Genomic DNA, 245,411 nt, shown 5'->3' with positions numbered 1-245,411 from the left:
CTAAATGGGGGAGGGAGGATCCTGGGCCAAGATTGCATTGCTCTGATCACTTAAATTCCTTGTTCCAAAAATATTTAAGAGCACCCCATTGCCAATTCAATTCAATTAAAAATCTTTAGCTTGACATTAAAAAGCCCTCCATGATGTGGATTCTATCCACATTTCCAGTCTTCAATTCTGAGACTCCATTAAATATTCCATTGTGTATTCTCTACTCTAGCCAAGCATGAGTTCTGGCTAATCTCCAAACATGTACTATATTTTTCTACCTCTTCCTTTTTGCTTGAGCTGCTCACTTCATCTAGAATGATTTCTGTGCCCTCTACTTTTCCAAATCCTACTTTCTTTCCACTACCGCATCGACATGGACAAAAACTAAACATTGAAAAGGCATGAAGGGATTGTTTACCATACTGGAAAGAGAACTATCTATATCACTGAAATCATAGGTATTGAATGAGAGGTGGATACTGTATATTATGCCAATTTTAATAACAATTTTAGGAGTCAAAAGTCACAATTTCATCCCTTCCTGGAAACTGGAACATGTTTGACATCTATTATGAAACCACTAATTTGCTCATTCATGTAAGTCTCTTCCAGCTTTTCCTTTGGGTTTTTGGACTCATTACCTATGGTCTTCTAGTAAGGAATGAATACAAAATTCCAAGAGTTGTGTGTTGTGATTAAAATTTGGTTTGAAATATACAGATTATATTTCTTATATAAAAGACCTTACCAGCTTTGGATATTTCCCTGCTTTGGATTATTTCTGTAGATCTACTTTTGAACTTTAGTTTAAAATAAAGGCATTAACAAAATTATGCATACTCCCTGAGGGGTTGGACTTGGTTGGAAGAATCATGATCTGTCACTGCCATTTGCTGTCTCATGCAGGTTATGGGAAGTCACACCTATCCTCTATTAGCATAATTTCCTGAAGGCACCTAAAAATATGGGCCAGAAAGACTGTGTATGCATTTCTCTTTTGTTTAGGAAGAAATTTAATTAGTAATCCTAATTATACATTTTCCACTTGGGACATACATAGCTTAATTTAGTTTGTTTCTGTGATTCTTGCTTTCGTTTCTTTAAAGGATGTTGTTACGTGTACAATTGTTACTGGGTATCTTTGTCCCGGCTTGGGCTTTTTGGGATCTAAATCCTAGATATCAGTAAACTGAGAGGAAATGCCATCTTTTCTGTTTTGTTTATATGTTAAATGATAGTCACCACTTTGTGTGATACAATTCTTTCCTACTAGTCAAATAAGTGGTTGCTCACCTGCTATGACTTTAATAGCTTTAAGCAAAGCTAAAATACTGCATTCTTCTCTTTTCCCGATGCCTGAAATGCCATCATTATGATTTCTGTTTTTGTGTTGTGTTAGTAGGTTTGGGTTATAGGTTAGTTGTAGGTCTTTTTGTCCTTTTCCAGAGGTATTGTTTTAAACTACTAAGGTGTCTGGAAGGGGATTGGGTCCCAAGGTTTTTTAGATCACTTTCTTCTTTGAGTGAAGAGCATGAGGAAATAAGACAGTCCTGTTTCCCAGTGAAAGTACTTACTGAAAGTAAGAAAAACATCATGGAAACAGGAGGTCAAAGGACTTGGAGTAAATAAGTTTGAATTCTGACTTTGCTAATAATTAGTGTGAACAAATCATGTCTAGGGCAAGGTTCCCTGGGCCTTGGCCATGTCATTTATAATGTGAGAGAGGGGGCAGTTAACAACCTAAGGTTTTTCCAGTTCTTAAATCTCTGATCAAGTGAAATCAAATGATATATTTAAATTGCTTTGTAGTCAACTAGGTGTCTGACTAGGTAGCAGTGTTGGCCTTGGACTAAGGAAGCCCTGAGTTCAAATCTGGGCTCAGATACTTATTAACTGAATGACTTTGGGTGAATCACTTAACTTCTCAGTCTCAGTTTCCTCACCAGTAAAATGAAGGTAAGAATAGCACTGATTTCCCAGGGTTGTTGTGAAGATAAGAAGTTAAACTGTTTGTAAAGTGCTTTATAAACCTTAAAAGTACTATGTACATACTGCTTTGCCATTATTACTACTATTAATTTACATTCTAAGAATAATAAAAATTCCAAGTGGGATGAGATGAAAATGTGAAATTTGGTGTCAAAAGATCTGGCTCTTTCCTTTCTTTGCTGTGTGAATTTGGGCAAACCTCTTTACATTTTCATGTATATTCATCTATAAGGTACTTGGAATAAATGATCTTTAACCATAACATTTTGTATTCTAGGATTCAAATGACTGTATTATGGATATTTCTTTAATCTTTCTTTGTATATCTTTCACAAATCACATAGTTTTCTCTTAGGTAAAGTAATGGGAAAATGATGCCTTTTGTTTGTCTAGCAATCAGATTGTAAGAGAATTATTTTTGGTGGAACCTTTGAAGGAGTAGGGTTTCTTGGATGATTGTTTCTCTTTCTACTCCACCCATGCATAAGGTGCAATAAGAGGTGGAGTCTTCCACTCGGTTTTTAAAACCGCAAGATATGAGGTGTGGCTTTTTGATGGACATAACTGCAGTGCAGAATAAAAGAGAGATCTGCATGCTGAGATCTGGGCTAGATCTTGTCTTATTCTGGAAAAAATGGCAGGAAGTTGAGAAGTTTTGAGGCCTGTTATGATTCTTAACAAATATTTTGATTCCCAAATGCAAACTCTGGCAACAGAAAATCTCCAAAGATAAACAATCAATTAATCTTTATTTTTCATGCTTGCATCATTTTTGGCTTCTCTACAAAAAAGCAAACCTCAGGTTTTGCTGTTGTTTTACTGACTCTAAAGACACTCTAGTCTGAACTGGAAAGTCTAAATCTACAATCCATGGATCCATGACCCCAACTAGCTCTAAGGAGAGAAGGTTGGTTGGGAAACTTCTTTGCTATTTTGATGATTTAAAAAGATTTTAATTGGGAAAACCTGTTAAATTTGCTCACATACTCTACAAACCTTGTTGGTATTGGGGTTATCTCCTATAGTTTCACAATCCTTTCCAAATATTATTTAGAAAGAAAGAAGGAAGGAAATGCTTTCTGGCATAATTTTTTTTTTTCAGGGCAGAAGGGCATTATTTAATTCACCTCTGTTTATTTGGTATTCAAACAGGGTCCAGTGGAACACTCCTTTCGCATAAAAAAAAGAGAGAGAGAGAGAGAGAGAGAGAGAGAGAGAGAGAGAGAGAGAGAGAGAGAGAGAGAGAGAGAGAGAGAGAGAGAGAGAGAGAGAGAGAGAGAGAGAGAGAGAGAGACATGTTTTCTGCAGCTCTGGGCAAGTTTAATTGGTCTACTTCTGTATGAACACAATTTATTCCCTTCATTGACATACAGTAGCAAATTAGAAGCCATTTCAGATCTAAATTGTTACTAAATCCAAGTCTTCAATCAAAGTGTTATTTGGCCAATAAGGATGCTGGCTCCATTGCTTCTTGTCATTAGCTTCTTTCTTCCTCTGAGAATTAATATTATTTCATTTTTCTTTAAAGAGACTTGAGGATTCCTGTGGATTCTTGAGAAAGGTAGCCTTTCCCATCACGTCAGCCTCTGCACCCTGAATTTGCGGTCCTTGATTCAAGGCTATCTAGGCAGTGCCAACATGTTCAGGCTTTTCCTGGTAGGATCCACCCAAAAGGAAACAAAAGGGCATGGAAACCTAGAGCTTGTCTTCCTAGCACAACAGGTCTCCTGAGTCAACTGGACCCTTGCTCTGTTAGTCACAAAAACCAATTTAGCTTGTGAGTGTTAAATAGTTTCAGTGACACCATGTTTTAGCACTGACCCATACCCTAAGTTTTGGGTGTGATAGGACATGATGGATACTTGCTTAGACAATCTGTCATGCCTTTGGGTATGAAAGTGATTCATTTCACTTGAGTGTCATGATCTTGGGATCCAGTGATACTTTGGTATAGCCAAACTTTATTTTAAGTTTTTGAATCTAATGAGACCCCACGGCTCCAAATATTTTTATGTCTACTGTTGTGTTGCTTGGACTGGTAAAATGGAAAGAGACCTGGGGTCTTTTTCCAAATCAAAAAGTTGAGCTGAACAAGGGCAAGATTGCTTTACTACTTCATGGGAGATCCTCTAAGTTGACACTGAACCATTATGGTTACTCTTTGAGTATGTTATTTTACTATTTCTGAATCTACGAGTCTGAATATTGCTATCTTGTCCACAAGAATAGATTTAAAAACTTAAGAAAGAGAATTGAGTCTAGAGGAGGAGTTATTAACATGGGATCCAAAGATGGATTCTATATGAACTTGTCTAGTACTTAAAAAAAAGTTTTTTTTTGTTAATTGTATTTCAATATAATTGGTTTCCTTTGTAATCCTATCTATTTCATTTTAGAATTAAAAAAAAAATATTCTAACAACAGATCCAGAGACTCTACCAGATTGCCAAAGTGGGCCATAACATAAAAAAGATTGAAATTCAAGGTTTAGGGGCAGTTAGGTGACTCAGCAGATAAAGAACCAGGCTTGGACATGGAAAGGGTTCAAATCTAACCTTAGACACTTCCTAGCTCTGTGACTCTGGGCAAGTCACTTAACTCCAATTGCCTAATCCTGATTGCTCTTCTGCGTTGGAACCAATACTTAGTATGAATTCTAAGTCAGAATGTAAGGGTTTAAAAATAGTACATAAGATTATGTAAATCTGTTTATCTGTCACATCTCACTGTTGATTCCTATTGATATCCCAAGCAGTCACAAAGGCCTTTCTTATGTGAATGGCCTTCCAGCACTGTTTCCTCTCTTTTCTCTGTAGAGTTGAGTTTTGGAACTCAAGTTCAGGGCTTTACATTTATCTCAACAGATTTCATTTTCTCAAGTATCCAATTGTGAGCAGGAGTCTTGAAGGCTATGTCAGCAGAGTGCAATTCTAGCAGGTTTAGCCAAGCTAGAAAGGCTTTGAGTATATAGGTAGGGATAAGTTAGTAACTGATTTTCTGGGACTATATATATAGTTTCCTAGATACATACATTTACACACAGATACAGACACACACACACACACATATACATGGCACACTTTAAAATTTAATCTGCATTCTTGACATTTTCTTCATTACTTTCCAAAGTCCAAATAATTAAAACATAAACTGAGCCTTGATTTATAGCACTCGCCCATTTCTGATATATAAATACTTTCACATTGAAAATTTACCAATTTCCACTCCAGAGTCAGTACAGCTGGCTGCAGCACACCATTGAACACACCTGATGATGGAAGATGTGTCTATTGTTTGAGGACTAGTCTAGCCAAGCAACATTATTCCAAGCTTGTTTTCAATTTTTTTTTCTCAAAGAGGCCCCTGTCTCTTTTGAATTGATTTAGTCAGGATCTAACCCATCTTCAATTTCTTTATAATGTATTCTATAAAACTTAATGTACTCTTTTGGATACTGAATTAGTTTGGGGATTTGTAGGGGCTTTGGGGGCAAATTTGACACCATTTAGGGGCAAACACTTTCTAAATGAGCAATTTTGTGCTAATTCACTATGCTAGTGAAATGGGCAGCCATGCACAAAACTTACATATCCTAATGAAGTTTTAGTATATTTTGACAGTTGACTTGGACCTAGGGTCAGAAATGTTGTGTGGATTGTTTATTATTGGGAACTATGTCTTTGTATTTCAGTATACAGAACAGGCAAGTTTGTTGGAAGTATAAACACAAAAATAGTTTCTCTATTTTTCTCCTTTACTATGGGAGAGGTCTCATCTTTGACATGTATCAGTAACATCACCAATTTTTGTCACTTTGCAGGAATTTTAAGATAGTGATTCTAGGGGAGATAAAGCATTATTTATTTTCTTAAATGCTGGTTCTATGCTTTGGAATAATTGGCTGAGATGGTAGAGGGAAAAAGGGAAGAGGAACACTTCTAACTCTCTTCACAGCTGACTTTTTGAAATTTATTATTCACCACATAAAGGTAGAAAAGGAGCATGATATCATGGATAAAGACTTAGCCTTGAAACCAAAAGACCAGTGTCAAGTTCTGCTTCTGACACAAATTGACTCTGTTACCCTGGCCAAATCATTAATCTTCTTTGTGTTTTAAGATGATTACTCTTTTTTTAAAATTTATATATATTTTTTAATTTGATCAATTTCAAACATTATTCCCTGGTTACAAAAATCATTTCCCATTCCTCCCTCTCTTCTCCCCTCCCCTCTCCTTCTGTAGCTGACTCACAATTCCACTGGGTATTACATGTGTCCTTGACCAGAATCCATTTCCATATTGTTGGTATTTGCATTAGAATGTTCATTCAGAGTCTACATTCCCAATCATATCTTCTGTGTTTCTACTCCCACAGTTTTTCCTCTGAATGTGGATAGTGTTCTTTCTCATACATCCCTCTGAGTTGTTCAGGATCACTGCATTGCCACTAATGGAGAAGTCCATTACATTCAATTGTACCACAGTGTATCAGTCTCTGTGTACAATGTTCTCCTGGTTCTGCTCCTTTCACTTTGCATCACTTCCATCACCAACATATACCACAATTTGTTCAGCCATTCCCCAATTGAAGGGCATCCCCTCATTTTCCAATTTTTGGCCACCACAAAGAGCGCAGCTATGAATATTCTTGTACAATACTATTCTGTGTTCACCTAATTTACTTATAGTTTCCTTCTTTATGTTCAGGTCATTCACCCATTCTGAGTTTATATTGGTGTAGGGTGTGAGGTGCTGATCCAAACCTAATCTCTCCCACACTGTCTTCTAATTTTCCCAGCAGTTTTTAACAAATAGTGGATTTTTGTCCCCAAAGCTGGGGTCTTTAGACTTGTCATACATAAGCTGTCTTGCTGAGGTCACTTACACCTAGTCTATTCCACTGATCCTCCTTTCTGTCTCTTAGCCAGTACCAAATTGTTTTGATGATCGCTGCTTTATAATATAGTTTGAGATCTGGTACTGCAAGATGATTACTCTTTGAGTATGTCATTTTAGTATTTCTGAATTTGCTTAGCCTGTTTTAAGCGATTCTCTAAGACTATTAAATGCAAGAAAGCATAGACCTGCAATTGGCAGAGGGTTTTTCCTTCATAGCTTGGTGGTACAATGCATAGAGGACTGGTCCTGGAGCCTGGATGTCTTGAGTTCACATCTACTCTTAGACTCTAAATGTGTGATCCTGGGCAAGATACTTAACCTGTGTTTGCCTCAGATCCCTTAACCATAAGATGATGCTAATAAGCATCTACCTCCCACTGTCGTTGTGAAAATAAAAGAGATGATATTTGTAACATGCTTGGCACATAGTAGGTGCTTAATAAATGCTTCTCACCGTTTCTATTTGAATGAAATCTCTGGCCTCATGTGGAGATGGTGGCCATTTCTCATAGCCTTGGCTGAATTCAGCACAGTTTTTTTCCCCCAGGGTCCTAGGTACCAGCTCTTCTTTATACATGCCCAGTATCTACAATGAAAGCTCTTTGGAAGTTTGGATAGTGGACCTTGGACTCAGAGTATGCAGAGTTAGCAAATGGCAAAACATCACACCATCAAGTTTGTCCATAGACTGAATTTTTGACAACTTAATTCTGAGTCAGTTTTCAGACTTTAAAACATGCCATACAGGTAGAACAAACACATTAACACTCTGTTAGCGCCTTTGTGTAGTACTTCATTATATGGGGGTGTTTGCATCCATGAGTTAGTCAGCAGACAAATCATAAAGGTTAAGATATGCCACTAGAACAGGTTCTACCTCTTCTGAACCCTTGTGGAGATTGTTGTTGGGTTTTTTTTTTTTAGCTACTATTTTAATTATCTTCATTTGATACCAATTTGATAAGTGGCTTTATTTATGGGTAATTATATCTACTGATTAACTATTAAAGAGAGGCTCTTGAGCCATAACTTTAGAAATACTAGATCTAGGGGGCAGCTAGGCACAGTACTGATTCTAAGACAGAAGGTCAGGGTTTAAAAAAAAGAAATACCAGATCTACAGAGTACCTTGGACCTGGGGAAAGTGGTCTGTAGTGATTTAGCCTAAAAATATGAGTGGGATAGTCTAGAAGGGATGCTATGTATGTAACAGAGTCCCTCCCCACAAAACCATCATGTATAATATTGTTGAAGATTTTTATTTCCTTTACCCTAGAAAATGTGTAAGGCACAAATGACTCATGATAAGAAACAAACAAATAAAGGAAATGCAAAATATTCTAATAACCCAGGAGATTCATTAGATCACTCTAGAAGGGAAAGATCCTCTGTTTGACTTCTGAACAATTATTTTTGGTTCATCTAGGACATATATCATTCAAGCAACTTACAGCAATGTTAAATAGGCTTGAGATGATTCAGATAGTTTGCCTTGCCATGGCATGGCATGAAAGAAGAGTCTTCCTTCTCCAAATTGCATTCCATGAGAAAATCTCTCTCTGGATGGTCAGGTTCTGATATTTGAACTCTACCTTGGTGGCAACTGGAAAATGCCAAAAATAGGCGAAAGGTCCAGTTACACTTCTTGCTAAACTTTCAAGGGACAAGAAGGCAGTGCCAATTATTTCCTAGGAAGGGCTAATTTCTTTAATTGTTCCACCCAAATGGTTAGTGAGAGGAGGATTATCCCTGGAGTGACTTAAGTTATATTGAGTCCCCTTTCTGTGAATAAGGGAATTAGATTAGATGATCTTTGAGGTCTCTCTCAGTCCTAGATATATAGTACATATCTAGATTTATTACCTTCTATAAAGGATCAAAATTACTTGGTTCTACAATGTTCAAGATTTTTTTACTTTATTCATCTAATATTCAAGGGAATAGACATAGGCAGTTTTGATCTGTAGCAGAATATTTGTTAGTTAATTAAGAATTAATTAGAAAATAGGATATTGTTGATAGATGGATAAAGAGAGTTGAGTGGGTTGGATTTCTTTAAGCCAGAATGGAATCTCAAAGATGACTCATGGGAAGAGAATTTTCTCAAAGAGCTTTGGGAAAGACAGTTGGACCAAGAGACTCACTCTTTGAACCAACCTGAATAAGGAAGGTTGTTTGAGGAGGCCACTCTAGAACTTGGGAGAAATGTCTGGTGAAATCATCTCTTGAAACCATCCCAGCGGCCCAGAGATCAAGGATTGTATTGGGTGCAGTAACAATGCTGAGCCCAGTAGGTGATAGAAAAGAGAGAGCTGTGTGAGTGGAGAAAGTTTGTGAAGATTCTGAAAGCTGCTTTTTTTTTCATCTGAGCAGCAGGAAAAGAAATCTGACTGATTTCTCTCTGATTATAAGGAAGTATTTAAGTATAGGGTAGAAAGATAGATGTTTGGGGCTTTAGTTAGATAGAGTAGAATAAAAAGGATCACTGTTAGTGATCATGAAGAAATCCCTCACAGGATAGATTTTGGGGGTTGTGTTAAGATAATTTTAGAGTTAGGGAATTACAATTCTTAAACTTCCTGTTTCAATATCTCCAATTTCCTCTTCCTATAACTTTTCCTAAAGAAGTAAATGTAATAAATAAGTTTTTATAGAACATTTATCTCCAGTCAAGTCTTCTCAATTACTGGTCCACCAAACTATCAACCATGAACTTCCAACAACTAAATCTGTTTATAACCTAGTAATAGGCTATTATATCTTCAATCTACAACTGACCAAACCCCCAAAATAACAGATCACATTACATTTTACTGGGATAGATAATTAAATATCTGATAATATAAGAAGTACAATATAAAATCTAAAGGAGTAAACTTTATATAAGTATAATTCAGTTGTAAAGTAGATCACAAAGAAATATAATACATGGAATATAATTTAATGAAGAGACATATTTCACTCTTCTTTTCAAGAGTTCATTCTGAGTCTGGTCTAATTCCTATTATGAGTTCTATATTTATAGATCTGATGGAGTCCTATACCTTTGATTTCTTCATCAGATTAGCATACCTTGGATTGTTTTCTCAATTAGGTAACAATCTAGGTAACAATTAGAATATCATTAGCTGGATCCCATTCCCTTAGGGCCTTCACTATCAGGGAGTTACAATATATCCTGTAGACCATGACAAAGGATGTGTAGGAGTGTTTCCTTTGATGCCCTACACCAAAGACAATGTTTGCCTCTAGAATCAAATCTCCTGACTCCATTCAATAGAATATAGATCAGTCTGGTTCTGTAAATTAATCACCAGTCCACACATCAGTTAAAAAATTCTTTCTTAATTAAAAACATAATGCTGTGGGTAATGAAATATAGCTACCAATGATGGAATATGCTTTACCCTGATGAGGTTTTCTGAGTAGTTGCTGTTGAAAATATTTATTTCAAATTCTTTTCTCCTTCTAGGGTCAGTTGTCTTTTAGCCCTAGTGCTAAGATACCTTTTATTTTATTTTAGTTTTTATTCTTTATTCAATTGAAAATTTAACTGACAATTATTGGGAGATTACTCAGAGATGGTACCAGATATTAGAAATTACTGCATCCTTATATCAGAATTCTCCTTTCATAGAACCATTTAAAGAAATGTCCAGGACTTCTGGTTCCTCATGGTATCATTAAGAGAATTGTAGCCCAAATCAGTTGATGTCAGAAGCCTCACTCCATAAGCTGTGACAGAGGCTGGCACTAGAGAAAAAATGCCAGACTGAAGAGTATGTGAAATTAAACGCCTTTATGGGGGAGGGGCCCCAGGAGTGAATTTCCTGAGGAAAGAAGACTCTGGCTGGAGAGCAGTGAGGGGCATTCAGTCTTGAGATATGAAGAGAGAAGGTGGATAAAGACTTTCTCCTGAGGGTTACCCATTTTTCCTGCTGGTGACTGGTAATCCTTCCCCCCAATACTTCCCAATTGAAGGGACTTTCTGAAGAGAAATCCGAGCAGACTTTACCTCAGCTCCTGTTGCCAAGCATGAGTCAACCTGACTTTCTCTTAGGGGGCTCGGGCTGCCGAGGCTGGAGTTCCCCCCAAACTTGAGGAGGGAGGAAAAAGGGTTTAGATAGAGACAGGGACCCCCTTTTCCCACTTTCCTTTTCCCATTCTCCCCTGCCCATTATTCCTTTTGTATTACCTGATTGAGTTAACATTAAAAGTTATCTGTTCCACAAGCTGAGTGTGAGTGAACAGATTAAGGGGACTCCTTTTGGTCTCGAGTAGTGGAGGGGAGACAAGAGGAACAAGAGCTAACTGGGGAGAGCAGCTTTAGCTAAGAAAGGAAGGCAGAAGGGAGGAAATCTTCAAATCCCCTCTCCTCTCTCTGAGCCAATTTGTTACATCTGCTATCTCCCCTGAACCCCGCTTTGAGAATACCAATCTCAATACCAAAAGTCCAAGCTTCCTCTCTGGGTACAAAACTTCTTTTTTATTTTTTAAGACAAAGCCATCTGACTATTGTCTGCTGCCACAACTAGTGGTAGGAGGTTCATTTCCCTTTCCCTCCATTCACATTTAGTAAGAGAGAAACAGGGGTGTGATACTGATTCTTTTGGGGGAGGTATAGCCATGTCTTGCCATATTTTTAAGTTGTTCTATCCAAGAGTTTGAGAGCACTTTTGGAGACCATATCATTCTTAGAGTGGGATGAAAGTATTTACTATATACCGACTTCCTCACAAAGAACCAATTTTGATTTGTTCCCAAGTTTTAAGTCTATGTCAGTTATGATATCCTTTACAGAATTTATGGTGTGGAACCACATGGGGATTCTGAGGTAAGAATAGCTGTTTTCCCCAGACATTACTGAGATCCTCTGATTTTGTATTTGAAATTATATGGAGAGTATACTTTTCTTTTAGTCAACAATCAATAGGGTCACCCATTTGGTCCTGTTTGAATGCATCCTTGTCCATGTGGCAACCTTACTTATATTGTTTAGTATGAATGATCCTATCAATAGGATATTAATTTTCCTTTTGTACAATTATTCCATAATCCTTTCCTCATCAGGGCACATATCAGATGTACCAGTATTAAGTTAAAAATTACAGGGCTAACAAGGTAGCCCTGCCTCCTTAATTTTGTTGGTTAGTCTTTTTTTCAGTCACGTTTGACTTTTTCTGACCCCATTTGGGGCTTTCTCAGCAAAGATACTGGAGTAGTTTGCCATTTCCTTCTTCAGCTCATTTTGTAAATGAGGAAACTGAGGCAAATAGGTTAAAGTGAGTTGCCCAGGTTCACACTGCTAGTAAGTGTCTGAAGCTGGATTTGAACTCAGGAAGAGGAATCTTTCTGATTCCAATCCAGCATTCTATCCATTGTGCCATTTAGCTACCCAATTCCTCTCTCATGGCTGAATGTTAATGTCTGGTGTAAGGTGGTCTCTAGCGTAGTACTATTTTGGTAGAGTTTTTTGAAGCACCAATCACTTCATTGCATAAACTGACCTATTTTCATTCAGACCATATTGTCTTGTGCACTGCTGAGCCAAATGTCTTGGTTAGTTTGAGCTAAGGCTATCTCACACATTTTCTTTTTATGTTTGACTTCATCCAATATGGGCTATAATAAGAAGTTATCCCTATTGTAGCTGTCAGTCGACATGAAACCTTTTCTATTTCTGCTGATGTGTCCATTTTTAATATGCTGATTGATGAGGCTTTTAGACAGGAAGAAGGCATAGACGTAACCTACAATATTCTTCAGGAAAATTATCTCCAGTTGGAGGGAAGATTCCTATCACCTTTTTTATTTTTTTGTAATTTAAAGTAGCTGTGGGTGATTGCCACTCTGGGAAATAATTTTACTTATGTGATATGTTAAAAACCGTTGTTAAAATATCTCCCCCTGGATTATTCAATGCCCTCTAGTCCTGGGACCACTTTTATACAGCATTTTCATCAGTCTAATCCCTTGACTGGAGTAAATGGATCACAAAATACATTCCTTGAGTCAGCAGGAGTGTCATGGTTTGGTATTAAAGTGTGCACGACAGTACAAACGAAATGAATCCTCTTCCAAGCATGTATTTCAGCCCTCTGGCTTAGAGCCTAGTTATCTTTGGAAAAAAAGGTGACAATATTAAAGGGGGAAGATGGGTGACTGGTGTTTGGAGCAAAGCTGTTCTAATATGAATGAATAGAAGGCAAAGGGGTCTGACAACAGCAACAATAATAACAACTAACATTTATGTGGTGCTTACTATGTGCTAATCAACCAATGAGTCACTAAACATTTATTAAGCACCTATTATGTCCTAGGCAGTGTGCTAAGCATTTTATGATTATTTTCTCAGCTGGTCCTCATAACAATTCTGGGAGGTAGGTGCTACTATTATGCTCATTTTATAGATGAAGCAATTAAGGCAGATGACTGACTCAGGGCAATATAGCTAGTGTCAAAGGCTGGATTTGAACTTAGGTCTTTCTGATTCCAGGTTTAGCACGTGTATTACCCATTGGATCTAGCTACTCCATTCTAGAGATTCTATGAATATTTTTTTTTATTAAATGGGGTGATAAATAAAAGTTAAAAAAAATTAAGTTCCATCTTCACTTTAAAAAAAACCCCAAACCAAAAAGATAGTTTCCAAACTCAAAGTTCTTCATTATTTATTATTTCTTTTCTTAAATTTTCTTTTCCCCTCCCCACAGTTTCTTAGTTTTGGTGAAAATTTCCAGCTGACAAAGTTATTATCAACATGTACCCTTTTTATTGGTTTCTGTAATAGAGAATAGTAATCTGGGTAAACTATTTCTGGTTATGGTAAATGATGTACTCTGGCAGACTAGAGATCTACTAGGGGAACCTGAGGGTACCTAGTTATAATGGAGATAGATGAGAGATGCTGCTAGAGAGATAGATACTGCTAGAGGGGTGCTCTGGAGCTGCCTATTGATCACTAATGGCTAATAAGTCAAGATATTTCCTACCACCCTTCCTCCCTCTCTCCCTCCCTTTTCCATCCTCTCCCTCCTGCCCCCCCCCCCCACAACCCCTGTTGGTCAGTCACCTTTCTATTTAACTCAAAGGTGAACTGAGAGGTTTAGAGAAGACACTCTTGTTCTCTTTCTCAGGTAGGGAGGTTTATTAGGAAAGATAGGACAGGCTGGGAATTGAGGTGAGAGGGTTGAGGGTGTCCCTAATCTCTACGGAGAATTAAGAGGGTTTGGGAAATGTCAGTCCAGTCACAGCAGTGACTCAGGGACAATCAGAGAGTTTGGAGGACAAGTATCTTTCTTCTTTTCTTCTTTCTTTAGTCAGATAATCTCTGCTTGAGTAACTCAAGTCCAGACTCTGTCAAAAGCCACAAAGGTCAAAGGTCATTCTCTCTCTCTCTCTCTTGCTCTCTCTCTCTCTCTCTCTCTCTCTCTCTCTCTCTCTCTTGCTCTCTCTCTCTCTCTCTCTCTCTCTCTCTCTGCCTAAGTCAGGAAAAGCCAGTCTCTCCCCTTTGGTCAGAAAACCCAGAGCCCAAGTCTCAGTTCCTCTCCTCTGGCCAGGCTCCCAACTGACTCTCCTGGGAACATTCTGTTTGGAATCTTCACCTTGATTTGCAGATCAGGTCCCCAGCTTTGTTTCTTGCATTCTTGTCTTGTCTTGTAAGTCCTCTCTCTCTTCATGCCTCTTCCACATTTCTCTAATAATGAGGAAATCTGGGATTTTACTCTGGACTTAATTTCTCAACTCATTACTCCTGTGAAGTAGCATGTTTTTCTTTTACCTCTGGGTCTTGAAAGAACACTTCACAATAAGTAACATGCTGTTAGCTGACACACCCTTGTTTTCATAAAAAGAACAAGTTTCTGTCCCACAGAAAAATTTTATTATTTTAAAAACATCTGTAAAGCTTCCCCCTACCCCCTTGCCAATTTTAAGAATTCGAGGTTTTCTGTGATTTCAGTCTCCTCCTCTCCTTTGTTTGCCTTCAAGGGAGATAGAAGAAAGAGGATAAAGGCATCCTTGGGCAGGAGCTCAGAACTCTCAACTCTAATCTCTATTTTAGGGGCCAGTTACAATGCTGGAGAGACAGAGGATGAGAGACAACCTTCTCCTCAATGGAGGAAGATTGAGAAAGACCAGAATCAATGGGAGGTTGACAGTTTTCCTGTCCCCTGGCTTCTCAACAGGGCCTCTTCCTTTCTTAGATCTCAATTCCCTCTGGTCCCCTTACCTTCTTTTCTAAATTCTGATAATTTGTTATCTTTAATAAGTATTTTTTCATAAATCTTTCATAAATTAATTTTGGCAGTGTGGACTAGAGTGCTGAAACAGGTCAGTAAAACCTGGAATCAAGTCCCTCCTCTGACAAGAAAGACATTTTGTTGACCTGAGCCTTGGTTTCCACGTCTGTAAAATGGGCCTAATATTTTCTGTAGTAATTTCTTCACAGGGCTGTTATGCAGTCCAAATTTTTAAAAAAAGTATTTAAAGTGTTTTGTAAACTTTAAAGCATTACATGAAGTGACTGGCATCAAGATGTGAAAAGTTTTCACTTAACTTAGAACAGGACTTCCCAACTACTATTGAGTTCTTTTAGGTTTCTTTATATTAAATTACAATGAAATAGTACATCTTTCCCAGGAGATTTGGAGCAACTGCATGCAGCATAACATTTAAAATAGGCCAGGGAAGTGGGCTTGCCTGAACAGATAACAGCATTTCTCAGAATGCAAAAGCACATTAATTAGCTCATGAGGTCATTTGTTTGTGAGAATTTGCTTTCCAGTTTGTTATGGAAGGGCTAAGTTGAAAGGTATTACCCACGTTTAGGGATAGGAGCCCATTCAAGGTATGATATTTCTTCTTTTCCTGTGATACTTTAATTCCTGGACAAAATAATAGCTAACATTTAAGTAATGTCTATTCTTTAGTGGATATTGTATGAAGTGCTTTACAAATATTTTTTCACATCAACTTTTAGAGGTAGGTGCTATGATTATCTCCTTTTTCACAGTTGAGAAAATTGAAGCAAACAGAAGTTAAAAGATTTCCCCCATATCGCACAGCTAGTAAGTGTTTGAATTCTGATTTAAACTCAGGTCTTCCCGACTCTAGACCAAGCACTTTATCTACTGTGCCACACAGGTGGACTAATTTCTAGTTGGGGAGAGTAGAGGTTCAGAGTAGACTTCACATGGTTAAATAGATGAATCCTTCTTGGTTGAGCATTGGCATACTCCTCAGCTGACAGATGGGTCTTTCCTTTCCACTTCATTACATTCTTTTTTAAAATTAAGTTTTTAAATTTAATTAATTAATTTAGAGTATTTTTCCATGGTTACATAATTCATGTTTATTCCCTCCCCTCCTCCCACCCCCACCAATAGCCAAAAAGCAATTCCACTGGGCTTTACATGTGTCATTGATCAAGACCTATTTCCATATTATTAATATTTGCACTAGTGTGACTGTTTAGTATATATCCCCAGTCATATCCCCATCAATCCATGTGATCAAGCAAATGTTTTTTTTCTGTGTTTCTGCTCCCACAGTTCTTCCTCTGAATGTGGATAGTGTTCTTTCTCATAAGTCCCTCAGAATCGTCCTGGATCATTGCATTTCTGCTAGTAGAGAAGCCCTTTACATTTGATTGTGCCACAGTGTATCAGTCTCTGTGTACAATGTTTTCCTGGTTCTGCTCCTTTCACCCTGCATCAATTCCTGGAGGTTGTTCCAGTTCACATGGAATTCATATAGTTCATTATTCCTTTTAGCACAATAGTATTCCATCACCTACAGATACAGAAAAATGGAAAATAAAAGGATGCCCTTTGATTGGGGAGTAGCTGAACATCCAATGCAGCTGAGGAAGTCTTCAGACATAACGACTTCTCGTGCCACTGGACCCAGGCTTCCAACGCCGAGAGAGTGGGACTGTCTCTGTGCATCGACTCTTCCACTTAAATCTCCTTCACACACAAGTATCTTTGTGCACACTCATCAATCTTAACCCCATCCACCCTCTTCAAGACCTGCGGCGATGGGGGAGTGGCGACGCAACAGGTGGAGGTGACCACTGGCAGTTGTAGTCACGATCCTGCATGTAGCTGGCCCACGGACCAGTGGTCGCTCAGCCCTGTGGGCAGCAGGGACGTTCGGCAGCATCCTGGGCGACTGAGCAGCCCTCTCTAGGACAGCACTGCTCACCCTAATCAAGGGAGGGGACTAGAAAAAGTGTCCCAAACATTGTCTGCCGTACAAACACCCGGTCAGCACACCGCGGCTGGCGGGTCATCCTTTTAAGTGGTCAAAATCAAAAGAAACAAAATACAAAGAAACTCCTACTAGGAGCATGGAACATCAGAACATTACTTGATAGAGAGAATACCCCAAGACCTGAGAGAACATAACATTGACATCGCAGCCCTAAGTGAAACACACCTACCAGAAGAGGGATCACTCAGCGAACCCACCACTCGATGCACCTTCTTCTGGAAAGGTAGAGGCTCAAATGAAGACAGAATCCACGGTGTTGGCCTGGCCATCAAGACCAATTTGCTCAAACAGCTGCCAGACTTACCTGTGGGCATCAGTGAGAGGCTCATGAAGATCTGTTTGCCTCTCAGCAAAGACGGGTATGCCACAATCATCAGCGCATATGCCCCAACACTGACCAGCAAAGAGGAGACCATCGAGCAGTTCTACTCTGACCTGAGTGCCGTCCTGCACTCAGTGCCCACAAATGACAAACTGATACTCCTGGGAGACTTCAATGCCTGCGTTGGCCAGGACCATGAAAGATGGAAAGGAGTGCTCGGCAAACACGGCGTAGGCAAAATGAACGACAATGGCCTACTGCTACTCAGCAAATGCTCAGAGTTCGAACTCACCATCACAAACACTGTGTTCAGAATGGCGAACAAATATAAAACAACGTGGATGCACCCACTATCAAAACAGTGGCATCTCATTGACTACATCATTGTACGCTGGCGAGACATCCAGGATATACAGATCACCAGAGCCACGAGAGGAGCTGAATGCTGGACTAACCTCCAATTGGTTAGAGAGACTCTTCAAGTGCGCATTGTGCCTCGCCATCCAAAACGCGCCCAGACAGTTTGCGCATTTTACAACATGAGTCATCTAACAGATCCATTTTATTTGCAAACATTCCAGTCCTGCCTGGATGACAAGCTGTCTGCCAAGGGACCACTCACTGGAAGCTCAACCGAGAAATGGAACCAGTTCAGAGACGCAGTGAAGGAAACATCAAAGGCAGTCCTAGGCCCCAAACAACGCAATCACCAGGACTGGTTCGACGAGAACAACGCTGCTATTGAAGACCTATTGAACAAAAAGAACAAAGCCTTAATGGAGTGGCAAAATAACCAAACTCTGCTCCTAAAAAGGACAGATTCAAGTCTCTCCAAGCCATGGCGCAGCGTGAGATCAGGAAGATGCAAGACCAATGGTGGGAAAAAAAGGCAGAAGAAATCCAGTGTTTTGCTGATACGAAAAACTACAAACAATTTTTCAGTGCCCTCAAGACTGTCTATGGGCCATTAAAACCCACCACCACTCCCTTGCTATCCTCTGACAGTGACACTCTCATAAAAGATAAAAAAGGCATCAGTAACAGGTGGAAAGAACACTTCAGTCAGCTTCTCAACCGACCCTCTTCAGTTGACCAAAGTACCCTTGACCAGATCCCCCAAAACCACATCATTGAACAACTTGACGTCCCTCCTTCAATAGAGGAAGTCCAAAAAGCCATTAAACAAATGATTGCAGGCAAGGCACCCGGTAAAGATGGGATCCCAACCGAGGTGTACAAGGCCTTAAATGGAAAGGCACTCCAGGCATTCCACATAGTGCTGATCAGCATATGGGAAGAGGAAGACATGCCCCCAGAACTCAGAGCTGCCTCCATCGTAGCCCTATAAAAGAACAAAGGCTCATGAGCAGTCTGTGACAACTACAGAGGCATCTCACTACTCTCCACTGCCGGAAAGATCCTCGCCCGTGTTATACTCAACAGACTCCTATCATCTGTTTCAGAGCAGAACCTGCCTGAATCACAATGTGGATTCCAACCAGATCGCAGCACCATCGACATGGTCTTTATGGTGAGGCAAATGCAGGAAAAATGCCTTGAGCAGAACCCAAGTCTCTACATTGTCTTCATAGACCTGACAAAGGCATTCGACACAGTGAACAGGGACGCATTGTGGGTGATCCTCAGCAAGCTCGGTTGCCCAGCAAAATTCGTCAAACTGATCGAGCTCTTTCATGTCGACATGACAGGAGAAGTCCTATCTGGTGGAGAGACTTCTTATTGCTTCAACATCTCCAATGGCATGAAACAAGGCTGTGTCCTCGCTCCGGTACTATTCAACCTATACTTCACCCAAGTATTACGACATGCAGTGATGGATCTAGACCTGGGCTTCTACATCAAATATCGGCTGGATGGCTCACTATTTGACCTTCGCTGCCTGACAGCAAAAACAAAGACAACAGAGAGACTCATCCTGGAAGCTCTCTTTGCAGATGACTGTGCTCTCATGGCCCACCAAGAAAATCATCTCCAAACCATTGTGGACAGGTTCTCCACCGCAACAAAACTGTTTGGCCTGACTATCAGCCTCAGCAAAACAGAGGTGCTGTTCCAACCTGCACCAGGGAGGCCAATGAACCAGCTGTGCATTACAATCGACAGCACGCAGCTTTCTAACGTCAACACTTTCAAGTACCTGGGCAGCACCATCGCCAACGCCTGGTCCCTAGACCATGACATCAATGCCAGGATCCAAAAGGCCAGCCAGGCACTCGGGCGGCTGCGCTGCAAAGTCCTCCAACACAGCGGTGTAAGCACTGCGACGAAGTGTATAACGCGTTGGTCCTCAGCTCGCTCCTGTACTTTTGTGAGACATGGACACTGTACCGGAAGCACATGAAGCAGTTGGAGCAATTCCACCAACGCTCCCTCCGGTCAATCATGAGGATCCGATGGCAGGACTGAATCACCAATCAGGAAGTCCTTGACAGAGCCAACTCCACCAGCATTGAGGTAATGGTCCTCAAAACCCAGCTATGAAGGTCTGGACACGTCATCCGCATGGACCCACAGTGAATACCAAGACAGGTATTCTATGGTGAACTGTCAGCTGGACTCAGGAAACAAGGTCGACCAAAGAAAAGATTCAAGGATCAGCTAAAGTCCAACTTGAAGTGGGCTGGCATTACATCAAAGCAACTAGAACTTTCTGCCTCTGTCAGAAGCAGCTGGCGAACCCACATTAACCATGCCGCCACCTTTGAAGATGAGCGTCGTCGACGTCTTGCCGCTGCACGTGAATGCCGACACCAGGCCACAACCGCACCTCCTGTAACAACTGGCATCCCATGCCCCATGTGCCACAAACTTTGCGCCTCAGTCTTTGGACTTCAAAGCCACATGAGGGTACATCAATATATGATAATGCACAAAGACAATAGTCATTCTCAGTCACCAAGAGGCTACCACTATGGTATGGCTGGAGCAAAGGGCAGGCAGTCTTTTAGCGCCATTTTGGCATAGTTCCAAATTGCCTTCCAGAATGTTTGGATCAATTCACAACTCCACCACCATTATTGTCCCAATTTTGCCATATCCCCTCCAACATTTATTACTTTCCTTTGCTGTCATATTAGCCAATCTGCTCGGTGTGATGTGGTACCTTAGAGTTGTTTTGACTTGCATTTCTCTAATTAGAGAGATTTAGAACACTTTCCCACATGCCTATCGATAGTTTTGATTTCTTTTGCCCATTTATCAAGTGGGGAATGGCTTGATTTTTTTTTTGTACAATTGATTTAGCTCCTTATAAATTTGAGTAATTAGACCTTTGCCACAGGTTTTTGTTTTAAAGATTCCACCCCCCCAATTTGTTGCTTCCCTTCTAATTTTGGTTGCATTGGTTCTGTTTGTACAAATCCTTTTTAATTTAATGTAATCAAAATTATTCATTTTACATTTTGCAGTATTCTCTGTTTCTTGTATTAGAAATAGGATACTGTGTGGAGGATATTTCTGGTTGCAGTAAATGTATACTCTGGCTTAACTAGAGAGATGCTAGGGGAACTCTGTGGATGTCTAGTTATAATGGAGATAGAGGTACTTCTGAAATGACTAGAGAGGTACTGCTAGAGGGGGATACTATGGGGTTTGCCTATTGATCACTATTGATGGCTAATTGATTAATATTTTTCCTACCCTCTTCCTCCCTCACTCCCTCCCTTTTCCACCCTATTCCTCTTGCCTCCCTTCCCCTCCCCCCTGTTATTCAGTCATCTTTCTATATAACTCAAAGGTGAACTGAGAGGTTCTTGTTCTCTTTCTCAGATAAGGAGGTTTATTGGGAAAGATAGGACAGGATGGAAATTGAGGTGAGAGGGATAAGGTTGTCCCTAATCTACAAGGAAGATTAGGAGGTTTTAGGAAATGTCAGTCCTGTCACAGCTATGACACAAAGTCTGTCAGGGAATTATGAAGGACAATTAATTTTCTTCTGACTTCTACTCAGTTCAATATATAATGATCAATCATCAAATCAGCCACACCAAAACCACAGCCTAGGTCAGACCAAAGCCAGTCTCTCTCTTGGTCAGAAAACTCCCCAGAGAAGAAGTCCCTCTCTTGGTCAGAAACCCCCCCAGAGAAGAAGTCCCTCTCTTAGCCAGAAAACCCCCCAGAGAAGATGTCACTCAGTTCCTTCCCTCTGGCCAGGCCCCAACTGTATTTCCTGGGAACATTCTGTTTTGGAATCTTCACCTTGATTGGCAGATCAGGTCCCTTACTTTGTTTTGTAAGCACGAAGTTCTCTCTTTCTTCATGCCTCTTTCACATTCCCCTCTTTACTTCTTTAAAAAATTCACCTTGCATTTTTAATGATACTTAGCTTTATTATAATTCTATCTATCTATTCTCAATTCTGTATTATCTTAAATATTCTCTTACCCCCCAAAATAACAAAATCCTAACTTAGCTATTCTATCTACCTAGATGCTAACCTGAAAGTGGTATAGGAAAATGGTTTAGGTAAGGGATTTACATGAACATAGTTTTACATAACAAATCCTGCAACAATTTTTCAAATCATTCCAACAATTTCACTAACATGCAGAATATGCAATTGCCCTATTTCCTAATGTCTATAAATTAACCCAGAAATTTCCTACCACTAACAAATAGTAACGTACAATAACAATGCAATCTAACTTCTACATTTAAGAACTTCTAAGTCTCTCTCTTCTTCCTTAAGACCTGAACAAATTCACTAGGCTGTCATTATTGTTAGTTGTTAGAATATTAATAAATTACTCTAAAAATTAGTTCATTCGTAACCTTGTATTTGCATGTGTACATAAGTTGTACTTAGTACAGATTTACATACGTACATCATTCTAAATTTCTGTGCAAACTCATGCAGATAAGAAATATTTTAGACTGAATTTTTCACAGAAATTTTCATCAGTGTTTTTTTTTGTTATGCAACTATGCGTTTTGTATACTTACCCATGAGATATCTTCCTAAAATGTAATTCTATGTAGAGTGTGCATGCATATATGTGATGTTAACATGTATGACACACTCTTATATATACTCATGATCAAAAGCTCCAAAATTTCAAAGTCCCAAAGTCTTTCCATGTCCTTTTATGCTACTTGTAGAACTCTGTCTTCCTCTCTGGTCAGCATGCATTCTTCATCTTCCAGTCTTGATTGAAGATGTGTTCTTCAAATCACAATCCATGGGAATAATCAGGAACCCAGAACACACGAACATGTATGCAAGTCAGGTTTTTATGTGTGCATGCATGTGAGAATGAAATTTACACATGCATGGAAGTAAGATGGAATCTTCGTGAATGTTAGTCAGAATTTATCAATCTTCATGTGTGAAAGTAAGATTTACCTGTCTTGTCTTCATGCATGAGGGTAAGATTTGCATATGTACATCTTCATGCCTGCAAGTAAGCTGTACATGTGTTTTACATGGATGGGTGTGAGCATTATGCATAGGTTCTCAAGATTTTGTTAAGAATAGTGATTATAAGTTTGCTAATTCTTGTTTCTAATCTTTTGCTGTGTGACTGTCATTACAAGGAGATTTCTTATATGGTTAGTGTGATTGTTTCTTTGATAGTTATTGTACTTATTTCTTGGAGATAGAATTTACAAAATTATGTAATCATTTGAAATAACATTGTTTCTTTCTGTTCTGTTATTGTGAGACTTCAGGCTTCTATATGGATGGTAAACTTTCAAATGCATTTTTCCTTTTGTTTTACTGGCTGTATTTCTTCAGGGGTACTATCCTTTTATCATTTCAACATGTGCAGTGCTCTTTTGTCTGTATTCTGGTGGCAAGTACTTTCATGAGCTTTCCTGTATTTTCAGTAGGGACTGTTATTGCTTATCAATTATTTTCCTAGGGCTACTCAATATTATGGGTGTGATGCAATTTTGCATATGAAGCATGGAACCATGAATCTCTTTGATCAACCTTTAAACTGTTGGGGTTGTCATTACGACCATAATTGGTCCAATCCATCTTGGTTCTGTAGGAGACTCTCTATTAAACTTCTTGACATATATCTTATTACCTGGTTTTATCTTATGCAACAAAATATCTAGTGGTGTTCTTTGCACAAGCAAACCCAGTTTCCTTAATTCTTCAATCCTACATTGTATCTATTTTAAGTATTCATGAAGAACACATTTCCCTCTCAACATGGACAAGTATGGTGGCTTTACTGTCTTACAATGCCAAAAAGGCTGACCATATAGCATTTCAAATGGTGATATATGCAGGTCAGTCCTAGGCCTGGTTCTAATGTTGAACAAAGCAAGAGGCAAAACATCTGTTCATTTTAAGTGTGTTTCTGAACAGAGTTTACCTATTTGTGTTTTCAATTCTTTGTTCATACACTCGACCTGCCCGGAACTTTGGGGCTGATAAATTGAATGGTAATTGCACTTAATCTCAAAGTTCTTGTACATTTCTTGTAGAACCTGGGAAGTGAAGTGGGACCTCTTGGACAAATCTGGTATCGGGAATGCCATGTCTTGGTATAATTTCTTTTAATAGAAATCTCATACTGTTGCAGTATCACTTTTCTTGGACGGACGTGCTTCAACCCATCTAGTCAGTCTATCCACAATCACCAATGCATATTTGTATCCCTTGTCTTTAGGCATGTTGATATAATCAATTTGAATACACTGGAAAGGCATATAGCTGAGTGGTCTGCCTCCCAATGCAATACTCTTAAAATGTCCTTGATTATATCTTCTGCATGTTTCACATGCCTGACAAATTCTAATGGCATTTGTTGTTATTCCTGGTGTTGTCCAATATCTCTTTATGGTATCCAGAATCCCTTGCACTCTGTAATGTTCCTTTGCATGAATTATGCTGCATAGATGTTGATATAGCTTCTTAGGGAGAATAGGTTTACCCCCTTGAGCAATTCAGATGACTTTGATTAGTTTAGCACCTAGCTGCTCCTTCTATGACTGTATTTCTTCTCCATCATAGGCTTCAGTGAGATTATGCCTTTCAATGAGAGAGAAATTCAGCTCATGGTGGGGACTGAACCAAGCAGTGTATTTTGATGTTATGTCTACTCTGTCATTCCCTAGGTATATTCTGTCCTTTCCATGAATGTGTGCCTTGCAATGGATTATGGCCACCTCTTTAGGAAAGTCTACAGCACTTATAATATGATCTATCAGATTGCCATATGCAATTGGTTTCCCAGCTGAAGTTTTATACCCTCTGTTTTTCCACATGTATGATGACCAATGTACAGTGGAGAAAGAATATTGTGAATCTAGAAAAATATTAGCTCTCTTCCCTCTCGCTAATTCTAAGGCCATGAGCAGAGCCTTGAGCTCGGTTCCCTGGGTGCTGACATGACTTGGCAATGATGCATGCCAAAGCATTCTGTCATTGTCAACTACTACTGCTCCTGTGAATTTTCTCCCATTGCAAACATAGGAGGACCCATCTGTGTATAACTATTTCTGTATCAATAAGAGGTGTATCTTTAAGGTGTTCATTTGGCCTATGCATGAGTTCCACTATTTGATCACAATCATGCAATACTTCTCCCCTCATTGGCAAATCAGGAATCAGAGTTGCTGGGTTCAAAGGTGCATATCTATGAATTGTGATGTTGTTACCTAACAGAATGACTTCATACTGGGATATTCTTGCATTGGTGAATGAATGCATATTCTGTGACCGTAACAGTTTTTCAATTTGGTGTGCAGAATACACATGCAATTTACATCCCAGTACTATATCATATGACTTTTTGACCATTAGAGCTGTAGCTACTACGCTCCTGAGGCAATGCACCATTCCTTGTGCAACAGTCAAGGATAGAACTGTAAAACGCAATAGCACTTAGATTTAACCCAAAATACTGCGCTAACTTTCCAGAAGTGATGCCTTTTGCTTCATGGACATACAAGTGGAATTCTTTCAATAGCCCTTAGATTTAACCCAAAATACTGTGAGTGCCTTCTGCTTCATGGACATACAAGTGGAATTCTTTCCTATAATCAGGTATTCCCAAAGCTGGAGCTGATAGAATAGCTCCTTTCAACTGTGACAAAGCATGTAAATGTTCTTTATTCAATTGTAATGTTTCTTTAATGTCCTTCTTTGTCAAATCAGTTAAGCACTTGGAAATATGAGAATAATCCACTATGTGCTGCCTCAAGAAACCAGTAATCCCTAGAAAAGTTCTAAGTTCTTTCTTAGTTCTAGGGATGCCTAGCTTCTGTATGTCTGTTATCCTTTTATTAGAGATTTTCCTGGTGCCCCCCTCTAGGACAAATCCTAAATATTCCACTGTTGGAAGGACCCATTGAATCTTCTTTTTAGAAACTTTATGTCCCCTCTTATAAAGTTCTATCAACAATTTCTTTGAGTCTTCCAAACATGTCTTAGGGTCAGGAGATGCTAGCAGCAAATCATCCATGTAGTGTATCAATCAGCTATGTTTAAAAGTTATGATGGCTAGATCTCTTTGCAATAGTTGACAAAATATTGAAGCAGACTTGCAATAACCTTGCACTAATCTAGTATAGCACAGCTGAGTTTGTCCCCATTGGAAAGCAAAAATATTTTGAGAATCAGGGTGCAACAGTACAGTAAAGTAAGCATTGCTCAGGTCTAACACTGTGTACCACCTAGCTTCTGCAGGTATCTGAGTTATAATATTATTTGGAGATGGTGTTACAGTATGTCTCTTCCTAATGAAATTATTCACAGCCCTCAAATCCATCACAAATCTCCAGGCAGGAGTGCCATCTTCAATTTAGCTTATTCTTTTTAATAGCTAATATTGGGCTATTGTATACCATAGGTCTCAATATACCTTGCTCAAGCAAACTATTTATGATAGGCATTATCCCTTCTCTTGCTTCTCTACTCAACTTATATTGAGGTTTCTTAGGTGGTATTCCCTCCCTGACCTCAATCCTAACAGGAGTAATTGATTTAATCTGACCCACATCATTTTGATGTTTTGCAAACACCCCCGTGATATATCTGTGGGTATGTCATATATAGAAGTCACAACTTGAATCTTTTCAGGTTCTTCTTCAAGTTGTTCTAAGTATAACAACGGATAGTGCTTCAGTGAATTCTTGGGTAAATGCAAATAAACTTCCCCAGATTTTTTACATTATAATATCACCTGAATCTTACACACACACACACACAAATCACGTCTTAAAAGGGTGTCTGGGCATGATGGAATCAACAAGAAGGTATGATCTATGGTGAGAGGACCCATTTTAACCATAGTGATTTTGAGTTCAGGGACCTGTTGAATTTGTCCCATTGCTCCAGCTACAGAAACTACCCTCCCTATGTCGATATCCCCTGGACATGTCTATAGGACAGATTTTGAAGCACAGAGCCTTGTAATTTTTCTTTCCCATCTTAATCCATACATATGTTTCTGGCCTGTGTATAGCTAAAGAGTTCATTGCCACTGAATTACTACTCATGTCTTTGCTACTCTCTGCCAGTTGTATGTGTGTCTCAGCTAATTCTTCTAGATTTGATTCATTTCCCATGAAGTCTACATTAGAGGTTGTATTCTCTGCTACATTGTAACATGAACGTAAATCATAGCTGTTGCTTTGGCTAGATTCCCTTGTGCCACTTAGAACGTTGGCACTAACTGAATCCTCGGTTGTTACTAAGACAGCCATTCCATCCCCATATTTAAATTTAGCTGTCATGTCACCTCCACTACTTTGAATATGATTATTGTGTTCAAATGTAGTGTCAGCTTCATTTTCAGTTAATTTTTCCTCAACTATATCACTCATTACTGGATGGAAGGTATTAGTTTCTGGATTCAAATTAGATGTATTTTCTATGGGTACCTTTGCCATGTAGTTATTTACAGAATTAACTAAGTTTGGTGGGAGGTCATCTGTGAATGTTTTTAGAGCATTGTCATCTTTAACAATAGTAACCTTTAAGGAATTGAAATTATGTGTCTCTGTATCTGTCACAAACTTTTGCTTGAGTTCTTGTGGCTTATTCTTTCTTTTTCTTTTGCATAATCTAATCCCATTATCCACTCTACACTGGAAAAAGTTCTCTAGTAAGGATTTGAGGTCCTTTACATTCTTTTCCTGTTTGGTTACAGTGCAATTCTTATCAAAGTCTCTTATCTCATTTTCAATTTCTGAAATAACCTCTTTTATTCCTATTTCTGTCTCTTTAATCTGTTTCTACCTTTTTCTTACTTTATTGCATGTACTATCATTCACAGATTCACTTTCTTGCACTGAATTTTCACCAGTTCCCAAGTTTTTTCTATTATGTTTAACTACAGCCTCATTCTTACTATTTCTTCTATCTCCATTAGTCACACTATATATCTTATGGGCCTGGCTTCATAACTCTTTCCCAACCATACCAGAGTACTTAGGCTTAGCTCCAGAGTTAATTGCATTTTGCATTTCATGCAAGTTCAGAGCTTGCTGTGAGGACTTTAATTTGCAATGTGAACAACAAGTGGACTTCTTGAACCTATTTTGTGTGTTCTTGTTATTACTAATCTCTTCTTTAAAAAACAATTTCTAATCAAGTGACCTTTCCTATGGCAAAAGAAACATTCCCTAGTTTCTCTCTGCACTGGTTTTTCCTTGTAACTAGGTTTCTTGTACTAGATATTGTGTAAGTCCTAACTGTTTTCAGGTTCTTTATTTCATCAATCTCCTTTTGTTTAAGATTATTTTCAGTCCTTTCTAACTTTTCTTTTTAGATCCCCATTACTTTGTTCTGAATTATTATCAAATAAGTAAGTTGCAGCCTCACACAATTCAATCAGAGTGACTGAATAATACTTGGGGAAATTGTACTTGAAAAAAAGTTTTCAAATTAGGTGTGCAACCCCTTAGAAATTGTCTATGGACATGGCTAGCAGACTCTTCATTCTCAGCTTCTAGACCTAAGATTGAGTCTGCCATCTGTGACAGACAGTCTATGTATGTGGCAGGATGTTCCCCTTTATTCTGCAAGATCTTGTCAAACTTAGTCCATGCATTAGGTTTTGAACAGCATTGTTTTATGGCCTGAAGCAAATGCTCCCTGCATTTTCTTAGGTAGGACATGCAAGTAGGATTAGCAAAGTCCATATCTACCCTTTGTTCCACAGTTGGCCAGCTAGTCAAATTGCTATCAGATCTTGTCTTCTCCAGGAATTGCCTCTGTTCATGGGGGCTGAACAGTTCTGACAATAGGAACTCAACATCTTCAAACTCAGGATCAAAGATCCTGAAAGCTCCTTTCAACTCCTTTTGGTATTTGAATCGATTTTCTACAAATTTTGGTAAATGGCTCTTAATGGATTTCAAGTTCCTATGGGGTGAATTGCCTATGGGTTTTGGAATTTATCATACCAGCATTACTGGATAATTTAGAGACCTCTTTTAGTGGACATATTTTCTCAGTTTCACATTCAGGCTTGTTTTCATTTCTCCCTTCATTTTCCTTAGGTACACTCTCTGTTTGCCCATTGTCCTAGCCAAAAACCTGATCTAGCTCTTTTTTCTTAATCAATTGCTCAAATACAGTCTAAATCATGCTTTCCAGCTTTTTATCAACAGCCAATATCTTTTCTGCCTTAAGGGAAATCACAAATCTAAATACTTTCTTCACTTGGGTTAGAGTTTGAAGGTCAGTCATAAAAATCACATACACTTTAGCCAGGACTTGCCAGAGCATAGGGTCTATTTGGAAAGGCAACTGCAAAACAGACTTCATTATGTTGCCTATATAATCAATAGTTTCCACAATCATATGGGTCATCTTGCTGTACAATATGTGGTAGACCCAGAAACAAGCTATGGCTGCAACAATTATAGTTCCACAAATAACTTGTCTAAACATTTTTTCTTTCTTTCTTTACTACTCTGCCTGTATAAGGACTGTGGGGTTCAGTCAGACTTTGAGGTGCCAATTGTATTAGAAATAGGATACTGTGTGGAGGATATTTCTGGTTGTAGTAAATGTATACTCTGGCTTAACTAGAGAGATTCTAGGGGAACCCTGTAGATGTCTAGTTATAATGGAGATAGAGGTACTTCTGAAATGACTAGAGAGGTACTGCTAGAGGGGGATACTATGGGGTTTGCCTATTGATCACTATTGATGGCTAATTGATTAATATTTTTCCTACCCTCTTCCTCCCTCACTCCCTCCCTTTTCCACCCTATTCCTCTTGCCTCCCTTCCCCTCCCCCCCTGTTATTCAGTCATCTTTCTATATAACTCAAAGGTGAACTGAGAGGTTTAGAGAAGATACTCTTGTTCTCTTTCTCAGGTAAGGAGGTTTATTGGGAAAGATAGGACAGGATGGAAATTGAGGTGAGAGGGATGAGGTTGTCCCTAATCTACAAGGAAGATTAGGAGGTTTTAGGAAATGCCAGTCCTGTCACAGCTGTGACACAAAGTCTGTCAGGGAATTATGAAGGACAATTGATTTCCTTCTGTCTTCTAATCAGTTCAATATATAATGATCAATCATCAAAACCTTCACACCAAAACCACAGCCTAGGTCAGACCAAAGCCAGTCTCTCTCTCTTGGTCAGAAAACTCCCCAGAGAAGAAGTCCCTCTCTTGGTCAGAAACCCCCCCAGAGAAGAAGTCCCTCTCTTAGCCAGAAAACCCCCCAGAGAAGATGTCACTCAGTTCCTCCCCTCTGGCCAGGCCCCAACTGTCTTTCCTGGGAACATTCTATTTTGGAATCTTCACCTTGATTGGCAGATCAGGTCCCTTACTTTGTTTTGCAAGCATGAAGTTCTCTCTTTCTTCATGCCTCTTCCACACTCTTGTTTGGTCTTAAAGTCTTTCCTTTCCCATTGATCTGATAGGTATACTATTTTATGTTCACCTAATTTACTTAGAGTTTCCTTCTTTATATTTAAGTCATTCACCCATTCTGAATTTATCTTGGTATAGGGTGTGAGATGTTGATCAAAATTCAATCTCTCCCATACTGTTTTCCAATTTCCCTAGCAGTTTTTTGTCAAATAGTGGGTTTTTGTCCCCAAAGCTGGGATCTTTGGATTTATCGTACAATATCTTGTTGAAGTCATTACTTCATTCTATTCTTAACCCTTTGTTAAGTCTTTCATAGGAAAACAGTATGGTTTAGTGTAAAGAAGACTGAATTTGAAATGGAGACAATTTCAAATTATACTTCTGTTACTTATTCCCTGAGTTATCTTTGCAAATTCCTATATGATGTTGGGTCTCATTTTATTTATCTGTAATGAAATGGAGAGGGGAGGGAAGCAGATAAATAAACTGTGATTACTGCCTGGCCAGATTCCATTTGGGCACTAATTTTCAGACCTTCATTGAACCAACGTTGGTGGGGCTTCGTTTGGGTTCAGATTATCAGATGATAAGCTTATACGTGTTTGAAACTCATGAACCCCATCTTTGTTTTCATGTGTATATTAACCTGTCAATCAATGGACAGTGGCCTGTATTTTACCACAGATAGACCTCTGTTTCCTTTAAACTATTAACTGAATACATTTTGTCATCACCATCTGTCACCTATTAATTGGGCATCTGGCTGTGATTTCAGGGACTATGCCTATTTAAATAATTCTTTATGGTTTTTAGCAAAATTATCTGTTAAATTTTTATTTTTTCTAGATCTGTAATTTCAATATGTAGTAGTAACAAACTCAAATAGAAACAGATACTTGCCAGCTTAGAAAACCAGAAATTAGCATTCTAAATTGTATTGTATTTTTATTTCTTTTGTTAAACATTTACCAATATAATTTTAATCTGCTTCCCTGGTACTCTGGAGTCCTATGAGCTATGAGTTTGACCTCTCTGGTAGAATCTCTCTCTCAAGAGAACTCTGAAAAATTAGCATCTTTTCTATATTTTAAAAAATTAGTCTTAGAGAGTTGCCTAGGGACACTGAGAAATTGTGACTTGCCCTGAGACACACAGCTAATATATATCTGAGCAGGACTTAAATACAGGTCTTCTTGAATTTAAGGCCAGCCTACTATCCACTCTGCTTTTCATAGTAAGTGTTTCTTCTTCTTTTTGATAATGCATATTGTATTTTAAATATTTTTCCAGATTACACGTAGATACAATTTTAATAATCATTTTCTGATATTTTGAGATCCATGTTTTATCCTTTCCTAAAATCCCTCCCTCTTCCCTGAGATAGCAGATAATAGGATATAAGTTGTGAATGTACTATCATGCAATACATAATTCCATGTTCATCATGTTGTGAAAGAAATATTGATTTTACTAGAGAAAAATTCATGAAGAAAATAAAGTGAAGAATAGCATACTTCAATCAGCCTTCAAACTCCATCAAGTTCCTTCTATGGCAGTGATTAACGTTTTTCATCCTGAATCAAAAGGACTTTTGAATACTTGTGATGATATTAAATTCTGACCAAACCAAGAGTTAAAAACAGAGCTCCCTTTAAAAGGAATGGCAGCTAACTTGGTGGTGCAGTTGGTAGAGTTTGGGCTTGTAGTATGAATACTCATCTTTCTGAATTCATATCTGGCCTCAAACACCAACTAGCTGGGTGACCCTGGGTAAGTCATTTAGCTCCATTTGCCTCAGCTTCCTCATCTGTAAAATGAGTTGGAGAAGGAAATGGCAAACCACTTCAGTATTTTTGGCAGGAAAACTCCAGAGGCAGTCACAAAGAGTTGGACATGACCAAAATGAATGAACAATAACAATAAGAGAAATGCTTTTTTAAAAAATTACAATAATATTTTATTGTCCCTCAATTATATATAAAAAGAAATTTCAACACATTTAAGAATTTTTTATTTCTAAATTCTCTCCCTCCTTCTCACACTCATTCCTTCATTTCCTTTTACCCAGACCCTTCCCTGATATGCTAAGCAATCTGATATAGATTTTGCATGTGCAATCAAGTAAAGCATTTTTCCATATTAGACATTTTGTGGAAGAGATTTGAAACAAAAGAGAAGAAAGTAAAATATAGTACATTTTGGTCTTCATTCAGCCTCCATTAGTTCTTTCTCTGAAGGCAACTGGCATTTTTCATCATTAGTCTCTGGGATTGTCTTGGATCATTGTATTGCTGAGGATAATTAATTCATTCACAGTTGTTCATTAAAAAAAAATTGCTATTCCTCTATGCAATGCTCTCTGGTTTTGCTAACTTTACATAAGTTCATTTAAGTCTTTCCAGATTTTTCTGAAATTATTCTGCTCATTATTTCTTGTAGCACAATAGTATTTCATTACAATAAAATACCACAGTTTGTTCAGCCATCTTCTAATTGTTGGCCATCCTCCTCAGTTTCTAATTTTTTACTACCACAACAGAGGAATACTTTCAAGATGATATGATAATATCATTTACATAATTACATATTTTTGTTTAAAGCAAAGGTTCTTTTGTAACTGATGAAATAAAATTTAGTAGTTAGACCTTTTAATGGAACAATTTCAAAGATGGACTAGCAGTAGTTTGGTATATAAAAAAAAGACAACAATAACAAATACATGTTGAAGTTCTAGAAAACAGCACCTCCAATTTTCCGCAGCCCCCTATGCATTTGAGATGATGAAATCCTCATTTGATGATCAAACTACACTTTTGAGTTCTTCCACTTTTAATATCTGACTTTAGGAAAAATATCTACTACAGATGATTTTGCTAAAGAAGGTTAAGATTCTTCTTGCCACTATCATCCCCCTGATTCCATGATCTTAGAGAAAAAAAAAACCAAAACCCTTCAACCTTTCTGAAGCTTAGTTTCTTCATGTATTAAATGGGAATCTTAGGATCACAGATCTAGAACTTTCTAGAGTAAGTCAACCTATCTTGGCTACTGGTCTCCCCTATAAGTGGTATTTTCCCCTGTCAAAATACAAGGTCCTTGAAGGCAAGTATTTTCCCACTCATGTAGTTATTGTAAGGGGAAAAATGGGTTATTTTTAAAGGGTTGGACTGTATTATTTAAGAGTGTGGTCACCAGGAATTTATATTTATTCCAAAGAGATTTATTTACAATTTATTTATAAAATGTAGAAAGAGTGAAGTAATAAACAAGAGAGAGGATAGGGTAAGATATCTAGCTTGAGCACTAAGTAATTTACTCAGGCCCATGGCTCAACCTGGGCAGGGAGAATTAGTCCTTAGGCCTCTGCAAAGCTGAAGACCTGGGGAAGTCTCTCTCAAGAGGTAAGACTCTCCTGAGGTTAGTTTTTTCAGAAAATCCAGCAGTCAAGAGTCAGCTTTTCACTCACCACATGTCAGTTCGAAGGAAGAGATTTTAGAATAGCCTCACCAAGAATAGGGTCTTGGGTCCAGCCTCCACTCCAAAGAATGATGAATTGTTTCCAGTCTCCACTTCCAAAGAATGAAGTACTGTCTCTCACAGGAAGTGACAGCTCCTTCTAAAGATACTTCTTTTGCATCATTTCCTGTGTCTTCCCCTAATTTTACATCTACCAACCACAATTGAAGCTTTGCTTTAGGACTGCCCAGGGGCAGGTAGTTTAATTTTGATTCGTCACCCACTATTGCATATGTGGGTCACAGAACTCCCACTTAATGATTAAGTGGGATGTTTATACTTTTGGTGATTAGATCTAAAAATGGGCAGATCTCCATACTCAACTTTTAAGTAGGGTATTTATACTTTTGGTGACTAAATCTAAAAATAGGAAGGTGTTTCAATTTTAATCTTCACTGTCAGGGGAGAGTTAATTTGAATCTTCACATTATATTATTAGTGCTTAGGACAGTGCCTGGGACAAAATACTTTAAAAATTCATTCTAGAAAGGCTGTGTAGGCCAACTTCATTCTTTTTACAAATGGAATAGCAATACCAGTTTTGCTTCTTTCATAGTTCATTGAGATCAAGTGAAATAATGGGTATAAAAGTATTAATAATTCTAAATAAGTATGAGGCTTTGTTATTAATCATAAGACCTTAGTGAAGAATTCAAAGTGCCTATACACATGGTATTTAGTGTAATGAGAAAAGGATAGAGATAAGGATAAGATTTAAGAGAAGTAGAAGGTTGTCTTTAAGGCACATGCTAGGAACTCTAGAGAAAGGATTTTAGAAGGCAGGGGGCAGAGGAGGAACAGTTTGGAAGGGACAACTGTTAGAGTGAGTGACTCCCTGTGGCAGCAAGGAATTCTTCCTGTCCTGAAGGGAGGAGGAAAGGCTGGCTTTCCGGAGCTTGGCTACCTCAGCCTGTCTGTGGAGAAGGAAAAACCCTCAAATCATCTTGAGAGGTTCTGTGTTTGACTGGAGAACATCTAGCAAAGGATCTGACCATACCTACTGTGTTTTTTTTTTTATCAACTTTCCAGAAAATTTTGTCTAAAATCCTATCAGTTTTGCTTTGAGGTTTTACTTCAGGGGTCAGACCCACTGGGGTGGACTTAGCCATTTTGAAAGCAATCATAATGGGTTTTGGAGACAGCTTTTGAACTCAAATCAAACCAGCTGAGGATCATAGTTAGGCAGCTTAGCCAGCTCTTTTGGGAACACTTAGGTAGAAATAGGGAGCTTCTAGGTTAACTTGAAGAACAGAAGACTCCTTTTTGTGAGAGATGTAGATTGTGGTGGGTGGGATAGCTAGATCCTTTAGAGTCAGGGACACCTTGTGCTGATTCTCAGTTTGTACCCTCTCTTTGAATAAATGGAGATACTGATTTTATATAACATTGTCTTCAAGGCATTGTGTGCCATGGGCTCAGTGAGAGAGTGATTCTGCTTTACTCTCCCTAACAGGGGGCTAGAATACCCAAAGGTCACAACTGGGTATTTAGGGAGTTCTCTAAGTGGAAACTACATCTATCTACTTGAATTCTCCTTTTAGCCTTCTGGGTTTATTAGCTACCTTCTGGTTTTTTGTTGTTGTTGTTTTTTGCTTGTTTGTTTTTTAGTAAGCTGATTTTTTCTTATATAAATTGCCTTTCCTTATTTATTTTCCTCACCTAATGGTTCATAGCTCATTAATTCCAAAGGCATTCCTTACACATGTTTGGTGCTTCCCTATTAAAAGTACATTTGGTACCTTTTAAGAGCATTAAAAAAAAAAAAGAGTATAGCCACAGTAACTGCATATGTACTTACATGTACTTTTGGCTTCTCAACCTATACTAACCTCTTTTCCAAGATACATTTAGTTCCTCTTAGTTAAGTGAACATTTGACACTTCTGAAACTCTCAGAACACCCAGTGCTGGCAACTACATGTAGGCTTAACTACACTTAATTAAATTTCCATGAAATTAGGCTACTCCCAAAGTCTGGAGGAAAACTTTCATATCAATAACAAAGAGCACATCCTTTCCCTTACATAGGTAGGAAAGCATCTATGCCCTCTGCTGGGAGGTAAGATGATTTGTTCTTCATGGTCCTTTTATCTGGTACTATAAAAAATCATTATTTTTGAAAGGCCAAAGAGGTATTCTTCTTAAAGGATTGTTGAGTTATAGAAGCATGATATTCAACGAATAGTAGCATCTGATTCTAGTCTGTACAAATAATTTAATTTTTTTCTTTCTTTTAAAGGACTCATCATTTCCATGAAAATTCTAAAGACATTTAATAGTTTACTAGTCACATGTATTTATGTTGGGGATCTAAGTTGGAGTTCAACTTGAAAGGTTGTCCTCAGCAGATTTTCTCATTTGGAAAGCTTTGCAAATAAAATAATCTTTGCAATGTAAAAGCTGACATGATGATGAAATATTGAACCCTAATGATTTCCCTTCCCTTCCCTTCCCTTCCCTTCCCTTCCCTTCCCTTCCCTTCCCTTCCCTTCCCTTCCCTTCCCTTCCCTTCCCTTCCCTTCCCTTCCCTTCCCTTCCCTTTCTTTGGGATGAACTCAACCCACTGTAGCTACTGTCTAACTCTACAAAATGTAGACTCTTAGAAGGCAAATATTATCTCATGTAAGTACTTAAATCACCAATGCTTAGCTTGGTGCCTACCACAAAGTGATTTTTTCATTCATTTGAGAATTGTTTCCAGATATCTTGTGTCACTATTTTCATCTCAGAAATAAATTTGTCTTCATCTCTCCCATTTCTATTTGTCTCTATTATCTAAGTAACAATTCTGTCTTATTAATTTCTTTGCTTATTTTCAATGCTCTTATTCCTTCATCTATTCTAAAGATGAATAAAATTATTAACATTTTTCTTTATATTCCTAATGTTCTCTTTTAAATGATCATTGAATTAAAATAGAACAAGAAAGGGCCTTAGTCATCATCTAGTTCAGTCTCCTTATTAACATAATATCTTATTTTCCCTGTTCTTCAATTTTCTTTTTCAATATAGTTTTTTTTACTTTTAAATTGTTTTTATTTTTCCATGGTTACATAATTCATGATTTTTCCCACCTCTCTTCCCTCCCCAATCCTGGAGCTGACAAGCAATTCCACTGAGCTATACATGTATCACTGTTCAAAACCCATTTATGTTTTGTTCATATTTTCAATAGAGTGATCTTTTAATGCCAAAACCCAAATCATATTTCCATCAAACTCTGTGATCAATCATATGTTTTTCTTCTACATTTCTTCCCACAGTTCTTTCTCTGTTTGTGGATAGCATTTTTCACATAAGTTCCTCAGTGTTGTCCTGGATCATTGCATTGATCCTTCAATATAGTTTTGATTTTAATAAGGACCTTACATTTTTTTTTAAATGATCAGGTCTCATCTTTCACTCAGTTTATGTCTGCCTGGGATAGAGTACAGTTTAGGGACACTAGATCTAGAGCTGGAAGGGACCTCAGAGGCCATCTATTCCAACCCCCTCAATTTATAAATGAAGAAACTGAGATCCAAAGAGATGAAGTGACTTGCCAAAAGTCACAAAACTAATAAATATAAAAGGTGGGATTTAAATGATAGTCTTCTGACTCCAGAGCAGGGCTCTTTCTACAGTAAAACACAGAACTAGATGATTTCTAAGTCTCCTTCTAGTTGTTAGTGCTATCATCCAATGGCTCAAGTCACAAATTTAATTGTCCAAGAGGAATCGGGAGTTTTAAGGTTACCATTGATAAAAAGCTGGAATCAGGGAAGAAAACTAAGATTGGAAGCTTTAATGTAGCTTCAGAAATAAGTATTTTGTTTTCTCATTAAATTTGGAGAATTAATATCTCCTTAAATTAAATAATGTAAGTTAGGAAAGTAGATTAATAGAAGGTGAAGTATCAAATGCATATAGAGAAGGTAAGTTCTTTCTTCCTCTAAGTGAATTCTTCTTCTTTGTTTAACAGCAATTTTGTTGAAGTTTCAGACATTTCTCAGCTGTGTGACTCTGGGCAAGTCACCCCATCCAAACCCTTACTTCTTTTCTGTCTTGGAACCAACACTTAGTACCAATTTTAAGACAAGAAAGTGAGGTTTTTTTTTAAAGTAGAATTGCATATTTTATCTGGAGAAGGAAGAGAATTTGTAAGAAAAAACTCATTTAAGAATTTGTAACTTTATGATGCAGAGTGAAAGGAGCAGAACCAGGAGAACATTGTACACAGAGACTGATACAATGTGGAACAATTGAATGTAATTCATTAGTGGTAATGCAGTGAACCCTAAACAACTTGGAGGGATCTATGAGAAAGAACACTATCCACATTCAGAGGAAAAACTGTGGGAGTAAAAACACCGAAGAAAGACAACTGCTTGATGACAAAGGTCAAAGGGGATATGGCTGGGGATATAGACTCTAAATGATCATCCTAGTGCAAACATCAACAACATGGAAATAGGTTCTGATCAAGGACACATATGTAATACCCAGTGGAATTGAGCATTAGCAATGGGAAGGGCAGCGGCAGGGGAGGGAGGAATAGAATATGATTTTTGTAACCAAAGTATAATGTTTGAAATTGACCAAATAAAATGAAAAAAAAAAAGAATTTGTAACTTCAGCTTTCTAGGATGAAAAGATTTAGGCTGGGGATAGCTAAGTTTGAAGGCCTCTGTTATATAATTTTTGGGGAGGGAATTGGGTGGTGGGTGAGAAAGCTGAAAGGAAAAGAAGTAAATTGCTAGGAATCATCCTCATCATAATTGATATTTATATAACACAAGCTTATAAAGCATTTTAAATACTTTATATTATTTGTTTTACAACAGCACTGTGAAAAAAGTACTAGAGGCAGTATTACCCCCATTTTGTTGTTGTTCATTTGTTTCAGTCACATCTGACTCTTCTTGACGCCATTTGGGGTTTTCTTGACAAAGATGCAGGAATGGTCTGCTATTTCCTTCTGCAGATCATTTTACAGATGAGGAAATCAAGGCAAACAGGGTTAAGTGACTTGCACAATTATGACATCATGACCAATAGTAACTAAACATTCCACCTGTAATTCAGGAGTGTGCTTTCCTACAAGTGCACACAACATTATTGGGAAGAGTGGACATATATGTAGAATATAGTAGTAGGGATTTACACACTACAGTAGTAGGGGCAGCTAGATGGCTTGGGTATAGAGGATTGGAGTCCAGAAGACTCAAGTTCAAATCCAGCCTCCGATACTTATTGGCTGTGTAACCATGGGCAAGTCACTTAATCTCTCTTTATTTCAATTTGCTTATCCATAAAATGGGGATAATATAGCACCTGCCTCCAAGGTTGTTGTGAGGATAAAATGAAATAATATTTGTAAAGATCTTTGCAAACCTTAAATCACTATACAAATGCTAACTAGTAATAATAACAATAGCATGTCTAGCTAATACATGAGTCCAAGGCAAATCATAATTACCATATCGCAGGGCATAGATGTCTTTTCTCTTCTTGTGATGCCCTTTTTCCATTCCCTTGAAATGAAATGTTTCCTCGGATTGTCTTTTATTCAGCTTGTCTCCTGATAACTGGAACTTATTCTTTCCCAATTCACAAAATTACTTATACTGTTTGAATTATTTCTTAAAGACCATGTTTTGCCCCTAAAAGGCCAAAGGTGATACTGGCCCTTTGACCATCTAATGGTTACCATATAAAGATAACATCCATGTATAGATACATCTTTGCATTTTGTTTAACAACTTAACATCTTATTTTCTCTTTATATTTCTTTTAAAATAGTACGTTGGTTTTTCCCACATGCCTCTTATCTTCCACAATTTAATTAAATGGTCTAGGAGAGTTGAAAGGAGGAAACCAATTGAACAAAATCTTCTAATAGCTCTCCCCAGCTATATTAAGCAATGCTACTAAAACATAGAAACTGATCATTTAAGTCATTAAAAATGAGTTACATTCAGATCATTTTTTTGAAACCTCCACCAGTACTGTAATGAAAAAGAAAGGAAATGACAAAAATATTAGGAGACATTTTGAGAAAATTGACATTGTTCATTTTAATTATCTTAAGGAACTAAGGAAAATGAAAATAAAATCATGGGTCATAATGATCAACTATGTAATACTAGATAAAAAGCTGGATTAAATTAAATTGGAAACACACAACATATACCACATCTTCTGGGAGAGCCCACTCAAAGATGGGAAAGCCTATTAATAGATTATATTATATATATGTATATATAATAATAGATTATATATATAATAATAACTTGATTCAGGAGCTCTTCTGACTAAGCCCCTGAGGCTGAGAGGAGTACCTTGTCAAGGTCATATAATAAATAAATATAAATATATATATATATAAATATATATATAATATAAATATAAATTCTTTCAAATCTTAAATTCTGTGATTTTGTGGTTGTCTGAAAATCAACTATACAAGTATAGTGTTTGGAAAAGGTGAAGCTAGACAATAGCTCCAAAGGAAAGAATGTAGGGGTTTGAGTGGGCTGCAAGCTCATTTTATGTAAATTGTCAAGGACAATTTTTATGGTATTTTGTTCTAGATACCACATTTAAGAAGGATTTTGACAAATTGGAATATTCTCAGATGAGGGTAACTTAGGGACTGGACATGAAACAATGCTATATAATTGAAAGAATTAGATATTTAGCTTGGAGAAGAGAAGTTTCACGAGAAAGTGTACTCAGGGCATGTAATAGTTTTCTTATACTATTTTGATGTCTTTCAGATAGAAGATTAATCTTTTTTCTTTGTTCTAGAGGATAGAACAAGAGGAAGCTATATAGAGGGAAATTATATTGAGATATGAGAAAAGATTTTCTAACAATTAGACCTGTCCTAAAGAGGAACTGGGAGGCAGTGGGTTCCACCTGAAAGAAAGGAATGAAAGATACAGGAAAATGCAATGAATTCAAGGTGAAAATATAGGATCTTGGCTGGAGTGCAAATTGAAAGAATGTTCCTGAGTCTCTCTCGGGATTCTGAGAGAGGGAGACTGCTGGGAAGGGGAACTGCCGTCCTGATGGAGCAGTGAGAGAGTTCACAGCTTCTGGACTCTGATCTCCTTGGATCTGGCTTGTAATTTCCCTGTGGACTTCTGTGTTTGACTCCTGTGATCCCGAGATATTCCAGCCATTTCCTAATTGGAGTGAATTCTACCCGTAAAACTTTTTGAAGAAAGAAACCCAGTTTGACTGCCTGAACTGTTACTCAGCCTCCACAGACTTAGCCTGTAACGTTGGTAATCTGGCCATTTTGGTCACCAATCCTGATCTAGACAATGCTATCTGATGCTTTTGCCAAAAATTGTTTTGGAGAGGCTAAAAGACTAGGAAAGCTAGAATAGGATATTTTGGGGGAGTTTTAGAACAGTCAGGGAGGATTGTGAGATAGCACCAAGAAACAGAAGTGGGACTTGTGAAAGTCTCTTGGAGGTGGGTTAAGCATAGTTTTAATAGCCTAGGGATTTCCTTGGCCCTCTACCCTAACCCATTCCTTGATATTTACTGCAATAAACCTCTTTTCAACCTTTTACATCAGTCAGAATGTGTTTTTGAGATCCCCAGGCCAGAGGGTAGCCATCTTGCCTTCATAGCCGAGAGAGGAACAGCGACAGCAGACTTTTTGATTTTACCAACCTGTGAAGTAGCCAAACTTGCTTATTTAAGTTGGTTATTTCACACCTAGAGGAAGGCTTCAGGTGTAGAGGATTTCATTTAGATTTGAATTAAAGTAGATGGTTTCTAAACTGCTTCGTGTTCTTTGTGTGATTATTCTCACACCACTGATGTTGCACTGACTTCCAATTTGTACCTATTAACAAAATGACTAACATGGAAAAAATGTTTTACATGATTGCAAACATAAAGTCTATATAAGGGGAAGTTAGGTAGCACAATGTATGGAGCACCAGACCTGGAATCCAGAGGACTTGGGTTCAAATTTTAACTTAGATATTCCCTAGCTCTGTGGTCTTTTTTTTTTACCTTAGATGATATTATATTTTGCATTTCATATATTATCCAGTCACTTAACCCCCAATTGTATAGCCCTTTCCACTCTTCTGTCTTAGAACCAATATGCTGAGAAGAAGGTACGAGTTTTAAAAAAATTGATAACAGATTCCTTGCCGTCTCAAGGAGTTTGGGAAGTGGAGACAAGAGGGAAGGGAGAGAATTTGTAACTCAAAAAAAAAGTAAAAAAAAAGTGATTCCCCAAATGGTAAGGTTCACACAGCACCTTAGTAAGAATGTATTTTGTAATGTAGAAGGCAAATTCAGTAATCTTATCCTAACCACTGTGGTGTCTGAGGCTTGGAGATCCACACTGGGGTCAGCTGTTTGCTAAAAAGATTTTTGCCAGACTGAGCTTTCAATCTTTAATGGATCCTCCAATGTTATATCATCCAATTAATAATTTTTGGTAATGTTTTATTTTTCTCTTATTATATAAAAATAATATTCTTATAAAGAGTTTTGAGTTCCAAATTCTCTCCCTTCTTTTCATCCTCCCTCTCTTACTTCCTCTTTGTCCTCCTTACTCTGTATAATGGCAAGCAATCTGATACAGATTTTACATGTGTAATCATGTAAAACATTTTTCTGTATTAATTATTTCATCAAATTAATAATACATTCTACTTAGAATTTAAATTTGGTAGGAAGGAATTGTGCCTAATCCTGTCATACAGTGCTTAGAATATTTAGAGGTCATTAAATATATTTCTTAATATCTATGACTTTTTAATAGTGCATATAGCTAAATTTTGGTAGAGGGTTATGGTTGATCATGTAGTGTTCAGAGTGGAGCCAGGAAGACCCACATTCACATTAGTCACTAACACATACTGGCTCTGTGACCCTTCAAAGCTCTCTTTTAACTATTAAAATATTGCTCCAATATTTATATAGTATGTTAAAGTTTACAAAATACTTTACAAATATTACCTAATTTGATCTTCACAATAACCTTGGGAGGTAGGTGCTAGTATTATCCTTATTTTACATATGAGGAAATTTAGACAGAGATTAAGTGACTTACTTGCCTAGAGTCAAAGAGCTAGGAACTAAGATCTTGATTTCTGGTCCAGGCTCTATCCACTGCATCTCTTGGAAGGGAGACCTATCGATTGCAGGGGAGTCACAACCTAAATTCACCTAAGCAATTCTTATATTCGTGAAATCAGATGTCCCTAGGGTGTCTATCCTCTAAACTAAAAATGCCACCAGAAATGAACTAGATTTAATGGCTCTGAAATTCTGTTTTTAAAGTGATTAGCTTTTCTATGTGACAGTTTTGTTATTCTACACCTAGAAATAAGATAACACAGCTCCAATTTCTTGTTGTCACAATATCTGCTTTTTCGATAAAACCTTACATATATTATTCATGTTAATCTTACAACAATACTTTGAGTTAGGCTGTATGGTCATTGTTAGACTCATTTTATGGTTAAGGATGAGCTCAAAGAGGTTAAGTGATTCACTTATAAACTAGAATATGTTCAATGCAGCACTTGAACTCCTATCTACCTAATACCAATAGTGTATAAAGAGATGTGAATGATATGTTATTTGGCTTTGCTTAATTATTTCTGAGGTAAGTTTAGGAAAAGTTTCTATGAGGGAGGGAAGAGTTAAGGGAAAATATCTGTAATGTAAAAGCAAAAGGAAACAATAAAACATTTTAAAAAAGAAAAATAGCTTGGCTCTTTAACAGATTGTGAAAAGAGATTGATGTTAAATTGCAAAATAGAGGAATGTGCCATAAGGCATAGTGATGAAAAATATAAATAAAGAAGGTATAGAAAGCATCAGATGGCAGAGATGGTTTGGAAAAAGATAATCAAGTATAAAGAATTTTTAGGTGATGTATTGCTTAATTAATCTATACACAGACCTCATAAACCTACCTTTATGAAGAGATGCTAAATGGTTCTTCTTCAGATTATATGAGTTAATGCCAGACTGCAAGTAAAAGTTCAAATGTGATTCTTTTAACTCTTAAGAAAGATAGTCTAGTGGAAAGAGCAGTGGGTTTTCTATCAAAGAGAGAACTGGTTTTTCTATTAAGTAAATTTTGTAGATAAATAGATGTTTGACCAATTAACCTATGGGAGGCAATATGACAATAGAGGAAAAGCTCAAAAAATATTGAACATATATTTATATGGTCTGTTTTCCAGTCTACTTTGTCATTCACTAGCTTTGAGCCTTTGGCCAAATCACTTACTTTCTCCGTATCAGTTTCCTCATCCATAAAATGGAGCTAATGATATGAATCCTTGGATTATTGTTGTTATTACTACTAATAATTCAGTTTTATGTAATATTTTATGGATTAAAACTACTGTACTTCTATTGTGAAGTAGACAGTATAAGTACTGCTATCTATGTTCTACATTCAAGGAAACAGGCTATTTGACTTTCCTAAGGTGATAAAACTGCAAATTGGCAGTCAGGAATCAAACTTTGGTCTCCTGACTCCTACTATGCTAACCTACAAGAGAGGTAATGATGGCCAAAGAATTTCATGAACTAAAAAAGCAATAGACAACTATTATTAACTTTACTGTGCTTCTTTTTAAAAATGAAGATATCGAGTTAAATGATCTTTAAGGTCCTTTTGTCACTAAAGAAAGAGTAGTAATGTGAAAATCTCTTAGTTATTGCAATCAAAAAGGAAGCAAAGCCTGGAAATAATTTTATTATATTTACAACATGGTCTGGCTGCATGTGCTAGTTACAACTATATAGTTTACATATTTTACAGAATTAAAATAAAACTACCCTGTTAATCCCTTCCTTCCCTCCTCCCCCACCCCTTAGTTGTTTTCACACAGACAGAAATTGGCTGGCTGTGCAGTTCAGGCTCTCAAGTTTGTTCATTCAACATGAATGATGAGGTTAGGAATGGAAGCATTAATTAATAATAGTACAAAAGGGATTTTTTTCTGCATTATGAACATGGCCATATTGCTTCAGGACAAATGCCTGAAAGATTTCTAGGCATTTGATAAAATATTTTACTTAAACTAGTTTTCAAGGCCCATGGCATGGGCCTAACTTTATTAATTTAAATTGTTAAATATGGGGATAAAAAGTCCTTGTGGCTAAGGAGACAAATATTTCTCTAAGAACTTATTCTACATCATACTTATAAATGAGTTATTTTGGTTCTTTTTGTTGCTTATGCTGTTTTGGGTTAATTTATAGATAATGATAGGTACAATCAAATTAAAATTCATCCATGTTGAATAGTTTCTATATGTTATTCCATGCAATGAACCTTTTCTATTGATACATTCAGCAATAAAGTTCCATTTCCCAGATTATATTAAGCTTATCCTACCTACTTCAGCTCTCGAGAAAAATCCTTGAAGGGGAAATCTAGTCTCAAATGATCTCTTCAAGGAGGAAATTCACTCTCCTCTCCCCCTTTTTTGAAATGTACAGTTTTCATGAACCAAATATGACTATTCAATATTCAAAATCATTCTAAAGAAGAACTTCTCTATTGCAATTTCCTTTCTAGAGGTCCAGAGTAATGTGGCAGGTGAATATAGAATAGGGTAATTACTTGCTGCCAAATTCAAGCATCGAGACAGAGCATTTTCATAATCTTTTAGGGAGACTTGATGGCTTTAGTGACTCTGTGTTTTAGGACTAAGTACCTTTAATACACCTTTGTTGCTTCATTAAAATTCATGAAGAAGAAATCTTCTCTCAAAATGTGTAGCCCAACTCTGCATCAACAGAGGAAGCATGAACTTGGAATGTTCATTGCTAAGTAAAAGGTATAATAATTCAATATTGTGACAGTTAACTTTGATACTTATAAATGTGTCATTAATATTACCAAGATCATCATCTGTAAGGGCCTTATTGCTGGAAGTATTGGACAGTACTGTGCTGTGTTACTCTACGTCGAGATGTCATTGGGGACCCCATGGTTTGGCAGACATGAACGTCTGGACTTACCATTTGGGTCATTTGAATTTCAGGACCCACCATCCCACTGCCACTCATCCCAGGAGCCATGCAACCACCGGTCATACTGCTGTTACTCATGGCAGTCATACCTGGACTTGGGACTACTCTTTCAGCATAAATCACATTATGTGTGTTGGCTAACTCAGCAGGCACACATATGTTTCCTTGAACGGCATAGGCAGGCGCCATCACTGTTTCTGTAACCAAGACATTGGGAACCAGTTGAGGTTCAAAAATAATGGTAGTTGGTTGTACACATTGGTCAGAAGTACTATATGACTCTGTCACTATAATGTCACCATGAATCATGGGATCAGGCATTGCCATTTCTGCCTGGAATCCAGCCTCGGTGAGAGACATTGCGGAAGATTCATTAACAATGTAATTTGTTCCAAGTAGGGGAAGATCCGTAGTGATTGGTATCCAGGCCTGGTGAGGAGATGGAAATGGTTCAATTTCTGTGTCTAAGCAGATTTCGGCTAGAGTTCTAAACTTTGGCCCCAGCGTTTCCAAGTAGCTATCATCCAGGTCATCTACAATCCAACTGCAGCAGCCGATGGAACCCACAGGGGAACCCATTCCTTCATGATCATAAATGAGAAGGCAGTCATTTGCAGGTCGACATTCATCTTCATCTGCATAGGCATAAGCTTTCTAAAGGGAGAGCAAGGACAGGGAATTAGAACTATTTCTCCTTAAAATACCAAACAAGATAAACGTTGATGCTTCTGTTTTTTTTTGCCCAGTGGAATGATGGACTGAGAAACAACGAAGACCTTGGCCTTTCATTTTGATACATTATATTTGCATAAACATTTATGAATGTTTTGGAAATAATTTTAATGATTATTTCTCTATTCTACTTAGAGGCAAAATTCTGACTTTTGGGATTTGTTCCCTTCTATAGCTGAAACAAATTAACATAATCAATATGTTTTCTGGGAAGCTTAAAATATTTGACCTTTTTCCCAATGAAGAAATGAAACAGAGACAGTGTACTTTTGGCAAGAATATTTAACTACAAAATTCTGGGATCTAAATCACCATGTATAGGACCAAAATTACTAATAGGAAAGTTGATGGTCACCTCCATGGCATTATTTAGGTGAATCAGAAAGGCTCACAGACCCACAGATATATTTAGTTGTCTAAAATTTAAGATTAGAGAGTAATTCCTTAGATTTCTCTAGGCATTTCTGCCCTAGTTCAAGTGTGAATGGTGTGGCAATCTCATAGTCACAGGTAGCTGAAAGAACATGGTTCCTTGGCTTAGCATACCAAATAGATATCTAGAAGTTGTGGATTTTTAGGAAAATGAGGAGAAATACTGCTTGGGGATGTAGGAGGGTACTAAGACAATTCTTAAGCCTACCTCAAAATGTTCCTGGAGTTGATTGAGCATTTGGGGATGAAGTTTTTCAGAAAAGACAATGGGTAATCACAGGTTTTCTAAACCAGTACCATATTTGATAGGTTCAACAAAAAGGTATTAGGAAATAGGAAAAAATGAGGTCCTTTTTGATTTTTTTTCATTTTGAAAAACACTCACTGGAACACAGGATAAACCTCAGGGGGCAATCCTTGTAGTAGAACACTGAGGATTTTGTGCTAAATATAATTTCAATTATATTGCCAAACTACTGCTCAATGATGGCATTCCCTGATGAACTCTCACAGTGCTGGCAGCTAATTCCACTTCTAATTGCCCAGTTTAGTGGATATTATCAGCCAGATTCTGCAAGAGTATTCATGGTCATAAATTACATAGACTAGATTAATTCCTCCCTTCCTTTTATGCATTCCCATGAATAATAGAACACTGAGGTGAATTGGAATCTGAGCTGAAATGAGCTTCTAATTAAACAGGTCACACTAATTAAAAGAAACTCAGTATGAATTATTTTGCTGTTTAATGATATGACATTAGGCTAATATAATGATTGGATGGGGTGAGAGCAGGGTTCTTTTTTTTTACTAACATCACAGATATTTAATATTTTCTTTTGGAAGCAGTGCTATGACATAGAAAGAACATTAGATTAGGATTATGGGTACTGTATTCTAGTCTCTGTTCTTCTAACATTTGGGCATTTAAATTATTCTAAAACACTTTAAAGTCTCTTGGCTCTACTTTCCTTATTTTGTAAAGCAAGAAGATTGAATTCAGTGTTCTCTAAGGTTGCATCTAATTTTGTGTATCTCCTCTCAATTTACATTTCTTGACATTATTCAGACTATGAACTATCTAACGTTACTTCTGTTGACCTTGGCTTGCAGAGGGAAACTGAGCAAGGATATTAGTTCAAATGCCTTATTTAAAAAGAGAAGAATTTTTTCAGGAGATGATTTACTGGCAGTGATAGAAAAATCTAAATCAAGAGTTAGACATATTTTAATCTAGTTTGATTTCTTTTGTACATATGTCAGAAACTCCCAAGGTTAAAATGATCATTGACACCAGTAAGTATACTCACGTTTTCCCCAGTTTTAGCCAGAATAATCTTTATAAAAGATGTTAGCAATGAGCTATGTAACTGGACAATGGTCAAATTTCCCTGTTAACAAGGCATGGCCTTGTTTCAAAACAGATTTGTCCCTTAAAGAGGGAAGACACCCCACAACTGACTCTCAACTTTAGCATAGCTCTCAGAAAGAGTTATGACTTTGTTTCTGACTCTTGAAGGAATAGGGGCGCAGGCCACAGACATAAAAAAAGAGAGAATAAGTGACCTGATTAGACTTGAAGGAATGGAAGGGACATAGGAATGGGATGCCCACAGAACTTTGCCTTCAAGGCTCTCTTTCCTGGTGGGACCAGCAGAGGCTTTGTTACATGCAGTTTTTTTCTGTCTTTGTCTCTATAACTGTTGCTATCTCTTGTTGCCTTTGTATTTATGTCTCTAGATATATCTGTCCCTCTCTCTACCTCTCTTGTTATTTGTCTTTTTCTTTCTCCATCTCTCCCTCCTTATATGGCCTCATATTAGTTATCATAAATTAATTCAATGATCTTGTCAGAATTCCTTGTGTATTTATATTTTTGGGGTTATTGTTGAGAACTATAGTCTCAATTAAGTCATTTAAAAGTGAATTTACATGGTTGTATTGAACTAGAAATTCCACCTCGCCTCACTCCCACCAAAAATAAGTGTTACCAAATTCCCATTAAATCCTCATTGTGTTTTTTTTTATTCAGTGAGATTAAGCTCATCACAGTATTCTAGTGGACACTTATTAAAGGCCAAGGGGGGCTAGCTGAAAAAAGAATCACTTCATGAATTCCATACAACATATTAAGTATGTGTTTGTTGAATTGATACCATATAAGCAATTTCCTAGAAGTTAGACTTGGACAGTGTGCAACCATGGCTAGATCAATGACTTCCTGGTCCAATGAGTGAAAGGCTAAAAACAATATTGCAAAAAACACCTTCATAGTTTCTGTCCAGGCATAAGAAGCTGGTAAAACTACCTGCTTGGGAGAAATAATAATGATGATGATACCTTGAATTTATATGACATTTTTGTCTCAGGAGCTCCAAGCAGAGCACATGCTTATTATCTTGTTTAGACTCACAAAATGGAAGAGGTGGTCCTGGGACTGGTATTTATCCCTTTTTTATGAGATGAAGATCAGGCTTAATACCCCAGGGCAGACAGCTAGTCTTTTATGGAATCTCTTGAGTCTTATTTAATCATTCTCACTCTTTCTCCTTCACTCTCCTTCCTGGAGAATACTGCTTTATCATGTTGGATACTGCATTTTTGGAGACCCAAATTCACAATGAGATTCCCATGTGCCCTCATATGATTTTCTTCCTTGCCCTGATTTTTTCTTCTTTCCTCTCCTCTTACTTTGTCTTGTTTTTTTGCTCCCCCATCCCAGCACTGTTGTAATCAAATATTCAAGCCTGTTTTTGCTTATGACACTGATTTCTTGAGTTCTACTGCAAACTATCACGTTCTAAATTCTACAATTTTCTCCTCTTTTGGATTAGCATCTCAGCCTTTGTAAGGGTCCTTCAGGTCTCCCTGTACTAGAAGGCAGATAGGGGAAAAAAGTAGAAAACAGGGGGGGAGGAAGTAAAAAAAAAAACTCCAAGCTGGCATGAGTGGGAAGAAGGATCTTATAGCTATTGGAGTGAAAAAGAGGAAAAACTGGAGGATGAAGTGGAATGATTATTATGGTTTCTTGACTACTCTTGGCATCAGTTGAATAAAAAGTACTAAATAGAATCTTAGAATAATAGCTTGCATTTATAGAGGGACTCGGGTGGTAGTGAATAGAGGGCTGAGCCTGGCATCAGGAAGACCTGTCCATCAAATCCAGTCTCAGATACTGACTGGTTTGGGTGATCCTGGTTGAGTAACTTAACCTCTTTTTGCTTCAGTTTCCTCATCTGCAAAATGGGGAAAATTACAGCATCTACCTTCCAGGGTTGTTGTGAGGATAAAATGAGATAATATTTATAAACCTCTTTATAAGCTTTAAAGTGCTACATAAATGCTGGCTATTAAGTATATATTGGAACAAATACATTATATATGCATATATACATATATATATATATATACGTATTAGTGTGAACTCCTTGAATGACTGATTTCTGTCTTTATTCTTTGTATCCTCAGAATTAACGTAGTGTTGGCACATGGTAGATGCAAATGCTAGTTTGCTTATCTCATTTGATTACAGGAATGTTAGCATTCCCAGGGATGGTGAACATTTAAAACAGTTTTTCTTTATTCTAATGAGAGTTCCATTGAAGCCCCATGTAGAAGACATGATTTAGAACCTCAGTGTACCTCAAGGTGTGTTGTATCTAGTGAAGTGTTTTCTTAGAGAGTTTTTACCATATTGTGCATCATGGTTATCAGACAAACACACAAAAGACCCCAGATCAAGCAGGATAGACCACCACTTATGAACCCCTTCTTGTGTCCGTGAAGGGCTTACCTCAGAGAAGTAGCTGTCCAAAAAAGCCATATTCATGCCTGTTTCTGCATATTCTCTCAGAGTTCCTATGGTGGAACCCCGTCTTTTCACTGCTCCTGCAAGCCCTCCAGCCCCAAGACACAGCGCTGCTCCAACTCCAGTATTCAGCTCAACTCCAGACACCCCAGAAGCGCCTCCTTCAACGGTTCCTCCACCAGCATATGTATTAGTATAGATTTCTGGGAAGAGTATATTTCCATGTTATTTGACTAGAGATAGTTATATGGTTTCATCATCTAAGTACATGCCTGATCCTGATCCTTTTCCTGTTGACTGAGAAAGGTCTGTTGTATGGAAAAATTAAACAGGCAGTCAAGTCACTTAAACTCTGTTTGCCTCAGTTTCCATATCTATAAAAATGAGGATAATCATAGCACATACTTCCCAAGATGGTTGTGAGGATCAAATGAGACAGTTTTTGTAAGTACTTATTTAGCATAGTGCTTGACACAAAAATAATATATAAATGTTAGCTTTGATGATGATGATGATGATGACTTTGAGGTCCCACAGATATTCTATATCTGTGGTTCTATATCTGAGTTGAAATGACACTCCTGCTACTTAATTTGTGACAGGATGTCATTTAACCTATCTGAAATTTTGTTTCCTTATCTGTAAGATGGAACATTGGACTTAGTGATTTCTAATATCTTCTCTAGTCCCAAATTTATGATATTATGCTGCTTTTATCCCAAGTCTTCTTAGGGATCCCTGGTCATAGAGACCAAATGCGCCTCCAATTCATATTAGAACATTAAAGTAATTCAGCATCTATCTACTTCTGCTTGGCCTCTTAAATTCTCTCCTGGTCTAAAGGAGTGAGGAAGGTAGGTAGTGAGCAGTGGTTGGGATAGTGGTCCTGCTGCTTCTCTTTGGGAGTTTATCGAGCTGCCCTGTCTATTTGAGAGGGGTTGTTTATTTGTAAAAAAAAAAAATCTATGTGCGTGTTGACCAAAACAAAGAAAAATTGTGAGCCTTTGGATGCTTTCTAGAAACTTCCACACATTTCCTTTGTCCCAGTGGTGGAGTAAGTAGCTTGTTTTCCATGGGCATCCACCCTTAGAACAATATCCTTTCTCCTGAGAAGGCTGATTTTAGAATTCTAAGGTGGACAGTTTTGGACTAGTTTCCCAATTTGTAGGATCATATAGATAAATGGTTTTATTTTGGAGCTGTGGAATCATCCTCATCTTTCCTAATATTCCCCATTAACCTGAGTGGGTTTTCTAAGGAGTCTTTGGCATGCACATGGCTGGCATGATGGATCTATGTGTTAGTCTGAGAACTTGTAAATTCTTTATTAGAAGGAGCCCCCTTTTCATCTCCCTTTGATATTGTAAAAATGCTACCCTTATTTTTTACCAAGGAGTGCCTTTTTCTTAGAGATTCTCTTCTGTTTCCACTGTGATGTACCCAACTTATATGTACATTTTTTGGTTGTTGTTTGATTATTTCAGTCGTATTCAACTCTTTGTGACCCTATTTGGGGTTTTTCTTAGTAAAGATTCTGGGATGGTTTGCCATTTCTTTCTCTAGCTCATTCTACAGATGAGGAAACAGAGGCAAACAGAGTTGGGTGTTGTGTCTAGGCTCATTCAGCTAGTAAATGACTGAAGATGAATGTGAACTCCAATCTTATTGACATCAGGTCTGTTGCTCTATCTACTGCACTGCCTAACTGACCTTCTTTTGGAATGGAGTATTTATGAGAATTTGAGCTCTTTGAGGAAAAGGACTAGTTTTTTTAACCTTTCTTTGTAGCTCTAGTTCTTAGCAAAGTGCCTGGCACATACAAAGCTCCTAATAAATGTTTGTTGATTGAGAGAAAAAAAATGACCACCCCAAACTTTAGAATTGTTTTCTTGACTGTAGCCTATGATGCATAGACAATGATAAATAGAAGCTTCCTTATGAGTTTATACAGGATACTTCTGTAATAGGCATGATTGTAGGGATTTTCTGATTTGGTAGAACATATATCCCTCTGAATAAAACCAAAGCACAAGGGGAATGGGTGGCTCAGTGGTTTGAGAACCAGGTCCAGAAGCGGGAGATCCTGGGTTCAAATATGGCCTCAGATATTTCCTAGCTGTGTGACCCTGGGCAAGTCATTCAACCCCCATTGCCTATCCCTTACCACTCTTCTGCCTTAGAACCAATATACAGTATTGAGTCTAAGACAGAAGGTAAGAGTTTTTTTTTAAAACAACAACAAAAAACAAATCACACATGCCCCCAAGTTCTATCCCCTTTTTCCATTCACTCAATCACTAAAATTTTATTAAGTGCCTATTATGTGCAAGGCTCTCTGCTAAATGCTAGTGATACAAAAAGAGGCAAAAGATAGTCACTGCCCACAGGGAGCTCACAGTCTAGTGGTTCAAATTCTGATTCTTCTATTTAATATCTGTGTGACTTTCAGAAAATCACTTAAACTTTCTAGACCTCAGTTTCTTCATCTGTAGAATCATGAGTTGGGACCAAATGACCTCTGAGGTCCCTTTCCTATTCTAGACTTATGGTTGTATAATCTCCCCATTAAGCCTTTTACATTTCAAAAAGAACAACAAAGCTTATTATCTACTAACCAGAGGAGTCTATGCGATCCTGTGTGTTGGAGGCTGTTATTGGTACACAGATATTGGAGACATCCTGAAAGGAACAAAAACATCCCTAAAATATTAGTTTTAAAAAAATAAACACTTTGATACAACATCTCCCTTCACAACATTGTTTTATTATTTTTCCTCTTCATCTTTTTTTTTTTTGTGAACTGAAAAGTTGCCACGAAGCTCCAAATGTCCCACTTTCCCATTTCCAGGTATATGAAGGAAAGTAGATTGAAACTCACTCTGTCCTCAGGATGAGCTCCTTCTATCCCCCATGACTGCATCACTCCTTCGCCCCCCTCAGGCACAGGAGCAAAGCGAGTTCCCAAGCCTGCTGGTGCCTTTCGTTTGCAGCAGCACAGGAGCAGTAAGAGCGGCATCACTGGCAGAGAAAGGGATGAAGGATAGTTAACAAAAAAATCTGTAAATTCCAGGGTCTAGCATCATACTAAAAAAAATTAAGGATGAAAGTAAAGATGTAAAATGGCAACCCCCATTTATGTATTTATATATATATGTGTGTATATGTATATACATATATATGTATATATATATGTATATATATATATATATATATATATATATATGGAGAGAGCCAGAGACAGACAGACAGAGAGAGAGACAGAGACAGAGACAGAGACAGAGACAGAGACAGAGACAGAGAAAGAGAGATACAGAGACAGAGAGAGACAGAGAGAGACAGAGAGTCATGGATGGAACTTTAAAACTTCAAGGGCTTAATCAGTCAATCGATGGGCATCCCTTAAATATCTACTCTGTCTCAGACACCATGCTAAGTACAGGGTACCAAGCACAAATAAAACAATCTGCTCTCAGGGAGCTTATATTCTATTGGGATATTAGAGATTATTTCGCATATGAGGAAATGGAAACTCAGAAGATGGAGTGCCTTCTATAACATTGCAGAATGAATTATGGTACATTTGGACAGAATGGGAACAAAAATGTAGGTCTTCTGACTCTTGGTAAAATGCACTTTTCATAAAATATAGTCACCAATACATGTACCCATTACCCTGGGTATACCCATGCATGTTTATGGAGAATGATTCAAGCAAAAATAGAAATTTGGTTATTTGGGGTAACAAAAATGTATTCCCCCTTGATTTATCCTGCCAATCATTCCAATTTTTCATTTTACTCTCTAGACATAGCCTACACTCAGTTTCCTAATATGTTGGATATATAAAACTTAGTACTTTGAGTCCAATTCTTTTTTTTTAAACTTTGTCTTCATTATTTTATGTGTCAGTTCAAAAGGCAGAAGAGTGGTAAGGGCTAGGCAACTGGGATTAAGTGAATGCCTATAGTCACACAGTCACAAAGTATTTGAGATCAGATTTGAATCCAGTTCCTCCTGACTCCAGATCTAGCTTTCAATCCATTGAGCCACCTAGCTGCCCTGGACCCAATATTCTTGCCATTTTACAGTTTTTCAATCACTTGGCATGAAGCATACTATGGTGGAAAGAATCTTGGCTCTAGAGTCAGAGGACCTATATTTAAGTCCCATCTGGGATGCTTACTACTTGTATGACCTTGGGTCACATTTAACTTTCTAGGGATCAGTTTTCTCATCTGTAAAATGAGAGAGTTGTGCTAGACAGCCTCTGATGTCCCTCCTGAGATCTATGATTCTTGGGGGTCGCCATCTTAATATGTGGAAATGGATCAAAATGTATGGAAAAATAGAACCTAGAAAGGAAGTATAATTAATACTAAGGTAGTCACATAAGCTTAAATCCACATAGCACTTTAGAGCTAACACTCTTTTCACAATGGCTCTGTGAGGTAGGAAGTAAAGGAAGTCTTATTCCCATTTTATAAATAAGTAAGTTGAGGCTGAGAGATTTTAAGGTATTGTCCCAAGGATACAATAATAGTGAGTTGAAAAATCTAGACTTGAACCAAGGTTTTCTCATTTTAAGTTTATAGAGTTTCCCATGGTCCCAAGTTTTGTTATTTATCACCAAGAGAGTAAATCTGACAACTCTGCCTTCTCCATTGTGGTCCAAGGGGCAAAGCCAGACTGTCAGTTTCAATATATCTTTTTAACAACAGATAGCAGTGAAATATAGTACTCTTTGTTCTATCTGCTTTGCCATAATTCACTTCAAAAATCATGATGTTTCTCTAATTATAGCTACTGAAATCTGAACACTGGCTTAATGAATACATCTAGGTGGTACAGTGGATAGAGGGCTTGGCCTGAGGGCAGGAAGAAATAGCTTTCTGAGTTCAAATTTGGCCTCAGAGATGCAGTGGCTGTGTGACCCTAGATAATTACTTAGTACTGCTTGCCTCAGTTTCTCATCTGTAAAATGAGCTGGAAAAGGAAATGGTGAACTGATCTAATAAAGAAAATAGGGTCACAAAGAGTCAGACATGATTGAATAACAAAAATAATCAACACTTCATAAAATTTTGTTATATCCTTGAGCACCTTTTTTATTTCTTTTTTAGGGTCTGACCTAACAAGCTTCTGGGGACAATCCAAAAAAAAATTCTGAAGGCAGCTAGATATTTGCTTTGGGAAATTATTTTTCTATTCACAATTAACATAGTGTCATATTATAATAATATGGATATAACTCCTATGTATAAATTATATATAATATATAAAATATAGCTATGTAATACTATAATATACAATATATGATAATATATAGATAATTAGTAAGAATTATTTTCAGAAGAAACATCTGAAACCTCATGTTTAGAGTCTTTAACTAGTTACATGGAGCCTACTGCTTGCAATTCTTTTCACCAAGAAAGGAAGTTTGTAAAAATTGCAGTTAAAAAGTTTGTCATCCACAGTAATAGGATATCGATATTGTTTAAAGTAATCTTTTGCCTGAAATTCTTCTCCTTACACAGTGAAACATATGTGATCATGTCACCCTCTGGTGGCGGGTTCAGAGAAAAAATTAGTATCATCCAGTGTCAGAATTATTCAGTCCAGCATTCTTATATATATATATTTTTTTTTTCAGAATCCTTATTTTATAGGCAGATCACTGAGTGGAGAGATATTAAGTAAACTGACCTACATCCCATAACCCCCAAATTGAAAGTCCAGGATTAGATTCTCACTTCCAGTCCACTGCTAATTTTTCTTAAATGATTCTCTCACAGAATCTCAACTCTAAATCAGATGGTCTTTTGATTCCTGTAGTTAGATTCCCAACTACGTGTGGCAAAACTAATCTAGAATGAGTGATCGTCCTATTCTGGCTTTAGAAAATCCAGTGAAAGTAAGAGCTTAACTGAATACTTACATAGCAGTGTTAAGATACCAAGGACAATCAGACCAATTCCGGCTGGTCCAAGTCCTACATTGCCCTCACCAACTCTGTCACCAGTGACGGTTCCATAATTGTCATCCGTGATTATGGTGATGCTGGAGCCCCCAGGGTAAATGCCAGTTGAGCTGTAGTAAGAGCACATGCGGTTGTCATCACACTCACAGGCTTCTAATTGTATGATCTGTGCTGATTCACAAGTTCTGTCATAGCTGTCTCTCACTAAGATGGGAACTTGGTAAAGTCCAAGTGATAGAGGTTGCGTGGCTGTGAGTATTGCAGAGGTACCTTTTGCAAGGGAGAAGCAAAATAGAAAATTAGTTTTCCTTAATAGAATTACATGATTTTGAATTAGAAGGGATTTTAATAAGACATTTATCTGCACTAGTTTTTTTTTTTTGTTTTTGTTTCTTGTAATAAGTCTACAGCTACCTTGTCCAAGAGTAAGAGGTTTTTTTTTATTCCTTTATTCAAAATCACTACACTTTATTCTTGAATCATTCCAATGAATATTTCTTTTCTCAGGCTATGTAACTCTACGTATTCAGCAAAGTTTAAATGTGGTTGTCAGTTAAAATATTGGGTCACAGGATCTTAGATTTTTGAGCTGGAAGGAGCCTTTGAGGTCACCTTATCCAGCTGCCTCATTTTATAGATAATGAAACTGAGATCCAGAGAATTTAAGTAATTTTTGCTCAAGGTCACACAGGTAAATGGAAGAAAAAAGATTTGAACCCAGAACTTCTGGACTAGGATTAAATATAAACCCAAAGGGAATTTTAAGATAAGCAAGTGTAACACCAAACTAATGAAAACTTATTTATGAATCCAAAACACCAGATACACATATCATAAAAATATGTTATATTCACGGGCTTTGCTATGTAAGGGTTCAAACTATGGCTTTCTGAATATGCTTTGAAAAGAATAAGAGATTTTTAAGTGTTGGTGAAATCTTGTAGGAAGCAATGTGAAAGTAGAAAAAAAATCTGAGTTTAGAATTCAAGATTTATATTTCCTAGTTCTAGATTTTCCTCTTATTGTATGACCATGCCTAAGTAATTTCATCTTACAGTTTCCTTTTCTGGCAAATGACAGATTTAGACTAGATGATTGTGACCATGTTATGATATAACCTCTTCTCATATCAACAGCATTCTTTTAAAACAAGTTAGGTTCTAAGTTGAGAATTAATTTTATTTTTTATAGAGAGGATCAAATATATAATCATTAGTATTATGCATTTTATTTATCATCCCAATCTACTGGGAAAGAATTTTGTTTTTAACACTAATATTCTTCTGGTGATGTTATATAGTTGTAAAATTATGGAATATCATAATTAAAACTGTAGGTGACCCAAAAAGTAATGGGGAGACATATATGTGTGAGGGTATATATATATATATATATACATATACATATATATATACACTTATTGAGTACCTACTACATGCACTATTATATATGTTATATATAGTGTAAATAAGGTGTAACATATGACCAATTTACATACATAAAGTTGACAAAAATTGTCATTGTAAAGATGTATGTTTGGAAAAATAAGGAAGTCTGATCATGTACCAAGAAGAATAATATAAGGAAAATATGAGTGTTAGCTTGGTTTAATATTGAAAAGGCAACCAGGTGGCACAGTATATAGAATTCTGGCCTCGAAGTCAAGAGGATCTGAGTTCAAATTTGATTTCTGACACTATGTAACACTAGGCAAATCACTTAACCCTAACTGCCTTAGTTTCCTCATCTATAAAATGAGTTGGTGAAGGAAATGACAAACCACTCGAGCATTTTTGCCAAGAAAATACCAAATGGGGTTACATTTGGTTGTGACCTGACTATGTTGGACATGACTATGACTAAAAAAACAGCAATAACAATATTGCATGGTCTCAAGAAAGGCCATCATTTCATTGGATGGGTTCTCTGTGGAAGATTTATGGAAAGGCATAGACAAGTGTTGGACATGAAGGCATGGATGGTCTATAAGCCTGAAACACAGACATCATATCTAGTAGAGATATTAGGCATTATAATCTGTACCATTAATGGGAACATTCACGTGGATGAAATCACAGATCCATTGAAGTTTATGTTTACTTTAGCTACTTATAAATTATTGCTACATTGCAACATTAAATCTTTAGGGACCAACTCTCCTCTCACCTTTCTTTTCTCGTTTGTACTCAGAATTCGTATGAGAAATTTTCTGGTAGGAAATTTTATTTAAGATCAATATATTCAGGTTGGTAGGATTATGTGAAATTAAAGTCTCTGGATTTTAAGGAAATGTCCTTAACATATATTAGCATCTATACATTTTTGTATTTTGCAAATGTTCTCTTTCCCCCAAGGGGAATAAAGTTGCTATCACTAAAATTTTATCTTATATTTATTGTGTAGTGTTCACCTCAAACTCAATCTATTGAAAAAAAATCTGTCCTTAAACACCAATGTACTATTAGTGATGTTATACAGATAAAAATTATGGAATACCATAATTAAAACTATGGGTAAACCAAATTATAATAGACTATATATGTACATATGTGTATGAGTATACATATATACATACATATGGAGTTCACAGAGGCTCTTTCACTTTCACTTATCAAAAAAATATTTTAGAAGACAGGAGGCCACAGAGTCAAGTGGAGGGTATATATATATATATATATGTTAGAGGTATTCCCTTAGATCTGTGGTTTCAACTATCCATGGTAGGTTTTCAAATGTATCCCCTGAGGATATGGAGACCCAACTCTGTGTTAGTGCATGTGTGTGTGTGTGTGTGTGTGTGTGTGTGTGTGTGTGTGTAATCAGGTAGATAGCACAGTAGATAGAATACTGGAAGACTCATCTTCCTGAGGTTAAATTTGGCTTCAGGATCTTAGTAGCTGTGTGACCCTGGGCAAGCCACTTTAATACTTTTTTCCTTAGCTCCTCATTTACAAAATAAGCTGGAGAAGGAAATAGTAAACCACTCCAGTATCTTTTCCAAGAAATTCCCTAAATGGGATCCAAAGCTGGACATGACTGAAAAATTACACATACACATGTACACAGACACACAATTCCAATGAAGGCACGAAAAGTGAGATTAGAGTTAATATACTAATACTCTAAAAAGTTCTGCAGTAATAATTGCTTACTTCTCCTTGAGAAATCATTTGTATTTCTACTTCAAATCAAGGAATGTCCCCAAACTTCTCCTTAAATATTCTAATTATGTGCAATATTTATTACTTCATATAACTCTCTGAGATGAATCAAATACTTTGAGAAAGGAGTGCCTATTTTTTGCATTTAAAAAAGACATCAAGCTTGCATTATGCTTACCATTTGTTGATCTGATATCCCATACATCAGCTGTCCCTGGAGGCTGATCCGCAATACAGTATGTAAAGGGTGAGCCAAAGGAATTCTCTCTGGTTGAGATCATGATTGATGGGGAGGTTAAACAGATGTGTCGACTGTCAGAAAAAATGACGGGGCAGAAATCGTTGAAATCAGGAACTTCGACACATATTGTCCCTGTTGCAGTTTTGCCAATAGCATCTGGAAGAAGAGTGTCACAAATATTTCTGATAAGCAACACCCAATATCAACTCCCTTTTGCCTTAGCTTGATGTTATTACAAGATTCAGAAATGCAGTGAGCAACTTCTCAGAGGTGATGGAGAACCCACTAAATCTTTCAGTTAGGAATGATTGAGGCTAAAGTTTACAATCCTGCAATAGAGATATAAGCAACCACATGACTGCTGGGTAATTATTTTCAAAGGAAAGCATAAGGTCATTTTGAATTTGGATAAATGTTTTTTCCTCACTACTATTGTCTCAATATGCAATAAGACATCCTTTATGTTTTTACAACTATAAGGACATATATAGACCAAGCCTACTTTTGAAATAAAAATTTGTTCACTCTTTAGTTACTTGAAGAAATCACACTTTCTGTGATTAGTAGCTAAAGGTAGTCTGATGCTGAACTAACCAGAGGTTGAAGGACTGACAGGGTTACTGGAGAAAACATGATTTTAAATGAAATGAGTTATCAAGACAGTGTTTTATTGGGGTCTGAATACAAATCAGAGAATTTTAGAACTTAATATCTCTGGAAACAGCAGTTAAGGAGTAGCAATAAAAGTGTCAATTTGTATCTTAGATTTTTTAAAAGTTGCTTTGAAGGAGGCAGGGAGGTCCCATGTTCTAATCTGGCTTTAGACACTTCTTAGCTGTGGAACTGTGGGCAAATCATTTAACCCCCATTGCCTAGTCAATTCCTCTTCTGCCTTGTAACAGGTACATAATATAGATTCTAAGACAGAAGGCAACTGCTTAAAAAAGTTGCCTTAAAGTTCACATTTAACTATTGTTTGATGTATTCTTTATTGTTTTCAGTTCAGATCAATAAGCCTTTACTAAGTACCTTTTATGTGTGAGGTAAGTCTTAGTTCCTTTCCTCATGGAATTTACAAATGGAAAAGAGAAGAAGGGACTCAGACAAATAACTATAAACCGAAAGGAGTGCAATCATGTATTCAGAAATGAGGAAATTGCTGCTTCCAGTTTAAAGCAGTTTAATTATTCCAGCACTTATTAAATGCTTACTGTACTAGGTTCCGGGGTTATTTTTGTCTGGAGAGGGAAGGACTATTCTCCTTGGAAGAGGCAGAATCTCAACTGGGCCTTAAGTGATGAGTAGGATTTCAATTGTTAGTGGAGATCTGGATGTACCATATCACAAATGAAACTCATCCATAGGTTAATGATGACATATAGGAGAGCCCAGGCTTGTATTTTGAAGTACTTTAATAATAAATAGTTCACATCATCTTTGATACTTATACTTTAAATTCATCATGGACCTTAATACCACGTTGATTCTTAGCTATTTCTGCTTGACCTTTATGGTTTAGAGACACTGTCCACATGAGATTTACTTAGAGAAAATATACAATTTTAATTTCATTCAACTGTATAGTCAAAATGTGGTAGAGACTTGAAAAGAAAGAGGTTTTGCAGGACAAGCCAAGATGCAAGAACCAAGGCTGGGGACCTGGCTGCCAATCAAGAAGAAGGTTCCAAACAGAATGTTCCCAGGAGAGGCATTTGGGGGTCTGGCCACAGAGAAGAAGCAGGATCTTGAACTTTTGATTCTGTCTCTGGCTTTGGGGCTTGAAGCTGGCCAGGGGGAAGAAGCTGAACTGATATTATTTAGTTTCTGTCCCAGGCTGAAGGACCCTTGAGGGGGGTCTTCTGAAATTGGTGGCTTTGTGAAGAAGAAAGAAGATTTTAACTGTTGTCCATTTCTAACTATCCCTCTGTCACAGTTGTGACTTCCCAAGCCCTCATAATCTTCATTTTAGATTAGTGACACCCTCATACCTCTTACCTCAGTTTCCCATCCTGTTTCCCAATAAACCCCCTGACTTGAAAAGGAAAAGAAAAGAATATCTTTATAATTCACTCAGGGGGGGAGGGAAGAAGCCAAAGGCTTCAAGAAGGACTGGGAGGTGAGGGAGACAGGGAGGAGAAGGTGAAGGAGGGAGTGAGAGAGGGTAGGAGGAGATTAGGAGAAATAATGATCCACTAGTCATCAGTAGGGATCAGTAGGCAAACCCCAGAGCATTCCCCTGTACCAGCATCTCTCTCAGCATCTCTCTGTATCTCTCTATCACTGTATTACCTCTATCCCCATTGTAACTAGGTACTCTTGGGTGTGTCCCCATACTTAGTAGTAGCTCTCTCTAGTCACAAGTCAGAGTACATCACTCACTGCAGCAACAAGTAATAGTGTCACACAGATTAACATTTCTATTTCAAAAACTTACTAAGTAGGAAAGAAATGACCATTAGTTCAATGCCAGCATTTGTATTTAGTTACAAAAGGAAATATCTGTGTAAGCAAATTGAAAACAATGTTCTTACCTTCAACAGCCAGCACCTGAGCTGTGTATATTCCATCAATAATATACTTTGATTTTGGATCAAAGTCCCTGGAAAATTGTATTTCTCCTGTCCTTGAGTCAACCTTTAACCAACTGGCTGGATCATGTCCCATGATATATCTGTTTTAGATTTTTTAAAAAGGCTTAGTATTATGCTGTGGTAATAGTCATTTTTAATTTCAACAAAAAATAATGTGCTAAAATGTACTGAAGGATTGGTACTCTGAGAGTAGATGCAAAAACTGTGTTTCAATAAAATGCTTATAGTAGCACATAGTGCCTTAGGATTTGTAAAGTCCTTTGTGTATATTTTCTACTTTGATCCTTATAAGAACACTATGAAGGAAGTGTAATAGATACTAACTGTCATTATTTTATGAAGAAAAAAATTTATGCTCAGAGAATTTAAGTGACTTTTCCATGATCATCCAGCTAACAAATATTGGAAACAGAAATCAAAAATTTACCTCTGCCTTTTAGTTTCCCTGGCTTCCTTCAAGATTCAATTCAAATCCTACATTTTCAGGTGATTTTTCTAGATCTCCCTAAGTGTTAATATTCTGGATATATTTTGCATGTAACAGATTATTTACATGTTGTTTACCTTTAGAATGCGAGGCCTTTAGGCAAAAGATGTGTGTGTGTGTGTGTGTGTGTGTGTGTGTGTGTGTGTGTGTTTTAGCCTTTCTGTGTATCTACAATGTTCTGCAAAGAGTCTGGCACAGAGTAAATATTTAACAATACTAATTGATAGATTCATTGATAGATTGATAGGTAGTAAAAAAGGACATTCCTAAGTAGGAGGGAGAGTGAGGGAAGTGACAAAGGATAGAGGGAGCTATTAAAAGATAAAGGGAAGATAGATGGTTCAGTAAACCTCATACCTAGAGTCAGGGAAGACTCTTCTTCTTGAGTTCAAATCTGGCATAAACAAATGAGTGATCCAGTGATGATCTACCAAACTAAACAATGGGCAAAAAGTTGGTTGTACCTGACATTTGTGGATGCAGTACCAGTATCCAGATCAGTGGCTGTATATTTTCCAAGGACATAATTTAGTAAGGCACCTCCTCTTAAGCCTTCTTGTACTTTGAAAGTCATGGGGTTAGGATTAAATATTGAACCTTCTCTGACATTAATAACTTGTATCCTAACAGGAGTTGCCTTGATCCGGTAGTGAGAGGCCACAGAAGGATGAAATTCAGCTTTGTTTTTAACACCAATACTGAGTAGCATAATGGGCATCTGTTCATAATCCAGCATCTGAAATGATAAAATGTGAGAATATGATTACAAATGGTCTTAGATCTACCACTAATTGTGTAATGAGATCAGCAATCTAATTCCTTAACCTCTTTGTTTAAATATTTCTCATTTGGAAATGAGATTATTAGGTTTCTTTTGAACACATAAATGTTGTGATTCTTTGATTCTGATCTGGGGCAAAAATAGCATTGTTTGAGGATGACAAGAATACTTGATTTATAATAGATGCAGATATGTTTAATTATTTTAATAGAAATGAGAAATTTCTCAAAAACACATGAACAAAAGGACCACAGACTGCTAAACGAGAAGTGTAAGATTAGAAAGACTGAAGAGAACAATTTATTGGGTCATATTTAAACCTATTACTTGGGCAGAGTTAGGAGCAAACAATGAAAAGACATTCCTACTCCTTCTCTTCCAAACTGTAAAAGCTCTTTAATGAGGCCAATATTCACAGGACTCCCTTCTTAGGATCACTGGTGACCATGATATTAAATAAGCAAAAGTAGAAACAGATGAATGGTGTATGAATATATGTACATTTATAGGAAAGTGATACATGCAGAAAGAAGACAGAGAACTTTCTTAGCTACTCTTCCTTGTTTTGGTATTCAAGGACCTTTGTGGTATGATCTACATGTACATTTCAGTCTCCTTTCCTTTATTCAGTCTGCATCTTTTGCTCATTTTGGTCCCTTCTTTCTTTCTTGACATCTTTCTTATTTCTGACTGTCCAAATGCTATACATCCTATCATCTCCCATCATTAAGTCTTCCAAACCCACAATATCTTTATCCTCTTTGAATCTGATCATTTATTGGCCATACTATCCATCTGACTATTGATCATAACATCCATTTTAAATATTAAATATTAATATTTTGTAACATCTATTATATTCTATTTAACTTTCATTATTAACTAACTTTTCATGCCATTTGATTTTCTTCCTACTTAGACTTTAAGTTCTTTGACAATAAGGAAATGCATTAGGCTTCTTTATATATTCCCCAAAAGACACCAAAAAATAGGCCTTCTATATAGTAAGCTCCTAATAAACATTTGGGTGGATTGACTGAATAGTTAGTTTGCATGGGAATATTTAATTTGATATTGAAACAGGAGAATGTGACTCTTGCTAGGGGTTGGTGCCAAGGAACAATTCATGAAAATGGAATCTGGGGAGGGGAAGAAGAGTTTTTTTCTTTTTCTTTTGCTTAGTGATACTGAAAGCATAGTGTTAAAGGAACAAAAGAGGTAACTCAGCAGAATGTAATATTAATTAAAAAAAACAACCTTTGCAACAAAACATAGTGGTACTCATTCACTACCTTAACAACTTTCAAGACTCCTTCATTAGTTCTTGGGTCTGTATGTATTTCAAAACAATTTTCATCATTTCCAGAGACAAAGAAAAAGTCTGCCAACCAATTGTCTGTGTTTTCTTCATCACGATCAATTGCTTGAAATCTTATTAATTCTGAACTTAAACAATTTTCTTCAATACTTGCTGAATACTGAAATGACAGAAGTAACAGCATTACCATAATAAAAATATTTTTAAAACATAACATAATCATTTTATATAATATAATAATTATCATTTACATAAAAGGTTTACATATATAAACATGTTAATGCATATAAGATTCACTTTAATATTTGTGAAACACTTTCCTCAAATAAAGCCCAGATAGCAGACAACTTGAAGACTATTTTGTTTTATAAAGTTTATTTTTCAGAATAACTCTGATACAGATTGTGAAAATAATATTATTGACATTTTTATTGATGAATAATCTGAAGTTTATGAATGTTAAATGACTTTTCCTTAGGGCTTAAACTAGCAATTTAGGCAGCCACAGAAAACTGGCTGAAACCTACCCTTCAACAGGAATTCAGAACTTAAAAAAAATATAATGACTTTTTTGTCAGTCTAGTGAAGCATATGGAGTTCTCAGAATAGTGTTTTTAAGAGTATAAAATAAAGTACATAGAATTACAGAGGAAACCAATTATATAGAAGTAACAAGGCATTTTTATCCTGTCCAAGGTCATGAACCTCTTGAAAGCGATCAATAGAGTTTTTTTGTGGTGTCCAGATAAATGGTTAAGAACCCTCGCCTTAAAGCAAGTCTGTGGTTCATGGCATGAGGCAAATTCAGTTGAATAAAAGGGAGAAATGTATTAAGTTAGAGGTTCTCAGATAGGTCTTATTAAACATGACATCTGGTAGTTTCCTATTTCAATAGATTATTCTTATTTTACTAGTTGATTCCATTCTGTTGGAATGTAGATGATAGAAATATGGGAATGTATTGTTTCAAGTTGTTTAATCTAAAAATTATCATTGGAAATATTTGCATCTTCTATATTTCAGTGTCAAATATAGCAGAGCACAAATCAGCCTCTCCTAATCATAACTCTGCTTTGTTTTTCATCACACAATTCATAAATGCTGTAGCCGGGTCTTGAATTCAGGTCTCCTAAAATCATTCTACTGAGATGTAAAATAAAAGAGGGTAGTTAAGTTTTCATAAATGACTTTAATAAGAGTGATTTTTTGTTCAGTATATGACTGTAAAATATAGAAATGAATTTCTTGTGTGGTTTAAGGACATGCTATGAACCTGGGTACAGCCCAGCTCATGGCTCCAGGGATCCTCAGCAGGTAGAGCAGCAAGGCAGAAATGAAAGACAGAAGACAGCTGTGTATGTATAGCTGCCTGGGGCAAGGTTCTTCATGGAATGGCTACTTCACCATGTCCAGGGCTAGCTTTTATTTTTATACCCACTTTCTTGGCAGACAGCTACATTATTCAACATATGTGTTGGAATAAAGATAATTGGATAAGTGATACATTAACTTTTAACAAATAATTTGATTAACATTCTGAGATCATTTTATATACTTATATTGTAACTATTGATTGTGACAGGATACATAAAGCTTTTACACAAGATAAATGATCACAGGTGGCTTAATTTTCTCATTAACCTGTGAGGAGATTTGAGCTCATAGACAATCAAGGAAAATCACTTATTACTTTTAATAAAATTAGATAGTCAGAAATTCTAGAGACCATCAACAATCAAGTGGAGAGATCAAATAGGTACTAGAAACACAATTAGATTTAATATTAGACTAATCATTTTTCAGAATTTGTTGGGGAGTTTTCCAAGAAGGGTTCTGGCTAGTAAATCAAGTCACTGAGGTATGTTGTACTAAAGCATATTGTACAGGCCTCTTCTTATGAATGATTTACATACTGATATAGGAGAATAAGTTTCAGAGCATGGGAGTAAGGGATTTCTGGGCATGGCGGGGACAGCTTTTGCTAATAATTTTATACCTAAGCAAAATTTAACCCATGATGGTCTTTTGGGTTTGGTTTTTTGAGTATGATCTTTTGGTGGTATTTTGGGGAAATAGTGTGCAAGCATTTTGCTCTTATGTTATTCCTTCTGAGACTAGGGAGAGAATAATAATGTCAATTCCATTAATAAGGGAATATTGATGAGAGAAATCATACAGAGGGGACTGTTGGATCACTCCATCTTGCCAAGGAGCCACTTTGCCACCTTTTTTGGCTTCCACAAGTGACCTTGTCAAAACATCGTGGCCTGAAGGCTCCCAGCATGGGTGAATTAATGAAGACGACATATAAGCATGTTACAAAAAATTCCAAGGAAGATTCAGAAAAAATTCAAAGTTCACAAACTCCTATCATCAAAGCTATGCTCAGAGATGACTAGGAAGCACACTTAACTTCTAATTGTGGTTGATAGTATATATTTAAGAGCAAAACTTACTGAAGTTTCTTCTAGGGTTGGGAAATTATCATTGACATCTGTAATTTTGATTCTACACTCACACTCTGAAGACAGCCCATCTGCAGCTCCATCTCGATCAGAGCCCTTCACAAGGAGACTATAAGTGCTGTGCTCCTAAATGAAAACAGATACATAGGTTGGGTCATATTGTAAGTAAAGACCGATCGATTCTCAAGACTTTATCTTTCCTCTCGTTGATCTAGGATAGGTTGCATAAGGAAAAAGAATATGAACTTTTAAGATATTTATTCAAAAGTATTACTTAAGGTTTTTTCCTCATCTGCCCTAGATCATCATCGGACTTTTCAAAATCAAAGAGAGTATGTGTCTGGTTGTGTACATGCATGTACTTATGTCTGCATGTGTGAGAGATTTATGTAGTTATTTGTAGAAGGCTTTACCTCTCTGTCGATATAATTTGTCATTGTGCGGATTTCTCCAGTATATCTGTTCAGAATAAACAATGGTGAACCTGAAGGCTCTTGAGATATTATCTTGTAAGCAATTTTAGAATTCAAATGATTTTCTTCATCTGCATCAGTAGCACTTAATTTTACCACCAATGTGTCTAGGAATGAAAAGAAAATGGTTGAAAAATTTAAAGGATCTATTAGATTCATGCAAAGAATTCACAGAGACATCAATTATCTTCTATTTTATTTTATGATCATAAGAAAATTCTCTTAGAACTTCTATCTTTTCTTCAAGTACTCTTTCCACTTTCTCAAATTGAGTGGAACATGACTTAACTTCAAGTAAGGAGGTCAGGAGAAGGTACTAACTGTAAAATAATTATTTCAAAATGTTTTGATACCATCAATCAATAGCCTTTTGGTTATATTACCCTTGTCATCAGTGAAGGAACCAGTGATGGAATTGTTCTGAATCTAATTTTATATATTACTTGATAAGCTCTCTAGTTTATCGTTACAACTTTTAGATAATAGGCACTTTTTTTTCAAACACCTGCTTTTTTTCCTGTGTAATCATGACAATTATTACATAATACATGAGATTACATAATACATGAGATTATATATCTTATTCAAGAGGCTCTGCAATCATTTATTGCTAGGTACAATCAGTGCAAAGTCATTCATAAAGAGAAATACTTTGGAGAACTGCCATTAATTATAGGTAATCTCCCTTCAACTTGGACATGGCAAGCACAAAATAACATCACAAAAAAGTCAGAGCAAAGTAGTTCTTTAAAGGTTCTTCTCCACTCCACTAGTGTATCTGCCATGCATATATCAAAATTACACAAAATTTCTTGAGAACTATGTCAAACGAGATATGTTTGTTGATGATCATTCACCATGGTCTAGAAAGAAATTTAGTCTAAGTTGAAGTATTTCCTATAGATTCTCTATGAGGTTGTTTCTGGATAGTCTCCATTTCCATAGTTCCTGCCCATTTTTGCAAATATTTGTAAACATTTGACTGTCAAATGTTTTTCAAAATCTCCTCATAATGTACCTTTATGACTTTTGGGTTATATTCATCCTGATTATTGCCCCCTGAACTGATTTATAATAATAAACCCTAATATTCAGCTTTTCTGGTCATGGGTCTGGCAAAAATTATTGGATAAAAATCATAAAACCATACTGATTATATTCTATACAAATTCATCCTATTTATTTTCAACTGGGCCCTCACCGGTTTTTGGTAATATTTTATGCATATATCAGCACTTTTTAAAATTTATCTCTAAACATTACCCATTCTTTTCAAGTCAGCTTCCAGTTCTACCTGCTTTGCTCCACATTCTCAGAAATTATTCTTACCTTCTACTTTATGTGATTTGGCCATCTGATAATAACTTTTTCAGTCATATCTTAAAACTTCTCTTCTCTTTAACTACCCTCCATTTTAGGGGAAAAAATAACATCCAAATCTAAAGGTAGTCTTTAGTCTGAGTCTCTTCTATTTTCTCTGCAACTTTGCTCCAACAATCATACCTCAACTACATCTAGATCCTGATTAGTATTAATAATGAATACTGTAAAGTAGTTTCATTATTTGAATTTGTGTTGCAAATTTCCCTTGGGTTAGAACCAATTTCCATATTTTCTATAATTATAAACTTCAAATAAACCGCAAATCTGAATACATGTAGCCACTTCATGGGGTTCATAAAAAAATTAGGATCAGGCTGTTTTCTGTTTTCAGTCTTTTCCTGTTCATTGGCCTCTTCCTTTCTCTCTACAAAGTTAGGTTTATAACAGGCTAAGAATCCTTCCCTTGACCCTACCACATTCTCTAGCTGCCATACCAACTCTCTCTATTCTTTAACAAAATCTTTGAAAGAATGATCAATCCTGAGTGATATAGTCTCCTTATTGTTGACTTGCTTCTTCATCTTCAGCACTTTGGCTTCTATATCTACCACTATCAAAACTATTTCCTTAGAATTTTACCAAGGCAAATAGCTTTTTCTCAGTTCTGATCTGTTTTGACCTAGCTCCAATTGACATGGTCGATCAAATGCCAACAATGTCAATATCAAATCCCATCTCTTCTTCACACCTTTCCTTGACTCTATCAATTAGTGATGGCATTTTCCCTTTGCATCTCACCAAATATTTTGTTTTACATTTTACTATGTAGTTTTTTTATATGAAAGTAACTGTGTATGAGTCATATACTTTTGTTAGATAGTAAGTTCTTTGAGGGAACCTGCTATCTAAATTTTGTTTCTGTTCTAGCATTTAGCATAGTTACTATACTCTTTAGCTGAACTGAAAAGCATCTTTTCCTTCTTAATAGTCTCTTGGCAATCATTCCCTTGGGAATCTTAATATATAGTCCAGTGGTTTCAAATAACCCTTCTAAAATTAAATCTCTAGCCCTAACCTCTCTTGTCTCCTATTGCATACTGAACTTTCTCATCTCAATGTCCCAGGCATTTAAACTTGCCATCTTTTCCCACAAACTCACTTTGCTGCCTGCTTTCTATAATCTGATCCTTTACTATTGTTTTCCTAGTTAATGATGTTTAAAACATCAGTATCATCTTTCTCCTTCATTCTCATCTTTCACACCAAATCAATTACCAAATGCTATTCATTTTATTTCCATAAAAGCTCACACATTCATCCCTTCTTTTCCATTCCTATTGCTACTACTCCACCATGGGTTATCATTATCCTCTACCTGAATTGTTAGAGTAAACTGTCAAAACATATCCTTTCCTCCATTCTTTCTCCACTCAAAACTAGCTTAGACATCTCTGATTATGTAATTTGACTTTTATCATGCCTTTTTCTCTTCTGTTAAAAAATTTCCCTTGATCCTCTTTTCATACCAAACAAAACTAAAACCTCACCTACTACAGAAAACGTTTCTGGATCCTCATTAATGCTAATGCCTTCCCTCTGTTGATTATTTCTAATTTATCCTATATGTAGTTTTTTTGTATAGAGATGTTACTTGTAAAAATGAATAATATGGAAATATGTTTTGTGTGATAATACATGTATAACCCAGATTAAATAGCTTGTCACTTCTGGGAGAGGGTGAGGAAGAAGTCAGGGAGACAACATGAATCATATAACTTCAGAAATTTATGTGGAAATTTGTTATTAAAGTAAAATAAAGATAAACATTAACAAATTAAAAATTTTAAATCAAAGTATTTAAAACAAACATCTCCTCCATTAGACAATGAGTTCCTTGAGGCCAAAGACTATCTATTATCCCTCTTTTTTCTCCAGCATTTATCAAATTACTTGGCACAAAGTAGGGTCTTGATAAGTTTATTCATTAACTAATTCACAAAGTCCAAGCTCCTTATCTTGACATTCAGAGATCATCATAATCTTGCCATAAACTACTGTTTACACCTTACTTTCACTTTTCTCCCCTTTAGATAATTGGAATTCCAGTCAAACTTAATCATTCACCTTTTTAGGAACACAGATTGCTTAATCTCCACCTCCATGCTTTTGCTCACACCCCTACTCCATTTGTCAGGATTGCTCACTCTCACTATATCTGCTTATGGAAATCCTACCCTTCTTTCAAGGTACAACTCAAATGCTCCCTCCTCAAAAAAAGCCCTTCTCAGCCACAAGTGGTATCTTCTACTTCTTAAATGTCACATTGCCTTGTGCATACATCTCTTATGCACTTATGTTCTATTTTAGATTATTATAACTTGTGTTAATTCTCCCCAACAGAATGCAATAAAATAGCTTCACTTTATAAAGCACTTTTCATTTTGTGTAACACTTTTCCTCATTAAGTATGCTCTGAATTTGACATTTGAAGGAATAGTATCCCTACTTTCCATTAAAAAAAAAAAACTGAGCCTCATAGAGGTCATTGACTTGCTCAATCAAAGCTAGTAAGTGTTAGGACTAGGACTCAATCCCAGGTCTTCTGACTTCAAGTTGGTGCTTTTCACACTACCTCAAGGACATCAAGCTCAACTGATCTTTTTTATTTCCTCACAAACATGGTAGTCATTTACCAAAGGCCTAATGAATTGAATTGATTTTCAGAATAGGCCTGTAACATAGACAGAACAAATATCATTATTCCCATTTTGCAAATGAGGAGACAGAAATTCTGGGGTGAAATGCCTTCCTGGGATCATATACAACTTAGGACAAAACCAGATATAGGACCAGTCCTTTTGGCTTCGGATACAAGATGAGATAATGGAAAGGATTTCTGATTTGGAACTAGGAAATTATGGGTTCAAATCCTTCCTTTAATAATTACTCTATCCATTACAGCACACTGCTTTTCCTAACCTATGTGAACATGGAATTTGGTGGCACAATAGATAGAGCACTGGACTTGTAGTCAGATAGACCAGTTCAAAACCTGCTTCAGACATTTACTATGTGACCCTGGGCAAGTCACTGAACCCATGTTTGTTCCATTTCCTTAACTATAAAATAAAGATAATAATAGTCGTACCTCAAAGGGTCATTGTGATGATCAAATAAGACAATATTTGAAAAAAAGTACTTAGTACAGTGCCTGACATAATCATAGTAGGTACCATATAAATGCTTATCCCCTTCTCCCTTCCCATGGATATGGATAAGACATTTCATCTCAAAAAACCTCACTTTCATCTTCCACAGGGCGAGGATAGCACTTGTCTAGCAGCTAATTGTGAGGCTCAGATGAGATTTTATAGTGGTGTGTGCAAATGTGTAATAAATAGCATGCAAAAATCTTTCAAAGTTTAATCTGCATTATTCAAATTTTCTCTATCACTTCCTTAAATCTAAACAATCAATAAAACAATAAGTTAAGCTCTGATTTGTACCTTTGCCAATTTCTCAGTTGTAAATGCTCTAATTGAAAATTTAACAATGGCTCTGGGGAACTCACATGAATTGGCTCCCACACATCCCTGAATAAATGTATGTAAATTGCTCTATAAACTTGAAAGTCCTGTATAAATGTTAGTATCCATAATCATCATCATCATCATCATCATCATCATCCCCCATCAAAAAGTGCTTCCCCACAGATTATGAGGAAAATTGCCCAACTGCCCTCATGAACAATGGTCCTGAGGATGGAACAGAGAAGAGCCATCAATACCAAAAGTGAAATTTGACAAATGTAGCTAAGAAGATCCTCAAATGATGTGATTTTGAGTTTTGACTCCCTTTCCTTTACTGGCACAGAAGAAAGATATGTCCTGTCATTGTTTTGTTTCCTGTCAGGTCTTTCTTCCCTCTCTCCCTATTTTAACTGTATAATGAGAGTTAAGATGTACATGCATAAACTTGTTTATCATATAATTTAATGGAAGCATATGACTTAGTGATTTAGTCAATGCCCCTTACATATGTCCTCTCACTTTTGTCCTCTTGTGACTCTTCTTTCCTTCATTTCTTCAGTTTCATTCGTTTCTAAGTCTCTCATTTCTTTTTCCCTCTTCTTTCCTCCCTCTCTCTGACCCTCCCATCCCAGAAATCATTTTGCTTCGGAATCTCCTTCCTATTTGTCTTTTCTTTTCAATCTGCTTTGGGGGATCCTGAGTCATGTGAAGGATGTTAGAGGATAAAAGAAAGAGAAAGAGCCTGGAAGAAGGAAGAATAAAGGAAATATGCAAGGAGTGTCAATTTAAAACTTTCAGAGCATTTTACATATTTCATTTCCTCTTCTGAGTCACAATGAGAAAGATGTATGGAAGATTTTATAACTCCTATTTTAAATATGAAAAATCTAAAGTTCGGAGGGGGATAAGGGAATATCCCCAGGATATATAGCTAGTAGGAGGGATGAGATTCAGATGGAAATTGTCCTACTTTCGAGTCTAGTACTCTAACTACTCCTCATTGTTGTCTTCCCTGACCTATAAAGTTTGAAAATAAGCCAGTCAGGTATAGGAGGTATATAAAGAAAATATAAAAATATATCCTATTTTAAATGTCCTGAGCCACCATGAAAAGCCTATTATGATAACTTGTTTATGACATGAATGGATGTTAGGTTCTTGACGGCTGTGACAATCGAACACAAGTCCCATCACAAATAGTCTGGAAAGATGTTGAGAATTAACCCAGCTATTGCCAAGTTCAGAGAAGCTTCTCTCCAAAGAGTGGGCTAACAGGTCTACTTGACTGTAGGAATTTAAAAAACTTGTGCTTAATATAGGTAGGAGATTATAATCTACTTGGATAAAGAAAATAGCCACAGAATGAAATCATGGATCTTTGAAGAAAGGGGAAAAAATACAGAAAGAAGGAAGTAGAGGTCATGTAGATTATTTGCTTCAGTTTCAATGTCTGAGTTGATTTTCTCAAATTGACCAAAATTCTCTAGGTGTTCTTTATAGTTCTTTACAGCTTTATGAATTTGCTCTCTTAATGGCAAACTTTTAAAGAACTCCTTTTAAAATAAAAAAAAAAAACCTTTACCATCCATCTTGGAATCATTACTAAGTATTTATTCCAAGGCAGAAGAGCAGTAAGGGCTAAGTATTTGGGGTTAAGTGACTTGCCCTAGGTCACACAGGTAGGAGATGACTGAGGCCATATTTGAGCTGAGGTCCTTCTGTCTCTAGGCTTGGTTCTCTATTCACTGAGCTACTTAGCTGCCTCCATAGAGCTCTACTTAATGTTCACAACCATAATCTTGTTCACTGACTGGTTATCAAGAACAAATCTCTGTGGACATCTTTAAAAGTCAGGCTAAGCACACCTTACAAAACCTTATACAGAAACTCCATTTCAGCTTAGGGACACAGAAGACACTAGCAACATTTATTTATTATTTTTGCTCTCTGGATTTTTGTCTTGTTTGTGCATTTGAAATGGTATTTTCTTCCATTTCAAAGCTTTCTCTCTTTCAGCTTTATGCCACTTATATCTTGACCTTTAAAATGAAAGGAATAGAACCTTCTACAGCTTCTGGCTAGAATAATATCTATGAAAGGCATAGAATACCAAGAGGGGGAAAAATAATTGTTATACTTACTTGCAGCACAGTGTTCTTCAATATTGGCAGTATATACATTTTGTGTGAATACTGGAGGATTATCATTTACATCCATAACTTTAACTCTAAGCTCAAGTGGTCTTTCTAAATCTTCACCTCGGGAATTCAGGGCGCGGCAATAAATCTAAATAAAAAAGCAGTAGAAGGTAATTCTTCACATGAGAAAAATGAAATAAATGAAACACCTAGCCTAGTGTTTTGCACATAACAGTTGAATGAATGAATGTAACTGAAAAATAAAAAAATATTAAAAAAAGAATAGGAAGCCCCCACTGTATGTTCATATTATATTTTCACTCATTCCTCTACTGATGATTATTTATTCAATTTCTGAGTGGAACACTATTACTCCAAATTGGCCTTTAGAAAAATATGTCTGAATTATGTTGTAAAAAGGGAACTTTTGTTTTGTTTTGGTATAGTTATGATTTCATGGGTATTGGGAAATCTCCAAAGAGGAAAATTGTAAAAAAAATAAGTAAACCAAAGCAAAGATTTTGACTTACCAAGAACATTGGGGTCATTTCTCGATCAACAACTGATGTTATATTAATTTCTCCAGTTCTGGGATTAATAGTAAAGACTCCAAAAGGTGGTCGGTCAATCCCTGCCCCAGAGATACGATATGTAATCTTCTGGTTAGATTCACAATCTGATCGTATCTGTAAGGAAGGAATTATGTTTCTGATTTCTGACAGAACACATATTGCCATAACTTTTGACATGCTTCCTTCCAAGCATTCCATTTTTCTAAAAGTCTCAGGAATTTGAAAAATCTTTTCAACTTGAATCTTTCAGAAGAAATACTAAATGAGGCAAGCTATAGTTATACAAAACTAACAACTCAGTTATTGGGACAGAAAAATTTCAAATAAATCATTTTTACTAAAGCTCTCTTCCCATCGAATTTATTGTTTTGAAGTGACCATTTTCTCTAGACATTAAGAAAACCTCAGAGGAATGGAAAGCTGAGATTTTGCTGGTATATTCAGAAAAGAGAGACAAAGTTTTTTCCCTCCTTTTCTTCATTGAGTTATCTAAATAATTTCCCTGTTTTCTCATTTTGTTCTGCATGTACTGACAGAGTATGAGAAAACAAATCAATGCTGTTGCTTCCTTTTAAAAATGGGGTATATCATAATATATCATATTATGCATTTGCATGACTGGCCTTTAGCTTGAGGTAGAAATTCCAGGAGCAGTTGTGCAAATAAAACGTTAACCACAAACCAGCTGTCTCAGTTATCATTCATCATTTTGCTTTGTTTTGAAGTCAAAACACAAGAATGTGTTACTGCTTTTGTGAATGTAGACAATTTATTTTACCATTGCCTCAGTTTCCTCATCTGTAAAATGATGTGATCAGACTAAATAATATCTAAGGCCCTTCTAGCTCTGGATATCATGTAATGTATCTCTCCCCTTCCCAAACAAAACCAAACATTACAGATTTATATACAAGTGTTGATCTCATGATTATATATTTATTGTACCATATTGTTGAGACTTGGCAGTAGAATGATCCCTGAGAGACTTTGAAGGAGATGATTTCATAAAATATTACTCTTACTGGTCCCTAATTACATTACTTATTATTATAGCTAACATTTATATAGTGCTTACTATATGCCAGGCACTATGCTTTACTAAGATTATCTCATTTGATCTTCACAACAACTCGAAGAGGCAGGTGCTATTATTATCCTCCTTTTACAGATGAAGAAACAGAGGTAGGCAGAGGTCAAATGACTTGCTCAGGGTTATAGGTTGGAGTTGAACTCACATCTTGACTTCAGGTCCATCTCTTTATCTACTGCACAATGGCCAGAGGTAGGAGTCCTCTCCTGTTCTAATCTATCTACAGGACTTCATTTCATTAATCAAAATTCAGAAAAAACCTACTGAAATCAGGAGAAGGGAGTAGCAACAGAGTAATGTGTGGCAGTGACATCAGCTGAATGATGTCACTGAAAATATTGCAAATTCAAGACTCAAAAATTCTTAAAGTTGTGCATGAAAACAATGTTTATAATAGTTGCCGCATGTTTAAGGTGTGTTGGCGGTGACAACTTTATCTTCAAGAAACTTCCAGACTGATCCTTGTCCCAGATTGGGCAATAAACTCTTAAATATCTTTTAAATCACCCAAACCAGAACTCAGTTAAAGATAATCTTATTCACCCAAGCCTAAAGCCATTGTAAGTTTGTCAAGTTTTTTCCTGTGGATTGTCCTTCTCAAGTTCCAGTAAATTCAAACAGCCAGACTGATGTCCTCCTTTTTCTTCTAAATCCACATAAGCACTTCATGTTCTGTAGTCCTGTGTTTCTGGGCACCTAACTTGATTAAAGATCTGTCATTGTAAACATTTTGGTAGTTCTGATTCTTTTTAAGGTCAATAAGGGTTTAAAACCATGATAGAGTTCTTGCAGACTACTTTTTTCCCCATGTCCCTTAATTCCATTGCCTTTCTTCACTATCTCCAACTAATCCTGGGTTTGTACTTTGAGAACCATTACTATTTTTTGCCTTTCTTTGTATCAATACAGGAACTCTATTGACAGACCTGCTTACTCTTATCTTGTGGATTAGAAACTTCAGAGTAAAAATACAATGAGGTTTAAGGTCCAAGGATACAACTGGAATGGGGCCAGAGGCAAAGTTGAGAAACTGCATTTAGGAAGATCTCACCAGGCCTGGCAGTGGTGTCAAATTTTTCTGGGAAGATGGATTTGAGCATAGTTAACTTCAGGCAATGGAAAAAATATTACATTTGGAGCCAATTGACCTTGGCTCTTTTATTTGCTAGCTATATATTCTTGGTGAAGTCATTTCAACTGTCTTGCCCTTAATTTTCTGATCTGTAAAATGAGGAGATTGGACTGGTTGGTGTTGAATCTATGATCCAAACTCCATTTGCTACAATTAAATTCACACAAAGCTGACAGGAAAAGATTTGGGACTGGATGTTTTGTAAGCTACTCCATCCAAGCTAATCTAAGACTATAGTTTAGTTATATTTGCGTAAAAAGTCTTTTGTACAAATTAAGCTATTTTTAAGATTTCATGTTTGTTACCTTCACTCTCCAGCTTTATGCCCTGGTCCTCCCCCCCACCCCTTCATTTTGTCAATTTCAATAATGGGGTTTTGACTCTTATGTCTATATGGATGATTCTCAAGTTGCATGTGCAAAACTTCAGATCCGCATCTCCTTCCGGACAAACATTGGCATTTAAAACTCAATGTCTCAATGTGAGTTTTATTTTTTTCTTTTTCTTTTCTTTTCCCTCTTTGTTTTTCTTTTTCCTTCCTTCCTTCCTTCCTTCCTTCCTTCCTTCCTTCCTTCCTTCCTTCCTTCCTTCCTTCCTTCCTTCCTTCCTTCCTTCCTTCCTTCCTTCCTTCCTTCCTTCCTTCCTTCCTTCCTTCCTTCCTTCCTTCCTTCCTTCCTTCCTTCTTCCTTCCTTCCTTCCTTCCTCCTTCCTTCTTCCTCCCTCCCTCCCTCCCCTTCCTTCCTTCCTTCCTCCCTCCCTCCCTTCCTTCCTTCCTCCCTCCCTCCCTCCCTTCCTTCCTTCCTTCCTCCCTCCCTCCCTTCCTTCCTTCCTTCCTTCCTTCCTTCCTCCCTCCCTCCCTCCCTCCTTCCTTCCCTTCCTCCCTTCCTCCCTCCCTCCCTCCCTCCCTCCCTTCCTTCCTTCCTTCCTTCCTTCCTTCCTTCCTTCCTTCCTTCCTCCCTCCCTCCCTCCCTCCCTCCCTTCCTTCCTTCCTTCCTTCCTTCCTTCCTTCCTTCCTTCCTTCCTTCCTTCCTTCCTTCCTTCCTTCCTTCCTTCCTTCCTTCCTTCCTTCCTTCCTTCCTTCCTTCCTCCCTTCCTTCCTCCCTCCCTCCCTCCCTCCCTCCCTCCCTTCCTTCCTCCCTCCCTCCCTCCCTCCCTCCCTTCCTTCCTTCCTTCCTTCCTTCCTTCCTTCCTTCCTTCCTTCCTTCCTTCCTTCCTTCCTTCCTTCCTTCCTTCCTTCCTTCCTTCCTTCCTCCCTCCCTCCCTCCCTCCCTTCCTTCCTTCCTTCCTTCCTTCCTTCCTTCCTTCCTTCCTCCCTCCCTCCCTCCCTCCCTCCCTTCCTTCCTTCCTTCCTTCCTTCCTTCCTTCCTTCCTTCCTTCCTTCCTTCCTTCCTTCCTTCCTTCCTTCCTTCCTTCCTTCCTTCCTTTCCTCCTTCCCTCCTTTGTTTGTTCGTTCCTTCGTTTGTTCCTTCGTTCATTCATTCCTTCCTTCCTTTCTTTCTTTCTTTCTTTCTTTCTTTCTTTCTTTCTTTCTTTCTTTCTTTCTTTCTTTCTTTCTTTCTTTCTTTCTTTCTTTCTTTCTTTCTTTCTTTCTTTCTTTCTTTCTTTCTTTCTTTCTTTCTTCTTTCTTCTTTCTTTCTTTCTTTCTCCCTCTCTCCTACCTGTCTCTCCTCCCTGAAACATACAATATAGGTTATATATGTGCAATCATGCAATACATATTTTCATGATGAGTGTTATTTTAAAATGTCAAAGAGCAATTGTCAAAAAGTACTTCTACATGTAACTGAAAAAAATTTAAAAAATGAATAGGGAGTTCTCATTATTATTCTTATTCTGGAAAAAAATCCCAAAGAAATGCAGTGAAAAGTAGCATGTTTCAGTCTGTATTCAGTCTCCTTCAGCTTCTATAGCGAGCCTTTTTTGTCATGAGTAACTTAGAGTTTTCTTGGATCTTTGCACTGCCGATAGTTAAGTCATTCACAGTTGGTCATTGTACATTATTGCTGTTACTGTGTACAAGTATTCTTCTGGATTGGTGCACTTCACTTTTTATCACTTGATATGTATTTCTACATTTTTTGGTGATAAACCTATTCTACCATGTGAACTTGTTTTCATCTATAAAACCCAAGTTGTTACTTCATTAATTCTGTCCATGTCTCTGGCACTAACCCAGGCTCCTATGCTCAATACTTTGACTCTATCTTTGACTCTTCCTTTTCTTTCACGTCTCAAAACCAGTTATCAAGACCTGTTTACTTTGCCTTTACTCTATCTCTTTTATCCATCCCCTCTCCTAATTCCCACCACCTAGTAATTAATGTTTAGATAATGGCCTTCATTGCTACCTGCCCAGGCAAGTGTGACTGTATCCTAACAAGTCTTCCTGCCTACACTCGCTTTTTACTACAATCCATCTTTCATAAGAATTTCAGTCTGATCTTTCTTATACATTGATCTGGTTATGTTATCATGCTCAAAAGCCCTGAGGGGCTCTTTTTTGCCTACTTTGTGTGGTTCAAACTCCTTTGTTCAAGGTTCTCCACATTCTGCTATCTACTTTTGTAGCTTTATTTTAAATATTTCTTATCGTATAGTCTATGCCTCACATAAATGGGGCAACTCTATCTCTATGGTCTGTAACTTCCAGGTCTTTGCTTACACTCTTTTTTGTGCCCTGAATAACTCCCCTAATTTTGTTAATTTTTCATATTTCTACTCATACTTTAAAAGCCTAATTCATACATGAAAATATGCAAAACTTGGAAAATGCATGATTTTGAGTTGCTTGGTGTCCCTAATTATAAAGTTATAGTGAATCAGTGATTAAAAGTCTTATTGATCTCTGGTCTAAAACTATCTCTGAACCTACCTCCATAATTCTGATGGCAATCTGTAATGACCCTCCCTCTATGACTTATGTAGCATTTTATTTATCCCTAATGTACAATTATGCATTATGGAAACCTATGTTTGTTTACATCTCCCTATTAGATTTAAAGTTTGTTTTTCCTACATGTAGCATAGTGCTATCTATATAAACAATATGTGGTTTTTAAATCCTCATTGAATTAAAATAAATTCTGATTAAAAAGTCCTTTTGAAAAAATTTTTAGTTTTGCCTTCTCTGAATAAAAGGTAAAATGTATTTTTATATATACTTTAGTCTATATTGTGAGTATGTGTGTTTACATATTGAGGTATAAATAGGGTTTAATGAATTCCTTACTTCAAGTCATCATGATAATCCAACTCCCAACTCAACAGAAGACTAGGACAAGTTTATAAAGCAGAGATGAAGAAGAGAAATAGAACAGGGATAAGTGGGTCAGTTGTGACCCGCTTGAGTCATTTCTTCCTTTTACCCTCTTTCTTCATCTAGTCTTCCTCCTCTTGTGTTTTCTTCTCACTTGGATCATTATAATATTTAATTAACATTTTTCAGGCCGTATAACTAGACATTACATATTGGACTTTAATAAGGATAGTTGATACCTCCCCTTGCATTTTGTTCATGGCTTTGTAGCAGGAAGGTTCCTACAAATGTGTTCCATGGAAAGGGCTTCCCCTACTCTTCAGAAGTAGTTGTTTCATTACATAGTCAACTCATTGACTTCCTCACTTACTTTGGCAATTGGGTTCCTCTTGGAATTGTCTTCTCCTTCCCTACAGGCAGCAGCAAACTTAATCCATTCTCTCTTTTGTCTTTTGACAGTTTGCCATCTCGTAGTTCCATTTTCACTGTCTAGCTCTTTAACCTTAAGCAAAAAAAGATCCAGTTAAAAATATTATTAAAGACATTTTGAGAAATTTTTTGAAAGAAACTCCAGAAAAAGGAATTTTATTGAATTTGGTGGACAAAACAAGGTTGTGTCCAATTCTTATATATAGAAAAATATAATTTAGATACCATAAACCAAATTATTATTGGAAAGATTGCCTAGGTTAAATGATATAATTATGAGGATGCTACTAACCATGGAGGTACTACCTAGAGGTACACATTTTTAAAAAGTTACCAAGACTCTGGTATTATCCTTTTTCACTCTACTCTCCCTTGTATCCTTAACTTTGATTAGACTTTTCCAATATCCAAGTCATAAAGTTGCTAGTGCTCCATAGCACTAAATTCTATAGTGAACATGTAATATATTTATACACACATAAAAGTATGTCTAGAACATGGGCTAGGTAAGTTGGTATATATACCTGGACACATCTGCCTATACTTTATTCATGCCTATGAAAATAGCAGGAAATGTTCTACTATGGAAATAGGGTTATTTCTAAACATTCAATTACATCATGGCAGAGAACAGAAAATAGTAAATATATAAATAATATTTTAATAATAGTAATTATATTATTAAACATTAAAATAAATATAGCAAAATCATTCATTTAGTTAATTATTAGTATAAACAATATGAATAAGTATATTAATAATGGTATTTTATATGTATGGAACTGTAGTTCTGTAGATTATCTACTTTCAGGATTATTCAGCTATATAACTGTGATAAATTCTTTGGATGCTTTTAGAGACCATGTTCTTCCTATTGTTCATCAATAATAGTATCTTTCTGTTAGATATTTAAGAATGTTGTACTATTTATGTCGATGCTATAGCAATTTTGATATATCTATATCTTTTGTCTATGTGGCTTATTTGTTCACTATGTTTGAGATGTTTATGAGTGCATTTGCAAAATATGCAAAAATGACCCTACCCAAGAGCTAAAATGCTCTTTATTTTTGACAAGAACAGCCCTTATTCTATGAAATTTAAAAAGTACCTGGAATGAAAGTCATTGTATACATGTAGGCAGCATAGGTACATGCAACATATTCTCTTTGCTCATTTGAATTATTTTAAGTATCAAGCATTAGCCTTAAACTCCTTTGATATTATAGTTCACAACTCAGATTTAGCTTTTCTGTCAATATTTATTATCACTTTCTTTTTTATCTTAAAAAATATCCAAATTCAATAAAATGGAAATATTAGTATTCATAGTAGAAGGAAAAAGAGGACTGTATATGAAATGACAGGTTTCTATTATGTGCATATGGGTTTTCTTTTTAAAATATAAAATAACCAATTGCTTTCAAAATTTTCTTGCTTGTCTGTGCTTCTTTTTGTCTTTCCTTCTCTGCATTGAAAAAAAAATGTTCCAAATACTTTTTTCTTTTCTCTCCTAATTCCTTCTTTTCTTTTCTTTTCTCTCCTAATTCCTTCTTTTCTTTTTTCTTTTGTTTTCTTTACCACTATCCCAATCCTTCTTTGGTCTCTCCTTTCCCACTTCTTTTGAAAGCAGGAGGGGAAAAATAAAGCCCTAACTACAAATATGCATATTTAAATAAAAATAAAGCAAATTTTCATATTAGATCTGTCTAAAAATGTAAGTTTATTCTACATCCTGAGTTCACTTCTCTGTTAAGAGGTGTATTTCACTGATACTTAAAAAAAAATACACCTTTCCAGTACTGGTTCTAAGGCAGAAAATTAGTAAGGACTAGGCAATGTGAGTTAAGTGACTTTCCCAGGGTCACACAGGTAGGAAGTATGTGAAGCCGGATTTAAAGCCAGGACCTGCTAAGTCTGCAGGCCTGGGGTTCTATCCACTGAGCGACCTAGCTGCCCCTTCACTGTGACTTTTCTATGATGTCATTGATATCTCTAGCAGTCTTTTCCCTTTCCAATGAACTTGCTATTTCTAATCATAACTCCTGACTTAGAACCTAGATAACTAATCTTAAAATTGTGTGAGAGGTGAAAGTCAGTAAGTTCTGGGCTGTCGTCCCTGGGAGTTTGACTACAAGACATTCAGAGGATGGATTTAATGTTAACTTTATAATCACTCAAAGAGGTTGTTTCCTGGTTGTGTCCTATGTTGTTGAGGGTGATAGCAGCCTGACCTGAATAATGAATCATTACTCTATATACATAAACTTTAAAAAAGTTTAATTGAATCATTTTATTATATATTACCTCTACAATGAATTCACTGTTAACCTCCACCATGACCTGTAATTGAAAACAGATGGTTAATATAAACTTGGTTGGGTGTCAAAAAGGGTGTAAAACATAAATACTGGCAATATTCATTCAACAGATATTTAGTGAATGATTACTCTGCTTAGAATGTGAAAGATGCAAAGATTAAGAAGGAATAATCCCTGCCTTTAAGAAGCTTACAGTTGAAAAGGGAAAACAGGACACGTATACCAGTAACTAGAATACAAGTTGTCTTGAGGTGAGATGAATAAGAGAGGTATGAACAAGGTGATATGATTGCCCAATGGAAGAACTTCGTAGTTGCCAGTTCAGGGAGATGTCACAGAAAAGTTTCAGAAATGAGATAGTTTTAGATGGTTCTTGTAGTATGGATATGATTTCAACAGCTAAAGATGGGATAAAAGGACAAATTCATAACCAAATTGAGTAATTTATTGGCTCTTGAGAATTTCCCATCTAATATTCATTTCTTTTAAGATTATTATTTTAATTTTTCCAGATTACATAATGATTTAATTTTTGTTGTATCAATTTCATGTTGACATTTTGCAATCTATGTTCTCTCCCCTACAATTTTTCCCCTGCAAGAGAAGGTAGGTAATATGATCTAGGTTGTATATCTATTATCATATAATACATATTTCTGTATTCTTCATGCTGTGAAACAAGACACATATTGCTTACACTAGAGAAAAATTTATGGAGGAAAGAAAGTGAAGAGCTGCAGGTTTCCATCTGCATTTAGACTCTATTCCTTCTATGGTTTTTTGTTTTTGTGGATGTTCTCCTAAACCTTTATAAAGCTAGTCTAGGCCAATCATATGTAAGAAAATCTGGCAAAAATTATCTTATTTCTTGCCAGTGCCATTACAGATTATTCTTTAGATGCCTTTGAGGACTGGACAGTAAAATTGCACTTTCTATGTTCTAAGCAACCCATTTTAAGGAAAAAAATTAATTTCAAATCGATGGAATCCTACCTTATTAAAAACAGTCAGGAAGTTCCTCAGTTTAGTACCATCACCAGTTTTTTGATGTCTATTATTCCAGCAGAAACTGTGTGTGTGTGTATTAATTCTTCATGATTATGTAATTACACTCTGAAGAATTTGAAATTAACAAACTTTCAATTACTGATTAAAGTTCAAGAACCTAACATAAATAAAAAAAGCATTTTAAAGCATTTAGTATGTGTCAGGTACTATAGAAATAGGCAGTAGGGCATAATGAACAGAGGACTCAGCGTGGAGTCTGCAAGACTTCTTTTCTGATCTTTGGAGAAGTATTAGCCTGGGAAGTTCTTTGAAGGCAGGGCATCTTTTGGTTTTCTTTGTATTCCCAGGGCTTATCATAGTACTTGACACATAGTAGGTGCTTAATAAATTATGCTTATTGACTAATTATTACTAGTAGAAGTCATTCAACCCCCATGTGTCCTCTATCACTTCTACAGTAAATCATTATGGCACAGGTGAAAGAACACTGCTTTTCAATTTAGAGGACCAAGGTTTAAAAATCCGCTGATTTTTGCTACCTATGTGACCTTGGTAAAGTCTCTTAACCTTTCTAAGCTTCCATTTCCTAATCTGTAAAATGAGAGAATTGGACTAAATGGCTTTCCTGTTCTAGATCAATAAATTTTATGAACCTACAAGTTATAGACTAATGATAATCTGCTTTGGGGGATGGAATTCTCACATTGATGAAATCACAAATCTTTCTTGCATTTTTTTCATATGTTAAATATGCCTCAGAAAGGAGTTCAAAATTACTCTCTTTGGGAAATGGAAATAACACCCGCATCACCATCATACATATATAATTATTTAAAATAAGGATTTTAATAATATGAAATCAATAAACTTCTTATGGAAAAATGCACTCAGAAAAAGGACCAGCAAAAGTTCCATGTGACTCTGGTCAGGATGCCAGGGTTAAAAAAGTCCTGTGATTGCTAGAGGTTTCCTATCCTCCATGCTTTCTTCCTCCTCTCCTTTCCCATCTTTCCCTTGACTCTGTAACTGCTCAGTGGCCTTGGATGAGATAGGAGTCCACAGCTCCATTACTCCTGAGGAGTTGTAGGATCATCAGGCATCATCATCTGCTCTATCTCTTGACTCCAAAGTCTTCTGCAGCTATTATCTGATCTACTTATGTATACCAAGGACTTTGGGGCCTTGGCTCTGCCCCAAAGAAGCAGACTTCCAGAGCTTTCTATCCTCCCTACATGAACTTCCTTTAATGCATGTATGTATTATCTCAGTTAGTATGTGAGCTCCTTGAGAGCAGGGACTGTTTACTCTTTTATTTGTGACACCAGGGATTAGTGTAATGCTTGGCACATGGTAAATGGTTAATAAATACTTTTTGATTCATTGATTCATTCATGTTATTGGATTAAAAAGATGGCTTTCAATTATTAACAGTATAGAATGTTCTTAAATTTTTTTTTTAAATCCTTATATTACCTCTTAGACTGAATACTGCGTATTGATTCCAGGGCAGAAGCATGATAAAGTCTAGGCAATGGTAGTTAAGTGTCTTGTCCAGAGACATACAGTTAGGAAGCATCTGAGGATAGATTTGAACCCCTGCTATCTCCAAGCCTGGCTCTCTATCCACTGAGCTACCTAGGTGTCCCTGTATTGGATCCTCTTGATTTGAGAGTGGCCTCTTTCTTGCTGCCATGGATAGAGTGCTTCATTAGGCATCTGGAAGTGTTATGTTGAAAGTCTACCTCAGACACTAACTTGGTGACTTGGTTAAGAATAGCTACTAAGCATCTCTCAGCCTCAGTTTCTTCATTTGAAAAAGAGGACAACAATAATGCTTACCCCAAAGGATTGTAATGAGGATCAAATGAATTAACATGTATAAAGAGTCTTATAAACCTCAAGGTACGATATAAATCTTAGCTATTATATTTATTGTTCTTAAGTTGTTTTAGTCATGCATGCCTAACTTTGTCACTCCATTTGGGTTTTCTTGGCAAAGAAACTGGAGTGGTTTGCCATTTCCTTCTCCAGTTCATTTTACAGATGAGGAAAACAAGGTAAATAGGGTTAAATGACTTGCCTAGGGTCACACAGCTCTTAAAGTGTTTGATACCAAATTTGAACTCAGGTCTTATTGACCTCAGGTCTGGTACTCTCTCCATTGTGCCACCTAGCTTCTCACCTATTATTTTTACATATGTATGATCATGAAAAATGCATAGTTTCAAATCCTGGATATTCTATTTGTCTTCTCAATAATAGGACTTCTTACACCTTAATATCATTGCAATGACATTTCTTTATAGCACTGTAAGAATCACAGATCACTTTCCTCCCAGCTTTACAAGACTGTACAAATATTCTTATTCTACTTTTAAAGATGAAGACATTGAGACCTGAAGTGAACATATTAGATACTTAATGAATATTTGTTGAATTAAATTGAACTCAATTAAGTTTCTTGGTCAAGTGCTTTCATTGATGAGGCTTTATTAAGTGCCTACATAAAAATAAAATCTCATTAAAGTTCCTTAGAGAGCTTACTTTAAGACCATGATCAGTTTACAACTTCCATTTTCTTTCTCTATAAACAAATCTCAAGTTATGGGAAGTTGTATCTATGGTACAGGACAGTGAGCCATGGTTTTGTGCTTTGAAGGCTTTGGTTTAGATAATAATTCTGCTATCAGTAAATCATTTAATCGTTATAGGTCTTAGTTTCCTCATTAATAAAATGAGACTCATAGACTAGCTGACTTTTAGTGTTTTTTTTCAGTCCATAATCTATAATCTTGTGACTTATTAAAAATCATTGTCTGTCTTCAGGCATCATGTGTGTATATGCAATATTCATTTTACTCATGTGAGTTATTTGAAGCACCAAATATTTTTCTTTCCTCACCTGACTTCCCTTTTTGAAATGAGTTTTTAAAAAAATAACAACTCTTAGGGTGAAATGGTTTTGTTGGTTTTAAAATACTGTGGCCAGAGGAACCAAATTCCCCAGTGTGCCCCAGGGGTCTCTCCCCCCTCCCCACTTTCTGATCTGGGATTGGTCTTGAATGGACTAATCCTGTGATGGGGGAGAGATGACGCCCTCTCCTTCCTGGTGTGGGACCATCTTGAATTGGACCAATACCTTGCTAGAAAGGGACCACACCTCCTACTTCTGGGCATGGGATTGGTCTATATAAGGACCAATTCCACTCCAAGGAGGGGCCTTTGAATCAGAATTGATTCAGGGTTTAGTAGCTCTAGTCAGTTTCAGGCTGGCTGGAGTTCCAGTTTTTGCTTTATTAAAGTTAGTCAGATAAAAGAAATTTTTTGATTTTTCTTTTATTCATTTCAGTTTCAAGGCACAAGGAATTGAATGAAAAAAGGCTAGGCAATATGGGTTAAATGACTTGCCCAGAGTCATATAGCTAGGAAGTATCTGGGGTGGAATTTAAATCTAGGACTTCCAATTTCTAGGGTTGGCTCTCAATTTATTGAGCCACCTAGCTGCTCCCTTGAAATTAGTTTTTGAAGTCACTTGTATTCTCACTACTCACACATTTATTAACAACCAGTTTCCTCCTGAATAATAATTATAAAATGGTTGAGTAAAGTAATTGGTATCCATAGAGTGATATTGTAGAAGTGCCAAGTTCAGATCTAATTATACCCATTTAGTATGTAATTGAAGGCACCTAGAATATGTGATGGAATCCAAGTTGGAAAGCCTAATAATTTACTACATTAAAAGGGGAGGAGGACAAATCTACAGCCCAAGCAATATCCTAAAGATACCCCTCTAGTTACTCCCTTAGCCAACCCTGTGATCAGTATGGCTAGCCAGAGACTGAAGAGTCTAAACAGTTCCCCTTTATAAGCTGGGAGGAAACACTACTGCTATTTATTTTCTCAGTTTCATTGCTCTAGTCCAAAAGTAATGCTACCTAGGATATTTAAACCCTATAGAGAAGCTACATATCCATTCTCCAAAGTCATTGAGATCTGAAATTCAAGCGAAAACCCATGTTTTTTTTAAACCTTACCGTCTATCTTAGAATCAATACTATGTATTGGTTCCAAGGCAGAAGAGTGGTAAGGGCTAGGCAGTGAGAGTTAAGTGATTTGCCCAGGGTCACACAGCTAGGAAGTATCTGAGGTCAAATTTGAACCCAGGACCTCCCTATCTCTAGTCCTGGCTCTCAATCTACTGAGCTACCCAGCTACCCTTGAAATCCATATTTTATGGTAAGGTTTCTAATGCTTTAAAACAATGTAATGTTATAAATGTATAGAATTTTATTGTGACCTCCTAAATATATAGATTAATATGTACTCTATGTAAGTCAAAGAATCATATCATCTTTGGATAGGAAAAGAATTCTGAGTTTGTCTAGGGACACTATACCTGAAGTGAGTATCTTCTCTCTAATATTTTTATTTTTTAAACTCTTACCTTTCATCTTAGAATCAATACCATGTATATTGTCTCTAAGGCAGAAGAGTAATAAGGGTGAGGCAATTGTAGTTAAGTGGCTTGTCCAGGGTCACATAGCTAGGAAGTGTCTAAGGCCACATTTGAACCCAGGACTTCCCATCTCTAGGTCTGGTTCTAGTCACTCCTCATAGCTTCCTTCATACTTTTCATACTCTTCTTTATAAATGCTTACTTTGTCTCTGATCAGTGACTTTCAATAATGACAAACTCACTTCTCTGAAAGCTGCTCATCCCATTTATGAATGCCTCTATGTTTTGGAAGGTTTCTCCTAGAATGTGTCCCTTGATAACCTTCACTCATTGATCCTAGATCTGCCCTCACATCAAAGGATAAATCTCACCCTGCTTCCATCTGACTGGTGTTGAGAAGCTCAGATGTGAAACTCACTATGTGCCACGGTGATGTTACCAAACATTCCTGAATGCTATTTTTGAAAAAGATATGTGATGTCAGCATGGTACAGAGGAAAGAGCCTGAGTTCAAGTATTGACTGCCACACAGTACTTTTGTGACCTTGGGCAATTCACTTAAACCTTTATGGGTCTTTCTTTATCTGTAAAATAGGAAATTGGACTAAATGACCTCTGAGGTTCCTTTTAGCGTAAGATCTCTGATACCACAAATTGAATTGAAACATATTACTCTTGTGAAATGCACAGATGGCAAAAGTATACACGTTTCCCCTTTTGTTTAAACATTTTCTTTGTGATTTCAAAATTAACAGCAATTAAAATAAATAAAGTGATGGAAGTACAGTAAGGTTTTACAATCCAGTTATCTCTGATGACTTCTAATGAAAAAAAATTTCTTTGATTAGTAACCCTGACACCATCCAAGTGATCCAATGTGTAAAGTATTTGCTGATATTGAGATCAAAATGAGTTTTAAGAAGAAGCTGTTTTTCTTTGATTCCTTGTACATTTGGTATTTGACCTCCATGTTCCAGGCAATCTGGCCCACTTGGCCTTCTCTATGATACAACATTCCATCTTCCACTTAAATGCTCCCCTCTTTCACTTTTTCATCTTAGAACTCCCAGCTCTCTTTAAATTTTTGTTACAGTTACTTCCTTCAAGAGGCCTCCCTTGATTCCCCTAGTTGTTAGTCTCTCTCAAAATCACTTTGTATTCATTTTGTATATATTATATTTATTTATCTCTCTCTGTCTGTCTGCCTCTGTTTCTTTCTCTGTCTCTGTCTGTCTCTGTCTCTGTTGTCTGTCTCTGCCTATTTCTCTCTCTGTCTCTGCCTCTTGTCTCTGTTTCTCTCTGCCTCTGTTTCTTTCTCTCTCTGCCTCTGTATATGTGAGTGTGTGTGTGTGTGTTTAATCACTGCAGTGGTATATAAGCTCCTTGAGGTCCTGAAATGTTTCTTTTTTTTATATTTATATATAGCCTGTGTTTGGCACAGGATCTGATATAGCAGGTACTAAATAAGTCAGTCAATTAATCATGAAACGTTTATTAAGCACCCACCATGAACCAAGCAGTGTGCCCTAGGGATACCAAAGATGGTACCTGCTCCTTGCTGTTGATTGATATCAATGCTTTCTGAATCTACCATGATTCTAAATAACATTTTGGGAATGTTGGTTGATATGGATAACTTGAGTTATAACCTTTTAGTGAGAGAATGAAAGAAAAATTCCCTATACTGTACATGGATACGACAAATACCTCTTTGTAAAACATATTGAAGTGAACAGAAAAATGTTTCCTATAAACATTTAAAGCTGAGAATTCTTTTAAATTAAAGCAAAAATCCAACCAGCCTATTGACATTCATTACTCTGCACATTAGAAAATACCCTGCAGAGAACTAAATGAAATGGACCTTCCTTGCTATTTACCTGACTCATATTGTTACTTACTTAGGGTGAGTATGTGAACCCTTTTATTATTGTTTAGTTGTTTTAGTTGTGAATGACTTTTTGCGACCCCATGTAGGGTTTTCTTGGCAATGATACTGGAGTGGTTTGTCCTTTCCTTTTTCAGTTCATTTTTTAGTTGAGGAAACTGAGGCAAATGGGATTAAGTAACTTTCCCAGGCTTGCATAGCTAGGAAATACTAGAGGACAGATTTGAACTCAGGAAGATGAGTTTTCCTGACTCCAGGCTTGGCCCTCTAACCACTGGACCATCTACTTGATCTATGTGAAAACTATCATTGTAGTGTAGTATGGCCTCAAATTTAGTTGGTGTGTTTTCTACTTAAAATAGAGAAATAGCTGCATACCAAACTTCTGCTTGCTAGACTTTCTAAGAAACAGAATATCTGATTGAAGTTCTTGTGATCATTGTAGACAAGATGTCAGCCATAAGTGCTGTATTGACTCAGATGCTTATCTGATGGATGTGGAATGTCTGTTTTGCATCCTCCATCACCAGGAAAGGTCTAGGTTTCAACCAAATCCTGTTTATAGTTAGCTATGCCTGCTGTGATACTTTCTAGGACACTGTATATAAATCATAGCATTCCCTGAGTTAAAAATTTTAATTAAAAATTCATTAAGAAAATAAATCTCAAAGCTTAGACATAATGCCCTTGTGTCTAATCAGTAACCAGTTTTGGAGCATATAGTTAGTTGAGATAATGAAGACTTTAACATGTATGTGTCCAAGGATCTTTGAAAGAGCAAGACGTGACACACCCCATATCATCAGATAATACAGAAAGAACACCATTCTGTCTTCCAGTAGCCTGCTTTTTTATTGGTTTAAGTCACAGTCATACTTCTGTTCAAAGTATTTCTTTGTGGTTGGCATCTATATTATACAGAGTACCCATCAGGCTTAAAGGACAGCCACTCCCAGGTTAGTAGGAACTCTAATGATGCACAAATGGTCTTTGATTTGGATCTTAATGAACAGGGGAAAAAGTTCAATCAAAAGACTAACTACAAAGGTAGTAATATTTTCATTTTCAACACACCCCTACAGTGCCTCTCCCAAATAACTTCTTTCATTCTACATTGATCTTGAAACATGCTACATACCTGTTCTATATGGTTTTAATCATTGGTGATTTTTATTCAACAACTTTTATCTTTGTGTCTTCCCCAGAGCCAAGCAAAAGATATTGAACATATTAGACAATTAAATGGTTGTTAAAGCGGAAAAGTCCTGGAATCTTACTGGTTGTGATGACTGCCATAGTAATGTAAAAACTAAAGTAATATCCAATCCAATGGAAAACCCAATGGTGGGCAAAACTTAACTTTCCAAGAATTAGAAAATGGAATTACAAAAGAAAGTTCAAGAGAATTTAGCCGCTGTAGAAGTAGAAACAGTGTAATACCATGGTACAAGCCCTGTGAGTGGAAGTGGCAAATTTGGGTTTGAGTCCCAGAATTTAGCCTTACAAGTTTTGTGACCTGAGGCAAATCACTTATCTTCTCCATTTGAAAAATGGGAGTGATTGCAGCACTTGCTTTACCTTAGGAGGCTGTATTTGTAAACCCTGAAGTATGATAAAAATGGGAGCTGTCATTGTACTAAACAATCTAACAAGTCCCTAGGAGAAGAGAAGATTAGCCATTTAATAAAAGGGCTATTAACGTGAAATGTGCTTGTACAAAGACCACCCTGAGGGAAAAGTCACTGCTCAATTGGCTCCCAAACCCCCTTTACTACAGAATTACTTACAGATAATTAGAAACATTTTCACACTGAAGGCAAGGAAATACCCTTTCCTCCAATGTCTGAAGAGCAAACCTGTATTTAATCCTTTCTACTGAAGGACAAGTCAGAAAACGTCATTTTCTATTTCAGAAAGGTGGATAGCAACATGTAATATCAAGCCTATGGGAGAAAATTAAGTGTCTCCATCTTGAATTCTAATGTTGAACTAAGTGGTCACTGGTAATATCTCTTTTTCTGTGCTGCTTTTGAAGTCTGCAGTACCCTCTTATAGTGGCAAGGTAGAAGTAAAGGTTTGTTGTTGTGGAAACTAATCAGTTCTTGACTCTTCACTCTCAATATTTTTCAGGTTGTATGACTCAGTTTGTATTATGGCATGGTGTAGCCATTATTTCACTTTGTCTGACTATAGTAAGGGCCATTCTGCCTCTTTCCAAAATACACCCTGTGCAGGGCTTACCTGTGAGTTTATACTCTGTCTACTACCTTGGGGCAAATGGTGGTAGAATTGGAGCACATCTGTAGGTTGCCCACTCTACTCCTACTTGCAGGTTTGGTTTCCAGGAGGATGACTACTTCAGATTCAAATGATAAAAGCTATACTTGATGAGCCTCCACTGATGGCAAGGCAATAAGATGCAAGGAAAAGAATGCTCAGTTTGATATAAAAGAGAGATCTGGGTTCAAATCATAGTCCTGCCACTTCTTTACTTTACCTGCATTGGGTAAATCACTTCTCCATGCCCAAATTGCTTCAAGGGTAAATGAGGGGGTGGAGTAAAAGATCTCTCAGGTCCTTTCCAGATCCAAATTTATGTTCCTATGAACAGAAGTTCTGATACTAGAAATATTCACCTTGGGGCTGGATAAATTCTTATTACATTATAATTTGATTTTGCCGACTCTTCCTTTCTCCTACATCTCCTTCCATACCATTGTAAAAACTCATGATTAACTTTTAAAAAGTCATTTTATCTCCTATATTTATGGTTAGAAACTTTGATATACCTGCATGATTGCTATTTTGAAAATAAAACATTGAAATAGAAACTATTAGGGAAGTGACATCAAACAAATAGAAATAAGGGTGACTAAATTGTACATACAAATCCTTACAGGTACATATTGACTTAGTAAACTACATATCAATATTGTCTATGTTTTTAGTGTACTTTTAATTTAGTTTTTTAAGTGTTTTTCAATTATATTTTAATCTGCTTTTGCAGTTGTATGGATGGTTATGAGTCCCGTGAGGGTAGATTGTGTATTTGACATCTCTGGTCTAGGGGTTGCAGAATATAGAATCAGTAGTCCTTTCATGAGGTTTTGTGCACTGTTTTGAACCCAAAAGTAAATATATTAAAATGCTTCCCCCCTCAATTTTAGAAATGATAATAATTTGCCTATAGCAAAATATGATTATTAACTTTCAACTCTGAAAAACTTTTGGAGGAGATGGATAAATCCTAGACAGAACAAGCTTTACTAATTTTCTAAACTCCATCTGGTCGAACACATAACTGAACAAGAATATACCTTTGAATAGATCATTTGTAAAGAGGTCACCAAATCTTCATCTGAGAACAAACCTACAACTTTCCAAGACAGGCCACTTCACTTAGGAACTTGGAATACATTTTCTTGTAGAAATCTTATTACAAATTATAGTTAAACTCTCAGGATAGCCCACAAAAACTTATTACCAGCATTATAACTGAACTACTATGCCTTTAAAATGAAAAAATAGAAAAAAAAACAGGGATTAGAACTGTAAGTAATTATAGAAAATATTGAGTCTAAATCTTTCACTTTATAGATGAAGAAATTAGGGTTTAGAGAAAGTAGCTTCCTATGTATTTTTTAATTTTATGACTAAAAGACAGTTTACATTTATTTTTTGATTATTTATCATATTTATTTAGCATTTCATCCTGTCTTTCCTCAAAGATGAGAAGTTGATCATTTGCTATGTAAATAAACATAAGTAGGACCCCAAATACTGAGAAGTTGCATATATTCTTAACATAACTTGGCATAATGCCTGCTTCTATGCCCATTAATTTTAATCATACCTTTTTTCTTTGCCAGATCATAAGGTTTTTACAGTGCTTCCCAAACACATGGTATAAATAAGCAGGTCTTTCTTTAACGAGTGGGAAACTAGGATTCTCCATTCCTTAATATGTTCTAAAAACAACCTACTTTCTTCAAAAATCTTTTTTGAGATCTATACAAGCTAATTTTAGAATAATAACATTTCTCCTATCACTCTAATTGAATTATTTAAAAAATATTCTTTAAAGGGGTCAGTACTTTGTCTTCAACCTAAAATTCATTAAAACAAAGATAGGTAGAGAAAATTTAGGAATAATAAATAATATAAAATGTGTAATGATTATTTATATCACTTAACAGTTCAACTACATACATAAGTTATGTAGAATATACAAGGAAAGTTTATTCATGACACTTCCTATAAAGCATACAATGACTGAAAGGTGATTATAACTATAATATACAACACTAATATTTTGCCTTTTTCATAATTATAAAATGAAAATCTCATCTATAAAAATAATGGCATTCCTTCCTGAAACTGGAATATTGTTTTGTAATGATGGACATTTAAAAATATAACTATATATTTGTTTATAAGCTAAAAGAAGAAAACTGAAGTAATATGAAGGCAACTATTCATATGGCTTAAGAGATCCCAAATTTACTTTGTAAAACAACATTTCAGGGTTGAAAGAGGATCAAAGTAATTTCCCAAATTGATATTTTTTCTTTGGCATGAAATATTTACTGTGCATATTCTTTGCAAATATTTACTTTAAAAGTCCCCAGTTACATTTTTAAGAGTATAACATTTCCATAATAATCTGAATTTTAAGTATAGTTCATGCTAAAAATGACTTCTAAGTAGAATCCAGCAAAAACTTTATTATTCTACTACGTTACAGCCTCATAGACCCTCCATAAAGGAAGTATTCTTAGGAGTTTCTTTGTTCCTCTAGGAGTGAAAGTTACCCTTCAGAAAGAGAATGAATATTGAACAAATTCTGAAAATGAAGACAATTGACTGAGCTGAAGGATGCAGATATCAAAAGTATTTTCCCCCTATTAATTTCTACTTACCATTAAAATGAGTAGAATTCCGATAGTTCTGAAAAGGAGCCAGTCCATTGCTTCTGATTTCTCCTACATACAAATCCAAATAATTTTCAATTTTGATCTGGGCACCTGGATGTTGTGTCCTGCTGAAGAGGATGGTGTGCTTAATGATGTTTTTCCAGGAGGGCATCAGAGCTCATTCTGACTTCCTCTGGGTGAAAAACTATAGATGCTCTATAATGACTCTGTTTCCCCACCCCAAACCCCAGGGCTGGTCTGAAAGACTTGCATCGTTATTGCTCCAGGTAAAAGCATAGACACACCTTGCTTCTTATTGCAATGAAACCCTTTGTTGGACACCAAAGAGAAAATTTTACAGAGTGAGGACAAGATTTACAGGGAAGATACCCAATGAATAATAAATTACTCACAACATGAAAAATAATTAAAATGCTAGTACCTATCATCATCTTGAATAAAATTAGTAGGTTTCTTCTTATTGCCAACATTAAAAAAGCAAAATTATATATACTGTCTACAAATACACATATCTACCAGAGTACCAACTTTAAAGAACAAGGTGTATGTCCTAGGAAATTCTATAGTCATTTGTCTTCCTTAGGTCAAGGGGTACCAGACTGACAATGTATTGCCAGGAAAAGGAACTGGAAGCGAAACTTGTATAGTAAATGACACGGTGTCTGATTTATTTTTTCCATGAACATATAGGTAAGCTTCATTCCATAGGTTGTAAACATAGACTATATGAAATAACCAGCTATGTCAAAAGACTTATGATTTCACTAGAAGTTATAATCCCATATTAGGTTCTTTTTGTTTTGACCATATAATTAAACCGTGTTGGTATCACATAAACTAAATTGTCTTAAAAGGAGTATCTTCATATGTATAAATTCATGGTCCTATGAAAATAAAATATTTCTTCATTCTTCATGATGTGGTTTAAACATATTTATTCATTTGTTTGTAACAATTAAAATATTAAGATAGTTAGCTCCCTCCTTACTTCCTTTCCTCCCATTAGAGAAGGCATCATTAGACAAAAATGATATAAGCATATATAATACTCTACTTATTTCTATTTATCAGTTCTTTCTTTGCATGTGGGCATTCACAGGTCATTCTTCCAAGAATATTTCTGTTGCTGTATATAATGTTCTCCTTATTCTGTTCCTTTCATACTTCATAACTCCATGTAGGTCTTTCCATGTTTACAAAAGTTAACCTATTTGTTATTTCTTATAGCACAACAATAATCCATCACACTCATATGCCACAACTTGTTTAGCTAATCTGATAGGTATGAAATGATATCTCAGAGTTGTTTTGAATGTAGTTTTCTAATCAATAATTTAGAACATTTTCTATATAGTTATATATAGCCTTGATTTCTCCATTCACAAATTATCTTTTCATATCTTTTGATCATTTAATAAATCAATTGGTGAATGGCTCATATTCTTATATATTTGATAAAGTACTCTATATATTTTAGTTATGAGACCTTTCCATCTAAGAAACCATTATAATCTCCCCCAACTTACTGCTTTCCTTTTTAGCTTGGCTAAATTAGTTTCATTAGTACAAACACTTTGATTTAATATATTAAAATTTATTCATTTTATATTTCACAAGGCTCTTTTGTTTGTTCATAAATTCTTCTCCTATCCATGATGGAGTTTTGAAGGGAAAAAAGCTACCATGACCTTGATAAGTACTATTTTGGTAAAAGCAAGCAGAGAATCACAAGATAGGAATTTTGAAAACCATCTGAGGTGTCTGTGAATTTTCTCCTGTTACTACAAATTTAGAAGGCTATACAGTGTTTGTATAGGAAAAAATGTACAACCCGACACCAAAAGAAACAGAAATGTTACCATGAAAACAAAGTTGAATGTTCTTTAATTGCTAGTATTCATTGATTGGGGTTTTTCAGAGACCTTTGTATATCCTCTCTTTTAAGTTCCTTTGCTGAGTAACAAAGCATTCTCTTTATTTGTAGAAGAATGTACTTACAATGCTGTACTGTCTTCTGGGAATCTTTCACTATAAAGAGGTGTATACATTTGAGGGAGGAAAGTTAAAATAATTAGAGGATTGACAATGTTTCCTAAAATAAAAGAGTAAGATAATGGACACATTTATTAATGAGGAAAAGGTATTATTTTAAAATATAAAAAAGAAACTAATTCATAGGTAGAGGCATCATTTAGGTGTTGTACACATAGTAACAAATAGTTGATTTAAAATGAAAAATTCAGTCATAATTCAGATAGTTACAGACGTTAGATCGGAAAGCCCAGAATTATGTAGAGAAAACAGCTTGACTGGCTATATTTGAAAATGTTTCTGGTTGGAGTGAATAGCCTGTATCCATGTTCAGAATTGGGATAGATTGTGTTATCCAACGGGACCAGTATAGACAATGACTTGGCTGAAATTGGATGGTTCATAAGGTGTGGCAGCTTTGAAGTTCACTTTGAAGAAGTGAAACCATCTAAACAGTTAGAGTTGTCCAGAAATGGACTAGGTTGCCTCAATAGGTTCTCTATTACTGAAGACTATTTGCTATTATTGTTGTAAAGTAGATTCATCTTGTGTTTTGGGTTGGGCTAGATAGCCTCTGGTGTCTCCAGATCTAAGATTTTATGATCCATGATAAATTCCAGTGGGTCCAGGTAGAATATAAATTCCTGGAGGGTAGGTATCACCTTATTTTTGTCTTTATGTGCTGTGACAGAGTGCTCAGGTTTTTTATAGTGAGGATTTAATGGAATCTTGTTGAATTTAATTGGTTTGGTAACTTTGCATAGATGTTTAACATAGTCATTTTGAGTGGTACCAAAAGTATTGCCATTGTTTGGAGCAATAGGATGTGCCTAACTAAGGTGAGAGCATTCAAGATTAGGAGTGATTTCCTAACTTGTCTCAGAAAATAGTGTCCCAAACAGTTAAGTGCCTCCTGAATTTGTGAATGAATTCCATTTCAAATGAAGTAGTATTAGGATGAAGAAATATTGGCAATATTATTTGTAAGAATAATCACATCTTGGGTTTATATAGTTTTTAGTAACCATATCCAGAACACCAACATAGTCAAAATGAACAAAATTCTTACTCACAATTTCAGTGGAACCACATCATATGTACATTTATCTTTCATGAATTACACTAGATGAGGGAGAAGGAAGCAAGAAGAAGAATTGGTTATATGTTGCTATGGTTACCTTCTATTATAAGAGTATTCTGGTCAGAAGCCTTTTCAAGTTTTCTATCCCCTCCCTGTCCATCCACATCCCAAACATCAGCTAGATTTGTATATGTTTTTGTTTTCTTCTTTTGTGTCAAAGTTCTTATTCCCCCACTTTTCTTTGCCTTATTAGCTTAGCTAGTTTTAATCATAAAAGTCACATTCCAGTGTTTGTGTTGCAATTGTCCTAGACTCATTTACTTTCTGATATAGATTCTTCAGTCTTTTTCAGTTATGTTCAACTCTTTGTGACCCCATTTGGGATTTTCTTTGCAAATGATATAAATTGTTTTCTTTCAAAGACACTAGCACTTTCATGATAAATATTTAGGAGATACATGCTAATATATTGCATAATAATGCCCAGTGGCTACTATTTGCATAAAACTTTTATCTAAAGTGTCAGTGCCATGTAATAAAGTGATGGATTGGCAATACATACTTTTTCTACTTGAATACTTAGGTGGTAGGCCCGTCCAATTACTGAAGTGTATTCACATAATCTGAGTGGAAGGGAGGTCTATGACTATACATGATTATAAATTCCTTTGAAATCTCCAATATATTTTATTTAGATATATTTTATTCCCACGTTTGGAAATGTGAACTGATCCAACCATGGTGGAGAGCAATTTGAAATCATGCCCAGAGAGTTATGAAATTATGTATGTCCTTTAACTTGGCAATACCACTATTGTGGTATACAGTAATCAGGGGAAAAGGAAAATAACCTCTATGTTTTAAAAATACTTAAAGCAGTTCTCTTTGTGGTGGGTAGCAAAGAACTATAAATTGAGGGGCTTCCCGTTAAATGGGAAATGACTAAACAAGTTGTGGCATATGAATATGATGGAATATTACTGCTCTGTAGGAAATGAAGAACTGGTTAATTTTTTAAAAATATGGACAGATCTAGATGAAATAAAAAAAGAATAAAATGATTAGAATAATAGATTACATACAAAACCAGTGTTTAAAGAATAACTTGTGTATGACTTATAATAATATATAATAATAATAATAACTTTCTCTTCCAGAGAAAGAACTGATACGTAGAAACAAGAAAAATATAGTTAAAAATTTTATTGTATTTTTCTTCTCCAGATTGCATGTACATATAATTTTTAATGCTTGTTTTTATGACACTTTCTGATCCAAGTTCTTTTCTTCCCTTCTTCTCCCCTGTCCTTGAGATAGCAGGTAATATGCTATATATTATATGTATGATATTATTCAATACATATTTCCATGTTCATCATGTTTTTATTCATTTATTTTTCTCCCAAAATTATTTATTTATTTGATTTAGAATATTTTCCCATTGTTACATGATTTGCATTCTTTCTTTCCCTTTCTCCCTCTCCCCTCCTGTAGCCAATTTAACTGGGTTTTACATGTATCATTGATCAAGACCTATTTCCACATGATTAATATTTGCATTAGAGTGATCACTTAGTCCAGATCCCCAATCATATTCCCATTGAACCATATGATCAAGGAAATGTTTTTCTTCTGCATTTCTACTCCCATAATTCTTTCTCTGGATGTGGATAGTGTTCTTTCTCATAAGTCCCTCAGAATTGTCCTGGATCATTGCATTGCTGCTAGTGATTGTGCCTAATGTATCAGTGTCTATGTACAACATTCTCCTGTTTCTGTTCCTTTCACTCTGCATCACTTTCTGGAGCTCTTTCCAGTTCACATAGAACTCCTCCAGTTCATTAGTCCTTTGAGCACAATAGTATTCCATCACCAACATATACCACAATTTGTTCAGCTATTCCTCAATCAAAGGGCACCCCCTCATTTTTCAATTTTTTGCCATAATAAAGAGTGCAGCTATAAATATTTTTGTTTAAGTATTTTTCCTTATTATCTCTTTGGGGTATAAGCCCAGCAGTGCTATGACTGGATCAAAGAGTCTTTTAGGGTCCTTTGGGCATAGTTCCAAATTGCCTTCCAGAAAGGTTGGATCAGTTCACAACTCCACCACCAATGCATTAGTGTCCAAAATTTGCCACATCCCCCACAACATTTATTACTTTCCTTTGCTGTCATGTTAGCCAATCTGTTAGTTGAGAGGTGATACCTCAGAGTTGTTTTGATTTATATTTCTCTAATTATGAGATCATCATCTTTTAAAAGAAGACATATGTAGCTTATAGAAGAAAAAAAAAACTCCTGAAGGTGACAAAGTGAAAAATGGTATGTTTTGATCTGCATCCAGATTCCATCTGTTCTTTCTATGGAGGGGGATAGCCTTTTTTTATCATGAGTCTCTTGCAGTTGTCCTGGATCCTTGCATTGCCAATAATAGTTGTTATTTACAGTTGATCATCATATATTATTGCTTTTACTGTATATAATGTTCTGGTTCTTCTCACTTCACTTTGCATTGCTTCATATGTCTTTCTAAGTTGTTTTTTTTTTAATGATCATCCTCTCCATCATTTCCTATGGCACAATAGCATTCCATTACAATCATATGCCACAATTTGTTCAGTCACTCTCCAATTGAGGGATATCCCCTTAGTTTCTAGTTCTTTGTTATCACAGAGCAGCTATAAATATTTTTATACAAATAGGTCCTTCCCCCTATCTTTGAACTCTTCAATATAGACTTAGTAGTGGTATTGCTAGGTCAAAGGGAATGCACAGTTTGAAGACACTTTGAACATGGTTCCAAATTGCCCTCTAGAATGGTTGTTTCAGTTCAGAGCATCACCAACATTATATTAGTGTCCCAATTTTCCCATAGCCCCTCTGTGGAAGAAAGAAATTGGAAAATCCTGCAACAAAGCTGGAATAGCTGGGACTGCTGAACTGTAATTCAAAAGGAGAACATTCTGATTTGGAATGTGACTAGGAGAAAAAGTTGGAAGAAAAAATTAGACCAATGGAAGTCTTTGGCTTTGAAGACAAAAAAGGTCAAGACTCTCTGGCTTTTGGAGACAGGAAGGAGAGAAGTCTCTTGGCTTGGGGACAGAAGAAAGAAGAACAAAGTCCAGCTCACTTTCTCTCTCATTTGCTCTGTTGTGATACAGTAACTAAACTTCCAGACCTGTCAGCCAATTTCCCCAAACTGAACTATATTCCACCATCCTCCATCCTAACACTCACTCTAGTATTAGGGAAACCCCCAAAACTCTTTCCCTCCATTTCTTATCTTTCCTTTCTTCCTCAATAAACCCCTTTACTTAATTTAGGGAAGAGAAACAGTATTTTATTTGAGAAATCATAAAACTCACCTTGAGTTGATTTAAAGAGACAAATAGAAGAACAACAAGAAGGGGAGGGAAGAAAGAAGGGGGAAGGGAGGAAGAAGGGAGGAAGGGAGGAAGGAAGATTAACTGCCCTGATCTTTAGTTATCATTTACCATATAAATAATCCCTCATTACACCTCCAACATTTATTGTTTCCTTTTTCATCATATTAACTAATCTAAGGTATGAAGAGGCACCTTAGAGCAATTTAATTTGTATTTTTAGAATTAATAGAAATTTGGAGCATTTAAAAATTTGTCGAAACATAGCCTTTATTTTTTAATTTGAGGACAGCCTGTTCATATCTTTTGACCATTTATTATTTGGGAATGACTTGTATTCTTAGAAATTTGTCTCAGTTCTCTATATATTTGAGAAATGAGGTCTTTGCCAGAGGAACTTGCTATAAAATGTTTTCCCCACTTTGTTATTTATCATCTAATTTTGGTTGCATTGGTTTTGTTTGTGCAAAACCCTTTTGACCTAGTCAAAGTTTTTAATCTAGTCAAAGTAATTTGTTTTATGTCTTACTACATTCTTTATATCTTGTTTGATCATAAATTCTTCCTTTATCCAATAAGTCTGGCAGGTACACTGTTTTTGCACCCTTAATTTATTTATGTCATCACCCTCTATTTCTAAGATATAGTTTTATATATACTTTTTTTGTCAAATGGTGCCTTCTCTGGTGCTGGGAGAGTAGGGAGATACCCAGAAACTTTAATGTAACAAACAAATAAATATATTTTAAAAAAATATTCCCAATGAATATTATGCTAGATGTGATGATGCCTTTGTTGGAGAGTCCTCATTAAGAAGGTAACTATTACTTGCTGAAATAATCCATTTTGCTTTTGGTCATCTCCAAATTTTTGGTGTTTTTTTCCTTATAGCAAAGAAAACCTTAATATTTTAGCAAAGTTTATCAACTTTACTTTGCAGCAAATTCTAGTTCTTTGCTCTTGTGACAAGCAAGATAAGTATAATCCTTTTTAAAAATTATTCATGAGAACTCTTCAAATATATTGACAATTTTTTTAGATCTGTCCTTTAGTTAGCATTTGGAATATCACTCTGTGTAATGTAATATAAGATCCTTAAGAGCAAGAACTATTTTATTTTTGTTTCTATATTTATGACTAGAACAGCTAGGTGATATAGGTGTTAGGGACCAGTAGTCAAGAAGGTTTGAATTCAAATTCAGCCTCATATACTTACTAGCTATTTGATCATGGGCAAGTAATTTAACCCTTTTGGTCTCAGTTTCTGCATCATAAAATGAGCTGGAAAAGGAAACATCAAACCATTCCATGGTATCTTTGTCAGGAAAACTCCATATGGGGTCACTAAGTGTTGAAGATGACCAAAATGATTGAATGATTACAACAACTACAAAGTTTAGTGTTTGGCACATAGAATGTTTATAGTATACTCAATAAATGTTTCTTGATTACCTGGTTGATACTATTTGTGATGCAGCATTTGGGGACTCCTGGCAAGAGATCTTTGCTTTTGAAGGACCAATACTGGTCTTAAAGACTATTTAGATGTTAGAAGGAAAAAGGAATAAAATATAAAACCCTCATGATCCTAAGCTTTGGTAGTCAAATGGTTTTGTGAGATGATGCACACATAAAGGCTTTCATTTGCACAGGTCTGAAGAGAAGGTCTGGCATGTAAACAAGAAAGCTTGTGTTGTTTTTGACCTAGAGCAGTGGCTGTGAATACTCGTCTGTCTGCACAATTTGAGATAATGGCCCCAAAGATAAACATCCTGTCTCTTCATGAAGCCAGTTGGTTTATGGCAGGAGACAGACAGAAAACAGTGAGTGGTAGCAGGCACAAAAGATTAGGCAAATTTTTTCAAGGATGGTTGGTGTTAATACCACGAGGATAATTTTAGTTTATATCCTAAACCAAACTTACACACCGTTGAATCCAGTTGAGAATTCAATAACTTTGGGATCTGTGCTACACCTGGTATCCTACTGGTGAGCTGATCTTATCTCAGAGCCTGACATGGAGAAATACCATGACTCCTGATCCAGACCTACAGGTCATGGCAATCAAGAGAGGCATCAGAGTCCACAATCTGATATGTGTTTGTTTATTATTCCTGGCAGGGTCACTGGCAGGGTCGGGCTAAATTTTGAAGTCAATGAGGTTTGTTTCTTTGGCACCTCCCATTTCATCTCTCAGTGCTCTTCTTTCTCATCTGTGATCTGTCTCCCCCTCCCCATTCTCTCTATTTAAGCTATTCCTCTTACTTTCCCCCAGTTTTCCAATGTTCTTGTGATGTCCAGATTCCAAAAAACAGTGATCTGATAAAAATCCATCTACAGAAAATGAATGAAGCATGTTTTAGGAGTTTAATTAATTTTAAAGTCACATTTTAAAAGGGGACTTTCTGAAAGGAATGAATCTCTAACAGGATTTTAAGAGCTATGTGGCAGAAACGTGGGATAAAAATTATGAGATTTCCTGGAAACCCAAAATCATTTCACAAAAGTCTAACTTCTACTGGCTATACTTGAGGTCATAGAATTATATATTTCGGGCTAGAAGGAATGTGACAGACCAAGAACAGAGTGCTTTTCCCAGTATACTTAGTGCCTCTTCAGATTAATCTGAATCATATATCTTTGGCTCTTGAGAAGAAGCTAATAACTTCTCTGTTGGAAAAAATCCTTATATGATGGAGTATTTTCTGTTTAGAACTACTGTCTGCTTCTTAGTTAGTACAGCTTGTGAAGAGGTAAGTTAATTACATGTCCAAACATTTTCAGTTGTGACCTACTCTTTTGATCCCATTTGGGGTTTTCTTGGCAAAAATACTGGAGGGATTAGCCATTTCCTTCACTAGCTCATTTTACAGATGAGGAAATTTAAGGCAAACAGGGGTAAGTGACTTACCTAGGGGCACAAAGCTAATAAGCATCTGAGGTCAGATTTGAATTCTGGAAGATGAGTCTTCTTAATTCCAGGCTCTGCACTCTATCCACTGTGCCACTCAGCTGCCTCTGAGTTAATTGCGTACCACAGTTAAAAACAACAACAACAACAACAACAACAAAACAACCATCTCCTAAAGAAGTCAGAAGAATAAGACAGTTTTTTGAGTCCAGGTTCTCTTTGATATCTCTGGAGCTTTTGACTACCTCCTTGTTACTGAAACTTTTCTCCCCTTGATTTCTATGATATCAGACTACTCGGTTTTGTGTGGATGTATAGAATTGTGAGACTGGCAGGGATTTTAAGTATGATCAGGTTTAGCTCTTTCATTATGCAGATGAGGAAATAGATGGTCAGAGTACTTCTAGCTTCTTGAACCATACCACCCCTCCATCTAACTAGAGCAATGCTCCTCTAGGACTTGTCTGGTACCTTTTCTCCTCCTCTTAATTCTCTATTCTTAAGAGAACTCATGCATCCCCTTGGCTTCCCTGGTGAACTCTTTGTGGGTAACTTAAGGATGTCTCTAGTCTTGCACAATTGCCTGTCACAGTTTTATTTCTTTCTACTAGACATTTAAACATTGATATCACCTAGAATTCAGTAACCCAGAAATGGCCATCATCTTCTTACTTTACTCCCAGTGACAACAATAGCAGCAGCAACAACAACCTTTCTCCTTCCCAACTAGAGTATAACCTCCTTTGGGGCAGAAACTTCCCTTGTGTCTATGTTCCTTGTGCCTAGCACAGGGCCTGACACATATGACAGGCTTTTAAAAATGCTTATTGGTTGAGTGGTGCTACCTTTCTGTAGTATCCCACTACAGAAACTTTGTGGTTCCCCTGCCTTCTTCTCTCTCTACATCCATATGACCACCTTGTCATGGTGTTTTTGCCTTTCAGTTATTTCTCATATCTTTCTATTCTACTTCCACTGCCATGAACTTAGATCATTAGCATGCTTTTTTTAAAAGCTCTATGATGGAGTATTTTCCATTTAGGACTACTGCCTTACTGTCACTGTGTTCCTCAGAAGACTCTTGGGGCTCCTTGTTATCTGAGATTAATACTAGACACTACAGAATAACTTTAAAGGATTTTTATAACATATTTAACCTACAAATCCAATTTTATCTTTCTCTTTCACTCCAATTGAAGCTTCCATTCTGGACAGACTGATCTTGTGAGTATTCTGTGCTCATTCTGTGCTGGTGACTGGAAATCCCCCCCCCCCCCAACATTTCCCAATTGAAGGGACTTTCTGAAGAGAAACCTGAGCAGACTTTACCTCAGCTCCTGTTGCCCAGGGGTGAGTCAACCTGACTGTCTCTCAGTGGGCTCAGGCTGCCAAAGCCTGAGTTCCCCCCAAACTCGAGGAGGGAGGGGAAAGGGTTTAGATAGAGAAGGGACCCCCTTTCCCCACTTTCCTATTCTTTTCTGCCCTTTATTCCTTTTGTATTACCTGATTGAGTTGACATTAAAAGTTCTCTGTTCCCCAAGCTGAGTGTGAGTGAACAGATCAAGGGGAGACCCTTTGGTCTTGAGTAGTGGAGGGGGGACAAGAGGGACAAGAGTGAATCTAGGAGAGTGGCTTTAGCTAAGGAGGGAAGGCAGAAGAGGGGAAATCTTCAAACGCCCTCTCCTCTCTCTGAGCCAACACATTACATCTGCTGTCCCCCCTGTATCCCACTTTGTGGAAGGGGGGTCTCCTCTCTTTCCCTCTCTCCATACCAAAAGTCCAAATTTCCCTCGGGGTTATAAACTTCCTGCCTTTTATCTTTTTTTAAAAAATACAACAGAGCTAACCCAAGTGGATATTGTGGATAAGGAAGAGGGAAAAGTAAAAGATATTCCTAAGCTTATGGAAACTGAGAATGTGGTGATGGTTTTTATAGAAATAGGGATGTTTAGGGGCAGCTAGGTGACTAAGTGGATTGAGAGGCAGATTAAAGATGGGAGGTCCTGGATTCAAATCTAGCCTCAGATACTTCCTAGCTGTGTGACCCTTAACTCTTATTGCCTATCCCTTACTGCTTCTCTAATATGGAACCAATATACAGTATTGATTCCAAGATGGAAGTTAAGTTTTTTTCTTTTAAAGAAAGAAATAAAGAAGTTTGATGGAAGGGTATATTTACTAAGGAAGATGAATTCAGTTTTTTATATGTTGAGGTTTAGGAATATCTAAGTTGATATATAACCAGTGGATGTATTTAGAAGACAACAGGTATTGAAGGTCAGGGGAGTAACTATGGCTGAGTATATAGATTTAAGAGTCAACGAATAGAGTTGGTATTTGCATCTGAGGAAGTGAGCAAGATAACTCTAGAAGAAATAGTAAATAGAAGAACCACAAAATAAACCATTGGAGATATCCATACAGAAGAGTTGTGAGATAGATGATGAATTAATAAAGGAGCTTGAGAAATTATCAGAGAGTTAGAAAATGAGAGGGAGAGAGAGAGAGAGACAGAGACAGAGAGAGAGAGAGAGAGAGAGAGAGAGAGAGAGAGAGAGAGAGAGAGAGAGAGAGAGAGAGAGAGAGAAAGAGAGAGAGTCTCCCTCTATGAACTCTTTGGCAGTCTGGTGAAGCCAGTGGTCTCCTTTTCAATGCATAAAATAAAAAAAAATACAAAAGAAATAAATTATATTGAAACACTATTTTAAAAAAAATTAAATGTTAATAGACCCTAGGTTTAGAACTCCAGGTGTAGAGGGAATTTGAGAAGTTGAGAAAGGGAGATGAGGAATACCCCAAAGAGATGGTCTTGATTTTCTCTGGAAAAGAGTAAAAAAAGATAAAAGAAACAAACAAAAAACCAAAACAAAATCCAACAAACTGCCTAGGTGTTCTTGATGAATTGAAGTCATCAGTTTCAGATGAACTCCAAGAATTGGTAGCTATGGCTGCTGAGCTATTGATTGTGATTTTCAAAAGCTCTTCATTGAAGAAAGGTGCTTTAGGTCTAGAGAAGGGTCATTCAAATTTCTCCTAACCAGGAAATAAGTAGCAATTTACACATCTGATGCTACAGGGCCTTTAGTGTTCTTGGACGATGTCCTTGTATGGTTTTCTGCCTCTCTGGTAGACTGTGTATATAAACCTTCCATCTGACATCACATCACCTTAACTAGGTGGAGACACTCCGTGGGGTGTCAGGTGTACTCTATGAAGCACCATACCTCATTTATGCTGGTCTCTGATTTTTAGCTACTCTCTGCTACCATCTGCTGGTCCTTGGCTACACCCATCATTCAAAGCTATCTGTTGCTTTCTGCCTCTATCTGCTGGAGGTATTTCTTTTGGGAAATACTTTCCTTTGCAAGGGAGGGCTAATGCTATTTTAGTCCTGGGCATAGCCTGAGGCCATGACAAGCACACTCAGTGAAGGTTTTGGACTAGGATTTACTCTTTTCATGTGAGATCTTTGGTCCCAGACCATTATCTGACTTGGGGTTAGGAAATTCCTTTGAAATATCTTACAAATCCTTCAATGTTAGTCCACATTCCCAACAATTTTGGGTACTTCTCAAAAAGAGATGTGTTGATAATGATATTGTGATAAATTGATATTGATATTGAGTGGTAAAACTCTACTCCTATAAAAAATTACCTCAATTGATTCTCATAAGAACTCTGTGAAGTAGATATTATTATTATCCCTATTTTACAGATCAAGAGACTTAGTCAAAAAAGAAACTAAGTGATTTTCCTGGGATCAAAAAGCTGGTAAATGTCTGAGTTTGGATTTAAATTCAGATTTTCTGGGTGGCCAGTACTCTATCCACTGAGCGACCACTTGTCTTAAAGCATAGATCGAATACTTATCAAATTGGAAAATAACATAAAACTATGAAATATAACAACCAAGACATTGGCTAATAGAATTAGGATAAAAAAAGGCCTGAACAATTTAGAACAAGGTAGAGTCTAGTAAGATAAAGGAAAAAAAAAGGATAATGTTTTCCTGTATATACTTTGTAAAGATCTATACAAAAAGTATGAGTTATCTTCTAGATCTTCCATTTTATGACTACTGATGCAAAATTTGGGCTGTGCCTCCATTATCTTTGGTTTTCAATCCATAACTACTATACTTCCTTTATTTATTGATACATTTCCTGGATGATTCTTTTTTACATTAATTCTTGTAGGTGGATCATAATGAGAAAGAATGCTGCAATCCATCTATGGTCATTATATGATTCTTCATCAGAATCTTTTTTCAGAAAGTATAGTGTTCATCACAAAGAAAGTGATAATTCCATTGTTCTCTGGCCTGGTTAGGTCATGTCTCAAATATTTTGTTCAGTTCTGGGTACAAATTTTCAGGAAGAACATTGATAAAGTAGAAACTATCTAAAAGAGGGAAGAATCTAAGTTAGTGGGGGGCCTTGAGATTATGACATTTGATAGTTGATTGAAGTGGGTCTGTTTTTCCTGGAAGAGACATTTAGGAAGGATAGTCTGTTTTCTTACATTTTATTTTATTTTAATAAGAAATTTCCACATACATTTTCCAAAGCTATAGGATTCATGTTCTCTCCTCTGTTCCTCCTCCACCCTCCAGAAGCCAACAAGCTACTCAATCTGGGCTATATATGAATCATCACGCAAAATACACTTCCATATTTTTAATTTCTGTAAGTGAATAATCTCAGAAAATCAAAACCCCAAATCATATACCCAAATAAATAAGTGATAAATAATGTTTTTATCTGCATTTCTACTCCAACATTTCTTTCTCTGGAGGGGGAGAGCATTCTTTTTCATAAGTCTCTCAGAATTGTCCCTGATCATTGTATTGTGTTTAGTGTCAAAGCCTATTACATTTGGTCATTCCATAATGTTTAATTTACTGTGTATAATGATCTACTGGTTCTATTTATTTCATTAGGTATCAGTTCATGTAGGTCTTTAGGAAGGATAGTCTTTTTTTAATTTTTAAAGATTTAATTTTATTTATTTAATTAATTAATTAAGAATATTTTTCTATGGTTACAAGATTCATGTTCTTTCCCTCTCCTTTCCCCCAACTCCCTTCCTGTAGCCAACACACAATTCCATTGGGTTTTACATGTGTCATTGAACAAGACCCATTTCTATATTATTGATAATATTTGCACTAGGGTGATGGTTTAGAGTCTACATCCCCAGTCATATCCCCATCAACCCATGGGATCAATCAGTTGTTTTTTTTTTCTTCTGTGTTTCTACTCTCGCAGTTCTTTCTCTCTGGATGTGGATAGTGTCCTTTCTCATAAGTTCCTCTGGATTGTCCTGGGTCAGTGCATTGCTGCTTGTAGAGAAGTTCATTATATTCTATTGTGCCTCAGTGTATCCATCTCTGTGTATAAGGTTCTAGGAAGGATAGTCTTGAGCAAAAAGACTCAACTTGAGTCTGAAAGGCAGAACTAGGGACAATGAATGGAAGTAGCTGAAAGTAGAGAAGAACAAGTGAGGCTTTGCTCATGAGGATAATACAGAGGTGAAGGAGTGGGGATAAAGTCCACTATCATAGGTAGCTGAGTAGTTAGATGATTGAAACTGATGAATAATTATTCAGTAGAAAGGAAAGAGTAAATAGTTAAATAGCCTGGTTATTTGTTGTCTCAAACTCATTTGAGGAACATCTAAAAACCAAATGTAATAACTCAGTTTGAAAATTCATTCTTATATAAATTGAACATTTTGAGACATGGAGTTAATAGGTATACTGGTATATTCTAGTACAAGAGTTAGCTAGGAAAAGTAATTAAATTGCCATAAAATCAGTTAAACTGAACAAATCTTTAGCATCTACTATGCATAAAGGCACTGAAAGAGAATATTAGATCAAAAGAAAATAAACTTAATACTCAGCTTAAGATCACTGTAAAAGAAGATGAGTCCATCATGTAGTAAGAACAAGATAACAGAAATGCATGTTTCCATTATTATTTATAAAAAGTTAAGAAATTTGAGGGTTTTTTAAAAACCCATACTTTTTGTCTTAGAATCAATACTACCTATTAGTTCCAAGGCAGAAGAGTGGGAAGGTACTAGGCAATGGGGATTAAGTGACTTGCCCAGGGTCACACCGCTAGGAAATGTGTGAGGTTATATTTGAACCTAGGACTTCCCATCTCTAGGCCTGGTTCTCAATCCACTGAGCCACTCAGCCATCCCATGAAATTTGAGTTTTAATGAGAGACCACCAGCATGTTGGGTAGTCCCCTTTAGAAGATTTATAGGAAGTCCCAGACAAGAGTCACGATTATAGGCTTGCCATGGATGGGTTGTACTCTGCATCACTGCAGGGAATATGGAAGCTAATAAAATAGATCCTCCCAAGTACCTAAGCACTTCCTTTATTAGTTTATTTTGGACAGGACCTGTGAGATTTCATTATTATAAGGAACTCCAGAGGGAGGAAACAGTTTCCCAGACTGGCAATTGTTCTGCAACTTAAAAGTTTTAGAGAGTTGCTAGGGGTGAATGAGGGATTAATTGACTTGCCCAGGGTCATGTAGCCAGGCTCAGTCTCTAAGAGGGGTTCTGTATCAACTATATCACATCCCCTATTACAAATACTTAGCTTAATATTTTGCTTAAAAAAGGTTTACAAAGGTCTTTCTCTAATAGCTAGTGACCATTTTATTCTATAATCTCTATAGGTCCTTCAACTCCCACTAAAGCCACTGAGAATTAAATCTGTGAGACCAGCAGGAGAAAGCCTTAGCTAACTGTGGATGCATTGGTCCAGATTTAGAGCATCAGAAATTAATTTTAAGGAATCAGTTGCAATCATCATTTAAAAGGTTCATTTTCTTATTGGATTAAGAATGAGAATTCAAGTTTTAGGGCAGATGTAAGTTTAAATGGTTTCATTGCTTTGCACTAAATTCTGAAAGTGTTCCTAAACAAATGAACAAAAAAGACCAGAATGGACATCCTGACAAAGATTACATTTAGCTTATACTTGGGAAATAACGTCTTGTATAGCCAGAACAAATTTAACTAGTTTACATCCTATAACTCTATCTTTTAGAGTAACTATACTGATAGTCAGACAATGCATGGGAATTCAGTGTCAAAGATAATATTAAAAATCTTATCTTGCTTAATATCAAATGATAACAAAAACTCATATTGCACTAATTTTTATTTCAGAAGTTTTTATTATGCTATGTCTTTCCCAAATCCACCTTCTCTCCTTTTGTAGCTTATAGAAAAATGGAAAGGAATGTTTTAATTTGAGCTTCAAATACTGGCCTGAAATATTTTCCCTTCTCTTTATAATTTGAGTTTTGTCCTGTATCTAAATACTGATGAATAGATGGCATCATAAAGCTGAAAGGTTGAAGAATAACACTTTCCCCAAAGTTTTAAGAGGAAAAAATATCATTTTAAATGTTTGTTAGAATAACTGCAGAAACAAAACTCAAAACTTTTCATGACTAAACTGTAAGAAAAAATTATGTAAGCTAGAAAAAGGGAATTGAGTTTGGTATCCTACTTAGCTAACTTTGGGGACTAAACATCTAACACTCTGCTATTTACTTTGCCATCTTGTCAAGTCACTTAATTTGAGTCTCATTTTCTTTGTATGTCCCATCAGGCTAAGTTATACCTCTAAGGCCTTTTCACCTCTAAATCCAAGGAAAGGATCCCTTATATTTCCTGTGGTCATAACACTTTTTGCTAAGAAAGGGGTAAACATCTCATAGTGTAGATGATCTGTATAATAGATGTCTTCTCCTCACCTTTTTCCCTCTCTCCTCTTTCTCTCTCCCCCCAATCAAACTCTTCAAAGAATAGCCCCTGCATTCTGTAGTCATGTAGTCATAAGAAAGCTCTGTGGAGGTGACTTACTATAACTTGTGCTACATCACCTGGAAGCATCAGTGATGTCTTCAGCTGGATTTCTTTCTTCTCTGCTCCTCACACAGAGGATACAAGGTTTGGTACCTGACTGACTAAATAAACAGTCTATCCATCAGGTACTGCTGAGTCAAATGTGAGGGAAAGAATAGAAAGGAAGTGACACACATATTTGGGGATAATTTTTAATGTATTTGATGCATTAAATAATGTTGGTGTGCTTGCCTCTCTACTTCAGTCTAGCATCTACCAAACTGTCAAAGTGATCTTAAGTGCACGTGACATCTAGGAATGTCTTCTCTCCCTTCCCACTCTACTAAAAAAAATTCCAATAGCTCCCTAGTTATATCAAACATAAAATACTCTGGCTTTTAGGACCCTTTTAAAATCTGGCTCCATCTCCCACCTCTCCAGGCTGCTTACACCATACTATCCCATGTACTCTGTTATCCAGTGACATTGGCCTTCTTGCTATTCCTTGAACAAGACTCTACTCTCTTCAGACATTTTCATTTGTCCTCCCTCCATTTCTGGAAGCCTCTTCCTTCTCATCTCCACCTTGGGCTTTCCCTCTCTCCTTTCCAGTCCCACAGAAAAATTTTGCCTTTGACCAGAAGCCTTCTCAGATTTTCCTTAATTCTAATGGATTATCTCTTGATTCTCTCTAGTTTATTTCCTAGTCCTTTGCATATTATCTTCTCCTTTAGACTTGTGAGTCTTTTGAGAGCACAGTCTGTTTTCAGCCTTTGTTTCTGTCTGTGGCAATAGCACAATGTCTACTTCTCTGGAGGTTGTTGCTTGATGAAATTTTTGTATTTGACATATTAGACAGAGTCCAAATAAATTATTTTCTGGTGGCTTATTTTCATTCCACAAGGTGAGATATCCATGGGAGTAAAACTAGTAGATAAAATACTTTAGATTTAAAAATGTTAGTCATTTTTGACTAGTAGTAGAAGCTGGATCTCTATCCTTGGTATCTTTTTTAATGTGCATTTTATTTTATATAAAAATATTTTATTTTACCAATTACATGTAATTAAAATTTTGACATTTTCTGAAGTTACATAATCCAAATTGTTTCCCTCCCTCCCTCCCTTCTTTCCCTTGTATTTCCTGTATCCTTGGTAATTAAAAAACAAACAAATAACTCTTACCTCCTATCTTTGAATTGATACTAAGTATTGATTCCAAGGCAGGAAAGCAGGAAGGGTAGGCAATTGAGTTTAAATAACTTGCCCAGGGTCACACAGCTAGGAAGTGTCTGAGGTCAGATATGAACCCAGGACCTCCTTCTCCAGACATGATTCTCTATCCATTGATCCATCTAGCTGCCCCTCATCCCTGGTATTTTTAAGGAGTGAATAAGCATGACACCTTGTCTATTCTGTGTGTTTGGCAAAATGCTAAATGATTTTATTCACAAGTCCAGAAATAAGCAGCTAGGTAGAACATTAGAATGAACTCCAGGCCCAGAATCTTCCTGAGTTCAAATCTGGCATCAAACACATACTAGCTGTGCGACCTTAGACAAGCCATTTAAAACCTGTTTGCCTCAGTTTCCTCATCTGTAAAATGAGCTGGAGAAGGAAATGGAAAACCACACAAGTGTTTTTACCAAAAAATCCTCAGATGGATCCACAAATTGTCAGACATGAATGAAATAACTGAACAAACTATTGCAAATAACTTTATTTTTCATTTTAATATACCCAATTTTACTTCACTGGGAACAACATCAAGATGCATTAACATTTTAAGAAAAAATGTGTCTTCTATCATATAGGAGTATGATACATTTCTCAAAATTATATTTCTCAAGACATGTAATATTAATTTTGATTTCTTTATTAGTCAAACTTAAGAAATTTTGGCTCCATAACAAAGCATATAGCAACCATACATATACAATACAAAAACAAGACATTGCTGACCTTTGCTTTGTATCTGGAGAAAACTAGCACATATCAACATTTGGAAAATACCTAAAAAATAGAGCCTGTAATATAGACCAGGAGATGACTGAAAATCAAACCAGCAATGTCGAGTAAACATATTGAGAATAAAATAGCCCCCATTGGAAGTTAGGGAAATGGGTTCATTCAGTGCTATTATGTTCTTGCTAACTCAAAAAGACAACACTTTAAATCAAACCCTTCAAAAAGGCAGAGAGCAGAAGGCAGAGAGACCTGAAGCTCCATTAAAGCCACTATCCTCATAAGAAAATGCTAGGAAAGTTCCTTTCTAATTGTTCCCCATTTAATATTTTCCATGTATCAAACCAGGTTCCCTTGGGAATTCCCACAGTATCCCCTACCCCCCCAAAAGACGTGTTTTCTGAATTTTATTTTTCTCAGCCCTGCTAGCTAAATTGTGGTAAGATGTTTGTATAAGACAAGTATAAAAGGTTGGATATTCATGAATACTTGCTGAAAATGATATAGTTAAGAGATAATGTAGTGCAAAATGATTGATCACAGAGACAACTTAGCTTTGAATGGCAATAGTAATTGTGACTTCCTTCAATCTGCATGTGCAGTATTCCTGGTAGATTTTTTATTTCTTTGTTTTTGTTTTTTTTGTTTCTGTCATATCACAAACAGTGGTGGATAGGAGAAGGAATTGAAGAAAGACACATGTCTAGAGTCTTGTGGCTCCATCACTCTGTAACATGAACAGCCTTCACCATGACAGGCAGAGTATACAAAAGAAATCATGACCATTCTTACTGCTCGTCACCAGCCATGGAATGTTGTGCTTTCTTTTGGTTCTTATGGTTCTGAGGACTTCAGAGGAAATTATACCAAGATGTAGGGTGCCTTGTAGACTCCTCTTTGTCCTATATTCCAGCAACGTGGACAGGTTTGCTCTGAAATATCCATTTCTTATTGCCACTTCCTTATACAGTTTTTCCTTTCCAGGGTCCATTTTCCAATTTAAAGCCCCCCCCCCTTTTTACCATTGAGTTGGGGAGATTTAGGGAGTCCTTGAAATAGATATTAGATAAAAATCCAAAATAATCACCCAGTGGTTAACTCTTACTCAAGTTTAAGTATCCCATATATATTATCTATGAAAGCAAAATGTTACTTGGTACACATTTTAAATTCTTCCCAAATGCATGAGCATGGTACAAGTACCCTTTTAGCAGAGCAATATGGCAGGCAATTCAATCCAGAGCAAGCTAACCAATGAAAACCCCAAGCACAAAGAAGATGATGTTCTATGACTGGGGCCTTTGTGGGACTTTACTCCCAACTTGGAATATGTCCCAAGTCATGTATAGATGAATGCAACATCTACCTCTTTTTTATTCCACTTTTAGCTTTTTATCAATACTAATGGAAGAAATGGCTGAGTTGTACCCAGGAGAGGCCTTCCTAATGACAATGCAAAGGATCTTCCTCTTATATTATAATACTATAGGGTCACCCCATTACACTTCACTACAATTTTAGTATCTAGATGTGCATTATAAATAGCCTTGATATACTATTTTGGTATGGGGTGAAATAGCTAAAGTTTTGGCATGATTGCCACAGAAAAAGGTTCAGGTACATTCACTACTTTGAGTATTGTATGGTACTATACTTTGTGATCCGGCTTCGAGTTGTACTGGGGGAGGCTGATCCAATGGTCTGGTTAAAAAGCTCAGAATTCCTTACATGGCCAAGTGTAGAACTGCCACTTATGCCACCAGTGTTCAGGCCAATGCTACCCAGGCCACCTCCCCCAGCTCCGAGGCTGCTCATTTCAATGCTGCCCCCACTTAAGCCAGATCCACTCAAAGCCATTCCTCCTCCACTCATGCTGACACCTGCCCCACTCATGCTAATGGCACCTCTGCTCACATTGGTGCCAACCATACCACCACCACCACCACCACCACTGATTCCAGTTACTCCAGTGCCAGAAACAACTCTCTCTGTTACAACCACATTATGGGCATTGGATAAGTCAGGATGAATACTTAGATTGCCCATCAGGCCAGAACTTGGTCTAATTACCCTTTCGGTCACTACCACATTTGATGAATCTCTGGGGTCAGGGATACTCAGGGAGGTAGGTAGTCTTGAATTTGGTGCAATTACCCTCTCTGTCACTACAACATTGGACCCTTCTCTGAAATCAGTTAGATCTAACATGCCCTGGAGATCTGAGCCAGAGATGGGTCCCACTACCCTTTCTGTTACCACAACATTTGAGCCATGCCGAGGATCATGAATATGTACTGGGGGTTGCAGGGACCCAGTGGTGGTATATGACTCAGTCACTGTAACATTTCCGTAGCCCAGAGGGTCAGGTATGGGTACAGATTGCTGAACGCTGGGTCCAGATGGATAGGTGCTCTCAGAAACTATTGTGGTACCAAAATGTGGAGACATTGGTGGGTGTCCAACAACAGAAACATCGATTCCTTGAGGAGGACAACTGGGTTCGGTGCTCTCTGGTGGCCAAGTATGATCGACTTCTGGATAGGAATCAATTTCTTTTCCCAGGCTAATGTCTGCCAATTTCTTAAACTTTGGCCCCAAGTTATCCAAGAAGCTGTCATCCAGATCTTCTCCAATGAAACTACAACAACCAATAGAGCCAGCAGAAGAGCCAACCCCTTCAATATCATAGATAAGTAAACAATCATTTGATGGTCTACTTTCATCTTCATCAGCATAGGCAAATGCTTTCTAGATTTGGAAAGATAATTTAAAAAATAAAAGTCACATATTAAATAGTGCTTTTTGTCTTTTTTGTCTTTACTAATTTCTTAATGAAAGAAACTGTGAATAAGAATATTTTAAAAAATCTTTTAGATGCCTACTTTTTGAAATGTTTCTTTTTTCTTCCTTTTTCTAGATCTTTCTCTTTTGCCTCTTCAATTTCCACATTTCAAAAGTACATGCAAAAAGTACTCAGAGTGATTCCAAGCTAAAATTTGACTTAATTGCTATCCTTAAAGAGTTTTGAGTCTAGCAACAGAGATTTGGTATCTAGACAAATAACTAAAGTCTAAAATAGACCATGACAAATATATGAGAAACAGAGTCCTATAAGAGTTCTGGGACTCATTGGAACATATGTGAGGAGGTGATATCATAGGATCAGAGTCTCAGGACTCAGAAATAATCTTGGAGAACATTCCATCTAACCCTCCCATTTTACAGAGGAGGAAACTGAGGACCAAAATGTTAAGTGACTGGTCCAATGTCATATAGATTAAGTGGCAGAGAGAGGAATTAAAATCCTTAACTTCAAATCCTATGCCCTTTCTATGTATTAAACATTTGAAAAGTAACACATAAGAAAGTCACTCTCAACAATTTGGTTGGCAATCATTCTTAATCATTGATTCACAAACTTCTAATATTTATCACAGCCCATGAGAGATTAGTTACAATCTCACAGACCTACTTTAATGGTCAATTTTCATATGGCTCAATTTAGATGGAATTGATACTATTATAACACCCATTAAATAGCTAATCTTCCTTTGCAGCCCAACTTCTGACTGACTTAAAGCTATTCCCCCCAAACTACAGATGATCTCTTCATCACCCAGTCTGATGGCCTTTGATCCAGTCTTCATCATTTTTTACCTTTCTGTAGAATGCAATATTGTTGATCTCTTCTCAAGTATTCTCTCTCATCTCTTTATTGTCATGACATTACTCTCTCCTGGTTTTCCTAAACCCACCCAGTCCCTTTGCTAGCTCATCATTCATATCATGGGACCTAACTAGGTATACACCAAAGCTCTGCTCTGGCTCCCCTTCTCTTTTCCCCTTCTATACTTTCTCAGTTGGTGGTTTCATTAGATTTCATGGGATTAATTTTCATGTCTAAACAGGTGACTCCAAGATCCATATATCCAGTCTAAGTATGTCTCTTGAGGTCCATTCCTATACCAACTGTCCATTGTACAATTAAAAGTGTACTTCCTATAGACATTTCAAAGTCAACACATCAAAAACAGAACCCAATCTTTCCCCTCAAATCCACCCTTCTACCAAACTAAACCCCACATATTTAAACAGAAGGCAAATCTTGCCATTTTTACCTTCATAGCATTTTTCATCTATTCCTTTCTCATTATTCTAAGAGCCAACACCCCAGTTTAGGCTTACTTTGCCTTTCACCTGGACTATCGTAGGGGCCTCCTTATTCATTTTCCTGCTTCAAGTCTGTCTCCATTCCACTGTATCATCTAGCTGCCAAAGTGACTTTTCTTAAGAGCAGCTGTGGTCATATCTCTACTCTACTCAATAAACTCCTATGGCTCCCAGTTGCCCCAGAATCAAATATAAACTCCTGTTTGACTTTTAAAGTACTTCATATCCTGGATCCAACCTATTTTTACAGTATTATTAAATGACTCCCCTTCCTATATTGTATATTTCTGACAAATTGACCTTTTCTCTGTCTCTCACTCATGGCAATCCATCTTTTAGCTCTATGCTTTTTAACTGCATGTCCTCCATGCCCATAGTGCACTCTCATCAGCTCTGCCTTATAGAATACCTCACTTCATTCAAGACAGCTTAAATATCATTTTCTACATGAGGTCTTTCCTTATCCATCCAATGATCGTTTTCCCTTTCTATAGCTACCTAGAATTTAAACTGCTTTGTATTTATTTATTCCATAAAAACTTATGTATGCACATGTATTTTCTGTCAGATTGCAAGCTTCTTGAAAGCAAGGATTGTTTAGCTCCTTTTCTTCCCATAGGAGTAAATATTGTGCCTAGCATGTAATAGGTACTCAATAAATGTTTATTGGTTGACAAATTGATTGACATTTTCCAAAGGACATCAGAATTGAATGTTGTGAAATCATTGTTATTTAAATATACTTCTGTTTGGAGATGGCCAAGTGAAGTGACATCACTCTAGGCGTTTGCATTGCTCTATGATCTCCCACTGGGTCTCTGGGTGTACTCTGGAGGGCTTGAAAATGCACTCTAGGGAATTCATCTGTCCTAATGCTACCTACCCACCATACTTGTGTTATTCACTTTTCCATCAGATGAAGCTATATAATAACATCAGAGCTGACCAGAATAAAACTTAATGTGTTTTTGAAAAAGCACTTATATGCCAATGGTGATACAGTAAACAATAATGCAGATGTTAATATGTTCCTTACCTGACAGAAGTAGCTCTCCATAAAGTTCATATTCAGGCCACCTTCTCTACATTCTCTCATGGAATTCCTTCTTAATGTGCCAGAATAGCCATTACATACTTCAGGTACTGCACATGTTTTTGTTCCATTTGAGACTTCAAATCCTGATGTTCCCATTCCTATTTCTCCTAGATCTGTCATTTCTCTTTCTTCATATTCATTTGTATAAACCCCTAAAATGATAATTGATTAAAATCCCAACAAAGCTTATTGCAATATTTTGGTTTATCTAAACAGGCACAACACATTTATGATCATATTAAAACAAAGAAGTTAGAGGAGAGGAAAATTACCAGGTGCAAAATAGTGAAAAGCACAGCTATTACAGAATCAGAATCACAGAATTCCAAAGTTGAGAGACCTTGTAGACCAACTAGTCTAACCCATGCCCAAATGAGAATCCTCTAGATAATACAAAAGAGGGGGAAATGACCATTTAGGCTGAGAACAGATTTCTGTTAATTAAATACTACAATAAAAATAAAGACATTGGGAGGGTGTGCTACAAATGCAGAGTTATATATGTGAGAAATGCATTTTTCAGATGGGTGACTGTTAGTTTTTGCTTTGCAACAAATGAACCCTCACAGAATAAGGGTAATCTAGAAATATTTGTAATTTAAAAAGAAAACAGGTCAATAAAGCAAAAATCCATGATACTATAATATGAATTGTAGATACTAAGAATAAATTTGCCTCTTAATAATTTTTAGGTTTCACTAATAGTTCTGTCTCTTGGGGCCAAGGAAGAGAAGTCTAATCCCTTTCTTGAATTATACTTCTATATATACAATACTTGAAGACAGCTTTGATATCCCCTTTTATTCTTTTCTTCTCCAGGCCAGCCTTTTCCACTTCCTCTATCTCTGGATGAAATATATGATAGGTCTTTGCCATCATAGTAGTACCTCTCTGAATATTCTCCAGTTTATGTGTCCTCCCTCAAATGTAGCACTCACAGGTCAGCATAGGATAGGGACAATATCTCAAGGGAACAGAATCTCATGAATCATTCTTCTCTTTATAAAGTGTAAGTTTCCATTAACTTTCTTGATTGCCCCATTGTATGGTTGACTCATATCCAGTTTATAGTCCACTAAAATCTTTTGTAGTTCTACTAAAATCTTTGTCAGGCAAAATGTTGTCTAGACAAGGTGCCTTTTCCCCCATATTATAGCTGAGAAACTGACATTGAACTCAAGTGTTAAGCTTTACATCTATCCTTGTTAATTTTCTTGTTATTGGATTGGGTATTGTATCCTTGTCTCTTAATATATTTTTTTAAATCTCGGCCCTGTCAATTCAGAAGTTGTGACCACTCTTTCCTTTTCTAGATGCTTATTAAGTGTCCTTTTGGTTGTGTCCAATTTTTTTTTTTGTGACTCCATTTGGGATATTTTGGGAAAAGTTAGTAGAGTAGTTCACCATTTCCTTCTCCAGCTTAGTTTGCAAGTGAGAAACCAAGGCAGGGTTAAGTGACTTGCTTAGGGTCAAACAGCTAGAAAGTATCTGATGCCAGATTTGGACTCAGAAAGATGTTGTCCTCCCCTTGGGCCTAGAACTCCATCCACTGCCCCACATACTTATCATAGAATTTGTTATCCAAACCAGAGGAGGAAGATCTAGAGAATTAAGAACAATGCCATCTAAAAACAAATTCTTCCTTAGACACTTACTAGCTCTGTGAGTCTAGGCAAGTCATTTAACCTCTCTGTGCTTCAAATTTCTCATTTGTAAAATTAAGTGGTTGGACTGAATAACCTCTAAGGTTTCTTCTACTTTGAAATCTGTGATTCTTTAATCATCATCTTTGCTCTCTGTAGTTTGACTTCCTATGGTATCTTCTATTATCAACAGGACCATATTTGTCCAAAGACTTCTTTACTTCTAGAAATCTTGTTTTATTCCCTTCATAAAATATTGTGGTTATAAGAATGGAAAGCATGTTAAAAGACAGCAGATGATGAGCCTGAGACTGCTTCAACTACTGAAATATTGGCCTATGATGCCACGTAACGTGGGATGTAGCTCTTGTGTGCCAGAAAGTTGTTGAGATGCTGGAGTCCCATTGATTATTTGAGACCTCTAGTTTCGGTCCTGGGGATAATGTGGAAAGGCCAAGAAGGCAGTGGATGAAAAGGAAGAGGAAGGAAATGGGAAGTGAGCATGAACAAATGGTAATTTAAGCCATTTACAAAAAATAGGGGGGCCTGCTCTTCTGAAATGCTTGACTTTTAAGAGTATTGTGCTGAACCCTCACTTCTCCCTATTTCTGTTAAGGTTCAGAGAATTTGGTGAAGATACAATATTACATGCTTGAGAATGAAAGAAACCATAATTAATTAGCTTGAAAAAACAAATGGCATGACTGTCTTTAAATATATGAAAGGTTATTCTGTTTATAGTGAAAGAAAACCAGATAACCATATCTCTAATAAAGACATGTAACATATAAATGGCTAAAATTAGAATAGATGTGTTTCTTTGGTCATATCCTAAGATCTTGTATAGTCTTCCAAAGAAACTATTCCCTGTCTTTACTGTCACAGAATACATTTCAGTTGAACTGAGATGGTTGGATAACCACCATGATGTTCATTCATCTTTATGCATTCTTAAGTATTTGAATAGGTTTAGTAACTTTGGGATCAACATTTTTATTAATGTTGAGAGGAAACTTATTTCTTAGACTATCTCACTGATGATCTATTTAGAGGTCTCATGATGAAAATGTGGACATTTAAGTCCTACAAATGAGCAATAGCTAAGTTTTATTTCTTGATTGAGTTAGTTAAATTTTTAGATGAAATATAAAAAATGAAAACTATTTTAATATCAGGGCAAAATGTCCTGACCATTGTTGACATGTTATGATTCTGCCTTGCTCAGAGAAATGAAGATCAATCAGATCATCTATAAAGTCTAATAATAAAAATAATAACTTTTACATAGCACTGCTTTTAGATTTGCAAAGCTCTTTGCCTAAGTTGTCACAGTTGACTCTCATAACTACCTTGTGAGGTACATGTTCTAGTTTCCCCAGTTTCATTGATGAGGAAACAGACAGAGATTGGTTAATTGATTTGGCAAGCTAATAAATGTCCAAATTAGGATTTAAACTCAGTTTCTCCTGTCTCCAAGTCTAGCACTCTATCCACTAGGTCATCTAGTTGTACTCTATGAATACAATTTCAAAATGTTAATTATAAACTTCAAATACCATTGTCTTCAAAGAATTAACATTATGGGTCATCCAAAGGCCAATGTATGAGGCATACAGGCATAAGTAGACCACAGAACATTACAAAGGTAGATTTCCATAGGAGAAGCAATGTAATCTGTGTCATCAGGGACATGTATGAGAAGAAAAGGAGATGCCTTGCTAAAGGAACAAAAATATAGGATAATTGATAGATGACTTGCATATTCCACTGGTAATCCCAGTCAGTGTCAAGAAAGAATAGTTCCTGCACTCTGCATGGGCTCCATTGGAGGATGAAAAGGAGGACATGGACAAAAGTGACACACAATGAGAAGGCATGGATATATTAAGATTTTCACCACGGGAGGGAGTAGCGCAGGAGCATAGTCGAGTCATTTCACACTAACTTGTGAAAGCAGATTTAAATATTTTTATTATTAGCATTTTCACTTTGGAAATCATCAAATGCTGAAAACCAGGGCTTGATTTATTGTTTTATTAATTGGTTATGTTGAAAATATGAAGTAAAAATGTTGGAGAAAATATTAATAATGCAGATGAAATCTATACTTGTTTTGTGCATATTTCTTCCTCCCTCCTCCCTGCTAAGAAAGAGTTGTTCCATGTTTCTCAGCACACCCCTGAAAGGCTCAGGGATGAGATTATAAAACCGTAGAAGCTTCATAGACCAAAACAAGAAATAGTTTCTCCAGTAACATATTCTTTACGAATGAGAAATCTTAAAATTAAAGGCTAATAAAATTTGAAAATGAAAGTATGAGTTGCCCTTAACAATAAGAAATGTAAAGATTTCTTTCTCATCATTTAAAATATGTAATATGAAATAAATTTGTATTCCACTTACTAGCAGTGTTAATGCAGTCAGCTGAATCTGTATGGCCCCGGCCGTCCGGTGGCACTGTCACTGGCATAACTGGGATACAGATGTTGGTTATCTAAAGAAAAGGAAACCATTATTTCCTCCCTTTGGCAACAAACAAAAAAAGTGATTTCCCCCCATCATATATTTCATATTCTTTGTCCTCTATTTAACTCAGGTTTCTAAAGTACTTTAAAAAAACATTTAGATCTGCAACTTCATTTGATGTGAGAAGGTGAGCAAAGTCCTTTAGGATATATTAGCTCCTGCTGTTATATGGACTTGGAGAGATATGTGATTCATTGAAAAGGCTGAATGACTTGCCAAGATCACAAAACCATCTTGTATCAGAGGCAGTGTTGAACCCAGGTCTTTCTGATTCTGGCTCTTTCTACACTATGATTATTCTTCTTTACATATTTTATAAATATGTGTATATCTTCTTAAAAATACACAAGAAGCTTTGTGATCTGCTACTCCCTATCCTCATTTAGAAAGTTTTTCCTGATTAAGTTAGTCCCATTCTATGCTTTACTCTGCATATGACATTTCATATTATATTAATTTTGTTTATATTAAAATGTTAGACCTGAAATCATTTCCCACTTTCAGTGTGTTCCATCTCTAATTACACTGTTAAGTTCTTGAAGCAATGGGATATTCTATTTGGTTTTCTTTCTTCTTTTTTTCCTATTACTATCCCTTGCCAGAACCTAATAGGAAAGTTTATGCCCAGTAGATTTTTAATAAATATGAATTGCTGCATTTCAGAACTCTTAATTTATTTAGAACCTAGGCTTCAGTTCAAGTGCAAAGGACATTTTTACAAGATCAATACTTACTGGCTGGGGTTCTTCTAGTGCCCATGTTTGGATAGCACCTTCTGAACACTCTGGAACAGGCTCAAAGCCTCCTCCCACACCACTGGGACCCCCACAGCCACATACTGTCAGCAAGAGTGGAACCACTGGCAAAGAGAAGTAGAAATACATTGCAATTAGCAATAGATCTAGGTTTTCATGGAAACAATTTTTAAAAAGTTAAAATTATGTTTAGTTAAATGAGAAAACTTTATAGTTAACACATTTTGGAATTATTATACAAGTTGAAAAAAACAACTTTAATGGATTTCAAACACTGAAATAAATTTAAGCTTCTGTTACTGAATGTAGTCAATTATATAGTGGTAGAGTGGCCATTTCTATACTCCTGTTATTATTCTTATTTTTAAAACCCTTACCTTCCTTCTTGGAGTCAATACTGTGTATTGGCTCCAAGTCAGAAGAGTGGTAAGGGCTAGGCAATGGGGGTCAAGTGACTTGCTCAGGGTCACAGAGCTGGGGAAGTGTCTGAAGTCAGATTTGAACCCAGGACCTCCTGTCTCTAAGTCTGGCTCTCAATCCACTGAGCTACCCAGCTGCCCCTACTCCTGTTATTTTATATCCCTTCTTTAGAACTTCATCTAATTTTCCATAGTTGACCTCATCAAATCCAAAATCTTGCCCTTCAAGTTCTATGATAATTTGATAACCATCTCTCTCTCCATCCTTATATTCCATTCCTCTGTAAAATCTACTCTCCAGTTCAGTCATTTCCGTCTTTCAAATGTGTTACATGCCTCTTATCCCTCCTTAAATGATGATTCCCCTTTATTCCACTCATTGAAATCATAGTTATCCATCAAGACCTAGATTAAGTTCTCCACTGATTCTTCTCTAGTTCTTCTAGGCTACACTAATCTCTTTATTCATCAAACTCTTGCCAATTCATGATAATGTGGCATAGGAATAAATAAAATCCGATTTTGTTAATTATATACTCTTCTTCCATGAGATATTAGTTTTCCCCCCAACCAGACATTTGACAAGAATCCAAGGGCCAATTTGAATGCTATCTGTTAATGAAACTTTCCTCAAAACTCAACCAAAAAAGCAATTACTTCTTCCTTTGAATGAATAGACCTTGTTTTATCCACTTTAAACTTTGGTGCTATATTTTATATTCCCATTTGCCTACATCTTTTCTCTTCATGTAATTGGAATATTGTTTTGTTTATCCTCATATCTCTCATAGGATCCAGTCTGGTATGGAAGTGGAAAAAGCATTAATATATTGCCTCCTTTGTTTGAGGCACTGTGCCAAGTGCTTTACAAATAGTTTCTCATTTGATCCTCACAACAACCTTGGGAAATAAGCACTATTAATATTTCCATTTTACAGTTAAGGAAACTGAGTCAAACAGATTAAGTGACTTGCTCCAGGGACACATAGCTAGCAAGTTATTTGAGGCAGGTTTAAAATCATATCTTTCTGACTCCAGGGCCAGCACTCTATATAATAGAGCCATCCTACTGCCTCTAATTCTGTGTACAGAGTAAAATCTCAATACTTAATGTTTATTGAATAAATCAGTGAATTCTAATCATATTCAAAAGGAAGGATGATATAGTAAAAAAAAAGTCAACAGAGAACATCAGAAACAAATACGTATCCTATAATTTAAATGAAAATAGAAATTCTCTTTTAGTTATATAGACATTCAGTTATTCTCTATCACAGTACTCATGGTTTTTCTACATTAGCAATGGTATATACTTCAAATCTTTAAGATTTGAAGTATATACCATTGCTAATGTATATATATATATGTATATATATATATATATATATATATATGTAATTTAAAATCCTTACCTTCTGTCTTGGAGTCAATACTGTGTATTGGCTCTAAGGCAGAAGAGTGGTAAGAGCTAGGCAATGGGGGTCAAGTGACTTACCCAGGGTCACACAGCTGGGAAGTGTCTGAGGCCAGATTTGAACCTAGGACCTCCTGTCTTTAGGCCTGGCTCTCAATACATTGAGCTACCTAGCTGCCCCCTCAAATCTTAATAGATATTAAAGAAGTTATGTGACCAAGTTTAATTGAGAATCAGAAACCCTCCCCCCCATTTTTTTTTTTAGTCTATAGATAGCAAATAAATGAATGAAAGACTTACATAAAAGTACCAAGGCTCCCATGACAAGTAGTCCAATGCCGGCAGGACCAAGATGCACATTATCTCCAGGAAAGTTATCGAGGCCGAGGCCTGGTACTTCTCTTCCTACAGTTGAAGGATCAGAATACACGCCACTCGAGGTAGTTTCATACTCATCTCCATCTGTTCCAGGTCCAGTGCCTTCTTTGTCATCTCCACCACTAGTGCTACTTCCACCCGTGCCTCCTGTGTTCGGACCAGTGCTTGTTTCATGGACCAGATATTCAAAACTGCTCAAATCAAGAATAATGGTGCCAGTACACGTTCTTTGGAGATTATCTGAAATAAGATATTTAAAGAATGTCACAGATAAAACACAGTTACCATTCCAGAACATATACCTCTACTAATGTGTTTTTCCAGAGCTATAATGAAGTTCATCACATGCTCTACATATATTTTTAGCACTTAGCAGAGTACTTGGCAAATTGATTAATTGATTTCCACAAAGTTGCCAGCTGCTTTTATATCTTTAGGTACTTTGGCACTAGAGCAACTTGCTTTTAAAAAAATGTGTTTGTGTATGTGTGTGTGTGTGAGACATATCTGACATCCTGAGTACATGATCATTATCTTTTTAGATTCCCAGAGTTGTCCAGTCAAATTTTCACGAGGGTTACAAGTGGCTCCTGTAGAAATGTCATTAAACACCAGCTCCGGCCGGTAGTGAGTCATCTGTGTCCTCAGACTTCTCATTAAAATGATCAGAAGAAATGGAAATAAGCTCTGTTTGAAGCAAGGGGATGGCTAATCCATGAAGAGAGCCAGGGCTTCTAATTTCCCCAACAGAAATCATAATTCTGCCAGGCAGGGAGGTGTACATAGATTTATACCACAATTGATTAAATAGAGTTCAATTTCCATTTGAATCTCTCAGCTTATGACTTGGCATTATTTTACTTACTTGTTCCAAAATAACTTTCAAAAGACTTGATTCATTTTGGACAAATTCTGTCCAATAGGTATCAAACATGGCTAAAATTTGCACTGTAGTTGTACTTACTGTAATGAATCTGAATGGTGACTCAAATATGTTTCAAGACTTACATGATATTTACTACATAAACAGGTAAATTTCTTAGGAGAAAAAATCTCTCTCCAAAAAAGGTGGGCATCACTTGAGTTGTATTCACTAAAATTTAAGTTTATTTAAGAATTGTAAAAATTTCCTGTAATAAGCATGTAATCAATCCAAAGAAAAGCTATAGCTCACAGAAACCATAAATTCTTTGAGGGCAGTTAGTATCAATCAGAATAGCCCTAACATTCAAGCATTCATCTGTGTTGATTGACTTCCACACATTCTACAAGTTTGATAGGATCAGAGTTTAAAAGGAGCAATTATTCTAAACAGAACCAGAACACAGGCAAATGGATTAGTTTTTTTTTCCTTCACTAGGGAAGCCTTTACAGTGAATACTCTCTGTTGCATAGGGAAGTTAACCCACCATTAATAACACTAGGTGAGATTCACTTAAGGGTTTTAAAGCTTTGGTCTTTATTTTATGAACTTTGGCACTAATGCTTTTCCTTGCTGCAGAGTATGAATGGATAAACACATAATTCAATGGAATTGACATTCATTCCATTTAACTTTTGTTAATACTTAATTATTTGTGCCTGGGATAATCTTGGGGCAATTTTTATATTTTCCGGTTGGCTTTCTCCTGTCTCCAGCGTCTTTTGAGTCATTCTCTCCTGGCCATCAGTATCCCTTGTTGTCTGCTCAAAGTGTGTAGATTATCATGAATGATATACTTAGCATATTTCCTAAGGTAACTTGCTATGAAAATAATACACAATACATTTCCAAAATTAAATAAAAGCACTAAATTGCTCATATTTATAACATTATTTTAGAAGGCTACTAGCATGGCTAATTGAAAATTATTTTCATGTTGCTGACATAAATATGGATAAAACTCGATAGAATGATGGAAAGAACATAGCATGTTTGGCAGCTAAGTACCTTTAGTTGCCTATTATAAATATACCCCAACTATCTACAAATTGGTAACAACACCATGGCAAATCTATAGGTAAGTAATGAATATATGAGAGCAAAAGGTCAATGAAGAAACATCTAGGCTAAGAAAGAGCCTTAACTTGATGTAGGACAAGTTGAGAAAAGCAAAAAGAGCATTTCTGTCAACCATTTCAGTTCTGACCATTCATATTTCTACTGTTGGAACCATTTATATGAACTAGATATAGAGAAGGAGAGAATGTAGAAATCCAGCAACATGCATTTAACAAATTCTAAGATTACACTATCTCTGGGTCAAATGGCATTCCTTCTTTGGTAAGAATCATTTGCCATGTTTACTACAAAGTAAAATATCATTAATTGGAATCACTTAGGAAAAAGGTAAGTTTTAATAGAAGAAATACATTAATTGTGCATTATTCTTAAGAATGATAGTTGAGAGATTGAGGTTGGATCAACATCTCACACCCTACACCAAGATGAACTCAGAATGGGTGAATGACCTGAATACAAAGAAGGAAACTATAAGTAAATTAGGTGAACACGGAATACATGTCAGATCTATGGGAAAGGAAAGGTTTTAAAACCAAGCAAGAACTAGAAAAAAATCACAAAATGTAAAACCAATAATTTTGATTACATTAAATTGAAAAAGGTTTTGTACAGACAAAACCAATGCAACCAAAATTAGAAGAGAAACAACAAATTGGGAAACAATCTTCATGACAAAAACCTCTGACAAAGGTCTAATTACTCACATTTATAAAGAGTTCAATCAATTGTACAAAAAAATCAAACCATTCTCCAATTGATAAATGGGCAAGGGACATGAATAGGCAATTTTCAGTTAAAGAAATCAAAACTTTTAATAAGCACATGAAAAAGTGTTCTAAATCTCTTATAATCACAGAGATGAAAATCAAAACAACTTGGAGGTATCATCTCACACCTAGCAGATTGGCTACATGATGGCAAAGGAAAGTAATGATATTTTAAAAAATTATCAAGGTACCACCATACAGCTAGCTGACTGGCCAAAATGGCAGCAAAGGAATGTGATAAATGTTGGAGGGGAGGTGGTAAAGTTGGGACATTAATGCCCTGCTGGTGGAGCTGTGAATTGATCCAACCATTCTGGATGGCAATTTGGAAGTATGCCCAAAGGGCAATAAAAGACTGTCTGTCCTTTGATACAGTCATAGCACTGCTGGGTTTGTACCCCAAAGTGATAATAAGGAAAAAGACATGAACAAAAATACTCATACCTGCGCTTTGTGGTGGCAGAAAATTGGAAAATGAGGGGATGCCCTTCAATTGGGAAATGGCTGAACAAATTGTGGCATATGTTGGTGATGGAATACTATTGTGCTCAAAAGAACAATAAACTGGAGGAATTTCATGTGAACTGGAATGACCTCCAGGAACTGATGCAGTGAGAGGAGCAGAACCAGAACATTTTACACAGAGACTGTTACACTGTGATACAATAAAATGTAATGGACTTCTCCATTGGTGGCAATGCAGTGATTCTGAACAACCTGGAGGGATCTATGAAATAGAACACTATCCACATTCAGAGGAAAAACTGTGGGAGTAGAAACACCAAAGAAAAATAACTGCTTGATTACATGGGTTGAGGGGATGTGATTGGGGATAGCAAACACCAACAACATGGAAATAGGTTCTGATCAAGGACACATGTAATACCCAGTGGAATTGCGCATCAGCTACAGGTGGTTGGAGGGAAGGGAGGGAAAGAATATGATTCTTGTAACCAAGGAATAATGTCCTAAATTGATGAAATAAAATTAAAATTAAAAAAAAAGGATAGTTGAGTTGCTTTATTTTTACTCTCTGGAACTTGAGCGAAGCTATGATTTCAGTTAGCCAATAAACATTTGTCAATTCCTTATGTGCTAGAAAAGAAAAGGTGTTTCCCTCCAAAGTCACTCCCCTTAAAAAGCATGCATTCTAATTGAGGAGATAACACATAAATAACTAGATATACATAAGATATATGAAGAATAGATGAAGGCCATATGAAAGGGAAGGCATTAGCAGCTGGAAAGACCTACTAGTGATAGGAGGTGAACTGTCTTGAAGGAACCTGTGGAAATTAAGAGGTAGAAATAAGTGGGGCGAGAATGTTATGTATGAGGGGACAACCTGTGCAAAGGCACTGATGATGGAGCATCATGTTTGAGAAATTTAAAGTAAGCCAATGTAACTGGATAGACTGCATGAAGAGTAGTCAGATATAAGAAGACTGGTAAGTAGAGAGGAACTTAGTAATCATAAACCAAATATTTTGTCCTGGAGATGATGGGAAAGCAATGAAGCCCGCTCAACAAGATGGTAAAATGCCCAAGTTCTAAAAAAATTATCTTGAGGCTATTGAAGTTGTCTAGGAGAGAGGTAACCTCTCTGCTGGCCTCCAGTCTTGCATTTCCAACTGCCTATTGGCCATCTTGAACTGGATGTCCTATAAAAATAAATTCAACGTGTCCAAAACTGAACTTATTCTCTCCTCCCTGACCCCATATCTCCTTCCTAATTTCCCAATTCATGTTGAAGATAGTACCAACCCCTTTAGTCACTCAGGCTCACAACCTCAGTGTCATTCATTATTCCCTGCTCTCACTCTGGCTCCTCATAAATAACCTCAGAAAGGTTGTTGGGACCTATTTATTTTTATCTTTGTAATATCTTTTATATACATATGCGTCCTTTTTTTCCTTTAACACTCCTGGTTCTTGAGTACTGGTCCTATCACTTCACACCTGGACTTTTATCTGTTAGTGGAGCTCCCAGACACAAATGTCTCTTCTCTCCAGTACATCCTTCACTCAGCTGTCTGTGATCTTCCTAAAGCACAGCTGTGATCACTTAATTTCTTTACTCAAGAAACCCCAGTGGTTCTTTTCTAGACTCAAATATAAAATCCTCCATTTGACAACAAAGATCTTTATAACTTGTCTTTGCCTTCCAATCTGTTCACACCCTAATCCCCCCACCTTCCACTCCCACCCCATTCTATTATCCAGTGACACTGACCTCCTTGCTCTTCGTCAAATAAGACATTCAATCTCTCGACTCTGGACATTTTCATTTGTTCCCTATTTCTACAATACTTTCCTTCTTCATCTCCATCTCCTGGCTTCCCTGGCTCCTTTAAAGACCCTTTTGCAGGAAACCTTTTTGATTTCCCCTTAATTCTATTTCCTTCACTCTGTAGATTATTTCAAAACTATCATAAATATTTTTTTTGTACACAATGTTTGAAGTGTTGTCTTCTCCATGAGACTGTGAGCACCTTGAGATCAGGGACTGTCTTTACCTTTTTTTGAATCTCTAGCACTTAGTACAGTGCCTGGCACATAGTTTGTACTTATTAAAGATTTATTGGCTTACAATGAGCATAGTAAGTCAAGACAACCAATATGCCATGAAATAGTATTTCTTTTGCATTTGGGTACCTGACAAAACCAATTTAATAAATGCTTTTAATTACCTTATTATGGAAAACCTATATGTTGCTCTTCTGTTTAAGTATTATAGTTTTAGTAAGTCCACTAGTTTCATAATTAGTAAAAATGTCAATAAGTATATGGTTCAGTTTCTTTAATAGAGTATCATCTCATTGGTCATTAGAAAAAGGTATCACATTATCAATAGTTGGACTGTTTTTAGATAATTACAATTATTTTATTTTTATTATTTTGTATCTATGGAAGATGGGAACTTAATAGGACTGAAGGTCATTTTTTTTGCATAGTTTGCTGTAATAAAAATTCATCATCTAATTCATATATCCTGAATTAACAAAATGTTACTATAAACAAAAACATTATTTCTGATGTGCAAAGGTTTCAATCTATATTGATTAATTTGATACCTCATTAAAGGGAGAGAGTATATAAAAAGAGATAAATGAGGAGTGTTTTTGTCTTTTCACTGTGAATATTACAGTGTTAGTGAACTTTTAAGCAATAAAATTTTAGAAAATTTCTCTTACCATCTATGGATAGAATAGTTCCTTGATACTGTCCTCCAAGCCGTATATATAAATCCCTGGTCATTTCACTTTTCATGATAAGTTGGCCACTTCTTTCATTGATTGCTAGAAAATCACCAGGATTCATCCCCATTATGTATCTGTGTTTTGAATAATTCCATAAGATTGTCAACAAATTGAAAAAAAATTGGAGTTTTATTAAAAAATAAATGCTTCTAATTGGGCATCTTACCTGACTGTTTTTGAAGGTCCTTGTGTGTCTAAATCAGTTGCTATCATTGATCCAATGACATCATTTTTCCCCATATTTTTAGTTATGATGAAAGTCTTAGAAGCTGGAGCAAATACTGATCCTTCTACCATATTTTCTATAGTTACTGAGATGATAGTTGCTTGCATTTTATATTGAGATATAATTGAATGATGGAATTCAGCTACGTTTTTAACAGCAATGCTAAGCTGCAGGTTCTGTATCATTTCATAATCGAGAGGCTAGAACAGGAAAAAAAATCATAGTCATTCTAGCAACCTCTCTTATATTTTCCCATTCTTCCTCTATCATTGCCTCCACCCTGGTATAGGTACACATCACCTCAGGACTGGACTTTTGCAATAGCCTGCTGGGTGCTCTCCCTGTCTCAAATCTCTCCCCAAGTCTATCCTCTGCTTAGCTGCCAAACTGATCCTCCCGAAGTGCAGGTCTGACCATATCATCCATGCCTCAACACTCTGCCCCATTCAGGAAGCACCAGTGACTTCCTATCACCTCCAGAATCAAAAATATGATCCTATATTTGGCTTTTAGATACATCCATAACCTCGTCCCTTCTGGCTCTTCTAGTCTTTCGAAACCTCTTCCCACCTCCCCTTCTCTATGTCCTATGTGATACAGTGACCTTGGCTTCCTTTCTGTACCTACATGACACTTCATCTCTGAAATGAGGAGCTGCAAATAGCAATGGCTTATAAATAATGCCTAGGAGAAGTTATTATTATTATTATTCCCATTTAATGAATAAGAGAAATTGAGGTTAGAGAGGCTTAATTAGTTGTGGTATTTCTCATTAATAATTTGCTAACTAACAGCAATTGGTAACTCAGAATCAGGTTTCTTGGTTTCCATTTTAATATCCTAGCCAAAAGGGAGTGTTGATTCTCTTGGGGAGCATTTTGAAGGGGATGCTTTAAAGTTTGGAAAACCTTTTGAAAATATTTTCTAATTTAAATCAAAATGCTACAGTAGAAAGAATATTGGTTTTGGAGGCAAGGGACCTGGTTTCAAATCTCCTCTTTGTAGTATATTTTCCCTGTATATTTCAGACAAGTCACTTACCTTCTCTGTACCCCAGTTTCCTCTTTGGTAAAATGGCAGTCTAATGAAATTAGATTAGATGACTTTAAAATCCCTTCCAGCTCTAAATTTTTGAACCTATCAATCTCACAACAACCCTATGAGGTAGCTACAGGCAGTATTATCACTACCATTCTACAAATGTGGAAACTGAGGCAAAGTGCCTTGGTAATATGACAAAGGAAAAAAGTGGAAAAATCAAGATTTGAACTCAGATTTTCTTGGTTATAAATTCATCACTTTATCTTCTACATCACATTACCTCTTCATAAGGAACTCATAAGGTTGAAAGAACCAGAATTAGTTGGTCAGAGATATACTAGTGACCCCCAATAACACTATATATCTCTAGAATAATTAGGACAATTAGGATTTGAGTGAATAATTAGATCAATCATATGTAGAATGGAATAGATTGATCCTTAAAAATGGCCCAAATTCTAATGGCCAATTGGCTGCAAAATATCCACATGGTCCTGAAGGAAAAAGTTATGTTTGAGTTAAATATACTTTAAAATGTGCAATTATTAAATCATTTCTATGAACAAATTTTCAGATCTTAAAATGGCATACACAAGTCTACTGTTGTCATTATATCATCACAGTCCACAAAAACATAAAGGACAAAACCCTAAAATGAAACAAAATTTTTATTTCTCCTTTGATTTTGTTCTTACATATGTACCTGATTAGTATTAGTATCCATTTTCATAACTATTTATAGGATAGACTACTGGCAGAGAAGCAAAAGAAAGTCTTGTCGAAACTGAAAAAACAAAACCAACTTAAAATTAATTTCCCACAAAAACTCATTTTAATATATACTATTTTTTGCTTCTTCACCTGATTTGAGGATGAAGTGTGAATATTTTTGCTTTATCATAGATGTGTGGTCAGTAAAATTTGAAGAATGTTGAACTTTTAAGTCAGAAGACTTAGTTTTGAATCCTAACTCTGACACTCATTAGCTGTATAACCTTCAGTAAGTCTCTTGGCGTCTCCAGCCTTGGTAGCCTTGTTTGTAAAATGAGGATAAAAATGTGGTCCTCTCTGTTTCATAGAGGTGTGAGGATCAATTAAGATAAGTTAAATAAAGTGTTTGGTGACTATGGAACTCTGTAAACATGAGTCATTATTTTCAAAAAGATCTTAAGCAAAATGTTCATCATAATTGTACTGTACCTTCACAATTTGGAAAATGCCTTCATTAGACGTTTCATCCGTTATTATATTAAACCAGCCTCCCTCATTTCCTGATACAAAGAAGAAGACTGCACGCCAGTTGTCTGTTCCCTCTTCGTCGTAATCAATTACTCTGATCCGAGTCACTTCTTGGCTAATCATATTCTCTTGGATAGAAATAGAGTACTGAAAGAGACAAGTGAAGATTTTGGGAAAAAAATGCAGTATTTGTTTCTGTACAGGAAGTAGATTAGAAATTCAAATAATGTTTATAATTATCAGTTGTTTAGAAAATAGTTATATTTATACATTCTCTGCAATATGAGCCTTCTTCCTTCTTCCATGAAATCCTCCCTTTCCCCCTCAAGTTAGTAGTATCTGAAATACTTACAGTGGGCAGTTCCAACGTTGGAATATTATCATTGACATCTAAAATTGCGATTTTGCAGTCACTTTGTGCTGACAATCCATCTGCAGCTCCATCCCTGTCAGAGCCTCTTATGACAAGATTATATGTCGCATATTTCTAAAATATAAAATAAAATGTTCCAAGTAGCAATAGTCTTGACAACAAAATAGGGAAAGCTTTTTGTAAATATTACCTCAAAAACTTATTCAAACTAATAATATATTGGATAAAATGTGGATAATTAACAGCACTCAACTACTGCTTTTAGGTTCTTTCTCTCAACCTCCACCTCCATCAAAGTGTTTCCAAAAAGCGCTGAGCAAAAACACTAACTGGTGTGAACTGACCCAACTATTCTGGAGGGCAATTGGGAATTATGCCCTACAGGCTATAAAACCATTACTAGGTCTATATCCCAAAGAGATATAAAAAAGGGGAAAGGATCTATTTGTACTAAAATATTTATAGCTGCTCTGCGGTAGCAAAGAATTGGAAACTAAAGGGATGCCTGTCAATTGGGGCATAGCTGAAGAAATTGTGGTATATGAAGGTGATGGAATACTATTGTGTTGTGTAAGGAATGATAGACTGGATGATTTCAGAAAAAGCTGCAAAGACCTACATGAACTGTTGCAGAGTGAAATAAGCAGAACCAGGAAAACACCGTACACAGGAACAGCAATATTGTTAAATGAGCAACTATTATAAACTTTGCTATTAATAGCAATATAATAATCTAGGACAATTCTTAGGGATTTATGACAAAGAATGCTTTCCACCTCCAGAGAAAGAACTGTTAGAGTAGTAATGTAGATGAAAGCAGATGACTTTCCATTTGTTTATTTGGGCATATGTTTTGGGGTTTTGGTTTTATAAGATTATTCACTTACAAAATGAACAATATAGAAATGTGTTTTGTATGATAATACATGTATAACCCAGACTGAATTGCTTGCTGAGAGGGTGACAATTTGGATCACATAACATTGGAAAACTTATGTAGAACTTTATTATTACATGTAATTGGTAAAAAATTAAAATGAAAGAAACACTAACTGGTTTGAGTTTTGCTTTCTTTGGTAGACAAGGTAATAAGCTTTGAAGTCTACAAAAAATAGACAATAGAAGAAAAAGGGAACTGCAATGGGCCATGAGATGAAAGATTTTGCAGGAAATAGTGCTTTGCATATAGTAGGTGGTTAATAAATGGTGAATTCTTTGAATGAAGGGATAATCATTCTGTCCAGAAGCAGTTATGTAGCTCAGTGGGAAGGGCATTGATTTTGGAGTCAAAATGCCTGGGTTTGAATTATGGCTCTGCTTTAACTAAGCAAATCTCTAGGGCAAACTCATAAAGCTAAATAGATGATTCTTGACTCACAGGGTCATTGTATAAAATTAAAAAAAGATGATTGTGTGAAGTGCTTTGTAAACTATTAAGCTCTTTAATGAATGTTATCTATTATCCTCATGCAGTTCACCTTGGAGATTATTCATCCCATGCACCCAAACCCATCTCAAATCTAATCTTCATCCAGCTGCTAAAGCAGTTTTCTTATAATACAGATCTGGCCACATCACTCTTATTTTTAAGAATTTTCATTTTCCTCTAGAATTATTCTAGAAGAAAAGTTTTCTTTCCTCTAGAATAAAATGTAGGTTTTACAACTTGGTCTTTAAATACCTTTCCTATCTGACTACAAACTACCTTGCACTTCACTTCAGCAATCTACATTACTTGTTCAGGGTGAATTTGGCATTTCTTCCTCCACTTCTGTGCTTTTGCATAGCTGTCTTTTGTAGTCCTGGCTGTACCTGAGGAGAAGACTACCTGACTCCCCTTCCAACCTGATTCATTTTGGACAGGGACTCAGAATATCCTTTGCTCTCTATGGTTGCTTCAAGGATCTTCCTTTTCCTCCTTTATTGAGTAAGTTTTCTTCTTTTGAAATGAACACAATTAACTTTTCTACTCAATGGACTTTCATTGCAGCAAGACAGTCTTTTTATTCCTTCCTAACATTCTCAATTTCACTTTCAACAGAAGCTGTCTCAAACTTTCTCTTGCCTTTTGAAGCCTCCCATGTCACTTCCCCATCTTCTAACCTGAGGACTTTGCCTCTTACTTAACTAAAAAAAAGTTGAGGTCATTTGATCTCAATTTCTTCCATCAGCATTCTTCTCATCTCAAAAATCCCTTGACCTTTTTTTTCCACTTTCTTATCCAACAAAAATGAATCACTTCCCCTTGCCAAGGCTAAACCTTTTACATTTAAATCTGTTCCCTCTTGTCTTCTCTAGAAGTTTGCATCCTGGATCATCTTTTTCTCTAAACTTGGAATCTCGCAGTAATCTCTCATTCTTTCCCTATTACCTTCAAACATTCCCAGATTTCTCCCATCCTGAAAACATTTTTAACTAATGCTTATCATTCCCTTCAGGCTTTTGTCCTCTATTTCCTCCTTTCTCACTCAAATCTATGGGAAAAAACCCCTCCAGTTGTCTTAATTTCCTTTCTTCTTATTTACTCTTCAGATCTTTGCAGTCTAGCTTCTGACTTCATCATTCACCTGAAACAGTTCTTTCTAAAGTTACCACTGATCTCTTAATTATCAAATCTGATATTCTTTCCTTTTTAATCTCTTTTGACCTATTGCTGTGTTTGACATTGTTGACTATATGTCTCTTCTTCACTTCCTGGATATACTTGCTTTTTTCTTTTTTGGTGACACTACTCTCTTCTCAAGAATTATTATCAGATTTTGGAAATAACATCTTGATTTCATGGACCCTTTGATAAATTTAGAATTCTTAAATTGATGACATTATGATCTTAATTACTTAGTGCTTAGTTAGTAATGCTAATTAATTAAAATGATTAAATCTCAATGAATAATTAATTCTCTTAAATAGATCACGTAATGAACTCGAGATCAAAAATGATCTTAAAAGTGATCACACTTTCTACGGTTGCAGATTATAATCCCACACCCTTTCTCACCCTATGCTATTCTTTCCATAAATCTTCCCAATGTGCTGAAAATCTTCTTCTGGTTCTCTATCATTTATATCTAATATTCAACCTGAAAAGATTAAATGTTTATTTATTTTACTTAGATTGTTATATAGCTAAAAAATAGAAATTGGTTTGACTATCAGTAGAACTATAGTAATTCCCACTAATACTAGTGAAAACCTGAAGTTAATGAAGTATGTTTTACTTTACACAAAACGTGTGCTTCTGAAGAAGTTGTATTAAGATGAATAAAAATCATTTTTAACATATCTTGGGGCAGTAGTACTCCCTTTCTGCTTCTACTAACCCAGACAATTTATCTTACAGTCCCATGGCTCTCTCTGAAGGGATAAATCCTGGGAAGAAAAATCTTATCTTCCTTGTTGCCACCAAAATCAACTGATCACAAGTGTCCTGAGCATGTCAGAGACTTCCAGACCATGAGTCCTATTTCCAGTTTAGATTTCATAGTCATAATTACAGGAAGCAACCCTGCTGAAGAAGGAACCTGAAAACTAAAACTATTCCTGCAAGTGCTAAAGTTCTCATTTCCTCAATAATCATAGCTTTTGAATCAAACCCAGAAAAAAGAGTTTTCATTATCATAGTTCTTGGCTCTATGAAATGGTTCAAAATCAGAAATAGACACGGTTTCATTAGTGTTTTTTATTGTTTGGTTACTCCAGTCATGTCTGACTCTTTATGACCCGATTTGGGATTTTATAGGCAAAGACACTAGTTTACCATTTCAAGCTCATGATACAAAGGAAGAAACTGAGGCAAACAAGGTTATATGACTTGCCCAGGGTCACACAGCTAGTATATGTCTGAGGCTAGATTTGAGCTCAGGGGCATCAATGTTCCTAACTTCAGGGTTGCTACTCTATCCACTGTACCACCTAGTTGTCTATCAGTATAAATGATAGCAAACCAGCTATGTTACCATCTGCCTTGCCTCTGTTGTTCGAAGGCCATGGGATCTTTCTATATGATTTGCTACTGAAACTTCCAATATGGGTTATCTCCACCATTAGGTCATGAACTCCTGGAATGTAGGGAATGTCTTATTTTTTTTCTTTGTAACCTTAGAGCTTACCACAGTGACTTGCACACAGTGCTTTTTTGTTCATTCTTTCAGTCATGTTAATGTCCTAGTCCTGTAAAGAAGCTATATCACTTCAGATTAGTCACTTAGTCTCTCTGGGACCCATTACCAGATAATGGGATTGATTAGGGGCGGGGAGATTTATAAACTTCTTTCCAGCTCTCAGATTCTTTAATTCATGCTTTAAGAACACTTTCAGGTAACCCTATTTAAAAGTGGTTAACTCTATTTTTCATTCAAGTAATTATTTACCTTAAGATTTTTTGACATTATATTATTATTCAAAATCAAGTTTTCTTAAGCTGGAAAGAACCTTAGAAACATTATATAGAGACATCCATAATGAATGTCTCATTAAAGGAAATTGAAGTCTGGAGAAATTAAATAATTTGTCCAAGGTTTCCCAGATTAAGCCTTTATTTAAATCCAGGTCTTCTAACTGTGGTCTTTTGTAGTGATACACATTATCTCTCTATAATAAAAAAGTAAAAATAACTGAAGTAATAAGTAAAAAACTGAAAAAAAAATTCTTGATATCTTTTCTTTTCTTCTTTTTAAAGGAACATATTAAATGAAAGGAACCTATTGATATGAAGGTGGTGTACCAGGTAGGCAATAGAGTAGAGAGATAGGCTAGGAAATCACAGTTCAAAACTGGCCTCAGAAACATAACTAATTGTATGACTTTAGAAAAGGCATTTAACTTCTGTTTGGCTCAATTTCATCAATATGAATGTGGATAGCAGTAGCACCTGACTCCCAGGATTGTCGTGAGAATCAGATGAGATATTTGTAAAGTGCTTCACAAACACTAGGAACTATATAAATTATATTTCCAGTAGAACATTTTTTCTTCCTCCTGTTTGTAACTCTTTGACTAAACTGTTAGCATTAAGCACCCTTTCAAATAATAGCAACAGAAATAACACTTAGCAACAGCAACAACAACAATCTTACCTCTCGGTCCAGAAAAGCATTCATGGTGCGAATTTCTCCTGTATATCTGTTCATAAGAAACATTGGTGAATCTGCAGGCTCCTGGCTTACAATTTTGAAAGCGATTTTGGAATTCAGGTTATTTGGTTCATCAGCATCAGTAGCATTTATCACCATCACCAGAGTGTCTAGGAGGTAAAGGAAATTGATAACTGGGTTGCATGAAGAACTTTCCTCCTCAGATAAGGTTTTTCTTTAGCCTTCATATGCCAGGTGTGCTTATTGGCATGATGTAAGCAATGCCTTTTCAGTTCTGCCTAGATGCTTGTGATCTATTCAGCTAGATTTCAAAGTGGATGGAGTCCTGAGTTCAAATTTGGCTTCCCACAATGACCAAGGGCAAGTCACTTAAGTTCTGTTTGTCCTCATCTGTAAAATGAGGAAAATAATAGCACCTACTTCCGAGGGTTATTGCGAAGACCAAATAAGACAGCATTTGTAAAGTTCTTTTCCAACTTTATATAGATGCTAGGTATTATAATCATGAGCTAATAAAGTTGTCTACTCCTTAGTAAGCAGTTCTTCCTTCCCTTTACCCCTTTACTTATCAGGCCTCAGATCTCTTCAGTTTTGATAACTTTATTTGATTTATTAAAAAAAGAAAACAAAATCCTTACCTTCTATCTTGGAATAGATGCAAAGTACAGGTTCTAAGGTACAAGAGGGGTAAGGACAAGGCATTTGGGGTTAAGTGACTTGCCCAGGATCACACAGCTAGGAAGTGTTTGACTCCAGACTTGGTTCTCTAGCCACTGAGCCACCTAAGTGCCTCTTTGATAACTTTAAAAATAAAAGAAAGATGACACTATTTTTTTCCCCTGATTCTGTCATGTTCTTTTTGCCTTTATTTTCTCAATGGTAGAAAGACTGTCTTGGGAATGTAGAGGGAAAGTATTATAATCATTTGTGTGGTCCATTACAAGCCTAAACCAATGATGCATTATGGTAGTTTGGAGATAAACTTGGGTCCTCGAATGCTTTTCTTGCAGAGTACAAATGATCTGGAAAAGCGTCAATTGTGATTCTAAAGATGGATTGTTCTTCTTTTGGGGGGGAGGGTGGTCTGAGAAGCAGCTTAGTTAGATTCAGACTGGCTAATTAGAAGAAGGCTGCTTTTGGCCAAAGAAATTCATGAAGAGTGTCTCTAAAGGTGGGGGAGAGTTGGGATAATTTGGTCTACAGAAGGAGTACACCCTTGTACAAAATGTTGAGTTTTTTTGTTTTATTTTTTTAAATACTGAAATCAGGCAGTCAGTCAAGAAACATTTACTAATCACTGATTATGTGCTGGGCACTCTACTTAGGGAATACAAGAGAGGGAAAAGACAATTCCTGCTCTTGAGGAGTTCATAGTCTAAAGAAGGAGACAACAGGTGAACAATGTAAAAACCATATATATATATATGGGATAAATTGGATATAATCAATGGGGGAAGGCACTAGAATTTAGAGAGATCTGGAAAGTCTTTTTGAATTAGGTGGAATTTTAGCTGAGGCTTGAAGGAAGCCAGGAGGTAGAGATGAGGAAGGGGAGAATTCCAGGGACGGGAACTTCCAGTAAAACTACTCCAAGTTGAGAGATGAAGTGTATAATGTGGGAGGAATAGCCAAGGACTCCAGTGTCATTGGATCAAAGAGCACATGGAGAGATGGTAAGATTTAAGAAAACTGAAAAGGTAGGAACAGACTGGGTTGCAAAGGGTTTTAAAAGCCAAACAGATGATTTTATAGTTTACTCTGGAGGTAAAAGAGAGCCACTGGAAATAAATAAGTGGGTAACATGATTACTTCTATGCTTTAAGAAGATCAGTTTGATCGCTGAATCTGGCATGATGGTCTGGCATAAAGAGACACTTAAGGTAGGGCGGGGCCACCAGCCAGGAGGGCGGTGATGAGGGTCTTTGATAGGGTAGTGGTACTACCTGTGCAGTGTCAGAGGATGAGGGGGGTTGAAGTAGATAGCTGAGAGCTTTTAAATGCTGCAAGGCTATAATGCAGAATAGGGATTAGACTTGTCTGGCTTAGGGGAAGCTAGGTGTTAGAGAGCCAGACCTAGAGACAGGAGGTCCTGGATTCAAATCTGATCACCTGGATAGCTCAGTAGATTGAGAATCAGACCTAAAGATAGGAGGTCCTGGGTTCAAATCTGATCCCGGACACTTCCCAGGTATGACCCTGGGCAAGTCCCAACTTCCATTGCCTGGTCCTCACTATTCTTCTGTTTTGGAATCAATACGTGGCATTGATTCTAAGGCAGAAGGTAGGTGCTTAAAAAAACCTGGCTTTAGAAACTTCCTAGCTGTGTAACCCTGGGCAAGTTACTTAACACCAGTTGCCTAGCCCTTACTCCTCATCTGACTTGGAACTAATACTCAGTATTGATTATTGAAATAATTCAATATTGATTCTAAGATAGAAGGCGAAGGTTTACATTTTTTAAAAAGTTATCTGGCTTAGTCTCAGAGAGCAAAACTGGAAATCATATTTTGTAATTGCAGAAGCAGATTGAGGTTCGGTGTGAGTAAGTTCTTCCTTAACATTTTTTGACAGCCCTATTAAAGCTGTATCAGAATGAAATGGGTTGCCCCTTGGGTAGGCATGGTGGATTTCCTCTCATAGGAGTTCTTTAACCGAAGGTTGCATGACCAACATATAGTATAATTGTTAGAAGGGTGGATTCCTAGTCAGAGACCTAATTTCTAAGTGCTTCATAGATAATACCAATATACTCCTATGACTTTTAATCTCTGTTAACTTCAGTTGTCCTATCTGGAAATTGGAAATATTAAAACTTTTAGTACTTACTTTATGGTGAGGACTAAATGAAATAATATACAAGTAAAGTGCCTTACATGGTTGAAGTTGTCAGTTATTATTATTATAACAGAGGATATTTGAGGTCAGGTATGGATTATATAAGATGGCCTATGAAGTCCCTTCCAACCTTGAGATTTTGTGTTTCCATGATTATGTGACATAATAGTACCTGGTGTTTCCATAAACAATAAAAGCATATTGGTAGAATATTTCAAAGTGAAAGGTACTTACTTGCAAAACTATTTTCTTCTATACTTCCCACAAATTCAGTCATTGAAAATACTGGTGGATTGTCATTTATATCTAGAACTCTGACCCTGAGCTCTAGAATCCTTTCCATATCTTGACCTTGCTTATTCAGAGCTCGGCAATAGATCTAGGAGAACAGGAAGACACATGCCATGCTGAACATGAAAAGATACTCCAAACAGTGGTAGAAATCTCTCTCTCTCCCCCTCTCTGTCTCTCTGTCTCTCTGTCTCTCCTCCTCTGTCTCTGTCTCTCTGTCTCTGTCTCTTTCCCTCTCCCTCTATCTCTCTTGGTCTCTGTCTCTCTCTGTCCCTCCTCTCTCTGTCTCAGTCTCAGTCTCTATCTCTGTCTTTGTCTGTCTCTGTCTCTCTCTGTCTGTCTCTTTCAGAACCAATATCTTCAATTGCACTTAAAAATGAGGGGAACAAGCACCTTTCCTCTCCCTTATCATCCTCTACTTCAAGTCTCTAAATCTATAGTCTATAGTTTTAGGATAAAGGAAGTCATTCATCTTTCTTTGTTTAGAAGGCATTGACCCTCTAGCAGTATGATTATTTAACTTCTCTGAGCGCTAATTCCTTCATCTGTAAAATGAACATAGTGATACCTCCTTGGGTTGTTGTGAAGATAAAAAGAAATGATTTCTATAACTATAAAACTCTTTATTATATAAAGTGATCTATTGTTTCTTACTGGCTGTTTTTATAAGAGGGTAAACCATTTCCTACTCTCAAATAATCTTCTAAACCCCTTTGAACAACACATAGAATGTTTGGTGAAAAAATCATTCACAGAATTAAGAAAAGTAGCATAGATGACAGACAATAAAAACTCATTAATTGATCAAACCTGCCACATGCCTCAGTCTGACTTAAGGTTTCCCATGAATGACTAACAGAAAGTTGGTTTCACATACGAAGAGAGGAAATACTTACGATGAAATATGGGGTGATCTCTCTATCAACTATTGATGTTATATTAATTTCACCCGTTTTGGGATTAACAATAAAGACTCCATAAGGGGGCTGATCAATTCCCACTCCAGAAATGCGATATGTAATTTCCTGGTCTTTGGCACAGTCTGAGTGAATCTATAGTAAGAGATACAGAAAACATATGACATCAAATAGAATTAGCAATTCTGCCTTTAATATCCAAATACTGACTCTCTTGACAATCATTGAATGTGATTTCCATCTAGTCCCTTGGCAACAAGTTGAAAGTAATTTAAAAAAATAAACAACTGTAGGGTCAGCTAATTGGAACAGTGGTTAGAGCACTGGGCTTGGAATCAGGAAGACCCAACTATAAAAGTTCAAATTTGGCCTCAGATAATAGCTGAGTGATTTTGGGCAAGTCACTTAACCCTGTTTAACTCAGTTTCTTCATCTGTAAAAAATGATCTGAAGAAGGAAATGGTAAACTGCTCTAGAATCTTTTCTAAGACCCTATCAAAAATGGGGTCATGAAGAGTTGGACACAATTGAAATGACTGAACAACAAGAAACACTGTTGTCTGTCAGACTGGTCATTACAGTGAACATTGCAATGATGATCAATGGTATAATAAAAGGATGAGGCAAATCATTACTCAAACAAATATATCTGTATGCAATACAGTCAGCCATAAGTGTGGGTCCTCTTTCCCAGTGTTCTGGCCAGAAGGCTTCATGAACTGCCTGACTCACACTCATAGAAGGAAAATTTCTGAAGATATTGGATTGTAGGAGGAGAATATGTCAATTCCAACCATGAAGAGAAAAGATCTAGCAAAATTGCTCCTAGTTTCTGAGAATGGAAGGAAGCTAGACTAGCCTATTCTCATCCCCTACTAATGAGGAACAAGAACAAGTTTAGTGAAAGACAAGATATATTGGGACTAGGGACAAAATAATATTGATTGAATTTCATATGAGGATTGTGTCAGGGAGAAAAGAGACAGGGAAGATGGGTTAGGGGGAAGGGAATTTTAATTACAAGAAGGCCAAAAACATTCCTAAATTCAATTCTAACACATTTTAAAACAGTCATAATTTAAATGTCTATTGAGTAGATTGAACATTAATATTAATGATTTTAATAGAAACATTATTTGATAAAATCACTGGCAACACAATTCTGTGTATATGAAATAATTTTCAGACCTCTGATTGATTTTTTTAAAGCTATCATAATCCCTAGTGGATGATGTGAGTTATCACATACCTCTTCTAATAATTTCTCTTATGGATTTATAGCCTTGCAGTGAATTGGGTTCAGGAAATCTTTAAAGGGTTCTTACTTCACTAATTTCAAGATTGATCAACTCAGCGTCTCAGTATTTATCCTATTGCTGTGGCTGCCACTTACTTTAGCAATTGGGTTCCTCTTGGAGTTATCTTCACCTTCTCGACAAGCTGCTGCAAATTTGATCCATTCCCGCTTTTGCCTTCTGATGGAATGCCATTTTACAGTGCCATTTTTGCTGTTATAGTCTCTTACCTTGAGTAGAAAGAGTTATAGGTTCTATAATTCTGTCTTCATGCACTCATTTTTATTCACAATATACATTCATTAAGTATTAATTCCACTTTCAGAAATAGAGGATAATGCCAAATTGATTACATTCCTTTGATAAACTGTTCACTTTAGTTATACTTATTCTGATGATTAAGTAAATTTGACTTTCATGTAAATCGACATATACATGTGAATTTTAAAGTTTAATTATCTTTCATTTTGGTACAATTTTATAAAAAATATTTCATATTTTACCTGAACTCGAAATTCACTGTTAATCTCCACCACCACCACCACCTAGAAACCAAACCAAACAAATTAAGTAATTACTTTTGATTATCTAGTTTTAGAATACACATCTTTACCTTCAATTCCTTTACATTTAGCCTTTTACTTCTTTTCATCCCCCATCTCTGTCTTCTCTTTGCTACTAGTTTTGCCACACATTGTCCTAATAAGATACAAGTACATGTTGTTTGGTGTTCTGATGTTACCAATAAATAGGAATATGTGCCAATACAAATTATGTCCTTTTTTGAATTCAGCTTCTGCTCTGCCTTTACTAAATCTTGTACAACTTAGGAAATTGGACCCCCCCTTGAAGTCACTAAATGATATTTAGTGGTACTATGTAATAAAAATGTTGCATAATGTATGAAATTGGTAGAAATATATAATAAAACTATTGTATTATATATACAAAAATTTCTAGATACAGTCCAGGAATCTGTGTGGTACCTTAGTTATATAACTAGGCAGAAGCCTGATTTTAAAATTCATTCTAAAAAAGAGTGAAAACAAGATATTGATCAGGAAGACAAAGGAGAGAGCACTTATAAATACACTCAGCAAATTCAGTTCAATGAACATTTGTTAAGTGCCTTTGGTCTAGCTGTTATTGTCTTACATGGGTCTTTTTCAAATTTAACAAATGCCTGTGGTGTTGAACTGAATTTCTGGGCACTACTAGATATGTTGGGAATCCAAAAATGAATAACAGCATAGTATTATGCCCTCTAGGAGCTAATATTCAATTGGCATGAAAATGTGGGGTATGTGCATAAGGCAGAGATGCATAATCAAAGGCAAAGTCTGATGTGGGCAAAGGAGAGATCAGAGAAGACAGGTTCTATACAATTTGAGGTACAATTCAGATGACAAGGAAAATGTATATTTTGAAAGATAGAGATGAATTCTTAACTGAATTCTTCAAATTTTAAGTAATTTCCTTGATCCTGTTTCTGATACTTGCCCTTTTCACTAAGTACACTCATCTTTACTTAATAGACAAGCTCCAAAAAATAGGAGAAAGCAGACATTATAATTGTGCTAAGAATCAGAAAGGAACAGTGATTAAAAGAATGTGGGGAAATGTTGATCTGGGTGAGCCAGTTCTTCTTGTCCTTTCCCTTAGATGAGGCAGTTATTCTAGTTCAGCAGATAACACTGCTTGATCTTAATCCTTAATTTAATTTACCTTGAACTCTAAACTTATATAATGCATAGAACAAAATTAGACCCAATCCTAGCCATTTCCCCTTCACTACAAGCATCTGTTTTCTCCCAGTGTTCCTCAGCTTCTTCTAAGCCTGCAGCCAGATCCTCTATATGAGCAGCATTATCTTCTCTAATGGCAAACATTTGTTTTATGAAGAACCAATATGAAGTGTTGAGCTTCTCTTTGAAGTCCACTTGGAACAGGATAAGCACAAATACAGCAATTTGAAGAAATTTAAATAGATTAAGCATTTAATTTTTAAATCATTTTTCCAAAACATTTTCTGTAGATGCAGAGAACCACAGTTTTCTGTATATTTAATAGGGAGATAGTCATGATGGTAAGTAATAAAAACTTTTCTCACATTAGGCTAGATTTAAGGTTGACCAATGGAATGTGAAAATTACATTAACATGGGTTAAAAGAAAATATAAACCGCTCCAAATGACTCCATGTAATTGACTTCAATTTTAATATTTCATACCATACTGTAGTATCTCTAAGGCTACATTCATTTATTAATTTTCCATTCAATTTCACTTTATTTTTCAGTTTCAAATGCTCTATCTCCCCAATACATTGAGAGGGCAAGACATTAAAAATTCATTATGACTATGAAGTCATGCAAAACAAATTTCCATATTAGTCAACACTTTTTTAATGTTGAAAATAATTCTTAATTCAAAAACACATTTAAGTGGAAACATATTTCTGTCTGGTTAATAAAATGATCCTTTTAGTTTTAGATGTGACAGATTTTCTTATCAGAAATTCCTTGACCTATGTTGCAAATGAATGGTATTCACCATTAAGGTTGACTGTTATTCAAATCAATTAAGGCACTTCCTGTTTCTAAGACAGAGTGGCTTCATCTCCTGGAAGTTTTTTTTGTGTTCTGGAACAGATTTTGACAGGGGCAAACTACTCTTTGAGTATCAATGAAACATTTGTCCTGAAGTGTAAAGAATCCTTCAGGTCACTAAGCCAACACTGAAATAATGCATTTGGTATGGAAGAACTGAGTCTACAAGAAAGAGTATTTGCTAATGGGCCAAACTCAGTAGAACAATGACAGGATCTACTGTAGTCAAGTACACTTTAAAGTCCTTATGTTTCTTCTTTTGTATAAACAGACACAGAAACCTTTTCATTTAAATTACTAAATCAAAAGGTGAAAAATAAAGCCAACTACAATTGACATGATCATTTTCATTTAGAATTCAAAGCTCTTTTACAGATAGAATCTAACCTCCCAGCATCCCTGTTAACTACAGAAGGTTTATATTTTAGTATCCTTTTATAGGTAAAGAAAAGAGATATAAAGTAGGATAAGAGAGGTGTCCAGTATTATATACAGCTACTGGATCTTAGATCTAGTGAATGATCATTTTAAGCACTGGATAGAATCTACAACATTCCTTCCTTCCTTTCTTTCTTCCTTCCTTCCTTCCTTTCTTCCTTCTTTCCTTCCTTCCTTCCTTCCTTCCTTCCTTCCTTCCTTCCTTCCTTCCTTCCTTCCTTCCTTCCTTCCTTCCTTCCTTCCTTCCTTCCTTCCTTCCTTCCTTCCTTCCTTCCTTCCTTCCTTCCTTCCTTCCTTCCTTCCTTTCTTCCTTCCTTCCTTCCTTCCTTCCTTCCTTCCTTCCTTCCTTCCTTCCTTCTTTCCTTCCTTCCTTCCTCCCTTGAAAGAGTCTGAAACCATAGTTGAACCCAGGCTGGCACTTTTATCCTCTCTAGCTGCCCCAGAAATAGTACTTCTTGTGGCCTCTGTTGCCTTGGCCCAACCTTTCCTTTTTACCTCACCTGTGGGGGTGGAACTATACATTACTTTGTCTGTTTGGGAGACATTTCTTCATAGTAATAGAACTGTATGCCCACCTTTTATCTACAGTGTACCTTTCTTTCTACAGTCAAGTGGCTAGTGGGTAGATGGTGTTTCTCTTGGATGACTATACTAGATGACTCAGTAATCATCTCAGGTCTTTGAATCGATGTCATATTTTTCCCATGAAAGGGTTATGGGATTAGACAGAGCTCAGTATCTACACCCTCATGTTATGCTGTCAGTATTGATCAACAAGCAAGTAATTGTTATCTTCCTCATCTGTGCTCTGTAGATATAGGCTCATAGTCATGTACTCAAGATATAATATAAAACTGATACTACAATTTCTCATTTGTATGATATATTTGTTGGTAATATACAATTAACATTTGGTTATGTGGACTTTTACAATTTTTATGCACAACAAGACAACAGATATATTCATACTATAAATTGTGTGGGGCTAGCGGAAAGGACATGACTTGGAATGAAGAGAGACCTGGGATGGAATCTCATTTCCAATTTACTAACCTTATAACATGAGCAACTGACTTCAATTAAATGTCTCAATTTCTCCACTGTAAAATGGGAATAGAATTTCTATAGTAGTTTTGCTCCAGAATTATTCTCGGAATAAAATTAAATAATGCAGGAAAATTATTTTGTAAGTCTTAAAGTACTATAAGACATCAGCTACTATTATCACAACTTTTGATATAATTTGATAAAATTTGATAAAAATTTCTAAACTACATCCAATGGCATTTCCTTTAAATGGATATAATGAAGAGAAGATTGCATTTATTTATAATGTATCCAGTTTTCTTTTTTATGAGAGACATATAAGAATAACTTGAAAAGATGTCTTAAAATGTATCCATCCTATTAAAATTCCCATAATTTAACCCCACAAAAATAATATGAAGCTCCATGTGCGAATTCCAAATCCCAAATTTACGTTTATATTTTCACAGTCTAACCCTTTTATATCAAAACCAAGACAATGAAATTTAGTAAAAAAATAAAATATCTAGCTAAGGGAAATTATGGTACAATGGATATAAGGCTGACCTCACAGGCAGAAAGATCTGAGTTTGAGTTCTGCCTTCAATATGTACTAGCTGTGTGACCATGGGTAAGTGATTTATCTTTTCATTGCCCCTGAGCAGCTGTCTAAAACTATAAATTAGAGAGGAATTACCTGTCTTCATTGGCAACAGAGAGTTTCTACGCCAGCAGATTCCCACAATCAAGAAGTTACAGGTCTGCCCTCGCCACCAAAAGGCAACCTCCTCCCCAAAGTATCTTCTTATGCAATGCAAAATATCACATCTACTTGGCTTATTTAAATGTATTACTCGTTCTTTTGAGTCAATAGCCAGTTTCTCCATATCACTGTCATTTCTTGGTTGGAAACACATCAAAGAAAATGATGCTTTCCATTCTGTAAGATAAGATCTCACAAAGCCAGTATTACAGTCCAGAGTTAGTTTTTGAATCATAGGAGTATGGTTTAATCTCGAACATTTCCATTTCATTCTAGGTAATATCTGGCCTTAGATACTTCCTAGCTGTCCGATACTGGGCAAATCATTTAACTTCTGTTGGCTTCAGGGTTGTTTCAAGTATCAAATGAGATTCTTTATTTCTTTGTTTCTTTTTTAGTTTCTTATTTGTTTCCCTTCCCTCCTTCCTTCCTTCCTTCCTTCCCTCCTTCCCTCCTTCCTTCCCTCCTTCCCTCCTTCCCTCCTTCCTTCCTTCCTTCCTTCCTTCCCTCCTTCCCTCCTTCCTTCCTTCCCTCCTTCCCTCCCTCCTTTTCCTTCCTTCCTTCCTTCCTTCCTTCCTTCCTTCCTTCCTTCCTTCCTTCCTTCCTTCCTTCCTTCCTTCCTTCCTTCCTTCCTTCCTTCCTTCCTTCCTCCCTCCCTTCCTTCCTTCCTCCCTCCCTCCTCTCCTCCCTCCCTCCCTTTCTCTTTCTTACTCTCTTTTTCTTTCTTTTCCTTGACTTTCATTTTAGAATAAATACTGTGTCTTGGTTGCTAGACAGAAGAGGGGTAAGGTGAAGGCAATGGGGCTTAAGTGACTTGCTCAGGGTCACACAGTTAGAAAGTGTCTGAAGTCACATTTGAACCTCAACCCACTGAGTAGCCCAGCTGCCCCTGAGATAATACTTTCAAAGCACTTAGCACAATACCAGACACATAGTAAGCATTTAATAAATGCTTGTTTCTTTCCTTCCATTCATTCATTTATTTGGTATTTCATGCCTCTTTTCTACTAAAAAGTGACTCCTTTTCTACTAAAATGGCATAGTTGGTATTCTTATGAATTCACCATTAAGACTTGAAGGCAATGTGCTGTAAGGACAACAGTGGACAAGGAAACTATGGGTTCTATTCCTGACTCTGTCATTAAGTGGCTGTTTGATCTCATTTAATGTCTCTGGGCAAGTTTCCTCCACTGTATAATGAGGCAATTGGATAAGATGATATTTAAGATTCCTTGCATAGCCTTAATATTATATTCAATGAAACTATAGTTGTCCTGAATTCTCCTCTGTACACTCTTCAACACAGTGGGGTGGGAGAGACCCCTCCTCAAAGCATTTCTTTTTCTCTCTATCTTTAGTAAAAACATTCCTTCTGAGATTAATTCTATTTATAAAAAATGTACAGGGGTGGTTTAGAAGGGGGACTATCATCAGATAATAAAGAACTTTTTCTGTCTATTCACTGGGAAAGAAAAGGATGTTGCTGTGGAACAAACTCTGTCCTGTGTTCAGATTTGATTTCAAGTCCTATTTCTGAAACTAACTGATTGACCTTGGACAAGTCCCTTAACTTCTGTACACCTCAGTTTCCTTATTGGCAAAGGGAGATGAAAAGTTATACTACCTTTCTTGAAGAGTTGTTGTGGGGAAAGTATACTGAAAATATGTATTACTATTGTATGTACTATAGTGTATACTCCTTTCATTTTTTGCATTCCTTAAGCAGTTTCCTTGAGTGGATGCATTTTCAATTTATTAAATGAAAAAGGATTAATTTCTTTGAACAAAATTACAAAAAAGACTTGTTAATGACTGAAATTTTGTCATAGAATCTTTCCTGATTAATTACTAAGAATATATGTGTGTGTGTGTGTGTGTGTGTGTGTGTGTGTGTTTTATATTGTCCTTTATACTGCTTTGGATGTGATGGTGAATATCTGACTCTAATGAAATTATGTTGTGTTCATTTTTAGGTGATTATTATTCAAATGTTAAACTGGATTAAAGTTTGTGCAAAATAATTTGTTGCCTTGAATAACAAATAAAGGGTCATGGTTTTCAATTCTTGTCTTTTGACCCAGAAGCCTATGATTTAAGTCTCATAGTCTACTTATGAACCTCAGACATCCTTAAGTTGTGCAAAGGCAGTTTCTAAGTTAATAAAGTTAAAATAGGTCATTTCTGCCATGTTCCTGACTGGCCCCACGAGTGCCACAGCATCTTGAGGCATCTGCCCATTCAGGGATTCCTTCTGGGGCACAGGGAGCAAGTTGTCTCAGAGAGTAGAATGTCTCCAGGACCTATACCTTGTTTGTTCATTGATGACCCAAGCTGAGTAGAGTATGTTTCCTGAAAGGATCATTGTCATAATGGCAAAATGGACAGAGACATTTAAGGGACATTTCTTGGATGTGAAGTAAGTTTTAGCTTATCTAACAGTCTTTCTGGCCAAGCTTAGACTGGCAGTAGTCCTCACAGGGACACCAGCACTAAAAGTACAAATCTTTATTTCCTTGACAATAATCCAATACGCATTTAGTGAGCACCTACTATGTGCCAGGGACTGGGGATAGACACTGGGGATAAACCTGGGCAGGTTTGGGTGTGAGGGAGTTTTGTGTTCAAATTCTGCCTTAGACACCTATTCTTACCCTAGACACTTATTAGCTGGTCAAATCACTAAGCTTTTTTTTTTTTTTAGATTTAGCTTCATCATCTGTAAAATGGGTTTTATAATAGTAGCCCTTGCCTCACTCACTAAGCTATTGTGAGGGCAAAATGAGATATTCTCAAAACACTTTGCAAATCTTAAAGTGCTATATAAATGTTCACTATTGCTCTTTTTATTATTACAAAGACATAAATAAAACAATTCCTGCTTTTAAAGAACTTATAATCTATCAAGAAGAACAATGTGTATACATGCTATATCATATGTGTATATGTGTATATTACACATTCATGAATATGTATATATTTTATTATTATATTATGCATATATACAATATGCACATATTATGTATATACATGAATGTACATTAATATCGGTGAACACATATGCATAATATATGTATCTTTATATATTATAAATGTATATATGTATATATCATATAAGTATATTATATAGTACATTACATGTGTATAAATAGACACAGACCTAGCTGAATATCTATAATTATGCATGTATACTATAAGCGTGAAATTTATTATTTAATTATGTTTATATTTATATTTAATTATGTTATATATTATATTATACATGTATGCATACCTACATGAATATAGCAGAATATCTATAAACACCCACATGTATATGTGTAGTATATAATTATAGATATTATATTATACATATATACATATATATAGCAGAATATCTATAAACACATGTATATTATATGTATGCACTATATAATTATATATGTAGGTTATATATTACACATATACATATTATATACCTATATGATGTGATATGATATTTACATAATATGAATATCTGTGAATATGCATTATATATGTGTGAAGGGCTCCCGTGGGTTGTGCCACACTGACTTTGATTTAGACATGATTCAGGATTTGGCCCAAAAGTGAGAGGGAGGTTAAAAGCTTTAAGACAAGGAAGTAAGACTCTCCATCTCTGGTGACCGGGCAAGAAGGTGGCTGTGGGAGGCCATGCTGACGCCACTCACATGGTAGTTAGATTAGGCTATAAATTCCTTTTACCAATCCAAGTGATTCTAACAAACTTTATAAAATTCTAGGGTCCAGTCTCTTAAATTTAATTATTACATGTATATTATATGTATGTATTATCTATGTATAGTATATAACCATTTAATAATTATAAATGCATGAATATATGAAAATCTATGAATACACATGCATATTATATTTATGTATACACAAATATCTATGATTTTCTATGAATATAATGTATATCATATGTATGTGTTATATATATTACATATATTATATATCCACAATATGTTTATATACATGAATATATGAATATGAATATACATGGATACTATGTGTATACATTGTATATATTATATGTAGTTTTGATACAACATATTTATATATGTATAAATATCTAGGAATACACATGTATATTATATGTACATACAATATATGCATATTATATTACATATAACTTGATCGTTTATTATATATGAATATCTATGAATAAACACATGTATATATATAAATACACGCATACACTAAATACAAGGTAAAGTGTTTTAGAGGGACTCTCCTGGCACTGGTCACTTGGGGGGAGGATCAGGAAAAGCTATGGGTAGATGATGCTACTTGAGCAGAATTCTGAAAGAAATAAGGAATTCTAAGAGGCAGAGGGAGATTTCCAAGCCTGGAAAATGGCTGAGTAAAAGGCAGACGTTTTGTCAGATTGTCCCAGGGCCTGGAGCTCCAGAATGATAATGTTGTTGCTGCTTGAATTAATCTGTCCACTTGTAGCAGATTTTGTTTTAGTGCCCAGGATAGGCAAAGCACCACATTGGACTCTGGAACTACTCCAAATAATGCCACCCACTATCTAGGAGCTCTCTATTTTTCTAGACTCCTTGTATCTTATAACTTCAGTCAAAATGGAATGTTTTCTGTCCCCTGAATTTGCCCTGCAATTTCCTATCTCTGGGCCTTTGGCAATGCCAGAGCTCATGCTTAGGACTCCTCACTCTCCACCATCTTGCCTCAGCATTGCTTACTGCCCTAACTGCTGAGTTTCTAATATCCAATGAAATCTGATTCAAATGCTATTTTTTTCGGGGAAGCAGTCCCCACTCTTTTATTCTCCTTTTTACACATGGGCCTCATACAACACTTCCTTAGAATTCCACTTAAAATGAATGGCAATTTGTAGGAGAGTAATTTTTTTATGTGCCAGATCTCTTTACTCAATTCAGTGTTCTAAGGTAGAAGGGATTATGCTGCAAGCAAACTTTGCACCCTCTCCAACACTTAGCACCATGGCTTCTATTTTATATAAGAAGAATTTAACAAATGTTTCTTGAATCGAATTGGAAAGATTCCATAGTGGCATTACTGATGAAAAAGCCTGCACTCATTTCTCATTTGAAAATGAAATTTAAAAAAATAAGGCATGTTAACTTTTCATTTGAAATAAGATAGAAAAGTTTGTATGAGCCCTGTGGAAATGGAAATAACTGTGCTGAAATAGATTGACATTGTATTCCCATTGACATTCTACCTCTGCTTTTTGCAACATATTTTGAATATGCATGACATTTTTATAATCTATCAATGTGGTCCATATGCAACTGGGCAGATAGTTCACATTTTCACTCTATGGCTCATAAACTTCAGTGTCTCCTCTCTCTAACTTTGTTTAGACTTCAAAACCTGGCCCCATCCTATTTGCCAGGGTTATTATTAGATTACATCCATTCACACCCTTCATGTGACAGCTAAACAGACCTTTTGGATGTTTCTCATACAAAGCTGTCTTTACTTAGGTTGCATAGATGATCCACCATTTTGGGAATGCACATCCTTCTTACCTCCACCTCTTAGAATCCTTAGTTTCCTTCAGAACTCAGCTAGGGTACCATTTTCTGAATCAGATTTTTCCACTCCCTCCCCCTCTACTCCCTAAATCTCACCCTCAGTTGCTAGCACTTGCTCCCTGAAATTACCTTGTATTTTTTCTAATGTTATATGTGTATGAACTGCCCCACCCCCAATAGATTATAAACCCTTTCAAGGCAGATACTATTTCACTATTTAAAAAAAAAATCTTTTTATGTCCCATAGCTAGCACGGTGCTTGTCAGTGTGCTTTGTGAATTTTTGTTGATTTGAACTTCTCTGATGAGTTTTTCTTGCCTTTTGTGAATTTTTTTCTGTCTTTAAAGTCAGTTGTTCTGGCTTCTCTATGTCAGATCCCCCCAGCCCCCAAGAATGGAAACCATCTTTGATACTCCTAGTGTTATCAATGAGCTGAATTCTTAGTGAATTCTTAATTAATTAAATTAGAAGTGGACAGCCAAGAGAATGGACAAGGTCTCTCACATCTCTAAACCTATGGTATCATGCCACATTCATTTTGCTTCTCAGCCAGCCTGCTCTACTGTTGACAGTTTTCAATTTCCTCTTTTAGGCATCAGATTGTGCTAAGATTAAGGGAAGTGAAGGCATTTGTATTTTTAATTATTTTGATATCAATACTAAGAAATATTCCAGGAAAAGTGAACTTGGCAACCCAAATTGTTTGAAAAATTGGGTCCTTTCTATCATTTGAATCTAGAAAAATTTTCAAAGTTGCTTAACAGATATGAAGAACTCAGACTAGAACACAATTTTCCAGATGGCGAAATATCATCTAAAGCTTGAGCTGGTACTAAACTGATAAGCAGTCTTCATTCTTTATAGATTAGCATGTTTAACACCCAGGAAACAGTCTTTTTTTTTTCCCTACAGTTAGAAATATTTTCTTTTTTATTTATATTGAAAAAAATGGCCTTTGTGTAGTCAGATCTTGAGTTCTGCATTGATTTGAATTGGTTCATTGTAGATGGAAACTTGCAAGTTATTTACAAAAAAAATCATTAGGTCTGCAGATATTCAACTGGCTCTTTTGGGTCCCTCCCACACTTATCATACCACACCCTTCCCCACCTGCATATCCATCCACTGGAAGTTTTAATACTCCCTGTTTATGAATACAAACTTCTCAGTCAACAGAAGATGAACTCCGTATTACTAACAAACACAAATTCTCATAAAAATAAAAAAAAATCTCCATGAAAGAGAGGGAAGATTGGATTTATTGGACTACTACTTGATCATTTCTTTGGGGTTTGCCTTCATTTTTTTTAGTCCTTGAGCATGGGATTGTTGGTCTATTGTCAGAGTGAGCTTTGTAACCTGCCTTGAATATGAATTTAGTAAATGTTTGCAGACTTGAACTTCTATGCTGAGCTTTTCTTGCCTCTTGTGAATTTTTCTCTGCCTCTAAAGTGAGCTGTTCTGGGCTCTCTATGTCAGATTTCCTTTTTTCCCCAAAGAGTGGAAACTGTCTTTGATGCTCCTGGTGCTATAAATGAGCTGAGCCAACAATAAAATAAGCCTTTGAAAAGGTGAGCAATCCATATCCCATGAAAGATGATCATGGAAGCAATATTGCTCATCTTGAGAAATGTTTTTAAGTGGGGAAGAAATCACAGCAATTTCTGTAATATCCTTGCAACAGTATAAAGATAGATTCATATTTCTTTATTCTGTTATTCAGGAGAATACGAAGGTAAGAATCAGAAAATTTGTAGGAACAATTATCATACTGACCACCATCTAAATTTAAACATCTAAAGCACTTTAGATAGGTTGCCAGGCCATTTTCATTTATCTGTTCTCATTCATTGGAATATTTTGTGTCATTCAGTCATTTTTTAATCATGTCTGACTTTTTGTAAAGACGTTTTCTTGGTAAAGATACTAGAGAGATTTGCCATCTCCTTTTCCAGTCCATTATACAGAGGAGAAAATCGAGGCAAATAGGATTAAGTGACTCATCCAAGATTACACAAATAGTAAGTATCTGAGGCTAGATTTGAAGGCAGGAAGATGAATCTTCCTGACTTCTGCCCCAACATACTATCCATGTGGCACCTAGCTATCCAGAATATTTTGTAGCACTGTTTCAAGTAACCACTGAATTTATGCCTAAGCACTCACTTACTACTTCCAAGCAGCTTTACTACTAAGTGAAATGATACATGTATATGTAAAATTGTGTATAAATATATATATATATATATATAAATACATATAAAAATAAATGAAGCTAAGTAAAATAATAAGATCAAAATGTTTTGAAACTACTCAAAAGTTAAGAAGGAAAATAATTTATTTCCAGATTGACACCAGGGGAAAGATTAAACTCTTCTCAGATAAATTACTTTCAGAAAATATAAGAAAAGGGTATGAAGAAAAAAGTCATTATTGCCAAGTAGAACATGAGGGTAGGGCCAAGCCTTATCTCAATATTGCACTCTCTGAGCACCTGTCATAGTTTTCTAGATCCAACCTGCTTAATTGAAGTTTGTTGGGCTGAACATAAATGAAAGGTAAAAACTGGTCAGATTCATTGAGCTCTGAAAGCCTCTCCCCTCATAAGAATAATGCAGAGGGCTTGTGATTCTGGGAGACTGATTTTTTAAAAGGACTATTAAATTAGCAGGGAGATTTTATGAGTGGAAACAAAAACCACAAATAAAAAATAAGCATCAATGGAGTTGTGAAATTTAGTATTGAAAAGGCTGAAAACAAAATTTAATTAATTATATGCATGATGGAAAATAAATTGAATTGAATTTGCATGGAAGTAGAGGGAGAAATATTTGGTCATATGAAAAGAAACTATTTTATGCTAATTCTTGATACCTGTATTTATTGCCCATTCATATAGTATCATTTAAGGGGAAGGAAATAAGCATTTATGCTATGCCTACTAAGTGTCAGGCATTGTGTTAAGTGCTTTTTACAAATATTATCTCACTTGATCTTCATAATAACTCTGAAAGGTAAGTGCTATTATTGTCCCCATTTTACATTTAAGGAAACTAAGGCAAAACAAGCTTGCCCAGGGTCACTCAGGTACTAAATGTCTGAGGCCATATTTGAATTCAAGTCTTCCTGACTTCAGCACTCTATCCACTGCACCAGCAGCTGCTGTAAGATCATAATGTGAGGGATGTTGGGAGTTTGAGGGACTTCCCTTTCCCTCTCCTCCATTAATGAATCCAAAAGTTCTATGAAAAAGCAATGAAATGAGACTGATGCTTAGTGTGTTTTAAATTTAAAGAAACAATGCTACCAGCTCAGGAGGTTCATTTCTAGTTAAATTCACTCAAGTTGTAGTTCAGTTTAATCCATCAACTCCATTTTAGCTAACCACCATTCATTGAATCAGACACCTAACTTGTTATTATACAGAACCAACATTCCAAACCTAAGTAAAGCAAGTAGAAACAAATATGAACCAAAACACTGTATCCTGCCAAGTTCAAGGATAATTTAGCTGGCACCTGCCTTTTGGGATTACATTAAACTTTCAGTGAAAGATACTGTTTTTGCTTCAGTTTTCAAAGGATGAAATAAATGTAGAATATACCATCTTTTTCATTGACAAAATTCCCAATAAATTATTGTTAACACTCTCTATAAAGATTGAAACATGTTTTTTTTTGTGTAGAATTTAAATGTTGTGTTATACATAAAATTTTTCTATGAAAATTATTGCTCTTATAACTTTGAAAGGACTATTCCATTTCCCCAAGTTTTGAAAAAAACAACGATCTGTTTTTCAATTAATTAAAGTGTTTAGAGTACATAGTTGCTGAGGAGGTCTCTGATTCTCCATTTTCATGATTTTCTGATAGTCTAATATACTTAATAATTTTCAACATTTTTGTCTAGAGTAACATTCTGACCAACAATTTTTCACCTTCAGGTATTAGGAACACAGGACCATTCGTCTAGAGCTAGAAGAGATCTCAGAGGCTCCAATTCAACTTCTTTATTTGATGAAGAGGGAAACTGAGGCCTATGGAAGTGTGATGAATTGCCCTAGGGCTCATGGATATTGGAAGTAGGATATAATAACAGTAGTTCCCATTTATAGAGCTTTAAAATTTCTAAAGGGCAATCCTCACAACAACTTTGGGAGACAGATAGTATTGGTATTATTCTTATTTTGCAGATGAGCAAACTCAAGTTCAATGTCTTTCTCAATGTCACAAAGAAAATAAATGAGCACCTCAATTACTTGAGCCAAGATCAGCTGATCCCAAGCCCAATACCTTTCCACTAAGCCAAACTGACCTTCCACTGGTGAGAAAAGTCATGGTAATAATTATACAATTACTCTTTAATTATAACAGTTCTTTCACATGCCACGTCACTTACAAATCTTCTGAACTGTCATTTTTTACTGTAACCACCAAATGTAACAAAATCACTCCCCTCCCTCCCCCTAGGAAACACCGACTTTCGAGAAAATCTAGGCAAGTATCATGACTATGCTCTCACCATACTGAGGCTCAGGGAGAGTAATTAGAATTGAGGGATTTACACCTGGAAGGGGTCTTAGGGTACATCTTATCAAGCCTGCTCATTTTATAGTTGCGATAGTCATATGCTTTTACAGCATGGATTAATCCTGTTTTATTTCTTTAGTTGTATAAGATTTGGCAATGTATTATCCTCAGGTTGTGGCAAGGGGGAGGAAATAGGGAAAGCAAAAGAGTCAGGAGAGAGAAAGAGAGAGAAAGAGAGACAGACAGACAGATAGACAGAGACAGAGACAGACAGACCACAGAGAGAATGAGAAAGAAGAGAATGCTAGTGCTTTTATAATTGAAAAGTTTCACCTACAACAGTATTCAAAACATCAACCATTCAAAATGTTAAACACTGCAAAGAATTTTCAAAATGCAACATGTCTTTGGTATGTTATTATCTTGAGGTGTAAAATGAAAGACTGGCCTCTGATTGAGGAATTGGCACAAACTTAAAGAGAAAAAAACTTTAATTTGCAAATGTGGCTTATAAAAATCATCCCAGTCATTAATATAAACTGTTAGTTTAGACTATAGCATTAAGTTCTCTTTTACACAATTGGTCTCACTAGAGGACAGCTTTTAATTATTTAAAAATTGTATCTACTTACCCCTAAAATGAGCAGAACAGCAGCGGTTCTGTACAGGAACCAGTCCATCGCTTCCGATTGTTTTTACATCCAAGTCTCAGGGAGTTATATTTTTGATTTCTGTTTCTTTTCCTTCTCACCCCCCCTCTTCTGGAGCCTAATTGAAAAAAAAAAAAAGGTCTCGGTAGATGTTCTTACATGCAGGCTTTGAGATGTTTCTGCCTTCCTCTGAAGGAAGGACTGAAGGTACGTATAACCAGTCAGGATCCCCACCCCAAAATCCTGGGCTGGTCTCACAGAAATGCCTGACAAGATCATTATTGCTCCCAGGTAAAAGCTATGAGACACACCCTTTTAGCTTGGAAGGAATTCTCTGTAGGGCACTGAAGTTCTCTCCTTCTCAGGAGGTTTTCAAAGTGAAACAATTTTAAAATGATTCAAAACCTAGACAGGATAAAAATGGACCACTCCCTCCCTACCAATATCTCTCCTCATCCCAAGAAAAGGAAAACATGGTCTACATTTAGATTATAGGCAAGGTGGATATTCTGGTGACTACATAATCAAAGCTTCAGATCACAGGGAGAAATTATCAACTTTGACTCGAGTGAACTTGGAGAAAGTACAAGCTGGAGGAGTCATGTATTTGCTAAGATCATGGTTAAGTAACTTGAAGGATTTATTAAAGTGGAGAGATCATGTCATTTATTTGGAGAAAGAAGATAACTGTGACAATTTGACTTCAAAAGTTCTCTCTGTTTTCTACTGTAAACTCTTCTTGGTGACAATATGTATGTACCTAAGTGCCCCACTTAAGCCCATTTTTTTTAGTAGACAATTCTCCTTTCCCTAGCTCCAAATCTCTCTCTTTCTTTCTTTCTTTCTTTCTTTCTTTCTTTCTTTCTTTCTTTCTTTCTTTCTTTCTTCCTTCCTTCCTTCCTTCCTTCCTTCCTTCCTTCCTTCCTTCCTTCCTTCCTTCCTTCCTTCCTTCCTTCCTTCCTTCCTTCCTTCCTTCCTTCCTTCCTTCCTTCCTTCCTTCCTTCCTTTCTTCCTTCCTTCCTTCCTTCCTTCCTTCCTTCCTTCCTTCCTTCCTTCCTTCCTTCCTTCTGTCCATGCCCTTGCATAGAAAATTAAATTAGAACTTGACTTTCCTAGAAAGTTTTTTTTAATAGATAGTAAGGAAAAGTTTGATGATTAAATAAAGATTGAACAGAACCAGATAAACCGAATGGAAACAAGAAAAAATTGTGCTTTAGATCAGCCAGGTTAACAATATTTGATAGATTTAAAGTACAGTCTGAGGCAAGACTTTATGGAGTCAGCCAATTAGAACAAAGGAAATATGCTGGTGATCTGGCCACCCACATATGAAGACAGGAAATGGGATGAGGTTCCTGGGTTTGAGAAAAGAAGTGATAACTCTTGTGGGGCAGTAAGTGATTGCAAGTTTAAAATCATTCTTGGAATGTCTTTTCATCCTTAGGTAATGGTTTGAAGTAGGTAAATAAAAAGGATGCTTGGCATTCTGTGGGTGCTGGATAGAAACTCTGTTAATTAACTACAATCAGAAAACGAACAAGAGATGGCACAAAGTAAAATGTTGGGTCTCTGCTGTATGGGAATTGTCTTTTCTTCATGTGCACATGAGAACAGAATAATCATCCATAATACTGAGCTAAAATGGAGGTCAATTTACTCATTGTGGATCTCTGTGACCTGGGAAGAAGTAGGCTGTCCCTGTTTTGACAGGTCTTAGCAAAACATTAGTTGAGAATGAGTAGTTGGTTGCTCTGCTAAGCTTTTGCTAGTACAAATAAAAAGAATGAATTGTGATGTTTAGAACAGATTTGTCATTAGTGAATAAAGATAGTGATACTCCATGATGTGTTTAAAACAATAGCTAGTAATAGAATCAGATGACCTCAAAAATGGCTGAGGAGTTCAAGAGAAAATGGCCTAAGCATCTTGCTAGTAGTGTGAATGATTTATAACATTGGACCTTGGGTTGGAGTATAAGCACACAGTCTTGTCTTTTTTTCCCCTAGAAGGTCCTAGTTTCTTATTTGGTGTTGCCTCAAACATAACCTTGACTCCATCCCAGTTAAGGTCCTTGTCCCAATAAAGGACTCTCAGCTCATCTCTCAAATGGCAGCCACTACCCAGAAGAGGGAGTGTGGGAGAACCCCATAGTTCTAGAACAGCAATGGCTGCTCCCTTGACAAGTCACTTGGGAAACAGTGATGCTAGAGTTGGGAAGGAATGAGAGTGAGTTTATCTCTCACCAGTTCTCCTCCAATCCCTTTTCCATATTTGTGTCATTTCCTATCCCATTCTGACCTCTGTGAATCAGCACTGGCCTGATTATTGAATTCTAGCTTACTATAGGTCTCAAATAGCCCCTTTTCTTAGGAATTTGCCTCTGATAGCTGATATACATAGTCTTCTTTCCTTTAAAATTCCTTTCTCTCACTTGCCCCTCATCAATAAACTAACTTTTTCTCTCTTCCATACCTTTATTGCCCTTCCATGCTTTCCCCATTCCCCCTTTCCTTTTCCCAGGTCATCCATAATTGATCTGGTCAACCTAACTGCTCACACTTCTTAGTTGATTTGAGAGTCACCATCTCTATTATTTTCAGTGAGATGGAGGACCAGGAGTCCTTGCTCTCTATCTGCTTTGCCTTTATGCATTCCAGACCCTTAACCCTGTCATCTGACCTACTTACATATGCTGAAGACCTTTGTGGCTTGCCATCTTTCCCATTGTAGCTCCCTTAGGATTTCTTGACTTTTCCATTGAACTTGTAATGGAACTTTTAAAATGTATTCTATCCCCATAGCCTATCTTTTTCTTTTTGTATCACTAGTTCTTTGTGTGGTGCTTGGCAAGTAGTAAATGCTTTTTCATTCATGTAATTCCTCTAATGACCAGTCCCCCTTCATAGGTATCTCTATACCCACTAAGCCTAGCTAATCTTAAATTCTCTGAACGTGAGCCCTTCTATAAATTCTCCCTCTGCCAATTGTTTATGCCATGTGCATCATGTCTGGCATGTAGTTGGCATTTAATTTAATTAATAAATGTTTGCCTAGCTTCACCACCTAGGTTCTGCCAACTCTGTTAATCGCCACAAGGAGATTATGCATATACCTCTGTTTTGCTTTGCTTTGCTTTGTGAAATCTCAACATGATTTTAGCCATTTTTCAGTGTGACTAGATGGCCATTTTGTGCCACTCCCCCCACTCTTCCTAGAGACAAGGGTGCTCCGGAGCCACCTCAGATAGGCAAGCTGATTGTTAAATTTTTAGTGTTAAGTATTTACATCATGAAAATTGGTAAATACTACAGATCAGGGTTTGATTTATTTCTTTATTGATTATCTATACTTAAAGTGATTATTATTTTATTACTCAAGATCTGTGTTCCATAATATGTAAGTGATATATTAACAAGATGGAACATTATATAACTATTAAATGACAATTATGTTGATACGTCAGTGTTTAACACATATTCATGTATATATACTATATGAATATTTAAAACATAGGCTATTAAATAGGAACTTAAAATTATTTGTTTGCTATATTAAAGTATTCAGTTAATTTCCTTCCTTTCTCCCCTTCCCCCATTAGAGGAGGCATCATTTGACAAAAATAAATTATAAACAAAGCTATGTCTTTTTTATTTCTATTTATCAATTCTTTTTCTAGAGGTAGACATACACAAGTCATTCTTCATGAAATATTTCTATTACTATACATAATATTTTCTTGATTCTGCTCTTTTCTCTTTTCATAATTTCATCTAGGTCTTTCCAGGTTTTTCTAAAATTAAGCTGCTTGTTATTTCTTACGGTAGAGTGGTATTTCATTACAATTATATGCCACAACTTATTTAGCCATTCCCCAATTGATGGGAATACCTTCAATTTCCAGTTCTTTGCCACCACAAAGATAGCTTCTCTAAATATTTTAGAGCATATAGGTTTTCCTGCCCCTTTCCCTGAAAACCTTAGGAAATTATAGTGGTATTGCTTAGTCAAAAAGTATACACAGATTTGTAATGCTATGAGTATATTTCCAGGTTGCTCTCCAAAATGATTGGATCAGTTCACAGTTCCACCAACTGTGTAGATGTCTAATTGTCCCACATTCTGTACAACATTGATCATTTTGCACTTTTATCATTTTAGCTAATCTGACAGGTATGAAATGATGTCTCAGAGTTGTTTTGATTTGCATTTCTCTAATCAATAATGATTTGAAGCATTTTAATATAATTATACATTGATTTTATTTCTTTGTCCAAAAAATGTATGTTTATATCTTTTGACTATTTTTATTTGGGGAATGGCTCATATTCTTATAAATTTGAAAGTTCTCTTTATATTTTAGACCTCAGAAGCTTTCTATGAAAAATTTCCCCAGTTTTCTGCTTTCCTTCTAATCTTGTTACATTAGTTTTATTTGTACAAACTCTTTTTAGTTTAGTATATTCAAAATTATTCGTTTTACATCTGATGATACTTTTTATTTCTTGTTTATTTAGAAATAATTTCCCTATCCATAAATCTGACAGGTTATAAGTTCCCTGTTCTTCTGATTGGTTTATGATGTCTCCCTTTATGCTGAGGCCATATATCCATTTTTATCTTAACTTGGTAAATGATGCAAGATAGTTTGGTCTCTATCTAGATTGGATCCTCTACTCCAACTTTCCTGCATCACTTTATGTTTTGTCTTCCCTTAATAGAATACAGATTCCCTAAGAATAGAAAACATTTGTTTCAAGTATTTGTATCCTTAGCACTTAGGAGAGTGTCTGGTACGTAGCAAATAAGCCCTTAGTCTCTTTCTCTTCTTTTTTGTCTTCCTTCCCCTTCTCTTCCCCCTTCTTCTCCACCCTCTTCCCTTTCCTTTCTTCCCCTCCTCTCCCCTCCCCTCTCCTCTTGGAAGATCTGAGTACAAATCCTAACTCAGACACTTACTAGTTGTATGCCCTGGGTGAGTTGCCTAACCTCTGTTTTCTTCAGTATATTCAACTACAAAATGGAGATGATAATGATGCCTCTCAATGTTATTAAGAGGATCAAATGAGATATTATTTATAAAACACTTGGCATAGTACTACATAGTAGGCTCATCATTATTATTATAAACCTCCCCTGTAACATAGATAGACCATATAACAACTTGAAGGAGGGGGAAAAAGGAAGAAAAAAAAATCAGCAAAACAGATGAACATATAACAAAATCTGAAAATATGCACAATGTACCACATTTACAAACTTCTGACCTCTGCAAAGAAGGTGAGGGGCGGGGATGTCTTCTCATATCTTTTATTTTGTTTAAAATTTTTGTTTTTTTTATTTTTTCATATATATTATTTGGAGCCATGCTTGTTTATGATTTTCCAACACTCAATTTTAATTGTTCTGTGAATTGCTTTCTATTCACTGTGTTGTAGCTAACATGAGTATGGTTTTCTTGACTTTCCCTACTTCCCTCTGCATTATTTCATGTAAATCTTTCCATGTTTCTCTTTAGTCACCATATTTGAAAGACTACATTGGAGATGAGGTTGTTAAAAGAGTTCTGCATCTATCATCTAGTACTCATCTTTGGGAGTTAATAAGGCTGTGAATACTCTCCTGGTGAAGGCCTGTGCCTAATGCCCAAGAAGCTTATTACCAGAAGATTGGATACCAGCTGCTGAGATTATAGTTCATGAAGACCATCTTTTACTAATGTATTGGAGGGTATTCATTGTATTTACTGGTAAAAAATTTACTTATTTTGTTACTTCTGCCTGGAATGCTCTGCTCTTTCTCATAATTATCCACACTTTATTCATCCTTCAAGGCCCAACTCAGATCCTACTTTCTTCATGAAAACTTTTCCAATTAGCAAAGTCCACCTAATCTCTTTGACTGCATACTCATTGGACATGTAGACATTCCTACATTCGGTGCTTAATTGAGCTCTCATTGTTTCTTATGAGCTAGTTGTAGCTCTTATTTTTAATCTCACTGGTTTATATACTATTTAGATACATACTAGTTATGTATTTAAATATTGCAATCCCTTCTAGGGCAGGGAGCATGTCATAAATTTCTTTGTGCCCCTGGAACACACAATATTGTTCCAGGCACATAGTAAGGACTCAATAAATATGTGCTTATTTTTTATTACTTTCTATGTGTCTATGATATATGTGACACAAAACAGTGTGGGAAATAAAGGACTTATTCCTTTTCATCCACTGTACTCCCCAACTTGCTACTTGGGTGGCAGGAGTGATATCCCAAATGTTTACACTGTTCCTAGGCTGTCTTAGGTCCCTCCTTGGTGCCAGGTCTTTTTTTTCCATTTTCTCACTATCATATTTTCATATCTTGCTTACTACTCACTGAAAGAAAAACATATGCCATTGATTATCTGGAAAATCAAGAAGAATGGCCTGGATGGTTTCTCAGGACACTTTCAGATAGAGATCTTAATCCTTATGATTTTATGAATGTGCCAGTGGGTATTAAGTGTCCATGTGTCTCTTCCCTTGTGTTCCCATTTCCATCTTCCTAATACAAGTCTTTTATATATACTTCTAGTTTGGGCTTCTTTGGGGGGTTCCTTTTCCCTTTCCCTTCCTAACCTATTCTCCATACTGTGAAGAAGTGTATATATATATATATATATATATATATATATATATATATATATATATATATATATATACATATATATATATATATATATATATATATTTAATTTTTGGTGGGGGGAAAACCATTGGATCTGGAGTTTGAAGACTTGGATTCAGATCTTACCTCTGATTTTTTTTTCTACATGCATGACCTTTTATAAATCACCTACCCTTACTGGATTTTATGCCATGTAAGATCTCTTTTGGCTCTGAATTTACAAGCCCTGTGATTTCAATGTTGGAATAATCTTTCTCATACGGAGATCTGGTTATATTACTTTGCTGAGAAATCTTCAGGGGTTCTCCACTGCCCACACTTTTGCCAGGCATTTAGGGATCTCCATGATCCTTTGGTGCTGTTTTATTATTATTGAGCCATTTCAATTATGTCCAACTCTTCATGACCCCATTTAGGGTTTTCCTGGCAAAGATGCAATAGTGGTTTGGCATTTCTTTCTCTAGTTCATTATACAGATAAGGAAACTGAGGCAAACAGAGTTAAGTGACTTGCCTATGGTCACACAGCTAGCGTCTGAGGCTAGATTTGAGTCAAGTTCTTTCTTACTACAGGTCTGGTGCTCTAGCCAATGCGCTATCTAGCTGCCAAGGTGCTGCTTTAGCTTTCCAGTTTTTTCTTAGAGTACTCAATAGTACCCACTGTAGTATTCTACATATTGTACATTGCAATTGAGATTTATCATTGTCTGCCTCCAGTACAGGTTCTGTCTACTGTGCCCCTGAGTGAGCCTTACAACACCTGTTCTTAACTTAACTGCTCAGTAATGAGTAGTAGGTGGGTCCTTCTGATGCTTCTGCTTCTCAGCCCAAGCACAAGCTACACTTCTGGAAATTCCTCTGCCATGAGTGCCTAGAGCATCTCTGTGGCAGTCCACCCCTCTCACAATACAATTAAGTCCTGTATGGAGAACTGAGGTGGGGTGACTAGCTGGAGGAGCTTCAAGCAGTGGCTTAGTCAGTTTAATGGCTGTGCCAGGAGATGCTGGGGAGAACATTAGCACCTCCACATTGGTCTTACTTCAGTATTCTGTTGGCATGCATACTTCCCAACTTTGGAATTGACTTCAGCTGCTGTGTGGCTGCACTAGGTTCTTCTGGTCAGGCATATAATCAAACACCTGGATGTAGGTTTTCAAAATATGCTTTTGGACTCTTGAGAAAGTTGGTTCATTAGATTGCAAACATCATCAGAATTATTTGATATATAATCATCTATTACATGCTGATGACTATGCTTGAAAAGAGTTCACTCCAGAGAGTAATGCAAGAAATTATGACTCACAACTGAGCCATGGATCAAAAGTCAGTCAGAAGAACAGCAAAGCTCTATACCATCTATTCCAGAAAATCTTGATTACAAAGAGATCAATTATAAAATTTTCATGGTATTTTTTCTTTGCAATTTTCTCTATTTTTTCTCTTTGTCCCCTGGATTCCTTGACTTCCTTCAAGTCTCAGCTGAAGTCTTACCATCTACAAAAGTCTTTTCCAATATTCCTGAATCTTAGTGCCTTTCCTCTGAGATTACTTCTAATTTATCACAAACACACACACTCAAACACATACATGCACACGCACATACACACATGGGCCCAAACATATAATTTGTTTGTATATTACATTTGCATGTCACCTTTCCTATTCAACTATGAGTGCTTTAGCAGAAAGGAATATGTGATTTTGACTGTTTTTACCTTTGTATCTCCCAGTGCCTGGCACATAGTAGATGCTTAATAAATGTTAACTGATTCCCTGGCTACACCAAGAGGCAGTATGGTGTTTTGTAAATGTTTGCTAACTTGATTCAAACATTGTGCCAACAATTCTAACAACCAGTTGCATCAAGGAACAGTTTTAGGATATAATCGGTTGAATGTAAGTAAAAAACATAATTACTTAGTAGACAGGCTAGACCAGCTGATGGAATGAAATATTTATATTGTGAACAAATAACTTATGTAAGTCATGGTTTTTAGTTCTGTGATTTGTCCGAATTTTCCACGTTGCAACTTATGTGGGTGTCTTGTAATTCTGGGAAAACACCTTTGAATAGTATTCCTTTTTGATCTTTCCAGAAGGTCTCTGGAGAAAATCTTTAAAAAACAGAGATCCAAGAATACTGGATTTTAAATCATAAAACTTTTAATTCAAATCATAACTCTGTTACTCACTACCTTTCTGACCATAGTCAAATCAATTCATTTCTCTGAGTCTCAGTTTCTCTCTTCATAAAATAATGGGGACTTGGTCAGATGTTGTTTAAGGTCCTTTAAGATCTATATCCATGATCCCATGACAGCTACTGTATTTGGTTTTCTGACCATTTAATAGCTGCTGCTGAAAGTCTTTTGAACTCTGAATTATATTTTCAGTGTTTTCTTTTTTGTTGTTGTTGTTAATAGAGTTAACCATGCTGTCCTAAAAAAAGAAACCCTAAATAAAATATTAGCTAAGAGTCTACAATAATATATTACAAAGATTATATATGATCACCAAACAGGATTTATAACAGGTATGTGGGGAGTGTTTGATATAAGGAAAACTATTAACATGATTACATCAACAAAAGGGTAACAAAAATCTTACGGTTATATCAATAGATGCTGAAAAAGGCTTTTGGCAAAATACAACACTCATTCCTATTAAGGGAAAGATGGATTTTCCCCCCTTAGAATAAGTATGTAGTTCAAACCATGAGTAAATATCTGTAATGAAGATAAGTTAGAAGCCTACCTTATAACATCAGGAGGGAAACAAGGATGCCCATTATCACCAGCATTATTTAATATTGTATTAGAAATGCTAGCAATAGCAATGAGTACAAAAAGAAATGGAAGGAATAAGAATGGGAAAAGAGGTAATAAAACTATCTCTTTTGTAGACAATATGATGTTATATTCACAAAATCCTAGAGATTCAACTTAAAAAATTAGTTGAAACTACCAATAATTTTGGAAAAGTAACAAAATGTAAAACAAAATGTTATAAATCATTAGCAATTCTATATATGACCAATAAAGTCCTGTAAGAAGAGATAGTAATAGATAATCCATTTAAAATAACCATAGATACAATAAACTACCTGGCAGTATAACTGCCAAAATTAACCAAGGAACTACATGTACATAATTATAAAGTGCATTTTACACAAATAAAGTCAGATTTAAGTAAGTGGAGAAATAGTGTTTGTGGGTGGGCAAAGTGACAACGCTACCTAATCTACATATTCAATGTCACCCCAATTAAATTGTTATATATACTTTTGATCCCATTTTTTGATTTGGAAGATTGGTTGGTTTGCCAATATTTCAGCATTGGTGGATTTGGGATCTCACTAATTTATATATTCCCTCTACAGAGATTGAGTACAGTTGGTCCAGTGCTTCCTTATCCTCTATTCTTTTTAAGATCCTTTCCTAAATACTCCAGAGAACATAGAGCTTTGGAAGCCTTCCCCTTGTCATAGTACTCTGGTTTTTGATCAATTATGTTTCAATGTAGTGACATGAGTTTTCAGTTAGATATTAGTCAATAATCAATGACAAAAAAATCTCATTATAAATTGAAATTACAAATGAATGATAGTGGCTGTTATTTTTTTAAAATTCAGTTTCAGACTACATATTTGGCAACACATTAAAATTATGCATACTGTCTTAAAATTGAGAAATTGAATTTCTTCACAATAAAAGAGAGGTGGAGAAGCATGTAAAAATTTCCCACTATTTACCATATTAAAAATTCTAATAGTTAAGAAGGTGTAAAATGTATTGGACACAGGGATCTTTTTTGAATTATGAGGAGTAAATTAACCCCAGTCACTACACTGGAACAGAGACATAATGCCTTAATAGGAGATGTTGCCTGGGGTGTGAGGATAGTTACACATATTTCTGTGTTGACAAAGGGAAGATCAGGATAGTTATGTCACAACTATCTCTATCAATCAATAAAGTGAACAGATGATTGGGCTTGGAGTCAAGAAGTCCTGAGTTCAAATTTGGCCTTAGACCATGTGACCCTGGGAAAATCACTTAACCCTGTATCAGTTTCCTCATCTATAAAATGAACTGAAGGACATGACAAACCACTCTGTTATCATTGCCAAGAAACCCCCAAATGGTGTCACAATGTGTTGGACTCATCTGAACAATAACAAAAGGTGGCAATGGTTAGACTTGTGCTTTAGCATCTACTTCCCAAGACTGCTATGAAAGTCAAATGAGGTATTTTTAAAGCACTCAGCTCAATGTCTGACCCATAGTTGGTGCTTCATAAAAGTTTATTTCTTTCAGAAAATCCTTATCAGTCTTTATTCTATAACAATCTGACCTTCCTCATTCCTCCCTCCCATCTACAGTCTTTTACAGGGTTACAGAGCCTTCAGAGGTTGCATTTCTTCCTCACACCATCCCCTTCATATTAAGATGCCAAAGAAAATTGTTGGGCATCTTCGCATGCCCTTGTGGCCAACCACGATATGTGCCAGTCTTTGATTTACTTATCCACCTCCTTTTAACATCACCCTTCTAGAAAGTGGCTACTTCTTCTGAATGTTTATTTAATAGTTTATCTGAGTTACTCATTTGTAAAATGATTTCTGATCTACATAACTTGAGAATGAGATCTTTGATGCATATTTTGAAGATTGAATTTGGCTCCCCCCTAATTGTAACAATGAATGTACTTAGTTCTTCCTTTACTGTGAAGATTAAATTATAACCCCCTGTCTATTTTTAGATTCTAATCCCTAAAGTGTAAACCTAGTATATAAAGTAGATCTACCCAATTTAACCACAGAAAGGTATGAACTAACTACAAAAAGGTGTGAACTAACTACAAAAAGGTATGAACACTGTGAAGATTAGATTTAGCTATCTCCTGATTGTAATAATAAAGATACTTAGCTCTTTCTTTATTGTGAAGATAAAATTGTAATCTCCTGATTGTAACAATGAAGCTCTTTATAGTGAAACTAGAATTGTAAGCTACAATCTATTTTTAGATTTAACTACAAAAAGTTATTAAGTAACTACAAAAGGTGAATTAATCACAAAAAGGTGTTGAGTAACTACAAAAGGTGAATTTAACAAAAGAGGTGTTAAGTAACCCAAAAGGATATAATCTACCCAGAGAATGTGAGAACTAAACAGTGGGCAGTTCTGGAGAAAAGCATCTGCTGTGATTTGTAGATGTGAAAATTTAGGTGAGATGACACAAGAGTAAAAAACATTTAAAAAGAGTACCAAAAGGCAGAAGGAGAGCATTTCATTAGGGCATTGACTCAGAGCAGTGACTGGAAAATAGACCCTTGAGGAGGGACTGGAATAGAGACATCCAGACTTCTTTTAGACTGTCACCATTGGTGAGTGAAAAGCTGACTTAGTGATCCCACCTTTCTGGAGGTGTGAAGCCTCCAGGAAAGACCCATTGTCTTGAGACTCTCTTCCTATGTCTGGGGCTTAAAAATTCTAACTGATATCAGAAGAAGCCAGAATTATTTTTCTCTCTCTCTCTCTCTCATTCCTTAATATCTTCCTTCTATTGTAAATTAACTTCCATGAATTCCATTTACTTTAGTAATTCATTTTGGGATTTAGAAATTAAATCTCTGGCAACCACATAATTAATGATATATTCAAAGTCCAATCACAATTTAAATTTAGCGATAACATCCATTTCATATATTGAGTGAGAGGTCTGTGACCCATGTGTGAAAGAGATGGCAGTCCTGGAGAGAAGCATCTGCTGTGATTGGTAGATGTAAAATTTAGGGGAGGTGACACAAGAGAACAAGGTCTTTAAATAGTGGAAACAGAGACACACAGAATCATTCATTAATTACTTGGGCTTGAACTGGAATCATCAGTCACTCGGAGTTGGACTGGAAGACAGTCACTCAGACTTGGAGTGAAGAAACTTGGTTGTGAAATTGGACCCCTGTAGGAACTCATGCAGGAGACCTCAGACTGCTTTCCTTTTAGACAGTCACCTTGGTGAGTGTAAAGGCTGACTTCTTTCCTTGCCCTTTCTGGAGGTGTGAACCTCCAAGAAAGGCCAACTGTCTTGAGACTCCGTTTCCCTGACTGGTGCCTTATTGTTTCAGAGGAAGCTCTCTCTCTCTCTCTCTCTCTCTCTCTCTCTCTCTCTCTCTCTCTCTCTCTCTCTCTCTCTCTCTCTCTCTTCTCTGCGTGTGTGTGTGTCTGTCTGTCTGTCTGTCTGTCTGTCTCTCACACACACACACTCTCTCTCTCTCTCCCCTTTTGTCTCTTCCTTAATATCTTCCCTCTATTGTAAAAATAAACTACCATAAATTCAATTTTACTTTAGTAATTAATTTTGGAATTTAGAAATTAAATCCCTGGAGACCTCCAATTTTAACTATCCAAATTAAGTATTCAGTCCAACCATAAAACTAACAATGTCTTGTGTCCACCTCTGCTTTATTTGTGTAGCTCAAATCAAAATGATCTTTTTAACTGCTAGATACTTGTTAGCTCTCCCAATATTTGTTGAACAATTTTTTCAGTTGGCTCATTTGTTAAGTATCTTCTTTTCCTCCTGGTGGATCACAGTCTTAACTCTTATTACTTGAGTGTGTAGATCCAGCAGACTAGTATCTCAGAGCTATCCTCTGGATAGTACTGAGGTTTCCTCTTCTCCTTCATGCCCCACTTTGCTCCTTCCTCATTAGACATTGTCAGGTATTCAGATTGTGAGTTGCTTTGCCTCAATTGTTAACCACATACACCTATCAGATTTCTGCACTTCTCATTTGGAGTTGGGAAAATTTGAGTTCAAATCCTGTCTCAGATGTTTACAAGTTGGAAGTCATTTTATCTCTCTGTTTCCTTTTCTCATTTGTAAAATGGGATAATAATAGCAGTTACCTCTAGGATTTTGGGAGGACCAAATGAGATAATATATATAAAATGCATTGCAAAACATAAAGCATTAAATTCTCATGCTTATTTAGCCTCTTGCTTATCAGCCTTTGACCCTGTAGTTCACTTAGGCACCTCCAGAAACTCAAATATAAAGCTGGAGCTTAGCTTTTGAAATCTCCATTGTGAAAAGGCATCATTGGAGAAAGATTTTAGTGAAACATAATTATTCATTTAAGCAAGTGATTGTTAAACACCCTACTATGTTCAAGGCACTATTCTAATCATTGAAGGTACAAAGAAAAAGCAAGCAAACAAAACCTTGCCCTCAAGTAGCCTACATTCTATTGGGGGAAAAGCAACATTTAAACACAAAAGCAATATAAATGTAATAATGGTGAAAGTACTAATGACTACGATCAGGAAAGCCTTCTTGTAGGTCTTGACTCACTTCAGCTTTGAATGAAGTTGAATAATCTAAGGAAAGGAAGGAGTGAATTTCAAGCATCTGCCACTAACAATGCAAAAGTAAAGAGATGGGAGGTGCAATTTTGAGTTCAGGGAATATCAAGGAGGACCCCTTGGAATAGAATGTAGCTGGATGAAATGGGACGATGTGAATTAAAAATATGGAGATGAGATGAACAATATTGCAGATGACTAAATCCTAAAGACTTGTATTTTATCCTAAAACCATTTGGGAACTGCTGAAATTTCTAGAGCATGGTCAGACCTTTTCTTCAGGAATGCTGTTTCAGTATGAAGAATTGAGAAGGGAGAACCTGGAAGAGAGTCTAAGATGTTATTGTCTAGGCAAGAGGCAATGAAGTTGAAGACTGTTGGAGCCTAGAGAGAAAGGGAAGAGTGGGAGAGTTTTTGTGTAGGTAGAATGAACATAACTGGGCAACTGATTAGATATGGGGATAAGAGAGAGGGAAATGTTGAGAATGACTATCAGGTTGTGCACTTGGGATCATACTTATTTTAAAAAATTAATGATTTTGCAAAGGATATAATACAAATAGCAACAAACACACTAAGATACAATTATTCAAAACTCATCAGATAACCATGCCTTTATATTAGAAAATTAAAAACATTATTTGTTTGATGAATAATCTTGTCAAACAACTAAAAGGATAGGAAAATATTGAAACTGCAACTAGAAAATTAACTCCTATTTTCCTTCCTCCTTGGTCCTATGCAGAGTAATTACCTGTTTACTTTCACTTTGACTTATTATTACAGTTTAATATATCAACTTCCAATAGATAAAAAATGAGTTAAGAAAAAAATAACAGTTGGAGAAGTTATTGTCACTTGATGCAAAGGGACTTAAGGACAGTTATGGCACAGTGTCCTGGAAAAATGACAATATTCTATAAGATACATGAGTAGTAGTGGCAGAGATGACAGTATAAGATATCCAAAATCAATGTTTATATGGTATTTTAGCTTACTCTACTCTTTCTGTTCATAATGTTTTAAAAGAAGGAGGGAGGTCCCTTTGGCTGATAGAACTCTTTTAATTCCACATTTGTACCATCAGAATTCTTTCCTGCAAATGATGAAACGTGGAGCCACTTGGGTGTTATAATAATCTGTCGCTCTTATATGGGAGGGAGATCCTGCCTTTTTTATGCTTCCTTGTGAGAGATTTGGCTCAGATCCTATGTTCCCAGTCAGTCTCTTCATTAGCATGCCACCTGGTATGGTTGCTTCATAGTAATATTACCATTTTATTGCAAGAATAATAGGTCTCATAAATGTGTGTTCTCAGCAGCAACTTGTTTAACCTGTTTTCTTCTGAGTAGGAGGGGTCCATTATCACATCTCCACAGTAATACTTGTCACTTCCCTGAAAGTACTGGAGCCTATTTCAACTATTTATTCAGGATTTAAATGTGGAGACATAATGCTGAAATATTGCCACGGTGAGGAAATATTGATAACAAGATAAAACTCCTTATAAAAGTTCTACATCATCTGGGACATGGTATGAATACCTTGTCAAATGAAGTTGAGACTTCTTGATTTGCTATTGAAGGCCTTCTGCAATTAGGTTGCATTCTATCTTCTGAAACTCGTCTCACATATGGAACGTCCTGGCAAATTAGACTGCTAAGTGTTTCCCCAAATGCACCCAGCTTTCCCCTTATTATGCCAATTGGAATGTGAGTTCCTGGAGGGCAGAGACCATTTTGTTTTCTTCTTTCTTTGTATCCCTAGTCCTTATCAACCTGCCCAGTACATTGTAAGTACATATAAATATGTGTTCATTATCTGATTATTCTTCTTGCCTAGAATGTATTGTGATTCTTCCTGTCCCAATCCATTCCTTGTAATTTTTTGATCATTGAAGTTTCATTCTATCTTTGAGGCCAATTTCAAATGCCACTTCCTTTATGAAGCACTCTTAATCCTCTCTAGTGATTTCTTCCTCTTCTGATTGCTCTGATAACTTTATTTGTTCTGCCATTATGCACTTAGTGTGCTTTCTGCATATTATAATTATTTACATGCATTTCATTTCCCCCTACTATATCATAAATGTCAGGAGTTACTTTATCTCATTTTTTATTGTCCATAATAGTCTTACTATATTGCATTGTCCATATGTGGATTTGGGTTGCAGTCCTTCTTGCCTTGCTGCTGTTTTTCCAGGATGATGCCTACTCAATTATGCTCAACTCTCACTTTGGTGTGACAGACCTTTCTTGTTGACTTGCTAAGTTGTCTTGGTCATGAAAATTGTTTCACCCCATCCTATTGTGAGTTTTTCCTGCTCTAATTACCTAAAAGTCATGATATTTTAAGAAATTATGAAGGTACCACCATATACCTAGCAGACTGGCCTATATGGCAACAAAGGAAAGTGATAAATTTTGGAGGAGATGTGGCAAAATTGGGACACTAACACATTTCTGGTGGAATTGTGAATTGGTCTAAGCATTCTGGAGGACAATTTGGAACTATGGGCAAAGGGCTTTAAAAGAATGCTTACTCGTTGAGCCAGCCATACCATTGTTGGGTTTGTACCCCAAAGAGATGACAAGGAAAAAGACTTATACAAAAATATTTATAGTTGTGCTATTTGTAGTGGCAAAAAATTGGAAAATGAGGGGGTGTCCATCGATTGGGGAATGGCTAAACAAATTGTAGTATCTGATGGTAATGGAATACTATTGTACTGGAAGGAATGATGAACTGGAGGAATTCCATGTGAACTGGAAAGACCTCCAGGAATTGATGCAGAGCAAAAGGAGCAGAACCAAAAGAACATTATACACAGAGATTGATACACTGTGGCCTAGTCGAATGTAATAGACTTTTCTACGAGGAGCAAGGCAATGACCCAGGACGATCCAAAGGAACTTATGAGAATGAATGCTATCCATATCTAGGGAAAGAACTGTGGGAACAGAAATGTAGAAGAAAAGCATACAATTGATCATGTTGTTCAATATGGTTATGATTAGGGTTTTGATGTTAAAATATAACTCTACTGTGAATATAAAAAACATAGAAATAGGGTAGACTGAGAGCCAGGCCTAGAGATGGGAGGTCCTAGGTTCAAATCTGGCCTCAGACACTTCCCAGATATGTGACCCTGGGCAAGTCACTTGACCCCCATTGCCTAGCCCTTACTACTCTTCTGCCTTGGAGCCAATACACAGTATTGACTCCAAAAAGGAAGGTAGGGGTTAAAAAAAAAAGAAAACATACAAATAGGTTTTTGAACAATAATACATGTATAACCCAGTGGAAATGCTTATCAGCTCCAGGAGGGGGAAGGCAAGGGGGGAGGAATCATGCATCATGTAACTATGGAAAAATATTCTAAAATTAAAAAAAAATTATCAAGGAAAACTGCCCTGATATTCTAGAACTAGAGAGCGAAATAGAAATGGAAAGAATCCACCAGACATCTAAAAGAAAATAAAACTCTCAAGAATTTTATAGCTAAATAAATGGTCTAAGGATACACAGGCAGTTTTCAGATGAAATATAAAAAGCTATCTATAGTTGTATGAAAACATTTTCTGAATCACTATCAATGAGAGAAATGCAAATTAAAGCAACTCTGAGACATCACCTTATACTTATCAAATTTGCAAATATGATGGAAAAGGAAAATTACAAGTATTAGTGGAGATGTGGGAAGACTGAAATACTAGTGAACTATTGGTGGAATTATAAACTGCTTTAACCATTCTGGAGAGCAATTTGGAACTATACCCAAAGAACTATACAACTGTGCCTATTCTTGACCAGTAATAGCACTTTTAGGTCTGTATCCCAAGGAGATAAAAACCCCAAAGGAAAAGTACTTATATATGCAAAAGTATTTATAGTAGCTTTTTGTGGTGACAAAGACTTAGAAATTGAAGAAATGCCTATCAATTAGAAAATGGCCAAGCAAGTTCAGGCATGTGATTATGATAGAATTCTATATGCTTTAAGAAATGATTACCAGGATGACCTCAGGAAAAAAACCTAGAAAGACTAAATGGACAAAGGCAAAATGAAATGAGCAGAGCCAGGAGACTATTGTACACAGTAATAGATATATTGTCTGATAATCACCTGCTAATGACACCAATTTTCAGTAATTCAGTGGTTCAAGACAATTTCAAAGGACTTATGATGAAAAATAATAACTACCATGGGAAAAGAAAGAATTTAATACCAAGCAAGAAACTGAGAATATTATGAAATGTAAAATGAATAATTTTGATTACATTAAATTAAAAAGGATTCTATACAAACAAAACCAGTGCAACCAAAATTAGAAGGGAAACAACAAATTGGAGAAAAAATCTTTATAGTAAAAACCTCTGACAAATTTCTAATATCTCAAATATATAAGGAACTAAATCAATTGTACAAAGAAGTCAATCCATTCCCCAATTGATAAATGGGCAAGGGACATGAATAGCATTTTTCAGATAAAGAAATAAAAACTATCAATAGGTATATGAAAATGTGTTCTAAATCTCTTATAATTAGAAAAATGCAAATCAAAACAACTCTGAGGTACCACCTCACACCTAGCAGATTGGTTAATATGACAGCAAAGGAAAGTAATATATGTTGGAGGGGATGTGGCAAAATTGGGACATTAATACATTGCTGGTAGAGTTGTAAATTGATCTACCCATTCTGGAAGGCAATTTGGAACTATGCATAAAGGGTGCTAAAAGACTGCCTACCCTTTGATTCAGCCATAGCACTGCTGGGTTTGTACCCCAAGGTAAAAGGAAAGGTATAAGGAAAAATATATGTACAAAAATATTCATAGCCACGCTCTTTGTGGTTGCACAAAAAATTGGAAAATGAAGGGATGCCCATCAATTGGGGAATGGCCGAACAAATTGTGGTATCTATTGATGATGGAATACTATTGTGTTCAAAGGAATAATGAACTGGAGGAATTCCATGTGACCTCCAGGAATTGATGCAGAGTGAGAGGAACAGAACCAGAAAAACATTATACACAGAGATTGAAACACTGTTGTACAATTGAATGTAATGGACTTCTCCATTAGTGGCAATGCAATGATCCTAAACAACTTGGAGGGATCTACGAGAAAGAACACTATCCACATCCAGAGGAAAAACTGTGGAAGTAGAGACACAGAAGAAAAACAACTTCTTGATCACCTGTGTTGATGGAAATATGTTTGGGGATGTAGACTCTAAGTGATCACACTAATGCAAATATTAGCAATATAGAAATAGGCCTTGATCAATGATACTTGTAAAACCCAGTTGAATTGCTATGAGAGGGGGGACTTGGGGGATAGGGAAAGTGCTTGTCGCCATCAGACCACAATGCCTTGACAGAGTCAAGCGTGGTAGCTGAGGAGACCACAGAGTGGTTCTTGGAGAGATGTGACTGCCCACTCTATCCCCCTTGCATGACTTCTTTCATCAATGCCCCTTGCCTATGAATTGACATGATTATTATTCTCCCTAGTCTCAAAAGAAATAATGCAAGAGCAAAACACCTGTACCCCAATTCTCTAAAACATCACCAAAAGATCAGACCCTTAAACCCAATCCCAAAAAAGACTATCATGGGTTAACTTTTATTTAGGTATATAATTCCCAGCAAAACCGCAGCTAGAGGACAAGCCCCAAACTTTCCTACTCACAGAAACCTATTCTCATGAAGCCAGCACACAAATCAATCATAGAGGCCGATACAATAAATACAAGTACATCAAGCTTCAGTATGCCTCACTGACTCAATTACACAAATCAGTAACTTGGGAACTCCCTAGTAAAAACCCTGAGGAATGACCAGTCTAATATTAAATTTGAATTGTGTTCCCAGTACCCCTCATCCTCAATGATATGATTGTTGAATTGTCTTTTAAGAACTGATGATTAATTTTTCCATTTATTAAAAGCAATAAGTAATTTTCCTTGATTGTTTGTAAGCTCAAAACTTCTCACAGGGTAATGAGAAAATTAAGCCACCTGTGACAAAACCATTTATCTTGTGTGCAACCTTTATTCTGTCTTTAATCACAATACAAGAATATAGAATGTTAATCAAGTGATTTGTTAAAAGTCAATGTATCACTTTTCCAATTATCTCTCTTTGAATATGTGTGTTAGGTAATGTATTTGAGTGCCAAGAAAATGGGTATAAAAATAAAAACCAGGCATGGGGATGGTGGAACAGCTATCAGATACAAAGCAGTCCCATGGCCATAATGACTAAGCTGTCTTCCATTTGTTATTTTCTTGACTGATCATTCACCACCAGTAGGGAACCCCTGGAGTCTTGAGTGAGGCTGGACCCCACCTGTGGCAGGAAAAAACATGAATCATGTAACCATGAAAAAATATTCTAAATTAATTAATTAAAATAAAAAAAAAATACTACCTACCTCCAGAAATAGAACTGATAGAGTCTGGATGCAGATAGAAGTATTTTTTTAACTTAAAAATATTTCTTGTTTGCTTTTAGTCCAACTTGTACATAACATGCAAATGATCCTTGGAAATAGGGACCAGTGAACAGAATGCTGGATTTAGAGTAAAAAATGACCTGATTCAAATCACTCTTTCCTGTCTGAATCACCACTCTGACACTAATTCAGTGACTAAGGGCAAGTTGATTAGCCTTCTGGGTCTCAGGGAGTTTTAGAAGACAATAAGTGAAATAGGCAGGTTGCAAACTATGTCAGTGGAGGGACCTCCCATTCTGGGAATCCAATGCTGATTAAACCACAAGTCCTCTCAAATTGCACACTTAAAAGGTGGCTATGTAAATATGTCAGGGACTTATGATTTCAGTGGTGGAGAATGCCTGTGTACAAACTCTCCTTTGATTATATTGATTGCATCATACTGAAATATACCCTAAACCTCACACTTTGTTCTATGTTTCTCTATTGACTTCTTCATTACAAGCAAGATAAAAACAAACAAACAAAAAGGATTATCTCTGATTCTAAAATATGTCTGGAAGTGGCAGCAAACCACAAATATAATGTTTTTTAACAAAATCAAGACATACCTTCAACTTGTAAACTGGTTGTAGTCCAAAAGTTCACTTCTAGCTTGATTCTTTGCATTTTGAAGAATTTTTTCATGTAAAAGTAAATTTGTTTCTATAACCTGTAAATCACTTTCTTTTATATTTAATGGTTTTCCTCTGAAGTCACTCAAGAATTTCAATTCCTGAGTCACATAAATAAAGAAACCCAAGATAATAACATTAATAGTCCTCAATCCTTTAGTGCTTTCAGTTTGATGAAATCCTTTCCTCACAAGGATTTTGGAGCAAGGCAAGTAGTCTTTTTTTTTTTTTTAAAGACAGGGCAACTATGACTCAGAGACATTGAAGTGACTTGTCCATGGTCACTCAGCCAGCAAGTCAGAGCTGCAATTCAGGACTATCTAGGTCTCCTGATTCTAGGTCTTTCTAGTATAAACCTCTTACTTTGATAATGGTGAGATAAATTTTAAGATCAGGAAATCATTTGCACATGTTTATATTTCAGAGATAAGACCTCCAGTGACTTTGAGACTGTTAATTTAGAGGAAGAAAAATAGGATAAATCAAAGCATACATTTACTTTTTAAATGGAAACTATAGAGAACAAACGCCCTATGACTCAAATTAAGATGACATGCTAGTAAAGCCAACTAGGAACAAAATCCAAAAATGGAGAAATAAAACTATGCCATTGACTAAATTGAATGAAATCTATAAGAAGAAAACGATTTCACTGTATTAGCAAAGTAGTAGGCAGTGGTTTCTGCAAATAATGTTGAGGCTTTGTGGTATTCTATAAGTAAAACATCAGGAATAAAAGCAATTCCAATAGGGGACTTGTAACTTTCTAGTGGTCTTGGTCTAGACCAGAGATCCACCCACGGAAACTTCCAGAATTAGTAGCTGCCTATGATCTACATATAAATTGATAAGCAGAACTATAGGCTAGCAGGTATCAGACAGAAGTTTCTCAGTCTCTAAGAGTCATGGTAAGCATTCAGAAACAGATGAACCATCTAGTCTATAGGAAAGAGCAAAATCTCTACCTCTAATTCTGGTTTCAGTCTACTACCACTTTGCAGTTTGACAATCAATTCAATTTAAGAAACATTTTTTACACTTCCACTAAGTGCAAGATGGGAATAAAAGACAAAAAGGAAACAGTACTTGCCTTCAGGGAGCTTGTATTCTAGCTGGTGGAGGGCTACATTTAAAGATGAATGCCATATAAGTCTGAGGGGGAAGAAAGCATTATCAACTGATGTCACAAATACCATCTTTGGCCACCACCTTTAGGAAATGGCAATTAAGCTAAGCCTTGAAGGTATTTTAAAACTCTATAAGGTAGCAGTGGATGAGAATAAATCCTGGGAATGGGGGGGGGGTAGCTTAGGATGCAGTTGGGAATTAGAGTGCTGAGTTCAAGGAACAGATAGTGGTTAAATATGACTAGAAAACAGAGTGGATGATAGGGAAAAATAAATAAATCTGCTAAGATAAGTTGGAAAGGGAATGTGGACGGCTTTAAGTATCTGGATGAACAGTTTATATTGTATCCTAGAGGCTCTAAGGAGTCACAGAAGATTTTTAATTAGGGGAGTCACTTAGTGGACCTGGTGCTTTGGGAATATGAACTTGGTTAGGGTAGGTGAGGATAAATAAGAGAAGGGAGAGGGAAAAAATCAGGAATCACTTAATCACTTAATTAGTAAGCTATTGTAATTGTCTAGCAGCTGTGTGAATGGAGAGGAGCCCTAAAGATGTTGTGGGAGTAGAATGGACAGGGTATGAAAACCAATTTGATGTTAGAGATGAAGAAAAGGGAAGAATAAAAGAGAACTGAACTTATGATAGAAATGGTGTCCTTAAAAGAAACAGTTTGAAGGAAGTACTTAAGTGAGATTTTATTTTAGAAATGTTATGTTGGAGTTGTAGCTGGGATATTCAGCTGTAAAAGTCTTATAGGCAGTTGGAAATAGGGCACTAGAATTTTGAAATGAAATTGCAAATGGATTTGGGAGTCATTACAAAATCAGCAACAATAATTTAACCTCTGGGAGCTAATCATATCAGTAAGTAAGGGAGTGAATCCAGAAAGAAAAACAGGTAAAGATGAGAGCCTGTTTGGGAGATTGATGAAAATCTAGCAAAAGGGGCTAAGACTTGTTAAATTAATATAAACTGAGTAAGAGGATGTAGTGAATAGTGAAGGCACTGAAAAAAAAGGTAAAAGGAAGACATAAAATACCATGAGACATCAATTATATCATAGTATCATATATTTGGATGTAAAAAGAATCTTAGAGGTCAGATAGTCTAATCTCTTCATTTTATAAATGAGGCAACTAAGGCTCAGACAGATGGTATGACTTGCCTAGGGTCACATAGTTGGTAGGTATCTGAGGAAGAATTAGAACTCAAATATTAGGATACCTGACTTCATTAGACCATCTAACCTTGGTGAAAACAGTTTCTGAAGAGTGGTGGACTCCGAAGATTGATTGCAAAGGATGGATTGTAAAGTATAGCAGAGTAGGATGTCAGAAAGTAGAGATAGCACATGTAAAAAAAAAAGGATTTTTAATAGCTTGTGTGTAAAAGGGAGAAGAGTTATAGAATGGTCACTTGGAGGTAGGTGGAGAGTAAATAAAGACTTTATGAATGGAGGAGACCTGGGCATGTTTGTAAGCAACAGGGAAGGAAGGAGTCAGTGGAAATGACTGCGATAGAAAGAGAGGGAATGACTAAGGAGGCTATCTCTCAGAGAGGATGAATTAATGAAAGAATGAATGAAAACATATTAAATATTTAATGCACCAAGTAGTGTGGTAAACCCTAGGGATATATAGAGTAAAGTGGTCATATCTTTGAGCAACTTATGTTCCAATGGAGAACACAACACAATGGTGACCAGAGAAGTATCATTTGGTTTAGGAAGTTATAGGGTTGGTGAATGGAGTGATAGGGGAATAGATTGACACATACTTTCTAAAAGTAATGGCAGTATCAATTTGGTTATGATTCTAGAGTTGGAGAACAAAAGCGGAGGGTATGTTATGAGTGACAGAATGTCTGGCTAAAGGATGTCAAAGGAGAAACATCAAGCACAACTGTTTGTTTTTTTTTAAATTATAGTAGACAACATGAAGTACTCACCTCTCAGTAGGAGGAAGGAGCAGGACTGAAAAGATTAATTCCACCTGAGTATGATCTCTGGCCTGATGGAACAGAGAGGCAGGGCAGCTGGAGAGAAGGTGGTTAGGGAAGCAAGGACAACAATGGTATTAGCTAATTGTTTTCCCCCTACTCCATTCCAAGTCCAGCTGATTGTTTATCTGTAGCACTTGTCCAAGAAACATTGTTCTGATTCAACATTTGGCATTTGGTATGCTGGCAAAAGAGACAGAGTATAATTTTCTTCTATTTATTCTTAGCATTTTAGGGAACTAGATGGTGGACTGAAAAGTTCCTTGTTTCACAGGGGACTTTCCAGTCTACTGTCAAGAGTTGTAGAAGAGATGAATTCTTCTATCATGGGATGGACTTTGCATCCATTTAGATTTTTTTCACCTCTGGGACTTTACTGTTCTGTGATAGAGCCACTTTGAAAAGCAATCTGGAATTATGCCCCAAGAGTTATAAAGCTGTGTGTACCCTTTGATCAAGCAATATCACCATAAGGCTTTTTTGCTAAGGTGATAAGAGAAAAAGGAAAAGAAGCTATATGTTTTAAAATTTATAGCAGTTTTCTTTGTGGTGGCAAAGGACTGGAAATTGAGGTGATGCCAATCAAATGGGGAATGGCTAAACAAGTTATGGCATATGGTTGTGACAGAATATTTATGTGCCATAAGAAATGACAAATAATTTTTAATATACAACATGGAAAGACCTATATGAAATTATAAGAATCAAAGAACCAAGAGACCATTCTATACAGCCAACAAAAATACTATTTGAAGGATAACTTGTGTATGTATAACTACAGAGAAAAAAAACTGATAAATAAAAACAAGCAAGATATAATTTTATACATATATATCCTTTTGTCAAATGATGACTTCTCTAGTGCAGGAATATGAGAGAAAGAAGGAAACATAAGACGCTTGTTTATTTTGAATGTAACAAACAAATACATTTAATAATTAAAAAGCACAATTCTGTGATTTTCTTAATAGTTCCTTTTACTCACTAACGTCCCTCAAAGGGACATTATTTATCCCTACCCCAAACTCTTTCTCCCCTTAATGTTACTCCTTGTACTCGTATTCATATTCCTACTCTTTCTTTTTACATAGTACAGGGAAAAGAAGAAAACAAACAAAAAACAATTAAGAGAATGAAGCTAAGTGCATCCCAAAGTTTTTCCTTTATTCAGAAGTTGGGAATGAAATGTATCATTCTGTAGTCTATTAAATGATGAAAATTATGGAGTAGAATACTAAAACTCAAAGTAGTAACACTCTTTAGCTTTTGAATGTTTGAACATCTAAGTGCTACTTCCTGTCATTGAAGATTGACAAGATGTGGATGATTTTAATAACTTGTGGGTTGATGTTCTGACCTTGTCTTTCCCCACTCCAGACCATCGTCCACTCACTTAATCATCAAATTAATCTTCCTAAAACACAAGTCTGACTTCCTATTTAACAAATCCCTCTGGTTCCTTACGAACTCCAGGATAAAACATAAAATCTTTTGTTTGACTTTTAGAGGCTCTCATAACCCTGTCTCTTCCTACCTTTACAATATTTTTATATCTTCTTATCCATAATGTACTTTATGATCAAATGACACTAGCTTCTGTGCTGTTTCCCCAACAAGATATTCCATCTCCCAAATCTGTGAATTTTTACTGGTTGTCTCTCATGCCCAGAATTCTTCCCTTTCTCATCTATGCCTCCTGCCTTCCTTTAAGTCATGAACTAAAATCTCACTTTCTATAAGAAGCCTTTTCAAATCCTTTAAATCTAGTGCCTTCCTTCTATTGATTATTTCCTATTTTATCTTATATAGTGTGATTCTACATTGTTTGCGTGTTGTCTCCCTTAGAGACGATGTGTTTCTTGAGGGCAGGGACTGTCATTTGCCCTTCTTCCTATTTCCAGAGCTTAGCAAGATGCCTGGCACACAACTGGCTGACTGACTAATCAAAAAAGGCAATTTTAAAACAAACTAATAGAAGTGTATCATTCCGTAGATGGGAAAAAATGGGACCAATGAGTGAAGTAGGTGGTCCTGACTCTGCTATAGAATCACAGAACTTCTGAGTTGAAAAGATAGCAGCAGTCATTGAGTATAACTTGTCCCTGAGCTAATTACTATCTTCATAATATTCCTCACAAGTTGTCATCTAGCCTTTACTTGGAGAGCTAGTGAAGTGGAACCCACTACCTTGCAAGACTAAATATGTTTCTATTCTGCTTTCAGTAATTGCTCCTATATGTAATTTCTTTGGGGCTAAGAAGAACACATCTGATTCCTTTTTTCACATGACAACCATGTTTTGATGCCTGAATACAGCTACCATGCTTCCTCTCAAGTATTATCCTATTCAAGTTAAATATCCTTCACTTGAGTTCTTTCAACAAACCTTTCTTTCTAGTTTCCCTCACCATCTGGGCTCCCCTTCTGAATTCTTTAATGCTTTCTAGTTAATAAATGTCCTTTTTTTTTTTTTTTAAACCTTTACCTTCTGTCTTGGAGTCAATACTGTGTATTGGTTCTAAGGCAGAAGAGCAGTAAGGTCTAGGCAATGGGGGTTAAGTGACTTGCCCAGGGTCACACAGCTGGGAAGTGTCTGAGGCCAGATTTTACCAATGTCCTCCATGTCCTTTCTAAAATATGTCTCTCAAGACTGAATTGAATATTTATAATGGAGTCGATGAGGGCAGGGTTCAGTTGGGCTCTTACTATCCTTGTTCTGATCATATAATTCTCAATGCTCTGTGATAATACTATAACTTTGGGGCTTCCATATCATACTTTTGACTCTGGTTTAGCTTGTCATCCACAAAAATCTCTAGAATTTATATCAATTAATGGGTAATAGATCCATAATGGGCTTTTTAGGCAAATTAAGATATTTGGCACATTAGAGAAGAGGAAAGAACATGATCATTTATGAGGGATTGGTTTACTACAAATGGGTCTGTAGGTCAGTTGCTTTACCTCTCTGGGCCTCATTTTCCTCATCTGTAAAATGGGATAATAATATTTGGAGTTGCTATTTCACAGTATTTTTGTCAGGATAAAATGAGATAAAAATACATGTAAAACACTTTAAAAGTCCCAAGTCACTGTATAAACAGCAAGTATTATTATTAGTATTAAAGAGCTTCATTCTTCCTTGGCTACACACTCCTCCTGGATCTCTCATTTATAATCATTTTAATAGCTTACATTTATAGGGTCCTTCATGGTTACAAAGTATTTTCATATTCACTATCTTATTTGCATACTAAGAAAACAGCATAGTATGGTCAGAAAAACACTGGACTTGTTTAGAATGATAATGCTATCACTGCCTACTGTATAATTAGAATTTGCTTCCCAGGACTCTAAATTCCAGCTTCCCATGTTCCTTCTCACATTACATGATAACATAGGGAGGATATAAGCTTTGTGTGGCTCCATCCTCTTTCTCTCTTTCCCCTTGGAATGGGGTTTGGGGAAGAGCCAGGCAGAAGTTTACTCACATGATCATATTTGTTTTGTATTTTGTTTTTATTTTCTTCTACTCCAAGCGATTATTAATAAAACTTATAAAATATAATACTTGGAGTTATTGGATATTAATTTTAATCTTACACTACATAACTATGGAATGCAACTTATTCTGTCTAAGCCTCAGTTTTTTCATCTAGAAAATGGGAATTCAAATGAAATACTATCTGCAAAGTGCTTTGCAGACTTTAAAGCATTGTCTAAATATTAGTCATTGACAGGCATTGTAAGTAAAATGAGGTTTAAAAATACCAAACACTTCAGCAGTACAATTAATATAAAAAAGAATTAGAAAACCAAGAAAATTTAGTGCAATTTTTGAGAAGGCAAAGGTTCGTGTGACATTAAACTCAAATAAAACTATATGTAGTATCTAATCTTTTTCAAGATTATGAAAATAGATAATGTGTAATTTGTTTAGAAACACTGTCAAGTTATTAGACATAACATTAAAAGACCAAAGAGACTCATCAACAAAAGTATTTGTGCATATAAGAGAGGCACGCCAACATATTATTGGTGAAACTTTGATTTGGATCAAATATTCTGTAAAGCATCCTGAATTGTGTGATATGTGAGAAGAACAATGAATCTACTCCTCTACACATTTGTCCCATTTGATAGACACATTCCCCAAGGAGATCAGATAAGAAAGGTCCCCAATACACTTAAATATTTATAGTAGCTTTGTTAAGGTGACAAATAATTGGAAACAAAGTATGTATAATTAGAAATAAAGTATATATACATACTTTGTATTATATATATACTTATGTATATATATATATATGTCCTTGGTTATTTTCAATTATTCCAGTTTTCTAATTGTTTCCCATATATTTACATATCTACTTTGTTCCCAATTATTTGGATATACATCAGTTAATTAGTGAATGGTTGATAATAATATGTTAATTAATGGTATATTATTATAAGGAATTTGGATAAAAAATTCAGAAAAACATGGTATAAACTAACACAGAATAAAGTATGTAGAACCAGAACAACAATGACTACAGCAATGTAAAGAAAATCCAGACTAATTAAAATAAAACTAAATATTGGGAATTATAATGACCAATGGATGCTGGAGATAGATAAATAAATGTGATTCTTTTCTTTTGTAGGAAAGGTGTGGAAGCATTAGTGAGGAATGTGCATATAATATTAGATATTTTTCTTTGTATATGTAGTATTTAAACAGTACCATGTGACATATGGTAAGTGCTAAATTCTTGATTTATGGGATTAAAGACATTTGGGCAGAACACTAAAGTTTACAACAAGGAAACTAAAAATAACATCATACAGTGGAAAAGATAAGAAAGATTTTACAGGTACATAACTTCAAAAAATATTAAAAAGAACATAGGATGATTTTTAGCCTTTCTCCTTTTCCTTCTATGGAGCCCTTATGTCTCCCAGACAATAGACTTGTGGTCTAATGATGGTGATGCAATGTAGTGAACACCGGATTTGAAGCTTGTAATATTAGGATTGTAAAATGTATTGTTATGATGGAGATTGATTAGAGACTTTACTTTGTGTCTACAAAGTATCCAGTTCTCCTCCCTGAAGGAAAGCTCAAATTTAAACTTTTCTAACTTGGAGAGTGTTTACACACACACACACACACACACACACACACACACACACACACACACACACACGCTATTTATTTGTATTATAAAATTAAATGTAAGGATTAATATAACCAGGAAGCCTTAACTCTAAGGGAACTAGATTCTCCACCCACTTTCCTTTCCTCACAAGACGAAATTCTTCTGCCTTGTGAATTCACCCAAGCTGCTCTGTAAAAGTCCTTATCAATAACTAAATCCCCTAAACGTTATCTGACTAAACTAACTAAATCCTTAGATTTAAGTAAAAATATCTATTTCTTAAAGTTGTCTCCAAGTAAGCAAAGACAATGAGCCAAACTGAGCAGAGTGTGGCTCTGAGGTGAGACTCAGAGTCCAAGCAATCAGGATCTCCTGTGATTTCTTCTTCAGACCAAATGTTATTACAATAGCAGATAGAAAAATGGTTTCCTTCCTGGTGTTTCCCAAAGTGGACAAATTGGAAATTACCAAAAGATTTCAAGGTTTCTCTTTGTTTTCCTCTCCAAACCAAGGCTATGGTCAGAGAGAGAAACTGGCTAATCCCCACAGCAGTCAGGGATTAACTATCATGGCTTCACTCGGTACCTCCCCCTTCTGTTTTTCATTCCAAACCTTGTACAGGATTCCCTGCATGAGCTTGTCTGCAGACCTTGAGACAAACATTCCAATTCTTCAAACCTATAAAACTTATCAAACTATAGTTTTTATGATCTCATTTTTATAAACTCCAGGATTTCAATTCAATCCTTAGTGTTTATTTACTACTTTGAGCAAAGTATTCTGCCTCTTCTGGCCTCAGCATCCTCATATGGAAAATTAAGAATTTGAACTAATTCATTTCTAATATCCTTTCCAGCTTTAAAATATATAATATTCTCTGAACATGAGCCTTGGTCTTGTTCTAGTCCTAGCTTTTTCTTATCATTTTAGTACATGTTTATTACATTCTGTATTCAAAGGAGAGGTTAAATTGTAACCAGAGGCCATTAGGACTTTCAGTATGGAGGGGGAGAAGAGTGGAGAGATCCCCCCTTCTCAAAACTGGGGTTCAGGGGTGAGAGCTGATGTTTAGGGTTGGCTCAGAGAGAGGAGAGGGGGTTTGAAGATTTTCCTCCTTCTGCCTTCCCTCCTTAGCTAAAACTGCTCTTCTCCCAATTTGCTCTTGTCCCTCCACTACTTGAGACCAAAGGGTCTCCCCTTGATCTATCTGTTCACTCACACTCAACTTGGGGAACAGATAACTTTTAATGTCAACTCAATCAGGTAATACAAAAGGAATAATGGGTAGGGAAGAATGAGAAAGGGAAAGTGGGGGAAAGGGGGTCCCTGTCTCTATCTAAACCCTTTCCCCTCCCTCCTCAAGTTTGGGGGGAACTCAGCCTTTGGCAGCCTGAGCCCACTGTGAGACAGTCAGGTTGACTCATCCCTGGGTAACAGGAGCTGAGGTAAAGTCTGCTCAGGTTTCTCATCAGGAAGTCCCTTCAATTGGGAAATGTTGGGGGGGGGGTGGAATTTCCATTCACCAGTAGGAAATATGGGTAACCCTCAGGAGAAATTCTTTTTTCACCCTTTTCTTTCATTTTCTCAAGACTGAGGGCCACCAACTTCCCTACCAGCCAGAATCTTCTCCTCCAGATTCCAATCCCTTGGGGCCCCTCACCATTGAGGTGATCAATTTCACATACTCTTCAGCTTGGCACTTTTTCTTTAGTGCCAGCCTCGATCACAAGTCTATATGATTTCCAGAGAGGTGATCTTGCCTCCAGTTTCTCTTTAAAATGGGCATGATGATCTATTCAGTCTACCTCAAAGAGTAGTTGGGAGGATCAAATAAGATAAAGTATTCAAAAGCACTTAGAAAACTGAAAAGTGCTATAGTGTTCCATAGAGTATGTCATTAGGACTAATATTAGAATGAGAGGGACATTGGAAGTTCACCTTAACTTTGACAACCACATGGTTCACATGGAAAAGGCATACTTGTATTAGAAAGTAAAGAAGTTTACTGTTCCTTCCAATATATTAGGCATTGAGGAAAATCCTACTATAAATCATAGGCTTAAAATATAACTTCTAAATGTTACAAATGAGGACAACCAGGCCCATTAAGTGATTTGCTTAGCTAAGGTCATATAGTTAAAAGCATTAGAGCTAGAATTTAAATGTAGGACCTCTGACTCAAAACCAATTCACTATCCATGCCTTCTAAAGTTTTGTGATGAGCCATGGAGAACAGTCCTATGGTACTCTTCCTTCTCTTACACTAATTGGTTACTTCTTTATTAGAAGACTAGATTCAATTTGGAACCCCAAAGCCAGTAAGCTTGGAGAACAAAGAGAAGGTTAAGAAGTTATAAAGGTGATTTAACGTTTGAAAATAAGTTCCATTTAAAGTGTAAATTTGGGTTAGAAAATTTAATCCTGAAGGACGAAATTAATCTTTAAGCACACAAAGGCTACAGGGTTTCTTATTTCTATTGGGGACTTCACCAAGGAAATAGATTTAGATTGTATCAGGAAAGATCATAGGAAGGTTTTGGAGTGGTCTTTAGGATGAGATAATTGTCATAAGAAAGTATTAAACAATTCTTCTGTGGAAAATTTTTTAAAAATTAAACTTAAAATTTTCAATGAACAAACGTTTATTTTCTCTACCTTCCACTTGCCCCCTGATAAAAACAAAAGTGGGAAAAGTTTTTTTAAAATGGTAGCAAAATGATCTTTTTTGGAACTAATTGATAGACTAGAGGACCTCCTAAGGCCTCTTATAATTATAATTAAATGTAGTCTCCAGATTTAAAATAAGTGAAAGTCTCAAAATTTATGTTTTAAACCATATTTTCATAGAAATAATATTAGACACAATAGCTAATTTTCCCTGTTTAGTCACCAAAGCCTTTGTCGCTCATAATGTACAGGGGAGTCTGACATAATGAAATATTGACCTCATAGTGCTAAATAAGCCACTAATCATATTTAACAATATTTCTTACAGAAAAAGCTTTCAAAATTCCAACTTGGTGTCCTTGGTGCACATATTTCTAACTAGAAACTTAATCATGCTTTATTTTTCTACCAGTCTTAGATAGTGAATGGACTCACAAAGGTCCCAAACATTGGTGATGGCTCTCATGGTGTAGAGCAAGAGCTTCACATTCCAGCAGCAATAGAAGGTTTAGAGAGAGTTGGAGGCAAAGATTCTGAAGGCTTGGGGAGATAAGCTATGAAAACTAGGATCTCCTGGCTTTGTAAACCCCTAGTGAAACATCCCCATCCTAGACAAGTTCCCAGAAAACCCCATTGTTTTTTTCTGCCAGTCTCAGGGAGCAACTTCCTTTTACCTCAAGATTTAAACCTTCAATACAAATTGCAGCATGGAAGACATTCTCTTCTCTACTTTCCTCTCCTTAAAATCTTTTTGAAGATTTCTAAAGATTTTCATTTTTTCCCTTTATTCATGAAAGAAGGGAAAAGATCCTTCCAATGCTCCAACCATTTACCTTATCTTCACCTAATTCATTATTCCACTTTCTCTCCCAGTTCATACCAGAAAGGGAAAAGACAAAAGCACACAGAGATAATAATTGTCAATCACTGGGGCAAATAAAAGACTGTATTATTTACTTATATTTTAGAGGAAAACTCAACCTCAGGGTAAGCTAGTCTAGACATTTGTCACAGGGATTAGGATAAATTCTCAGATTTGGGTACATAGGAGAAATGGGGTTCAGAATTAGAGACATTGCTGGCAAGACTAGTGCTGGAGTTAGAAGATTAATTGATGTAAGGGGACAATCAATGCTTGATTGCTTGCTTTTGGGTATACAGTGAGGTGTGATACATTTCCTCCCTCTCCTTGGCACATTATGCTGTTACAAAGCAGGAAGCTAGATCATGTCTCAGTGGACAGAGGACTGACTGGAGTCAGAAAGATCTGAGTTCAGATCCAGTCTCAGATATTTACTAGCAGGATGACCTTGGGTAAGTCTCATAACCCAGTTTGCCTCAGTTTCCTCATCTATAAAATGAGCTGGAGAAGTAAAGGCAAATCATCTAATTTTGACAACAAAACCCCAAATGGGATCGTAGTGTCAGACAAGACTGAAATGACTAAACAATAGCAACAAACAACTATTATAAAAGGACATATTATTGTTAGGATTTAGGATCATTCAACAATCCATCTACAAACATTTTAAGTGCCTACTATGTGCTAGATATTGTGTTAAGTTGGAGACATGAAATAGAAAATGAAATAGTTTCTACTCCCAGGAAATTTATAATGTCTTGGGGAGAGTCAAAAGGAGTCAAATCACTATATGCAAAATAAATAAATGGTAAATTCAGAGAGAGGCACAAGAAACTGGAGGTTGGGGAGTGGGAATAAGAAAAGAAGTCATACAGATGATAGCTCTTGAGCTGAGTTTTGGAGCAATTAGAAGTTTTAAAAGGTGAAAAAGAGAGGGAATACATTCTAGATACTAGGGAAGGCCTGGGCAAAAGCAAGGAGATGGGAAATGGAATGTTGTGTAGGAGAAACAGTAAATGAACCAGCATATCAGTTCTGCTGAGTATATTGAAAAGTAATGCACAGCAAGCTAATCAGGAACTGTAAGATGAAATGAGAAATGACTGAGAAATTGGCAGATGCGAGCTGACAAAATCAGGTGGCAAATCAAATGGTCAAACAAGATATTCTCTAGTTAGGAAAAAGGAGGGGGTGCAGAAAAGTGAAATAAACTCTAACTAGATATGGAATTGTGGACTGACTAGTTGTCATTCTTATATGATAATCATGATGAATTTCTGCATAAGAATTTGGAAATTTTCCTCCTGTAACTTTGGGTTATAGGTAGAATCTGTGCATTGAATTCAATATATCAGGTTGCCAGAGTTACCAAAGCCTTGTTCCAGTGGCACCCAATTCTAAGACTGGGAGGTGGGAACCAGATTTCCTGGTTTAACTCAGATAGGCACGGCTTGATTGTATCTCCCATTGGGTATCATTATAACTTATTCACCATTCTTTTGCTTGCTAGCAGCATGGCACAACCAAGATCAGTGCCAGGAGTTCAGCCACTCTTACCTTTCTGATGATTTCTCCACCAGCAGTCATTCCTCTCGTGGCTCTCACTGAACATTTTCTTCACTAGGATCTCTGTGACACACTAAACTGGCTCATCTCCCCAACCAAACCATTCATACATCAGTAATTTCACTACCCCTGCAGAAATGTCAGGACAAGCAACTGCTCCCTTATACTTTCCCCTGACTACATACCTGGAAAATTCCAGTTTTGTGACAAGTACTATCTCAATCTCAATCAGTTAATTAACCAAATAAGCATTTTTTTTCAAATTTAAATTGATTTTATTTATTTATATTATATTTAATGTTATTTTTATGATACATTATATTTATGGTATATTATTATATATTATATTTAATGATATATTTTATTTGTTTGCTACATTAAAGTAAGCATTTATTGAGCACTAACTATGCAAGTGTCATTTTACCCAGAAGTGAAAACATTCTCTTACATTTGAATGTGTATAAGCAGAAATTTTGTATCTTTTGAACTATGTCCCCCAGAATTCCTTTCAGTATTTCCCCAAGTTCCCTTTAATCTCTCCAACACGTTTGCATGGTCACGTTTGTATATAGTTCAGTGTCTCCACCCTATTCTCTCTCTCCTCTCTGGAACTGGCTGGGTTTAGGTACTTCTTTTACTTTAGTTACTATTAATAAAATGTTTAACATATAATAGTTATTGAATATTAATTTTAATCTTTACAAATGGGAGTGACAACATGTGCATCTATGGGAATATAAAAATATAGTGAAATCAAACACAAGGTAACCTTGGATGGGAAGACATTAGTAGTTGGAGGATAAGCCAAGGTTTCATACAGAAAGTGTGACTTGAACTCAATTTTAATGGAAGGTTAGGAAGTCCAGGAGACAGTGGCATTATAGAACTGTGTTTCCTCATCTGAAAATGGGTTAGAGAAGGAAATGTCAAACCACTCCATTATCTTTGCCAAGAAAACCCCTAATGGGGTCATGTGAGAATCAGACATAGTCATGTGAACAACAATAACATAAATTCTAGTCATGGAGGCAGCCAGTGCAAAGGCATCAAGATAGGAAATAGAGCTCTCAGGTGTGAGGAACAGCACATACCCCTGAAGGGCTGGCCATAGAGAGAGGATGCGGGGAGCTGTAGGGTTCCAGGTATGAAGGAATCATGAAGGTATGGACCAGACTTTTGGATATATTTCTAATATTTCACATGATTGATCTGGATCCTTGAACTGAATTGGAGTTCAAATCTTGTGGTATTCAAACCCCTCCCCATGTCAGCAGTCTGATTTTCTATAGCTTCTTTGTAATGGCAATGGAACTCAATTAGCATTTGTATGAGATGAGGCCAGTGTGCTGAAGGTCAAAGGAACTTCTGGTCTGGGCATGGGCTACTCCATTGTCTTAGGACCTGGCTCTTTTATCTTGTCATTGATTAATGATGTGATGCTAATTTTTCTGCCACTTCACCTATTTGATTGACTATCCTCCATCCCTCATTCCTTGAGACCTCAATAAAATTCAGTTGACTTGTCCATACAAAAAGGCTCTACCACCATCAGAGCAGGACAGTACAGGCTTGACATGATGCTGAAGAATCCTGTGTTTCTGTGTCTCTTTTCCCTCTCTGTCTTCCCTAACTTAAGCTTTAAACCCTTCTGCCCATATTCCCTTAGTTCCCAGCTTCCCTTGCAGGTGGTCAACCCACACAAGAATATTTTGTGGCCAATGGACAGCTACAAGAACAAAGTGTAAGTGGACTAAGGAAATAAGTCAAGACCATTTTGAGTGGTGTTTAAATGCCAAATAGAGAAGTTTATATTTGATTCTAGAAATAATAGGGAGCTTCTGGAGCAGGTGTTTTTTTTTTCCTTGTTTTGTTTTGTTTTTGAGTAGGAGAATAATAAGATTATTCTTGAGCTTTAAGAAAACCACTTTAGCAATTGTGGGGAGGATGGGTTAGAGAGAACCTTAAGGCAAAAAAATTAAATGTATATCTCTAATAATAAAAATATTATATTTTATGGGGTTTTTTAGGGATCATTAGAAATCAAGGAATAAAGAGGATACAAAATAAAAACCATGTGCCCATGGCTGGTTAGCCATATTCAAGTCCCCCCCCCCCACCCCTTACCACCATCACTGCTGATGCTACATTATGTAAGAAGAGATGATGTGGGAGGCATTACTGATAGTTAAATACCAATAAAGTGATCTTGCCAATGTGGAAACTTCTAGATGCAGGAGAGTTTATAGGGAATTCTGGGAAATACCAAGGATTTCTGGGGAATGAAGGCTCAGGTTCAAAATCTCCATTTATACATTCCCCCTAAGACCTGCGGAAGACTAGTCTCTCCCATGGGTTTTGTAAACATATCAACTATGAAATGACAATAATTTGAGGATAAGAGGAAAAGAGAACAAAACTAATGATTTTGTGAAATGAAATGTTTTTTGAAATGAAAACTAAATGCTAGACCCTTTGACAAAAAGCCAGTTAGAGGGCAGTCCCCTTTGGCATAAGAGTATACATACAAAACAAATGCATTAAAACCCCACACAGTTCAAATCACCACATCCCAAAGTTCTCTCTGGATCTTCTGGTACAACTTGTGGTTTGTGGAGGCATCTTCATGGTGTCTTCTCCAAACAGTTCACTTTCTGGATTCATAGAGGTAGCATGTTTCTTAACCTAAAATTACTCTCAAGGAATTTAAACTTTGAAATTTAAAATAATAATAATTATACATACTCCCTGTGAATGATAATATACCCCTGAAGAGGGTGATTGAAAAACACAAGGATCACTTAGGGATACACGACTGAGTTATGAGGTATATGAATTAATTGGCGAGAGAAATAAAAAATATTTTTAAAAATCCAAATAAAAAAATAACTTCTGGATGAAATATAGACTATCAAAGTCTTTTGTGTAAAAATTCTAAGTAAAAGAAAAGCAAATCTATAACAGGTCCTTGAATCAGGACCCAATTAAAATGATTTAAGCAATTGTGCATTCACCTAGTCAGTAGCCAGGACTATAGAAAGTTTGCCACACCATGAAAGACAGAAAAGGGACTAGATTATAGGAGCTAGGTAGGAGTCAAATTTGAGATATTTGGTAGAATGTGGGACAAGGAAGACTTGCCTTTAACACATGTTAAATAGCCATAACCTTGAATCCCAAACAAGTTCAAGTCCTCTTTTCTTGGCTCAAAATTTTCATCGATCCCATCAGGATAGGTTGGTCTCATTGACCTTGTGCTCAATTGGCACTATGCAGTTTAGCTTTGTGCTTCTTTGGCACTGTGCAATGGATCTTTTTGTATTCTCTTTTCCTGGAATCAGACAGAATCATTAAGCTAAGTCCCATAATTTTTTAAACAATCAATGGCATAATTTTTATAGTCTAAAGCTTTTTGTGTATGCATTATTATAGCAAATATATTTTAAACTTATATTACAGCAAAACAAAAAAAAGGTTAAAGAAAATCTTCTCAATACTGATGACATGGGTTTCAAATATAAAAAGGAGGGAAAAAAAACTGAAATAGTATATTGCACCTGCAAACAAAACCAATAATAAAACAGTTTTAAAAATAAAAAATACATAGCTTATAATCATTGACACGCTATGTCAGCTAAGGAAACATAGAATACAAAGGTTTCTCAACAAAAATGAGAGCCATTTCCTCTTCAAACCTGACCATGATCCACTGTGAGCACAAACAAATTATTTTTACAAAGCAACAGTTTTTTATAAGGAACAAAAGTACAGTACGTACAGCATGTAATGCACATTCAAAAAGTATAAAAATTCCCAAAGTTATAATAGCCCATTTAAGGACAATAGCAAACAAATGCACTATCATATTTTACATGAATATGCTGCATGACATTTAAAGAAAATAGATACTTGTCACAGGTTTTTCAGGTGTAGCAATGTTTCAACCTTGGCTGGGATTTTTTTTTAATTTCTATTACTGCCATCATTACAAAATTGTAGCAGAGGGGTCTAGAAAAATAAAAACCTTTATACTGTTTATGTTGGGTCTAAGAATGTCACCAAGAATCTAGAGATCATCCTGGTGAAAGGGTATAGTAAGTTGAGGAGTTATAAATGAGAGATGCTCCCTTTTGGAGAGCCATTCAGAGGTACTATGCCCTGGTATCAACTTCCCAGCTCCTTTGGTATGAGACTGTGATGTCCCATCTGGAGGTGGAGATTATAATTGTACTTTACTTCAGCTACTAAAACGGACCTTACCTCCTGTTAAGAGGCAGGCAAAATGATCAGTTGTTGAAAAAAAATCTAAAAATCATGTCTAAAGACCCCTTAAAATTAATTTGAGATATTTAGCTTATTAAATTTTCCAAAGGTTGTTATACAATTTTAACCATTTTTGATGGTCTATCCATCCTTTATGTGACAATTTACAAAGTCAAAATAGAAAAAAAAAAGCTGTTTTTTATGGGCTTATTCAATAATTTTTGTTCAGTAGTTATAGAGGAAAGGTAACAGAACATGGCAGTAGTTAAAACCCAGTACATTAAAATGATTCAATGTAACAGAATAGTGTTGAATATATTAATATATGAACTTAAAACCACAAAATTAAATCTTAAACAAAATAATCAGCAAAATACAAAAAATACAGAGACTTTTATAAAACATTGGAGTCTGAAAAGTCTTAAAATTTTCACCTCCAGTTCCTTTTTTATCCATTGAGATTCCTTTTGTCAGCCCTGTGGGATCTCCAATAGGGAGGGAGAACATGGGTTTTTAGAAATCTCAAGCTGGGCAGGCCCAAAAGGCAAAGAGTTGCAGGGAGATGAATTTTCCCCCTGAATCTCAGGTAAGATAAGTAAAAGGTTCAGCACACTCATGAAAAAGCATCCTAAAGCTGGAAGCTATTTGAAATAGGCAATGCACTGCTCTCTGATAGAATACACCATGCTTGTAATCAACTTCCTGTTTGGAAGAGTCTTCATTCTCCTCATCCCTGCCCCCCCCCCAGGTCACCCACCATGTGGAGGCTAATTGTTGCCTAAGGAAAGAACACCCCAGTTTTTACCAGTTGGTTTGTGATTCTGAAGACACAGTGGCAGCTACCAGCAACCTGGGTCTTGGGGCTGGGCCTTGAGTTGGATGAGTGATCTGGGTTTGGAGGTCAGAGATCAGGAGTAAAGTTGCTGGGGCCCCGGCCAGATGAGCGATCTGGGTCAAGAAGGTCAGGAGTGGATGGCTGGAGGCAGGAGCTGGCAGCAGGAGTAGGAGCAAGATTAGAAGCAAGCTGCTGGGATTTAGCAGCAGAAACAAGCTGAATCAAGAGAATCTGCTTTGCAAGGGTGGGTGGGTGGGGTTGGGGTGGGCAAAAAGCCTTGGCAGGAGAAACATGGCTTAAAAAATTATCTAGGCTATCTTAAAAAATTGAGAAGTTCTTGTTTAACTAGTGGTTGCCAAAACTGTAAAAATTAAATTACATATCTCTAATAAAAATATTATATATGAGGTTTATTAAGGATCATTAGAAATCAAGGAATAAAGAGGATACAAAATAAAAACCACATGCTACAAGGCACTGAGATAAATTGGGAAACTATTGTAGCAAAGCAAGAAATTATTATTTTTAAAGGGATAATTTAAAAACATGTTTAAAAATCTTGCTAAAATGGAATGATAGTTTGGAAGATGTCTTAAAGGCCTTTTAATCTAACTCCCCCATTTTATAGGTGAAGAAAATGAGGCACAGTGAAGCCAAATGACTTACCTACAATCCCAGGGGTGGTAGAATTGGATTGGTAGAGTTGGCTTGGTACAGTTAAACTCAAGTCTACTGAGTTCAGTTCCAATGTTATGCATCATGTACCACAAGCTGGGGGAAAGAGAGGTTTTAAAAAGGACTGGGAAATTTTTAGCCATGAAAAAGAAATCTTTGGAGTCATAGTTAAATTTGTATATATAATTTTAATATTAAAGTGATACCTACATATTGCTTTTTTGCCTTCCTTTGTTTTTTTCCCATCCCTTACCCTTTGTCAGTATCAAGTCTAAGCCAGAAGAGTGGCAAAGACTAGGCATTTGGGATTACATGATCTGCCCAAGTCTTGCACACATCTAGGAAGTGTCTGAGACAAGATTTGAACCCAGGACCTCCTGACTTCAGACCTGATACTTTATTCTCTGTGTTACCTAGTTACCTCTTTGCTTTTCTTTGTATCTCAATGCTTGGTACAGTGCCTGTCATATAATAGGCACAATAAATACTAGTGGACTGATTGACTGGATTTTTATTTTAAGCAGAAGACAACTGTCATTGTTGCTTAACATGTACAGCATATAAATTTGGGATCATGAGCATTATTAATACAAATGATCATGTGGGCTTTAGATTGAGAAATCAAGGAAAAAGAGGAAACTACCTAAAATAAATCTGTTAAAATATGCAGATATCTTCAGCTATAGATCTTTAGAGGTATCTATAACTACAATAATGTTATTCTTCTATGTTTTGGCTTCTATTCTTTATTATATATAGACAGAGAAACCTAGATTGATATTTTATTTTTTCATATTTTGCCCATAATTTCCTGTCCCATATCCCTGTTTTTGCCCAGGCTATCCCCAAAACTTGGAATGTATTTCTTCCTCCCTTCTACTTTGTAAAACCTCTAACTTGCTTGAATTAAGTGACTTGTCCAGGATCATACTGCCAGGAAGAATATGAGACTAGATTTGAACCCAGAAACCTCCATATTTCTAGGTGTGGCACTCTGTCCACTAAATCACCTAGCTACCCCCACTTGTAAAACTATTAATTGGATTCAACTTTTCAAGTTTTGCTATTATGGGGGCAAAACACAATTTTCTTTACTTTGTGTAATATTATAGCACAATTATTCCTTTGATTTCTTATAAATAAAAATCTGTCCTGGCTAATTTGAACAATTTTATAACTTTTTGGACATAATTGCAGTTTGCTTTCCAAAATGGTTGTATCAGCTCACAGTATCCCCATTTTCCCACATCTTCTCCAACATTTGTCATTTCATACTTTTATCATTTTAACCAACCCGATAAGTATGAGATGATATCTCAGGGTTGTTTTTATTTGCCTTTCTCTAATCAATAATGATTTAAAACATTTTATCATGTAGTTAAAATTTTAGCTTTGATTTTTTTCAACCCCAAACTGTTCATATCTCTTGGCCTTTAATCAATTGGGAAATGACTCATATTTTTATAAATTTGACAAATTCTGTATTTTACTTATGAGACCTCTATTTGAGAAACTGCATATAAATTCCCCCTAATTTTCTGCTTTCTTTCTAATCTTAGCTACATGAGCCTTATTTATACAAACTTAAAAAAATAAGATATTCATAATTATCCATTCTATATCTCACAATACTTTCTATCTTTTATATATTCATAGATTCTTTTCTTGGCCATAAATTTGATGCGTAATATGTTCCCTGCTCTTCTAATTTTCTTATGATATCTCCCTTTATGCCTAGGTTATATATCCATTTTAATCATATCCTGGAAAATGACGTAAGATATTGGTCCATATCTAGTTTCTGTCAGACCACTTTCCAGTTTTCCCAACAATTTTCATCAAATAGTGAATTCTTATCCCTAAAGCTTGAATCTTTACTTTTGTCAAACCCAAGGTTTCTACATTTTTTTACTCCTGTTTGTTGTAGATTATCTCTTTCCATACTATCTTCATGCTCAATTTCCTTGGCTAGTAAGGAACTCACCTATTCTTTCAATCTTGTTGATTTAAAAATTTTGTTTAATTAATTTTTCTTTTGCCTTTATATTTTTGAATTTCAAATTTGTCATTCTCTTTTTCAGAGAATTTATTGTTCCAGAGAGTTTCTCTCTCATTTATTGTTAATTGATTTCACTTTTCTTATTGATTTCTTCTTTTAAAGCTCTAATATAATCTAATATTAGTGATTATTTTCATCTTTATTTTTATTTCTCACTTTTATAATTCTCATATTACTTTTGGGAATCTAGTGGGCTAGTAAATAATTTTCTATTGCTAGGCATTTCTGCAATTCCTTCATTCTGTAGAACACATTTATTGTATTTACTCATTTTTTAATATTATTTGCTTATGATTTCCACTTTGCCAGTCATTCTTCTGGTTTTCTAGTGATGCCTTCCTATCAACAACATTTTTTCTTGGAAGCCCCTCTTCTGTTAGATAATATTGAATCAGTTCTATCATTTGATCTCCTTCCTATAGTCACCTAATTATTCCATCCAGATCAATAGGTATGGACAATTTCTAAGTACTCTTTCTGTTAAGGGAAGGGAATGTATTGTTGACTCAGTAGATAGAAGACACCAAGATGCCTCTGTGTCTGGACTTATATTCTACCATTCATTTGGCCTTCTTTTCAGAAACTTCTTTCCTTTTAAACCTTAGAAGATAGTAATGTAGTATGCTCTGTACTTCTAGATATTGCTTTCATTGATAATTATCTGCTTTCTTCTATCCAGATGACTAGGACTAGATAAATTTGAGGAACTCATTATCGTAATCATGAGGATGGGTTAGGACATTATTAGAACATTATTCACTTGTGGTTTCTGTAGCTAACAGTGTCATAGATATGTGAAAGGTGGGCTCATTAGAAATAGTTAGGAGCAAGGAGGTAGTAACATGGTGCTCTTTCTTCTTTTTGCTCCTTTTTCTCCTATAGGAGTTATCTTGTATTGACTTGTTTCTCTTTTCTTCTTATTTTTACTTCTCTTTTCACTTTATTGGCTCTTTTCTTATTTTGAGATAGTGAGGCAAAGCTGGTCTTATGGGTGAGCCTCTCACTTTGCCTTGTTGGAAATTTTAAGTATGGCTTAACAAACAAGAAGCTACTGGTTAGCAACATGACAGTTGTTTCAGAATCATTTGCCTGTATACAGGCAGACCATAAAATGGATAGAGCAAAGGTAAAAATGAAAATCTATACAAAACTAGAAAAAGGAATAAAAATGAGATGACATTGTTGACAAAACAAATATTGATATAAAGGAATAGGAAACTAATAAAGGAAAATACATTGATATGTGTTCACCATTTCCTATAGATATTAACAAAGGTAAAGAATTCATCTTAATGAGACAAACAAAGCTCAGAAACTTCCTTAGCCAGAAAATACTTAATGACTTAATAATGATAACTCACATTTATATGACATTTTATCCACAATAATCTTTTGTGGCTAACACATCAGTGATCATAAATCTTAATTAATTTGATGAAGAAGCTTAGAACCTGAAAGATGTGTTCATGTGTCCATAACTGAACTGCATAGTACATTTCTGTGCCAGGATTTGAAACCAGTTCTTCTGACTCTAGGTCCAACAATCTATCCTTTCCAACTGACTTCGTTGCCAAGCAGTCAGATATAACAATCAAAAAGCAATACCAGATTAAAATATAAAATAATTTTAAGCCATTACAAAAAAGAATGCTGGAAGATTATGACCAGTAACCTTTCACAAAACAGAGCAAAGAAGAAAATAAAACTTCAGAAAGTTTGGTAAGAGAAAGATCTAGGACAGATCGTCACAAGAGTTGCAGTAGATGAAAACATGACAAGGATATTAAATAGATGAAAAAATGGAAGAGATGGTCCAGTGATCTCATAGTGATCTACTTTAATCATCTGTGAGAGTAGAACTACTATATTTGGATTATGCACATCAATATCTGTTTTAGAGGAAGAAGGGAAGATGGAATAGAAGGGAATGAAATCATAAGAACAAAATGACTAGACTATGTATACCCAAGGACATCTGTGCTGGAAATTTAAAAAATTAGACTTTAAGGTATTGATTTCCAGAATATTTAAAATAGGGAAAGATATCCCCAAATCAGAAAAAAATAATGAGATATATTTCTACCATAAAAAGGTGCCCCAAAGGCTATCACTATTTACTCATTTTTTCCCTTATCTATATAAAATCTTTAAGGAAATAATCTACACATAAACTGAGGATATTATTAACAAAAACATGGAAAGAGATAGGTAAGAGTTTGAAAACAACTTTTTGCCACAGACTACATCTTCATAATCATAGTTTCCTGAAAGGTGTGAAGAATATAGAATTCCACAATATTTATTGTCTATTGTAAAAAGTATTGAACCAGTAAAGCAAAATTAAACCTTAAGTGCTCTCATCCAGTGAGTTATCTGTCCTATAAATGATAAGCTAAGACAAGACTCTTTGATAGATGCATTTACAGAGGTAAAAATCCTCTGGGCATTGATATCAAGCAAAGATGGGGAGGGGAAAGAGGGAAATACATGGGAAAGTTAATGTAGCAAATGAACAAATCAATTTAAACTAAAAAAAAAGAATAGAACAGAGGGATATTTGTTCATTAAAGGTTTTAATTTCTATTATGAAGGGAGTTTTCAACATAGTAAAAAAGGATAAAATTCTGTGTATTTGCCAGAAAAACCTTGTATTTCTGTTTTCTGATGATATTCTGATTGGCAGATATTTCTGAATATCATAGAACCTCTTCAGTGAGCACTCAAAAGAGATTGACCTAGCAACTACATAGGACATATCAAAGAGATAAAGAATGCTCACATGTAGTTGAATGCACAATTCTTTAAGTTTATCCATCGCTATATATTTCTTGAATAGACATTAGGTAGAAAATAAGGTGGGCCCAAAATTGAATAGGAAGGAAGTCATGACCTGATAGAATTTTAAAGAATTCATTCTAGTTTCAGTGATCCCGAGCTTCTCTCTAACAAACCCCTAGCTTTTAAAACCAATATTCTTGCAGCGATATTTGTGGCAAATTATAAATTAGCACAATTCGTGATAAAAGCATCTATTATGGGTCTATGTAGGACCCAGCAACATATTACTTATGATTTATATGAAGGAAAATGTATAAAAGATGTCATCCAGCAAATGTATGATCAGGCAAAGATGTTGTATTGCATCAAGAGCCATAGATAGAGATAGTCAGTACATTTGCTTCATTGACCCATTTGGAAGACCCTAACCTATTTCTTTGTGAGGATTTATGGGTGATATAGACAAGAGTCCTTTAGAATGAGAGTTAATAGATGGTTAACAGATGGGTTGTGATTCCATGATTAAAAGGAGAACCCACTTTGATAAAATCCACTGAAGAATTAAATGTGTAAACTTTTACATTTAGGCAAAGGAAAACAACATTTTGGCAAGTAAAAGGGGTATTCTGTGATCCTTGTACCACCTAAATTGAATTCAAATTTAGAAACAGTCCTGACATAAATACATATACATATAAACAACATATATATGTATATACATAAATATATTTTATGTATTTATGTATATGCATGTATTTTATAGATATATGAGAAAGAAATGGGAAGGGAATAAGCATTTATATAGTGCCTATGTACCAGACATTATGCTAAACACTTTTCAAATATTACCTCATTTGATCATCTCAACAATTCTGCAAGGTAGGTGCTGTTATTATTTCTATTTTATAATAGAGTAAACTGAGGCAAACTGAGGTAAGTGACTTGACCAGATTCATATAGCTAGTTAATATCTGAAGTCAGATTTGAACTCAGTTGACTGCAGACTGAGTGCTCTGTCCATTCTATCTAGATGTCTCATAAATAGCTTTAGTTTGCCCCATAGAGGGAAGGAATCTCCCTAAAAAACTTTTATTTATTTCAAGATAATATCCCTATTATTTTCTAAGTAGATAGTAAATATTGTGTAAAGATCCTTTCATTGAGAACAAAAGAGTCCTTACTGTAAATAGGACATAAAACCTAAGCAAAGTCTGAAAATGGAATTAGAAGAATTAAAAAAAACACAGGCAGAGAATTTAAAGGAGCTAGGAGAAAATTATGAGTTATTAAAAAGCATCACTAATGGGTAATAGGCAGAATTGCAAAAGAGAAAGAGGAAAGAACATATTTAAGGAAAAGGGAAAGTTCTGAAGTTTGATCACTTTTTTAGAGATTCTTTTAAGTACAGGGTGGTGTGAACCTTAAAATTTCTCAGACCCTACTTCATAAGGTTGGGTTAAGACCATTCCCCACTTTAAACAATGAAGGAACTTAGATCAGGAATGTGAGACCTCTACTCCACCCCTATTTAAGTTTGCTTTAGGGGAAGAAACTCTTTGCTGAACAATGAAAGATACTTAAACCCATACTTATAATAAGGCAAAAAGTTCTTAAGTTAAGTACCTATAAAGGTCAGGCAACTTGTGAACTTACAAGGAGCAAAAAGGTGAGAACATACTCAGAGATTCTAGTCTACTCAGGTGTGAATTACTCAAAAGATTAGTCTACTCAGGTGTGAACTAAGAATGGTCTGTCCTTTGAAAAACGTCTACTGTGATTGGTAGATGTGAGAACTTAGGGGAGGAGACATAGGAGAAAATTCCCTTTAAATAGGAGCTCAGATTCATTCAGGGACATTCGGATTCTGATACATGCAGATTCAGGATTGAGCTGGTGGAGGCAGCTGAGATGAAGCTGGCCTGGTGTCACTAGAATCCTTGCTTGAACAGATCTTGTGGTGAGTGATTAAGGACTGACTGATCTTTCTTTTAGGGCTTAGGCCTGGGTTGGCCAGGGCTGCCCTGGGCCGGCCTATCCTTTTCTCATTATTTCCTTTTTCTCTCTTTCTCTCTTTCCTTAATTCCTCATTGTATTATTAATTAAATTCTCTATAAAACCCAGTTGACTTGGGTATATTCATAATTTGGAATATTTCCCTGGTGACCACCTTATATTTGATTTGAAACAAGACACTATAGTGAAAACATATTTTTTGCAGTCACAATTTAAGTCTTCCACTATTTTAATCACTACAGTTTATGACCCCAACTATTTTAACTATTACAGTGGTACTCACAAGTTGCTTCTTCCCCCTTGCCAAGTAGATCATAAGCTATTCTGCCATGACAGTTAAGGAGTAGATTTCCTAGAACTAAGTGTTATTAGCTGAGGAAAGTTATTACTAAATTAGAGAGTTTTTCTAAGGAACAATTATAAGAGAAAGTTCCCGAAAAAATGGGTCAGATTTCTTACTTTCCTAAGACATTTATTAGTAGAAGAATAGCAATATCTTTTAAAAAATTTATGTTTATGCACCTTCTCCAAACTTTGAAGACTATAAAGGGTACAATCAGATTGTGGTGTACCTCATTCCTCAACACTCCAAAATTTGTCAGCTGCCCCTTGAATGCATAGCTAATTTCCCACAAAACAGGTAAAAACACCATTTGTTCAATAACTTAAAAGGTAGTAGCTTCATTGGGGCGGGGGTGGTGGTGGTGGTGGATAATTGTGAGCTTTTTGCAGACAGAAAAATACACAAAATGCTTTGATTTCATCTGTCCATCCAGAGGAATCATTGATTTAATTTGCTTCCTCTTTACTTTTCAGTAGCATATGTTAAAATATTTACATGTGAAATTTCAGATATCCTAATCTTAGCCATAAATTGGCTGGTAAAAGTCGCTGTATACCATCATCCAAAGGAAATATCTAAAGAGCTCTGACTGTATTTACACTGTCCTAGACATGGCTGCATTTTCTTTCTTTTTTTTGCTTTCTGCTAATACTTAGTGTCCTGCTTTATCTAGATTGTTTCAATAACATACTGTTGAGAGTGAGTATGGGCTCCTGAATGGGTGATAGCTGGGGGCAAAGAACAAGACAAACATCAGCCAAATCTCTCTTTTCTCTTTGAGAGCTTCATTCAAGCCCCAGTAAATATTCCATCTTGTGGATAGCTTTGACTGATAACCATTGGTCACAGAATTTCACCATAAGAACTATCTCCATAGAAATGAAACTTTTTCTTCACTTTCTTTGTATGATCATGTAATTTGTGCTTCCCTTCAAAACCAAGCAAGGTCACAGAGAAAGGCATTTTTGACCATAGCTCTCCTGCCACAAGCTGGCTCATCCTAGATCATTGTATTTCCAAAGGTAAAGAACCCCAGAGAAGCTGCACATTATTAATAGTTACTAACTAGGGACAGGGATCCTTTCAAAGGCACAGGAAAAGAAATCTCTGATTCCATCTAAGGGATGCACGTATTGATCACCATTCAAAGTCACCATGACAAAATTATGATTATGTATGAAAGACAATGGACACCAACCATTTATTAGAAGTATACTATGTGGGGCAGTGAGGTGGCTTAGTGGATAGAGTTCCAGGGCTGGAGACAGGAGGTTCTGGGTTCAAATTTGACCTTGGGCACTTCCTAGCTGTGCGACTTTGGGCAAGTCACTACTGCTCTTCTGCTTTGGAACTGATAGTTAGCATTGATTCTAAGATAAAAGATGGGATTTTTAAAAAGAACTTACTATATGCCACATAAACACAGTGCAAAGCACTGGTGATATATATATATATATATATATATATATATATATAAAATGTATAAGGAAAAAGAAAAGCCCTTAAATAGCTTATATTTTAATTGGGGAAGACAATACAAAATGGGAACTGAAAAGGAGATGTGGGTTCCATGGTGGTTACAAGATTTGTGGGAGGCTTTTTGGAGAAAGAAGAAGGAACTAGAAACTTTTAAATAGTTTGTTTTCTTAGAGGAAAAGGAAAAATATTTATTTGGACTAGAAAGAAATTTTAACATAATGACATATACCCCAACCTCACTTTTAGAATGAAAACAAAACACTTCTGTGTTCTGCCTTGTTTCACTTGGAAATTATTTTTAAAGGCATAACATATCACCAGGCATTCAAATTTTAAAACAAGAAAAATACCCAAATAACAACAACAACAGCAACACACCAAGCAGGCTAAAAGTTGCTTATTCAGTGATGCTGTTCACGAAAGGAATAATTCTTTCAGACTCTGTTTTTAACTGGGTGTGGAAAGGTAATTTTCCCCTTTAGCTGGGAGTTTGGCAAGGGGCCAAAGTGAACACCCATGCCAAGTCAACATGATTATGAGAGGATTCACTCTGAATCAGTTGGTTCCCATGAATAGGATGAGATTCATTAATTTGTTTCCAGTGCAAAATGAATTTAAATATAAACTTTTTTCCCTGTAAGGGGGAAGGAAAAGAACACTTTTTTGCCCTAAATTGGTAACTGAATGTTCATGAAGGAACAAGGGTTTGTCAGACAGAGCAAAACTTCATCTTTCTTCTGCACTTCAAATGGAGTTCAGAGATTATTAAGTGAGTATTTTGGTAGGCCAAAATTTAGCCTTTGTACCAGGGTCCAGTGTTTGAAATTATTCCCCTAACTGTCTCCATATTCTTAAAGGAGATAGTGAAGTTAGGGAAATGGGATGCCATCAAATGGGCAAGGTTATGATCCTGCTCTTTCTACCATGTAGCTTTTAAATTCTGGGGTAAAATACTTCTTACTTATTTGGGCCTCAGTTTTCTCATCTATAAAACAAAGAGATTAGACTAGGCTATAATATCTAAATACCCTACCAGCTGTGGGATTCTATGACTTCCTCAAGTTGTTGACTTTAGGGTGGAAGTCAAATATGATGAATGTCTTGATCCTAAAAAGCTCTCTTTTAGTTCTAGATTTCATTGAAAGAGTGAGAAAGCAGTTGGTGATGTGATGAGATGGGATGATGCCTCCAAAAAGGATTGGCCAAACATGGCTTTGAAAAAAATAAACATAAATATAACACCTAGAAAAATATAAAATACTCCCTCCTCTAGAGCTGATTAACATTTTAAAAGTGAGATTTCTTTGCAAGGCTCAAAACAGCATTTCTAAAAATATGGTTTTCTTTTAAAGTTGAAGAAATTCTTTGTGATTTTTCAATTGCTCCTGGGACTGGGGTGTCATAAATTTGTAAGAGGGTCCAGAGATTATGGCTGCCAGCAGCTAGTATCAATGCTTGTGTTAAAGCTTTTTTTATACAAGACCTTCCCCCCACTTCACTAAATACCACCTTACTTATACTTTCCAGGTCCCATCACTTCCCACCACAATGCCACTCAGACCCATCACTACAAAGTCTTTCAATAGGGCTAACTTGCCAAGGTGACCTTCCAAAAAATTATCATAGGCAGTTGTTTAAAATGGTTATGGATCATTTGATTTGCTACTTATTTCTATGAGTAAGAGACCCAGTCCTACCCATCAAGCTGGTGAATATCCTAGCAATTAGTCTAGGAGAAACTCAAAAGGCATAGCCCTAGCATTGTTATCTAATAGACAAAACAATTAAACTTCTTTAGCTATCTGGGTATAATTTCAAAGTTCATAGATGTATTATTCCTCCAAAAAGAGCAGGGAACAATACTGAAAAATCTAGATTAGTAGTTTATTTTGAGACTTTATTTTCATTTGTAAAGAAATTTTATTTTATTGATTACATGTAATAAATTTCCACATAAGTTTTTCAAAGTTTCAAATTGTCTCCCTTCTTTCCTTCCCTTCCTCTTCTGGACCTGGCAAGCAAGTTGATTTGGGTTATACATGTATATTATCATGCAAAACATATTTCAGACTGTTCATTTTTGTAAGTAAATAATCATATAAAAATAAAAACCCAAAACATATACCTAAATAAACAAGTGAAAAATTGTATGCTGTCTTCTGCATTCTGACTCCAACAATTCTTCCTTTGGAGATGGATAGCATTCTTTTTGATAAGTCCTTCAGAATTGTCCTGGATTATTGTATTCCTGAGAGAAGCTAAGTCTGTCACATTTGATCATTCCACAATATTGCTGTTACTGTGTACAATGTTCTCCTGGTTCTGCTTATTTCACTCTGCATCAGTTCATATAGGTCTTTCCAGCTCTTTTTGAAATCATCCTCTTCATCATTCCTTATAGCACAATAGTATTCTATCACCATTGTATACCACAATTTATTCAGCCATTCCCCAATTGAGGGACATCCCCTGAATTTCCAATTCTTTGCAAAGGTTTATTTTCTAGCAAGAATATTTACTTGTGTTGGTTCTGGAAAATCCCAAATTTATGTACATAGTAAAGCAAATACTTCTTTGAATGGTATCTGGGAAAGTCATTTTACATTTTCAAATTGAGCTTTGGATTGTGTCTCTTTGAGCAGTGGATGCATTACAGAGGAGCAGAGATCATTGGTGGATCTCCTAAGCATCATGTCTATGCTAGAAAGAGCTTTTGTTGTTGTTTAGTCCTGCTCCACTCTTCACAACCCCTTTTGGGGTTTTCTTGGCAAAGATACTGGAGTGGTTTGACATTTCTTTCTCTGGCACATTTTACAGATAAGGAAACTGAGTCAAACAAGGTTAAGTGACTTGACAGGATCACACAGCTAGTAAGTATCTGAGGATGTATATGAGCTCAAGAAGACAAGTTTTCCTGACTCTAGGCCCAGCACTTTATCCACTGCATCACTTAGACCAGTGAAACTACTCCAAAATCTGACGTTTGGCAAAATGTTTTCTATGACTGAGACTGAAGGTACTTTGTGATGAGTTTTGCCAAAAGAAAGATAAAAGGCCTTCATTATTAGCATCCATTCTATATTGCTTACCTAGGGGAAAAAAGGCAGAAGCTGCTTAACAATACTATAGTGTAAATAAATAAGTAACTAATTGTGAAAATCTTTGAACTTCTTGGAAAGAAGACAATACAAATATAAGGAATTATTTTGAGTTGCTCTATTTAGCCTATTATTGAGGATCTTTATATTTATTAACAAATATTTTTGTTTCTTCATGCATTTTTACAGAGTCTCTGGTTTTCAGGGGTAGACATTCATTCATCAAATATATATTGAGTGCCTATTATGTACAAAGCATTCTGGTGTCCTTATAGAGGATTCAAATAAGATAAGATTTATCATAGAATCGTTATTTTAGTTAGAATGAACTTAGTAAAGGCCTCTCATTTTTTATCTGAGACAACTGATCCAAAGGTTTTATGGCTTGTTCAAGGTTTCAGAATTAGCAGAATTCAATTCTGGTCTTTTGATTCAATGAACATTCCCTTTTCTATGTCAAAAATCAATAGTTTTCCCTTTTTTGTCTTAGTTCTTATATTCATGAGGTTTATAGTCTAATATATACTTTTACATACCCAATAATTTTAAAGTAAAATGTTTATTAAAATTTTTACTCAAATGTACTTGAGATTTTTTATTATTGGGGCAAGCATCCGTCTCTCTGAAGTCTCAGGAATACTTTTAGTAGCAAGAGAAAACATAGCTTTGTGGGTAAAGTAAAAAATATGTAGAATGAATGGTTTTAGTTCTCTCATTTACTGACTTTTTTTCCTTCTGAATATTCTCCTTGTCTTCTGAAGTTCTTTCTCTATGGCACTGGAAAGATATGCTCTGGGTTGAATTGGACCTAACTAATAGATAACTATGAAAATGCAAATGCTTAAAATATTTTTTTTTTTGTCCCAGGTGAGCAAAAAAATAGAAAAGCATGCTTGGATTCCAATTCACATGATAGTCTCACAAATAAGCTAGAAAAATTTGGCCTAGAGGTATATACGGTAAGGTGGATATATTATTTTATTACAGTATTGCAATACAAGGAAGAACTATGATATGATGCATTTCCGTCAAGAATCAAGGATCTGAATAATGTAAAAGTCAAAGTTGCAGGGAATAAAACTTGGTGTGAACCTAATTTTTATTTAAAAAAAGGAAAACTAATTAAACTGTTTTTACCTTTTTTCTCTTCACTGTAGGTCAGATGAATAGTATACTTAATGATATTATGTAAAATAGAGTATGTTAACATTTCCAAAGTAATCAGCAACTTTTTTTGTTCAGGGTATGTTGTCATCACCATAAGAGAAAACAAATTTAAACTCGTTTGACGTAATGTCAGGAAAAAGAAAAATCAAGATAAGAAAGTTTAAAAAACCTTCACTAGTTCATTGTAACTTTACACATCTGAATTTTAACAAAAAAGTATTATGAACAAGAAGAAATTATGAGTTGTTGAGTCATTTTTTATCCACATCTAACTCTTCATGATACCATCTGGTGCTTTCTTGGCAAAAGTACTGGCATGGTTTGCCATTTCCTTCTCCAACTCATTTTCCAGTTGAGGAAACTGAGGCAAAAAGGTTTAATTAACTTGCCCAGGGTCACACAGCTAGTGTCTAAGGTCAAATTTGAACTCACTTCTTCCTAACTCTAGGTCTGGTACTCTATTTACTGCACCATCTAGCTGTCCTAATTATGGATAATCAATGTATTTATTATTGGAATTCTGGTTTCATAGACCAGAAAAACTTCAGATTCAGAGCTGGAGCTGATCATTTAAGTCAACTAGTCCAGCTCTTGCCAGATGAAGAAACCAAGACCCAGCTAGCATCATACTTAATTATTTTCCCCTTTGAATTCATGTACTGAAAAGCTTTTGAGTTTTAATTCATTAGCCATGTTGAAAACTGGGCTAAGCCTGAGTAAGTTTCATGTTTAATCTGACTCTACCCTAGAGCAAAGGAGGAGAGAATTCTATTTTGTAGCTCATTTTTCCTGCCACTCCTTGTTCTTTGTAGAAACCTGCAGTGACATCCCTATTTTGGAGTTGGATTGAAGAAACAAATGAATACACTTGAAATGCCAAATGCCAGCGATTTTTAAGCTTGCCAATGCAATAGATGGGACAATATCCCGTTTTTCCTGCCCACTAGCATTATTTTTGTGGTACAGCATTTGCTGAGCACCAGTAATGTTCTAGGTTCTGTAGAGTCTGCCTACCTGCCAAACCCTTCAAGCTGAATTTTCTCTGCCTTTGTATGGTCTTCCCTCAAATCTGGAATGTACTCCCCCCTCATTTGTCTCTTAAGATTCCTTTGCTTCCTTCAAGATTCCTTTTACAGGCAGCTTTTCCTGACTCTTTCTCTCCATCTCTCTCTGTAAGTGCTCTCTACTCCCTCAAATTATCTGGTTTTTTGTTTGTCTCTGCATGTATCCCAGTAGGAATATCTGAGGGAAAAAGAACTGTTTCCTTTTCATCTTTGTATCCTTCCAGTACCTTGCTTGAGAATAAAGTGTGGTTTCTAAAAAGTTGAATTCAGTTGCCATCTAATTAAGATTGCTTTAGTAATCTATGTCAATTGAAAGCAGAAAATAGGTTAAAACCTTAAAAAAATTAATGGCAAAATATTAAAAAGTTAATATCTAGAAGACAAATTATAAAATAATTTCACAATAGGATAGGATAGGAAAGAACTTTGATCAAAATTAAATTATAGATCTCTTCCAATGATAATATATTCCTCCTCATCTTTTTTTTCCCAGAAGTGAATGAATATTCCTTAAAGAGAATTTTTTTTCATGTTCTTCCTAAGCCATGTGGTAGTGTTTTAACTTCTAATATTTAGCAATTTTCTGAAATTTTTTTCTTTCCCTTAGGCCCAGTATTATCTTCTTTGTGTCTCTGGTATATAATCTCAATATCATTTTGACTCTTCTTTTTTTTCCCTCCACATCAAAATGCTTCTGATTATCTCATCATATTATGTCTAAGTTTCCTAACTATTTACTTCCCTACCATAATCTCCTTCCTTCCTTGGTCTCAAAGCTCTTTTGCTCTCTTTTTAAGTTCATTTCAAAACATTGTGACCAAGATCATCCTCTATTCCCTATTTTTTTTTCTTTATGGACTCTCCATTTTCTTCTGACATCTTGAAATTACTTGTCCTAGCCATTTGCCATTTCCTCTCTCATTTCTTTCTTTTCCCTTGCATATTCCCTATGCTGTAGTCAGTTACACATTCTCTTAAGGCTATTTGCCTTTTTTTCCATTATTATTTATCTTCCTGCTTTCTTCTTTACCACCAGGGGTGTGCTAGAGCCAGTTCCAACAAGATTGTGAAATTTTCAGTGTGAGTATAGCTCAGAAATCTGCAAATGGTATAAATCAAGGCTTGATTCATTTTTTATTATGGATTGTCTAGAATTAAGAGAGTGATGAGAAAATGTTAGAAACATATATTAAACTTAAAAGTGTATTGTACATAATTTTTATTTGAGTTACTTATTAAATAGTTACAAACATGCTCCTGATTTTCACTTTTCATGGCTAAATGGTAGTGTTTCCCATCGAAAATAATCTTTCTTTTTCTTTATTCTTGTCTCTCTTTACATCTCATTTCTTCTAAAAACTTGACATGTTACATTTGGCAAAGGATGGAATGGATAAGTCAATTTCCCCTCCTAATCAAACTTTATATTTACCTTATGGCTATTGATAGTAGAGATCTTTCATAGCATTGTGGATTTAGAGCTAGAAAGAATCTTAGAGACCATCTACTCCAAACTGCCTCATTTTCAGATGAGGCAATTAAAATACCAAAAGGCATATAGTTAGGGAATATAAGAGGTAGAATCTGAATCTAGGTCTTCCTGACTTAAAGTCTAGGACTCTATTCAGGCTTTTTCTTAAAAATCTTTGTCAATATATGAGGTATAAATTAGGATCCATATTTTTAAAACTTGTTTTAAATTCCCATATTATATTATATATTATATCATGTATTATGTAATCAAATATTATATTTAATTCCTGAACCCTTAAAATAATGCCATGTCTATGGTGAGTAGTTAATGAATATTTAATTAAATATGATAATGAATATGAAGTGCTTTCCAAATTTTGAAATGCTATAAAAAGTAAGTTATTTAATAGCTACTTATTTTTTCATATATATATGAAAATATATTCCCATATTAATATATGTATATCTATATCTCCATCTTTCTACATGTATGTGTGTGTTCACAAACTGGAACCAAGTGGTACTTCAAATTAATCCATCTAAAGCATGGCAGTCATGCTTGTATCTAATTTAACTTTTTTTTTCTCCACATAGACACCATATCAATTATTCTTTTTAAAAATATCTTTAAAATAATATTGTATATTTCCCCTTATTGCATGTAAACTTTTTTAAACATTTATTTTTAAAAGTTTTGAGTATCAAGTATACAATATCAAGTATTAAAGTATTTCAAGTATCCCCCTTCTGATATTTTCTCCTTCCCTCGCTCCTTCCTCTCCCTTCTTCCTGAGACATTAAGTAATCTGATATAGATTTTACAGGTGTTAGCATGGAAAACATTTTTGCATTTTAGGAATTTTGTGGAAAAATTCTCAGATTAAAAAAAAGAAGAAAGAAAATGAAATAGTTTGCTTCAGAATCCATCAATTCTTTAACCAAAGGAAGACGACATTTTTCATCATGAGCTTCTGCGATTGCCTTGGATCACTGCATTGCTGGGAATAATTAGTTCATTCACAGTCGTTCATCAAGAAATATCACTGTCACTGTGTACACATTCTTCTGGTTTTGTTCAATTCACTTTGCATCAGTTCATGTAATCCCCAGATTTTTCTAAAATCATCCTACTTGTAATTTCTTTTAGCACAATAATATTCCATAAATATCATATACCATAACTTGCTCAGCCATTTCCCAATTGATGGAGAACCCCTCAATTTCCAACTCTTTGCCACCACAAAAAACCCTGCAAATATTTTTGTACAAATATGTTCTTTTCCCATTTTTCTTTTTAAAAAATCTCTTTGGAAAATAGACCTAGTAATGGTATTGATGGGTCAAAGGGTATACACAGTTTTAGAGTCCTTTGAGCAGAGCTCCAAATTGTTCTTCAGAATGTTGGATCAGGCCACAACTCCCCCAACAGTGTGTTAGTGACCTAATTTCCTCATATTCCCTCCAACATTTATCATTTTCATTTTCTGTCATTTTAGTCAATCTGATAAGATTGAGGTGGTATCTCAGAGCCATTTTAATTTGCAATTCTCTGATCAAGAATGATTTAGAGCATTTTCCCTTATGACTATAACTGACTTTTATTTCTTCATCTGAAAACTACTTGTCCTTTGAACAATTATCAATTGGAGAATGATTTTTATTTTATAAATTTGACTTAGTTGTCTTTCATATTGACCATTTTTGCAACATCCCTGCTCTTTCCCTCATTTCCCCCTCCTTTTCTCCACCTTCTCTAATCCTGGTTTTCTTGGAAATACTTGACATCAATGTCCTTGTTGTGACTGTGACTTTAAACTCCACATGACCTTCCTCCCCTACTTTCCTCTCAGAAAATATTTCATCCCCTTTAGGACAACACTGGAGAAAGCTAAAGAGAGGTGAAAGAGCAAGGAAATAGGGTAGTAAAGAAAAAAAATGGAAGGTGAGGAAAAGAAATGGGAGGAAGGAAAATTATCAGGGAGAACAAAAAAGAGGTCAGCTGGATGTCCTGAAAGCCTAAGGAAAGAGCCTGCCTCTTTGACCTATTGGTCTTCAGAGAATGATCCACCCCTCCACTGGCTTACTATGCACTTTTAATTTACAATATTGAAAGTAAGCATCACTTTTCCATTTCTATGACTCAGAAATCTGCAGTTCCTTTTCTTGTACCAGACCCATAAAATACAAATTAAAAATGACTGATGCAAGGTTGGGAAATAAGACCAATAAAGATTTAACTGTAGTACAATATACTTTAGTTACAAGCAATGGTTTTTTTTAAAAGGCCTAAAAAAGTTTAGATAGGAAGATTACTTCAGATAAACACTGTAGTAGTACCCAAAGATTTATCTAAGCACCTATATATTCCCCTCCTTAGAAAAACAAAGAAATGGTTAGAAAATCAATAAGCAAGCACAGAGCCCTGGACAGACATTCTTAGGAGTGGGCACTCAAATATTCCTGGAGAGGGATCCTCTCAGGTACCCTTAAGGCTATCAATGAATGCTTAATTAAACTTAATGGATTGAAAGCTGAGAGGAGGAAACTTTCTCTTTGTTCCCTTGGCTGTGTATCAGATTTATGCTCATTTTTTAGGAAAAATAATGGGATTAAATGCATTTTATCGGTAGTTGATGTAGGGGAAGTCTATTGTTAGCTATGTCAAAATTGAATGTGGTACTCTATCTTTTTTATTTCTATGTGAATGTATTTATGGTCAAACATATCACTTCACTTTCCTGCTAGGATCGGGTTCCTATGGAAGGGAAGATTTATCCAGTGTTTTTTTTGGGAAAAAAAGTTTTGTCTCTTGGTAGCCATAGAATGATTTTTCATCTTTAGCTGTCATACTCATGTAAGCACAGCTGGAAATATTTATGCTATGCTATCCTTAGTGCTGAGCTCTCTCATCCTAAAAGAAGCTTTAATCACAATGGTAGCACATCAGAAACTGACCTTTTAAAGGGAATCTGCAGGGTATCCATTTAAATCAAACTAAGCCCTGAGCTTAACAGATATTAAAAAACCCAGTGTGGAAACGCACAACTTGTAATTGTGTTCTTATTGTCAATACAGACATAACATGTTCATGAAGAACCAAGGGTTATTTTTATTCATTGAACCTTGTTGATACGTGGCCCTGTGTTCCCCACAGCCCTGCAATAACCTCTATTTCCACCACTATAATTTAAAACTGTTGTTGGAAAACTGCAAGATTTATAGGGATGGAAAGACATTTTTGTAGATATTGACCTTAAGTAGCATGCAAATGTTTTTAGTCTAGACTATATTTAAACTAGGGATGCTTCAGTAAAGCTGGTATTGAGATGGACATAGCATTCATAACTGAAAGAGATCTGCATTGTTAAGTAACCACATTCACTAAAAAATGTGGCAATATTCACATCAGGTCTGACTGCTTGGAAGGGCAAGTGCCTATTTCCTGAGAATACTGCCACCTTCAGGAAATTGTATTCTCTGGACATGGTCAGCTATGATCCTGCTGCTGTTATGAGTGGTGGAGGATGTTAGAGAGGGGAAGAGGATTACTTACTTTGCATCCAGATTATAGTTTTAATGTGACAGTAGAGGAGAGAAGAATCTTCTTGATGTTTTCCAAAGGTAAATTCCTTTAAGAAGAAATTTGAAATGAGATTTTTCAATTTTTTGAATCCACTGATTTTACCATATAAAATTAGCATGGGTTTCTTTGATCAGTTCTTGAATATTCCCTTGTATTTAAGTGAGAGGAAGCAAAGAAATATCTTTAGTACACGTGTAAATAGTCCAAATAATATCAGTGCTTTGGAAAGAGGACTTGACATAGAGAAAAATTCAAACCATTACCAGATCCTTCTGTCCTGATTCACAGACCCAGTAGTATAATCATACATAAGTTATTCCTAGGGAAATGTTGAATAAAAATACATGCTTTTATTTTCAAAATCATGTTTTGTTCAATACTTTGTCTAGAAGTTATTGATGTTCTGACTGATTTGGGGTTATGACTTAAGCTCAAACTATGTTTTATTTTTACCTATTATATTTTTTGATCTACATTTATAAAATCAATTTCTAAGTTGATGTTTTTATTTGTAAATGAACTTAAATGAGGGATGACTTCAGCAATAAACAAAAGTCCCAAAGAGTTGTGCCTTTAGACCATCATCTGAAGATGAACGTTGAAATGGAAGAGTAAGTTACAGAGACATCAATGTCAGTATCAATAAATCTCTTTATATTGTAATAATCATGGCTCTAGTCCCAGAAAAGCAGTCATTTCCCTCAAAGTACATGCTACTATGAGGAATATTGATCGTCTTATAAAAGTATGTAAGTATGAATTGTTTTTATATCCACTAAGGTAGTTCAAAGAGGGGTGGGAGAGGTGCTTGTCTATGGTTACATTATATCTGAAGTATTTCTTTGCAAAAGGTTTACTCCCTAGTCTAGAGATTCCAGTTGCTATTCTGTTCAGGGCCAAAGGAGAGTTTGATAGTCTTCTGGAATGCTGCTTCTGTTTGTAGCAGATTGGGCTACATCCTAGCATATTTCCTGATTGCCTTACTTTGTAAGAGTAAAATACCCCATCGTGGTTAACAAAAGAGAGACTTTCTTAAATTTGATCCTGGGAACTGGCTGTGAATAACAGTGGCAGGGCAGGCAACTGGTGTAGCAGTAGAGGCTAATCTTAATATCTTGTTGAATCTATGCAAAAGACTGACAGAAGTCTGATTTCTAAGCTCTAAAGTATAGGGTAAAGGTACATGTAAGGAAGACATATGGCCTGAGGGTTAGTTACAAGGTGCCAGACATCAAAATAGCTAAATATTTTGTCTCTTTTACAGAAGATTGACAGGTATTCCGTAAATACAAATTGCAACTCTTAGCCCGGAATTCATCCTCCCAGTATTGTTGCTAGGATGATGTATATCCCTTCTTTCCCCACCACTGCTTTCTATTCTTTATTTTTCTTTTTCTCCTTGCTAACTCTTCCCCGTCCCAAATCAGTGCTCCTCTCCCTTTTTCTTCTCTCTTTAGTCACTGGTAACTCTTTTTCAGTTGCTCATTCTTTCCATCACCACTTTGGGGGGTGGGAGGAGATGGGGCAGTAACTGCTGGATTTCCATCAGCTGCTTCAGAACTGCAGGAATTCCTGTCCTATCTACATGCCCCACAGTCTAGTGCCTATCCTTTCACTTTTGATACAAAGAACCACTCTTGCTTGCTTTAATTCCCATGTCTATAGTTATCTGACTAGACACTGAGGATCACTTTTCATTCAGTCCTATTATTTCTTTTTATTTAAAATTTTATCTTTATTTTATTCTATACAATAACATTTACACATAAATTTTCCAAAGTTATATGATTCATATTGTCTCCCTCCCCTCTTCCCTCCCTGCTCCTGGAATTGATAAGCAATTTTACTAGGTTATACATGTATCATCACTCAAAACATATTTCTATAGTATTCATTTTTGTAAAATAATAATTTTATAAAATCAAAACCCCAAATCATATGCCCAAATATACAAGTGATAAATTGTATGTTTTCATCTACATTTCTACTCCCATAGTTCTTTCTCTAGAGGTGAATAGCATTCTTTTTCACAAATCCCTCAGAATTGTCCTGGATTATTATATTGCTGTTAGTAGCAAAGTCTATCACATTTGATCTTCCCACAATATTTCAGTTACTGTGAATAATGTTCTCCTGCTTCTGCTCATTTCACTCTGCATCAGTTCGCATAGGTCTTTCTAGTTCTTTGAACAAACTGTGGAATATGATGGTGATGGAATGCTATTGTGCTATAAGGAATGATGAACATTATGAATAATTTGTTCAGCCATTCCGCAATTGAGGGACATCCTTTTAGTTTCCATCCCATTGCCACCACAAAAAAGAGCAGCTATAAATATTTTTGCACAAACCAAACATTTTTTTAATCTCTTTGGGATATAGACCTTGTAGTGGTACTACTGGATCAAAAGGCATGCATTTCTTTTAAAGCCCTTTGGGCATAATACCAAATTGCCTTCCAGAATGGTTGTATCAATTCACAACTCCACCAGTAATGCATTAGTATCCCAATTCTGCAACATCTGCTCCAACATTTATTATTTTCCTTTACTGTCATATTGACCAATCTGCTAGGCATACGGTGGTACCTCAGAGTTGTTTTAATTTGCATTTCTCTAATCAAGAGGAATTTAGAATATTTTATATGGTTATTGATAGCTTTGATTTTTTTATCTGAAAACTGCCTATTCAGACCAATCCTATTATTTCTGAAGTTTGTCTCTTCATTCCCTTAGATGGGCAAGCAATACTTTGGTTCTTCTTAGGCTGAAGACACCTTTGTATTTAGTAAACTTTCACATATAAAATTCTTTCTCTATTTCTACCATCTCCTTATCTAAAACATATTTGGTGGATAAGGTGGATCTCACACCCATACCTTAGGTCAGAAATCAAAAGTAGACTCATTATTCCTAAGACATGGTGGATTTTATTTATTATATATATATATATATATATATATATATATATATATATATATATGTATTTTAAAAGTATAGCAAGCATATTCATTACAGATCATATTGGGATCTCTCATTGCTGAACCTGAAGGAGGGGTGCCAAGGGAAAAAAAAATTCTGTTAGCTGGGCTATTTCAGCTAGCATTTGCCATTCTTGCTACATGATTTGCTCAGCACTTTTTTGCATTGTTGCAATGCTTTTCTACAGTGTTCTTAATTTATTATGTTTCCCTTTGGAGGGATTTTTGTTATTATGTTCTTCACTTCTGTCTTTTGAGTTTTCTTACGGATCAATGGTCTAATGAGTACAAAATGTCTGAACATGTTTAAATATATTTTATGTCCGAAAGAAAAAGTAATTCCTTGGTATTATTTTCTACTATTATTTGTTAAAATTCAAAAGCATAGCATTTCAGCCATTTTTTAGGTTAAATAATCTGGCTTCCTTGGGTCAGCATGTAACCTTAAACATCATGTTATGCTGATTTTTTTTCAATAAAAATATGGACTATGCTATAAACATCCAACTTCCAATTCTCTTATAACCTGCTCTCAAATTGGGAACTCCCTGGACTATGATGTCCTAGACAAGATCAGTTAATGATTCCAGATGTAAATTGACATAGAAGGAAAAAAACCTGAACCAGCCACTGGACCAGAAGGGAACATGCACACACTATGTCCTTTAGTCAGAAAGCAGCATTTCACTAATCAGTGAATATTCTAAGTTTAAAGGGGAGGGAATGTCAGGAAAGATGGTCATATGATGTAGCTATAAATTGGTTAGTATAATAAAGCAGAAAGAATGCTTGATTGCCCTAAAACAGGTTATTAGGATATCTATTTAATCCCACGATTTGGAATGATCAGGCAGAGAGCATGGCTCCTCTTCCTTCTAATAAAGAGAATCTAATTATACATGGCGTGACAAAGACAAGCTTCTTGCCCTTTTGGGGCTTATCATCTGAAACTGATGTAAACTGATATATATATAGGATAGGGACATAGCAGTGTAAATGTATAAAATCAAAATATAAATAAAAACATAAGGCATCACGTATTTATAGCTTAAACATAATCCTATGATAGAGAAAACTGCATTGAGAGTTGAGAAGCATATAGTATGAGATGCATGCAAACAGAATTTTTAGAATAAGACCATCTAATCCAACTTCCTTGTTGTGGAGCTCAGGAATCTAAAACCCAGAGAGGCAAAGGGTCTTGTCTAAGGTTAGACAGTCAGTGATTGGCAGCCATAACAGGGATGGAGTAGGGTACAGGTTGTGGTGCCAGTAACCCACAGTCACCAGAGCTCTTGTCTGTGTACTACACTGAACTATGAGTTTTTTAGATGAAATGATTAGCAATAAAAGTTATTCTCAAGTGGTAAGTAATGATATAATCAGCAATAGCACCAGAGTAGGTGAATAGCTGTAGATCCAGCCAAGAACAAGTTAGGATTATCATTTAGCAGGACTGTAGAGAAAAAGTTCATTAGATGAGGACACCTGAGTTCAAGTCCTACTTCTATCACTATGGCACCTTAGACTTATGCTGCTCAGGCTTCAATTTCCTTAATCAAATAATGAGCTCAAACTAAATCTTTAAGATATTTTAAAGTTTTGTGATACTATGCAGCCTTCTCCTAACTCGTAATAAGCATATGTTAGTGAAAATCATACCTGAAAAATTTTCATTACAGATCATATTGGGATTTTACAAAACATTTTACAAATGTTTTACAAAACATTAAAAATTCTCTAAATTTCTGTTACATACCGCAACTAAAAAGTATGTCAGAATTTGTTCATTTTCTATTTCAGTTACAGAGTTCAAGTTTCTTTTAGCTTTTCTTTCATTTTTACATTTTGGATTTTAATATTTTATGTTATATAGCTGAATGTCCTATCACAAATTTAATATCTTACTGTCCATGCAAGGAAAGAGGAAAGGAATGAGAATCTTGGCCACAAGGAGGAATAGGACTATATTTCCCATAAGCCTCAAGAATAAGCCTCACAGAATTCCTCTAAACGAGTTCTTTTAAGAACATGCGCTTGGGGACATAATGTTCAGAGAATAGCAGGGGCTACAGAAAGGACAAGAATAGCTGGCATATGGGGTCTGAAGGAGACAGATTCATGATAGTGATGGTGTTTCTAAGATTTCAATAGTTTCATCATGATTCAGATATCTCATCAAGAAAGGAGAGGAGACATTCTGGCTCTGAAAGATGGGAAGAAAGGAAAATAGAGCTGAGATCTGTATTCTTTGGGTATGGTTGATGCAGGCTGATATCTCTCAGATACTCTGGAAGAGGGCAAAGGTGTGCATGTATATGTAAATGAAGCAATAAGACACTCTGGAGAAGAGATAGGAAGCAACAAATGCCAGGTAAGTCAAACAATCACCACCCTGAGCACTATTTCCTCTCAGACCTGGTGGAGACAGTCAAATACTCTGAGAATGCCTAGGATCAATGACTATAACTGGGTAGCTAGAGACTAAGCTAACAGTGGGCATCTGTTCCCAGACCCTGAACAAATCTCATTCTTTCTGTGCTAAATCTAGGACCTTTTATTCCCCTAATAACAGTCTTTCCCTATTCTAGAATCCTTCCTTTGAATTTTCTTGGCTAGATTCTATCTCTGATATTTGTAGACTTCTCTGTTTGCCTTTGCCAAACTTGGTCGGAAAAATAACTCACTGTGTTTTTTTTCCTTGGATTTCCTTATCAGGACTTTGTGTTATTTCTAGATCTGTGTGGAGGAGTTTTGAGATAGAGCTTGGCTGGACTTCTTCCCTCTGTTCTACCATTGTTGCTCCACCCCAAGACACACTTTCAAAGAATCCATTAGTTCTGCATTTGAGGAAAGAGCTGAGTCCAAAGTACAATTCTTTTCAACACTAGGAGTGATATGAGTTAATTCAATTTAAATTGAGTCAAGAAGCACTGATTAAGAATATACTCTGTGCCAACCATTGTTGTAAACACTGGGAATAAAAAGAAAGGCAAAAACAGACTTTTCTCAAGGAGTTCACAAGTGAATGATCTAAACACCATTCAAACAACTATGTACAACAAGATAATACTCATTAAATTGGAGATCATCATAAAGGAAAGGAACTAGCAATATCAGCATCAACAAAAATTTGCTTTCCAATAATGAGATTTTAACTAAGATTTGAAGGAAACTAGGGAAGACAAGAGACAGATATAAGGAAGTAGAGCACTTTAGGTGTGGAGAACAGTAAGTGAAAACACAAAGTCAATTATTCATTCTTTTCCCTGGTTCTGATCCTGACCCTCCAAAATTTTTCTGTTTTGTAGTAAACTTCTCATCATTAAAGATTACTTTTCCTCTGTGGCCCTGTCCATTGATTGGATAGTTTTGCCCCCCCGGAATTTCCATTTTTAGGAAGTATCTAGCTTACCCCCTTCCCTTGTTCACTCCATCACTCTTCTTCCTTACTCTGCTTCTGATACTCTGGATTTCTCCTTTATACCTTAATAGCTTTCCTTTTTTTAAAAAAAAATCCTTATCTTTCATCTTAAAATCAATACTGTATATTAGTTTCAAGATAGAAATGTAGCAAGGGCTAGGGAATGAAGGTTAAATGACTTGCCCAGGGTTGGTCTCATAATTTGGAAGTTTCTGAAGCTAAATTTGAATCCAGGGCTTCCTCTCCGTAGACCTGACTTGCAATATACTGAGCTACCTATCTTCTTCCTCCCAGCATCTTTCTTACATTGAAAGATATATAGTTATATCCTCCTGAACCTGGATTACCTCTTCACTTCTATGGCCTGATCGCATCCTCTGATTAGTGAGACCAGTTCCAGGCTAACTTCTTCACTCCTTTCTCTGACTCCACTCTCACTCTCCAGACTTCTTCATGCCCTTGAATGAGTCCCTTCTCCCCACAAATGTTTATATATTGCCATCCCTCATTACAATGTATGATTCTTGAGTTCAAGGACTATGTTTTTTTGTTTATATTTATATTTCTAGTACTTTGTACATCTTAACCATAGCAGTTATTTAATGTCTGTCCTGAGAAATTGACTTAACTTGAGAGTCAGAAGATGGAGTGTTGTATCGAAGGAACAGCAAGGATGTTAGTCACTAAATCATAAAGTACATAGAAGGGAATAAGGTATAAAAGACTTAATATTTTCTAGTCCAGAAGACCAGACATGTAGGAAGGGGCAAGGTTAAGACTTTAAAATCCAAACAGAGAATTTTTTATATTTGATCCTGGAAATAATATTAAATCATTGGAGTTTATTAAATAGAGAAAGTGATATGATCATATCTTATGAATGTTATAGGAAGATCACTTAGATAGCTAAGTAGAGGATGGCCAAGAGTGAGGAAAGTTGAGGCATGGGGACCAATTAGAAGACTATTGTGATAGTTGGAGCAAGAGTTAATGAGAGCCTACGCTAAGGGGATAGCTGTGTCAAGGGAGTGAAGGGGAGGGTAAAGGAAAGATATTATCAGGATAAAATTTATAGGATTTGTTGCCTGATTAGATATATAGGTGGTGGTGAAAGAGTAAGAAGTTAAGGATAACATCTAGGTTGTGAGACTTCATGACTGAGAGAATAGCTTTTGACAGTAATAGAAAAGTTCGGATTTAAGGGGAAAGGTAACAAGTTTAGTTTTGTACATTACAACAAGTCATTTAGCATGCATTCTTTCATTTTGTACTATTAACAACCCTGTGGGGAAGGCGAAGTAGATATTATGATCCCCATTTTATGAGGCTGAAGTTATATGATGTGCTCCATATCACAAAATTAATATTTTGCAGAGAAAGGAATTAGCATAGAGGTTTTCAGATATTTAGTCTTTGGCTTTTTTTTAAATACACTTTCTGTAGCCCATATAAGAATTCTTAAATATGAATTGAACAAGTGCTGGAAGGGAAGCTACCCACAACTCATCAATCAGCCACTACTTGGATAAATATCAATAGACTCTTCACAAAGGAAATAGAAAGTATTTGCTCTAAAAGCCATTTAGTCAATCCATTGTAGGAAATCCAGTCCCCAAGGAGTCAGAGCTGTGCTCATGTACTACAACCAACCTTTGAACATGTTACTCAACAGTGTCATTTATTTCAGGTTCATCAATTATTTCCTTTGGCACAGTTAGTCAGGGTGTGTATTAAAATATCTTCTGGTGCCTCAAAAAAGGATGCAATTTTAAGATAAACAATAGCTTAGAGGTGGTTGCTATTAGGGAAAGTAAATTCCAAAAATGAATAGTTAATTTCCATTGTGATTCTGCATCACTCTGGTAGAAAAGAGAACAAAAATGGACACATCAACAATTTTAATAAGAAAATTCCATTGTAATTGTATAAAGGTAAACAGGTTTGGCATATTGGAAAGGGCACTGGATTTTGAATCAGAACACCTGCATTCTTAGTCTGACTCCAATATTTATTTGCTTTTTATCATGGTCAAGCCAATCTTTTGGAGCTTCAATTTTGGCATCAGTGAAATGGGGATAATAATACTTTTACCATCTAAGGATTGTGGAGAGAAAAGTCTTTGGCAAATCATAAAGTACTATGTAAACATGAGCTGTTATTACTTTTTTAATACTACAGAAAAGCTATGATTTCATTAGCATGGGTCCTCCCTTCCTAGATGCATATCATATCCCCTCCACACCTTAACAAAGTTTCTGTAAGTTGCTGCAGTCAAATAAAGTCATCTTACAGCTTAGGCTTGGGTGAGTTGCTCCAGATTTAGCTAAGCTGATCCTCATATCATAGATAGAGTCCATCTCTATCACTGTATGTGAAGCCTTTCTAGCTTAGCAGGCCATGCTCAAATTTGCTCTCTGTGGGCAATGGCATTGAGAACCTAGTGTTCTCTTTGTAGCATAATGTAGCATTAGAATGTGATTTTGGTTGTAGGTAATGTCACAAGAAGCAGTGTGCTGTAGGGGATAGAGAGGTGACCACAGAGCTAGGAATGCTTAGTGTCATGTCTTGCCTTACTTCCTATCTTTCTTTTTCTTTCCTTCCTTCCTCCCTCCCTCCTCCCTTCCTTCCTTCCTTCCTTCCTTCCTTCCTTCCTTCCTTCCTACCTACCTTCCTTCCTTCCTTCCTTGAATTCATACTTCTGGGGGTTAAGTGACTTTTCTAGGATCACACAGCTCTACAGTATCTGAGGCTAGATTTGAACCTAAAACCTCCAATCTCTAGACCTGGCTCCCAAACCACCAAGCCATCTTTCTGTCCCCAGGTCTCAAGTCTTGCCTTTCACACAGTCTGGCTTTGTGGTCCTGGGCATGTCTCTTAATCTCTCTGGGTTCCATGCAATTATCTAAAACTCTAATTTATAGAAGAGGTGCTGCATTGCGGGAAAATTCTTCACTGGGATTTACTTAAGATCAGTAAAATTATAGCTCCATTCAAAACAAAAAAAAAAGAAAAGAAAAGACAGAATGAAGTACTTGACCTATACTCAAAATAATGGCCCTGGATTTTACAGAAAAACAATGGATTCTATTTCTTCTATTCAGTGCCTTTAGCACAGTGCTTTGCACACAGTAGGATCTTAACAAAGGTTTGTTGACTGTGTTCCTCCAGGACTTGACAGAGTTCTTCCTAACTCCCTAGAAGAAGGTGGTGGTATTTTTAAAATTCTCATTACATATGATATGATATCATATCATCCATTATACTTCATATGACATAATATAATATAAATGGCAATATAATATAATGCAACACAAAGTAATATATTATAAAATCTAAAGTGAATTTTCACTGTTTTTTCCTCATCCAGCCCTCCATCTCTAATTTAACTCAATTCTACTTATTAAACATTTGTTAAGAACCTAATAGTAGATGGTACAATGGCTAGAGCTCTGGACTGGAGTCAAGAAGATTTATCTTCCTGAGTTCAAAAGCAGCCTCAGATAATTACTAGGTATATGAACCTGGGCAAGCTACTTAACCCTCTTTACCTTAGTTTCCTCATCTGTAAAAAGAGCTGGAGAAGGGAATGACAAACTATAGCATCTTTGCCAAGAAATCCCCCAAAGGAGCCATTTTCTCCTCCAGCTCATTTTATAGATGAGGAAACTGAGGTAAATGAGGGTAAGTGTCTTGCCCAGGGTCACACAGCTAGTCAGTGAGGTTGGATTTGAACTCAGGAAGATGATTCTTCCTGATTCCAGGAGCAGCACTCTATCCACTATACCACATAGCTTCCCTGTTGAATGCTTAGAGATAACATATTCAAGAGGTACAGAGATGAGAAAGAAATGGATTCTAGAGACGTAAAGGACCAAAACTTTTCTGAATACATGAAGATAGGAGATAGAATGTCATGATCAGAAAACAGGAATTGAGTGTGGATGCAACACAGACTGCTTTATGGGGAGTAACATTAAATGATTAAAAAAAGCAAGTTTGAACCATATTTTTTGGTGATTTAAAATTAGATGTGAGAAATTTGCATGTTTTACTAGAAGTGACTGGTATCATTGAAGGGTTTTTTTTTTCTGAGAATGAGGGATATGGACAGATTTGCGCTTTATGAAGATTAGTTTGTCATCCACTTTAATGGAAAGATTATGAAGGAGAAATTGAAAAGGGAAAAAGACCAATTGTTAAAATGAGAGGCAATATGTCTTGGACTACTTTGGCTCTGCCAAAGGGTTCTTGCACACACTGAGAAGTGGGTAGACCTTCAGGCAATGGCCTGGAATGCCCGGATTAAAAAAGTGAGTATCTTCTGCTGATCTGTAAAATGTATGAATGGACATATGCTGGCATATTTTCAAGTCTGAAATTTCTTGAGGTCTCCTTGAAGAAGATTATGTCAGATAAGTCTCAGAAAAATCCAGATTCAAGACTTCTATGGGGGTGAGTTGGGGACAGAGCAAAAATCTAAACAAAGAAATCTTTCAATTGATGAAATCCTGAAGAAGTGGTGTTTGGCTACTTTTTTTTTTGATTGTTGATTTTTTTACCTTTAAAAATCTCACCAGTGCCAGCTAGTATGTCATCATTTTCAAATTATGGAAATCATTTAACTCTTTAGAAAAATTTAAGATTGGGTTTTATATAAAACTGCCTTTGTATTGGTATTTCAATTTTAATTATATACTCAGAAATTATAAGCAACTAACATAGAAATCATATTTGACTTGTGTTGATTATCATGTGGTCAACCACTACTAATTACTTATTATATCATCTGGAATAAATCACTTTAATTATTTGAACTTCAATATTCTCATCCATAAAATGGAGATAGTAATAGTGTACTACCTACTACTCCAAAGAGTTGTGAAAAGTATTTGTAAAGATACATATAATTATTTAAATTATTAAAGTCACGCAAAAGAAGAGGATAGAAGTAAATTGCCTTAAGCCCATTCATGCTTTACAACTCTAGTATATTATGCCATCATCTTCTAAGATTTTTAATATTATTATTGTAGACTACTTACTGTTCAGCTCCGGATTCACATTGAATTACATTCTTTGAGGAGATATTTTAGATCAGAGGTGTCAAAGACGGGCTCCAATGAAGCTAGCAATGTTCCTGGTGTGGCATTGAGAAACATTTAACAAAATTAAGAAAAATAGTAGAACATAGATTATATTATTATGTGGTCTTCTAAGTCAAGATGTGGCCTTCAGGGGTCCTTATATAGTTTAGTGCCTCATTTCTATTTGAGTTTGATGTTTTAGATGATTACTTTGGATTGAGTCCTTATCCAGCCTGTCACTTAGAAGCCAGCTCTGGGTCAGTGACATCCTAATGGTCACGGCACTAACAGGTACACCATTAGGACTAATGATAGGACTAATTACTGATAGTAATGACCTTGTATGGACAGACCAGGAAGGAATCTTATGCTGCAAAAGTAAAATAGTGCATTGAGACATGACTGCAAAGCAAAGAAAGAGGAATCTTAACTCTTGGATAGTGTGTCATAATTAAATGAATGCTGGACTTGGAGTCAGAAAGAACTGGGTTTGATATGATGCCTCTAATATTTACTAGCTGTATGACCATGGGCAAGTCACTTTCCCTTTTGAAACCTTAATTTCCTCATCTGAAAAATGGAGACATATTTAATGTTTATAGTACTAACCTCACAGAATTGTTGCAAGAAGAAAATTATTTATACATATATAGATATATATGTGATAACTATGTCACGAACTATTAGGAGGATTAATTCATTCATTAATTTCTTTCAGAACTTATATATACACGTATATGAATATCTGTGTTTATAAATACAAATATATGCATATATACATCACTTTCCCAACTTGGAGGAAATGTATAAATTCAGCTGTTATCACCAGTTCATGGGAAATAGCACTCTCTTTTTTTTTTCCTATCCCAGAGAATTTGGAAAATAACTTATCCTCAAAATTATGTTCCAAAATAGGTATGGGAGATGGACAAAAAGCCCAGTGTCTGGTGTTGCTAGACTGATATGTGACAATATTACCCATCAGCATCTCATATTTGCTTAGAATCTTTGACTGTTTGACTATCTCTTACCATTTGGATATCTCCTTTTTCTTTTTCCAAAGAGTCTGAGGATCATTATGGGATCTTTGATTCTCATTTCCTACCACTGAAGTTCTAGATCAGCCTTTCCCAGGTCACACATGGCAGAGAGAGAGAGAGAGAGAGAGAGAGAGAGAGAGAGAGAGAGATGTCAGGGGAATCACAGAGTGGAAGAACTGTCCAATATATTATAAAAATGAAAGGAAAGTTACCAACCTGTGCAACCGAGTCAATCTAATATTAATCCAAAGTAGGTTTTCATTTTCCTTCGATAGAAAGGACGGTATATTAAGCAAGTTATGTGAACAGATTGTTTTAGTTTAATTATTAATGGAATGTACAGGAGTAGGATATCTGATAACAGTGGAATGCAGACCTGGCCTTTATTCTAAGACGTCTGCTTTGTAAAGAAAGAGTAAGGTAAAACAATTGTGATTAGGAAAATACAATGATTTCAAGGTAAATATAGAGAAGTAGGGAAGTACTCTGAGGCCAGTATGACATTTAGTAAAGTGCAACTTTCAAATGATAACTGTCAATTGAAAAAACACCCATTAAATCCTCTACATATATTTTTTCATTTTATCCTCACAACAACCATCAAAGGTAGGTGCTATTATTATCTTCCATTTTATACATGAGGAAACTGAGGCAGACAGGAGTGAAATGACTTGTTCAGGATCACACAAGTAAATGCTTGAGATAGGATCTGAATCTGGGTTTTCCTCAGTCCAGGTTTAGCACTGTTTCTACTGTGCCAGCTTGTTACCATTAGACAAATAGGCTTCTAATTGAATTCAGTCAAAAATCAGACTTCAAGGTGATGTTGACACATAGATGAATGCTGACAATTAAAACATTAGCTTACCTCATTCTCTATATTTCTCCACCTCCCTGCCTGTTACTGTATCTACTTTTGAATGTCTCTGTCTTGAGGTCTCCTCACTGGTTGGTGAATCTCTGATTTAGACCAGGCTTTTAGGAAGAGTCTAAGCCATAATGCTCATTTTCCTCCTTACCTAACTGATTCGCCAGACTTCTACATCCCTGACCAGATTTCTTTACTCCCTTTCCCTACCACTCATTCCCCATCTCCCCTTTATGTTTGTATTTTCCCAGTTAGTATGGAAGATCTTTGAGAGCAGGGACTATCTTAGCATTGTGCCTAGCACATTCTAAGGATTTATCTAGCTCTCTCTCTAAACCTAGACATTACTGTTACTTAAGATCAGTGAATTACCTCAAACACATTTCACCCCAAAGAGGACACTAATCCTTCACCAACCTGACACTTGGGATTTTTTTTAAACCCTTATCTTCCATCTTAGAATCAATACTGTGTGTTGGTTCTAAAGCAGAAGAGTGGTAAAGGCTAGGCAATGGGGTTAAGTGACTTGCCCAGGGTCACACATCTGGGAAGTGTCTGAGGTCAGATTTGAACCCAGGACCTCCTGTCTCTGGGCCTGACTCTCAATCCACTGAGCCACACAGCTGCCCCCAACACTTAGAATTTTTAAGCATCTCAAGCCATGAGATTCCTGACTCTCTGACATTCCAGAATATATTGGGGAAAATTCTGGCTAGGGATCTCCTACCTGGCCATATAGTAATCAGTTAGTAAAATACTTGCTGATTAATTGATGGAGTTAATACCATCCAGATCTGTTTTTGTCTTAACATTTTTTCAAACCTTCAAAAACCAAAAAAACAACAGATAAGTAGATAGGCATGACCATTAATTCTCAAGAATAGGCATAGTTCTCTGAAAGACAAGCCAACAAATCATTGCAGATAGTAGTAATATTTTTTTGATTTGGTTTTGTAAAATTACTATGGTATTGTTTTTATCACTAAATTTTAAGTATTGATTTATAGATTTTTCCTCCATAGAAACCTCTTAGAAGATAATAGAGAATGAAAACCAAGCCCTTAATTATGTATAAAGAACTAATGTCAAAGTAGGTAATTTATGCTCTAACATTGAGTTTAAGCCTAATCTTCAAAGCAGACATGTTATTTAGGTCACTAGGTTAATGTAAATATTTATAACAGAAATAAATTATAATGGATGATAATTTTTAATCATTCTACATTATGTACAAATGATAATACTTCATATTTTCATAGAGATTTTTCTCCAAGATTCTCAAACATATTCATGAATGAAATATAGTCCCCCTGACACTTCATGAGTTAGAATCAGCTTAAATAGAAGTATGGTTAAACTTAGGAGAAACTGATTACCCTGTATTAGATTTATTGATAGCTAAAAAGGAGAACAGTATAGTCTGACACAAACTCAAGCTTTTGTGAGAGTAAATTTTAAAGAGTTCCATGAAAAGGTATAGATAAGAGTCTTTGACCTAATTTTTCCTGAGAAAATTTGTTCAATGACAATAGAAAGCTCTCTTGAGCAACATTCTTCAGACACATTAAATGATTTCAATAAGGAAGAATGGAAAAGCTATCTATGGAAATGAAGGTGGATAAATAGGAAATTCATCAAGTGACAATTTTTTTCAATTAAAATTTACCTTTTCCCCCCTTCTCCTTCCCTGCACCCATAAAACAAACAACAATAGCAAACTCTGGCAATAAATGTGTATATTCAAGCAAAACAAATTTTGAAACTGGCCATATCCAAAAATATGTTTCATTTTGCATAGTTAATCCATCACTTCTTTGTCAAGAGGTGGATAACTTCTAAGGAAGTGCATATCAATTAGGGAATGAATGAAGAATATATGTCCTGGATGTCCTGGATGTCCTGGAATACTATTGTGCCAGAAGAGATAATGAAATGGATGTTTCAGATAAACGTGGAAAGACATATAAGCTGATGCAGAGTGAAGTGAGCAGAAACTGGAGAAAAAAATGATACTCTGACAATATTTCAAAAAATGACTTAAATTTTAAAAAGTCATATATAGAAGATAAAAGCAAGGGCAGAAAACAGGTGATAATAAATGAGTGTCATGGTTCTCTAAGAATTACATTAGAAATAATAAACACTAGAATGAATTGAGACTTGCAAGGAGAACACAAAGAGTTTTTGGTTTGGGTTTTTAGTTATTTTGGAGGGAAGAAGAGGATTAAAAAATGAAGAGAGTGACTCCTTAGGTAGCTGGGAAGACAACAAAAGGTAAAAAGAAGGCACATGACTTAACTATCTTTTTTACTCTTCTAAGGAAAATGATCTATAAATTAGGAAATAGGAACCAAAAATGGTTGGTAGGGAATTGAAATCTAAAATAAATGTGGAAATAGTATGGGAGTATCTCACGGTTTTTAGTGAGTTCAAGTAATCAGACTTAGATGAAATACACTCTGAGGAAACAAAAACAAACAAACAAAAACCTTATACAGATATCTTTGCCAAGTGTTGTTATTGATCTTTGGCAAATTATGAAAAATGGAAAAGATTCTCTAGGACTGGAGATGGGAAAATATCCATATTTTCAAAAGAAGAAAGAAGGTTGACTTGGGAACTTTGATGCAGCAGTCAATCAACAAGAATGTATTGGTCGCTTACTATGCCAGACACTGCACTAAGCCCTGCAGTCACAATTAAAAACAAAACCAAAGGGAGCTACACTCTAAAGTAGGAAGAGTACACATAAAAGAAAACTGAACTTAGGAGGGAGAGGGGATAAGGTAACAATAGAAGGGACTGTGGTGAAACCTGAAGACCCAGAAGCAAAACCAGGAAGGGAATGAAGCTTGGACATTCTGGGCCCATGCCCAAAATGGAGGTTTCTGGCAGAAACTCACCAATGGGTGAAGGGGACCAGTATAACAGAGTGGGTTCCAGGGTAAGAGAAGGCCCAGATACAGAACAAATATTTTAGGATGCTTTATTTTGGTTTGTATTTATAGATAGAAACATGGTTTACTATCATCAAGCATTAGCTGTGTTTTGAAGGATAAGTTGAAATTCATTAAGAGAAAACCATAAAACGTTAGCTTCTTGAGGATAGAGAATTTTATTTTTGCATATTATGGCACTGAACACAGTGTTCAGCATGTTGTAAACTCTTAATAAATGTTGAATTGAACAGCCAGAATAAAAGGTCTGAAGAAGTAGTGAATATTCAAGTTAATTATCACTCAATAGACAATAGAAAACCCTGTCCAGTTATTCACTGGGTGGATTTCTCTATTGATTGACATGGGGACTTTGACCAGCTTCATTTTCAATCTGGCTTGGCTTGCCCTTCCTTAAGCAAAATGGTGATCCCTCACCTAGGGGCTTATCATATTGATGTTGAAGTTAGTGTGGACAGCCAACTGGCTTAGCTTTACTGAAGCTCAGAACTTCTGAGCTCAAGCAATCCACTAGCCTCAGCAGAAACTGCCTACTAAAGAACCTTGAGCAGAGTGACATGACAAGGTCTATGAATAAGAAAGGTTTTTGTGGCAGTAGGAGGAATATTCTTTGGCATAGGGAGATTATGGAGATGCCAAGACCTGAAAGGGAATTATTTCAATCACCTAAATTACTGTGGTAGTCGGGGAAATAGAGAAGAGGGGAAGAAAGAAAAGATTATTTTGTAGATGGATTTGATAGGACTTGGTAATTGAAAGGATCTGAGTGCAGAGGGAGAAAAAAAGTCACAGATGACACCAACTCACTAACATGAGAAATCAGACGATAAACTTAGTTGAGATTATATTCCATATATATGTATTGGTTCAAGTCAGCTCAATTTTTGGCTCTCTATAGAAGTGCTCCACAACCCAGGAACAAGACCTGAGAAATCAGGAAGTAAGTTGCCTAGAGATAAGAACTGGCACATACAGAATGGTGGAATGTGAGAGGGAATAAGGGATTATTGAGGCAGTGAAACATTAAAGTGACAAACTATGAGGTGTCAGAGTTAATGTGAAGGCACTAGGAGAATAGTGTTGAATTGAGGTACTAAATTAATTGAAATTTGGTTAAGATGACTTGGTAGACTGTAGATGATAGCAACAAAAAGGGAAGAGGGGAAGAATGGTACAAGTGATTAACAGATCCTTAAGAAATTATTAAGGGATATAGATAGAATGTTCTTTATCCTTCATTTTCAAAGCAGACCAATGACATCACAGGGTGATGTCTTCACTTGCATGAATTGGATTTAAATGGTGCAGAGTTGCACAAAGCTGTCAGCCTCACTCTCTTCCGGAGTCATCAAAATCCAATGGCAAGATAAATGGCCTGAGATGAAGTGGATGATGTTGACATCTTTGATGTCTAAGTGCTAGGCATTCCACAGCATCTGCTTCAGCCTCCTTCATAGCTGTTGGAACAAATTGTTCTCATACACACTTTCTGCAGGAGGAAATCTTCATAGGCTTGGGGTAGACATTTGGAAGCAGTCTCAGGGGGTAAAGGGGTATATTCACTTCTCTTCCTAATTTTGCAAATTGTGGGGGAGGAGATAGGAGAAGATGTAGCTTTAGAATATATGACAACAGATGTGGTGTCTTTACTAGATCACTAGAATTCTCTTAGAGTAGAAGGATGAAGGAATTCTGATTGTAAAGTTCAAGGAAATTGGTTAAAAAAAAAAGAGATTCCAAAGGGCACAGTAAGATACATTAGGCAGCTGGTGAACTAGGTTGGAATGCAAGTGAGGACACATGAGTGATTAGAATATTGGTGAAATTTCAGGAGGAAACTCTGGTACTGCAGAGCCAATACACAGGGAGTTACTATATTGATATGATGTACTCCTTTTTTCAAGAGTGTTAATCAACCCAAGAATTCCAAATGGATTTTTCAAGTTTGGAATACTGATGTTTTGCTATATCATTCCATGAGTTTTGTCAGGTATTCTTTTCTCTTGGATTAAGAAAACTGAATTTCATGATGAGGGAAATTATTCAGTGCAGTTTTTATAGGATCTGTGATTTAATTGGCAGAAGGAACTTGCATTGAGAAATCCTTCTCTGCTTAGGGGTAGGCATAGAAATTTACAATTTAAGAGATCCAATATACTGAGCATTACAAAGTCCAAACTCAGAATAGCTTTCCAAGATTTCAAAATAAGGAGAGGAAAATGTCATCCTCTGAAACAAAAGAGGGGATTACATGCCTCAGTATATTTACTCACTACTGTCCAATCTGAAGATATGGGTAGTGTAATATTTTTATTGGGAAAGGAAATAGGAAGATTGGAAAACAGGGGATAAATGGAGAATAATGGGAGGTTCGTATAGGGGTAAGGAGGAGTTAAAGGGAGAGAGGGAAAACTCCAATTCCAACTGGATTATTAAACTTTATATTGTTTGAATTCGCAGTCAGATAAGTTCTTTTCTGGTCATAGAGGGAGCTGAACTTCAATTTCAGTCATTCAAACAGACCTCATTGGACCCCTGCTGCTTCCTCTCAGCAGGGGGCATCTCCCTCCCTTGCCTCACCAAGCAATATTCCCTCCCTCTCTCCCCTCAACTACTCCATACCCATACAAACCTCCTTTTATCTCCCTTTTTCCCAATCCCATTCCCTTTCCCAATAAATATTACAGTTTTTGGCAGAGCCAGCTAGGTTTTCCAACCTATTTTGTCAAGAATTTGAGAAGTTGGGCCTGCATACATTTCAAAAGCCTGTGTGACTGTGAAAAGTAACCATTTTGAGAGCAGTGCTGAGTGCAACTAATCTGCCTAGTGATACCACGCCCAAAAGAAACCACTCCTCCTGAAGGGAGGAGGGGACTCTTAAAGGGACAGATTTAAAAACATTTTTTCTGTTGCAAAAAGCTTTTCAAGATACAAGACGGCAAAGAAACTATTACTTGCCATGGGTAATCTAGCCTGGATTGCATATTTCTTTTATATGTTTTTTGACTTATTGTTTGTCACGATTCCGGATTATATTTATTTTCTGCTTAGCATCTATGAAATTTTGCAATGGCTGAATATAAGTATGTATCGCTTGATTTCATTCATTCCCACATATGCTAGAGCATTATTCTTCTTAACCAAATTATACTATGCCCTACAAAAAGGTGTGCATCTAATTTTTGGGAAAAAAGCAAAAGATAATGAAATGGCTGTGACGATTTAGGAAATGACATTAGGAAATGTCATTTTTTCCAAAATGGAATCAATAAATATATTTCTTTATAAGCATATGTATAAGATATGTCATACATATATATGTATATATGACTACAAACAAAATAAAAATAGAAAGATTTGCAAAAACTATTTAATCAAATTGTTTTCTTTGTTAAAGATTGTGGAAATACTCCACCTGGCTCTAACAACACAATCCCAGATGTAATATATAAAGAGACAGAACTGACACTAAAAAGAACAAAGAAAAAAGGAGCAGATGGATTGGACCAAGATATCTGCTATCTCTTACCTCTATTCAGTAAAGAGATTAGTGTTAGAGGTGATACAATTGTGAGGACCCAGAGGAACTGATTTACAATGTATACAAAGAGTGGGACAATATCAAGAGTGAAAAAAAGATCCATGTTTTTATTATTCTGGAGAATCCTCAGAGTAGTTACACTATTCAGATTTGCAGTGTATTTTTTTTTTATCCTTGCCTTTTGTCTTAGAATTGGTTCTAAGGCAGAAGCATGGTAAGGGCTAGGCAATTGGAGTTAAGTAACATAGCCAGGGTTTGAGGGAGATCAAAATTGAAAGTTGCCCTGAGAAATTCAGCCAGGAAGAATGCCAAGGCCCCACAGACAGATAAGCTTCCGGGCTTGTGCCGGGGGCCATCCAAGGTCCTGATAAAACTTCCGCACCGAGACCCCAGACACAAAAAGCAACTTTCTAACAGGAGCTTGTGCCGGGGCAGTCCAAGGTCCTTGATAAAACTTCAGCACTGAGACCCCGGGTGCAAAAAGCAACTTTCCAACAAAAGTTATTCATAAAAAAATGTATGTAAACCCCAGCCTGTCAGAAGCAACTTGGAACTCTGGCGACAGGTTCCCACTGATGCGCATCAGGTTTTTTTGCAATAAAGGGCCTGCTCCGTGTCTGATTGCATTGCCCAAAACTCTTCCAAGGTGGGGGGGGGGTGAATTCCCGGACCCTAACAGGTTAACACAGCCATAGGAAGTGTCTGAAGGGAGATTAGAGCTCAGGACCTCTCCCCTCTAGGCCTGGCTCTCTATCCACTAAGCCAATGTACTTATACTGGACTAGAATAAATTATCATATTTAACATACTTATGAGCACATAGTACAAATTTGAATACTTTTGACTACTTCTGAGAATTCATTATTCACACTAATTGAGACCTTAGTTGTATCCAAAAAGTTGACTTGAAGAATGTCAGTAACTACCACTCTATATGACTCCTCTTACATTGATAAAATATCCTTATACAATATATGAACTGAAGTTACCCTCAATTAGGATATTAGTAAGGAACAATCAGGCTTTCATAAGTGATATTTGTCGATAGTCCATATCTTTTCCATTTCACAATGAAAGATGTAAAGAATATAAAATCTCATTGAATTTATTGTTTATCGAAATAAATGAATAAAGATTTGATTTGGTTGTACAAACACTATCTTACAAATTCTTTTACTTTATCTTTTCTCTATACATAAAGCATTTAAGATTTTTTGAATGATATGACTATGGAAATCATTTGTTGTTCATCTGATGATAAACCTCCTTCAAGGCATGAAACAGAGAGATGTCTGCTTGCTAAAGGTATTTCCCATTATAATGGAGTGTATCCAGAAGAGAGACCAAGTCAAAGAGGGATTCTAGTTGATGGTGAGCTACTCTAGATATTTCTGTTTTCCAGTGATTTGCTGATGACATTAAGCCTCCTCAAAGAGATCTAGAATCACTCAATAGAGTTTGCCACATTCATCTTTATAGGAAAGAACAAGTGGATGAAAAATGCCCATTTCCCAAATTCCCACATGCATTAGGATAAATCCCTTATTTAATATGGGTATATAACAATAACAAAATTCACTTGGAAGAACAAAAGAGCAATAATATCAAGGGAAATAATAAAAAAAATGCAACGGAAGATGGCTTTGCAGTGCCAGATCTCAAACTATACTATAAAGCAGTGGTCATCAAAATAATATGCAACTGGCTAAGAGACAGAAGGGAGGATCAGTGGAATAGACTTGGGTAAGTTACCTCAGCAAGACAGTCTATGATGATACTCAAAGATCCCAACTTTTGGGAAAAAAATCCACTATTTGACAAAAACTTCTGGGAAAATTAGAAAAAAAGTATGGGAGATATTAGGTTTAGATCAAACTCTCACATCCTACACCAAGATGAATTCAGAATGGGTGAATGGCTTGAATAAAAAGAAGGAAACTTGAAGTAAATTAGGTAAACACAGAATAATATACTTGTCAGAGCTTTGGGAAAGGAAAGATTTTAAGACCAAGCAAGAGTTAGAAAAATGACAAAATGTAAAATAAATAATTTGGATTACATTAAATTAAAAAGGTTTGTACCAACAAAACCAATGCAACCAAAATTAGAAGGAAAGCAACAAATTGGGAAAAAATCTTTATAACAAAAAACTGTGACAAAAGTCCAATTACTCAAATTTATAAGAAGCTAAATCAATTGTACAAAAAACCAAGCCATTCCCCAGTAGACAAATGGGAAAGGGACATGAATAGGCAATTTTCAGATAAAGAAATCAAAACTATAAATAAATACATGAAAAAGTGTTTCAAATCTCTTATAATCAGAGAAATGCAAATCAAAACAACTCTGAGGTACCACCTCATACCTAGCAGATTGGCTAAGATGACAGCAAAGGAAAGTAATAAATGTTAGAGAGGATGTGGCAAAATTGGGACAATACATGGAGTGTGAGTATGTGGAATTGTGAATTGATCCAATCATTCTGAATAGCAATTTGAAACTATGCCCAAAGGACTTTAAAAGACTGCCTGCCCTTTGATCCAGTCATACCACTGTTGGGTTTATACCCCCAAGAGAAGGGAAAAGTCTCATACAAAGTCTCATACAAAAATATTTATAGCCATGCTCTTTGTGGTGGCAAAAAAAAAATGGAAAATGAGGGGATGTCCTTCGATTAGGGAATGGAATGGCTGAACAAATTGTGGTATGAATTGGTAATGGTATACTATTGTGCTCAAAGGGAGTAATGAAGTGGAGGAATTCCATGTGAACTGGAACGACCTCCAGGAATTGATACAGAGTGAAAGGAGCAGAACCAGGAGAACATCATACACAGAAACTGATACACTGTGGTGGTATAATCAATTTTAATGGACTTCTCTACTAGCAGTAATGCAATGATCCAGGACAATTCTGAAAGACTTATGAGAAAGGACATGCTCCACATTCAGATGAAGAACTGTGGAAGTAGAAACACAGAAGAAAAACAATTACTTGATCACATGGGTTGATGGGGATATGATTGGGGATGTAGACTCTAAACAATCACCCTAGTGCAAATATCAATAATATGGATCAATGACATGTGTAAAACTCAGTGGAATTGCATGTTGGCTATGGGAAGGAAGTGGGGGGAAGGGAGGGAAAGAACATGAATCTTGAAACCATGGAAAAATATTCTAAATTAATTAATTAAATAAAAATTTCCAAATTAAAACAAATAATAAAAAGAAAAAAGGAAAA

The 245,411-nt window shown here is 36.0% G+C and overlaps 2 protein-coding genes across 2 annotated transcripts; both read right to left on the bottom strand.

The window, feature by feature from the left end:
- Positions 1-44,530: 44,530 nt before the first annotated feature.
- DSG4 (desmoglein 4) lies at positions 44,531-96,531 on the bottom strand. Its single transcript, XM_003340622.4, has 16 exons — positions 96,356-96,531; positions 84,068-84,103; positions 81,702-81,833; positions 75,812-75,967; positions 75,285-75,429; positions 68,231-68,397; positions 67,809-67,943; positions 65,327-65,512; positions 63,718-63,989; positions 62,707-62,846; positions 60,113-60,331; positions 56,732-57,043; positions 53,675-53,814; positions 53,412-53,475; positions 50,782-50,999; positions 44,531-46,478 (listed from the first exon to the last, which is right to left on the bottom strand). Exons 1-16 carry the CDS (start codon positions 96,401-96,403, stop codon positions 45,714-45,716), a joined length of 3,135 nt encoding a protein of 1,044 aa, XP_003340670.3. The 5' UTR covers positions 96,404-96,531; the 3' UTR covers positions 44,531-45,713.
- Positions 96,532-116,251: 19,720 nt separating this feature from the next.
- On the bottom strand, positions 116,252-163,173 carry DSG1 (desmoglein 1). Its single transcript, XM_007487207.2, has 15 exons — positions 162,901-163,173; positions 147,865-147,906; positions 147,460-147,591; positions 146,046-146,201; positions 145,093-145,237; positions 142,006-142,172; positions 136,910-137,044; positions 136,519-136,704; positions 134,218-134,477; positions 133,986-134,125; positions 127,945-128,262; positions 125,791-125,915; positions 124,934-125,024; positions 120,828-121,039; positions 116,252-118,369 (listed from the first exon to the last, which is right to left on the bottom strand). The coding sequence occupies exons 1-15, from the start codon at positions 162,946-162,948 to the stop codon at positions 117,248-117,250; spliced, it is 3,279 nt and encodes a 1,092-aa protein (XP_007487269.2). The 5' UTR covers positions 162,949-163,173; the 3' UTR covers positions 116,252-117,247.
- Between the last annotated feature and the right edge of the window lie 82,238 nt (positions 163,174-245,411).

The sequence above is a fragment of the Monodelphis domestica genome, chromosome 3, assembly GCF_027887165.1.
Source record: "Monodelphis domestica isolate mMonDom1 chromosome 3, mMonDom1.pri, whole genome shotgun sequence".
Lineage (NCBI taxonomy): Eukaryota > Metazoa > Chordata > Mammalia > Didelphimorphia > Didelphidae > Monodelphis > Monodelphis domestica.
This window is presented reverse-complemented; position numbering and strand designations above follow the sequence as displayed.

Bases quoted from the DNA above. Each gene is read 5' to 3' on its own strand.
- DSG4 (XM_003340622.4), bottom strand. From the start codon at position 96,403: ATGGACTGGCTCCTTTTCAGAACTATCGGAATTCTACTCATTTTAATG. The intron at 53,476-53,674 runs GTGAGTTTCAAT...TGTTCCTTTCAG, and splicing joins GAGCTCATCCTGAGGACAGA to GATGTCTCCAATATCTGTGT. The intron at 51,000-53,411 runs GTTAGTAGATAA...TACTCTTCCCAG, and splicing joins GGATCGCATAGACTCCTCTG to AAATCTATACTAATACATAT.
- DSG1 (XM_007487207.2), bottom strand. From the start codon at position 162,948: ATGGACTGGTTCCTGTACAGAACCGCTGCTGTTCTGCTCATTTTAGGG. The intron at 134,478-136,518 runs GTACAGTACAAT...TTCCTGTTCTAG, and splicing joins GCATTTTCCAAATTGTGAAG to CCTCTCGATTATGAAATGAT. The intron at 118,370-120,827 runs GTAAGGAACATA...TTCCAAATCTAG, and splicing joins TGGAGAGCTACTTCTGTCAG to AAAGCATTTGCCTATGCTGA.